Raw genomic sequence first — 255,662 nt, forward strand, 5'->3', positions numbered from 1 at the left:
TTTGCAGTTTTTGGTCATTATCTTGAATATTATTATAGATGAAGATAAACTGTAAACAGCAAAAATGATCAGCAAAGTAAGATCTACAAATAGGTTAATATGACCAAAATTGTCAATTGACCCCTTGAGGGGTAAATGTCCTTTAATGACAATTTTTCACAATTTGTTCATCATATTTGCTAACTTTAAAAAATCTTCTCCTCTGAAACTACTGAATGGATTTGGATGAAACTTAGCATGATAGTTCCTTAGATTATCCTGCACAAAGTGTGTGCTTCGATTTTTGATCCGTCAAAAAACATGGCCGCCCTTACTTTAAATAGAACATAGGGGTCAAATGCAGTTTTTGGCTTATATCTCAAAAACGAAAGCATTTAGAGCAAATCTGACATGGGGTAAAAATGTTCATTAGGTTAAGATCTATCAGCCCTGAAATTTTCAGACGAATCAGGCGGGGTCACGCCACACATTTTTTTAAACTAGATACCCCAATGATGATTGTGGCCAAGTTTGGTTTAATTTGGCCCAGCAGTTTCAGAGGAGAAGATTTTTGTAAAAGTTAACGACGACGGACAACAGACGACGACGGACTACGACGGACGACGGACGCAAAGTGATGGGAAAAGCTCACTTGGCCCTTCGGGCCAGGTAAGCAAAAAAAATGTGTGGCATGACCCGGCCAACCAACCAAGATGGCCGCCATGGCTAAAAATAGAACATAGGGGTAAAATGCAGTTTTTGGCTTATAACTCAAAAACCAAAGCATTTAGAGCAATTCTGACATGGGGGTAAAATTGTTTATCAGGTAAAGATCTATCTGCCCTCAAACTTTCAGATGAATCCGACAACCCGTTATTGGGTTGCTGCCCCTGAACTGGTAATTTTAGGAAATTTTTGCTGTTTTTGGCTATTATCTTGAATATTATTATAGATAGAGATAAACTGTAAACTGCAATAATGTTCAGCAAAGTAAGATTTACAAATAAGTCAACATGACCAAAATGGTCAGTTGACCTCTTTAGGAGTTATTGACCTTTATAGTCAATTTTTAACAATTTTTCGTAAATCTTAGTAATCTTTTACAAAAATCTTCTCCTCTGAAACTACTGGGCCAAATTAATCCAAACTTGGCCACAATCATCTTTGGGATATCTAGTTTAAAAAACATGTGGCGTGACCCGGCCAACCAACCAAGATGGCTGCCATGGCTAAAAATAGAACATAGGGGTTAAAATGCAGTTTTTGGCTTATAACTCAAAACCAAAGCATTAAGAGCAAATCTGACATGCGGTAAAAGTGTTTATCAGGTCAAGATCTATCTGTCCTGAAATTTTTAGATGAATCGGACAACCTGTTGTTGGGTTGCTGCCCCTGAATTGGTAATTTTAAGGAAATTTTGCTGTTTTTATACGACCGCAAAATTTGAAAAAATTTTCGTCGTATATTGCTATCACGTTGGCGTCGTCGTCTGCGCCGGTGTCGTCGTCGTCATTGTCGTCTGCGTCATCGTCGTCCTCGTCGTCCGAATACTTTTAGTTTTCGCACTCTAACTTTAGTAAAAGTGAATGGAAATCTATGAAATTTTAACACAAGGTTTATGACCACAAAAGGAAGGTTGGTATTGATTTTGGGAGTTTTGGTCCCAACATTTTAGGAATTAGGGGCCAAAAAGGGCCCAAATAAGCATTTTCTTGGTTTTCGCACTATAACTATAGTTTAAGTTAATAGAAATCTATGGAATTTTGACACAAGGTTTATGACCACAAAAGTACGGTCGGGATTGATTTTGGGAGTTTTGATTTCAACAGTTTAGGAATTAGGGGCCAAAAAAGGGCCCAAATAAGCATTATTCTTGGTTTTCGCACAATAACTTTAGTTTAAGTAAATAGAAATCAATGAAATTTAAACACAATGTTAATGACTACAAAAGGAAGGTTGGTATTGATTTTGGGAGTTAAGGTCCCAACAGTTTAGGAATTAGGGGCCAAAAAGGGACCCAAATAAGCATTTTTCTTGGTTTTCGCACCATAACGTTAGTATAAGTAAATAGAAATCTATGAAATTTAAACACAAGGTGTATGACCATAAAAGGAAGGTTGGTATTGATTTTGGGAGTTTTGGTCCCAACAGAATAAGGGGCCCAAAGGGTCCAAAATTAAACTTTGTTTGATTTCATCCAAATTGAATAATTGGGGTTCTTTGATATGCCGAATCTAACTGTCATGACTGTGTATGTAGATTCTTAACTTTTGGTCCTGTTTTCAAATTGGTCTACATTAAGGTCCAAAGGGTCCAAAATTAAACTTAGTTTGATTTTGACAAAAAATGAATCAGTTAGGTTCTTTGATATGCTGAATCTAAAAATGTACTTAGATTCTTGATTATTGGCCCAGTTTTCAAGTTGGTCCAAATCGGGGTCCAAAATTAAACTTTGTTTGATTTCATCAAAAATTGAATAAATGGGGTTCTTTGATATACCAAATCTAACTGTGTATGTAGATTCTTCATTTTTGGTCCTGTTTTCAAATTGGTCTACACTAAAGTCCAAAGGGTCCAAAATTAAACTTAGTCTGATTTTAACAAAAATTGAAATCTTGGGGTTCTTTGATATGCTGAATCCAAAAATGTACTTAGATTTTTTATTATGGGCCCAGTTTTCAAGTTGGTCCAAATCAGGATCTAAAATTATTATATTAAGTATTGTGCAATAGCAAGTCTTTTCAATTGCACAGTATTGCGCAATGGCAAGAGATATCTAATTGCACAATATTGTGAAATAGCAAATTTTTTTTTAATTAGAGTTATCTTTCTTTGTCCAGAATAGTAAGCAAGAAATATCTAATTGCAAAATATTGTGCAATAGCAAGATTTTTTTTTAATTGGAGTTATCTTTCTTTGTCCAGAATCAACTTAAATCTTTGTTATATACAATATACAATGTATATTCACTTTTTACTACCAACTGATAAATTAAAATAATCTTTACCATTCAGTGATAACAAGCAGTTTTTTTTACATCTTAATATTTTATGATGTATTTAAATGAGTAGTTATTGTTGCAAACTCCATTAGAAATTTTAATTGAGATTAGTTTTGGAATAAGGGAAAGGGGGATGTGATTAAAAAAATTGGGTTCAATTTTTCTCATTTGAAATTTCATAAATAAAAAAGAAAATTTCTTCAAACATTTTTTTGAGAGGATTAATATTCAACAGCATAGTGAATTGCTCTAAGAGAAAACAAAAATTTTAAGTTCATTAGAACACATTCATTCTGTGTCAGAAACCTATGCTGTGTCAACTATTTAATCACAATCCAAATTTAGAGCTGAATCCAGCTTGAATGTTGTGTCCATACTTGCCCCAACCGTTCAGGGTTCAACCTCTGCGGTCGTATAAAGCTACGCCCTGCAGAGCATCTGGTTGGCTATTATCTTGAATATTATTATAGATAGAGATAAACTGTAAACAGCAATAATGTTCAGCAAAGTAAGATTTACAAATAAGTCAGCATGACCAAAATGGTCAGTTGACCCCTGAAGGAGTTATTGCCCTTTATAGTCAATTTTTAACCATTTTTTCGTAAATCTTAGTAATCTTTTACAAAAATCTTCTTCTCTGAAACTACTGGGCCAAATTAAACTAAACTTGGCCACAATCATCATTGGGGTAACTTGTTTAAAAAATGTGTGGCGTGACCTTGCCAATCAAACAAAATGGCTGCCACGGCTAATAATAGAACATAGGGGTAAAATGCAGTTTTTGGCTTATAACTCAAAAACCAAAGCATTAAGAGAAAATCTGACAGGGTTTAATTGTTTATCAGGTCAAGATCTATCTGCCCTGATGTTTTCACATGGATCGGACAACCGTTGTTAGGTTACTGTCCTGAATTGGTAATTTTAAGGAAATTTTGCCGTTTTTTATTATTATCTTGAATATTATTATAGATAAAGATAAACTGTAAACAGCAATAATGTTCAGTAAAGTAAGATTTACAAATAAGTCAACATTACCGAAATGGTCAATTGACCGCTTTAGGAGTTATTGCCCTTTATAGTCAATTTTTAACCATTTTTTCGTAAATCTTAGTAATTTTTTACAAAAATCTTCTTCTCTGAAACTACTGGGCCAAATTAAACTATACTTGGCCACAATCATCATTGGGGTAACTTATTTAAAAAATGTGTGGCGTGACCTTGCCAATCAATTAAAATGGCTGCCACGGCTAATAATAGAACATTGGGGTAAAATGCAGTTTTTGGCTTATAACTCAAAACCGAAGCATTAAGAGAAAATCTGACAGGGTTTAATTGTTTATCAGGTCAAGATCTATCTGCCCTGATGTTTTCACATGGATCGGACAACCCGTTGTTAGGTTACTGTCCTGAATTGGTAATTTTAAGGAATTTTTTGCCGTTTTTTGTTATTATCTTGAATATTATTATAGATAGAGATAAACTGTATACAGCAATAACGTTCAGCAAAATACATGACCAAAATAGTCAATTGACCCCATAAGGAGTTATTGCCCTTTATAGTTAATTTTTAACATTTTTCATGAATTTTTGTAAATTTTTAGAAAATATTTTCCACTGTAATTACTGGGCCAAGTTCATTATAGATAGAGATAATTGTAGCAACAAGAATGTTCAGTAAAGTAAGATCTACAAACACATCACTATCACCAAAACACAATTATGTCATGAATTTATCCGTGTCCATTGTTTAATATGCACAAGACCAAGGTGAGCGACACAGGCTCTTTAGAGCCTCTAGTTTATTTATCTTATCACACTTTGATGACTTAACATGAAAACCAACAAGAATCTTAAGAGGCAAGTAGGCAAAACTTAACTTTATTATAACAAATTCCTATGATGTTTTCCCTGGATGAAGTTAAGTAAGCCATTTCATGAAATGGTGTATAGTCTCAATGGCATTCATACAACATCTTATTTTTATATAACCGTAAATATGAACAGAAGTCCTGCCATCAGCTGATTTCATATGGTTAAAATCGATAAAATTGATTTGATTTGTTACTTTTGAAATTAAATGATTTATTTTTGTGCAAAAGAAGAAAGTATTTTCATGTACAAATTAACCAAAGCCACAATACACCTTAAAGCTATTCCCAGCTGACCCGAGAATCTGTCCCGCTTGAACTTTTGACATAATACAACAATCACTTTTCCATTGTGGCATCAAAATTTTACGGGAACATGTGTCAGTGTGATGTCCAGTAATGGCAGACAAATAGTGATAAGGTGTATCCAGAAAGGTCAAAATACAATACCAAAGTTCAAATGGTATGAACCATCACACAAATTAGAACACAGTTCACTTTTACATTTATTTTACTACTTGTAGTACAAAAATGTATATTATTACAAAACAAAAGCAAAAGAAATAATGTTAGAAAGACATTAGTGTTATAAGAGATTCTCTAATTGTTAGCCAATTTATCCTTTTCCTAATCTGTTAATTTTTCAGATTAGCTTTGGTTTTTCATTTGAGTTTTTTATTGGTCAAACTTGAAATATGATGCCATTTTTTTTTTTTTTACTTTTCTTAGAATTTCTTATGGATGTCATGGAAAAGGGACTATGCCTGATGACATCACATACAAAAAACATATCTTTTTGTAGATCATTGGTAAAGAAGGATTATGTTTGTATGCATATATATATATTGTCTATAAATTATTAAAAAAGCAGATTCCACCACCAAATCTTGTGCAATACATTATTTTTTCATTCTTAACATTCAAAATTCAAATATTAAATAGGCTTAGCAAGCTTCAAGTTTAAAAATTTGAAAATTTAACTGTCTGAAGTGGAAAAATAATTGTAGCGCACTCAATGAAGTGATAAAATCTATAAAAAAATATCTATTTTCTTAACACATAAAGGAAAACAGTCAAAACAGTCATAATTATGTTCATTGTATCAGCTGAACAGACTATGTAGTCATATTTAAGTCACACAAAAATAGATAAATAGTATTATATAAAATAACATTAGAAGCTATCAGTTTACAATAATTTTTGAAGAAATTAAACTTTCTTTTAAGGTTTAAAGTTTTGGAGAAACAGTGGATATGTTCCGGACCATATGAGTATTTGGACCATACGCGTATGGTCATGACCATATGCGTATACTCATATGGTCCGACCATACGCGTATGGTCCGACCGTACGCGTATGGTCGGACCATATGAGTATGATACTTGTTTGGTTATTAACGGGCCGGACCATATGAGTATTTGGACCATATAAGTATATTTTTTTTTAAATTACATCAAGTTATAAAAGTTTCAATAATACATAAACTTTATCTAAAAAAACAATGATGATAACATGACAATGTATTATTTTTGGGATACGATTGCTGTCAAGCAATCTGTAGACTTTTACCATTGACCCTATGATACACTCCCTCACGTCATTCGTTTTATTCTAAACATTCAGCAACATCTCAGATTCTTATGATTGTCTTGCTTTAAAAGGTAAAAACAAGCAAAACAATTGAACATAAACAACTTTCCTGTAATGTTTTACTCATAATCTTCATGTGTGATATTTTCCTTGACTTATATGCGTGTTTTTAACAATACGGAAAATCAGAATTAAACAGTATTTATATTTAGTGTTTTTATAAATTTAGAAACACGTCAGAGGGAATTCCCAAATTTTGATAACTTGCGAGAGTTCTCTGAAAGCCGATCGATAATTCTATTTCTGTCACAAGAACTGAAGTGGAGTATTTCTATATTTTACCGTTATGAAACTGATATTTGATACTGTACTCTCATAAAGAAATGGAGAACCATTCATCATATCATTTAATAAACGTTCTTGTTCCAAATCGCAAGTCGCGGTTTGTTTATGTATTAATGCCCATGCGTGGTCTCACTAATTAGAGACAAAAAGAATTGTAGAGACAAAAAGCGTCAAGAAGCGACAAGAAGAATAATATTAGCAACAAGAAACTATTTAGCGACAAGAAAACATTTTTTTATTTATATTTATACTTATTCGAAATAAATATTAAAAAGATATGCAAAAGAAAACAATTTCAACGACAGGAAAATTAATTTTGATAGGGAAAAAAATTAAACTTGTAAATCTAATTCAGTTGCTACATTTATTTACATGATATTTTATATAAGGTATCACAGGAAGTATTACCTTTACCCTGCTGTTTTATGGTATTACTTTTACTTGTGTTTTAGAACAATAATATATTTTGATTTTTATTTGTTTTTAAAACTATTTTTGTACAATATATAATTAACTTGCAAAATGCATTATTTGTGCATAATTGTCCAGAAAATACATACACAAATTGTGAAATACAAATTAAGAACTGAAATCAAACAAGAGGAAAACATAACTAAAACGTGAATATTTTTCATCATTTTATTTAATGTATTGTCTCATTTAACGATATTTATCATGTTTATGCATATAGATTGAAGATTAAAGGAAACTGATGACAATCTTGAGTTTTCAACAGTCAGGTGTTCACTATTCGGTACAATAATTGTATATTCTGGTGCATGTAATAGATGAAGGTGTTAATGGATGTTATTGTAGCAATTAAACAAAGGACACGCACCTAGTTAATCTCATTTGATGCTCTGAATTGTGTATTACCTTAGAGTGAAGCCACAGCTAATGTTGGTCCTATCAGGAAAAATTAATTGTACAGTTAGGAAGGAAACAATATTTCATGTTTTTTTTTTATTAAATCCTTCAAAAGGAAGGTGACAAATCTTTGTTTTTATTTTCATTTTATAGCGTTTACATTTCCTTTGCTCTTACACATGTTTAATTTCTTCATATAAAAAGTACACAATCTCTTCCTCGAAATTTTTTTATTTCTTCATCTTTCAATATAATCCTAAAAAAAAGATTTTGATGTATGTGATAACAAAATGTATTCTTGTCGCTAAATAGCTTCTTGTTGCTTTTTGTCACTAATTTTTTTTCTTCTTGTCGCTTCTTGACGATTTTTGTCGCTAATTAGTGAGACCCCACATGCGTGTAGTTTTCCTGATTTCAAGGGGTATCAGATTGAGTGATTCCCCGCTTCATTGATTAATTTGAAACTCATGGGATTCTTTCTATGTCTGTCTGCATATGGAGGGCTATTGTTGTTGCACAATTTTAAATCATATGCATAATTTAAATTAAAATAAATGTTTCATCGTAAAAATCCTATAACACCCCTTCAGCAGAAATGGAATCTTCCATATTATCGTTTCGAGTTGTCTCCCTTTTCGAAGTATTGGTCAAGAAGAATTAACTCGTTAATGCCGATAAACGTCGTATTATATTAAGAACGATCTCAATGTAAACAGAGGAGTGTGTACAAAAAGGAGTCATGCCATCTGACCCAAAGGAACTTCAATAACTAAAGAGTAAGAAATGGGGTTCCTCCTAAACTGGTCCGCCGTTCTATATATAGCTTCGCACCGAAGGTCAGTGTAACGATAAGTGAACACAACAGGGGTCCAGTTTAGGGTTCCTCCTAGAATTACGGTTGATAAGATACGGAAGCAAGTTAACTCGTACCATGCGTACCGCGGCATTGGAACCAAAAAAGTTAACTTGTACTACTGGGAAGTCGTACCATTCAGAAAAATATATTAAAAAATATGTTTTATGGGTTTCTGTTTGTAAACTTAATAGAAATAAAGTTGAATTACTTGAATTTTACACAGGAGTTAAATGAAAACTTAGACAAAAATAAAGAATGTGTTAAAGCATTAATGTTTTAACTGATTTTTCAAACTAGAACATAGGCGGATCCAGGCCCCCCCCCTTTTTCGTGGAAAAAAAATTGGTTGATTATAAAGGGAATCATTGAAGCATGACTGGAGCGAGCCCCCTCTTAGGTCAGTCAGCGGGCTCCCCGGTCCCCCTTAGGAAAAGTTCTGGATCCGCCACTGTAGAACTTAATCCAGAGGAAAGTTAAAACATTGCTTTAACTGTACTTTATTAAAATTGAACATGTTGAATATATATATATCCAATTTAAGTTAATTAAAGCTGTAATCCGTGATCACAAATTGAATGCTATGTTTACAATTGTTGAAAGCCATGTGCTTTTTTTGCGGGGAAAATGCGGACCCCCTTAACAGGAATCAGTTACATTTCATTGTTATTTATAGACAGTAAAAATAATTTTGGCAATCATTTTGACTAACTGCTAAGATTTAATTATTCATGAAAAATTTTCTTCGGGTGAAACTGTTAATACTTTAATTATCTACATCTGCCACAGTATTTTCTATCCAATATACAAGGAACATTAGCTACAAAATGGTCATTGTACTTTCAAATTATATACATTTTACAAACTTAAGAGGTATTGGGTGAAAGTAACGTATATTATGTATATTCATCATTTAACACCATTTGAATGCATTTAAATAAGTTGGTACGAGTTAGCAATGGTACGAGTTTGCATTGGTACAAGTTTTTTTTAGTGGTACGAGTTTACAATGGTACAGGAATACTATAATTCGATAAAACACAATAAGTACATGGCTCATACACTTGTAACGGGGATTGGCTATTCTTTAAGTTGAGTGACTATTCAGATTGTTACATTTTGCATGTGCAGTTGAATTAGTTTAGAGATTAATACTATCCAGCTGTACCAGGGTTACTGGCCAAAAATGCTTGAGACTCCCGCATGTTCATATTATTTTGCGGCAGTATTCTTGGATCTATTTTTTTCCTCTTTGATCTTTTCAATTTTGGCCAAATCTCATGCATTTGTTTAATGAAAATTTGGCAGAACTGCTATACATGTGTCAATGAAAACTATGGCAATCGTATCCCTCAGAGCATTCTGCTCTTTGATTTATAATTCAAATACTACGTAAAAATCAAATATTGATGCCATAGTTAGTTTTAATCGCTAATTACATTATTGCATGTAGGCTTGGGGTGATATTTACTTCCAAATGGTATCATAGCTTTTTGCATTTGCAAGTCTTGGTTGTACACGATCCTTTTCATTTACACCTTTTGTTTGCGAGTGAAAAGCTAGTCTTTTTGTAGCTGCGTACAGTGATACCGAGGTTTTGGGCCATTCCGATATGTCTACTGTTTTTTTAAGAAGCTCTAGATCTCAAATATTGTAACATGATTGCAATCATGTCACCATATTCACAAGACAACTTTTAAATAACCTATGTTACTTTCCAGTGACTTCTTGTGTACAACAGTTCATTAAGAAATTTTTGGACTTTATTTTTTTAAGTCGACATATTGCCATTCACTCGTAATAACAAATCGGTAATGACCATCGGTATACAATGCATTTATAGTTTTGACAAGTAAGTAAAATTAACTATGTGAAACTTCTTATATTTATTTAGCTAATCTTTTTATTATAATATAATAATAAAATTACCTTTATGATAGCGTCTTTTTAATGAACGGTCATACCATATGAAGAGTTTAGAAGTGTTAAAAGTAAACTGTAATAACAGAGTGTTAATTACCCCGACCATACGCGTACGGTTGGACCATACGCGTATGGTCGGACCATATGAGTATATACCCATATGGTCATGACTATACGCGTATGGTCCAAATACTCATATGGTCCGGAACAGATACATTGAATGAAATACTGGTCCAATAAAACAATGGATAGACAACAACAATTAACAAGATATAACACATAAAACTAAAGCTTGAGCAACATAAGCCCCCTTTTCAAAAGTGGGGGTAAACTCATTGGACCAGGTAGGAAAAGTACTACATGTACCTGCTTTTTTTCATGCAGAAAAAGGGAAGATAACTGCATTTGATAATGTCAAAATCACATCAATATAAACATTATTGGCCTCATATAAAAAACAATAGAAACTAATAAACTATAAACACATATAAATTATTGAAACTTCTCATCAATATAAATATGTAAAAAAGGATATCACAGGTAAAAATGTGTAAACAATAAATATATCAAAACTAAAAGATTACATTGTAAGCAATGCAAGGTGTCAACTCTTCCAACTTAAGTTTCAACCTTCAAATATTTTCTTACTTTTTGTGAATTGCTGAGTGATGAATCTGAAAACGCATCATATAGTATAAACCCTGAAACCAAATTTCCGAAATCCTTAGAAAAATGTGACAAAATTTTTTAACTTGGCTATCATGTGTAAAATGATACAAGTGTTCAGTAAACAGGAAGTTGTTGAGTGATGAATCTGAAAACGCATCACACAGTATAACTGACTTATATAAACCCTGAAATCAAATTTCAGAAATCCTTGTCAAACAGTTCCTGAGTAAAATGTGACAAAATTTTCTTGGGACAGACGGACCGACTGACAGATGGATGGACCAACAGTACGACTGACTGACAGATGGACAGACAGAGGTATAACAGTATACCCCCATTTTTTTGGCACGGGTATAATTATATAGTATCCATGAAAAGGTGTATAAAAGCAATACAATATATCTCCTTATAAAATATTTTTGTCACAATGAGATCTCCTGCTTTAGAGGAAAGAAAAGTAGACACCAGGAATGAAGTGTTAATAATCTAAACTAACAGATCAACAATAAATATAGTTATAAAAAGGAATAAATATAACTCGTTATACTAAATGTCAACAATTGTAAATTATTTTATAACAATCATCAAAACAAGTCATGAAAATTGCATATTAAATAAATGAATAATATAATAATTATGATTGAAAAAAGAATGTATGACCTTGATGATTCAAAGGAATGTTGAATGCACCAACCCTATGACAATAAAAAATAATATTTTGTTAAACACTTTATTGTCCCCTTTGTTTCTCACTGCAGGAGACAATCAAGTGTGTTGTGTACATTTGAAAGTTTTGAGTATTTAACTTTTGGTATGTACAACAAAATGGTCATACAAGTTAATTTATATACCATTAGAGTCAGTTTATCTATAACTACAAAATGACACAAAAAGTACTGTTATGTGACTTTTGTGATTTTTATGTTTTTTTTTAATTTAAACCTTTGAATAGTTTGCTCAAATCTATAAAATGAATAAGAAATTATGGCATCCTCATAATTACATCTATGTATAATCAACATTTGACACTGCCTGACAATCCTAGTTTCTAATTGCATGATACATTTCAAAATTAGCTATACTTGTCATGTATAGCTGTACAACATAACATAACATTTCTGATTTATATATAATAATTTAGAATTAAATGCATTAACTTATATAACTAGTAATAAAATGATTTAATGACTCAATATTAAAGTAATGTAAATTCAGAATTATAGCGAGGTTTGAATTGATGCGAGTATCGCAATGAATAAGAACTTTCATTCTGATATCTGTTACATATATGAGTATGCAGTTTTTCCTGAATTCACAATAATAAATCACATTTTTTCATTCTTCTAGATATACAATAATAAATGCATGCAATAACTTCTTTACTTAAGCATAGATGGCATTATAAGTATATAAAGCTGTTATTCATAAAAGTTTCTAATAATTATGTGGATAAATGTTTTATGCCATAGATTTTTTCAGGTCAAATAGAAAAAAAACTTAAATGAAAATATATTTTTAGAGAGACAGTGCTGCCCCTCATAACTTATTAAATTTAACATTAATACTAACAAGTAAGTCATCTAAAAAATGACAAAAAAAACTACAGAAAGATGAAATTCTAATCTTGCAACTTATTTCATTCTTTTAAGCATAAAAACCTTAATTCAAATCTTACAACTTAAAAAAACTAGATACCATTGAGATGGGAGCCATCTCTGTGGGCCACGCTGTCAATAACGTGGGGTAAATAAGTTGTATGGATAATATGATATGAAACATTATTTGAAGTTATTACATAGTCTCATGTGTGATTTTATTCTAAGATTTTAAGTTAAAACTGATAAATATTCTCAACTTACTTTCATAGTATAATAGTGATATGACTGCATGATGTGAACTCATTGTTGACTACTCTAAGGTGACTTCTGGATATATGGATTGATGTTTGAACAATATGTTTAAAGGTGCTGCCCAATTGATATTTGTCACATATTTTTAGAATTATGCCTTCAACTTTTTGAAAAATATGGATTTTACTTTAAGAAAAATATAACACAAAGAAGCAAACTATTTCTATCATGAAAATTGTGGAATAAAATTTGTAAAAAAACTTATACACAATATTGCTTGTTTACAATTGAAGATCAGCAAAAACTTGGAAATGATCACTGTAAGGAGATCTTGCAAACAGTAATAATAATGTAGGTGATGCTCATTAGCTATTTGTCACATATTTTTAGAATTATGCCTTCAATATATTATGACCCTCCAAAAAAGAATGCTAATTAAATGTTGGAAATGATGGACAGACCGACGGACGGACCTTTGACACACACTTTGGTGTCACACACACTCTGGTGTCATGTACAAACCGACAGACAGACGGTCAAGTATAAAGTATGAAATATTAATGGTTCTCGAGAGGTAGAGCGGACACAATTTGTTAAGAACAACGAACGGATGGACAGACCGACGGACTGACCTTTGACCTAGGATGCATACATTATGAAACATTCTCTGGTGTTGGTTAATATATATGTTAAGTTGAAAATGTTTGTCAGGTATAAAGTATGAAATAATAACAGCTGTCCTCTCAAAATATAGTGTGGATAAAATTTGTTAGCGATGGACAGACCAACAGACAGACAGACCTTTGACCTAGGAAGTTGTATATACATCATGACACACCCTCTGGTGTTGGTTAAAATGGATGTCAAGTATAATATTTGAAATCATAACGGTTCTCAAGATATAGAGCGGACACGATCTTCACCATAGGACACGGGGTTGTCAACTGAAACCAAAGTTTTTGACCTTGACCTTTGACCTAGGAAGTTGTACATACATCATGACACACCCTCTGGTGTTGGTTAATTAACATGTTAAGTATTAAGTATAAAATCATAACGGTTATCTAGATATGGAGCGGACACGATCTTCACCACAGGACACAGGGTTGTCAACTGAAACCAAAGTTTTTGACCTTGACCTTTGACCTAGGAAGTTGTACATACATTATGACACACCCTCTGGTGTTGGTTAAAATGGATGTCAAGTATAAACTTTGAAATCATAACGGTTCTCAAGATATAGAGCGGACACGATCTTCACCACAGGACACAGGGTTGTCAACTGAAACCAGTTTTTTTACCTTGACCTTTGACCTAGGAAGTTGTACATACATCATGACACGCCCTCTGGTGGTGGTTAATAAACATGTAAAGTATAAAGTATGAACTCATAATGGTTCTCTAGATATGGAGCGGACACAAAGTTAAAGTGTTACGGACGGACAGACAGACAGACTGATCACTATAGGGCCCTAATTACCTGAAAAATTTCATGTAATACTGATTCGTTGTAATTCAGAGTCAATAAAGCAATACATTCAAAATTTCAGCAATCTATTCAGATGTTAATTTCTTATTATAATTTTAACAACTTTTAATCAAAGTGTTTTGCTTTGTGGTCTTACGTCACATGACAGTACAGGCTGATTTCCCCCCCAAAAAATAATTTTAAAACATCTACAATGTACATGTTCTAATATTATAATGTACATGTTCTTCTATCAATTGCTACAGTGAACATGTTCTTCTATTGCTACAATGAACATGTTCTCCTATTGCTACAATAAACAGGTTTTTCTATTGCTATAATGTACATGTGCTTCTATTGCTACCAAGATCATGTTCTACCAGTTTTGTTACAAATAGACTTTAAGAGTTTTATAAAATGTAGTGTTCTGTTATTACTGTAATGTGTGTAAACTGTTATAGCAGTATATATTTTTATTGCTGTAATAAACAAGGTCTGTTATCACTGCAACGAACATGCTTGACTTGTGCGTCTCTGAGATTTTTGTGAGCGTTTAGATGAGGTAGACTGCTGTGAAGTTTCACTCTCGGCTGAGGACTCTCGACTCTTTAGTAGTCTGCTGTCTTTATTCTCAGAGGGAAAATTTTGATCTTCTGCATTCTCTCCTGAAAATACATAAAAAAAAATTTCATGAGCACAATATTCTGGAATCCAATGTCTATTTTTTCTGCTTAAGGAGGCTAGAGGGTACAAAAATTTTGGTAAATATTAAAACATGATTTTTTTCGTCACAAATTTTATTTGTTACACTTTTAGTTGTTACTTTATGAAATGGTATAAAAACCAACCAAAAAAATCAATTCGTTTTGTCCCCAGATGACTTTTAAAATGTTTATATCATTGAAAAGCTCCAAATTATCTCCCTTTGGTAAAAGCATGCCAATTTTTTGCATTAAAATTGAAATAACTTTTGAACTCATCGGTGACCTATATTTTTTATATTTTTTTTTTAAATAAGCTGTACTTAAACTAAAAAATTGTAAAAGTGATTTCTGTAATTTAGTTCTTTTTTTATTTTGATATTACCTTGTTTACTCCTATTAGTTTAACAGAGTAAAAGTACTTTTAAAACACAAATGCATGCTTCTTTCAAAGACAGATTTTGCCATTTTTTGCATTCTTGTTTTTCATTTTTGCTTACGTGCTTTGACCTTTAGTCTATTTTGTTTTTCATTGTTGATATATTTGTTTGCTTTTATAGTGATTAAGGGGGTTTGCGGGTATAAGTCCATTTTTTTTTTTAATATAGGATTTCACTATCATTTTCTTGAATAAACTATATTATATACTAATAGGAGAAATCAAGGTAATATCAACATAGAAAAAAAAAAATAATTTAAGAACAGCTTATTTGAAAAAAATAATGAAAAATATAGGTAACCAATGACTTAAATGGCTTTTTTTTTAACATGAAAAATTACAAGAATATCCTCTTCAACCTCTAACTGAAACTGTAGTAGACAAACAAGTGCATTCTATTTTTTATCCATTTCAGCTTTGTAAGTTGGCAGTTGGGATCATCAGACACATTATTTGAAACCCAAATGATGACTGTTGTCAAATTTGGTTTAAATTTTGCAAGGTTGTTTCAGAGAATAAGAATTTTGTTTAAATTAATTGACTATGACTATGACGAAAGGCAGATGAGTAATGACAGACAATGGTAATAGTTCACACTAACCCTTCAAGTGAGATAAAAAATCAACTGTAATTTTCATAAAGAAAAAAATATGAGAGAAATTGAATACAAACCTTTAGAATCGTCTGTAGTTTTTGGTTCTATTTTCTTTACTACATGGTCTTTCATTGTTATCCCTTCTTGTTTTAACTGCAGGATCACTGGATTTTCTGATAATGCCTCCTTAAAGTGTTTATCTTGGTCTGTAAGTACATGTCGTACTTGTCTTGTCCCATGTCGTATTTTTGTGGCTCCAACTTTGCTCATATGGTCTTTACATAAATAGGCAATTTTTCCATTTGGCAAACAACATCTGAATTGATAAGAAAGCAGCAATCAATACCCAATTGAAGCAAAATTGCCTTGAAAGAAAATTAGTTTAAACATATTTATTTATAGTGGATTGGAAAACAAGTTTTTCAACTTATATTAATCCCTTTCCACTTTGCGGGTGCGAGTGCTGCCTTGTAGCAGCATTAGCCTGCTCTTTTTTCGAAATCTACAAGAGTGTCTTTAACGTGCAAGAGATATGGCTCTCTCTTAACACGGGTCAGCCATGTATCGTTCCCTTCCGACGGACTATCGTCGTTTCCTCAAGACCATACTCGCAAATGGTGTCAAGGGAGAGCCGAAAATTAAGTCCCTGAAATTTTCATCCCAGAAGGGAATCGAACCAGGAACCTTTGTGTTAGTTGTCCAATGCACTAACCACTACACCACGGCTGTTCAGCTATAATTATGTATTGTCATTTTTAGGCAATATTACTGTCATGATTCTGATTCAATTGGAACTTTCTACATAATGTATTTGAGTTGTGCAAAAAAATATATCATCCAAATGGCCACATGTTGAAAATATTGCTCATTAGATACTATCTAGACACTAGAATTTCTAATTGAAGCTTATTGTATGAGCTCAATACAGTAATGTGAAACTGGGACAAAAGTGATGAGATGATGAACTAAAAGGAATGAAGAAAGTTTAAGGATTAATGAGAATTTTTAAAAATGCTTTCAGTGGTATCATATAAACCATATCATAAGAACAAAATAAATCATTTTTAAAGGACCTCTTATTTTCCCCAGAAGGCTTGAAATGTTGCTTTTTTCATGTCATATATGATTTTAAACGTGTTCAACATATTGCTGATATAAACCTTTTTAAAGTTTGATAAGAAAAGTAGGTGAGAGAGAAATTATCATGTAAAATTTTCATCAATTTTATTGAATTTGATTTGAACTACAAATGTATAGGTGTGAGAGGACCTACATTATCGGATGAATTGCCATTAGCATTCCATAACACCCTCTCTGCTTCACAAGATCATGACTAACATTTTCGCTACATATGAAAATTAAATTCATCAAAGATGCTTCTTTAAATCGTTTACCTCCAAAACTCATGTAACCACGATTTGTCCAATTCAGAGTAATCTTCTATCACTTTACGGAGAGCTCTGTAAGCTTCAGTGAAATTTTTAGTACTTCCCTCCTAAAAAAGAAACAATAAAATACACTCTTTTTCAACAATATTTTACAATCTAATGGACCTTCACACTCCTATTTCAACAAGAAGTGTTATTAGTAAACTTTGAAACATCACATTAAAAGAGGCTTAGGAAGGGACATGAATCCCTCACCTACACTGCTTTGATGGAAACAAAAATATATATAACAACAGAAACACTCAGCTTATTTACTAAATGAGAGATTAAAAGTCATGCATGAAAAGTACATTAAATGATCATAACACTCGCCACATTAAAAAAAACAAACTAGATTTTTAGATTGGTTAGATGTTAAAAATCTGAGGGTTTTGGTTAACAACCTTTCAATGAAGGATTAAGGAATTATGTGCTGTCTTTCACTCAGGTTCGAAATCCACAAAGCATATTCTTGAAATACAAAATGTAACAAGTCAATAAATTCTCAAAATCAAAAGGGAACTTGTCTTCATATAACAGACCAATTACATACAAAGCATAGTTTGACCTAAACTTCCTGTTCATGCATTTTAGTTGCTGCTATGAAATTGAGTACCGTATATAGGCTTGTATAGTCCACAGTATTATTCTCCAAAATTGATCCTTCCAGACAGGGATGTGGTGTATTGTAGTGAAGCCCTTTTTGACATATTTTTATAGTTTGTTTTATGTTGTACTGTTACACTACCTTCCAGGTTAGAGAGAGAGATAGTTAGAAGTCAGAAAACCTGTTTAACCCTGCCACATTGTGTATATGCCTGTCCCAAATCAGGAGACTGTCGTTCAGTGGTTGTTGTTTGTTGTTGTAGATTGTATTAGTTTTTTTGTTTATAGTGTTTTGAACATAAATCAGTCCTTTGAATTGTTTTAAATTTTTTATGCTGACCTATGTCTTTGTAGTCTTGTTGGCAATCATAACACATCTTCTTAGTTTTAAGGTACAAACGTTTTGTGGCTGAAACAGAAGAATGGATGAACAGACATGGTGATCCTAATATATTCCCCTTCCAAACATTTGTTTGTGTAGTGTATAATAGTCCATTTGCCAATTACCGATTTGATTCTGTTATTACACACTTTTTAAACAAATTACTACCCTTTGCCAATTGTAGACTGGTTCCATGCTGGACAAAATTGGCTTTTGCCAATGCAAAGCATGCTGAATTGAAAGTGATGTATGGGTGGTTTAACGAAGTTTTCATAAAAAAAAATATGATGTGAAAAGTATTTTCTTTAAGCTTGCCTGGGTTGACACATCAATACCCTCTCGAAAATTTGTGTTTAATCCTATAATATACACCAAAACATCTCTACTTATCAATATACCTTTTGTATAAACTTGAGGAAATTTTCTCCACTTAAAGATTCCATGCAGTGCAGGTCAACTCCATTTTGTTTAAGAATAGCATAAAACCTAGATAGATATGGAGATATATCTTTCAGAACTTTCATCAGGTTTTCTTTACCAGTAAATTTTTCAAGGTCAACTGTAATTCCATAGAAATGCCATCCCTGTAAAATTTATTATTAAGTATTATTTTACTGGTACCAGATTTTCGTTTATTTATGGTAGCAATGTTAATAAATTATTTTATAGTATGTTCTTGAACCTGCCTTGCATTTTTTTTCTCCATTTATTGAGATAAATAAACTGTTATTACAGAGCTATGTCTCTCCTTTAAAAATTAAAATAGCAATACTCAAACATGTAAATTTTAAAGTAAATATTCAAAGTCAATGAACTGAAATTATATGACTAAATAATCTCCATGGAAATGAGATGTGCCAATGCTAATACAACTGCAGCATACCAAATATCATTAACCTACCACTTGTGGTTCATCATAAACTAGACCTTATCACAAACGAATTCCTTGTTGATGCTGACACTGGAAACAAAGCTAGTCAAAAAGGAGAGAGGAGCAATCGAGTGACTAAACCATTCTGTTTGCTATGTTATAGTAATACTCCATGTCCTGTTTAAGTATAGATTATTAGGTTTTCTACACTTTGATATTTTACGATATCATCTGTTTATCGTTCTTTTGTTTTTTTTCCCCCTCTCCCTAAGACAGTTTTACACTTGAGAAAAGCAAGCTTGATAACGTCTAATCTCGCATTGTGACATTGCTGATAACTTCTCCTCTCACATTGTGACGTCGCTGATAATGCCGGGTCTCGTTTTTAACCCTTAAACGAGAATTACTGAGCGACAGACAAGAATAATATAGGTGTATTCTTCTCCAAAAAAAAAAGAAACTGAATAATCATAAAAATGGATGACATATGCAACTTTGCATGGTACCTATAGGACACAGAGGCATGATGATTAATTTGTTGTGGAAGGAAGAGAAATTTAATATTATATATACCTGTTCATATTCACATAACACTCTGAGGTTGAGGTTTCTTTCTTTCCATTCATCATCTATGCTGTCTTCTAAAATTGCCTGTAATAGAATTATCATTTAAATGTATTCATTAATGCTGCATCCAAAATATTCTTATATTTGAAGATTTTGAATTGATTTTATAGTCTTAGATGCATGATTTTTTTTATTAGTTGATATTGGCTTTGAACTAGCTGTCAGAAACTGTGAATTCTCTCAGATCTGTACTAAGTCTTTAAGATGTTGGGATGTACAAGTACATGTCCATGTCACTCTGATTTTGTTAGATGTATTTTTATTTGGATCCACTTGATGAGTTAAACTTTTTCAACTGATTTCTATAGTTTGTTCTTACGTTATACTGTTACACCACTGTCCCAAGTTAAGTTAGGGTTCTGTATGTGCCTGTCACAAGTTAGGAGCCTGTACCGGTAATTCAGTGTTTGTCATTTGTTGTTGTGTTACATATTTTCTTTTTGTTCATTATTTTGTTCATAAAATAGGCCATTAGTTTTCTCATTTGAAATGTTTTACATTGGTTGTTTTTAGGCCTTTTATAGTGAACTATGTGGTATGGGCTTTGCTCATTGTTGAAAGCCGAACAGCTACCTATAGTTGTTAATTCCTTTGTCATTAGGTCTCTTATGGAGAGATGTCTCATTAGCAATCATACCACATCTTCTTTTTTTACAGCACTTCTGGTATTATATATATATCCAAATACCGTTTCGATCCCTAACATCACCGAAGAGACATTTATTGTCGAAATAGCGATCTGGTGTACAAAAAAATATTAACACCTTACGTTTGTGGCATAACATTGTGGCCACAAGTTAATTGTTTTCTGTTTAGTATTAAATTTATATTAAGATCCATTTTTTTACAGCTTGTAATCAATTTTATTTGGCAATCGCCAATGGCAGTCAGCAGGGTTAAAGAACATCAGTTGTTCGACCTGTTAGTCAAATGCGTTTTGTTTAAATATACTTCTTCATTTTTTTTGGTCTTTTGGAAAATGTTGTTTCTACTGTATTTAGACCCTTCTACAACGAAATTTGTTTTACATGCACATGTATAAAAATTGCGGTTTTTATCCAATGCAATCATAGGTTTGAATATAGTTTTCAATTTAGACTCGTTTATATGTTTGTATAGCAACACTTACTGATATATTACTTAGAATTCTTTGTGTATATTGAATTTTAAACTGTTCTTTGCGTTTTAATTCTAAATCCCGCTTCTCTTTTGGTTCAGGCAATAATCTTTCCTTGAGACTTAATGGGATTGAATTTCTTTCATCATGTTCATAGAATTTCCCATCTAATTTTTTTGACTCTATGTGTACCAATTGTAAAGCCCATTTTAACTCTGAAGGCAGATTATCCTCACTACCATTTTCTAGAGCTGTTATTGTGCATTGTATTTTTTCAATTTCTTCCTGTAAGGCAAAAAGGAAAAATTAGGGATTTGATATTCAAAATAGTGGGAACAAGAATGTCTCCATAGTACAAATATGCCCCATTCGCACTATCTTTTTCTATGTTCAATGGACTGTGAAATGGAGGTCAAAACTGTTATTTGGCATTAAAATTAGAAAGATCATATCATATCAAGGAACATGTGTACTTAGTTTCAAGTTGATTGGACTTCAACTTCATCAAAAACTACCTTGCCCAAAAACTTGACAGAAAATGGGACAGACGGACAGACAAATGGCACACATACCAAAAAACATAATGCTCCTAAGCTGGACATAAACCCCAGAGGAATAAATGATGTTATAATAATCATGGAACAAAAATTTGATTCTTTCTACTTACTGTATAGTCAATAAGCATGGCATGCATAATCTACAGTTAAACTTTCAATTTACCAAACAATAAAGAATGTTTATTTCTAATGACAAAACTAGGCAATTTAGGGATTACAGATGTTTATGTGTGTCTTTTCAATCTTTGCAGAGGATGACCTTTTGTCAAGCATTGCAATTAAGATAGACATCTGTTAACAAAATGAATACCATAAGCAGAGTTCAACCTGTAAACATTATATTTAGATTCCTAGCATCCAATCAAATTTAAGTATAATGTATACTGGTTTAATTAACTCTACCTTCTTATATATTGTTTGCAAATGCCAATACAAACAAAGCAAGCAAGCCAACCAAAGTCTCACTCTTCAATCATTAGGAAAATTAGCTCTAACCTTTATAAATAGTTATACATTGTATATGTCAAGTTGTCAGTGAAACAAGAAATAGCTATTCAGGTATCATCAATGTCAGTTTTCATATGGATATTATTAAAGTTTCTTTGAAATTATTATAATTAAAAATAATATCCTAAAATGAAAAAAAATAGATAGAAATTGAAATTTAAGAGCAATAACTTCTATATGAGTCATCTGACAATTTTGACATATGTAAACAGCAGGTAGATCTCAAAATGTTTGCCTCCGTCAGATTTTTCTCTATTTATAGTGGTTTTCAAGATTATCAACATAAATTGCAGTTTACCCTCAATGTTCTTTTTTTTTTTAACTATGTCAGCCGTCTTGGTCAGCAAGCAGGGTAAATTTTCACACTTTTGAAACTAGATACCCCATTAATGATTGTGGCATAGTTTAATTAAATTTTGTGAGAAAAACTATATTTTGTGTGCCTGCTTTTAAGTGGTTGTCCTGGGTTGCTGTCTGCCATAATTGTTTTAAGAATAAATCAACTTTGGTTTTCTCTTTCTCATATTTGTCATGACATGTCGTATATTGTTGAAGGCTGTATAGTGACTTGTCAATGTCTTTAACCTCCTCCTATGGTCCTTAGTGGATAGTGATTTCATTTGCAATCATAACACATCTCCTTATTTTTATATCAAGATAACTAAGCTTTTTGCCATCAGTCACCTCTCTAAAATGTGTAATTTTTAGTTTTAAACCCTAGTTGACTAACCTTAGCCTTGGCCTTGTCACCAGTATATGCTTCATCCATGGCTTTCAACACCATATCAATATATACTGGATTTCCATACTGCTATATAAAACAAGAATGTGCATGATAAAAATACTTGCAAGCTTTATTTCTAGTAGTATTAATTGATTTGATGTAGTGGTCTAAATTTTATTGAAACATTGTCATTTTTAAATTTTTATTTCTCAATTGATCTAACCTTTTAGCATTCTTTCTATTCAAATATTTTTTGTTAGACAAATAACAACTTGAAAATGACAATGTTTCAGTTCAATTGAGGTTTTCTTGAATTTATTCTATAATTGAACAAAGACACATATAAAAGTAGATCGTGTTTGAGGACATAAGGTCCGAGTACACAGTTATCGTCCCTTGATTTTCATTGTTCACGAATATAGTCCTTAGTGTGGACAGTGTGTTACTTGTCATTTTTTTCATGTGTCAATATTTGTGTTCCTATGCTTTAATCCAGTTGTATAACTCATTTGTGAACTCTGAATATACAGAAAAGAAGATTATCTCAGATAATGTGTGCAAAATGTGCTGTATAAATGACCCTTGTCTAATGCCCTGTTTGGATCAAGTTAAATGTGAGGAGCTTGGTACATAAAAGTTGAAGTCCATATTGAAGATTTCACTAAATTTGTATAAAAGCACTTTATAATGTCTTTTGTACCTGTCTCATTTCACATAATATCTCTCTTTTCTTTTGTAGGATAGCAAGTGGTTCAAATATAAGCCTGTTTGGGCTAAAATTGCATGCAAGTTTTTCACTAAAAATTGAAAAATCTTTGCATTTGACCATACTGTCTGCACAAAAAGTTGAACTAAAGAGTCCTTTTGTGCTCAGATTTATTGTATCATGTAACTTGAGTATAGAAATAATGAATAAGACACACATTTTTATTCCCTATAGCTTTAGTATGCATTTTTAAATGTAAATATGTGCTACGGCCTAAATTGACCCTAAACTATTTTCAGACTTCTTTGGCCTAAGACCCTTTTAAACTAATATGATATGCTATTTGTAATTTTTCTTTCCATTTAAAGTACAATAAATACATATGTAAGGATTATTTATAACCAAAAAACTTGAATGATGGTGTTCTATTTACAAAATGGAATAAACTGTGAAATAGTATTTAAACCAAATTTGGTTTTCTTTCAAACCAAATAAAACAGAGAATGGAAATGAGGAATATGTCAAAGAGACCACAACTAAAGGCCAATAATTACCTTTAGCAGTCTCATGGCGTTCCATACAAAGGAAAATTTGAAACCTATGAAAAACAATTCTTACCTGTAAATTGTCCATAAGTGAATTTGTTGCTGAAAAAATTGGAAATATGATTTTAACTTAAATCTAAAAAAACATACAAAGCAGAAAGAAATGATTACAATTGATGGATTTGAGTTTACTTTTTCACGAAATGAATCTATTTGATTTTGTGGCTGCAAGTACACATATGTTAAAGAAATCAACTCTGATGAAAAATTTGACAAAATTCAGCAAAGCTTAATATGAAGGGTTGCAGTAACCTTCTATTTTTCTCCCCTTAAAGGTGATACATCATACCTGCCTAGTTTCATGACTGTAGTTCAAACTTTAGTTCTTTAGATATTAAACAAGTTCTTTCTAAAATAACTACTCAGTTTAAATGATAGATAGGACAACCAATATTTTGTGTAAAATTCTTACAATGTTTTTTGTCATGTAAATCAACAACCAATAGTCGTGGAATGTACGTGTCTTCCATCATTGATAACTTTGTTACATATCTCATGAACTTTCTCTGTATAAGTTCTACCTCTTCCTACAAGAAAAAATACACATTTTTATAATGAAATAATGAATATAAATTATGTGATAGAGAAGATTTTCATAAATGTTAAATTGTATAACAGAACAGAACAACATCAGATAAGGAACATCAAGTGATGGTAATATTTCAATAACTTTTTGATTGATTGTTTGTTGCTTAACGTCAAGTGACACATATTCCATGCATGTTCAGGACGAGAACAAGTTAACAATAAATACAATAGGTAGGTCTTGTAATAATAGAGGCCAACCGGGATGATGGACTGTCACTGGAAAATGAGGGTATATTGGATAGGGACAGAAATTTTGCTTTGCAACAGGTCACCTACAGATCCCTCAAAGAGTTGTTGCAACGGTTCTTAACATGCAAAGAGCATGGCACTCTCTTTACACAAGGCATCAGATTTAACGTCCCCATTCTAACTGAATGTTGCCGCAAACTTGATACATCCCGCACAGCCAAACGGAAAACACACTTTGGCAAGCTTTTCCCTACCATTCGAAAGAAGACCAAGTGACCATATTTTGTTTTCCCAGTCATCCTTGGGGGGTATCTCAATAACTAGTTTCAGTCAAGTGGGCTATTACCAGCAGTGAAGCAAGAAATATCAGAAAAGATAAACATAATTCATATATAAATAGACACACCTGAAAGGACAAATTTGTATCTCCTTGTTGCTTTAATTTTTCCTCTAAGTTTCCCTTCTTCTTTAGTTTTGTTTTTGCTTTCTCCAGCTTTTCTCTGACTTTTTTCTGTCTATCTGTCTCAGGTTGTAGTAGGTAATTTTTAACAGCTGTCAAGACTTCGTCATATACATCAGGAGTCTCTTTCTGCATTTTGATAACAGTTGCTAATTCCGGCTGCTTCTTTATCATTAGACTCACCTAAAATAAAATATATTTTTAGTTTAGAAATTACAACAATTAATTTTACTAAATTCATTGTAGTTGTTTCTACTTAGTATTAATACAACAAAATTATTTAAAAGAAGGAGCAAACAATGATTAATTTCTCAAAATTTGAACTAAAATCGAGTACCGGTAATATCATTTTGCAAAATATGAAAAAATACATTTATATATTTCTTAAAATGTTTAGTTTAATCCTGCATTTAATAAAATACATTTATATTAATATTGCTCCTCCTGATTCAAATTAGAATAGATATTCCACTTAATTCTAAAACTAAATGCATGCTTTTAATTTTTGTCTTTATTTTTTTTAGCTTAAGACAAATGTTATGTTGTTGAATATACCATCTCAGCTGCTACTTTTTGGTGGAATAGAATTAATTTTATCCAGACATGGACCAATAAATGGGTAAATCAATTTAGACACTTTGACAAAAGTATTCAGTTGAGAAATGCCATTCTTTCAAAACGTGTTAAAAAAAATCTAAAAATTTAATATACAAACCTCTGATTCCTTCCAGAGCTTCCCTGTGCCTACTATACAAACAACTATTGGCAAATACAAATTATGTACACCAAATCTAGCTTCCATCATACAAGCATCAGATTCCAAATACTAAAAGTATATAACCACACATTTCAATATCGCATATATATGTACTTAGATATAGGAAGATTTGGTTTGAGTGCCAATGAGACAACTCTCCTTCAAAGTCACAATTTATAAAAGTAAACCATTCATAGGTCAAGTTACGGTCTTCAACACAGAGCCTAGGCTCACACCAATATAGCTGTGGAACCATAGCTCTTATTGTCATAATGATATTTCTTGACAAATTCCAACCAAATGTTGGAAAATTTTTCAATAAATATCACAACAAGACTACAAGCTACTGTTGTGCAGCTATAACTGGCAATGGTTACATTTTGGGATGAAAAGGTGTTTATAGACAATTATAGTGGTTTATTTTATAATGCCAATAGGTAAAGTATGAACTGTAAGTTACAGTTACTCATTATTGTAACCATGAAGCTTTCTTATTGAGTTGCTCAGCTTTGAGTTTTCTAGAAAGAATTTTGTAGGATTTTTTCATAGTTTTTTTTTTAGCAGTGTTTTTTCTTCAAATTGTGATTTTTGATTATCTTAGTATCTTGAACTATTTTTTTTTAATTTATCATGCATGTTTTCATTTGTCTTCTTCTAAATTTTTATTGAAATTATCATGCATGTTTTCATTTGTCTTCTTCTAAATTTTTATTGAAATTATCATGCATGTTTTCATTTGTCTTCTTCTAAATTTTTATTGAAATTATCATGCATGTTTTCATTTGTCTTCGGCTAAATTTTTATTGAAATTATAATGAATGTTTTCAGTTCAGACTCTTTCAAAGGATGCTTTATATGAGGTCATAATGGGGGTACCTCATGACAAACAACGGTAAATGTAGTTAACAGCAATTTTTTGTGTATGACAATAGGTACAATTTCTTTTGGACAATACAAAAATCAATAGATGTTGACGAATCACATTTAAATTTTTTCCCACAACAATTATTTGAGACTTCTAACAAATCATGATAGTGATATTTTGATGAATCACAGTAAAATTTTAACCAATTTGAAACTATCGATAGCTTAAAATGACCCTTTGAAGCCTGATGGTAAAGGACATTCCTACCCTTTTATATTGGTCAATTACCTCACAATAATGCTTAGGTGAATTACCATCTTTAAATATCTGTTATAAATACAAAAACATATTTTAACCAGGTGCTCCGCAGGGCGCAGCTTTATACGACCGCAGAGGTCGAACCCTGAACAGTTGGGGCAAGTATGGACAAAACATTCAAGCATGATACAGCTCTGAAGTTGGATTGTGATCAAATTTTTGACATTACATGGGTTTTTTTTACACAAAACAAATGCCAAAATTTTACAAATCAATTAAAGATTTCTTCTTCAAACTTTTTAAATCTAAAATTAAATAGTTGACACAGCATAGGTTTCTGACACAGAATGAATGTGGTCTAATGAACTTAAAAGGTTTTTTTTGCCTCTCAAAAAAATGTTTGAAGAAATTTTCTTTTTATTTATGAAATCTGAAATGAGAAAAATTTAACCCCCCCCCCCCCCTTTTTTTTCACATCCCCGTTTCCCTTTTTCAAAACTGATATCAATTCAAATTTTTAATGGAGATTGCAACAATAACTACTCATTTTAATACATCATAAAATATTAAGATGTTAAAAAACTGCTTGTTATCACTGAATGGTAAAGATTATTTAAATTTATCAGTTGGTAGTAAAAAGTGTATATACATTGTATATTGTATATAACAAAGATTTAAGTTGATTCTGGACAAAGAAAGATAACTCCAATTAAAAAAAATTCTTGCTATTGCACAATATTGTGCAATAGGATATTTCTTGCTTACTATTCTGGACAAAGAAAGATAACTCTAATTAAAAAAAATTTTGCTATTTCACAATATTTTGCAATTAGATATTTCTTGCCATTGCACAATACTGTGCAATTGAAAAGACTTGCTATTGCACAATACTTAATATAATAATTTTAGATCCTGATTTGGACCAACTTGAAAACTGGGCCCATAATCAAAAATATAAGTACATGTTCAGATTCAGCATATCAAAGAGGCCCAAGAATTCAATTTTTGTTAAAATCAAACTTAGTTTAATTTTGGACCCTTTGGACTTTAATGTAGAATTTGAAATTTGAAAACAGGACCAAAAATGAAGAATCTACATACACAGTTAGATTTGGCATATCAAAGAACCCCAAGGATTCAATTTTTGATGAAATCAAACAAAGTTTAATTTTGGACCCTTTGGACCTTAATGTAGACCAATTTGAAAACTGGACCAAAAAACTTCAATAATCAAGAATCTAAGTACATTTTTAGATTCAACATATCAAAGAACCCAACCGATTCATTTTTTGTCAAAATCAAACTAAGTTTAATTTTGGACCCTTTGGACCTTAATGTAGACCAATTTGAAAACGGGACCAAAAGTTGAGAATCTACATATACAGTTAGATTCGGCATATCAAAGAACCCCAATTATTCAATTTTGATGAAATCAAACAAAGTTTAATTTTGGACCCTTTGGGCCCCTTTTTCCTAAACTATTGGGACCAAAACTCCCAAAATCAATACCAACCTTCCTTTTATGGTCATAAGCCTTGTGTTTAAATTTCATAGATTTGTATTTACTTATACTAACGTTATGGTGCGAAAACCAAGAAAAATGCTTATTTGGGTCCCTTTTTGGCCCCTAATTCCTAAACTGTTGGGTCCTAAACTCCCAAAATCAATACCAACCTTCCTTTTGTGGTCATAAACATTGTGTTTAAATTTCATAGATTTCTATTTACTTAAACTAAAGTTATTGTGCGAAAACCAAGAAAAATGCTTATTTGGGCCCTTTATTGGCCCCTTATTCCTAAAATGTTGGGACCAAAACTTCCAAAATCAATACCAACCTTCCTTTTATGGTCATAAACCTTGTGTCAAAATTTCATAGATTTCTATTAACTTAAACTAAAGTTATGGTGCGAAAACCAAGAAAATGCTTATTTGGGCCCTTTTTGGCCCCTAATTCCTAAAATGTTGGGACCAAAACTTCCAAAATCAATACCAACCTTCCTTTTATGGTCATAAACCTTGTGTTAAAATTTCATAGATTTCTATTCACTTTTACTAAAGTTAGAGTGCGAAAACTAAAAGTATTCGGACGCAGGACGACGACGACGACGACGACGACGACGACGACGACGACGACGCCGACGCCAACGTGATAGCAATATACGACGAAAATTTTTTCAAAATTTGCGGTCGTATAAAAACCAAATCATGCATATAATATGTCTGACTGTATGTTCATTTTTGGTTATGAGGGCATTTTTAAGTAATTTTTGGTGTAAATTGAATATATCTCAAGAGCACATTAACCAAGATTACAATATACAAAAATTCATCATGTAGATTAAGCTTCCATGTGACAATTGTCAAAGCTCTTTAAATTTGTTTTGTGTAACCTAATTCCTAAACAGTTTGAACCCCCCAAAGCCAATCCTAACCATCCCTTTGTGGTATGGAAACTTGTGGTACAATTTCAGAGAGATCCATACACTGTTTTACCAGTTATTGTCTGGAAACTAGAAAAATGCTTATTTGGGCCCCTTTTTTTTGGCCCCTAAAACTGTTGGGACCATAACCCCCTAAATCAATCCCAACCTTCCTTTTGTGGTTTCAAACCTAGTGTTTAAATTTCATAGAGATCCATTAACTTATACTAAAGTTATTGTCAAGAAACCAAATGTCTTCAGACGACTCTGTGATACGGTCGCAATTTTTTTTTGTGTTCATACAAAAATGATAGCAAATTAGGAAGTTAACTCCCATTAATTTCTTGCGCATTTCAACAAAATTATTCTTTGAAGTACCAGAACAGGAAACAAATGTTATATACATGCACCATTATACATTTTGAACATAAATCAAACTTGATCGAGTCTTTTTTTTGTCATGATAACACCACTGACTGAGTGTTAGGCAATCAGGACTTGAACAGATATAAGGTGATAATTCGCCTTTTTAGAATCTAGAGGACTATGGGTAATCTCATTGTTTGAACAACAAAATGAAAATAACGTTATGTCATTGGTTGAATTTCTATTGTTTATCACGCTTTAAACCAAACACATCAATTTGGTGTACGCTTTAGAAAATATTACCCAGAATGCTTTAGATTCTAAAACGGCGAATTATGTACTTACCTCATCAGACACACAAATCACTAATACCCTGGAATTCTGAAGTCCCACAGTAATGTCTTGATACAGTCCGTACTTTGAAATATAAAAACCAAAAAATATTAAACAACACTGTAACATCAAGTTACTGTAAATTCAGAAATTATTGCGATGCTTTTATTATTGCGAATATTGCAACAGGGTTATAATCGCAATAATTTGAACTCTTTTTTTAATTTGAATCAGGTTTTTCTCAATATCGCAAAAATAAAAATCGCATTTTAGTCTAAAATGACAAAAATGCAATAATAAATGCACACAATAATTTCTGAATTAACAGTACTGATACTAGGAAAAGTAGCAAGTGTTTTAAATAAAAACATATAATATTGAGACTGAATTTTTATGTCTTCAGCATTTACCATTACTAATTTCAGCATAACCATTTGTTCAATTACTTATTATAACCTCTTTTAAATCTAAGAGTATAGATGTCAACTGAAAGATTATAAATAGTCTTCCTAAAAGTTATAATCTTCCTAAAAATTATAATCTTCCTAAAAATTATATAAGTGAATTTATTATAGACAGTAATACAGTTTAGCTTTGAACAATTAAATAAAGTAAAAGATAGGACTTAAAAAATTTGATGATTTACCTTTCCCATTGTTAATTTACCTTTCCCATAGTTAATTTACCTTTCCCACTATTAATTTACCTTTCCCATTGTTAATTTACCTTTCCCACTATTAATATACCTTTACCATTGTTAATTTACCTTTCCCACTATTAATTTACCTTTCCCATTGTTAATTTACCTTTCCCACTATTAATTTACCTTTCCCATTCTTAATTTACCTTTCCCCTTGTTAACTTACCTTTCCCATTGTTAATTTACCTTTCCCATTGTTAACTTACCTTTCCCACTATTAATATACCTTTCCCATCTGTAAATTTACCTTCCCATTGATAATTTTCTTTCCCTTCTGTTAATTTACCTTTTTCGCAGATAATTTAGCTTTGCCATACGTTAATTTACCTTTCCAATCTGTAAATTTACCTTCACATTGATAATTTTCCTTTTCCATCTGTAAATTTATCTTTCCCATTTGTTAATTTATCTTTCCCATTGTTAATTTACCTTCTCCAATGGTAATTTACCCTTCCCATTTTTAATTTACCTTTCCCATCTGTTAATTTACCTTTCCCATCTGTTAATTTACCTTTCCCATATGTTAAATTTCTTTTCCCATTGTTAATTTACCTTTCCCATTTGTTCTATGTCCATCCAACACCTAATACCATTCTTTTCTAGGTGTGTCTTCATTACTCTTGGATCACCATAACCAATGGATCCATCTTTAGCTTCTGTTGTAATTGAACACGCCTCCTGAGAGTTTGCCCAACAGTAACTTATAAATACTTCAGGGGTTTTCAGTTTCATCTTAAACCAGATATGAGACATTATCAAAAGATTAACATTATTTTTCAATAACAAGCAAATATTATCATATACATGTATTTAGGTGTTTATACTGCTGTTTTGAATATGCACAAAAGGATATGTGGGATTATATTTAAACCACAGGAATAACCAACAGACATCCAGAGGGCAAGAAATAGTCTTCAACACTAGACTTTGTCATTATCATATGTGACTGTCAAGCTCTAAATTATCCTCAGTGTTTTATAAGTAAAGTTTATTTTAAAATTTTATAATCAGAATTTTGAGATTATTTCATATGAGGGTTTTTACTACTGTTAATAGTTGTGCACTTTGCAGCAACATGAATCTCACTTGCCAAACAAAAAAAGCAAACCAGATGTGTGTAAATGCCACAACACATATGCTAGTTTAAAATATGGACTGAGAAAAGGAAGAAGATTTAAACCTGAAATCTGTGTGAATTTATCCATGTGATACAAATAAGCTCACACATTTCTGTTTATCAGTAAATAATGTATTGGAAACTTATTCATTAAGCAACAATTCAATTTAGTCCAGTAATGAATTTATGAAAGTTTCAAAGGAAATAATGATCATCAAGAAATACATAAATAGCATAATGAATAAAATCTTAACTTAATTTTTATGAAATTATGAAATTATGAACCACTATGACACTACTGTAAATTCAGAAATTATTGCGTGCATTTATTATTGTGATTTTGACATTTTAGACATAAAAGCGATTTTTTCCCCCCGATTTTTTAGAAAAATCCTGTTTTATTCATGTAAAAGTTTCAAAATGCAATTTTAAATTATTGCGTTTACAACTCTGTCGCATTTTTCGCAATCATAAAAACCTTGCAATAATTTCTGAATTAACAGTATACCAAATCCTACATACTTTCTCTATTATTTCCATATGACCTTTGATAATATCTATCAAGTCCTTTATTTTCTCTGGATACCTTTTCATATTCTTTATCATTGCAAATCTCTGGAAAAAAACATTTTTCCTTCTTAATGATTTATTGAAGCAATCCTTAAATGTCATTTTATTCAGATATCTATCTTTATACAAATGTCCTTTGTAAATTGTTTTACCTTTGAAAATATGACTGTTTAAACACCTTTTTTTTTTTAATTATAAGGTGACACACTTCCAAAATAGCGAAAACCTATTTCTCACTTTTGCAATATTGGTAAAACATGAGACAAAATTAATATTTTTACTGTGACTTGACTGTAAGTGTTGCTCTCCACCTATTGCATTTATTTAAAATTCTGACCAAATTGCAATTTGTTTTATAAAACCAAACTGTTCAACTGGTCAGAAAATTGAACAGATGTAGAAACACATATTCAAGTCGTGAAAGTGCATGGTGATAAACAAAAACATACTTACAATCCTATGAGATTTTAATTTCACTTCAATTATATTATGAAAAATCATACAATATCTTCTATATCCATAAGAATCAGACATCTTTTGTATTTAATCATCTTATATTCAGTAAAATATATGGGTATGTCAAATTACAATATGTTGTTAGGAAGTTACCATATAGGTGGAGAGCTACACTTACAGACAAGTCACAGTAACACAAAGCTATCCACATTACCATTTAAACAAGAATGTGTCCATAGAACATATCCACACTATCTTTTTATGTTCAGTGGACCGTGCAAATGGGGTAAAAACTCTTATTTGGCATTTAAATTAGAAATATCATATCATAGGGGAACATGTGTACTAAGTCTCAAGTTGATTGGACTTCAACTTCATCGAAAACTACCTCGACCAAAAACTTTAACCTGAAGCAGGACAGATGGACGAACGAAAGCACAGACCAGAAAACATAAGGCCCATAAATGGGGCATAAAAAGGTAAAGGAGTTACTTACAGGGTTACCAATTTTAAATCCAATGTCTGTGTGCTTCCATTCAAGGGACTCATTCATCACTGCGATGGCAAAAGGCTTGTGTAATTGTTCTATAGCGTATAGGAACCATCTGTGGCATTTCTCATGGTTGACAAAGTGTTCAGACATGCATGCAACCAATACCTGTAAAAAAATACGTTACTTTAAGTTACCAAATAATTTAGCTTCATACTTAAAACTCAAACATCAAAGAACCGTAACCTATCCAGATATGTTCAACCATTATGGTTTTTTTTCCCCCCATTTCTCCCTTAAAATTGTGATAAATTTAATATCATATTAAATAAGTTGGTTCACTTACGTGGAAAATGTATGTTAAAATATCCACTTGACACAGTTAAAGAAGATTTTATTAATGAAGTATTTGAGACGTCATAAATGTAGATTTCGTTAAAACCTGATTTTTGACATAATTTGGCACAATTTGGAAATAGATTTCCATTTAGTGGTTTTGCAAGTACATGTATAGGCATCATAATTTTTTTTTTGCATGTATGGTTTATATTCATGCCTATTGTGTTTGAATGTTTGACTTATTTGAGATGAGTTGATACTGATTTCACTTGCATTAATCAGCAATATAGGTAAACAAACAATACTTTTATTTTTATGAAAAATACATAAATCTAAAATATGCCTCTCTTAAAGATTGTACAGAAGAATAGATATTCACCTTTGAATTTTTAAGAGCCATAGTCATTTCCATGTCTGATATGTTGTCAATATCCTCAGGGAACCAGCTGAAAATTCATGAAGTAAATGCAATGAAACAGTCAAAACGAGTTGGTTGGTGCTATGAATCTAGTTTTGACCCAAAAAAAAATCTAAATGGCACCAACTTTTAAGTTATCTCAAATTCAAAATGACTGAAATTGTCTGAAAAAAATTCAGGATCCTTGCTTTAGATACCTTTTGTTTCATTGATAAAAATAAAATGAATTTTTATCTCATCAAATGTCCAGTTTGATGATCAATTAAATTAACAATATTGTACATATGTGTGAAAAAAAGAAATGGTTTCCGACATACTTAATTTATCATAAGCATTCAGATTAGGAACTTTCGAACAAAGTTTAATTATGGCTTGTTAAGTAAAAGAGTCCCAATTGGGGGATTCATTTCTGTGATTTATAGGCTATTTTTCTTTATTCTCAATTCATATTTCCAACATTCGATAGTCTGCAACCCTATCCAGACCTTTAAGTTTTTTAAAAGAACATAGTAAAACAGCAAAAATAGATATGTGAGAGGAAACACATTTCCCTAAATACTTTTTTTCTGCCAAATAATTTAAAATACGCTCACCACTTATAACCAGTCTTTTTTAAGTCTTCATGGATATTTCTGGGATCAACAGTCATTCCAGCAGCATTCTCTGCTGTGGTACTAGAATTAAATGGCAATGATGGCAAATCACCATTACAATACAAAATGGCAACATCTTGTGCTATATTTCTACTAATTTCTTCTAAAGTGCTGATACTCTCCTGCATCTGAGCATCAAACTCTGTTTCTTTATTGTCTGGCATTATTCCTGTAAACAAACATTTACTTTATAGTCTATTATTAAAATTGTACAAATATAGAACCCCCTGATTTTATGGTCTAAAGACGCACAGAAATAGCTTCACTTTGGATGAAAAAATCAAAATCGATTTACTGTTTGACTAAAAAAGTCTTGAGTGTTTATAATATAGAAACATAAATAACAGCAAAACTGAGTTGAACGAATTGATGATGACCAGTGTAGTCCATATCCTAATCAAATTGTATTTACTTACTGAGCAATTCTCCTATGGATACTGTATGAAAGAACTTAGTACACTGCAGGAAAGGAGCATTAACACTATAAGCTCTGCTTATCAACTCTGCTTTGAACAGAAAAGGTTCTTTGGTTCCCTGAAATAAACATAACTTTACAACATTGTTTACAGATGAAAACAGACATATAATTCTGTTTCCAGTATTTTTACTTGAACTTTTGTTTCAAGTCAATTTAAGATTTCTTAATTTTCAAATCCTCATAAATTATTCCTCTTGTATTTCATTTTATGTTACAGTACTGTTTGTTGAACTTGTGTCATTGAAATATATTTCAAAATAAAAAACTATACTCAAAATAGGAAAAGGATGTACAACAGATAATAATCTCATGAAATACTAAAAATAGTCAATTAAAGTTTCTGGATAATCTTAAACAATGAACTAAAGCCCTAAAAATAGAGACCAAGACAGCACTAACTACTTCTATTAAAATAACACTCAAACTTTCCTTACTTTTATACGAAAATGAATAATGGAATTGAATACCTAACTGAGTAATTAGGATCTAAACTACGATCAACAAATTAATCACTTCAATGGAGCACAATATACAGGGCAGAGTGGCCTACTTTTAGTGTGAGGCCTTGTTATTCTCTGCAATATGCATCAATGATTATAGATTGTAGAACATATCATGGATCTAAAATCAGAAATAAATATTGTTCAGACCATGAAGAAGTATAACAAAAATACCAAACTCCATTGCAATGTAAAATTCAAAAAGAGGGAGTACATAAAAACTGCCAAAAACAATATTTTTAAATATCATCCAATGAAACAAATAGATAACAACTGACTATGCCTGACTGTGTACAGGCATTTTCAAAAGCATTTTAATTAAAGACTTTTGAAGCTATTGTCTCCCTTGATTTCAGTATTTTTGCCCCAAAATATTTGAAGTCCATATCTATTCCTCATTGCAGAAAATACATATTTAATAAATTATTGATTCCTCAATCAAAGTATGATTCTTTAAAAAAAAATGAGCATACCATTCTATATTTCTGTATGAAGAAGGACAGCAAAACAGCATATTCTAGTTTCAGTATCATGTTGATACTTATAGATTGATTTTCTAGCTGGAGCCAATAGGCAAAAGTGAGAAAAGCAATCGAGTAGAGATGACCAATGATAACTTGTTTATCGCTATTTTAACTAGGACAGCTTTTTTTAATTTCTTTGACAACCACACGTGCCTTAGTTTCTAGCAATAATTTTTAATATCACTCTTCTTTGCTGAGAAAAGAAATTATCATACCTGTCAACCTATGACGATGAAAATGCAGGTCATGACCTGCATTGAAGAATCAAATCTCAGGTCATAACGCGTACGAACTTTTTCCAGCTGAATTTCAGTATTTATGGTACATTTTCTTATAATGTATATCAAAGATACCAAAACATCAATGCATGTTCACTTGGTTAAGTCATTTTAAATCTTATTTATTATTATTTCATTTCACTTTTAAAGATTTTTATAAACTTGTGTATCACAGTCTTATGTCCTTTACTTTTTGTCATCATCTAAAATTTATTTTTCAAATGTAATTTTAAAAAGAGAGTTCTAGCCTTTAAACACACCATGTAGAGGTATTACATGTATGAACATTCACCTCTCAATTGATAAGGAAATTAGACTATGATAAAATATAGTAATACAGTTAAAGGAAGTATAAATGTAAAAAATAAAAATTGTATAAAGGTATAAAAATAATGAAAAGTTATTTTTCAATATGTATTTGAATTTTATATTATTATGATTTAATCTTTTTCACCCACAAAACGTAAATATAAGGAATAATTTTGAATGGTGACAAATAAGGGGAAGTAACTCTTAGTTGAAATATCTTTGTAAAACAACAGGGCAATTTATTTACGACCTAAAGCTAAGGTAATTGGTGTTAATCAACAGTGTGTTTGACACCAAAGCTGTCAATTGAAGCCATGCACTTAATGGGTCACTTAATTTGACAGTTTACATAGCTAGATGAACTGCATGTTCATGGAAGAATTACGAATTTGCCGGTATTTCAAAGGAATATTACTTATGAAAATCAATCTCAAGGCTAAGAAATACGGGTGAAATCGGGTTATTTCAATGACCCGGCGGGTGATCCGGGTGATCCCTCAGAATTGTGAAAATCTTGGGTCACACCCGCAGAATCCGGGTCAGTTGACAGGTATGAATTATGAATCAGTAAGATCAAAGATTTTTTTTGTAAAGTAGTGATAATAAGTATAATATAGGATTAAAAACACTTTTTTCTAGAGGTTATTGATAATGTGGAAACTTGGGCCAATTAACTCACAAACTAATTTAAAGTAAACAAAGACAAACTCTAAAAAAGACAAGATCACCATGTTTAACGACAGCAAACAATTACATTTTCATTACGATAGTGCAATACCAAAGAGAATTGCATGACTTTCTGTTTAAAATATTACAAGACATTATACACTAAATATATACATATACACGTATTATCTTTATCACAAAATGTACCTCTTTTTCAACACAATCTGGGCATTGTATGAAGTAGTCATAGTGCACTCCATCAAAGGCCTCTGATATCAGGGTAGTTAATGTCTCATGAATCAGGTCCAGTACATTTTTCGGTCTTGGTCCCTGCACTGATACTATCATTTCATAATCACTGAAACACAAACTAACTTGATCAGTAGGTCTGAAAAGGTTTATAGTTATCAGCAATCATTCTCTATAATATCACAGAGAGGCATTAATATAGTAATAAGGAGGGCCCTCAGGATTATTATACTATAGCAGTTTCATTACCAGAAAAAAAAAACGAAAAAAAAACAGAAATTGGTGTTTAATGTTCATTAAGAAACTTGATCACTATGAAATTGACCAATATTATGTATGTAAAAAAATGCTTTTGACTTGAACACCAAATTCACCATTTAGGTTAATGACCTTTCAGTTAAGGTCATGCTGGTAAATACAACCATTTCTGGACTATTGATTTGGATGTTATTTACCTGGAATTCATTCAAGTGGCTCCTTTAGAAGTACAATAAACTAATAGTTTTGATATCTTAATCAGTAATCAGTATTTACAACTTAACAAGAATGTGTCCATACTTCACGGATGCCCCTATCATTTTCTATGTTCACTGGACTGTGAAATTGGGGTAAAACTCTAATTTGGCATTAAAATTAGAAAGATCATATCACGAATAGACAGACAACACACACGCACAGTCCGAATACATAATGCCCCTAGATGGGGCATAAAAAAGTTAAGGTTGCTGCCAAATTTTCTTGAACTTTAAACTTTGACAAATCAGGGCTATCTATGTCAATTTTTCTTCAAAGAGACTAGGAAGTAAACTGAGTAAACCAAAATTTGGAATCAAACCAGTTCAACACATAAGACTTAGACATGCATTAAACAACTGAGAATCTTACCAGAACTTACAAATTGCCTTGACTTATCCAACTTTTTGACACAACCGAGTTCAACACAACAAGGTTTTACTGTAATTCATTAAATATATACATGACTTTGGTGATTTGATAATTCAAACTGATTGATGATACTTACTTCAACTGTCTGACCAAGGCATAGTGCTGATTTTTCTTTAATATGGATCCTTTCTTCCATAGAAACTGTAGTAAATCATGGTCAGTAAATCCTTGACTGAACAATCTAGCCTGAAAATTTAACCCTTGTAATTGTTTAAATCTTTCAACTAACATACTCATTGAAGAACATTTACTGACTCCTACACTTGTTGGCCATCAACTGACAAAATACAACATGTCCTATATTTTGACTTTAGTGGAACCTTAATGGACAGTGGATTCATTTATTTTTCATAGGGACTCATTTTCATTGATATTTATTTTTTGAAAAAAAACACTGTCACAATGAATGACATTTTCGATGTCTGAAAAATCTGAGGCGACAAAATCAAAATTCATAATAAAATAATTGTATGATTATCTACCTGTGCTCTATTGAACAAACCGCTAGGAAGATATGCAAACTTGTACAGAATTGTCTTCTCTCTAATTTCTTCTTCTTCACTCAGATATGGCCAAGGCAACTAGTAAATATAAAATAAAATAATACCCCTTACACCTTTTTCATGACAACAACAATAGTTTTAAAAGTTTGTTGGAACTTTGACTCTAAACTGGATTATGATTAATATGTCTTTTGGTTGTCATAAAAAAAGGTAAGTATTATCAATGGTGTCTTCCTCCTATTCCCACTTTTTAAAAATACTATTCCTTCTATTCCCACTTGCAAATAACAATAGATGTTTTGATAAATAATTTGTTTTTATAACAATCAGGGTTAATTAGAATTTCACCTAAGATTTACCTGTATTTTTTTTAAAGCATAACATATTTGGTACACTGTTTAGGTATAATACCTTGTTTATTTGTAATATGTTTCTTTTTTCATCAAATAAATACTTAAAAATAGAGAAAAATTATGATAAATAGATTGGAGTCAGATTTATTTTTAAATTTTTGAATTTGTAACTTTAAAAAATTGTCTGCTTTACTAATAAATCATGATATAAATAATATTATAACCAAGTATAATCTTATATATATATATAAATCTTTATTCTAAAAAACCAAATAACAGAAAGGTATAGAGATAATTTTACATATTTCAATACAATTACATAAATATATAATGTACGAAAGTAGATAGAGGCATTCACAATTGTTCACCCAGAAAAGTTCAATTTGTTATTGATCTCCTTTATAAGTTAACAAAGTTCGTTCAGTTCTGTACATTTTGGGGAATTCATTAAGTCATAAAACTTCAATGTGTTTGTTCTATTTCTATTGTAAAATGCAATACATTGTTTTCTACAATTATCGAAAGCTGAACAATTAAAAATGTAATGGTATTCATCACCAATGGCATCTGAATATTAACACAATACACATTTTCTGTTTTCTCTTTCTATGTTTTGCCATCTTCCAGTTTCTATTGGTTAAAAATTGACTATAAAGGGCAATAACTCCTAAAGTGGTCATTTCGGTCATGTTGACGTATTTGTAAATCTTACTTTGATGAACATTAATGCTGTTTACAGTTTATCTCTATCTATAATAATATTCAAGATAATAAGCAAAAACTGCAAAATTTCCATAAAATAACTAATTCAGGGGCAGCAACCCAACAACGGGTTGTCCGATTTGTCTGAAAATTTCAGGGCAGATAGATCTTGACCTGATAAACAGTTTTACCCCAGTCAGATTTGCTCTAGATGCTTTGGTTTTTGAGTTATAAGCCAAAAACTGCATTTTACCCCTATGTTCTATTTTTAGCCATGGCGGCCATCTTGGTTGGTTGGCCGGGTCACCGGACACAATTTTTAAACTAGATACCCCAATGATGATTGTAACCAAGTTTGGTTGAAATTAGCCCAGTAGTTTCAGAGGAGAAGATTTTTGATAAAGTTAACGACCGACGACGACGAAGACGACGACGACGGACGACGGACGACGGACGCCGGACGCCAAGTGATGAGAAAATCTCACTTGGCCCTTTGGGCCAGGTGAGCTAAAAAAACACTGGTCAATTAGCAGTTGATTAAAAAATGTTTTTACAGTATAATCCTTTGTTTGCACAAGTTTTCCTTCTATTCCCACATGAAATTTTACCTTTTCTTACCAGATTTATAAAAAGTGGGAATAGAGGGAATGAACCTTATCAATTATGTTCATTACCGTCTTCCATTACTTTATCTTACATCAGACTCAGACTTCTTTTGAACTCAGTTTTATTGAGTGTATTGCTGTGTCCTTTTTTATTCCAAATTGGCTAGAGGTATAGGGGAGGGTTGAGATATCACATTACATGTTTAACCCTTACACATTTTTGCATTTGTCCCAAGTCAGGAACCTCTATCCTGTGTTAGTCTTGTATGTTTTTTTTTAAATTTTCGTTCATTTATGTTTCTGAGTTTAGTGTGTGGTCCATTTTTTTGCTGAACTAGTATATATTTTTTTAAGGGACCAGCTGAAGCCTGCCTCCTGTTTAACTGTTTTATCAGTTGATCAAATAGAAAAGATGATTTCAAACTACAATCTTATCTATTTGGTATAATGGAACAGCAGATGTTTATATAAATTAAACATACATTGAGAGGTTTTGTTTCTGGCAATAAACATGGAACTATGTTATACTTTTCTTTTTCCCCAGGTAATGGAAATGTCAGGTCAAACGTCTCAGTAAGTTTCAGCATCCACTGATGAAGACTTTTGTCATAGTCCTTCCAAATTTCTGGAATATAACTGTGGTAAAATCTTCCAAGATTTTCCTACAAAAATAATGAAATGAATCAACTGAATCAAGATTAGGCTGCTAGTTTTCTTGTTAAAATTGAATTAAATTGTGTCATTTGGTATCCTTTTATAGCTGACTATGCAGTATGGGTTTTCTCATTGTTGAAGGCTGTAGTGACCTATAGTTGTTAACTTTGATGTCATATTGGTTTCTGATGGAATGTTGTCTCTCTGGCATTTATACTAAGACAGGAGTATGACAGATGTTTTCCATTCTTTTGAGTTTATGATTTTGCCATTTGTTAAGGACATTGTGTTTTACTTTGAGTATGGTGTTTTTGTTATTTTACTTTTTACCAAATCTTCTTATTTTTATATATACATCAAAGGTGAACTTTTAAAGTTCCAAGCATTTTCTTTTTTTTATGTTTCAGTATTTTGTGAACTTTACCCCTCACATGTTTTGATTTACAAAGCCACAAAAACAAATATGTTCACAGTAAAAATATCTTTAGCGCCATACAAATTGTTTATATTGTCAGATATTTGCTGTCAGAGTATATTAAAAATACCTTTATTGCTTTCTCGTTTACAGACACAACCTTTGCCATAACATCTACGATCCACTGTGGATTAATAACAACTCGATCACGTAGAAATTCTGTGTCAAAATGCTGTACAGTACCTAAATCATTTAGAAAATCTACAGCAAGCCTTATCTGTAAGTAATAGCATAATAGAACAAATTATTATATGAAAAATTATATGAAATAAAGAGATGAGCACATAATAAGCCCATTGTTTTTTTTAAAGAATAAAGTTCTATTATAACTGCTCAATGTCATCAGAAATTAATAAAAAAAATAATTAATTTTTGCAGTCGTATAAAAAAACAGTCATCAAAGATTACTGAAAAATGTTCAAATTACATTTGAGTTATTGTTAGAAAACAGGAAAATTCCCCTTTTTAATGAATAAAAACCCCATACTGTAAATTCAGAAATTATTGCGAGGTTTTTTATTATTAGGAAAAATGCAACAGAGTTGTAAACGCAATAATTTAAACTCCATATTTAATATGAATTTAACAAAGATATATCTCAAAATCGTAATAAATAAAATCGCAATAATAAATGCACGCAATAATTTCTGAATTTACAGTAATTCGGATAGGAATTTATGAGACAGCCAAACTTGATTTGTAGACATTTTACAAACAATTTTTTTTACAGATCTACCATGACTTTTATAATTCATAAAACCAGCAACAATCATACATCTCATAATATTCCCAACACAATTGCCTGCAGTACCTCATCGAGCACATGCAGTTGAATTGGTGTGAAATTGCCAGCGAGGTGTTTTCCATTTGGAAATTAAAACGAACATTTTACATCCAGTTATCTACCCCATTACAGTGGTTTTTCTATCTACAGAACAATCACTTACATCACTATCGTCGTAGATACCATTGTTTATAGCACATTTTCTCAATAATGACCACTCCATTATATTTCTTCCTTCATTTCTTTCCCTATCACAAAAATATGTAAAAAGAAGAATTAAGAATCAACAAGAATCTGTCCACAGTACACTATTGCCCCACCTGCATGCACTTTCTATGTTCACTGGACCGTGAAATTTGGGTATTATCTCTTATTTGGCAATAAAATAAGAAAAAAATCATATCATAGGAACATGTGTACTAAGTTTCAAGTTGATTGGACTTCAACTTCATCAGAAACTACCTTGACCAAAAACTTTATTCTGAACCAGGACAGACGGAAACACAGAAAGAAAAACTTGATGCCCATAAATGGGGAATAAAAACAAGAAACAAATCGTTTATTGTTAACAAGCAGCTCCTGGGACAAAAAATAATATACATTAGATATACCTTAAAGTCAAAATAGTTAATACATCTTAATTCTCTTTCATTTGAATGAAACAATGTGTATATGTCTTGCCAATACAAACAACAAGTACTGTCCCTTTCTGTACAAAAGCTATAAACAATTTTTTCCCCACTTATAAAATGGAATGTTGCTCATTAATGAAAATTTGACAACTGATTTGTAACCCATATTTTGTGATTCAAACTTCAATAACTAATCTAATATTGAATAACTTACTTTAAAATTCCATTCTCAAAACTAAGCCAAACTTTTGGTATTTTCATTGTCATCTGAGAACAGTGATGCATAGTAACGTTAGTCAATGTCTGCTCCAACTCAGCTATATTCTAATGGCAAAAAATGGCATCTTTATTGATAAAATATTCTCTAAATTTTTCATGCAAATACACTTTTACATGTAGAAACAAAACAGTATTATAAAGTATTCTGTAAATTTTATATGCAAGAATACTTTTGCATGTAGAAATAAAATACTATTTATTATACACATATGACTAGACAAAGTAATACCCTCACACTTCACTCTGAAAAAAATGTATTATAACAAAGACAATTTAGGACTTTCTTTGAGATATTATTGTGTCTGGGAGATACAAATAGCGCCCCTGCAGATGCAATATGTTATTTTAAAACACACAAAATAAATGAGCAAAGTTTATAAACAAAAAATAATATGCACATCTACATATTTTTGTCCTATTCAAGTCTTCATTTTAAGAAGTCTTTATAACTGTGGGGGTTAGACCCATGTCAGACAAGTTTTTAATTGTTTTTTTTTCACAAATTTGTTAATTGAACTGGTTTTTTTAAAATAGGTTCTACTGTATCTAATTGTATGTTTGTGTGTATTGCCTTGAAACTTATGGGTGTAATCTTGCAATAAAGATAACATGTTATGCACAACAACTAGACATTTCTGAAAATTTGAGATTATCAAAAACTTTAAAAAAAAAAATAATCCTTTTGTAGCTTTTGCATTTACAAATATTGTTGACGAACAAATGGACAAGGTGAAAACAATGGTGCTTCTACATCCTTGATGTAGGGCCTTGATAACTTAATTTGTAACCTATGTAAAATATTGCTGGTTAACAGATAACTTATATAACTTACTGTTCCAGCTGTAGAGCTGACATAACAGAATTTTTTAATCTGTGGATATTTCTCCATAAGCTCTGCCTCAGGCATGTCTGGCATAGGAATCTAAATAAGAATGAAAAGATATTCAATACAATCCTTTACCATTAATTTGCATCTATTCTATGAGTCTTATGTAGACGAAACGCGCATCTGGCGTTCTAAATTATAATCCTGGTACCTTTGATAATTATTTACACCCCTGGGTCAATGCCACTGCTGGTGAACGTTTCGTCCCCAAGGGTATCACCAGCCCAGTAGTCTACACTTAGGTGTTGACATGAATATCAATAATGTGGTCATTTTTATAAATTTCCTTTTTACAAAACATTGAATTTTTCAAAAAACTAAGGATTTTCTTATCCCAGGCATAGCTTACCTTAGCCGTATTTGGCACAATTTTTTGGAATTTTGGATCCTCAATGCTCTTCAACTATGTACTTGCTTGGCTTTATAAATATTTTGATATGAATCTCACTGATGAGTCTTATGTAGACGAAACGCGCGTCTGGCGTTCTAAATTATAATTCTGGTACCTTTGATAACCATTATAACAAGAATGAACAATATACACTACTATGCAACTTTTAATTAGAAAATCCAAATAACCATCTTCACATGTGCAAAATAATGTATATATACAGTCCTAACAATTATTAACTAGACCTAGAACCCTTACCTGATCTAACTGTGTTCCAACTATGATGACAGGGGCATCTGGACAGTGGCAAGCTACAGAACTCAACCAGAAATCTAGTCCAGCATGCTCAAATCCCATCCTCATGTTCCATAATAACACATATACTGCTTGCTTGGACAGGAAAAACTAGAAAGAAAAAAACCAACATGCATTGTAATTAGTGTTTTAAATTTGTGAGGACATACACAATATGTACTTAACTTTTCAGTCGAGTGAATTAAAATTCTAAACAACCATTCTTCTTTAACCAACATTTTTTTCTAGGTCAAATTCTTGCTCTGCAAGTCAAATTATTTAAACTGTCATTTGATTGCTATACTGATTTAAGCACCTTTGAATTTAGTTAATCAAAGGTATATTCAAATGAATCCAACTTCATTTGATACTGTTTTCAACACCTTAGAGTGCAGTTTAATTTAAGTCAAATGAATCAAGTTGTTTTTTTGGAGCTATTTAAGGAATGACTGTAATATTTTTTCTGTCTATGAAGAAATAACATTAAAAATTTGGTGCACACTGAATAAAGCGCATAGCGGGTTATTTAACAGTGTGCACCACATTTTTTATGTTATTTCGAATAGACAGAAAAAATATTACAGTCATTTCTTATAATTTAATTCTAAATTCCATTTTAAACCGTAGAAAACCATGAAAAAACGTTGATGACGTCACGGTCACATGACTACATTATGTCTATGGGCTCATAACAAAATAACGTCAGCCAATCAGAAGACTCATTACATCCAAAATTAAATTATACTGATTTCAATACCTTGGAATTCTGTTAAATTCAAGATAAGATCAAATGAATCAAGTTGTCTCTTTGGAACTTCTAGTATACTGATTTCAATAATTTGGAATTTAGTTAAATCTAAGGTCAAGTATAATGGATCAAACTTTCCTATTGAGCTATACTGATTTCAACTCTAAGTGATTCAGTTAAATCTTAGGTCAAGTCAAATAAATCAAGCAGTCCTATGGAGCTATACTAGTTTCAACACCTGGAAATTTAGTTACAGTGTAACCTGAGTTATCCCACACACTGCAGGGCCAGTCAGAATACATCTTTTTCTGCAAGAATAGGCATATTTTTGGACAATGAAAATGTGTTGGTTAAAGCAGCATGTTGGAATACATTGTATATCTAAAGTTAAGTCTTATTAATCAAGATGTCCTATGGAGCTATACTGTTACATTGTATATCTAAAGTTAAGTCTTATTAATCAAGATGTCCTATGGAGCTATACTGTTTTCAACACCAAGCAAAATAGTTAAATCTAAGGTCAAGTCAAATGAATCAAACTGTCCTATGGAGCTATTCTGGTTTGAACACCTCCAAATTTAGTTATATCTTAAGAAAAGTTGAAAAAAACAAGCTGTCCATTGGAGCTATACTGATTTCAATGGCTTGGAATAATTGAAATTGCATTTATTCAAATCTAAATTGCTATGATCACTTGCCAGATATTGATTCACTCATATTTTGTTTATGGTTTAATTTGTGCTATGATTACCTGATGGATATTGTAATATACAGTGTGTCCTGCAATGATTACCTGATGGATATTGTAATATACAGTTGGTCCTGCTATGATTACCTGATGGGTATTGTAATATATAGTTTGTCCTGCTATGATTACCTGATGGGTATTGTAATATACAGTCTGTCCTGCAATGATTACCTTATGGGTATTGTAATATACAGTTTGGGCTGCAATGATTACCTGATGGGTATTGTAATATATAGTTTGTCCTGCTATGATTACCTGGTGGGTATTGTAATATATGGTTTGTCCTGCTATGATTACCTGATGGGTATTGTAATATACAGTCTGTCCTGCAATGATTACCTTATGAGTATTGTAATATACAGTTTGGGCTGCAATGATTACCTGATGGGTATTGTAATATACAGTTTGTCCTGCTATGATTACCTGGTGGGTATTGTAATATATAGTTTGTTCTGCTATGATTACCTGATGGGTATTGTAATATACAGTTTGTCCTGCTATGATTACCTGGTGGGAATTGTAATATACAGTTTGTCCTGCTATGATTACCTGGTGGGTATTGTATATACAGTTTGTCCTGCTATGATTACCTGGTGGATATTGTAATATACAGTTTGGGCTGCAATGATTACCTGATGAGTATTGTTTTATACAGTTTGTGCTGCAAGAATTACCTGATGGGTATTGTAATATACAGTTTGTCCTGTAATGATTACCTGATGAATATTGTAGTATACAGTTTGTGCTGCAATGATTACCTGATGAATATTGTAGTATACAGTTTGTCCTGCAATGATTACCTGATAGGTATTGTAATATACAGTTTGTCCTGCTATGATTACCTGATGGGTATTGTAATATACAGTTTTTCCTGCAATGAATACCTGATGGGTATTGTAATACACAGTTTGTCCTGCATTGATTACCTGATGGGTTTGTAATATACAGTCTGTCCTGCAATAATGACCTGATGGGTATTGTAATATAGTTTTTCCTGCTATAATTACCTGATGGGTATTGTAATATACAGTTTGACCTGCAATGATTACCTGATGAGTATTGTAATATAGTTTGTCCTGCTATGATTACCTGATGGGTTTGTAATATACAGTCTGTCCTGCAATGATTACCTGATGGGTATTGTAATATATATTTTCCTGCTATAATTACCTGATGGGTATTGTAATATACAGTTTGACCTGCAATGATTACCTGATGAGTATTGTAATATACAGTTTGTCCTGCAATAATTACCTGATGGGTATTGTTATATGCAGTCTGTCCTGCAATGATTACCTGATGGGTATAGAATATATAGTTTGTCCTGCAATGATTACCTGATGAGTATTGTAATATACAGTTTATTCTGCTATGATTACCTGATGGGTATTGTAATATATAGTTTGTCCTGCAATGATTATCTGATGAGTATTGTAATATACAGTTTGTCCTGCTATGATTACCTTATTGGTATTGTAATATACAGTTTGTCCTGCAAGGATTACCTGATGGGTATTGTAATATACAATTTGTCCTGCAATGATTAACTGATGAGTATTGTAATATTCAGTTTGTCCTACAATGATTACCTGATGAGTATTGTAATATAGTTTGTCCTGCAATGCTTACCTGATGGTAATTGTAATATACAGTTTGACCTGCAATGATTACCTGATGAGTATTGTAATATAGTTTGTCCTGCAATGCTTACCTGATGGTAATTGTAATATACAGTTTGACCTGCAATGATTACCTGATGAGTATTGTAACATACAGTTTTGTCCTACAATGATTACCTGATGGGTATAGTAATATACGGTTTGTCCTGCAATGATTACCTGATGGGTATTGTAATATACAGTTTGGCCTGAAATGATTACCTGATGACTATTGTAATATACAGTTTATTCTGCTATGATTACCTGATGGGTATTGTAATATATAGTTTGTCCTGCAATGATTACCTGATGAGTATTGTAATATACAGTTTGTCCTGCAAAGTCCCAACAACTGTAGGTAATGTCTATTTTTCTGCCCTCATGCTCAACTGGTACAATCCAAGGTATTATATCTATCCCATCAGTTAGTTCAACATCCTCTGTTTTCTCAGTCTTCTTCTTCTCACTTCTTAAAGCATTCAGTAATCTAAATGAAATGAAGAACTTTAGTAATCTTAATGAACTAAAGCCCACTGTACTATAAATAATAGATCCCAGTAATTGATAGAGTGAAGTATTTCTTATGAAATAGACTATTTAATTGAAATTCTATTGTATCTGATATGGGAATGCAAGTTCTTATTATTGCTCAGTCACATTATTCGCATTTACACAAACCTGTCAACAATTTCTAAAGGAGTAGGTCCGGTAAGGGCCGATTTTGGCCTCAAATTTCAGGTTCATCTAACGAAAGATTTTGGACACTTTCTAAACACTTAAGTGTCTATTTCAATTGATTCAATTGGTTTATGTGAAAGATTTTAACTGATTTAGTCATTTAAAACGCTCCGATTCAAGCTTAAATATGAAAAATCTATCAAATATGCAAAAAAACGTCACTTTTCAGATGGTTTTTGTCAAAATTGAAAGTGGCCGCACCCGTTCTTATCCTCGATCTTTATAATATGTATTATCATCAAATACAACTTACATTTCAATATTATGAATGAACACGAATTTGGCCACTTTCATTTAAGACGAAAACCGTCTAAAATTTAACTAGAATGCTAAAATTGTGAAGATTTCAGTAATTTAGCATGACTTAATGTCGCTAGTACCTGATATATGTGCATTGTTTTGTTAAAAACGGCCCATATTTATGTAGTAGAAGCATTCTACTTTCCAGTAAATAGCTAAAAGATTACATTTTCTCAATTTTGTAAAACTGCTATATTTTGGGGCCAAAAAGGGGTCATACTGAACCTACTCCTTTACAGTTATAGGATTTTCATAAAATTTAAAACATTTAATTTATCTCCTCATTGCAAGAATTTTTTGGTACACATCAGAAAATTTGATAAACTTTCTGCAGTTCTTAATCTTCTTTTTAAGAGCTCAACTAGACTTTAAAATCAAAGTTGCTTTTAGAATAATTAAATAATATTTACGTTGTTTTGCCAGCTTGTCCTAGTCCTATGAACATAAGTTTTGTGCGATGACATTCTATAAATCCTCCTGCAATTCTCTTTAGAAAAGCTTTGACAGAAGCAACCCCACGTCCAACAATATCTTGTGGAGGTGTTTCTAAGGAGGGACAGTTGTTCAAATTAATACCTACAACATACATATAGATAGCTTTTAAAAATAAATATCTAGAGAATAGACAAAGAAAAAAGGGAATGTGTTAAGGTTTGGCCTCCTTCTGTGGCCTGTGAATAATGAACTTTTCAAACTACAACAGTATCAAAACAGCAAAGAAAATTATTAATAAAGACGGGCCATTTTGTACATATACGGAGGGGAAACTTCGTGCAAAGCATAATAATTTATAGTTTCATTGCATTTAGTAGAAGAAGGGAATTTGGTGAAAAGAAAATCAAAGAATTTTGTACAAAATCCACAGACTTTAATACAGAGATTCTTGTTATAAAGTTTGAAATATAGTTTACTCACTTATTTTTCTATGATCAGCTAGCCTTTATTGTTTACACATAGTCCTAAACAACCTTTAAATTCCAAAACACCTCATGCTAAGCCACTAACGTTGAGCGTACCCTAGAAGGTGTACTAAAATTGGTCCATATTTTTTTTTTTAAACCAATTTATAAATTTATAAACTTGTTTCAAGGAAATCATTGCATGCAATAATCCTCTATCTCTCAAGTACCGAATTGCCAAATATGAAAGTGTAAGGGGAAAGGCTGTGGATTTTCTATAAAATTTCCATATGTTTAGCATTGAAGCAACACAAGGATACCTAATTCTTAAAGAAACAACCAGACCAAAGAGTAAAAAACAGCCCATGGTGACCAATAGTTCCTCAACTCAGTGAAAACTACTGCACCCGAGGAAAGTTTCAGCTGACCCCTAAATATTTACATAAACTTAAGAAATATTGGTATAGCTACTGTTGCTCCTCTGATAATTACACATCACATAAGTTGATTCCAGATAAAATGTTAACAGATTGAGAAAGAGCAGGACTGATGTAGGTCATGATACCATATAGTGGGTTATTTTCGCAGGGTGTTTATTTTAGCTTACTTTGGCGGATGAAAAAAAAATCGTGAAAATAAATTCCGCATAAACAATGCATACTTTCATTACTTTCTAATAGCTAAAGCGTTGGTCACTAGGTTTATAACAGTATAGGTTAGTTTTAACAACATAGACAAAAAGGACATTGAACTTACATGTATTTTATAAAATGACTTTCATGTATGTATATTCTTATTAATTAGTGACAAATAAATTATGAGAGTAGGGTACTGTATCAGGTAATGACCCTTTTTAATTAGTGTCAAATTACATAAGAGTTGTAAATCAGTCTTGATAATTTTATACCCTAATTAGTAAGTACATCAAAGTTCCAGTCAAGAACAATAAATAGGACGTCATTAAGGTAAACAAATCAATTAACGTTGCTTCTCAGTTTTTCAATATTTTATATGTAACAATTGCAGTATCCTCTAAAATAATTAATTGGGATTTAAGAATCATCCAAAATAAAAAGCGCCAAAATTTTTTGTATACTTTGTTGTTCCTAAATAGTGAAATTTTAAACCGCTATACGGTATGACTCTTAAATAAAAAAAATGTTAGTTTAATATACACCGTAACTAAACCCTTAAAATTTTTATCGTCATTTACATCAATATAACCTTCTCTGCATTATAAACTTTTGCCAAGTTTTGGTAAAATCATATCAATCAAAACTGCTCTTTGGAAACACTTTAGGAGGCTTCCTTTGTTTGACACAAGTTTTAATGGCACACTTTTCCTTTTAAACAGATAACAGTTTTGTTACTAACTGAATAGAAAAGACTTCTTACAAGGTTGTTTTTTGCATTAGATATTATTAACTTTTTGCTACCAGGAAATTCTTTTCTATTTATTAAGAATCTTACTCTTTAGGTTAGGCAAAAGTCCAACATCTCCAGATATACCCTCTAACAATGGACAATGCCCCAAGTTAAGCGAAGTAAGTTCCAACAAATTTTTAGCTTGGTATGGCACCATTGTTATGGCTGTATACGATAAGATTAACTGCTCTAATGACTTCAGTCTAAAAATAGCAGGAGGGATTCCACCATACTCCTTGTCTCCTGTAATTAGATTTTATATATGGAATATGAGAAATGCAGATCTGAACCTTTTTGTTGGCAGAATCCGTCCTCGAAATGGTCCTTCCATGTGGCACTATTGATCGTTTCACTTTTTGATGTTGACACTATTTTTTTTAATAACTGTACATGCTTAGCTCTATCAATTACATTTTTCAGGGTGCAAAATAAGAAAAAATTGTCAAAAATTGTCATTTTATCACAATAACTCAAGGGTTAAATTTTTTTTATTACAGTTCACTAGTTCAGGACTTATTGGTAGCAGGATTTTACTAGTGCTGTTGGAAGAACTGCTATCCTAGCAAAACAGACCTGCTAGCCAGGGCTGCCAAACAATATTTGATCCAGTCAGACATTTCTTTCTTATTCCAATTTCATTCCCATAAGATTAAGAAACAAGGCAATCATGACATGGTAATAATTTGGGCTTCATATTAATGATTGACATAAAAATTACTTCAGACTTTGATATAAAAAGTAAAAAATAACAAAAATACTGAACTCCAAGAAAAATTCAAAACTGAAAGTCACTAAGCATATTGCAAAATCAAAAGCTGACATTTCAATATGTATTTCTGATAGGCTAAACCATTCCTACTTAGCTTCTAAGATGCAAACTGGTCATATCAATCAATGTTTTACCCCCTTCCCCACCCCCTAGTAAGTACTGAATTCAGGCCTGTATAGGCCACAGTTTTATTCTCCTTATCTTGGTTTTTATTGTTTTGTGAATTCATGTTTTGATATTTTATTTTTTAAGATGTACACCATTTCTTATAGTATTTTGTTTTTGTAACCACAATTATTGTTCAGCTATCTTGCTGTATTATTGTATTTTTATAGTTAAATCGTTGTTTACAAAACCAGTAATTACTTACCTAATGATTTAAGGCCAATACGAGGTATATTCAGAAGTAAATACATGTTCAGTCTGGCTAATTCATGCTGATCCAGTATGTTGTTGTTGTTCAAATCAAACTTACTAAATAGTTCTACAAACTCCTAAAATACAAGTAAAATGTTAATGAGATTTTTTCCAATTAAAAAAAAAACCAACACATTTTTATTGTAAGTTTTCCTTTTTCCAATTAAAATACATTTTTATCCTTTACAGCTAATTTCCTAATGCATGTAGAGGAAGACTTTGGTAAGCTTGCTTGCTTTGTTTGTATATTGTACAATTATATTGGGATAATGTCCAATTACAGTTAAATATGATATATACAAGTTTAACCATGTCATATATATTGTTTGGAGATGTAAATCTTAATAACAAAGCGGGAATAAACAATTATACAAACAAAGCAAGCAAGACAACCAAAGTTTTACTCTTCAAGCAATAGGAAATTAGCTGTAACTTAATTTTTGGTTTGTTTTTACATACCATTCTTATATTTGCTAACAATATTGTATTTTGATGAAAACATAAAAATTAATAAATGTGTTGCAGGTAATCTAGATGTTTTTTAAAAGTTGTTAGATTGCTGCACCTTTGATTGATTCATATGGGCTTTAACACTCTTTTCAGCACTATTGGCTTATTCCTGGCAGTTAGTTTTTATTGGTGGAAGAAGCATCAGTGACCAGAGAGAACCATTAACCTTCAGCAGAAAAGAAAAACCCTTGTCAACTAAGATTGGAGTTATAAGTACTTGCCACACGAAGGGTAGTAACTTACAACCTCAGTGTTGATACAGTAGATCACCTACTTAGACCTCTAGACCACTGAGGCCCCCACTGCATCATTGATGTATACCCCATATCTCCTTTTGTGAGCTTAAAGGGACAATAACTGTAAATGCTAAATCAGCAAAATCAGAAACCATTTCTCCTTGGTTTTGTTGTGGGTCTCATTGTGGTCTAAGAGTGATGCGGGATGGACGATTTTTTGTAAGTGTGACACGTGAAAGTTGAATTATTGTGCCGTGAAAATGGGAAATGAAGTCTAGCGAGACACAGGAAATTACAAAAAAATGAGAATCACTTACTTACATAGTGTAAGCGGAATACGGGTCCGACAAAACAGTAAGCGGAATCCGGGCTCATAACCCCCTTTGTTGTCTAAACCCATGTGTGATACTTTTGGGAAATATTTATCCATACCTCCTCACTAAAGTAGTTTCTAATGCATGAATTATCTGCATACCATTGTGTGTACATTGCTTTTGACATTTCTGACTTTTGTTGTAAATGTATCCATGGTATACCTAGAAAAATAAAAAGGTTACAATAAAGACTTGTCAGCTGGTAAATAGTATTTGTCCTGTTCAGGTTTAGGCTCAACAAGTCAAGAATATAATTTATCAGACAAGTCCAGATAATACGACCAACTTAATGGAAGCCCTGGTTCAAGAATAGTAGTCATATTTAACATCCAAACTGCCTATCACAGTTAATAACAAAGACCCTTCAATATTGTAAGTTCATCAAAATGATCTCCGTGATTATCCAATGTAGATTCCACAGTGTAGCGATGGGATTAACAATCTTTTTAGACTTTATTCCTTTGTATTTTCATTAATTCTCTTTACCATGATAATGTACTGTAATCATTCTGAGATTTCCTACATTTATTAAATATGATAGTTGAACAATGGACAAACAAGTGGAATTAATTATTGCAGTTTCAGAAAATTTGGCACACAAATAATGCTATTTAAAATTCAAAGTGCTAGCTTTTATTTTGAGATACCTGTCCTGTCCCATTGTTTGCAAAAATGTTACAAAAATTCAGAATTTACAGTAACAGGTTTTAAGTCTGAATATTCATGAACTGTTAGAAAATGTAAATATCTTACTTTTTTTAAAACAAAAAGTTAAACTGAAAATTGAACTCTCTAATACAACATTTCAAAAACAATAGTTGTTGCAACTATAAATCAAACATTATTATAATAACTATTTATAATAAAAGCTACCTTTCATGCTAAGAATTTTCAGCTTTTTCAAACGTCCAATCTCCTCTGGTATAGATGTAATTGGATTGTAATCTAAAATTAGTTCCTCTAGTCTGTGTAAATTGCTGATTTTAACTGGTACCTCCTCTAACAGTAATCCAGTTAATGTTAAAGAGGTCAACAAACTGGATACAGGCCAATCAATGTTTAATTTCTTAATGGGAATATGGTAAATATGGAATATTCTAAGAGCTGGTCCTAAAATGACATCACTTGGTAGTTCCTTTAAACCATGCATACCACTCAGAAATACAATCTCTAGATTTGTACATTTGGACATGCCTGATGGAAAAATAGGTGTCTTCTCCATAGGCACATCTGTGATAGCAAAAACCTTCAATTTTCTAAAAGTTTTGAAAACATCATCTGGTAATGTGTCCAAAGGTACCCCATTGACTAGCAGTGTACTCAGATTTTCGGAGTATGGATGATAAAATTCCTTTTCTAGAGAAAACCTTATCAGAGGAAAGAGATTCTGAGCACGCATGCCATTACTGTGTGCTTTACATGCCAAAAAATTGAGCACTCTTTTAAATTTATTGGTGTCTTTCATCATAGTATAGCTTCCTTGGTCGTCTATTACAGAGAGTGCTATTTGTGAGTCCATATAAAGGTCATCAATTCCATCAGTGTAATTTGCAGGGCTCTGTTGGTAAGGTAGTCCACCGTACTGAGTAGAATAAATACAACACAGGGAAGCATAAGGTTGTATCAGCTGGTACAGTAAACTTTCAATCTGAAATCAGATTACACAATGTTTTACACATGCAGCAAGACAATTTACATCTGAAATTCAGATCATGTAATGTTTTACACATGCAGCTAGACAATTTACATCTGAAATTCAGATCATACAATGTTTTACACATGCAGCAAGACAATTTACATCTGAAATTCAGATCACACAATCTTTTACACATGCAGCTAGACAATTCAAATCTGCAGCTAGAAAATTTACATCTGAAATTCAGATCATACAATGTTTTACACATGCAGCTAGACAATTTACATCTGAAATTCAGATCATGCAATGTTTAACACATGCAGCAGGACAACTTACATCCAAACTTTTGCTTTTTTCTTTTTCTTAATATGAAAGAAATGGAAAGAGTCAAGCAAGTTTTATAATACACAACAAGCAATACAAGTTAACAGTATTAAAACAGGCGGGGAAAAATCACTAGTCTGAGAACCTGCTTATCAGCTTTTTCTTTTAATTAAATATTAATATATCTGAAATACCTGTTTTCTTTCCAAGCCTTTGGTTGAAATCAACTGATCAAAAGATGGAACTGAGAGCTAAAAAGCAAAAACAAATAAAAAATACCATTACATGAAGCCTCATATTTTAGGTGCATACATTTGTGCATTAAGGAAAACTTGATTGTTGCTAATTCCAGACTGTAGATAGTATTTGAATTCACAGACATCTTTGCCAAAATGGTTTCAGATTTTATTTTTGATTTTTAGTAGTCTCCCTGTGGATTGGCCAATGTTTCCTGCATAATCAAGACGTTTTAAACTAGAGGCTCCAAAGAGCCTGTGTTGCTCACATGATTTTATTTACTATTGATGCGTGAAATAATGCAACCGTTATACTTTTGCTCTAGTATCAGAGATACAAGTCAAAATCTGCATATTCCCCCTATTTTCTATTTTTAGCCATGTCTGCTATGTTGGTTGGCAGACAGGGTCATTGGACACATTTTTAAAAACCAAATACCCTAATGCTTATTTGAGGTCAAGGTTGGTTAAATTTGTCTCAGTTGTTTCAGGAGAAGACATTTGTAAAAGATTACAAAAATTTTACGAAAAATTGACTATAAAGGGCAATAACTCCTAAAGGGGTTGACTGACTATTTTGGTCATGTTGACTTATTTGTAGACCTTAATTTGCTGAACATTATTGCTGTTTATAGTTTATCTCTATCTATAATAATATTCAAGATAATAATAAACTAGAGGCTCTAAAGAGCCTGTGTCGCTCACCTAGGTCTATGTGAATATTAAACAAAGGAAGCAGATGGATTCATGACAAAATTGTGTTTTGGTGATAGTGATGTGTTTGTACGTCTTACTTTACTGAAAATTCTTGCTGCTTACAGTTATCTCTATCTATAATGAACTTGGCCCAGTAGTTTCAGTGGAAAATGTTAGTAAAAATTGACAAATTTTATAAAAATTGTTAAAAATTGACTATAAAGGACAATAACTCCTTAGGGGGTCAATTGACCATTTCAGTCATGTTGACTTATTTGTAAATCTTACTTTGCTGAACATTATTGCTGTTTAAAGTTTATCTCTATCTATAATTATATTCAAGATAATTACCCAAAACAGTAAAATTTCCTTAAAATTACCAATTTAGGGGCAGCACCCCAACAACGGGTTGTCCGAATCATCTGAAAATTTCAGGGCAGATAGATTTTGACCTGATAAACAATTTTACCCATGTCAGATTTGCTCTAAATGCTTTGGTTTTTGAGTTATAAGCCAAAAACTGCATTTTACCCCTATGTTCTATTTTTAGCCATGGTGGCCATCTTGGTTGGATATCCGGGTCATCGGACACATTTTTTAAACTAAATACCCAAAAGATGATTGTGGCCAAGTTTGGATTAATTTGGCCCAGTAGTTTCAGAGGAGAAGATTTTTGTAAAAGATTACAAAGATTTACGAAAAATGGTTAAAAATTGACTATAAAGGGCAATAACTCCTAAAGGGGTCAACTGACCATTTCGGTCATGTTAACTTATTTGTAAATCTTACTTTGCTGAACATTATTGCTGTTTACAGTTTATCTCTATCTATAATAATATTCAAGATAATAACCAAAAACAGTAAAATTTCCTTAAAATTACCATTTTAGGGGCAGCAACCCAACAACGGGTTGTCCGATTCATCTGAAAATTTCAGGGCAGATAGATCTTGACCTGATAAACAATTTTACCCCGTCAGATTTGCTCTAAATGCTCTGGTTTTTGAGTTATAAGCCAAAAACTGCATTTTACCCCTATGTTCTATTTTTAGCCATGGTGGCCATGTTTTTTGATGAAATGGGAATTAAAACACAAACTTTATTCTAGATACCCTAGGAATCAATCAGATGAAGTTTTGTTTGAATTGGTTCAGTAGTTTCAAAGGAGAAGATCTTTGAAATAGTTTACAACGACGACGACGACGGACGCCAAGTGATGGCAAAAGCTCACATTTCCTTTTAGGAAAGGTGAGCTAAAAATGTCCTTAAAATTACCAATTCAGGGGCAGCAACCCAACAATGGTTTGTCGGATTTGTCTGAAAATTTAAGAGCGGATAGATTATAACCTGCTGAAGATTTTAACCCAGTCAGATTTGTTCTAAATACTTTAGTTTCAGAGAAATATTGGCACTCACACCACATCTTCCTATATCTATATAAGCCAAAAACTGCATTTTACCCATATGTTCTATTTTTAGCCATGTCTGCCATGTTGGTTGACAGGCGGGGGTCATCGGACACATTTTTGAAACTAGTTACCCTAGTGATGATTGTAGTTAAGTTTGGTTTAATTATGGCCATTAGTTTCAGAGAAGAAGAATTTTTTTTTAAATTTTTCATTGGAAGTAAAAGGTTGAAAGTTGTACAGCTTAGGTTTTTTAAGGACTGATATAAAGCTAATGGTGTGTTTGCTGATATACTTTGCACTCACTATATTATAAGCCTGTATCCATTTACAGGGAGGGGGCACAAATATATAAGTACTTTCATATAAGTAAAGTGTTCCCCAATCCTTGATGTAGGGCCTCATTATAAAGGAAAAAATTACCTGATATGCTAATAATGCAACATAAGTCCAACTTTGATATAAACATCCATAACTTAAATCCACAGGAACAAACTGCTTTACAGGAAATCCTGGGATATCCATAAAATGCACACATATTTCCTGTGGTTTCTTAAGTTTGTATGTCTTCTCTTTCAAACCATCTGAAAAGGTAGTTATTATATTTTTTCACTTGGAATTATATCAAAGTTTTATTGAAAAAACTAGCAACAACAACAACTGACATAGCATTCAAGACTAATGTCAAAAATGGTAATAAGCCTGTTAACATTTCAAACTTGGCAGATTTTATTCAGGATTCTTCTGTAAAAACTTTTGCACATTGAAGGTATCTCAATCATGTTTCCAATAATTCAACAACTTTTAAATAAGTAAGGAAAAATTAATTAGCTAATCAGAATCATAGTTTCCATGGTTACAATTTTTTCCCCTTTTAAATAAAAAACTAGAGGTTCTAAAAAATCTGTGTTGCTCACCTTGGTCTATGTGCATATTAAACAAAGGACACAGATGGATTCATGACAAAATTGTTTTGGTGATTGTGATGTGTTTGTAGATCTTACTTTATTGAACATTCTTGCAGCTTAAAATTATCTCTATCTATTATGAACTTGGCCCAGTAGTTACAGTGATAAATATTTTACAAAAATTTATGAAAATTGTAAAATATTGACTATAAAGGGCAATAACTCCTTAAGAGGTCAATTGACCATTTTGGTCATGTTGACTTATTTTTAGGTCTAACTTTGTTGTACATTATTGCTGTTTACAGTTTATCTCTATCTATAATAATATTCAAGATAATAACCAAAAACAGCAAAATTTTCTTAAAATTACCAATTCAGGGGCAGCAACCTAATAATGGGTTGTCGGATTCATCTGAAAATTTCAGAGCAGATAGATTTTGACCATATTAACAATTTAACTCCAGTCAGATTTGCTCTAAATGCTTTGGTTTGAGAGATAAAAGCCAATCAAATTGCTTGTAGGCACTATGGGTTGAGAGTGCTTCAATTTATCAATGGGAAGTAGAATTAAGTGTTGCATTGGTTGTTGTTGATTTAACAGGAATTCTAGACAAAGGAAGATAACTCCAATTTTTTAAGATGAATTTAATAACACACCTGCCAACTCTCCCGTTTTGAGCGGGAGACTCCCACTCAAAAGGGGAAAATCAGGAAATCTCCCGCGCGGGGAGTATAGAATCTCCCACTTTTGAATAAATCTTGAATGATAAGTCCATATTAATTATGTGTTTGTATCACTGATGAGGGTTGTTTTTACCTGCAACGACCATGTAAATTGAAAATGAGGTCAAGGTCAGATGAACCATGCCAGGCAGACATGTACAGCTAACAATTCTTCAATACAACAAATATAGTTGACTTATTGCTTATAAATTAAGAAAAACAGACCAAAACACAAACACTTAACACTTAGCAATGGACTGTGAAAATGAGGTCAAGGTCAAATAAAACAGGCGTAACAGACATATAGATCATAAAATATTTCCATACACCAAATATAGTTGACCTAATGCATAAAGTATTACAAAAATAGACCAAAACTCAAAACCTTAACTTTGACCACTGAAACATGAAAATGAGGTCAAGGTCAGATGACACCTGTCAGCTAGACATGTACACCTTACAATCATTCCATACACCAAATATAGTAGACCTATTGCATATAGTATGAGAAAAACAGACCAAAACACAAAAACTTAACTAAAACCACTGAACCATTAAAATGAGGTCAAGGTCAGATGACACCTGCCAGTTGGACATGTACACCTTACAGTCCTTCCATACACCGAATATACTAGACCTATTGCTTATAGTATCTGAGATATGGACTTGACCACCAAAACTAAACCTTGTTCACTGATCCATGAAATGAGGTTAAGGTCAAGTGAAAACTGTCTGACGGGCATGAGGACCTTGCAAGGTACGCACATACCAAATATAGTTATCCAATTACTTAGAATAAGAGAGAATTTAACATTACAAAAAATCTTAACTTTTTTTTCAAGTAGTCGCTGAACCGTGAAAATGAGGTCAAGGACATTGGACATGTAACTGACGGAAAGTTTGTAACATGAGGCATCTATATACAAAGTATGAAGCATCAAGGTCTTCTACCTTCTAAAATATAAAGCTTTTAAGAAGTTAGCTAACGCCGCCGCATGATCACTATCCCTATGTCGAGCTTTCTGCAACACAAGTTGCAGGCTCGACAAAAATTATGCAATTTTTATTCAGAAATAACTCATATTTATCAAATGTTCATGAATTGAGGAAAAAACATCATTTTTTGCTGCACATTTATCAAATTAAAAAAATTGCACTATTTACAGTTTTATAAAATTTGGGTCACATAATTTCCTTGCAAAATGACACAAATTGCCATTTTAAAAAATAGGGGTCCATGCACTCATTTTCAAGTTGAATAAGTTTGAATGATAAAACTCTGTTGAAAACTGAATCTTTTCCTGATAAGTCATAGTTTGACGTCGCGAAAATACCAATTTACGTTAGCAACATCATTACCTCCCCTATAACTGTATCGTATGCCCTTAAGAGGTCAACTGACCATCTTGGTCAAGTTGACTTATTTGTAGATCAGGGCAGATAGAAATTGACCTGATAATAATTTTACACCATGTCAGATTTTCTCTAACTGCTTTGGTTTCAGAGATATAAGTCAAAATCTACATTTAACCCCTATGTTCTAATTTTAGCCATGGCAGCCATCTTGGTTGGTTGGCTGGGTCACCGGGCACATTTTTTTAAAAGGATGATGGACGCCTTCGGGCCAGGTGACCTAAAAAAGGGGAATGTGTCCATGGGACACAGATGATGCCCCCCTGCAGCATATCAAATAAACTTATAGAGGGACATAACTGATTGATTGATTGATTGTTTGGGTTTTGACACCACAATTAGGCACCACATTTGGGCTATTTAGTGGCAATAGTTTTAATTGGTGGAGGAAGGCGTAGTGCACAGAGAAAACCACCAACCTTCCATAGGTAATAACTAACAAACCTAGTAAATAAGAATTAGAGTCCAGTGCCATCACACGAGCTGGGTTCAAACTCACAACCTTAGTTTGGCTGGCTAGTGATAACAGTAGTAGAACTACTTAGACCACTTGGCCAATGAGGCAAAACCTTTTCCATTGGTAAAGGGGCATAACTTTAGAAAGGTTAAAGTGACACAACCAAAGTTTAATAAGCATTTTGTTTAAGTTTCATAATATTTGGTTGAGGCAAACTAAAATTAGAGATCAAAAACGAAAAATTCAGCAATTTTTCCATTTATAAATGGGCATAACTCTAGAACAACTAAAGTGACAACACCAACATTCAAACTTGATCTGTGTTTTGTGGTAATAAGTATTGTGTAAAAGTTTCATAACACTTGGTTGAGTCAAACTAAAATTAGAGAACAGAAAAGAAAAATTCAGCAATTCTTCTATTTGAAAAGGGGCATAACTCTAAAATGGTTAAAGTGAAGTCACCAAAATTCAATTAATTTTTATTAAGCATTTTGTTCAAGTTTCATTATATTTGGTTGAGATAAACTAAATTTAGAGAACAGAAACCAACTTTGGGACATACGGATGAACTGACATACAGACAGACAAGGGAAAAACTTAAATCCCCCTTCGCTACGATGAGGGCACAATTGTTAAATTTTACAATACTCCTACAAAGATGGTAATATTTTCTGATGATCTACTATAATTTCCCTAATTACTTATATGCTTAGTGTCATAAATCTTGCCAAAATACTAAATTTGATTTTCCATATCAGTTACATTTGCAAGGGCAAGAACTTCCTAAATTTTTGTTAATTCCCACTATAATTATAATTCATCCAAGATAATGGTGTATTGGTATCAAACTTTTACACACAAAAAACTTAAACTCATTCTAGACATTGCTTTAAATTATTATAAATATCTGGCAGGAATTGTTACACAATTGTATATGTGACAGCACTTATAAGACAATAAAATGGACAGATCGAGGGATGCCCTGTATCTCTGTTTGCATTTTACAGGGGAAAATAATAATTTAAGAACCTTTGTGAGTAAGCTCACATACCCCATGCCCCTAAAATGTCACTAGACAAAAAAATCTCATCAAATTCCTAAGTTGAAAGACTCATAGCTCTACAAAAGTCAACTGATAAAAAATTTCTTGTGGATATGCACACTTACATATTATGTCCCCATTAACTAAAAAGTTTCATGAAGTTCTGTTGTGTGGTTTCAGAGGACTTGTGATGACAAACTGTTGCAGTGGTGTATTGAGGCCAATAAGTTCAAAGGGGCATAACTACTAGACAAAAATTCAATCATAATTTCCTGTCGATATGAACATCTAAATAGTATGTCCTCATTATCTACAATGTTTCATGAAATTCAGTTGTGTGTTTTCAGAGGAGTTGGGATGAAAACTGTTGCAGTAGTATATTGAGGCTGATAAGTTCAAAGGGCCATAACTACTAGAAAATAATTGAATCATAATTTTCTGTTGATATGCACATCTACATATTATGTCCTTAATATTTACGATGTTTTATGAAATTCAGTTGTGTTTTTTCAGAGGAGTTGCGAATACAAACTGTTGCAGTAGTATATTGAGGCCAATTAGTTCAAAGGGGCTTAACTCTGAGAAAAAATATTGAATCATAATTTTCTGTTTATTTGCACATCTACATATTATGTCCTTAATATCTACAAAGTTTCAAGAAATTCCTTTATGTAGTTTCAGAGGAGTTGAGATGACAAGTATAGTATGGACGGGCTGACAGACATGTCAAAAACATTATACCCTTAGGAACATTGTTCCCTGGGGTATAATAATCCGAGATATTGTTGATGTTAAACTTTAAACTTAATCATATCAATAAATTCCATTGAAATGATAAGAATCACATGTCTGTGTATATCTAAAATAAGGAAGTTCTTCGCCCAACCTTTTTCTTAATTTAAGGACTAATAACATATTAAAAGTTGGCAGATAATGATTAAAAAGATGTATACAGTTTCCGCAAGTCATAACAAGAATGTGTCCCCAGTACACAGATGCCCCATCCACACTATCATTTCCTATGTTAATGGGGTAAAATCTCTAATTTGGCATCAAAATGAGAAGGATCATGTCATAGGGAACATGTGTACTAAGTTTTTCAATTTGATTGGACTTCAACTTCATCATCAAAAACTACGACGACCAAAAACTGTAACCTGAAGCGGGACAGACGGACGAACGAACAAAAGAAGGAACAAACAGACGGACGCACAGACCAGAAAACATAATGCCCATAAATGAGGCATAATAATAAAAACACATAAATAGTTTCGTGATGACTTCATCTTAGTATTCTGCACCATCTCCAAAACCAGAGTGATCACATAGATCCAGCATGGTTCAATCAAAAATTGATAGTCACAATAGCAATTAAATGCATTTAAAAAAACTACCATTCTCTTACCTTCAATGCTTATAAAGTTCTTCCGAGTATTGTTATACAAGGATTTTACATTTGGCAATTTCCATTTTATTATTCCAAGTGTATTATTTAGCCTTTCTCTTCGATCCATTTCATCTGCTGCCTCCTTTTTCAACTTTTGATCAAAGTACTTTTCTGAAAAAAAATATATTGAATAAAAGTCAAATGACTTATTTCAAAAATGAAAATCAGCACATTTGCAAGTAAGCAGCATTCAATTAGTTTGACCCCACCCACCCATCCCAAAATATTGCAAATCCTTTCAGTTACCATGACAGTTGATAATTTTTATCATATCTAAATATTGTTTTAGATTTTTGTATTCATGGCTTATAATAATTATTGATAGTTTTTATCTAATTCTTCACCTACTTTTTTAACTTGTAGCTTGCCATGTTTTATAGACACTAGTCTATTGTTGAAAACTACATTCTGATCTCTAGATGGTTTTAGGCTGTTTATATCATTAGGTAGCTGTCTTAACCAAGTATACCCTACATCTCCTTTTATTCAAACATGTTGTAAAGCAAATAAAATGAAATGATGTAAGTTTAACAGAATTTTATTCTATTTTAAATTTATACATTTTTTCAACCTTAAAGTATTATATTTTTTTTTGCAATGATCCATTAGAATAAGAATAACAGTATTGCAGTTGAAGTGTTGCTGCCCTCAATTTTGATTTGACGGTTGCAAATTTCTGATTTACTGTCTCCACTATGCGTCCCTACTCCCCAGTAAAACTGCATTTGCGACATGCAATTGACAGTATTCTTTACATACAGATGCAGGCTAATACAAACATGATGTGTTTACACTAAATAAATTGGATGTGTACTGATTAGGAAATATTTCCTTCATGTCATGGTTTAATATGATGCCTACCCAGAGGACAAATACTGTATTTCTATACGTTGAAGTGTAACAAAATCCATTAAAATGATTGACTGTTTTCGTTAGAAGTAAAAAATAATTAAAGCAGGGTAAATAAATAAAAGTGTGTGTAAGCTGCTAAAATGTATATATTTTATTAGAATTACAATGAAAATAACTATAATATTAACAATAAATATGCCCTCATTTGTCAAACCATTTGTGCTAATTAGAACACGACTTTGTTTTCAAAAGGTAATAAGGACGTCACTTAAGAATTGATATTTTAGTCTAGGAAAACCTGATTCATTAGTTGTAATAACCTTTCAACTAGCTGTGAATACTCTTAGATCAGTTCCGATCTGATGTGTCAAGTGATTTTTACAATTTGTTCATATGTTGTGCTGATACACAACTGTCCACGGTTAGGGGAGGGTTTCTGAGCTTGCATAGATAAAGGAAGATGTGGTATGGGTGCCAATGAGACAACTCTCCATTCCAAAAGGAATTTATAAAAGTAAACCATTATAGGTTGAGGTATGGCCTTCAACATGTAGCCTTGGCTCACACCAAACAGCAAGCTATAAAGGGCCCCAAAAATAACAAGTGTAAAAGCATTCAAACGTGAAAAACAACAGTCTAATCTATATAAAACTAGAGGCTCTAAAGAGCCTGTGTCACTCACCTTGGTCTATGTGCATATTAAACGAAGGACACAGATGGATTCACGACAAAATTGTGTTTGGTGTTGGTGATGTGTTTGTAGATCTTACTTTACTGAACATTTTAGCTACTTACAGTTTTCTCTATTTATAATAAACATCTTTCGTTACAGATGAAAATATTTTTTTAAAATTTACAAAAATTTACCAAATTAAAGAAAATTGTTAAAAATTGACTTTAAAGGGCAATAACTCCTTAAGGGGTCAACTGACTATTTTGGTCATTATTGCTGTTTACAGTTTATCTCTATCTATAATAGTGTTCAAGATAATAACCATCAATGGCAAAATTTCTTTAAAAAATACCAATTGGGGGGCAGCAACCCAACAACCAGTTGTCCAATTCATCTGAAAATTTCAGGGCAGATTTATATTGACTTGATAAACAATTTAACCGCATGTCAGATTTGCTCTATATGCTTTGGTTTCAGAGTTATCAGCCAAAATCTACATTTTACCCCTATGTTCTATTTTTAGCCATGGCGGCCATCTTGGTTGGTTGGCCGGGTCAACGGACACATTTTTCAAACTAAATACCACAATGATGATTGTGGCCAAGTTTGGTTAAATTTGGCTAAGTAGTTTCAGAGGAGAAGATTTTTGTAAAAGTTAACGACGACGGATGACGACGACGGACGCCAAGTGATGAGAAAAGGTCACTTGGCCCTTCGGGCCAGGTGAGCTAAAAATGAGAAACACTTATGAACCACATAAACAGATGACAACTACTGAACATCAAATTCCTGACTTAGGACAGGTGCAATACACGAATAAACAGCCACAATCTGTATGTGCTTGTCCAAAGTCAGATTCAGTGTTTGTAGTTGGTTGCTGTCTATCATATTTGTTTTTCACTTATTATTTTTATCATTAACCATGCTGCTGATTTTCTGGTTTAAATTGTTTCCCAATATTTACTGACATTCTTCAATCCCTAGATTTTCTCTATTGATTATAATTTTCCAGAAAATAAGACAATACTTGTGAATTTGTACCTTTGTTGTATTTATAGCCTTTTTGTGATCATCAGACATAATTCTAAAAACCTAATGTTTTGAAATAAAAGTTTCAGTGCATTGCTAATGAACAAGTGTTAGTCTTTCTGACTTTATCTTTGTATTAACAGTGTTGTCTTTTTGTGAAATAACATTTGTCTGGGGTATATCCCCCAAGTTTCTTTTTTCTACAAATTATGATTTTTTTGTGAGCCTTCTTAGTATCTTTACATCTTACTTATGAGACAACCTACCATGTACACAACAAAGTCTGTTGATTTTAACATCACTGAACATTGTTGTGACCTTTGGGTGCTTCAAAGTCATGTCGTCCAGTGTGGATGGAAGAAAAATGGATGAATTTGAAGTTTTTGGAAATGTCACCCATTTCAGGAGAGTTCTTGAACTAACAGTAATTGCCTGTTCTTGTATTGTTGGTCTTGTATTGGACTGTTTACATGAACTGAACAACTTTAAAGTATCTGTCTGCCACTTTGGGTTTATACTGTTTAGCATAAATGCACTTCCCTACAAATAGATAGGTAACAGCATCCTGAAGTACACAAGCCAACTTAATCTACATACATGCCTTTAGAATATTTCAAGGTGGTACCTAACAATACAGGGAGATAACTCCCTTAAATCAGCTAAACGTTTTAATAACGTTGTGTTGTTAAGGGAATATTTAGCTTCTCAATGATCAAAATTAGTGTTTGTCAAACTGCTATATAACCAGTGTAATTTTTCTGATAAAATGGTTGGTTCAAATTTTTTGATTTTTTTACATTTTGGTCAAAGGGTCAAAGTAAATGCTCTGTAAAAATTTTATGAAAATTAAACGAGCCAAATTAATTTTAGTTAAAGTGTTGGGTACCACCTTAAAATAATTGAACATTTTAATTTGTGGTTAACCTTTATCCCCCGAAAAATTGGTATCCCATGATTAATAATGGATCAACAGTATTGGGCTTTACATCCATTTACTGTTAGAGCAATCAATATTGTAACATATTATCTGATGAGGTATAAAACCTTTAAAACAAACATTTTCGGAGTCAAAGTCACACAACGCATAGAAGAATTGTAAAAAAATGAGTATAGATAATACAGACACCTATACATAATGGCAAATAATCAAACCAAGAGCGAGATATTTTAGATAAATCTTTTACGAGGAAATGCATTTAGAAGATGACTTTGTGTTACAGAATTAGAAAAAGGTAAAAGTTTAATAAATTCTGCCAAAATTGTTTAATCGAAAAAGAAGGTAAAGTACAGTCATATGATTAAAAACAACCCTACCAAAGGAAGACAACTCTCTATCATAGGATCTCATATACATGTCCTCGTTGTTTTACAGTACATGTAGTAAAATCAACAGACGGTCAAAATGACACCTGTGTTTTACCAACATTAATTGTTAAAGCAATCAAGAGAATCGTACTTGATCTTCATTTTTTCATCTAAATTATATAATAAAATCTGAAAAGGATTTTTTCTTTCATTTTTAATTTGTCCCTCAGACAAGACATAAAACACCAATTTTCAATCAATCAAGGACTATAACTCTGTATCAAAAAAAATTGTAATAATATCTAATTTTGTTATTAAAATAGCACATGAAGATTTGAAAAGGATTTGTAGAATGTCTCTGGTATTATTGGAAGAAACTGCATAAAGCACAATTTTTCATTCAATCAAGGAACTAACTCTTGAATGGCAAAAGTGAAAATCATTAATTTTAGATTTTAACTCCATTTTGACACGAGGAACATGTCATTAACCTCTGAAGAGGATTAGTCAGAGCTACTGCAATCCATTAGTACACCTGCTGTACTACCAAGAATCATTAACAGGACTTCTTATCGGAAACCTGTAACTTAGAGTCTCTAAAGAATCTGTGTTGCTCAATTATGTATCTATCTAACTTTAATAGGTCAAGAAAGCATGTAAAAAATAAAATGGTACAAATTGACATTAAAGAGCAAAAACCATGATCATTAATGCTATTTAATGGGTCTATCTTTCTGTAATAATATTCAAGACAAAAACACTAAAAATTGGTATAAATCGTCAAGAGCAATAACTCCATTTTAAATTAAACTATCAATTTCCTCAACCAGACTTTTTTTGCAGATCTTGTCTTACTAATTAATTTGGTTTCCAAAGTTTATATCATAGTTTGTTATGAGTAATACTCAAAAACTACAAAAAATGGTTAAAATTGTCATTAAAAGGCAATTACTGCAGAATTCATAATTTCCTTAATTCTTGTGGTCCAACATAGCATAACCTATCTTTTGCATTATAATTGTACATATTTTCTCCTCCTGGATATGCATGAAAAGATTGCCAGTGAACATTAAACAAGCAACAATCAATCAATCAATTATATCCAAGCTCCACTTTACAGAAGGGAACTTAAAAAGGGTCTTTCCTGTATTCTATCTTAAAATCAGATACTTTTAAAATTATTTTAAGTTTTCATGTAATTTTTTACCAAAGACAGTTCAGCATGATAAGTAGGTCAAGATGTCTAAATGTTGCTTATTGCAAACAATAATTCATCTCATCAAGGAGAAATATATTTTTTTGTTAAACAGGAATTGTGGACCAATCTCAATGGATGAATGAAGCAGCTGAAGCAATTCTACAAATGATACTTTATTAGTGGCATCGAATCTTTACTACCGTATAGCGGGTTATTTTTGCGGGGTGTAAATTTTTGCTTATTTTCGCAGATATAACAAAATAGGCAAAATAAATTCCACCCATTTAAAAGTGTAAATGCAAAGGTATTGATAAAAATTTTGAATGCACCAACATAAAAATCACCAAAATATTTCACATACCTTTTTCAATGAAAATTGCAAAATTTTGCATCCACGAAAACTATTCGCAATACAGTATTTAAATAACATTGTACAGATCATAAATACCTTGGTAGTTAAATATGGAGGTGCTGGTATGTATGTTTCATAAAGAAGGGTACTGTCAACTGACTCTGTAATAAAAATCATATATTGCTGGTATGTATGTTTCATAAAGAAGGGTACTGTCAACTGACTCTGTAATAAAAATCATATATTGCTGGTATGTATGTTTCATAAAGAAGGGTACTGTCAACTGACTCGGTAATAAAAATCATATATTGCTGGTATGTATGTTTCATAAAGAAGGATACTGTCAAGTGTCAACTGACTCTGTAATAAAAATTATATATTGCTGGTTAAGCACGAGATGTCAGAAATTTAATAAATATGAACTACTTATTATACAAACTTATTTTTTACTCATCAGTGACCTATATTTTTTAATGATAAAATTTAAGTGATTACTGTAATTAAGTTCTTTTTTTATTTCAATATCACCTCTATTTCAACAGAAAAATAGTACCTCAACAAAAACGCATGCTTCTTTCGAAGGTAGATTGTGAGCTTAAATGATCGGTCACACCATTTTTTTGTTTTGTTTTTTTATTACAGTAAGTATATAATAAAGTTCATTTATAGAAAAAAAAGCAAAATCCTATGTTTAAAAAAAAAGAAGGATTTATACCCGCGAACCCCCTTAATAAAGGCAATAAAAAAGTGTTTTATCTCATTCATTGCTTTTCACCTAATACTGCAATACATTTGACTTTTATTGACTTACTTGAGTATTTCATAAAGTCTTTCATTGAAATTACGTCTGTCCTGTTCTGCCAATCTAAATCTTCAATACCAACACATGCATCTTTAAGGATCCATGTTACTTTTTTAGTACTGTCTTTACTACCATAAGGAGTATACTCTAAACTATAATCTCTGTCAACCTTTCCAGTCACAACAGCTTCAGCAAATATGCCACTGAAATATTTATTTTCTTCAATTACTGTGAATAGGAAAAGCTTTGTTGTTTTCAATTATCAATTGGCCAAAATGTTGTTCTCAGTTGCAGTTAGAATTCAACATCAAATGTCCTAAAAGTCTGTAATTCATAAAAGTGTATTCTAGTCTATCTGCTTTGATAATTAATTACTTTGAAATTAAAAAAAGAAAAAAAATTGTATTTAAAGGAGCAGAGCCAGTAACCCCAATAAAAGGCCCTGCAATGGTGAGGTTTAAACTTCAAACATTACTGTGTATATATTGCTAATTTTAAAGTATAATAAGAGACAAGGTATATCTAGTTCATATATTATGAATATATTATCCTGAAGTAGATATAGATTTCATTTCAGTCTATTTTTCTTAAAATTCATCATCTCTTTCTATCTTATTTTATGATTTCATATATGGGGTGTCACCCCTGGTCCGGCTAAATTTTTGGTTGAAAAGTAAAAAAAACTGACATAAATGTCATAATACTTTGGATTCATAATTATTCGTTGGATACCAATTTTTCGTGGATTTCATGGGTACAGATAAACCACAAGACTAACTTTCAATGAATGACAATTTTATATAGGTGTGTTGTTAATGTCTGTGTCATTTTGATCTCTTGTGGACAGTTGTCTCATTGGCAATCATACCACATCTTCTTTTTTATATTGTATGCATACCTCGGCAAAACCATGAAATTAAATATCCACAAACATACAAATTTTCCTTAATCCTCGAAAAATTGGTACCCACGAAAATGACTGAATCCACATTATCCAGTTATATTTTCATATAATTTTCACACATCACAGTTAAAAATATCAGGTTTTTAAGGTCAAAATTATGAGTTAGAACAACCAACTCTTTTGATAGCATCATTCATATCTAGCATTTCCTGACATTGATATAATTCATCTTCCACTATGTTAATTTTTTATATCATTAAAAACTATGCCAAACAATATTTTTGACAATAATGAGATTGACAAACATTTATTGTTACAATTGGGAAAAGATTACTTGCATCATTGAAATAAAAAAACATACAAATTGGACAAATGCTGGAGATGGTCAATGGAAATACAGATTAATATATTGTTTTACATTCACATTTATATTTTGATTTTTAGTAACAAATTAAAAGATCTAAACTGAGAAAATAAATGAAAGATGCAAAAACATCCCCTAACCATAACCATGAATGAACCCTAGGGACCCTTAGAGTAAAAGAAGGCCAAAATTAAACAGAATAAACTCATCATAGATACCAGATTAAATTTTGTATTTACCCCAGACGCATGTTTCGCCTTCAAAAGACTCATCAGTGACGCTCGAATCAAAAAAAAATTAAAAAGGCCAAATAAAGTAAGAAGTTAAAGAGCATTGAGGACCTAAATTCCAATAAAGTTTTGCCAAATACAGCTAAGATAATCTATTCCTGAGGAAGAAAAGCCTTAGTATTTTAAAAATTCAAAGTTTTGTAAACAGTTAATTTATAAATATGACCATATCAATGATAATTGATGTCAGCACAGAATGTGAAATTAATGTTAAAGACTAGATGTATAAGAGATATAAAGCAGCTAGACAGAAAGTTGAATTTATCCATTTCCCAACATGTTTAACCCTGTCATATTTTTTGGCTGTCCCAAAAGTCAAGAGTGTCTGGCTTTGTTAGTCTTGTATGTTGTTTTAATTTTAATTCAATTATACGTTTCAGAGTTTAGTGTGACATCTATTTTCACTGAACTAGTACACATTTGTGTTTAGGATTAGCTGAATCCCACCTCAGTCTTGTATCAGGATTTTCTCGCTGTGATGAAGAGTGCCCTTGGGTTGTTTTCTGCTCTTTTGTCGGGTTGTTGTCTCTTTGACACATTTCCCATTTCCATTCTCAATTTTACATACATAATTCATAATGATCTACTTTTGCACACAACTAATGTGATCTGTTGTTTCCATCTCCTCTTATAAAATTTTTTTTTTTATTGTTATAAATGAATAACTGTTTGCACCTGTCCTAAGTCAGGAATCTGATGTTCAGTATTTGTTGTTTGTTGATGTGGTTCATAAGTGTTTCTTGTTTCTCATTTTTTATATAGATTAGATTGTTGGTTTTCCAGTTTTAAATGGTTTTACACTAGTAATTTTTCAGGCCCTTTAAAGTCTACTTTTCGTTGTGAGCCAAGCCTTTAATTTTCATAAAAATTTTACAAAATATTTACTTAGACCCTTTTTGACAAAAATATCAAACTTTCAATAAACATGAACCAGACACACACTTGGAAAAAAATGGTTGGTTATATAGCAGATTGACAAACACTAATTTTGATCATTCAGATGTTTAACATTTCCATAACAATACAACCGGATTAAAAAGTTTAGTTTAATTTACAGAGTTATCTCCCTGTAGTGTTAGGTACCACTTTAAGCTGTCATATCATTGGTCAGTAAAGCAGACGACACTTCAAACTATGAGGCATCCGTAGATTAATATACAATTATGGCCCGTTGAAAAGGTTAATATATAAATTTGTCAACACAAGAAGGTTATTTCAATGAGGGCGCAGCCCAAAGTGAAATAACTTTTAAGGGTTGACAATTTTGGATATTCATCGATTCTAAGGGGCCACAATTGTTTTATTATACCGAACTAACAGTGGAAAGGCCTTTCAAACACTTTCTATATTTTTCAAACTTTACATAACAAAGTCATAGACAAACTGACGTTTAAAAATACATTTGTGTTCTAGAATTTCTAGAGTGTACAACAAAGGTAGAATCTTTTTGTAAAATATTGATGGTCCTGAAAAGGACCATTACTCTATAAGAGCTATTATCAGCTGCTGGCACTCTATTCATGTCCAATGCCTTATTTCCTTGACTCTCCGTGGGCTTCCAGTGTAATGTGAACGCTGCCATTTTGGATATTTACGTCTGTGACGTCATTTTCATGGGAGATATCAACTCAAGTACAAATCAACAATCTCAAAAGGTTATTAACTGGTGAATAATAGGGTTATTCACCGCAGGTGGAAATTTTTAGGGTTATTCATCCTTCCTTGCATTTGAATGAAAAACAACTGCATTATTCCATGTCACGGGATAACGTTTCACCCAATAGAATTGTTTAAAATATATGTAAGGTATAATAATATGGAATATCAGGCTGTAATCATTCAGGAGAGGTAAACATTTTTGTGGTATCTATGTTGTTGTGGATAATGTTTCTGTACATATAGACTTATGATTGCTAAGCACTCAGCAACATTTGTTTCAAGGCAAACATTGACTCACCTGTCCACATTACAGATCACTTTCATTCCTCTTCTTACAGATGCTGGATACAGAAAAGACTAAAAACGCAAACAGTATTTCGTAAATACACAGTACCGTAATTCAGAAATTTATAAGCTCATTTTTTATTGGAATTTTGGAAGAATGGACAAAAATGTGAGATTCTTTATTTGGACTTTAGTAATAGCTTCATGCAGATGAATGTATCATACATGAATGCAAGTTCTTGTTATTGAGATATATTTTCACCCAGTCGCATTATTTGCATTAATAAAAACCTTGTCATAATTTCTGAAATTTTATTATATAATAAACTGCTTTGCCAAGTGCAGCTGGATATGACTGCAGAGGTCCAACCCAAAACAGTTTGGGCAAAAATGGACACAATATTCAAGCTTGATACAGGTCTGAATTTGGAAGGTAATTTGATATTTGACACATTATAGGTTTCGGACACATAATAAATAGATGAATTTTTCTAACGATTAGCAAAAAAGTTGTAAATTTCTTTTAGAATCCAAAAAATACATAAAAAATATTTGAACAACTGTTCTATTATTAAGATTACTCAGACAATAGCTTCTATATATTCTAATAATTTCTACAGCAACAAAAAAGTTCACGAAGATCATTCTACAGAACTGGTGCAACTTGGTGGTAAAGCAATCTTCAAAGTATAGACAAATATCTAAATAAAATAATGTCTACTTACAGGACATTTTGGCCTTTTCAGTATATATTTAGCAGTCTTGCCTGGAACCAGATTATAGACATCAACCATGTATTTGCCTTTCCTCAAACAGTAAGCGGTGACCAGTTCACAATTTTTGTATACTTCTAGCTTATAAATCTCCTGTTGATAAAAAAAAGCTTGTAAGCTATAATTTTGATGATAAAATTCCTTTCAACTTTTCAAAACAGTAAAACTGCTTTTAGTCATAGGCTGTAATCTGCTCTTTGGTAGGGTTGTTGTCTCTTGGACACATCCTCTGTTTACTTTCTGTATTCTACTTTTGAAAACTTTTGAATGGATGTTAATGTGCTTTATTTATTGTCTGGTGGAATAAACTTGTATTTTTCCATAAACTTTTCAATAACTTTATAATTAAAGATGTCGAAATTTTCATATTTCACCAAAAATGTCAAAAATTTTATGTATAGTTTTAGGAATAATAGATATGAGTCAAGGCCTTATCCCAAAAGATATTATACATATAATTACATCTTTTTTCTTGATTAGGCCTTAGCTCATATCTAAATATTATTGACTAGATCTAAAGACAATGCTGTTTTGAACTAAATGCAGGCAATTTGAAACCCTAATGCAAAAACTATCAATACTAATATATTACAGAACTTTTGATATTATTCGGTAGAATTATAATACTTTTTCACATTCAAATTATAAGGCAGGGTCCTCACTTTAGATTTTTTAAGGTGAGTTCAGAGAGTCATTTTTGGCCATGATGATTCCAAAATTGAGAAGATGAATTTTATTGCTATATATTTATTATTTCAGTCTCCATAACAATTCGCCTTTCCAGATTCAGTACACCAAAATGAAAATAACGTTACGTTTTTGGTTGAATTTTCATTGTTTATCATGTTGTAAACCAATCACAACGTTTTGGTGTACGCTTTTGGAAATATTACCCAGAATGCATTACATTCTAAAACGTTTAATTAAAATAGGCATGGAAATGACACCATAATTAGATTTTTTTTAACCTTTTAATATTAAATGATGATATGTGATAAGTTGATCAAGCATTTTTCAAGCTTGATACAGCCTCACTAGTATTCAAAATGACGAGGTCCAGACAGATATAGACTTGCCTTTGTGAGAACTCTGATTGAGGCCAAAAAGTGGAATAATCACAAATTTCTAAAAGGTTTGCTAAATACAGCTCAGGTAATCTATTCCTAAGGAAGAAAAACATTAGTGTAAAACCTACCTCTAGAGGATTTTGAAATTCATTGAAGAGTGGTAAGGTTTCTGTATCTCCAGAGTAATTGGACTCACCTACACAATTCAACCTATAATGAATAAGCATTTATCAAAACATTACAAAGGAGAGCCTAAAGATACTGAGTGGACAGTAACAAAAAAGCATCCAGATGGGGACTTTCCCCCTTATCTCTTTTACTATAAACTGCACCACTGCCAGGTCTGCACCAAGGGCCTAGAATTTTGAATTTTGGAGTAAAAACCTGCATATTAAACAAGTCCAAATTCAGTGGTACCAGTATTTATAAATAGTTGTTGATTATTATTTTCTTTCTAAAATCATTTCAAAATATGTTAAGCTATAAATTAAGGAATATGGCAATTGTCCCTTTCTGATAATTGTTATAGCGGAGATTTAAATGTCTCTTGAAGAAATGATTGACTTTCTAAAATGATAATCCTATGTGGTCAGGCTTCTGTTTAACATTGAATTTTAAATTCTTAGATTATATCACATTTTATTTCCATTACCCTTAAACTATAGTTATATAATTTAATTTTTGATGTAACACGTCTTTTGATTGGCTGACGTCGTTTTGTTTATCAGCCCATAGACATAATTTTGTCATGTGACCGTAACGTCAGCAATGTTTTTACATGATTACTTTGGTTTAAAATGGATTTAAGAATTAAATTATAAGAAATGACTGTAATATTTTTTTCTGCCTATTCGAAATAACATGAAAAATGTGTTGCACACTTTAAATAATCCGCTACACAGGTTATTCAGTGTGCACCACATTTTTTATGTTATTTCTTCACAGGTTATTCAGTGTGCACCACATTTTTTATGTTTTTTCTTCATAGATAGAAAAAATATTACAGTCATTCCTTAAATAATATACCTATGTTGACCAATATCAGCTTTATTGGCTTTCTCAAACATTTGTATTACATCTTCTGTCGAGTAAGGTTTGTTCTCAGCTACTTTTAGCCATACAATCTTTATTCCAGTTTCTAATGGAGATAGTCCATGATCTAAAAAAAATAAGATTATTTAAGCTAAATGGCAATTGTGATCCTAAATCTCTCAATTTAATAAAAGTAAACAAACATAAATAATATAATGATATAAACAGCCCATGTTTATGCCCTTAGAAGAATCTGTGCAAGTTTGCCAAAATGCAGGCATAGCATATATTCTTCAAGTATATGATGATAGAAAAAAAATCCAAGATACAGAGATATTGCCAGTCTACATACACACTTCAAAGAGACCTGCAATAACTATAACTTCATTACACGAAGGAAAAAAACAAATATGCATTACTTACACATTTAAAAGTAAAATACATGTACTAAGGATTCAGGTATTTTTTTTCAGGATATCAATTTTCCTGTATTGAGAAACAATTGTATTTTCGTGTATATTTGATTTTTTGGTTTTGCCAAAATCTGCATACAAGCCTATACAATATTTTAATATGCGAACATTTTAAATTGTAGTTTGTCTAACTTTACCCACAAAAATTGGTATCTCATGAATAATAATGAAGATCTTACTTTGAAGCTGTTGAGAAACAGGAATCGGGAGGGATTCTCCAGGTTTTAAACATCCTTCTCCTTTTTTTATGTAGTTGTTGGGCTGAATCTATCAAATAGATAAATAATACACTCAACAATATGCTAAAAAGTCTTCATGGTTAATTTCTGACTTCACTTAATGGTGATCAAGCAACCTTGAAAATGAGCTCAATGTCATTTATAAACATCTAATAATGACACAATCCTTATATGATACGGACTCTCATATCAGGGTCACACCAAAAATTTCAACTTTCATGGGGAGGCTTCTTTCCAAGTTTTGAAATATTCATGAAAGGTTTGAAAAGTTATTTATGTCTGAAAAACTTTAACAACATAGTTGACAAAGCAGACAAAGGTAATGCAAGATCCCTATTTCTTAAGAACCTCCAACACTTTGATGGAAGACTAAAAAAAACTGTATATTTCTTTACAGCAGCAATGAGAATGATTTCAAAACACAAGACTTCTTTCAGATGAAAACTTTTGTACATGAGGCATCTGTACACTAGATACAAAGTAAATAAAAGATCTTCTACCCTCTAAAATATAAAGCTTTATGCAAAGAGCTGATTCCATGGCCACTACTGGATAAGCATCCCTATTCCTTGTATTCATTTTACATTTTTGTCAGGGCATTGCCAGTTTGTTTCCGACTTACGAGTATGAATAGCCCTTTGATATCTTTTGGTTCTCTTCGGCAATTTTGAAAATCTGTTTTAAAAAAATATGAATGACAAAAATAAAAAGTTTTAAATTTTATTCTTTCTTAAAAATTCAACAATCCCAGAAATCAATGTCATACCCTTTAATTCATGCCGCAAAAGGTTGTAATCATATTTTCTTTTGATCAATTACCTTAAATTTAAAGCTGCTGTACTAAATCTTTTGTTTATGGAAGTATAAAGACAATGCATGTCACAGCCACAAAGAAATATGACTACGCTTGATGTAGTTGTATATAAAAAAACACATAGATGTATATCCTACACTTACACACACATACAGAATTTCTTGATCAATAAAATCCTCTTAGATATAAAGAAATACTCAAATGTGTGTATATGTTGGAATAAAAATATGTACCATATATAAAACTAGTTGATCAGTTGGATTATGGAGAATTATCCATCCACGTAACTGTCTTACTGTCCTTGTTGGTTTCTTTATTCTCTTCATGGTCATCATCAAAGTCTTCCCTGGACTGAAAGAAAAAAACATTCAACTATTCATAGCGGCTTATGAATCAACTTTTTCTAAAATGAAAGTACCATAATCTGCTACTTTTCATGGAACACTTCAAGTAAAAAAAAATGTAAATAGTAACTCGAGTCATTTAAATGCCTTGTTTTGTACATTGTTCAATGTGATCTTCATATGCATAATAAATAGTAAAATTCCCTAGGTTGTATATTAATAGTTCAAAGTAAGTAGCAAATTTGTTACCTGATCCATAAATCACTATACTTGTAGATATGAAAGGCTGTAGGTTTCTTCAAATCTCTCACCTTAAGAAGACAAAAAAAGCTATATTAGTTCTATTTAACTTTTACTTTGTTTTGAAAGCTTATCCTTTCACACTTTATCGTGCTTTTAGAGTGTTAGCCCTTCATGCTATATATTTTACCACAAGTGATAGAAATTTTTTTTCTACTTTTTGCATGACGTTTCCTGAGATAGTCTCTGAAAGAATTGTTTTCCAATAATAAAAACTTTTCCATTTGATTACCCAAATGACATCAGATTTTAGTGTTCACGTAGTGCGATTTATAACTGAAAGAAACAACATTATAGGTAAACAAGTATGTGTCCATAGTAGATGGATGCTCCACTTCACTTTCATTTTCTATGTTCAGCGGACCGTGAAATTGGGATCAAAACTTGGATTAAAATCAGAAAGATCATATCATAGGGAACATGTGTACTAAGTTTCAAGTTGATTAGACTTCAACTTCATCAAAAACTACCTTAACCAAAAACTTTAACCTGCCCACTAGCACTATCATTTTCTATGTTCAGTAGAAAGTGAAAATAGGGGCAAAACTCTAATTTGGCATTACAATTAGAAAGATCATATCATAAGGAATATGTGTACTAAGTTTCAAGTTGAATAACTTCATCAAAAACTACCTTGACCAAAAACTTTAACCTGAAGTGGGACAGATAGTCAGACAGATGTCAGACATGACAGTCAGACAGATGAACGGAAGAAAGAAATGAATGAACAAACTAACACACAAACCCTAGGTGGGGCATAAAAAAACAAGAATGTGTCCTAAGTTCACGGATGCCCCATCCATACTATCTTTTCCTATGCTCAGTGAACCGTGAAAATGGGGTAAAATCTCTAATTAGAATTAGAAAGATCATATCATAAGGAACATGTGTACTAAGTTTCAAGTTGATTGGACTTTAACTTCATCAAAAACTACCTTGACCAAAAAATTTAACTGAAGTGGGACGAATGGACGAATGAACGAATGGACGGACGCACAGACCAGAAAACATAATGGCCATAAATGGGGCATAAAAAATTATGAAAAATCCCACCATGTAAACCCACCGTACATCATCATTGTACCAAAAATTAGATTAATACCTGCAGCCATCATGAAAGTTAGTTATGGAAGCACTGAAGGGAAACAACACACAAGGGTAACAATATGGCTTGGGAAACAATATATGATCTTTATTCGTACCCTTTCTAAATCAGGCATCCACGGATTTTTTTCCATCAACTGAACACATTCCCCTTCTGAGTTCATACTTATTTGTGGATAATAACCTCCTTCTGGCATCTCAAAGGCAACTTCGTAAAACTGAAAAATAATAATTATAATTAATAATCTACAATTTTATTGTTAATGATGTTATAATTGTATGTAGATAATTTTTGAAAAAAAAATATATTCAAGAATTCCAGAACTTTTTTGCCCACTTACTAAATAAACTATGGAACCATGATTTCTGCTGGCGGTCGTCGATTTCACATTTTGCAGAAAATTGAAATTGTCGTGACTAAAATTCATCAATGGCCAAATATTTGGCACAAGAGATTTCACAATTTTATTTCATCCATATTGTTTACTTTTTTTAGACCAAGGTGAGCGACACAGGCTCTTTAGAGCCTCTAGTTCTAGTTTCTCAGACTTTACCTGATCAGACAATATTAGGAATTCACTTTGATTTCATTACAACTTTCACAGAAAGTCAATAATCAGCTAGTGCATTTTATAGCTGTAGGCAACAATGGACTAATTAATAAAGGTGTTGATTGTATTAACTTTTACAAAATGGCTTCGAATGTCACCTTAAGGACTTATTAACAATTCTGTAAGGTGCATGTGTTTGAATCATAGTGTTATGTCTATTTGTGGTCTTTATGACGAAAAGTATTCCAAAGAAAGAAAAATATCCGACTTTATAAACGTTTTCCTCTAACTTTGATAGAAATAATTGATTTGAAGAGGGTAGATGTACTTTACAACCAAATTAATTTTTACAAATCAAACAATAAAATACACTTTATATAAAAATCTGTGATTCAGAACAAGCCAAGTTACTACTGTGGAACCATTATTTTTCGTTAGATACCAATTTCGTGGAGTTCGTGGTTAAAGGGAACCCCAAAATTAAATGTTTAAAGAATGAAAAACTGTCTATAGGCTTGTATGCAGACTTTCACAAAACCATCACGCTGGAAACAGCATATCTATGTCAAGCTTTTTGACTCTGTCAAGGCAAGACCCAAAACTACACCAGAAAAATATTTTGTGAATATGTTAGTTATTTTCTGTTTTCCGAAAATCCATTTCTGCAGGTTGATTAGCTATTAGCAAATAAACTACTGTAAATTCATTATCATTTATTTGATACTAATTTTTATGGATTTATTGGGTTCAGGATAACCACAAATTTGAATGTTCACCAATTGCAATTTTTCTATCAGGTTTAATGCAGACTTTGGCAAAACAACAAAATCTCATATCTACGAAAAGGCAAGTTTTATGCAATATATGAAAATCGGGCCTACAAAAATAAATGAATTCACAGTATACAAAGATAAATGACATCTGAATTCATAAAAGAATAATATATCTATACCACAACATCATTCCTGAGGAACCTCAGCTTGTTTGTTGTAACATCACAATTAACTGTTATAACATCACCAATATTACTTCCATCTTTCTGCACTATAGCTCTTCCTGCATTATATATCCTACAATAGTTCCAAGAAAATCTATGTAAATAATGCATTTAAACCATTTCTTTTCCATGATGTAGTTAACATTGATTACATAATTACATTATCTTGATGTTTGAACAATGAATTGTCACCACCAATTATTTCACAGCACATTCAGGCTTTTTTTTTACCTGCCTTATGTCAAGGAACATTAATCCTGAAGTGAACATAGTCAATATCGAACATGACCTACATTTTGTCATCAGTATTAACATAATAAAATTTTCCTCATTTATACTTGAATTCAGTCTATTTATAAGCACTATGATCTTTGACCTACTGCAAGGGTCTGGAAACACTCATATATATCAGTCATGACCTAAAGTAAAAGCTTTTTTATTAGTCATAATTTCGTCATTTCATTGAGATAGGGTTTCTTTAATCCTTAATCACCATTTTGTACTTGTTAATGTTTTTATCCCTTTCCTGTAATAAAACTGCCACTCCAGTTCCCTAATAACTATATCAATGCCTCCCGGAAATATTGGCTAGTGATTGCTAATAATTTTTTACCTGTGTTTTTAATTTACTGACATTGATCACAAGGTGAGAACTAATATCATCATTTCATGCAATGTTATAGTGATAATACATTATCTTCAGAAATAGCATTATGCCACTAATATTTTTGTTTCATGTTGGTTAAATTCAAGTTGTAGCATCTAAATGGCAAGTTTAATATCTTAATACCTACCCTCCTTTGTTGATATAGTACTTTATAAAATTGGCCTGCCTCAATTCCCGTGCTGATCTTTCAGACAGCTGAAATGACCTGTCAGCGCTTACTCCAATTCCAATGTATTTCTGTTCACCTATTTCAAGGATTTCTGAAAGAACAACAATGATCTTAAACAGTTACAGTACAAAACTATATCTAATATCATTTCAGGTCTAGAAACATTATAAGGGAAATGCCTTAGTAAAGTAACAGCATAGGACAGAATTCATGGTCAATGAACAGTATAGAGCAGATGTCACAGCCAAGGACATAGTTTTTGGCCTTTGATTTTCATTGTCTACAATAATAGTTCCTAGTGTGGACTGTATTTTTATTTTCAATTTTTTTTCATACTTTCCATATATATTATGCAAGTAATATTCAGTAGGAGGATGGTACTACATGTTAAATATACTGTGGATGGTGAATTTTTAGGTAAAGTATTGATTTAGTCTGGTTGAAATAGGTAAAAACAAGAATGTGTCCCCAGTACACGGATGCCCCATCCGCACTATCATTTTCTATGTTCAGTGGACCGTGAAAATGGGGATAAAATCTCTAATTTGGCATTAAAATTAGAAAGATCATATCATACAGAACATGTGTATTAAGTTTCAAGTTGATTGGACTTCAACTTCATCAAAAACTACCTCGACCAAAAACTTTAACCTGAAGCGGGACAGACCGACGGAGGAACAGACGGATGAACCAACGGACGGACAGACAGAAGAAAGAACGGACAGACAGACCAGAAAACATAATGCCCATAAATTGGGCATAAAAAATGTATGTCTGAAGCTGTCAAAGTGAATTACACACACTATTCACATAGAATTGTCCATATTTTGAGTTAAAGCTGATAAGATATTTCTATAATTTTGATATAATTTGTCCTAAAGATAGAACATGTGCAATTTTTGTAATTAACATATAGTTTCCAAAAGAACTGCACTGCAAAATATCTGTGTACTTGGGCCATATAGGACTGATTTCACAGTCAAGGACAATATAGTGAAAATATCACAACTAGAGGCTCTAAAGAGCCTGTGTTGGTCACCTTGGTCTATATGCATAGTCATCAATAGTCTATTTGTCTTCAGGAGAGTAGATTCTTGTAAAAGTTAACAACAACAAAGACTGCTGACAAAAGCCACCTGCCAAATGTAGGGTTCGTAATCACAACCTCAGAATATCCTGGCTTCATTTGAGCCATGATGGATAATTGTGTCATTGGCAATTATACCACATCTCCTTATTTCTATAGTGGCTTAAAAATGCCATTTAAATGATCATTGTATCTGCCATATTATTTTTTTTTTTTTTTCCCCCCTTCTAAAGCAAATAAATGCATTTTACCCATATGTTCTATTTTAACCATGGTGTCTATGTTTCTTGGCGAACAAGGAAATAAATTTATACTAGATTTTTTTAAAGTTAAAAAACATAAACAACTTGCATAAAATTGTCCATCAAAGGGCAATAACTCCTTAAGGGGTCAATTGACAATTTTGGTCATTCCAAACTTTTTTGTAGATCTTACTTTGCTGAACACTTTTGCTGTTTACAGTTTATCTTAATCTTCAATAATATAAATGATAATAACCAAAAACTGCAAAATATCCTTAAAATAACCAATTAAGTGGCAGCAACCCAACAATGGGTTGTTTGATGTGTCTGAAAATTTCAGGGCTGATAGATCTTAAACTTTGAACATGTTTAACTCATGTCAGATTTGCTCTAAAAGCTTCAGTTTCTGAGATATAAGACAAAAATTGCATTTGACCCCTATGTTCTATTTTTAGCCATGGTGGCCATGTTTGTTGATGGATCAAAAATTTGGATACAATTCATAAACTAGATTCCTAAAAGAACATTTGTTTAAAGATAAGAAGTATAAGGCACAATAGTTTCAGAGGAGATTTTTAAATGCTAGCAAACTTGATGAACAAATTGTGTAAAATTGTCTTTAAAGGGCAATAACTCCTTAAGGGGTCAATTGACAATTTTAGTCATGAAACTTTTTTGTAGATCTTACTTTGCTGAACATTATTGGTGTTTACAGTTTATATCTATCTCTAATTATATTCAAGATAATAACAAACAAGAATGTGTCCATAGTACACGGATGCCCCACTCGCACTATCATTTTCTATGTTCAGTGGACCGTGAAATTGGGGTCAAAATTATAATTTGGAATTATAATTAGAAAGATCATATCATAGGGATCATGTGTACTAAGTTTCAAGTTGATGTAACTTTAACTTCATCAAAAACTACCTTGACCAAAAACTTTAACCTGAACTTCGCACTATCATTTTCTATGTTCAGTGGACTGTGAAATTGGGGTCAAAAGTATAATTTGGCATTAAAATGAGAAAGATCATATCATGGGGAACATGTGTACTAAGTTTCAAGTTGATTGGACTTCAACTCCATCAAAAACTACCTTGACCAAAAACTTAAACCTGAAGCCAACAGACGGACGCACAGATGGAAGAACGGACGAACGGACGCACGGACAAACTGAGGCACAGACCAGGAAACATAATGCCCCTCTACTATCGTAGGTGGGGCATAAAAACTTCAAAATTTCCTTAAAACTACCAATTCATTGACAGTAACCCAACAAGGGATTTTTCGATTTGTCTACAAATTTCAGGGCTAATAGATCTTGACAAATTGAACAATTTTATCCCCATGTCAGATTTGCTCTTAAAGCTTTAGTTTTTGAGATATAAGCCAAAAACTGCATTCGACCCTTATGTTCTATTTTTAGCCATGGCGGCCATATTTGTTAAAACAAGATACCCTATGAAACATTTATTTCAAGTTTGAAGGTATTTGGCCTAGTAGTTTCAGAGGAGAAGGTTTTTTAAATTGTTTACCACAGACGACGGACAACAAGTGATGGCATAAAATCACATGGGGCACTTTGGGCCCCAGTGAGAAAAAAAAAGAGCAAAAACTTACTTATACTAAATGACTTGAAGTTCTCACAGAAAGGCCTGGAACCAATAAAATAAGCTTTATGAGATGATCTCTCTTGAGACAATGGTTCATGGTAGCTGTAAAGAACATAAAAAGTCATGTTTTTTGTAATGTGGAAACAAAAATTCAAAGCTGTAAATAGATATAAGAAGATGTGGTATGAGTGCCAATGTGACAACTCTCCCTCCAAGTCACAATTTGTACAAAGTAAACCATTATAGGTCTAAGTACATTCTTCAACATGGAGCCTTGGCTCACACCGAACATCAAGCTATAAAGGGCCACAAAAGATGCTAGTGTAAAATCATTCAAACAGGAGAACCAATGGTCTAATCTAGAAATGAGAAACACTTATGAACCAAATCAAGTCATTATTTTCATGTTTTAGATTTAACCAATATGCAACTATTTTCATGAAAAATCTTATGAAAAGACAAATGAAGATTGTATCCATCGGTCACAGAAGCCCCAACCTATAAAGCTACGTCAACTTTATTAATATTTTTCAATTTACAAACAGACATAACTAAGAAAGGAGATAGTGATGCCACCCAATTTGAACTTGATCTGTGTTTGCAGATAACTAGCATTGTGTTAGAGATTTATTACTTTTGGTTGAGAAACATAACTTAGAGTTTGGAAATGGCAAATTATAAAGCAATTTTTCCATTTTCGCAAAAAAAAACACAAATCTAGAACAGTGAAAGTTATGACACCCAAATTCAAACTTGCTCTTTGTTGTGTGGCAATAAGCATTGTGTTCAGATTCATAACATTTGGTTGAGGCAAACTAAAATCAGAGTATGGAAACTGATTTTGGAAGATACTGACAGATGCTCTTACGGACAGATAAGAGTTAAACTGAATGCCTCCTCTGCCGCAGCCGGTGTCATATGGTATTTTGAACCCCATGGTAAAATGACCCCGGGGTCAAAATACCGCTATGGTAAATTAAACCCCCCCATGGTAAATTGAACCCCCCCTGTATGAAAAATTGAACCCCCATGGTAAATTGAACCCCCCTGTTTTTTTCATTTTAGATGATTAATAAAACGTTTAACATTATATAAAAGCTAATCAAATATTAAAAATCATTTATACAAGAAGGGGAGGTAAATTTTCAATGATTGGTTAAAAGAAAAATATTTGCTTGGTATAAGTGCTCTGAAATCTTAACCAACAAAATTTCATTAAAAAAACTTCTAAAAGCATTAAAACTAGACCATGAAGCTTGGACACTATAATTCTTTGAAATTTAAAATATTTATATAGAATGGTAGACTTTTAAGTTTTAATTCTCCATGGTAAAAAAGGGGGAGGGGTCAAATTACTATGGCTCACTTGATTTTAAAAAGTAAAATTTTCAAAACATCTTTTCAAACTAATAAAATAAATACAAACTACTGATTGGAGTATAATAAATATGTTATGGAGTTACAGTAGCAAGATATTTTAACAGGAAAGGTCTTTAGTTTAGATGTATAGTAGGGGGTTCAATATACCATGGTACAATAACATGGCTAAGTAAAATTTTCAAAATATCTTTTCCAGCATGTTAAATACAAACAAACTACTTATTGGAGTATTAAAACTATGTTAAGGAGTTAGAAAAACTTGGATTTTTGAAAATCAAGGTCTATATAAGGGGGTTCAATATACCGCAGGGGGTCAAAATACCATGGCTACGTAAAAAAAAATTCAAAATATCTTTTCCAGCATGTTGAATACATACAAACTACAAATTGAAGTATTGTTACTATGTTGCCAATTTGTTAAATACACACAAACTACTTATTGGAGTATTATAATTATGTTAAGGAGTTAGAATAGCTTGGGTTTTTGAAATTCAAGGTCTATAGTAGGGGGTTCAATATACCATGGTAGGGTTGGGGGGGGGGGTCAAAATACCATGAAATTTTTTTTTCTTCAAGATGTCTTTTCCAGCATGTTAAATGTGTACAAACTACTTATTGGAGTATTTTTACTATGTTAAGGATTAAGAATAGCTGGAATTTTTTAAATTGAATGTCTATGGTAGGGGGTTCATTATACCGCAGGGGGGTCAAAATACCATGGCTAAGTAAAATTTTCAAAATATCTTTTCCAGCATGTTATATACATACAAACAACTTATTGAAGTATTATTACTAAGTTAAGGAGTTAGAATAGCTTGATTTTTTGAAAATCAAGGTCTATAGAAGGGGGTTCAATATACTGCAGGGGGTCAAAATATCATGGCTTAGTAAAATTTTCAAAATATCTTTGCTAGTTTGTTAAATACATACAAACTACTTATTGAAGTATTATAATTATGTTAAGGAGTTAGAATAGCTTGGGTTTTTGAAATTCAAGGTCTATAGTAGGGGGTTCAATATATTATGGTAGGGGGGTAAAAATACCATGAAATTTTTTTTTCTTCAAGATATCTTTTCCAGCATGTTAAATGCATACAAACTACTTATTGGAGTATTTTTACTATGTTAAGGATTAAGAATAGCTGGAATTTTTGAAATTGAATGTCTATGGTAGGGGGTTCAATATACTTCAGGGGGGTCAAAATACCATGGCTAAGTAAAATTTTCAAAATATCTTTTCCAGCATGTTATATACATACAAACAACTTATTGAAGTATTATAATTATGTTAAGGAGTTTGAATAGCTAGAATTTTTGAAAATCAAGGTCTATAGAAGGGGGTTCAATATACCGCAGGGGGTCAAAATACCATGGCTAAGTAAAATTTTCAAAATATCTTTTCCAGCATGTTATATACATACAAACAACTTATTGAAGTATTATTACTATGTTAAGGAGTTAGAATAGCTTGAATTTTTGAAAATCAAGGTCTATAGAAGGGGGTTCAATATACTGCAGGGGGTCAAAATATCATGGCTAATTAAAATTTTTAAAATATCTTTTCCAGCATGTTGAATACATACACACTACAAATTGAAGTATTGTTACTATGTTAAGGAGTTAGAATAGCTTGAATTTTTGAAAATCAAGGTCTATAGAAGGGGGTTCAATATACCGCAGGGGGTCAAAATACCATGGCTACGTAAAATTTCCAAAATATCTTTGCCAGTTTGTTAAATACATACAAACTTCTTATTGAAGTATTATAATACTGTTAAGGAGTTAGAATAGCTTGAATTTTTGAAAATCAAGGTCTATAGAAGGGGTTCAATATACAGCAGGGGGTCAAAATACCATGGCTAAGTAAAATTTTCAAAATATCTTTGCTAGTTTGTTAAATACATACAAACTACTTATTGAAGTATTATAATTATGTTAAGGAGTTAGAATAGCTTGGGTTTTTGAAATTCAAGGTCTATAGTAGGGGGTTCAATAAACCATGGTAGGGGGGTCAAAATACCATGAAAATATTTTTTCTTCAAAATATCTTTTCCAGCATGTTATATACATACAAACAACTTATTGAAGTATTATTACTATGTTAAGGAGTTAGAATAGCTTGAATTTTTGAAAATCAAGGTCTATAGAAGGGGGTTCAATATACTGCATGGTATATTGACCCCCTGAGGTTGTTGAACCCCCTACCATAGACCCCAAAGTTCAAAACTTCTTGCTATTCTAACTCCTTAACATAGTTATAATACTCCAACCAGTAGTTTGTATGTATTTAACATACTGGAAAAGATATTTTGAAAATTTTACTTACCCATGGTATTTTGACCCCCCTGCGGTATATTGAACCCCCTACCATAGACTTTAAATTTCAAAAATTCTTGCTATCCTAACTCCTTAACATAGTAATAATACTCCTACAAGTAGTTTGTATGTATTTAAAATTCTTGAAAAGATATTAGGAAAAAAAATAATTTCCATGGTTTTTTTACCCCCCTGCGGTATATTGAACCCCTACTATAGACATTAAATTTCAAAAATTCTAGCTATTCAAACTCCTTAACATAATTATGATACTTCAATAAGTAGTTTGTATGTATTTAACAAACTGGCAAAGATATTTTGAAAATTTTACTTTGCCATGGTATTTTGACCCCCCGTGGTATATTGAACCCCCTACCATAGACCTTAATATTCAAAAATTCTAGCTATTCTAACTCCCTAACTGAGTAATAATACTTCAATAAGTAGTTTGTATGCATTTAACATCCTGGAAAAAATGTTTTGAAAAAAAATAATTTCCATGGTATATTGACCCCCCTGCGGTATATTGAACCCCTACTATAGACCTTAAATTTCAAAAATTCTAGCTATTCAAACTCCTTAACATAATTATAATACTTCAATAAGTAGTTTGTATGTATTTAACAAACTGGCAAAGATATTTTGAAAATTTTACTTACCCATGGTATTTTGACCCCCCGCGGTATATTGAACCCCCTACCATAGACCTTAAATTTAAAAATTTCTAGCTATTCTAACTCCTTAACATAGTTATAATACTCCAATAAGTAGTTTGTATGTATTTAACAAACTGGCAAAGATATTTTGTAAATTTTACTTAGCCATGGTATTTTGACCCCCTGTGGTATATTGAACCCCCTACCATAGACCCTTAAATTTCAAAATTTCTAGCTATTCAAGCTCCTTAACATAGTTATAATACTCCTACAAGTAGTTTGTATGTATTAAACATATTGGAAAAGATATTTTGAAAATTTTACTTTGCCATGGTATTTTGACCCCCCTGCGGTATATTGAACCCCTACTATAGACCTTAGATTTCAAAAATTCTAACTATTTAAACTCCTTAATATAATTATAATACTTCAATAAGTAGTTTGTATATATTTAACAAACTGGAAAAGATATTTTGAAAATTTTACTTAGCCATGGTATTTTGACACCCCTGCGGTATATTGAACCCCTACTGTAGACCTTAAATTTCAAAAATTCTAGCTATTCAAACTCCTTAACATAGTTATAATACTCCTACAAGTAGTTTGTATGTATTTAACATACTGGAAAAGATATTTTGAAAATTTTACTTTGCCATGGTAATTTGACCCCCCTGCGGTATATTGACCCCTCTACCATAGACCTTCAATTTCAAAAATCTTGCAATTCTTACTCCTTAACATAGTAATTATACTCCAATAAGTAGTTTGTATGTATTTAAAATGCTGGAAAAGATGTAAGAAAAAAAAAATAATTTCCATGGTATTTTGACCCCCCTGCAGTATATTGAACCCCCTACCATAGACCTTAAATTTCAAAATTTCTAGCTATTCAAACTCCTTAACATAGTTATAATACTCCTACAAGTAGTTTGTATGTATTTAACATATTGGAAAAGATATTTTGAAAATTTTACTTTGCCATGGTATTTTGACCCCCCTGCGGTATATTGAACCCCTACTATAGACCTTAAATTTCAAAAATTCTAGCTATTCAAACTCCTTAACATAATTATAATACTTCAATAAGTAGTTTGTATATATTTAACAAACTGGAAAAGATATTTTGAAAATTTTACTTAGCCATGGTATTTTGACCCCCCTGCGGTATATTGAACCCCTACTGTAGACCTTAAATTTCAAAAATTCTAGCTATTCAAACTCCTTAACATAGTAATAATACTCCTACAAGTAGTTTGTATGTATTTAAAATTCTTGAAAAGATATTAGGAAAAAAAATAATTTCCATGGTTTTTTTACCCCCCTGCGGTATATTGAACCCCTACTATAGACATTAAATTTCAAAAATTCTAGCTATTCAAACTCCTTAACATAATTATGATACTTCAATAAGTAGTTTGTATGCATTTAACAAACTGGCAAAGATATTTTGAAAATTTTACTTTGCCATGGTATTTTGACCCCCACGGTATATTGAACCCCCTACCATAGACCTTTATATTCAAAAATTCTAGCTATTCTAACTCCCTAACTGAGTAATAATACTTCAATAAGTAGTTTGTATGCATTTAACATCCTGGAAAAAATGTTTTGAAAAAAAATAATTTCCATGGTATATTGACCCCCCCTGCGGTATATTGAACCCCTACTATAGACCTTAAATTTCAAAAATTCTAGCTATTCAAACTCCTTAACATAATTATAATACTTCAATAAGTAGTTTGTATGTAATTAACAAACTGGCAAAGATATTTTGAAAATTTTACTTACCAATGGTATTTTGACCCCCCGCGGTATATTGAACACCCTACCATAGACCTTAAATTTCAAAATTTCTAGCTATTCTAACTCCTTAACATAGTTATAATACTCCAATAAGTAGTTTGTATGTATTTAACAAACTGGCAAAGATATTTTGTAAATTTTACTTAGCCATGGTATTTTGACCCCCTGCGGTATATTGAACCCCCTACCATAGACCTTAAATTTCAAAATTTCTAGCTATTCAAACTCCTTAACATAGTTATAATACTCCTACAAGTAGTTTGTATGTATTAAACATATTGGAAAAGATATTTTGAAAATTTTACTTTGCCATGGTATTTTGACCCCCCTGCGGTATATTGAACCCCTACTATAGACCTTAGATTTCAAAAATTCTAGCTATTTAAACTCCTTAATATAATTATAATACTTCAATAAGTAGTTTGTATATATTTAACAAACTGGAAAAGATAATTTGAAAATTTTACTTAGCCATGGTATTTTGACACCCCTGCGGTATATTGAACCCCTACTGTAGACCTTAAATTTCAAAAATTCTAGCTATTCAAACTCCTTAACATAGTTATAATACTTCTACAAGTAGTTTGTATGTATTTAACATACTGGAAAAGATATTTTGAAAATTTTACTTTGCCATGGTAATTTGACCCCCCTGCAGTATATTTACCCCCCTACCATAGACCTTCAATTTCAAAAATCTTGCAATTCTTACTCCTTAACATAGTAATTATACTCCAATAAGTAGTTTGTATGTATTTAAAATGCTGGAAAAGATGTAAGAAAAAAAAAATAATTTCCATGGTATTTTGACCCCCCTGCAGTATATTGAACCCCCTACCATAGACCTTAAATTTCAAAATTTCTAGCTATTCAAACTCCTTAACATAGTTATAATACTCCTACAAGTAGTTTGTATGTATTTAACATATTGGAAAAGATATTTTGAAAATTTTACTTTGCCATGGTATTTTTACCCCCCTGCGGTATATTGAACCCCTACTATAGACCTTAAATTTCAAAAATTCTAGCTATTCAAACTCCTTAACATAATTATAATACTTCAATAAGTAGTTTGTATATATTTAACAAACTGGAAAAGATATTTTGAAAATTTTACTTAGCCATGGTATTTTGACACCCCTGCGGTATATTGAACCCCTACTGTAGACCTTAAATTTCAAAAATTCTAGCTATTCAAACTCCTTAACATAGTTATAATACTCCTACAAGTAGTTTGTATGTATTTAACATACTGGAAAAGATATTTTGAAAATTTTACTTTGCCATGGTATTTTGACCCCCCTGCGGTATATTGAACCCCCTACCATAGACCTTAATATTCAAAAATTCTAGCTATTCTAACTCCCTAACTGAGTAATAATACTTCAATAAGTAGTTTGTATGCATTTAACATCATGGAAAAAATGTTTTGAAAACAATTAATTTCCATGGTATATTGACCCCCCTGCAATATATTGAACCCCCTTCTATAGACCTTAAATTTCAAAAATTCTAGCTATTCTAACTCCTTAACTTAGTAATAATACTTCAATAAGTGGTTTGTATGCATTAAACATCCTGGAAAAAATGCTTTGAAAAAAATAATTCCCATGGTATTTAGACCCCCCTGCGGTATATTGAACACCCTACTATACCTTAAATTTTAAAAAAAACTAGCTATTCAAACTCCTTAACATAGTTATAATACTCCAATGAGTAGTTTGTATGTATTTAACAAACTGGCAAAGATATTTTGAAAATTTTACTTAGCCATGGTATTTTGACCCCCCTGCGGTATATTGAACCCCCCTACCATAGACCTTGACTTTCAAAAATTCAAGCTAATCTAACGCCTTAACATAGTAATAATACTCCAAATTGTAATTTGTATGTATTCAACATGCTGGAAAAGATATTTTGAAAATTTTACTTAGCCATGGTAATTTGACCCCCCTGCGGTAAATTGAACCCCCTACTATAGACCTTGAATTTCAAAAATCCAAGCTATTCTAACTCCTTAACGTAGTTATAATACTCCAATAAGTAGTTTATATGTATTTAGCATACTGGAAAAGATATTTTGCAAAATTTTAAATAGCCATGGTATTTTGACCCCCCTGCGGTATATTGAACCCCCTACTCATAACCTCTAATTAAAAAAAAAATAATAGCCAATAAATTGTAAATAAGTTTATCTGCAATACTATTTCTCAATAACAGGGGGGTTCAATATACCGCAGGGGGGTTCAAAATACCATATGTGAAAAATGACCCTGGGGTCAAAATACCATGCGGTATAATGACCCCGGGGTCATTTTACCGCATGGTATTTTGACCCCGGGTTCAATTTTTAGGGGGTTCAAAATACCATATGACACCGGGGCATAAAAATACATTTTGTACTTGTAAGTAATGAACATTTCCAAATAATGAACGATCAATTTTAATCTTATGATATATTGTGAAATGAGCCTCTGGTGATGGTTACAGTGTTGCACAGTGTAATAAAAATGAAGGAATTTATCTGAACAAAATTTACAGCTGATGTAAAGAATAAGTTACAAGGGAAAATATGCTAGTGGAGTAAAACAATATAATAACTCAATTTATAAGTTTCTTAAAAAACGTGGTCAGAACTTTAATTGAATCTGTTAAAATTATCATTCTTATATGACGAGCTTTTTTCGCTTTATGAATAAACCCATGCTCTAAATCCAATAAAATTTGTTTGCACATGCGTATATTGACTACTGCAGAATAATGAATTTTATCAAATTGTCATGCATTTATTATATTTCATTAATTTAAAACACTTCCAAATTCTTAAATGATGCACGTTTTATTACTAATTCATTTATTATGACTGTAATGTGTTGCATTTGGAAATAGACATATTTTACCTTGATACGACAACCGTTCATGTTGGCTGTTCAAAACCCCCCCTCTGGAAAATCCCATTGCCAGTCATTTGCTGGTTTACAAACAAAAAAGGGAGGTTTATGGAAGAGCCTACACCAAAACACTACATTTATAACAATCGGACATAGAAATTACCCTTAATGTCCTAATCAGAATCGAAAAAATTGATGCAAGCTACTACTTTATTGTAGTTTTAACATTGATAGGCATTATATCCATGTTATTTTAGCCCTCACTATCGCTCGGGCAAAAATAATCACGTTAAATTTTAATTATTTAAAAAGCTCAGCAAGCCTCGCTCTTTAAATATTAAAATTTAACTGTCTCGAGTGGAGAAATATCATAATACACTTGTTGCAGTTGTGGAAACTATATGTCTAACTTCAACAACAAAATGTTGCAGGCTTGACAAAAAATGTCTTACCAGAGAATTCCAGTTTCATGACTGATCATTGCTTTTGTGCACACTGCAGTGTGATAGACTACTTTTGATTCCTGTGATATATTTTCTGAAGTGGACTTCTCTCTTTGCAATGTCCTCTGAAAAAGGAAATATTATATGTTTGACAAACAGTTATATAAATGAATAACTCATAAATGTAATTCTGGCAAACAAAATGATGACATAATTTGTTAGTAAAAATCAATTCTCATGAAAATTTAGTTTTAGTATAAATAAATTGTGCTTGTTCTGAAATTTTTTTTAATCTCGAGTTGTCAGACTATCTATCAAATTAAGTTGCCAATGAATAATGTGCAATTAAGGATCAATTAATCATAAATTTTACGAACATCGAAAAACAGGGTTTCACATTATTTCTTTTTTAAAGATCAAAATAAACTTACAAAGGGGTCAGTAATTCTAATTTTCATACTATCTCCTGGGTAGAACTTGTACTTGTAACCTTCCATATTAGAGCTTAGACGTGCAATATTTTGAGCAATTTCACTTTCTTTCAAGTTTTCATCCATTATGATGGCTGTAGCTTTGCCTGGGTATACACTTATCATTTCTCCAGTGTCAATTCTAAAGTAAAACAAAATTATAAATTGCACATATGAACTTCTATAAATGACATTCTTCTTCAGCTTTTGATACAAAGCCCTGTTCTAATTCCTATAAAATATGAGCTGCATGTGATTGATGTCACAATTGAAATTGCAACCTCAGATAATTTTAATTGTGACAATGACAGAGATCAAAATGGACATTTTTGTTGGTGTTGCTTGCTAGGAAATTTAACAAAAACATTTTAAAGTGAGTTCAAAATAAAATAAAATAAAATAAAATTTAAATTTAAATGTTTCTGCTCTCTTTTCATTGTTAACCTCTTGATTTTCTATATTGGTTTTGATACATCAAATCAAAAAAACATTTTGAGCGTGGATTATAGGTCCACTTCAAAGTATTAAAGTTCAAAATATTAGAATCGAAATAATTCTATCATGCCATGCTCTATGCTCATTTTAATAAGGGTAGGCATTATATTTGCAAACATTTAAAACCTCCGTATTAAGATACTGACAAATATAATTCCTACCTATGTTCAAATGAGCATAGAGCATGGCATGAAAGAATTATTTCTTAATCATTTCTAGGTTTAATGACACAACTGACTGGTGTTCTTATAGTGATTTCATAATGGAAATTATGGTGTTTTTATTAGCAAAATGACTCATTTCAGCAACATTTTGACTAAAAAAAATCAAGGGTTGCAGTGAACTGGACTGTGTAAAACTTCTTTTGATCTGTTATAGTTTTCAAGCTAATATAAAGCAAAAACTTGGAAATTTTCAAAAACTGGTATTTAAGTGGCACTTAGTCCAAATGGTTGATAAATAAGGTGAGACAAAACCAGTATATGTTTGAAATGTTTTTGAAAAAAAAAAATTGGGATTTTAGTGGTAGCTTGGTAAAAATTGTAACTGTATGTCCCTGAGGGGTGCCAATAATGCAATAAAGCGGACAGCATTTGAAGCTTACATCCTTAAGATAGACTTACTCCTTCAGAACAATTCCTAAAATTCCATCAGCAATATGCTGCACTTCAAACTCATTATTTGCAATAGGATCTAATTCCGATTGTATAAAATCAACAGTTTTCTCGTGAGATTGTACTTCTATTTCTTCATTCAATATTTCTGCATTCATTGCTAATTCTTCAAATGGATTTTCTACTAGTTCAATTTTCTGGTCATCTTCAGGCTCCAAATCATTTTTCTCTGCTTGTTTATTTTCATATTGGCCTATGTTTGGACATGCTGCTAAAGGCCTCAAATAACTTCTTATGTCCTATAAAAGAAATATTTGATAGGTGAATTTTCTATCAATTTTCTTTCTGTTGAAGCAGAACTGACCAACTCTACAAAATTGAATAGAAACGATAACAAATTAACAGATATAACAGTCATAGGGCATGTAAAAAATGATAACAAATCTATGGCTTGCATGAATAATTTAGATTTTTACATAGGAAGGAATACAGCAATTTCTAAAAGCTGAAGCAAAGATTAGCGTGCAATGAGTGTGGCTGTTACATTTTATCATCATCCCTGTAAGAAAAAGCAAAAAAATATACAACTTGCATGAATATTTTCTCAATAACCTCAGAAAAAAATCCTTATAATTCTCAACCCAAGAATTTCTTTTTGTTTCCCTACAACTTACCATCAAATCCAATGAGTGAGTCCCCATTTGACTAGTGAAATCCATAAATGTTTGAATAATGCAATAGAATAGAAAATTAAGGTGGTACCAAACACTTTCACTAAAATTAATTTGGCTCGTTTAATTTTCATAAAATTTGCCAAAGTATTTACTTTGACCCTTTAACAAAAATATTAAAATATAAAAAAATTTAGAAACAACCGTTTTGTCAGAAAAATTACACTGGTTATATAGCAATTTGACAAACACCAATTTTGATCATTGAGAAGCTTAATAATCCTTTTACAACACAATGTAATTAAAACGTTTAGCTGACTTTACAGAGTTATCTCCCTGTAGTGTTAGGTACCACCTTAAACAACACCTATTTATAGTGGTTTTCAACATAATTGTCAAACTTTGCAATTTACCCCTCCTATCTACTTTTAGCCATTTCAGCCATCTTGGTTGGCAGGAAGGTTTTTTTTTTTAACAAGTGGTCAAGTTTGGTTAAATTTGTCCCAGTAGTTTCAGAGAGGATTTTCATAAAGAGACAATGACATATGGGGGCTGCTTCATTTGTTCTAGGTCGGGCTATGCCTGGTTTGCCCTATCACGTGACCGGGTTATATATGGCTGCAAATAAAACGAGTGGAACCGCTGATATAAAGAAGGCGACATAAGTTCAAATTTATACTCTCTAAGCTAGGGAATATAAAAAATGAACCTGTTAACAATATAAATATATATTTTTAAAATGCAATCTTTTTTTCTTAGGCCTTATTCATCATAAAAACGTTTCTCTGACATAAATTTTATAAACTTGAAAATAAAATATAGCATGGCAATTTATTATCGTCAAAGTTGACCAATGCAGTATCATATAATATAGTTTGATTGAAAAAAATTAAAACTTCATCTTTCAAATTCCGACAATTTATCTAAAATTACACTTCCCGCCATACTTTTATAACCGGCTGATTGCATGCCAGTGAGTGAAGACCGGCAAGGGCGGTGTATGCCTATTTGCGCCGGCAGCTGATTTTACAGCAAATGAAGCGACTGTATCTATACTGGAAGCATCGACAGGGCTAACCCCGGTTAAGCCGCTGTGGCAAATGAAGTACTACCATGGAGATGGAGGATGAACAACAGACGCCAAGTGAAAAGCTCACTCGACCTTTTAGGCCAGGTGAGCTTACAAAGACTATATGATGTGTAACTATCCTTATATGATGTGCAAAGATATTTTTTAGATGTGACAAAATACTTATATGATGAACAATATGTTAAAGTTTCCATTAAGATAAAAAAATAAACTATGATTTACCCAGAGTCTTTCTACACATTGGACACATATTCCACAACTTGCACATCCAGATAGGTCTGCCTTGCATAAACATTCCCGTAAATAATCTCCAATCATTCCATTATATTGACACTTCCTGCCTTTGTCAGTACATTTATTACATAGTGTACAAACTGTCTGTCGTGGCCTAATAAAGTTAGGTCCCCAGGAATGGCTGCAACCAACTGACACATTTACTAAAAGATATAAAAAAACTGACACATTCATTGTTAAATAGAAAAAAACTGACAAATTCATTGCTAAATAGAAAAAAACTGACACATTCTATATCAAATAGAAACAAGAGTGCACACGGTGAAATGTCTTCCTTCTTTACTAATCATTGATATTATGTTGATAGTCCTAAGTATAAAGCTAAGCTTTATTACAACTATCACACAAACAGAACATTAACCAAGATAACTAAACAAAGAAAAATGAACCTTGAAAATGAGGTCAAGGTCAGATGAACCATGCCAGGCAGACATGTACAGCTAACAATGCTTCTCTACAACAAATATAGTTGACCTATGGCATATAGAATTAGATAAAAAGACCAAAACTTAAAAACTTAACTTTGACCACTGAACCATGAAAATGAGGTCAAGGTCAAATGACATCTGCCCGCTAGACATGTACACCTTACAATCATTCCATACAACAAATATAGTAGACCTATTGCATAAAGTATGAGAAAAACAGACCAAAACACAAAAATTTAACTATAACCACTGAACCATGAAAATGAGGTCAAGGTCACATGACACCTGCCAGTTGGACATGTACACCTTACAGTCCTTCCATACACCAAATATACTAGCCCTATTGCTTATAGTATCTGAGATATGGACTTGACCACCAAAACTTAACCTTGTTCACTGATCCATGAAATTAGGTCGAGGTCAAGTGAAAACTGTCTGACAGACATGAAGACCTTGCAAGGTACGCACATATCAAATATAGTTATCCTTTTACTTATAATAAGAGAGAATTCAACATTACAAAAAATCTGAACTTTTTTTTCAAGTGGTCACTGAACCATGAAAATGAGGTCAAGGACATTGGACATGTGACTGACGGAAACTTCGTAACATGAGGCATCTATATACAAAGTATGAAGTATCCAGGTCTTCCACCTTCTAAAATATAAAGCTTTTAAGAAGTTAGCTAATGCCGCCGCCGCCGGATCACTATCCCTATGTCGAGCTTTCTGCAACAAAAGTTGCAGGCTCGACAAAAAACTGACACATTAAATGTCATATAGAAAAAAGTCTGACACATTCACTATAAAAAAGAAAAAAATAAGACACATTCACTATAAAAAAGAAAAAAATAAGACACATTCACTATAAAAAAGAAAAAAATAAGACACATTCACTATAAAAAAGAAAAAAACTAACACATTCATTGTTAAATAGAAAAAAAACTGACACATTCACTGTCAAATAGACAAAACTGCTAACACTAACACATTTCTATGCTTAGTAAATGAAGAAAAAAAAATAGTTCATAAACCAAATTTAAAAATATTTTTTAAGTTCATAACCAACAGGGGAACTAACTAGATATGATAAAAACTTCATGGTTTACTACCTTCACTCAAATTTATCAGGCAGGACTAATGCACAGTTAAATTTAACAGGGAACTAAAGATTTAAAAAAAAGCACTATTTTTTAGGGGAAGGAGAATGGGCAAGGGGGTAAATTTTACACGTAACAGAAGTCAATGAACCTGAGGACTTACAATAAAGTATTGGAATACCATTTCTACATGCCTGCCAACTGTCACTATTTGCGGGGGATTTCCCCCATGGAGGCTTCCAAATGAAAATTTTGAAAGAGCAATTTTGTCCATAATTTTAAACAAAACATTAATTTTACAATGGCAATGGGCTTGTTAAAGTATGAAGAAGCAAAAAAACAACATTAAAATGTAACTGAAGGTCCCCTTGAAGGTTTTATAGGGCTATAAGAGCCATTTTGCATGTAAAACCCAATGGGTATTTTGAAAAGTTGGCAGGTATGTTTCTAACATATATTTTTGAGGATACTATGGGTACCCTGTATGATATGGCAGCAGTCCTTTTGCGCCAATTACTGTTTTTCAGGGGTATTATTTGCGCCAAATTTTGTTTTCCAAATGTATCAATTGCGCCAATATTCGGAGCTCATTTGCGTCAATTTACCGGTACACATATCTATCATATATATTAATGATTATAATATATTTAGTCTTATTTTTGGCTTTAAAAGTATCATATGTTCGGAGATATTTCATCATGTAGATGAGCATTTGGAGAGAAATGACTTAAAATGCATTAGAAAGTCCATGTACAGAGAGAGAAGAAAACTAATTGCTTTGTTGAATATTTAATACAAGATATGCCAAACGAGAAGAAAATAGAAGCTTTTGCTGATTATGTTTAAGTCACGCATGTTGATGACACAGTGCTTTGTTTCCACCATACCATGCGTACTGGCTGAAACTATCTACCGCAAGACGTACCAGTAATGGAGCAGAAGCATTCCACAAGAATTACAATGAACTGTTTTATGCATTTCATCCTTAAATGTTTGTGTTTTTGGATAATAAAGTGAAGTAACAAGCTACTACATACATTAGATTAGGAAGTACCCATGCAGCAGCAGTAAGAAGAAGAATGATAGGTTTCAGAAAAGGGAACATTCGCCGTGTAATCTGCCGGTTCCAATTCCAAATAAATGAGGAGGGAAGTAATTTTTTCTTCTAATTGGCGCAATCGTATGTTTTATTTTTGGCGCAAATGATACCATGTAATTTTAAAACAGGTGGCGCAAACGTAGCATTGGAGAAAAAAAGATGTGGCGCAATAGGACGCATTTTTGGCGCAAACAGATTTCTCCCTATGATATTTTGATAACCATAGGTGACCTCAGGTGTCTATCCAAACACAGTCATAGTTTGAATGACGTGAGAAATCAGTGTATAGTAAAATAGTATTTCTGGTAATGGAAATTATATGGATCAAACATATTGTGGACATTAAAGTTATTCTTGAATATATATTGATTAAGCTCAGTAAAATAATGAGACCAACACTTGATTATCTTTATTTTCTACCGTTGGCTATCAGGGCATGTAAAATTACATGTACTCACCAAACTCTTGTGGAATACATGTATCACTCCACAGAGTATACACTACCAGTGACTGTTTCAAGACCTTGTCTATAATATCTGTATACAGACAGAAAATGTTCCAAGTATACTCTTTAGTATAAAATTCTGTATCAGCATTTACTGGTTCTGATTTAACTTCAGGAAAATAACATCTGGATTCAACTGATATCTGCAGCTTTCCTGGAAATAAATAAAATTATTGTTTATTTTTGTATTTTTCCTTTTATCTTTTTATAATTTTTCACAAAGAAGATGTGGTATGATTGCAAATGAGACAACTTTCCCTCCATAAGAGACCAAAATGACACAGAAATTAACAACTATAGGTCACTATACAGCCTTCAACAATTAGCAAAGCCCATACTGCATAGTCAGCTATAAAAGGCCCCAAAATGACAATGAAAAACAATTCAAACAAGAAAAATTACGGCCTTATTTATATAAAAAAATATGATATGTTCTCTAACATGACTTAAAAGTTAACGTAACTGGGTTTTTTTTTATTAGAATACTGGTAACTAGAAAAATTAAGGTTCATTAAACAGTTGCAGTGGCATCAAATAGGATCTAACAACAAAACAAATAAAAAATAAATAATTTCTGGTTAAGTCCAAATCACAAGTTCATTATTGTAGATGTTTTGTTTTACCATCTTTGTCCGATTCTTTAAGAACTGCTGTCTGCACACATCCAATTTGAAAAACGGCCCCATCTGCAGATAAAAGTATTGTTCTACCATACTCTGTACAAGACGAAAGTATCCCTGCCAACAATGTGTGAGAAGCCGAATGGAGAACACTGTACACTTTCTTCATGGTAATAATATTTTTGTCTTTTTCTTCTTTTCTCCAAAAATCATTCTGAAATTTATTCAAACATCTTATTTTTCTTTTCAAATCTATATGACACCACATATTTTATCTTTATTTATTTATGTTGCCAATTGTTTATTGATTGTTGCTGTATATTGACACTTTCAGCTCTTGGCTTTATCATGACAGCCCTTTATTTATTGGCAATATAGGAAAGCTGTTAATTATGTGTATTGGCATATAATATATACTGAATTTTTATCCCTTTATTTATTAGTAGAGGAAGCAGAGAAATCTAACGAGAACTGATCTTCAACTGACCTTCGTCAAATTGCAAGCCTATTCCATTAAGACTATGGTCAAACACACCTCGTCAAAAGCAATGCCAACTATTGAGGTCAAGTTAAAATAACATGTTTCCCTATCATTTTTTTCATAATTTAGTTATTGACAACTTTAAATAAAAACACTATCTGCACAAATGACTCATTACTTTTCCTGGAATCTTTTTTTTGAAGATGAGAAAATCAGACAATTGTTTAGAGAGCAACAATGAAAAACCACTGTAAGAAGCTGCTCTCACCAAAATATAGTTCATGATAGCCATTATGTGTAATGATTATACGTACCAAGGGTAAATCTGGTGCACTCAGTGCAGCAGTGACAGTGTACAAATATTGTGGATCTGTAGGCTGTAGTCTCCATGCTGGTATTTGTATCAAACCAAGATATTCCTTTAAAACTTCCATAATCAAATCTGTTGGACTCTGAAAACACAATAATTAAATAAATCCATGGTGACATATGGAGTCTCTTAATATAAGATTGGGTCTTTTAGACAAACAGGGTATCATACAACAGATGCAGTGTCTTAACATAGATGTGGTCTCTAAGACAGATGGGTTCATTAGGACAAATGAGCTCTTTTAAGATAGAAATTCTCTTAAGACAGATGGGTCTTTTGAACAAATGGGGTCTTTAAGACAAATGGAGACATCAACAAGTAGATCATAAAGTAACAGGCTATTATTTGAACTTGGAATTATTTTTAATTATGGAATTTGCATAATTTCTTGTGTTTAAAATTTTTAATAAATTCCATGTTTATTTGGTATTATAATTTCCATACAATATATTTTGGTTAGATAGTGTTGTGCACGGCACAGTGCATTCTATTGAAAATATACTATTTTCTTTGTAATAGAAAGTGTTGTGCAGCACAGAACATTTCAGTACAGAAAAACATGGAATTTATTGAAAATTTCAATAACAAGAAATCAAGCAAATTCCATAATTAAAAATAATTCCAAGTTCAAATAATAGCCTGTTAAGTGTTTTATTTAAGCAAAGTAAGGCAACAATTGATCTATTTTCTGTTCTTACAGATGACAACAGTAACTTAATTGATTTTAGGATACATAATTTCTAATTCACAGGTTTTCAATTTTCAGATTTTTCAATATGAAAATCAGATGTGGTATGATTGACAACCATCCTTCAGACCAAAATAGGAGATGAAAACAACTATAGAGCAATGTACAGCCTTCATAATTAGCAAAACCTATATTGTACAGTTAGCTATATAGGTCCCAGCATGACAGAATGTGATTATTTATCCCTATGGCCATTTTAGTTGTTGAGCACCAACAAAAAATCCCAATATCTCTTTAACATCTTGTTAACTTTTCCCATCTATGGCTTGATACTGAGCAACTCCTTCAAAACTATATGCAGGCCAAAAAATATGATTCTGCTTCCTCCTAAAATGCACTCTTATGCAAGGAGAGATGATTTCACATTTGCATTTGATAGTAACAGGAATCTATACTATTAAACGAGAAGACCTCATTTTGTGTGTCGCTTCTCTTCCTTCCACAATAAATCAATCATCATGCCTCTGTGTCCTATAGGTAACATGCATAGTCGCATTTGTCATCCATTCTTGTAATTATTCAGATTGAGTTATTTTGGGAGAAAAAACGACAAAAAAGGAGTCCGGATATGATTCCGTCATCAGACTGAATTTTAGTCATAGATAAGACTTCCGGTTTAAAACATGCACAAATAATACCAATCGTATGATAGATAACAAAAAAGAAAAATAAATAAGCCTATCAGAGCATTCTCAATATCATGGTGTTTAGATCGCAAGAACCACAACTATTTTTTTTTTTTTTTTTTTTTTTTTTTTTTATAACTTTTGATTTTTTTATTTCCAACAATTACAACATATACATGATATACATACAATATAATACATATAAGATAAATACAATGTCATTTTTATAAATAAATCTTAATTGGAAATATTTTACATTTTCTATAGAAAAGATAAAGAAATAAAAAAATAAAAAAATAAAATTAAATAAAATAAAGAAATAAAGAAATAAAGAAGGAAAAATAAAAAAAAAAAACAAAACTCAAAAGGATTATCCAGTTACATCCCTATCTTTATTTTTAATATCACATAATTACATGTATGTTGAAAAAAAAAATTTTTATATTTACGAGACATATTTCTTTCGTAACAGCCATCAACACTGATCAAGTACATAACATGGCAATAATATTTTCTTTAATAAAGATTATAATTAAGTAGTCCTAAGTAATTGTAACAACAACAAAAAAGACATTAGTCAGTATACAATAATAGTTTTTCAAAAACATTCCATACATTGTCAAATTCAGTTATCGTTTTATTTTTTACAGCTATCATACTCTCTAATTTATACATATCTTTCAGTTTTATTATAACTGCTTGCAATGAGAGATTCTTTTTAAAGCATCTAGAATTATACATATATTGTTTAATATAAAGAAAAATCATGTTATATGGGTTGTTGGGAAATATCTTGGATAAGTCTCCAAAAAGAAAGTTTAATTTATTCATTGGGAGACTTATTCCACCGGAAAGGAACCAGTTATCAACATCCTGTAGAAAATCTTGTACAGTATTGCAATTCCAAAATAGGTGTTCTATAGACTCATTATCTGATTTACAAAATGTACACAAAGGATCATCAGTCAATTTTATTTTTACTAAATACTGATTTGTGGCAATAATGCAATGATTAATCCTATATTGCAGCCACTGTAATTTACTATTTTTAGTAACAGCAAAAGGCAGTCTGAAAATCTTTTTCCAGTTCAGGTTCTGTTCACCTAAAATTTTAACCCACTTAAGCTGTCCAGTAGGAATAACATTATTTCTTGTCAGCACAGAATACACAACTATTATACCTCCTTATAGAGGACAATTATTTTTCGCGTTTATCTACATGTAAACTACGATTATACTACTTTAATATATAGAGACTCTCTGTATTCTGTCTACTGTTTTCTTTGAAATGTTAACGTTTACTATCTAAGAGGTCATGCCAGTTGCATATATATTAAAATAAGTAAAACATGTGACACAAGTACAACCAATCGTATGATAGATAACAAAAATGAAAAATAAATAAGCCAAAAATGAAAGTACTGAGGTAGAGATTAGAGGGAGGCAGGAACTTTTGAGGCGTCGGGATCGGGTGTTTTTAAGCTCGGGATTTAGGGATTAATCCTTACGGAATCCGGGAATATATTTTTCGATTTCGGGATTTTGGGATATGAATTTCTTTAATTCTGCATCTCGGGATTTCATGATTTTAAGCCCGGGATTTTGGGATCAGGACCCCTCCGACCACCCCTCAAATAAGTCTAAGTCGGTCTTACTCATTTATACATGATTCTTATCCTACCATTGGTATGTTAATAAGGCTTTTGATACCTTTTATGAAATTCTCCATATATAATATCTTTTACAAAAAATCATTCTACAACAGTTCACAAGCTATATATGCCCGCGATTTCGCGGTGTGTGTTCTAGTAAAAAGTTTGAAATCAAGATCCACCATCAACTCAATATCCTTATAACAAGAATGTGTCCATATTACATGGATGCCCCACTAGCACTATCATTTTTTATGTTCAGTGGGCCATGAAATAAGGGTCGAACTCTAGTTTTCCATTAAAATTAGAAAGATCATATCATAGTGAACATGTGTACTAAGTTTCTAGTTGACTTGACTTCAACTATATCAAAAACTACCTTGCCCAAAAGCTTACATCTGAAGCAGGACAGACAGACACACAGACCAGAAAATATAATGCCCCTAGGTTGGGCATAAAAATTCTGATAAACAATAAAATAACAGGTGTACAATAGTAATATGTCATTGAGATTATGTGAAAATTTCCAAGATGATTTTTAGAACTATTAATTCAACATGCCTACCTTGTTTAGTAAATATTGAAAGGTCCATTATTTTCCTACGAGAAAGTCATAAGTTCATAGTTGTAAAAAATGCTGTGTAATCTGTTCCTGATGGAACAACTATTCCATACCCTTTATTCTGTAGGGAACAAATATTATAACATTTGTTCAAGTAGAAATAATATAGAATATTTCTTCATCTTGGAACTTTGATAATGAAAGATCTTCTTTTCCATATGACAATAGATATGCTAAACACATACCTTTTCTTTATTTCCCCCTAAAAAATGACTTTCAGCTGTATTTGATGTCCACACTTTTGTTGAATCACCAACAGACGTAGATAATTGTTTGCATGACTGCATATTTGATTTTTCTGTCAGCTTTAACATCATGGCTTCCAAATACTCAATATCTGCAAACACAGTCTTTGAACCTATGGCAATAAAACCAATTTTGCCCTATAAGATAAAAAAAATTGTAAACGATTCATCTTTTTTAATAAATATTTTTACAGAAAATATTATGATAATAAATGTCTGTACAATTAAACAGGAAGTAAAAAAAGTTATGGAAGACATTGATGATATCCAATTTACAGAAATACTTGAGTTCTGGTACTCCAGAACTTGATCACTGATCGATGTCTCAATCACGACATCCCATATAACATCTGATGCATATACACAAATCAATAATATTTACTATTCTTATCTTGTATAAAATTGAAAGTAACACCCAAAGTTTGTTTACTATACCTGTTCGTGTAATGTTTTTGCAAGCTCAAAAATTTCTAGACCAGGAATTTTCAGGTTTCTTTCATCAGAACTAAAAGCACCAGAGCCAAATTCCACAATTTTGTCTGCTTTAATAATATCTAGAACGATATTTAAAATCCTTTTGTTTTTCTGTGGTATAGAATACTTGATTTCTTGATGATATTTGTTGTTTTCCATTATGTCTATCATTTTGTCTACCAGGATTTTAGCTCCCTGCAAGTTAAAAAAATGCACTTCATATAAAAAAAACATGTTATAGGTAATGTCAGATAAAAACATGACTAAACAGGTCTGAATCACCTAATGTCAACTAGTAAACGGCTTGATAAGGAGAGAAGGGAAGTCGCAGATAAAAATAAACAGGCGGTCTGAGAAAAAATAAGACAGCTGACTGTGAATGCGGAAGGAGTTTAAAGCAAGAGAAACTCTTAGCTACTGTCACTGATGATAGCCCGTCCAAATACCAGACAGTAAACAGGAAGTTGTTAAGTTACACATCTGAAAATACATGGTTTAGCAGACTTATAAAGACCCTGAAACTAAATTTCAGAACTCCTTGTAATGTTGTTCCAGAGAAAAATGTGACGAAAATTTTCAACTTGGATGGTATGTTTAAAATGATGCAAGTGTTTGGAAAATAGAAATTTGATGAGTGATGAATCTGAAAACACATCACACAATATAGCTGACTTCTGTAAACCCTGAAACCAAATTTCAGAAATCCTTGTAATGTAGTTCCTGATAAAAAATGCGACATAAATATTCATGGGACGGATGATAGAACTGATGGACAGACAGAAGTAAAACAGTATACCCCCACATTTTTTAAAGCAGGGGTATAATTATGTGAATGCTTCTTATGTCCTCTAGTAATGAAAGTTGCTATTTGAAAAATTTGAAGTTGATAGCAGATCTTAAATTGTTTCTGTTAAATTTATTCACCACTTTTATAGACTAGGGCTATCAAGATATATTTTATATAAACTTGTCTATTGTTGAATACTTTGCTGCTCTCTAGATGTCCTTTATGGTTATTTCCGTAGTTAAGTTGCTGTCTCATTGAAATATATCTACATCTGGATGCATTCATATGTACAGATTTTGTAGTAACTTCTATGCTTTGAGATGTGAAATAAAAATACTCTTAGTTTAAAATATGCAAACTTGGACAAGTTCAGATCAAATATTGAATAAAATATCTAAGCTTTACTTAATCAAATACAATACAATATACTCAACTAGATAAAGAAAATAAAAAGGTTATAAAACTACAGGCTTCAAGGTACCTTAATTCTCACCTCCTGCTGAAATATCAATTGTTGTGATTCAATGCTTATTAACCATAGCCTAAACAGAAATCAAATATAAAGAATTTTTAAACATAAAAAGTAAAGAGAAAACATTGGGGATGTAAATAATTAAATTACAAATTGTTTTCTTATTAGCAGATTAGTTTTACCTGAATGGTTGTTATGTCTGTAGACATATAATGAATAGTGTCAATATGTCTGCAGAATTCTTCAATTTTCTCCTTCATTTCATTAAGTGAAGAATATACTCTCTGACCATGAAGATCTAAGTACTGGAGGTTTCTATAAAAAAAGATAATTGCATTTTATAAAAGATAATGTAACATAGAAAAAAGGTTTTTTCAATAGATGGAATTACCTCTATATGGTCATTTTACAATCTTCCACACTACTTGTGAAGTTTAATTTGAAATATTCAAATTGGTAAGTGTGTTCTTTAAAGAAATTTTAAAGTTGCTTTTAAGTATTCTGAGTTAGCCTGATGTAAAAATCGTTGATTACTAGTATGTTTGACACCCAAGATGGCAAGTGAAGCCTTATAATTATGCATGTTCTTTGATTTACAGGTAAAATTTAACATCAGGTATTGTCAGTTACACCTGATATGTTCAGTACTCTCTGGTTTTTACCTATTTAATAATAAACATGGTAATAAGAAATGATCAAAAATGGCGACTGAAAGTTTTCATTCATGAAATATTTTAATCACAGGATTTTTTTTCTCTTTATGGGAGGACTGGAGGAGACCCCAGAAAACGAGATGGTTTCAAGGGTTGAGAAGATCTAGAGAAGATTTGATATTTTTTTGTAAAGTGTTAAGGCCATTGTAAGGACAATTTCTGCATGCCATATCCATCTGAATGTATGTCTTATTAAAAGACCATAACTGAAATAGCTAACAGATACAAAATCTGCAATATATAACATGGCCTACAAGCAGATGATATTAAAAACTAGAGGCTCTTGATCTCAAGAGCCTGTATCGCTCACCTGATTCTACTTGGGTTTTTAGAATCATATAAAAAAAGATAAAGTCTGGCTAAAAAGTAACGACACTTGGCCAGCACCTCATTAGGAAAGGAACATTTACCGGTATGCTATGTTTGGTTTCATTCAACTCAGTGGTTCTCTAAAATATGAAATTTGTATGTATTTTTCTAAAGGGTCCTATGTTAAACTAAGCCACGCCTGCGGGCCAGGTGAGCTAAAAAGGTATTAAAATTATAAAGTGCTATATTTCCAAATTCAACAAGGAGTTGATTCTTGGTCGACTGAAAGTCTAGGTAATATGAATCACAACTTACTGCTCATGTTGAACAATACAATCATTGATCTGTTTCAAAGTTCTGCTAAAATCGTCTGCCTTTATTTTAACTCGGTCTAGGCCTTCTGGTTTGTTCCCTGTTTCCAGAATGATAAACTCACATCCTTTGTATACAGACTGAGGTTCTGTCATACTGGTTTCCTAAAAAGATTGTTGAATTTGAAAAAAATCTTAGAATACAAAGAAATTTACAGAAAGAAAAACTAAATATCAACAACAGAATTGAAATAATAACTTACCAGCAAGGCACAGTGATTGAAGTTAATTAAACCCTGGTTTGTGAGAAAAAAGGGCAGTCAGTGTCTTAACTAAACCACATACCAAACATTAATGACATAATTAAGTTACTCTGAAACAGACATTACATAAAATCTAACCCACCTATATATTAATATAATTAATTCAGTCAAGGTCACGACATACAAACAAATTCTCACCCCAACCAATCAAAATATTATCGTTAACCCATCATGTAAATAGTTACCTAGAAATCTGACCACCACTGAATAGGAAAATTTAAGTCATTCAGTGTCATATGAAAATGTTGAAGGTATGTAAACTCCTCTAAACTATCTACCTATTTTGACCTACATGTATTATCAGGGATGGTGACAAGTTACTCAGCATGCTGAGTACAAGACTATACTCAAGTTATCAGAGCACTCATGTATTTGATACAACAAAGAACTGTCATTCCTACTTATTATGTATAAATATTAAGAATCTGACCTTAAAAAACATAGTTTGACCATTAGAACATGAAATAAGATAAAGGTCATACAACATATATCTTAGATTGATAAATAGTCCCCACTTAATCAATTAATCTACTAGACCTTCACATTCAACTAATCTTGAATTTACCTCATCCAAAAAACTTTACCCGACCTTTTATTTTTAAAATGAATTAATCATGAATGTGCAACAAATTTGCACTTATTTCTGAAGTATATAATAGTATGCATTATTTTTATAACATTTTCTAAGACAAGGGTAAATATAACAAATTCCATAGTATTTCATTTGTTTATCTTACCTGTGAATCAGAGGACATTTTTCCATCCTTTCTGTCCCTCCCCCATACTTCAAATATCAAGGAGGACTCCTCAAAATATTTTATAACCTGAAAAAAATAGGATTCAGTAAAATACTTCTTTATAATATATGTAGTGTATAATATGACAGAATAATGGTTTAACACCAGTTAATTTGTTTTTGAGTGAAGAAGGGAAATGTTATCTAGTTCCAATAGAGTAGAGTGGGGCGCACATATTCACCAGGGACACAATTTCGCTGTTTTATGATTTTGACGTGTAAATCTTCAAAGGATGGCTTAAATGGACAAAATATGCCGGTAAATTATATTTTTATAACAAATATGATTATTTTTTTCGGCCAATTTTCTGAATGAAAATAAACTTATCATAGGTACCAGGACTAAATTTTGTATATACGCCAGACGCACGTTTCGTCTACAACATGTACAAAAGACTCATCAGTGACGCTCGAATCCAAAAAAGTTAAAAAGGCCAAATAAAGTACGAAGTTGAAAAACACGATTTCAAAGAAGTATTTCATAGTAATTCTATGACTGATTGCCCTAAATTTCAGTTCTTTACACCTTTGAAATGTCTGCTATTCATCTTTAATGAAATTATTTGATAACTATTGTTTAAAGCTGCAGTTATTTGGTTTTAAATAGATGTGTAAAAGCGGCGACTTTGTGTCACCCTTGACAAAACATCAGGAAAGTTCAAACACCCTTTAATCTAATTTTTCAGATGATTATTTTCAAACAAACACGTTTTTAAGCTAAGAATATTTTGCATTTGAAGTTATCTTCATATATAAATATCAGTATAATTCAAAAACAAAAAGACCTGAACATAAACAGTAGAAAACATGGTAAGATATGGTGAAAATGAGCACCCCACTCTACAAACAATGTTTTGATACTGCATTGATAAAATAATGGGGCATAAAAAACATCATGCCCCTCTACTGTTGTAGGTGGGGCATAACAAGGTGTTTAAGAACACAAAAACAAACTTCTAGCAGAATAACCCCATTTTCATTGATTCTTACTTAATGAAAGAAGTGATCCCAACTAAAGAAAAACCTATTTATTTTCAAAATAGTCTTTTACCTTTTGTCTGACTGACCGTATAACAAAGTCTCTCTCATAGTTGTAGTAAGGACTACTACCAACTATCTCAGATGTACTTATATAATGGTTAATTACATGGAAAAATTTAAACCTGCAATAGCTCTGAAATAAAGATATAAAACTATAAAATATAATGTCATTTTCTTTGTCATTTTCTTTATCATGATTCTGTATTTGTTTGTATATTATGGATTCATTTATTTTCGTTGGTATCAATTTTAGTGGATTGGGGAAAACTTGCATTTTCTTGGATATTTGATTTCGTGGTTTTACCAATCTCTGCACACAAAGCCTATAGAAAATTTGTAATTCAGTGAAAATTTAAATTCGTGGTTCACCTGTACCCTCGAAAGCCACGAAAATTGGTATCCTTATAAATAACAAGTGAAACTGCGAGCTACTGCTCACTGATGATACCCCCGCCGCAAGTGGATATATTAATAGTGTAAAAATATGCAAGTGTTCGGTAAACAGGAAGTTGTCGAGTGATGAATCTGAAAACGCATCACACGGTATAGCTGACTTATAAAAATTCTGAAACCAAATTTCAGAAATCCTTGTATTGTAGTTCCTGAGAAAAATGTGACGAAAATTTTTAACTTGGTTATCATGTGTAAAATCATACAAGTGTTCGGTAAACAGGAAGTAGTCGAGTGATGAATCTGAAAACGCATCACACGGTATAGCTGACTTATATAAATCCTGAAACCAAATTTCAGAAATCCTTGTATTGTAGTTCCTGAGAAAAATGTGACGAAAATTTTCAACTTGGCTATCATGTGTAGAATCAGACAAGTGTTCGGTAAACAGGAAGTTGTCAAGTGATGAATCTGAAAACGCATCACACGGTATGGCTGACATATATAAATGTTGATACCAAATTACAGAAAGGGTGGATGTGTAGTTCCTGAGAAAAATGTGACGAAATGTAAAACAGTATACCCCCCCTTTTTTAAAGCGGGGGTATAATAATGAATCCACAATATCAATAAATACATTTCCAATAGTCCATTTGCCAATTATCGATTTGATTCTGTTATTACACACATTTTAAACAAACTACTTCCCTTTGTCAATCGTAGACTGGTTCCATACCGGACAAAATTGGCTATAGCCAATGCAAAGTATGATGAATTGAAAGTGATGTATGGGTGGTTTAACTAATTTTTCATAAAAAATAATGTCTGATGTCAAAAGTATTTAGATTAACAACAAATTAATGTAATTTAAAGATTTAAAAACCTTAAAGATTACCCACATTAGCACAGGTAAATTTGCTCATTCTGCTAGCTCTCCATTATAAATGAAAATGAATGTTCCTCATAAGGGAGACAACTGAAAGATGGATCTCTAATTACAGGGTCAATTACGGGAATTGGCAAATAGCCTATTGCATATGATTTATAAAAGACAATTGTATGATTTCATTGTTGAATACCTTCTATTGTCTGTTAAAATAGAGACCAACAACTAGAATTCTGTTATTTACTGGTAATAGATGTCAACATATCAAAGAATTATTGTTTCCATTCTGATTTCTGAACGATTGCTAATATAAGCTCTTTTAGATAAGTCCTTTTTGCTTATATTTTTCTTATAAGAATTGTGTATTGAAAGTAGATTATTGTAAAGTCCATATAAGATTTATCTACAACCTGTCTGGACTAAGGTGATTTTAGCAGTTGACAATACTTTGAAGAAAATATATTGACCTCAAGATGTTTTCATGTTTTTTTTGCTTTGCTATCTCACTGATGTAGTTTGTTTTTTAATTTTTAAAACAAATTAAAATCATTTCACTCTTTCTAATTTGTATATTTGTCAAATTTTGTGATTTTAAAATCAATCGGAGCCATATAATGAAAATGTATCCTTACACTCTGTAAATCTGGCGAGAGTCCTTTACCAAAGTTAATCTTCAGTTTAAATCTAAGTTCCTGTCCAATCTAAAAAAACAAAAAAACGTTTTGCAATTATATATAGTACACCAAAAATGTATCTTGTTAACAAAACGAAGTCCAGACCATTAATTTGGTGGTTGTCATTTGTTGATGTATATCATATAAGTTATTTTTTGTTTTTTGTCATGTACATAAATCAGGCCACTAGTTAGTTTTCCCCTTCTATATTCAATAAATTGCTGATTCTATGATGGTAAATTATAAATAATTAGAGTGTCATCAAACCAGTAAAAAGTAAGAAGAAAAACAACTCACAGAGAGAAACTTCAGACCATGGGTCATTTATAAATAACAAGAATGGGTCCCCAGTACACAGATGCCCCATCCACACTATCATTTTCTATGTTCAGTGACTGTGAAAATGAGGTAAAATCTCTAATTTGGCATTAAAATTAGAAAGATCATATCATAAGGAACATGTGTACTAATTTTCAAGTTGATTGGACTACAACTCCATCAAAAACTACCTCGACCAAAAACTTTAACCTGAAGCAGGACACCCGGACGGACGGATGGACAGACGAACAGATGGATGGATGGACAAATGAACGAATGGATGCACTGACCAGAAAACATAATCCCCATAAATGGGGCATAGAAATTACTCTTCTTCAGATATATTTAGCTAAATATAGTACATGCTGCTTCCATTTGGCTTACAACACAAATGTGTGGCTTTAAGTAACATCTGTCAAAGTCCTATTAGCTATGAGATAAAGACTTGACTGTATCATCAATGAAATTTGTTTATACATTTGTACATACCAATTTTACAGCTTGTTTTGACTTTTCTTCCTCCTTCAATGGTTGGTCTTGCTCTTCAAGCATTATACAACACTCTAACTGTCCTGTAATGATTAAATATTCTCAGTAATATCTAAACTTGAATGGAATATCTGAACTAAGTTTATATTCTGGTTTTAAAAATCTATAATATTGTTACATTTAAATTTGACTGAACTGTTACTTGAATTATCACTATTGGGAACAAACTTATTCAAATTTTACAAATTTAAGATATGCATATAGACTGGATTGCTACAGATTTGTCAATGGTTCTTATATTGAAATATGGTGAATATTACAAACAAGAGTGCACAAGCTGAAATGTGTCCTTTGCTTTAGTAATCATGACTGAAATTATGTTGAAACAAATATCACATAAACTTAACATCATCAAAGATCAATTGTAAATGAGGTCAAGGTTAGATGGACCCTTCCAGACACATGTCCACTTTACAATCATACTATGCACCATCAAAATTAAGCATCAAATGATCAATGAACCATAAAAATGAGGTCATGGTCAAATGAGCCCTATAAGACAGATGAATAAACCATGCAAGCATTACATACACCAAATATATCCAAGAAGTTTTCATCAATCCGCAAAATTTGATACCAGATAAAATAATGTATCAGGGTATTTCAGACACTGTGACGAGGGACGTAAAGGGGGGTATCTGCACGGAAGAACATGGAAATAAAATTGCCATTTCACAATGAACGAACAATTCAGCATTTCTTGCACATTGATCTTTTTACTGATTTTAAATAACACAGTGAAAAACAAACCCTTTTCACAGCTGCACGAGAAATAAAAATGCCAAAACATGTTGCACGAAAATAACCCTTTACCACCCTCTGTGACAAAATACCTTTTTCATTTCCATCACTGTCCACTATTGGCACCATTTGTTTCTTTATATCTCTCAAGTAAACTAATGGCATAAGTTTTAGATGTGCTGTTCCATAGTGGTATGGAGGGTTAGAGGTCTCCTAAAAATCAACAATTATAATTAATAAATGATATGTAAACATTATGTCCTGCAATAACTATTCCTGCATCCATCAACGCTTAAAATAGTAAAAAGAATAATAGGAAATGAAATCTGTCATTTTCATTATCACCTGTAAAAGGTTAGGAATTCCCTTTAACGTCAGGTGTCAAACAGTAATTTTCAGCTACTGCTAGCATCAATTTGGTCAAAATGGTATCATGATTGGTCCAGGATTTCAAATATTTATTTGTTACCGTTATTTTTGGAAAAAATTTAAGGTGATTGGTCAATAGCAATAAGTCAATTTTTTTCTTAATTGATTTTTAATTGCTATTCATCACACACAGGTACCCCCATTACCACCCTCCTGTACATCTAAAAGAAGAAAAAAATAAGAGGAATAAATCTAGAACAGAAAATTCTACATGTAATGACAGGGAATATGACTGTTTTGAAAGCCATGAGCTAAAGTCTTGAATAACAATTGTGAAACAATAAACAATTCAACTTGACCTCTATTTTAGGATCCATGACCTTGTATTCAGATTTCAAAAGATTGGTAAAATGGTACTTTAATTATCATCCAGAAACCACCCTTGTGACAGACGCATATATGAATGATCACTTGCATCCCTATAAACTCCCTTCTTAATGGTGGAGATATAAAAATAAAATGCAAAAAAAATTGTCATATTAATACTTACATAAACCCTAACTTAAATAAGTCAAAAGAAAAATGAAAACTTTCTCTGGGTGATAAAAATTATAACCCTGTTCACAGATGATCTTATAAAATTTGACTTGGTCTTGATTCTACTTTTTTGTTCTTAAGGTGGTACCCAACACTTTAGCTAAAATTAATTTGAGTCGTTTAATTTTCTTAAAATTTTGACAAAGTATTTACTTTGACCCTTTTACAAAAATATACCGTTTTATCAGAAAAATTACACTGGTTATATAGCAGTTTGACAAACACTTATTTTGATCATTGAGAAGCTTAATATTCCCGTAACAACACAACGTAATTAAAACCTTGAGCTGATTTTACAGAGTTATCTCCCTGTAGTGTTAGGTACCACCTTAAGTATTCTGTTATTTACCTCTAGTTGTTGTTGTGTTTTTCTGTAACTTCCAACAAATGGTGTCTGGAAAGAATACATAGAATAAATGCATCAGTTATCAGGCTATGTCTTGTTAAACTTCATAGTACATGAAAGCATAAAGATTTCTATAAAATATTTATAAAGTTACTTTTTTTTCAAAATGTTTATTTGATTTTGAAATTAATTTGCTGTGAATTTAAATAATGGGAACCAATTTCAACAAATTTCATGTTCATCAATGCAGACTTTATTTAATTGCCAAATACTGCCTATGAAAAATGGAATATGAAATAATAATTACATAAGATGTATGTTTCATTATAAATAATACATTATTCTGATTGGCTAACAGCACATCTTGTGTTATTCCTTAAGCAAACAATAAAATGTATCATTCATGATAACAAGAGGCAACACAATAAAGTGCACAGGTGAATTAAATAAAAAATTGATAAAATTCATGTTTTCATGATCCTAGCTAAAAAATGTAATTATAAGTATTGAATGCTTCTTTTTGTAACTTCATATGGTTGTAAAAGAGTTGACCGTTCCCACATTTTTAGAATCAAGCGCTTTCAAAAAATGTACTTTGGCCAACGTTTTTACACCCCAATGAAGTTACAAAGAGAAGCATTCAATTCTTAAAAAGAAAAAAATCTCTGAAGGCCTCTTTAATATGACCTACCTATTGTATTCATTGTTAATTTGGTCTTGACATGCAAGAAATATTTGCAACTGGATGCTAAGCAACAAATAATATATTAATCGAAGTAAACAAAATAGATAGAGATAAGGTCACAGAAAAGAAAGAAATTGTTCTTCAGAGCAAATTAAAACAAAACTTTTCCATGAATCAAGAGAAAAAGAAGTTTTGGTGTCTAACATCAAAATTTACAATCCAAGCGGCAATAATAAGACTCAAAATTATCCTTACATGTCATTAATGTAATTATCACTTACTTTTGGTGTTTTACATGTGTGTTGCAGTGACTGTAGAGCCTTGCCAGGTTTTAATCAAGTTTATATTTAATCAGAGCTACCAAGGATACTTTAACAGTGCTTATTCTGCTGAACATTTAAAACATTACAAAATCTAAAAAATAGTGTTGTACAAGTAAGCCATAACTGTATTAAAAAGTACTCACTTTAGAAAGAATTTTCAATACTGTGTCTGTAACATGCTTTTTGACATCCTGTATGTCAGCTGCTCCATTAAATGGTATAATTACCTGGGAGAGATTTCTGCTTACCACAACATCAAACAGTGGCTAAAAAATAAATATTGAATATTGTTTAAAAAAGTTCCAACACATTTTATTATCTGTCCTTTATAGCAAGGTTGCAATCAAAATAAAGTTTCCAGCACTAAAAAAGCTGCATTTCATTGATAAATGGAGAATGAGTCCATGGGACAGATAATGCCCCCCTTTTTCTGCACATGTTATAAAGGTACATAACTCAAGAATGGTAAAAGTGATGCCACCCAAATTGACTTGATCAGAGTTTTGTAATTATAAAAATCATTAAAAAAGGTAAACTTATCTCAGAGAGTGGAAACAAAAAATTCAGCCATTTTTCCATTTGTAAAGGGGCATAACTCTTAACGTTAGAAATTACCTTCTTTTAGTCACAGGAAACAACTTATCTCAATTTGAAAAGATTTCGTCAAAGGATTTTCAAGTTATTGAACAGACAATTCTCTAATTTTCACTTTTAGCTACTTAAAGGTCTACAACTAAGAACAATAAAAGCTAAAATAGTGAAAAACGTACTTGACCTTCATTTAGTTTTAGAAAACAACACATCTGAATTTGAAAATATTTCTTCCAAACATTTTCAAGTTAATTTATAGACACTGTTTGGCAGACGACACCAGATCGCCTGCCTACTGTACATTTGTACATCACCAAATTAATAACAGATATTTTCCATCAGAAATCGCATTATAAATTAGATTTAAAGAAGCTGTAGCTTATTGAGGCTGGTTAAAATTAAAAATACAACTGAATTAATGTGATGGCAATAGCTTTAATGGCCTGAGTAGGCAAGACTGAATGACACTAAAAGCCTACATGAACATTTCAAAGTAATTGCTTTACTGTTCATTAGTTGGATACGAATATACTTGGATTTCATTTGTACAGGTGAACAACAAATTTAAACATTCAACAAAACTCAAATTTTCTATAGGCTTGTTTGTATGCCTAAAATCAAAACGTCAAATATTCATATGAATATAGTTGTTTCCTTTATCCACAAAAAATTGGTACCAATGAAAATAAGAGGAATCCACAGTTCTTAATTAAAAATATTTACTTGTGTTAAAGACAGTTCTGTCAATGTAAAATTCCAATTCCCATCTGTTTTAAAATCTGTCATATGATGAAATGTTTGTCTTTTCACTGTTTTCTTCTCCATAATTAAATGAGCCAGACTATTTTCCATACTGTCATGTGGAACAATTACAGCATGACTGTCTTTCATATCCACTGAAAATTAAATAATGTATTTTTAAAGTTATTGTAACAAAATAGTCTATCTTTGTAGAAAAGACAACATTGATAGATATATGTACTAAAATAAAGTACTAATTTTCCTCAGTGATCAAGGAATCATCCTGACATCCAGTATTTTGTGATTTTTGTTTTGTGATTTTTGTTAAGTAAATTGTTAAGTAAACCCAATATCAAGACATTTAGTTACATTAAATTAAACTAGAGGCTCTTAAGAGCCTGTGTCGCTCACCTTGGTCTATATGCATATTAAACAAAGGACACAGATGGATTCATGACAAAATTGTGTCAGGTGATGTGTTTGTAGATCTCACTTTACTGAACATTCTTGCTACTTATAATTTTCTCTATTTATAATACACTTGGCCCTTTAGTTACAGAGGATAATATTTTGTAAAAATTGACTATAAAGGGCAATAACTCCTTAAGGGGTCAACTGACCATTTTGGTCATGTTGACTTATTTGTGGATCTTACTTTGCTGAACATTATTGCTGTGTACAGTTCATCTCTATCTATAATAATATTCAAGATAATAAACAAAAGCTGAAAATTTTTCTTAAAATTACCAATTCAGGGGCAGCAACCTAACAACGGGTTGCCTGAATGGTCTGAAAATTTAAGGACAGATAGATCTTGACCTAATGAACAATTTTGTTGTTGAAAGATTTGCTCGGAATGCTTTGGGTTTAGATATATGAGCCAAAAAATGCATTTTACCTGATGTACTATTATTAGCCATGTCGGCCATCTTGGTTTCGCTGGCAGGGTCATCAGACACAATTTTTAAACTACATACCCTAATGATGATTGTTTACAACTTTGGTTAAATTCATCTTAGTAGTTTCAGAGGAGAAGATTTTTGTGAAAGATAACAAAAATTTATGAAAATTGTTAAAAATTGACTACAAAAGGCCAATAAGTCCATTTCGGTCATGTAGACTTATTTGTAGAACTTACTTTGCTGAACATTACTGCTGTTTACAGTTAAATATATCTATAATAATATACAAGAAATAACCAAATATGGCAAAATTTACTTTCAAACAAGAATGTGTCCACAGTACACGGATGCCCCACTCGCACTATCATTTTATATGTTTAGTGGACCGTGAAATTGGAATAAATTCTCTAATTTGGCATTAAAATTAGAATGATCTATTATCAAAGGGAACATATATACTAAGTTTCAAGTTGACTTGACTTCTACTTCATCAAAAACTACCTTGACCAAAAACTTTAACCTGAACTTCACACTATCATTTTCTATGTTCAGTGGACCATGAAATTGGGGTCAAAACTATAATTTGGCATTAAAATTAGAAAGATCATATCATAGGGCACATGTATACTAAGTTTCAATTTGATTGGACTTCAACTTCATCAAAAACTACCTTGACCAAAAACTTTAACCTGAAGCGGGACAGACGGACGGACGAACAGACGGACAGACAGAAGAATGGATGCACAGACCAGAAAACATAATGCCCCTCTACTATTGTAGGTGGGGCATAAAAGTTACTAATTCAGGGGCAGCAACCTAATGAGTTGTCCGATTCTTCTGAAAATTTCAGGGCTTATTGATCTTGACCTGATAAACATTTTTACATTGTCAGATATGCTCTAAATGCTTTGGTTTCAGAGATATAAGCCAAAATCTACATTTTACCCCTATGTTCTATTTTCAGCCATGGAGGCCATCTTGGTTGGTTGTCCAGGGTCACAGGACACATTCTTTAAACTAGATACCCTAATAATGATTGTGGTCAAGTTTGGTTAAATTTGGCCAAGTAGTTTCAGAGCAGAAGATTTTTGTAAAAGTTTACAGACGAAGGACGCGGGACAACGGACGCCAAGTGATGAGAAAAGCTCACTTGGCCCTTTGGGCCAGGTGAACTAAAAAACTAGAAAATTTTATAAAAATTTTCCTTCAAGTACAATAACTCCTATAAGGTAGTTATAAAGGCTCATTGTTGCAGGCCGTACGGTACCTATAGTTGTTAATTTCTGTATCATTTGGTCTCTTGTGGAGAGTTGTCTCATTGGCAATCATACCACATCTTCTTTTTTATATTTGTGCGAAAAAATCATCAGAACCAAGTTGTATGAAGTAGTGCAAGTGTGTGCAGGTGTGAGTCCAAATTCTTCAAAAATGGTAAAATCATCATCGATACCTTTATCTTTACTTCATGTCTAGTGTTTTCTTGCAGAAATAACATGGAAAGAGCAACTTTAACACTGTCATGCTTTGTTAACGTACACAAATTCTACATATTCTTAGCTATTTGTCAAGTCAACATCCAGTATTAAAAAATGTTCTTTTTAAAGAACAAAAGTAAAGTTATTGACAGTGAAATTTGGCACAAGGTGTGAGCGTGCTGTTTTTGCACATTTCAAATGATAAAATGTAAAAACTTATAAGTTATTTCAGACCATATAATTCATACCTAAATTCAAGTTTAATATTGTTTTTATGTCAATCATTGTTTATATGATGGTCAACTGATTACCATGAATGCCTTTTGTTACTATGTCTGAAGGAATTAAAATCAGACAAAAAATATAAGGCTGACTCAAATATATTTTGGAAACCCTGCCCTATCAAGCAGCCTAAATTTGGTTGGTCCAGGTGTAAAATAGAAGATCTTTGAAAAAAAATACACTGGATGACAGAGGCAAAGGATGGCAAAAGCTTCAGTCCAGGTGAAATTATGCCAAACTGAACATTAATTTTAATTTTCCCCTTTCCTGTTAACATACCTATAGAATCAGTACCCAGTATAGTACAACCAAGACAATTGACCCTATTTCTTTCAATATCAGTGATATATCTTAAAGATGTGCCCCTCATGTTGATCTCACAGAAAGGTCCCATTGTCTTAGCAATTAAATATAACTCATTATCTGTCAAATCCTTACATCCATCTAAAGTAATCTGCAAAAGAGAAAACAAAATCTTGATTTAATTCAGTTTAAACTTATTTTATCTATTAAAAAAACTCCACCTGATTAGACAAAGCATGAAAGACTAAGTAATAAAGAGCATGCTCAATTTAAGTAAATTTATTCTATGAATCAGTTCTCCAAAGTGTTCATTATGTTTAAGAAATAATTGATGCAATATATACTTTATGTAGTTTTAACATGGGTAGGCATTATATTCAGGATTATTTTTGCCCGATTGATAGTGAGCGTGAAAATAATACAAATATAATGCCTTCCTAGCTTGCATCAATTATTTCGATTCTGATTTGGACAATTAAGGTAATTTCTATGTCCGATGTGAATATTAGTGTAGAGTGTTTGTGTAGGCTCTTCCATAAACCTTCCTTTTTTGTTTGTAATCAAGCAAACGACTGGCAATGTAATTTTTCAGAGGGATGAGTTTTGAAGAGCCAGCATGAACGGTTGCCGTATCTAGGTCAAAAATGTCAATTTCGAAATGCAACACTATACAGTCATAATAAATGGATTAGTAACATGTGCATCTTTTAAGAGTTTGGAAGTGTTTTAAGTTCATGAAATATATTAAATGCATGCCAAATTGATAAAATTCATTATTCTACAGTAGTCAGTATACCCATGTGCAAACGTCATATTAGAATTTACTTTTGAATATAAATTAAATAATCTGAAATCACTGCCTCTAGTATAAAATGTTCATTAATTACTCATCTATCCAAAAAGCTGTATCAATTAAGCCATTTGAAATTTGTTAAGTTATATCCTGAAAGTCAAGTATGAAGTAAAGAATTTGTCTTATTTTTATACATCCAATTTTCATTTTGCCTTTTTATCCAAATAAAAGAAGGAAACAGTGACTTTTTTTCATACCTCCATTTATCCAACTGATTGGTGGGAATTTCCTTATTTCTTCATGTCCATCAAAAATATGTATTAGATATTTAGATATGATTTAATAAAAATATGTAAAAAGGTAGTAAAATAAGATTTTATGAAAATCGACTGAATTGGTACAAGTGAACACAATCCACAGGTGTCATATTTAATTGCACAATTTAATTCTTCCAAAATGTTAAAAATATCATTCAGACATTCATCTTACCCTCATCTCAAGTATTTTTCTAGAAGAAATATGGTAAATTCAGAAATTATTGCTAAGTTTTTAATAATGGGATGTAGGGATTATCGCAACAATAAGCATTAGCATTCTAAAATCTTGTACATATATCTGTATGCAGATGTTCCTATAATTGCATTAAATAATGTTGCATTTTTGTCTTTTCTTCACAAATTGCAATAATTTCTTAATTTATAGTAAGAACTTATTGACCTTAATTGTGCTTGTCTGATAAATATTCACCACTTTCACACATCAGTTTCTGTTTGTAGTTTTACCATTGTCAATTCAACATCTGACAGGTATTATGAAAACTTTCTTTTCAATAACAAATGTAAAGTTTCTTACAGCATGTTTTTCCATCAATAAAAGTGTTTAACAAATTCAGACAGATGTTAGTATGCTCATGTTGCACATTTCTAATGTTGAGCTGTCAAAGTAACCATGGTAACAGTAAATGTCAAAAGTTGTGATATAATTCCATGTTCTGACCTCCAAAACGGGAAGCAATGCATGTGGTTTTTAAATTTGAAAGATAATTTTTGTTCTTTTTTGTTAAATAGTTTTGAGATTGTGACATAATGATGACTGTTGTACCCATATTTTGACTATTTTACCTATTATGTTTGTTTTGTTCACACATCGTTGTAAAGATAATAGAATTTGACTGTCATACAAGTGTGAGGTTTAGCACAAGAAAACCAGGTTCAATCCACCATTTTCTTCATTTGAAAATGCCTGTATCAAGTCAATATGACAGTTGTTGTCCATTCCTTTGATGTGTTTTTATCATTTGATTTTGCCTTTTGATTAGGGACTTTCCGTTTTGAATTTTCCTCTGAGTTCAGTATTTTTGTGATTTTACTTTTTGGAATATTGAATTTTATCCAGAGTTTGAAGTTCATTATTGTTTTTAGGTCAGCCATTGTTATGATTATTTCCTTAACTTCCTTTTTTTTCTAAGTCTAAATGGATGAAAAATGGGATCAGAATAAATTTCCAGCTTGCTTAAAAAATTTTTAGAAGTTTTAGAAGTTCAGATCAGTTGAAATTCTAGGCAGATTTTTACGAAAGTAAATGAATAAACTTCAGTTTGATTCAACCATATTAGTCAGCTACAAGGTAAGGGTGTGATCATTGCATATTTTAAATCTATAACTAGTACTAGTACCTTTTTCAGATTTTTTGCACCTTGTATAACATCAGACAGCCATTTGATACCAGCATTTGTAATTAAAAAACATCCATCAAGTTTGACCTCTAACAAGTTCTCGTAGTCTTTCTGAAATACACAATTACATGTATTTGAACATATACAGATATATAAATACATATGACTAGTCTTAAATAGTGTTTCCTAGAGGAAGATTTAGGAGGGCCTGGCATCCTACCATGTAGACCCTACACCTTTTTCGTAGAAATTTTTCACCTCATGCCCCTTTTATAACGTCCTGACATATTTTCATGATCATTTCTGCAATTCTTCTTTACCTATAATTACTGTTAAACACAGAGATTTGTCTCGCCTTTTAGTTAGATAATGCAAATGTGAAATCAAAATAGCAATACTTTATTTACGATGCAAGTTATGCAAATATTCAAAGTCAATTGACCATGACTGAAGATACAAGGCTAATAAAGTTACAAGTTATTTTCCTTTGTACAAAATCTAAATTTGAATTGCAGATATTTTATTGAATTTTGAAATCATGTTTAAATATTCTTCTTTATACAGATGATATTGTTTTATTGTCTCAAAGTAAAAAAGGACTACCAAAATGCAAACATACAGGAGTCTTCTAAGCTCAGTTTCTTTCGTCAAGTCTACAAAATGGGTAAAAGACCTTCATATGTTGATTCACTAAACAATTTAAATGATATAGCAGCAATATGCAAAATATGCATAAGTGCACATCCTTTAATGATTGAAAGGGGAAGACATCTTAATATTCCTAGAGAGGAAAGATACTGTCCTGTCTGTAAAAATGGGGAAATTGAGGATGAACAACATTTCTTATTAAAATGTAATAGATTTACCTCAAAGCCAGAAATATTAGAAAATAAAATAAATGTTATATTTCAAATACAGCGTTACATTACTGTTGATGAAAAAATATCTCTATTGGTTAATAGCTCAGCTTTATTACTTAGACTGTCTTCCTCTTTCATATCAGAGTGTCTAAATATAAGAAATAGTGATCTTATATGATACATCATTTTGTAACTTTTCATAATAGCATATGTTATAATGGAACCTTTCATTCTACCATGTCAATTATTATAGTTATATGTAATGCCATAGGTCTTAACCATTTATTGTTAATGAGTTTGTGCCAATAAAAATATTTGTATTTGTATTTGTATTTAAACCTTATTTAAGGTGGCTCGTGGGTACAAAAATTTCAGCAAAAAAATTAACCTTTATTTTTTCATTACAAATTTTATTTATTACACTATTAGTTATTACTTTATGATATGGTAAAAAAATCAACCCAAAAAATCAATTCTGTTTGGCCCCAGATGACTTTTAAAATGTTTATATCATTGAAAAAGCTCCAAATTATCTCCCTTTGGTGCAAAAATGCCATTTTTTGGCATTAAATTTGAAATATCTTTTTTAACTCATCGGTGACCTATATTTTTTATTATTGTTTTCATATAAGCTGTACATAAACTAAATAATTGTAAAATTTAAGCGATTTCTGTAATTAGGTAATTTTTTTATTTCAATATTGCCTCTATTTCTCCTATTAGTTCAACAGAAAAAAAGGACATTAACAAAAATGTATGCTTCTTCCGGAGGCTGATTGTGAGCTTAAATGAATGGTGACCCCGTTTTTTTATTTCGTTTTTCTTTTAAGTATATGATAAAGTTCATTTATAAAAAAATATAGTGAAATCCTATATTAGAAAAAAAATTGATTTATACCCAGGAGCCCCCTTAAGTGAATGAGTACACATACTGTCATGACTGTTAATGACTAAATCTAATTAAGACAACAGAAACATTTTACCTTAGTGAAATTTAAAATGATAACAATTTCAAGGAGAATCAGCCAATCTATCTAAATAGATTTCCATTTGAAAGCCTTTTACAACTGTTTATATAGTTTTTATACGACCGCAAAAATTTTATTTCTTATGTTGTACTGTTACACCACTGTCCCAGAATAGAGGAAGGGTTGGGCGCCCGCTAACATGTTTAACCCCGCCAAAATCTGTATGTGTCTGTCCCAAGTCTTGAGCTTGTAATTCAGTGGTTGTCGTTTGATTGATTGATTGTTGGTTGATTAACATCCAGTGGCAAATATTTCATGCATATTCAGGACAAGAAACAAGTTCACAATAAATACTATAGGTAGGTCTTGAAATAATAGAGGCCATCTGGGATGATGGTCTGAGAAATTTGGACTGCCACTGGAAAATGAGGGTTTATTGGATAGGGACAGAAATTTTGCCTTGCAACAGGCCACCTACGGACCCCTTTGTCGTTTGATGCTGTGTTACATATTTGTTTATTATTTTGTAAAAAAAATAGAAAATTTAAGGGGCACTAGCTACGAGATGTATAAAAAAACTAAAGTATGATTTTTTTTTGTTTAATCATATCATTGAAAGTGAAATAGTGAAATAATAATTTGCTTTTATCAGCTAAAATGGTTAAATTTTGTCAAATTAAGCTAATAAACATTGATAATGAATTATTCATTTGCAAGTGAATAATTCGACCTCATTAAATCTGTATTCATATGAACTCCAAGTTAACCCTGTAGAAAGAGATGGAATAACGCATGCATTGTCAATGTACAGTTATTTAAAGAAAAAGAATGTCAACATTGAAAGTGAAACAAAGGTAAATAATTTGATTAACTGATTCGATTCACAAAACATAATTCTTCTTTAGGTAAAAACGACGATAAACATCAATTTTTAATCTATAATACAAAATTTAACAGACCTATAAAAATCCAAGTGCACGAGTTGCTTAATCTATTTATATCTATGTTTATGTTTACATCACTTATATGGTCATAGAAGGTCAGCTCGATACTTAATTAGATGGCGTTTTGGCTAAAATTCACACGAAATGAAGCTACCTACATCTTATTTAGACCATGTCCTGTAAATTTATTATTTTATACTTTTGGAAGTTTGGAAAAATGTGTTACATTGTTATCAATAAAATATGAGAGTTTGAGTCAAATCGGTGAACATGAATTTGGCAGCTAGTGCCCCTTTGATGTTCTCATTTAAATGGTTTTACATTTGTCAATTTGAGGCCTTTTATAGCCGACTACCAGTATGCTGTATGGGCTTTGCTCATTTTTGAAGGCCATAATCTGATCTTTAGTTGTTAATTTCTGTGTCAATCAGTCTCTATTGAAGAGCTGTCTCATTGGCAATCATACCACATCTTATTTTTTTATAAATAAATTTGATTGAAAGCTGAAAAGCTGGACTGCTGACTAGCACAAACCTTTTTGTATGACTGAATGAGTTTCAATACTGCATCATTGCAATAGCCATTCCGTGAAAAACTTATCTTGTTGATCTTTGTTTCATCATGATTTTTCAGAATATCCTGAAATAAAATAATGAAGAGTAAATAAAAAAAACTATTTTAGATTTCTATAAATTAAAATATTGTTCATTGATTGAAAATACTTGATATTGAATTTTAAACTAGCTTTCATTATTGCAAATACTTGTAGATTATTATTTTTCTTCTTCTATTGTACTAATCTGTAAAACAGTTTTAAATCAGTAGGAACTATGATTAATATATATCTTTAGATTCTAGATTTTACAAGTTATCTATACCCTAAACTCTTTCAGGGGAATCTGCCCTCTAAGAAGTGATTCCTCAGGATCAAAAGTCAAAACATCTGAACTCGTTATCCTTTTCTTGAAATCTGTCATCTTTTAGCTTCATACCAAATCTGTGAAAAAAGATTTCAAAATAACTGATAATTTGTTGTTTTAATGTCAATCACAAGAGACAATCTACACTACATGTACTATATGTACAATGTTTCCATGACCAAATGGTCTCATTATAGGTTTATTTCATCAATTTCATTATCATATTGACTTGAAATTTTTTAATTTCATTAATCTGGAATTCCTCTCTTAGTGTTCCAGTAATATAACATCACTATCTTACTTTCTTGTTCAGCACTCCATACAAATTTAATTTACCTACCAGGCAACCAGACTTCTGTTAAAATTAAACACAAGTGGCGCATTTGTCTGATTTATTTTCTAAATCATTTCAGATATTTTTGAAGAAAAAAGATAATATTTATTTAAAATTGAGTTTTCAGTAAATAATTCTAATCAAATTTGATGCAGTCTTTGTCGAGCCTGCAACTTCTGTTTATGTCACAGTATGTGTGATAGGTCATGCAACTGTTTTTAAAGCATATGATGTACACATAAAAAAAAGAAGATGTGGTATGGTTGCCAATGAGACAACTCTCCACAAGTGACCAAAATGACACATAAATTAACAACTATAGGCCACCATGTATATGTAGGACTCGGAACCGCGATGGTACTCCGAACCGCGATTGTCAAGCTGAAGTACGATGGTCCACGCTGAAGTGCGTTGGTTAACAAGCTGAAGTGCGATTGTGACATTTTGACGCCTACTTGTTGTGAGATACTCCGAAGTGCGTTGGTGTGTACGCTGAAGTGCGAAGGTCTAACTGTGACGTCTATGGTACTAACTAAACAGGACAATTGTTTGTCAAATATACTAGTAACTTGTTCTTGTCATGTCATCGCAAAGAAATTGATTACAATGCATTTATCTATTTATCTGATATCCTAACAGTACACTCATGAATGCTTGACTCATAGTGAGCCTTTTCTGTAAAAAAAAAAAAAAGCTTAACGATTAGCTGTTTCTCTGCTGAGAATCACAAAGTACACCAAGTTTGGACCATTCGGGTTTATTTTGACCTATCCAATTGAGATGATAACTGTATACATGCATTTTTTCTTACAAAGCAGGTTTCATCTCAAGAATTAAACAAAAATATAGCTACTTGATACCAGGAAAACATTTCTAACAATTAATCTTAGTATATTATTAAGTTTTAACACAAAATTATGTGATGTTTACTTGAAGAGAAGAGTAAATTAATATTAAGATCAATACATTTTATTGTCTTGCAAAACGTTTTCAGCATGAATTATACATGCTTCAGCAAACACTGTAAGCACATCTGCAGACCAAGATCATCTTTTAGTCGCCTTCAGAAATGGTTTGTTTTCCAACTTAGTTTGACATATTTTTGTAACCCCCACCTCTAATGCTCAAAACTGTTCGGGATTTGAATCATTCATTTCATTCTGTTTCTTTTCCTTTGTATGTATGAAACCTTAAGCCTCATCTACAAAATCTTATTATCCTGCCTATGTAGATATCAGATGTTGCATGAATGCCAATGAGACAACTATCCATCCAAGTCACAATTTGTAACAGTAAACCATCCTAGGTCAAAATAAGGTCTTCAACACGGAGCAATTTAATTTAATAAGGGCGTATTTCAAAACATCACATTGTCCAAACGTAATTGCAGAACCATCGCACTTCAGCGAAAGGACCATCGCACTTCAGCATGACCATCGCACTTCAGCGTCCCCATCGTACCTCAGAGTCCTACATATATACAATGATTGCAAAGTGACATGTATTTCAAGTTTGGTTTATCTGAACTTGACCTCATTTTCTTAGATGATAGTTGTGGTAAGGCAGCAACCATTTGATTTTCTGGGGGGGCTATGAATTTTTTTCTGGACAAACTTTTTTTTCTCCTGTGGCGAAAAACAATCTATTTTTTTTTGGCGACAAGTCGAAAATTTTTTTTCTTTCAATTTTAGCATTACATATAGTGGCAGCTGAGGGGGAAACAAACAATTTTTTTTTCTCAGAATCAAAAACAAATTTTTTTCTCCAAAAACTGGAAACAAACTTTTTTTTCCAAAAAAATCCATAGCCCCCCCCCCCCCCAGAAAATCAAATGGTTGCTGCCTAAACCTTTATATTAACATAGAATCAATGGGAAAGTAAAGAAGGCCGGACATTTCAGTGTGTGCACTCTTGTTAGGCTATATGGGCGTTTTTCAATAAAAGCATATATTTCAGACCTAAAAAAAATGGAAATTAACTTGTCTAAAATTTAATTTCAAGAGTTATTTTGAATACCTCTATAATAGACCTGTTTGTAAACAAAAAGTGCAATCTTAAATATTCTTTAAAATGATATTATTTTCATAATTTGTGTACTGTTTCGTAGGGGACTTTTGTCCCCTACGAATTTTCTTCTAAACACACATATTTTTTGCAATTTTAAATGTTTCCTATAGACATTCCAGTTTGTTTACTTTAAATACTAGAAAAAATGTAATTTTTTTCTGAATTGGAAAATCATTTTTATGGATAAAGATTAGACAGTACTTCACATATGAAGGTTCAACTCATGTTACATAGTGGACATTTTGATGCGTTTCGTAGTGGACAAAACGGTTTCGTAGTTGACATCAACCCTATTGTATGTTAATAAAAACATAATAAAATTTACATGAAACTAACCCTTGTTATTTGTTTTGCACGAATATAATTGAAAAAAGATTAAAAAAAGACTGCATGGTAGTGGTAGTGTCCACTACGAAACGTTTTTCTCCCATACTTGTTTCGTAGGGGACCGTTTCGTATTAGGGACGTATTCGCATGTTTTATTTTTTCCCCACAATCCCTATATTGCATTAATAACAAGACTGATTGTATTCATCAAAGCATTTATCAAGCTGTACACTGATATTTTTTTCATAATTTTAAAACCAGATGGGACAAGATCCCTAATGCGCCTTGAAATGAGGACCTCAAAAGTCACGTGTAAACAAAAATTCTCTGTGTAGTGATATTTGACACTTTTCTATGATAAACAAGTGACTGAGCTTAACCATTTGAGTTAATTTAGAAAGTAGGGGAACACAGAATAAATGTGTAAAATCTATGGAGCTATTAAATGTGTTCAAAGTATTAAATTTTCAAAGAACTTTTTGTGTTAAAAATGGGATTATTTACCATGAGGAGCCGCATCACAAAAGGATACTCGGGGTTTGCTAATTTACGGAAAAAGTAATCTCACTTCGTACCCCGAAAATTTAACCACATATGTCAAAATGTCTCAGCTTCGAAACGAGCCATCACACATATCCAAGTTAACGATATGGACTGAGCAACAGAAGAAAACGTTACCATTACGGCCTATGGAAAAACTAATGCGCATCTGTACCCAGATACTGAAGGAGATTTGACCTGTTTCGTAGTGGACATTATCAAAAATACGGTATCATTCTGGTCCATTTGATGTACTCGATTTTTCTTACCAACAATTTAATTGCCGTTATAAAAGCATTACTTCTTTTGTAAGACCCTAATGTTTATATCTCTTGCAAACAAAAATTACATTGATTTTTTAAAACTGTTTATTGGCAAATTTTAATGACTACGTTTCGTAGTGGACATTTTGTGAGGGACACACCTTCTGAAATTAAAAAAACTCAATATTGAAAGCTGTTTATTAAAATATGTTGGCTCTGAACATACTTTTGAATTATTAAAGAACTTATGTAAAGTAAAAAAAACATTTATTTCTTCATTTTTTTACGATATTTTAGAGTATGAATGTTGAATAGGCGGTCTAGGGACATGCCATTTTGGTTGTTTTGGACCATTCAGGAGTCAATATCTTATCAATCCCTCTAAAAATAAACTGTTTCTTTGCTTTAAAATGTTAAATCTAATTCAATGTACAGACTGCACAAAAAATTACTTGCAAAGATCAAACACATTTTTTTTAAAGTGGCTGGGACAAGAAAAACGCCCATATAATATTAATAAAGAAGAAATATACACAATCAAAGGGGTCTGATCCTGTATCCCGATTATTAATTGTTTTGTCAGATTCTGGATGTCTGCATTTAATTGTGATGACGATTGGACGAGTTCTATTTTACTTGATTGTGTTTAATTCAAATTCACAGCTTGGACAGTTCGCCAAATCTTAACCAGATCGAGGGCTAGTTAACTATATACTCACTAATGAAGTTTGCCGTGCGAGCGAACTTCTTCAATTTGAGTTTTCCATTTTTCAGGTACCCGAGGAAATGTCTTAAATCTTAATATTGAATAACCAAATAACGGAGAATCTGCATTGATTACACATAGGTAATGTTACATTCACTTCAAAAAGGATAATTTGATAATTTGGCGGGTTGTTTTTCTTAGTTACAATGTACACTTCCGGAAGAAATTTTCCTGTACAAGTATTAGCTTTCTTAAAACACTTGTTTGACTTTATTTTGGGCGATAAAAAAAGGGGGAGGGTTGCAAACCGTTTCAACTAAATTCAACAAGGGTACAAATTATAAGCTAAAGCTGAGGACAAGTCAACCTATGCTTTGCAAATTTTAGCCTGTGCATACCCTCGACTGAATCCCCTGCATATTGTGAATTGAATCACTGTTTTGTGTAGAAATTTATACATTTAGGGAGCTACCATTTGATTTTTATGGGGGGCTAGGATGAAATTTGAAAAAAATAGGCAGGACAGGAGTTTTGAGTTAAAAAAAAGGCAGGACAAAATTTTTCAAATAAAAAAAGGGAAAAAAAAGCAGAAGAGAGAGAGATGAGTTGGTCAATCGGAATCGGAGACTGTTGGTGTCTTTTCCGTCTATCCCGGATATTAGTTTGACAACCTAGTTACAAGTGTTGATGAAGCTGTTCATTCAGAAAAAGATCGTAGCTCCAAAGTTGCGTGCACATTGATTCGGTATGCAAAAAAAGAAATGGAAAAATAAAAATTTATAAATTGAATGTTAAAGAAAACACCTACAATGTATGTTGTCACTTTTTTTAATTGATGAAATATCATTAGATAACGACATTTGGTTTCAAAATAATTTTGTTTGGAGATTATGACAAAATCGGAAGGTTACTTGTATCTTTTACAAGATTTTTACTTTTGAATTTGTAATACTCAGTCTATTCTAAGATATGTAGTTTTGAAGCACATTTTACAGTGTACAGTTCATCAGTTTGGAATGAGATGTACCAGAGACATATAATATTATATGTCTCTGGATGTACCAATCGGCATTAGAATTATCAGATCCCTTCGATATCGTTGAAAATATGCCGAGGCGATGTGGTTGACAGACTACCAGAGCCAATCATCCTGCAACCACGCCAAAACAGTATTGGAAAGCCTCATTATTTTTTGTGTTCATAGACCATATGATAAAGCAACTGGAGAGTGGAGTCGCGTCAAGTTATCAGAAAATCGCTTCTTTGTGCTGTATCTCACGGCTTCATCATGTTGTAGGAAATATCACAAACGAACAAATCTCAATATTGTCTGAAACATACGAAACTGACCTAGCATGTAATTTTGACGGATTCAATTGGGAGGTCGCTCGATGCCGAACATGTACGCTGGTTTATAACATCTCGCGAGTGCTACCATGCCATGATGGCCCTGAGATATATCAGTCACGGTACTACGTATGTAATTGAAAACAAATGTACGATCAACAATGAACAACGAAAATTACATAGCATTACTGCATGTTCATCGGGATTTCAGTGTGAATGTTGACAAAGTAATAGAACCCAGACCCGAAGAGCAGATTTTGGACAATTTTGAGTAAATTCTGTATCACAAATATTTGTTGTTTATGTATTACTATATTCAGAAGATTTATTAATAGTTTTACATTCATAAATTTTTATCTACATATAGCTCCTCTTTTAACCGTCCTATGACCGAAAACCAAAAAAAAAAATTCTGCATAATAGGCATAATAGCTAGGGTCCCAAATTTTTTTAGTTGCTTCCACATCGTTTCTTTCTAGCTACGCCCCTGAGTACGATGTTGCAAAATAATACATTTTAAACATTTTTTAGGGTGGTAATGGGAGATATAAACACGGAAGCACGTTAAATAAAAATCGCAAAAACGTTGCACTGAAAATAAAAATTGGGAAAAACGAAGCACGAGATATAAGATCGTTAATAAGAAGTAATTAAAGCACTAGAAGTTATTACTCAGCCGTTCTTGGATATCATGCAGTTATTATAAATGACCGGCACAAAGACCCTGCGGTCACCTTTTAGTGTCCGCTTGTTGCATCTTATTTGAAAACTGAATATTAATCATAGTATAAATTTGATAGAAGTTTAGGTGGCACGGTAGTATTTGTATTCCAGAATTTAGGTTACTTAGGTAAATGTATCTAAACAGTGTGATTGGACAAAAAATACAGTATTTACTGAACATACTTTCCCAAACTGAGGGATGAATCAGGTGTAGAAAAATAGGAAATAATTTTACATACAGATGAAAATGAATTTTTGAGAATTTTTTTTAATTTTGTATTCACTGCACCATAAAAGACCTAAACGTACTAGTGGCCTTAGGTTTTTAAAAATAGCAAAAAAAGTAAACGGTCATGATACATATTATTGAAATTCATTTCTGAATAGTAAAATCATAAAAAAAAATAAAGTGGAGAAAAATATATTGTTTTGGCGAAAGAGGTGGCGTCAAAAATAATTGACACAGGGGAAACCCTGGTAAAATGAAAGTACGCCAGTTAACTGTGAATGTAGATTTTTTTGCAGTGTTAGAAAGTGGTGAAAATTCTAAAAAGGCTATCATTATTATCACTTATGGGCCAGGAAATACTACCGTGCCACCTTTATATCCTAGGAACACATAATTTTAAAACAATTTGCGGACTGACCCTTGAATCTAGTCCTAGTTTACTTCTTAATAAAATGCGAATGAGACAAGCATGGGAGTAAAGACACGGAAAATAAATCAAAGTACTGAAGTATTGAACATTGGATGACCGCAAATTCTTTTGGATGGTCCGACAAGCACTTGTCCCAGTAAATAAAATCACATCTCTATAACTGAAAGTGAGGTTGATGTTCAGTTAAAAAAAATCTTGAGACAAGTTAGGGCGGAGATGATAAATGAATGACAGGGAATTCAACATCACCATAATAGTTATTATATTATAGTGATACAAATCAGTATACTCTGGTTTATTGTTGTATATTATATTAATATTTGTATAGCATAGTTACATGTTTTTTTGCCAAGTTGCTAACATTTGTTTTTACTAAAACTACTGTTCTGCTTCATAAAAAGTAAATTGTAGCTTTTTTTTAATTTTACAAAAAGAAATGTTCAACCATTTAGATTCAATTCTGCATTCGTCTTCACCATGCATGAAATATTTGCCACTGGACATTGAACAAACATCAACCGTTCAATCAATTCAGCATACGCATTAAATTAAAAAGGAATAAAATTGCTCCAGAAGTTTATCTGAATTAAATATTACTTTTTTTCATTTCCCTCAAAGATTACAAAACCCTAGTTGTTGGCCACTTTCAGCAACCACGACTATATGTGGCAGTTAGTATATATAATAGATGAAAGAATATAGATAGAACAAGTACCGGGAGAGAACCACCAATCTTTAGCTAAAAACTCAGTCTTAATCAGGATCTGAGTTGAATCCTCGCAATAACCAAGTTTCAGATCTGCATCAAAGTCAAAATAAAATTGAGAATGGAAATGGGGAATGTGTCAAAGCGATAACCCCAACCATAGAACAGACAACAGCCGAAGGCCACCAATGGGTCTTCAATGCAGGGGCGGATGCAGGAATTTTCGAAAGGGGGGGTGCTAACCCAGGGCACCCAGGGCAAAGGGGGGGTGCAAAACATATGTCCCGATACAAATGCATTGATCGGCAAAAATAAAGGGGGGGGTGCGCACCCCCGGAACACCCCCCCCCCCCCCCCCCCCGGATCCGCCACTGCAATGTAGCGAAAAAAGGCTACTAATGATGGGGCCAACTAATTTACATGGGAATGAGATGTGCCAGTGCTGACACAACTGCATACCAAATATTTTTTACCCATAACTAGTGGTTCCCCATAAACTGACATAATAACAATTATATATTAATATATAATTGTTGATGACACTGGAAACATCATACCAATGTCTTGCTTTTTGACTCCATTCAGGCTGACAAAAACCTTTTCATTGTGTTAATTAACCATGACGGAGAGTCCAATCGTAATTTTTAAAGAAATCTCATTTGTAGATGCTTAAGTATAATACTAACTCATTTTCAATTGGTCCTGATAATTTTACCCTTCAAACTAAGAAAACTTGTGTTTCCATGGACCACGGATATAAAGGCGAAAAGGGGTTGAACACCAAATAATTTTGAATAAAATGGTTTCAAATCACATGTATATTATGATGTAAATGTTTACCAAATATCATGTACTGTTTAAATTATCATTATCACCAGCCTTTAACACATTAATTAAAAACAAGAGTGCACACGCTGAAATGTCTCGCCTTCTTTACTAACCATTGGTATTATGGTGATAGTCCTCAATACAAAGCTTTACTATAACTATCACATAAACTTAACATGATCCAAGAAAGTTGACCTATCGCTTATAGTTTGAAAAAAAACAGACCAAAACACAAAAAATGATGTAAAGGTAAAATAAAACCTTGCGAGACCGACATGTACATCATAAAATATTGCCATACACCAAATATAGTTGACTTATTCATATAGTATAATAGAAAAAAGGACCAAAATTTCAAAAACTTAACTTTGACAACTGAACCATGAAAATGAAAATCAAGGTCAGATTATGACACCTGCCAGTTGGACATGTACACCTTACAATCATTCCATACACCAAATATAGTAGACATATTGCATACAGTATAAGAAAAACAGATCAAAAACTTAACTATAACCACTGAACCATGAGGTCTCGGGTCAGATGTGACACCTGTCCATTGGACATACATACACCTTACAATCTTTCCATACACCAAATATACTATAGTATCTGAGATATGAACTTACCACCAAAACTTAACCTTGTTCACTGATCCATGACGACCGGACGGGTGCAGACCAGAAAATATAATGCGCCATAAAAAAAAAATTTCAAGTAGTCACTGAACCGTGAAAATTGACATGTGACAGACAAACTTCGTAACATAAGGCGTCTATATACAAAGTATGAAGCATCCAGGTCTTCTAAAATATAAAGCTTTTAAAAAAGTTAGCTAACGCCGCTGCCACTGGATCACTAACCCTATGTCGAGCTTTTTGGGGCAAAAGTTGCAGACTGGACAAAAATGAGTATACACGTCTTAGGATGGCAGGGCTCAAATAAAACTGCAAGCGTTGTAATTGTAATGCTAAGCACACGCATCTCAATTTTATAGCAAACGAATAAAAAGTTCATAAATCTAATTTCAGCACTGGTTATATTCTATTGTTTTGTTGTTCAATTAAAGTTTGTTGAGCACTAAACCATATTCTTGAGTCTGTTTTGCACAACATATTCCCGAATCTGTTTCTTTTGGATCTTTATATGTCTCTTCCCTTCCACAGCTTGTTCCCGAGTCCATTAGTGTTTGTAGTCTATATTCTATCACAGCAAATTAAATTCCAGAGTTGTATTTTATGATGGAGTCTTTCTTTTAAAAATTTAAAAATCTGCTACAAAGAGAGTCTGATTAAAACCAGCCCCTACTGTAAGTTGATGGTGGGGCTGGTTTTAATCAGACTGCAAAAAAGAAAGATTACACACAAAAATAATAATATCATTGATGTATTAAAACATGTGATTGCAAAGTCAAAATTTGTCTTAAATTTGTAAAATTCTATTGGAAAGTCAAACTTTTCTCAAAATTGTTAAATTATATTGACCTAAAAATATATTTATATTTAATTCTTAACACTTTCATTAATTCCTTTAGAGCCAATACTTGCTCTTCCCAAATGGAGCTTAGTCCAGTTGTGTAAGGAACACAAAAGTGTGTAAAGTTTTAAGCAATAATCATAAATGGTTTTTGAGATACGGCACAACATGTAAAAAAACCTCCCCCTTTTTTAACAAAATACTCAATAACTCAAAAATGAAATTTTGAATCATCACCAAAAAGTATACAGATTAATATAACAAAGACATGTGTAAAGTTTTAAGCAATAATCATAAATCGTTTTTGAGATATGGTGCGACATGTAAAAAATCCCTCCCTCTTTTTTACAAAATACTCAATAACTCAAAAAGTATACAGATATTAAGATTAATATAACTAAGAAGTGTTTAAAGTTTTAAGCCATAATTAAGAATCGTTTTGGCGACATGTGAAAAAACAAACCCCTGTTTTAGTTACAAAGTGCCGTAACTCAAAAAGTTTTAATCTTATTTCCACCAAAAAGTATACAGATCATTTGACCATCATAAGAAACAACTATATTAAGTTTCATGAAATTTGGATAAGTCGTTCTCAAGTTACGGTGCGACATGTTTACGCCGGACAGACGGACGGACAGACTGACAGACAGACAGACGGACGGACACCGGACATTTGTATACCATAATACGTCCCATCAAAATTTTGACGGGCGTATAAAAACTGCAAAATTTCCTTAAAATTACTAATTCAAGGGAAGCAACCTAACAATGGTCCGAAAATTCAGGGCAGATAGATCTTTACCTAATGAATAATGCTATCCTGTCAGATTTGCTCTAAATGCTTCGGTTTCAGAGATATGAGCAAAAAAGCTGCATTTTACTAAATCATAGGCGGATCCCGGGGGGGGGGGGGGGGGGGGGGGGGGGGGGGGGGGTGGGTGGCACGAGCCCCCCTTTCGTGGAAAAATTTGGTTGATTATATAGGGAATCACTGAAGCATGACTGGAGCGGCCCTCCCTTCCCCCTTAGGAAAAGTTCTGGATCCGCCACTGTAAATACACTAATGACGATTGCGGACAGCTTGGTTAAATTTGTCATTGTAGTTTCAGAGAAGAGGATTTAAGTAAGCTAACAAAAATTTACGAAAAATTGTTATAAATTGACTATACAGGTCAATAACTCCTTTAAGGGGTCAACTGACCATTTTGGTAATGTTGACTTATTTGTTTATCTTACTTTGCTGAACATTATTGCTGTTTACAGCTTATATCTATCTATAATAAAATTCAAGAAAATAACCAAAAACTGCAAACTTTTCTGAAAATTACCAATTCAGGGGCAGCAACCTAACAATGGGTTGCCGGAATGGTCTGATAATTTCAGGACAGATAAATATTCACCTATTGAACAATTTAATCCCGTCAGATTTGCTCTAAATGCTTCGGTTTCAGGGATAGGAGCCAAAAGCTGCATTTTACCCTATGTTCTATCTTTAGGAAGGACAGCCATCTTGGTTCGCGGGCAGTGTCATCGGACACATTTTTAAAACTAAATACCCTAATGATAATTGTAGACAGCTTGGTTAAATTTGTCAAAGTAGTTTCAGAGGAGAGGATTTTAGTAGAATTACAAAAATTTACGATAAATTGTTATAAATTGACTATAAAGGGCAATAACTCCTTAAGGGCTCAACTGACCATTTTGGTTACGATGGCTTATTTGTAGATCTTACTATACTGAACATTATTGCTGTTTACAGTTTATCTCTATCAATAATAAAATTCATTAAAATGACCAAAAACTGCAAAATATTCTTAAAATTACCAATTAAGGGGCAGCAACCTAACAACGGGTTGCCAGAATGGTCTGAAAATTTCAGTGCAGATAGATCTTCAACTAAATTGAACAATTTTATTCTGCCAGATTTGCTCTAAATGCTTCAGTTGCAGAGATATGAGCCAAAAGCTGCAATTTAACCTATGTACTATTTTTAGCCATGGCAGCCGTCTTGGTACGCGGGCGGGGTCATCGGACAGTTTTTAAAACTACATACCTTAATGATGATTGTGAACAAGTTTGGTTAAATTTGTCATAGCAGTTTCTGAGGAGAGGATTTTAGTAAGATTACAAAAATTAACGATTTTGTTTATAAATAAACTATAAAGGGCAATAACTCCTTTAGGGGGTCAACTGACCATTTTGGTAATGTTGACTCATTTGTATATCTTACTTTGCTGAACAGTATTGCTTTTTACAGCTTATCTCTATCTATGATAAAATTCAAGAAAATAACCAAAAACTGCAAAATTTCCTAAAAATTGCCAATTTAGGGGCAGCTACCTATCCATTTTGGTCATGCGACTTATTTGTAGATCTTAATTTGCTAAACATTATTACTGTTTACAGTTTATCTCTATCTATAATAAAATTCAAGAGAATAACCTAAATCTGCAATATGTTCTTAAAATTACCAATTCAGGGGCAGCAACCTAACAACGGAATGTCCGGTTCATCTGATAATATCTCAACAGATATATCTTGACCTGATTAACAGTTTTATCCCTTGTCAGATTTGCTCTAAATGCTTTAGTGTCAGAAATATAAGCCAAAATCTACATTTTACCCCTATGTTTTATTTTAAGCCAAGGCGGCCATCTTGATTGGCCAAGTCACGGAACACATTTTAAAAACTAGATACCCCAATGATGAGTGTGGCCAAATTTGATTTAATTTGGCCCAGTAGTTTCAGAGAAGATTTTTGTAAAAGTTAACGACGAGGGATGCCAAGTGATGAAAAAAGCTCACTTGGTCCTTCAGGCCAGGTGAGCTAAAAGGAACTATTAAATTTAGATTTTTAACTAATTCTGCTATCATATATGCAACTTAAACATCAAAATTAAGCAAAAGGGAGTTCAATTTCAAGTGCATTTCTATTTAATAAATATTATGTCTGCTCAATTTCATAAAAAAGGTTTTTTTATGATCTTACTCATTTTTAAAATTTTTTTTTAGTATAATTTAAATTTCATTATATGCGAAAATACCTGCTACAAGCAATTTTTTAATGATCATGAAAAGAAGGAGAAATAGCGCAAATATATATCTTTATTAGTATTCTGACAAAGTTTTTTCTTCCATCTGTATTAAATTTCAGACTTGGATATTTAAAATTTGAGAATTTAAATCAGAAACCAGAAAAGAGCTGCTATCAACACCAAATTCTCGACTTAACAAATAAAAGAAAAAATGGACAAGGATCTGGACAATTTTAGCAGATGAATAATAAGCACTACAATGGTAATATTATTAAGAAATAATTACGAAAAATATCAAATTGTTAATGAATCAAATGAGACAATTTAAAAATTTTAATAATTCAAAAATAGATTGTTTTTTAAAGTTCTTAAAATAAACAAACTTCAGAAATACATAACTAAGAAACTCTTATAAAACTAAAGAGAACGTTTTGACTATCAAATATAGGAAACCATTCAAACCAGCAAAATAGTCAGAAATAAAGAAATCACAACTCAGAAATGACCAAGAAAAAATGTTAGGTTTGTTAGATTGTAGGTTAAATATTAGTATAGAAATGGCTAGAAAGTAAGATGTATTTCTGAATTTATAATTTGATATTTAGTTGCATTAAAACATTTTACTTTTGAATACAAATATTTTTCTGCCAATTTATAATGTAGTGCACATATTCCCCTTAACATAAGATAATTATGGCCATTAACACCAGATAACATCTCAAATTTATTTAATTGCTTATAATTCAACATTAACCAGACATCCAAATATGGCATTACATGTTTCTGAAAACTGAAATCATTTTTTTTTTAAATTAAGTAATTAGTTGATGAAGATCTTTGATAGTCTCAGCTAGATTCATACACTTTTTTTTTTCTAAATTAGTGTTTTAAAGAGGGACGAAAGATACCAAATGGACATTCAAACGCATAAATCGAAAATAGACTGACAACTGACAACGCCATGGTTAAGAACAAAAAACCTAAGCAACATCAACCCCATCAAAAATTTGGGTGATCTAAGGTACTCCAGAAGGGTAAGCAGATCCTGCTTCAAATGTGGCACCCGTCATGTTGCCCATGTTAGTTAAACCTATTCCCAAGTCAAACTGAACTGCTATTATTAGCTGTTTTTTAGCTGTTATTTGCCAGTTCTTCATATTTTTAGCAGTCCTTTAGCTGTTCTAAGCATTCAATCTAAAAGCAGTTTGAAAAACTGCCACATTTCACCATTTCTTAGCATTCGTCTTAGCATTCGTCTTAGCATTCGACTTAGCATTCGTCTTAGCATTCATCTTAGCATTCCTCTTAGCAGTCAAGACAACAGTTATGACAGCAGTTCGATAGCAGTTGACCTATTAATCTTTGTTATAAAAATGCTTGGATCTGGCTATGTTTTCAGCTTGAAGTTAAACATTTATTTGAAGATAATTTGATCATTTTCAAATGTGCATTTTGGCTCCATGTTGTGTGGAAATACTTGCTAGTGAAAAACTGTATTTTTGTCATTTATAAGCTTAATTTTGGATGAATTGAATACTTTTACACACCTGCAGTACAGTAAGTTGAAAGTTACAGTTAATGCTTGTGTATATTCTGACATAACTTTGTTGGGGGAAACAGAAATCATACAGAAAGCCCACAAAAAGGGGGGATAGTTGTTTACTTAAATAGAATATCTGATGTTGACAGGATTGTATTAGAATACTAGCATATATATACTTACAGTTCAAGATGTTATTTGAAAAAAATAGAGATGATTATTTTAATCTATTATTTTGTTAAAAAAAACAAATCTAATCATATTCGAGAGTTGAAAAAAAGGGGAGGGAATTCATAGGTAAACCTAGACTGCAAATAGCTGATTGGTTAAAATTGTCCAAACAATCAATTTAATGAAATTAATTTATAATATATAATTTTACTTTAGTTTGTTTCAGAAAAAAGAAACATAATATATATTACATGTCAATGCATGTATCAAGAATTTATTTGTTTAAAATTCCAAAAGAGAAAGAGGATATAACTGTTGTCTTTTGGTCCACATTTAATAGAATAAAAACAATACATTTGGCATGTTTGATAATAAAATAATGATAACAATGAAATAACTTCTTATTTGAAAATCACTTAGTCAAGGTAGTGATAAGCCTCTTAGCAGTAATAGCTCTTAAATAAGTTGCTTTTTTAAAAGTTTTGATAATTAAAGTGCATTTTTAATTGTTCCTATATCATTACGGCCACTTATATAATTAATAAAGGGTCTAAGACCAGCTAAAGTAAGTGCTACTCTTTTTTTTTTTTTACATTCCCTTAAAATTAAGTCTGTTATTAGATTGTATAGTTACTGCTCTAATTACAAATATAAGTTTAAGTACAACTTTTTGAAATTTCACATAAGACTTACAGTAAAATATTATAATTTTAATAATTTTTGCTTTCATATCTTGTACACTGTATATTGATTACCAGCATTCATGTGTCGCCTTTGTATTGCAACTTTTGATAGCATTCCACAGCAGTTATTAGCAGTTTATAAAACCATATTAAGATGTAAAACTTAGCAGTTGGCATGAATATTCATTATTGACAGCTGTTATTTTAGCAGTTCTCATGAATATTCATTATTTGATAGCTGTTATTATAGCAGTTCTCATGAATATTCAGATCTCATTTAAATTTTTCGTTAAAAATAACTGCCGAAGAACTGTGAAGGCTAAATAAACTGCTAAGAAACAGCTATGGAATGCTATTGGAATGCCTTTATGCAAATTAAGCATTGCCTTATATTTGGTAACTGTGAATGCTAATAAACTGCCAAATAACTGCTGTCAAGTGGGAACTGTGAATGCTAATTAACTGTTAAAGAACTGCAGTTCACTTTGACTTGGGTTAGTCTAATTGGGTAGGTCACATTCGAGAAAATGGATTGTAGTTAAAACAGAAGGAACATATCCTTTATAATATGTGAAACACATATTCCATAACGGTCAACCAAGCTGACATATACAAGACACTTAATTTTCGATTGTTGGAGGCCATACTTTTTGAGTAATTGGGTTGCTGTCTAATTGATAAAAGATGTAGGATTGATTTAAACAAAGCTTTTTTTGCAAAGAAACAGCTTGTCAAATGCCAATTTTCAAAGCTAAGTTACAATTTTCCAAATATAAATGAGTATAATCACAACTATTTATAATCTATTTTTTAAACTGTTCATTTTGTTTTAGATGTCCTTAGTTAATCAATTAAATGTGCTTCTGTACAGACACAAGCAAAGAAACATCTACATTAATTAAGGCTATAAGCTGACATTAATCCACTTATAGTGAAAAAAAAGGTAAGTTATCATTATGCTGAAGTAACTGATTAACAACATATTTGTTGAATTTGGAGGTAGACTTTTTCTATAACAAGTATATATATTCTATCAAATTAACTTAAGCAAAAAACTTAACATACAAATTGGTAATTAATTCAAATTCGCTGGACCATGACCTACAGGGAAGAACCTCAACATAGTTTTCAAGATGTGATTGCAAAGTCAATCTTTTCTTAAATTTGTAATTATTATTGCAAAGTCAAAAACTTTTTTATTTGTAAAATTATATTGCAAAGTCAAAATTTTCTCTAATTTGTTATGTTATATTGACCTAAATAATATGTTTTTCATTTATTTGAACACTTTCAGTAATTCCTTAAGAGCCAACACTTGCTACTCCCAAATGGAGCTTAGTCCATTTGTTTGAAGAATGGAGCTTGAACAGTTGTGTGAAGAACAATCTGCTACAAAGACAGTCTGATTAAAACCAGCCCCTACTGCAAGTTGATGGTGGGGCTGGTTTTAATCAGACTGCAAAAAAGAAAGATTACACACAAAAAAACATCATAAATAACATAAATATTATGGATGTATTAAAACATGTGATTGCAAAATCAGTTTTTTTCTTAAATTTGATAACAAAGACCAACTTTTCTTAAATTTGTTAAATTATATTGAACTAAAAATGTATTTTTATTTAAATCTGAACACTTTCATTAATTCCTTTACATCCAATACTTGCTACTCCCAAATGGAGCTTAGTCCAGTTGTGTGAAGAACAATCTGCTACAAAGAGAGTCTGATTAAAACCAGCCCCTACTGCAAGTTGATGGTGGGGCTGGTTTTAATCAGACTGCAAAAAAGAAAGATTACACACAAAAAAACCCAACATCATAAATAACATTAATATCATGGATGTATTAAAAACATGTGATTGCGAAGTCAATTTTTTCTTTAATTTGTTAAATTATATTGCCCTAAAAATATATTTTTATTTAATTCTTAACACTTTCATTAATTCCTTTACAGCCAATACTTGCTACTCCCAAATGGAGATTAGTCCAGTTGTGTGAAGAACAATCTGCTACAAAGAGAGTCTGCTTAAAACCAGCCCCTACTACAAGTTGATGGTGGGGCTGGTTTTAATCAGACTGCAAAAAAGAAAGATTACACACAAAAAAACATCATAAATAACTTAAATATTATGGATGTATTAAAATATGTGATTGCAAAATCAGTTTTTTCTTAAATTTGATAACAAAGACCAACTTTTCTTAAATTTGTTAAATTATATTGAACTAAAAATATATTTTTATTTAATTCTGAACACTTTCATTAATTCCTTTACATCCAATACTTGCTACTCCCAAATGGAGCTTAGTCCAGTTGTGTGAAGAACAATCTGCTACAAAGAGAGTCTGATTAAAACCAACCCCTACTGCAAGTTGATGGTGGGGCTGGTTTTAATCAGACTGCAAAAAAGAAAGATTACACACAAAAAAACATCATAAATAACATAAATATTATGGATGTATTAAAACATGTGATTGCAAAATCAGTTTTTTCTTAAATTTGATAACAAAGACCAACTTTTCTTAAATTTGTTAAATTATATTGAACTAAAAATGTATTTTTATTTAAATCTGAACACTTTCATTAATTCCTTTACATCCAATACTTGCTACTCCCAAATGGAGCTTAGTCCAGTTGTGTGAAGAACAATCTGCTACAAAGAGAGTCTGATTAAAACCAGCCCCTACTGCAAGTTGATGGTGGGGCTGGTTTTAATCAGACTGCAAAAAAGAAAGATTACACACAAAAAAAACAACATCATAAATAACATTAATATCATGGATGTATTAAAAACATGTGATTGCGAAGTCATTTTTTTTTTTTAATTTGTTAAATTATATTGCCCTAAAAATATATTTTTATTTAATTCTTAACACTTTCATTAATTCCTTTACAGCCAATACTTGCTACTCCCAAATGGAGATTAGTCCAGTTGTGTGAAGAACAATCTGCTACAAAGAGAGTCTGCTTAAAACCAGCCCCTACTACAAGTTGATGGTGGGGCTGGTTTTAATCAGACTGCAAAAAATAAAGATTACACACTACACACAAAAAAACATCATAAATAACATAAATATTATGGATGTATTAAAACGTGTGATTGCAAAATCAGTTTTTTCTTAAATTTGATAACAAAGACAAACTTTTCTTAAATTTGTTAAATTATATTGAACTAAAAATATATTTTTATTTAATTCTTAACACTTTCATTAATTCCTTTACATCCAATACTTGCTACTCCCAAATGGAGCTTAGTCCAGTTGTGTGAAGAACAATCTGCTACAAAGAGAGTCTGATTAAAACCAGCCCCTACTGCAAGTTGATGGTGGGGCTGGTTTTAATCAGACTGCAAAAAAGAAAGATTACACACAAAAAAACATCATAAATAACATAAATATTATGGATGTATTAAAACATGTGATTGCAAAATCAGTTTTTTCTTAAATTTGATAACAAAGACCAACTTTTCTTAAATTTGTTAAATTATATTGAACTAAAAATATATTTTTATTTAATTCTTAACACTTTCATTAATTCCTTTACATCCAATACTTGCTACTCACAAATGGAGCTTAGTCCAGTTGTGTGAAGAACAATCTGCTACAAAGAGAATCTGATTAAAACCAGCCCCTACTGCAAGTTGATGGTGGGGCTGGTTTTAATCAGACTGCAAAAAAGAAAGATTACACACAAAAAAACATCATAAATAACATAAATATTATGGATGTATTAAAACATGTGATTGCAAAATCAGTTTTTTCTTAAATTTGATAACAAAGACCAACTTTTCTTAAATTTGTTAAATTATATTGAACTAAAAATGTATTTTTATTTAAATCTGAACACTTTCATTAATTCCTTTACATCCAAAACTTGCTACTCCCAAATGGAGCTTAGTCCAGTTGTGTGAAGAACAATCTGCTACAAAGAGAGTCTGATTAAAACCAGCCCCTACTGCAAGTTGATGGTGGGGCTGGTTTTAATCAGACTGCAAAAAAGAAAGATTACACACAAAAAAAACCAACATCATAAATAACATTAATATCATGGATGTATTAAAAACATGTGATTGCGAAGTCATTTTTTTTTTTAATTTGTTAAATTATATTGCCCTAAAAATATATTTTTATTTAATTCTTAACACTTTCATTAATTCCTTTACATCCAATACTTGCTACTCCCAAATGGAGCTTAGTCCAGTTGTGTGAAGAACAATCTGCTACAAAGAGAGTCTGATTAAAACCAGCCCCTACTGCAAGTTGATGGTGGGGCTGGTTTTAATCAGACTGCAAAAAAGAAAGATTACACACAAAAAAACATCATAAATAACATAAATATTATGGATGTATTAAAACATGTGATTGCAAAATCAGTTTTTCCTTAAATTTGATAACAAAGACCAACTTTTCTTAAATTTGTTAAATTATATTGAACTAAAAATATATTTTTATTTAATTCTTAACACTTTCATTAATTCCTTTACATCCAATACTTGCTACTCCCAAATGGAGCTTAGTCCAGTTGTGTGAAGAACAATCTGCTACAAAGAGAATCTGATTAAAACCAGCCCCTACTGCAAGTTGATGGTGGGGCTGGTTTTAATCAGACTGCAAAAAAGAAAGATTACACACAAAAAAACATCATAAATAACATAAATATTATGGATGTATTAAAACATGTGATTGCAAAATCAGTTTTTTCTTAAATTTGATAACAAAGACCAACTTTTCTTAAATTTGTTAAATTATATTGAACTAAAAATGTATTTTTATTTAAATCTGAACACTTTCATTAATTCCTTTACATCCAATACTTGCTACTCCCAAATGGAGCTTAGTCCAGTTGTGTGAAGAACAATCTGCTACAAAGAGAGTCTGATTAAAACCAGCCCCTACTGCAAGTTGATGGTGGGGCTGGTTTTAATCAGACTGCAAAAAAGAAAGATTACACACAAAAAACCATCATAAATAACAATAAAAGCATGGATGTATTAAAACATGTGATTGCGAAGTCAATTTTTTCTTAAATTTGATTGCAAAGTCAATCTTTCTTAAATTTGCTAAATTAAATTGCAAAGTCAAAATTTTCTTTAATTTGTTAAATTATATTGTGAACAGATACATCATGTTAAGGAGGGGTATTTGCAAAAAATACCAGTCGAGAGAATGTTAAATTCACGAGCCGTAAGGCGAGGGAAATTCATTCTCAAGACTGGTATTTTTCGCAAATACCCCTCAATAACATGATATATCTGTTTAATTACACCGAATGTTAAGTTGTTCTCCTCTTATATTTAATGCGTTTCCCTCGGTTTTAGTTTGTTACCCCGATTTTGTTTTTTGTCCATGGATTTATGAGTTTTAAACAGCGGTATACTACTGTTGCCTTTATTTAATGTACTAAAACGCATTGATGATCGTGACGTTACAAGCGTCCAGTCGGATAGAGTATTTTTTGGCAAATACCACGGCAGAGAGGTTAAAAAAGGCATATCCTTTTAGCAAATACCCCGGCGGCGTTAAAAATGAACGATATTCATTTGATAACAGTAAATTGGTGAAAAATACACTGGCTATTAACCAATCAAAAACCCGGATTCTTACATAAGGTGTAATTAACCTAAAAATATATTTTTATTTAATTCTTAACACTTTCATTAATTCCTTTACAGCCAATACTTGCTACTCCCAAATGGAGATTAGTCCAGCTGCGTGAAGAACAATCTGCTACAAAGAGAGTCTGATTAAAACCAGCCCCTACTGCAAGTTGATGGTGGGGCTGGTTTTAATCAGACTGCAAAAAAGAAAGATTACACACAAAAAAAAAAACCATCATAAATAACATTAATATTATGGATGTATTAAAAACATGTGATTGCGAAGTCAATTTTTTCTTAAATTTGATAGCAAAATCAATCTTTTCTTAAATTTGATAGTTTATATTGCAAAGTCAAAATTTTCTTTAATTTGTTAAATTATATTGACTAAAAAATATGTTTTTAATTTATTCTGAACACTTTCATTAATTCTTTGAGAGCCAATTCTTGCTACTCCCAAATTAACCTTAGCACAGTTGTGTGAAGAACAAATAAACATTATTATTAGAGACAATACTTGCTACTCCCAAATGAAGCTTAGTACAGTTGTGTGAAAACCAATCTGCAACAAAGACAGTTTGATTAAAACAAGCCCCTACTACAAGTTGATGGTGGGGGCTGGTTTTAATCAGACTGCAATAAAGAAAGAATATACATTAACAATTATATCATTGATGTATTAAAACATGTGATCCTGAAGTCAAGTTTTTCTTCCATTTGAATGCAAAGTCCAACTTTATATTCTGTTCTGAACACTTTCAATAATTCCTTAATAGCCAATACTTGCTACTCCCCAATGGAGCTTTCAATTCAGATTCTGATAAAAATGATTACACACAAAAACATCATAAATAATGTCATGCTATGTTAATCCATGCCATACTTATGTTTTCTTATGTTTTGCTAACCAAAGGTTACAATCTATCTTGCTTTGAAACAGATTGTAAACACTGTCAAGCAAAATTATGCTACACTGAACTTTTTAACATTATGGTGTTGTGCTTTACAATCATAGATTTAACCTTAAAATTAATTCTCAAAACCTTTTAAAACTTATCACTGTTAATATTTTTTTGATTGAATTTTGTGCACCTACCTAAAGGTTGAGAGTACAATTTAAAGCAATATCAGCTTTACAACTGATCAATAAATTTTGGATTGTTGTCATACTAATAACATTCTGGTGTACAAGACCTGAAGCATCCATCTACGGGAAAGCTGAGTTAGCAGGAAATGGTTGCTTCCATGCTTTATTCGTGAATACATAGTTTATAAAATTAAAACACATCTGGTGGTCAACATATCTGAGATCATTGATATTTAATTTAAACATATTTATTTATAATGGATTGGGAAACAAGTTATTGCAACTTACATAAATCCCTATCCACTTTGTAGGTGCGAGTGCTGCTTTGTAGCAGCATTAGCCTGCTCTTTTTTCGAAATCTATAAGGGTGTCTTTTATCAAGCTGTAAATTAGACAAGTTGAGAAATCCAGAGATTATCTTAGAACTTCCACTAGACCAATTTGATAACGGGACCAACAATTAAGAATCTACATACACAGTTAGATTCGGCATATCAAAGAACCCCAATTTTTTAATTTTTGATGAAATCAAGCAAAGTTTAATTTTGGACCCTTTGGGCCCCTTATTCCTAAACTGTTGGGACCAAACCTCCCAAAATCAAACCCAACCTTCCTTTTATGGTCATAAACCTTGTGTTTAAATTTCATAGATTTCTATTTACTTATACTAAAGTTATGGTGCGAAAACCAAGAATAATGCTTATTTGGGCCCCTTTTTAGCCCCTAATTCCTAAACTGTTGGGACCAAAACTCCCAAAATCAATCCCAACCTTCTTTTTATGGTCATAAACCTTGTGTTTAAATTTCATAGATTTCTATTCATTTATACTAAAGTTATGGTGCGAAAACCAATAAAAATGCTTATTTAGGACCCTTTTTGGCCCCTAATTCCTAAACTGTTGGGACCTTAACTTCCAAATTCACTCCCAACCTTCCTTTTGTGGTCATTAACCTTGTTTAAATTTCATTGATTTCTATTTACTAACACTAAGTTATTGTGCGAAAACCAAGAATAATGGTAATTTGGGCCCTTTTTTGGCCCCTTATCCCTAAATGTTGGAACCAAAACTCCCAAAATCAATCGCAACCTTCCTTTTGTGGTCATAAACCTTGTGTCAAAATTTCATAGATTTCTATTTACTTAAACTAAAGTGATAGTGCAAAAACCAAGAAAATGCTTATTTGGGCCCTTTTTGGCCCCTTCTTCCTAAACTGTTGGGACCAAAACTCCCAAAAATAAACACAACCTTCCTTTTGTGGTCATAAACCTTGTGTTAAAATTTCATAGATTCTATTTACTTATACTACAGTTATAGTGCGAAAACCAAATGTCTTCGGACGACGACGACGCAGCCAACGTGATACCAATATACGAACTATTAAATTTAGATTTTTAACTGATTCTGCTTTCATATATGCAACTTAAACATCAAAATTAAGCAAAAGGGAGTTCAATTTCAAGTGCATTTCTATTTAATAAATATTATGTCTGCTCAATTTCATAAAAAAAGTTGTTTACTCATTTTTTTTATTTTTTTTTAGTATAATTTTAAATTTCATTAAATGTGAAAATACCTACTACAAGCAATTTTTTAATGATCATGAAAAGAAAGAGTAACAGCGCAAATATATATCTTTATTAGTATTCTGACAAAGTTTTTTTTCCATCTGTATTAAATTTCAGACTTGGATATTTAAAATTTGAGAATTTAAATCAGAAACCAGAAAAGAGCTGCTATCAACACCAAATTCTCTACTTACCAAAAAAAAGAAAAAATTGGACAAGGATCTGGAGAGTTTTAGCAGATAAATAATATGCACTACAATGGTAATATTATTAAGAAATAATTACGAAACATATCAAATTGTTAATGAATCAAATGAGACAATTTAATTAATTTTAATAATTCAAAAATAGATTTTTTTTTAAAGTTCTTAAAATACCAATGAATAAACTTCAGAAATACATAACTAAGAAACTCCCTAAGAGAACGTTTCAACTATCAAATAAAGGAAACCATTAAAATCAGCAAAATAGTCAGAAATAAAGAAATCACAACTCAGAAATGACCAAGAAAAAATGTTAGGTTTGTTAGATTGTAGGTTAAATATTAGTATAGAAATGGCTAGAAAGTAAGATGTATTTCTGAATTTATAATTTGATATTTAGTTGCATTAAAACATTTTACCTTTGAATACAAATATTTTTCTGCCAATATATAATGTAGTGCACTTATTCCCCTTAACATAAGATAATTAATTATGGCCATTAACACCAGATAACATCTCAAATTTATTTAATTGCTTATAATTCATCATTAACCAGACATCCAATATGGCATTACATGTCTCTGAAAACTGAAATCATTTTTTTTTTTAAATTAAGTAATTTGTTGATGAAGATCTTTGATAGTCTCAGCTAGATTCATACACTTTTTTTTAAATTAGTGTTTAAAAGAGGGACAAAAGATACCAAATGGCCATTCAAACGCATAAATCGAAAATAAACTGACAATGCCATGGCTAAGAAAAATAACCTAAGCAACACCACCAAAAATTTGGGTGATCTAAGGTACTCCAGAAGGGTAAGCAGATCCTGCTTCAAATGTGGCACCCGTCATGTTGCCCATGATAGTTAAACCTATTAGTCTAATTGGGTAGGTCACATTCGAGAAAATGGATTGTAGTTAAAACAGAAGGAACATATCCTTTATAATATATGAAACACATATTCCATAACGGTCAACCAAGCTGACATATTATACAAGACACTTAATTTTCGATTGTTGGAGACCATACTTTTTGAGTAATTGAATTGCTGTCTAATTGATAAAAGATGTAGGATTGTTTTCCACAAAGCCTTTTTTGCAACTAAACAGGCTATCAAATGCCAATTTTCAGACTAAGTTGCAATTTTCGAAATATAAATGAGTATAATCTCAACTATCTATAATCTATTTTTTAAACTGCTCATTTTGCTTTAGATGTCCTTAATTAATCAATTAAATGTGCTTCTGTACAGACACAAGCAAACAAACATCTACATTAATTAAGGCTAAAAGCTGACATTAATCTGTTTATAGTGAACAAAAAGTAAGTTATCATTATGCTGAAGTTTCTGATTAACAACATATTTGTTGAATTTGGAGGTACACTTTTTTTATAACAAGTATATATATTCTATCTAATTAACTAAAGCAAAAAACTTAACATAAAAAATGGTAATTAATTCAAATTCGCTGGACCATAACCTGCAGGACAGAACCTCAAAATAGTTTTCAACATGTGATTGCAAAGTCAATCTTTTCTTAAATTTGTAATTATTATTGCAAAGTCGAAAACTTTTTTATTTGTAAAATTATATTGCAAAGTCAAATTTTTTTCTAATTTGTTCAATTATATTGACCTAAATAATATGTTTTTAATTTATTCTGAACACTTTCATTAATTTCTTGGGAGCCAACACTTGCTACTCCCAAATGGAGCTAAGTCCAGTTGTGTGAAGAACAATCTGCTACAAAGAGAGTCTGATTAAAACCAGCCCCTACTGCAAGTCGATGGAGGGGTTGGTTTTAATCAGTCTGCAAAAAAGAAAGATTACACACAAAAAAACATCATAAATAACATGGATGTATTAAAACATGTGATTGTGAAGTCATTTTTTCTTAAATTTGATAGCAAAGTCAATCTTTTCTTAAATTTGTTAAATTATATTGCAAAGTCAAAATTTATTTAATTTGTTAAATTATATTGACTAAAAAATATGCTTTTAATTTATTCTGAACACTTTCATTAATTCTATGAGAGCCAACACTTGCTACTCCCAAATGGACATTAGCACAGTTGTGTGAAGAACAAAATCTGCTACAAAGACAGTCTGATTAAAACCAGCCCCTACTGCAAGTTGATGGTGGGGCTGGTTTTAATCAGACTGCAAAAAAAAAAGATTACACACAACAAAACGTCATAAATAACATTAATATCATGGATGTATTAAAACATGTGATTGTGAAGTCATTATTTTTATTAAATTTGATAACTGAGACAAACTTTTCTTGTATTGTTAAATTTTATTGACCTAAAAATATATTTTTATTCAATTCTTAACACTTTCATTAATTCCTTTAGAGCCAATACTTGCTACTCCCAAATGGAGCTTAGTCCAGTTGTGTGAAGAACAATCTGCTACAAAGACAGTCTGATTAAAATCAGCCCCTATTGCAAGTTGATGGTGGGGCTGGTTTTAATCAGACGGCAAAAACGAAAGATTACACACAAAAAAACATCATAAATAATATTAATATCATGGATGTATTAAAACATGTGATTGCGAAGTCAATTTTTTCTTCAATTTGATAGCAAAGTCAATCTTTCTTAAATTTGTTAAATTATATTGCAAAGTCAAAATTTTCTTTAATTTGTTAAATTATATTGACCTAAAAAATATGTTTTTAATTTAATCTGAACACTTTCATTAATTCTTTGAGAGACAACACGTGCTACTCCCAAATGGAGCTTGGCACAGTTGTATGAAGAACAATCTGCTACAAAGACCGTCTGATTAAAACCCGCCCCTACTGCAAGTTGATGGTGGGGCTAGTTTTAATCAGACTGCAAAAAAGAATGATTACACACAAAAAAAACATCATAAATTACATTAAAACATCATAAATAATATTAATATCATGGATGTATTAAAACATGTGATTTCAAAGTCATTTTTTTCTTAAATTTGATAACAAAGACAAGCTTTTCTTAAATTTGTTAAATTATATTGACCTAAAAATATATTTTTATTCAATTCTTAACACTTTCATTAATTCCTTTAGAGCCAATACTTGCTACTCCCAAATGGAGCTTAGTCCAGTTGTGTGAAGAACAATCTGCTACAAAGACAGTCTGATTAAAACCAGCCCCTACTACAAGTTGATGGTGGGGCTGGTTTTAATCAGACTGCAAAAAAGAAAGATTACACACAAAAAAACATCATAAATAACAATAATAGCATGGATGTATTAAAACAAGTGATTGCCAAGTCAATTTTTTCTTAAATTTGATTGCAAAGTCAATCTTTCTTAAATTTGCTAAATTAAATTGCAAAGTCAAAATGTTCTTTAATTTGTTAAATTATATTGACTAAAAAATATGTTTTTAATTTATTCTGAACACTTTCATTAACTCTTTGAGAGCCAACACTTGCTACTCCCAAATGGACCTTAGCACAGTTGTGTGAAGAACAAAATCTGCTACAAAGACAGGCTGATTAAAACCAGCCCCTACTGCAAGTTGATGGTGGGGCTTGTTTTTATCAGACTGCAAAAAAGAATGATTACACACAAAACAAGAATGTGTCCTCAGTACACGAATGCCCCACTCGCACTATCATTTTCTATGTTCAGTGGACCGTGAAATTGGGGTAAAATCTCTAATTTGACATTAAAATTAGAAAGATCATATCATAGGGAACATGTGTACCAAGTTTGAAGTCGATTGGACTTCAACTTCATCAAAAACTACCTCGACCAAAAACTTTAACCTGAAGCGGGACAGACGGACGAACGGACGAACGAACGGACGGACGAACGGACGCACAGACCAGAAAACATAATGCCCCTCTACTATCGTAGGTGGGGCATAAAAAACCATCATAAATAACAATAATAGCATGGATGTATTAAAGCATGTGATTGCCAAGTCAATATTTTCTTAAATTTGATTGCAAAGTCAATCTTTCTTAAATTTGCTAAATTAAATTGCAAAGTCAAAATTTTCTTTATTTGTTAAATTATATTGACCTAAAAAAATATGTTTTTAATTTATTCTGAACACTTCCATTAATTTCTTGAGAGCCAACACTTGCTACTCCCAAATGGAGCTAAGTCCAGTTGTGTGAAGAACAATCTGCTACAAAGAGAGTCTGATTAAAACCAGCCCCTACTGCAAGGGGCTGGTTTTAATCAGACTGCAAAAAAGAAAGATTACACATAAAAAAACATCATAAATAACATTAATATCATGGATGTATTAAAACATGCGATTGTGAAGTCATTTTTTTTCTTAAATTTGATAGCAAAGTCAATCTTTTCTTAAATTTGTTAAATTATATTGCAAAGTCAAAATTTTCTTTAATTTGTTAAATTATATTGACTAAAAAATATGGTTTTAATTTATTCTGAACACTTTCATTAATTCTTTGAGAGCCAATTCTTGCTACTCCCAAATGAACCTTAGCACAGTTGTGTGAAGAACAAAATCTGCTACAAAGACAGTCTGATTAAAACCAGCCCCTACTGTAAGTTGATGGTGGGGCTGGTTTTAATCAGACTGCAGAAAAGAAAGATTACACACAAAAAACATCATAAATAACATTAATATCATGGATATATATTAAAACATGTGATTGCCAAGTCAATTTTTTCGTAAATTTGATAGCAAAGTCAAACTTTTCTTAAATTTGTTAAATTATATTGCAAAGTCAAAATTTTCTTTAATTTGTTAAATTATATTGACCTAAAAAATATGTTTTTAATTTATTCTGAACACTTTCATTAATTCTTTGAGAGCCAACACTTGCTACTCCCAAATGGAGCTGAGTACAGTTGTGTGAAGAACAATCTGCAGGGTTCATACACCTTTTTAGTTCCATTTTTCCATGACTTTTCAAGGATGTTTTATGAAATTTCCATACCCCAAAACTTTAAACGTCCAATAAAATTTAAGAATGATGTATACAAGCTGAAGCCCCGCCTATCTTAATTACCATGCTTGAGCAAACATTGATACAAACAAAGCAAGCAAGCCAAACAAAGATTTGTCTTGCTAGCATTAATGTAAAAGCTGTAATTCTCAAAACCTTTTAAAACATATCACTGTTAATATTTTTTTGATTGAATTTTGTGCACCTACCTAAAGGTTGAGAGTACAATTTAAAGCAATATCAGCTTTACAACTGATAAATAAATTTTGAATTGTTGTCATACTAATAACATTCTGGTGTACAAGACCAGAAGCATCCATCTACGGCAAAGCTGATTTAGCAGGAAATGGTTGCATCCATGCTTTATTGATGAATACATAAAGTTTAAAAATTAAAACACATCTGGTGGCCAACATATCTGAGATCATTAATATTTAATTTAATATACTTATTTATAGTGGATTGGGAAACAAGTTATTGCAACTTATATAAATCCCTTTCCACTTTGTGGGTGCGATTGCTGCTTTGTAGCGGCATTAGCCTGCTCTTTTTTTGAAATCAACAAGGGTGTCTTTTATGTGCAAGAGATATGGTACCTCTTAACACAGGTCGGCCATTTATCATCCACTTCCTACGGACTACCATCGTTTCCTCATAACCATACTCACAAATGGTGTCAAGGGAGAGCCGAAAATTCATTAATATTAACTGCAGATTTTATCAAGCTGTAAATTAGACAAGTTGAGAAATCCAGAGATTATCTTAGAACTTCCACTAGGCCAAAAATAATAATATTTTTACATTGAGTCTATGGGAGGGACATTCTGACTTTTAACAGTGCTCATTGAAAAATAACAAAACAAACTTCAGGGTAGGCTATTTTCGAGCTTGAAAAATAGGGTGAGTACCATAATATGAAACACACTTCTTTCTTTATTTGGCCTTACCAATTTCTAAGAAACAAGAGGAATCACAATTAGTTTAGACGAAATATAACAACTATACCTGGGATCCTGATTTGAAACAAGCGTATTAACAATAACACTATTTTATCTATTATATATAGAATATTATTACATTGTACTGTAAAACGATCTTCCCCTATTTTTAGTAAAAATGTATTTGGACAAACTTTAAATATGGGAGATAACTCAAGTTTTCAATCATTATGAAATTATTTCTTCCTTGCTTAATAAAAATGTAATCACTATATATGCTTACCATTCCTCAACCAAATTTCTTTCCTTTAAGACTTTCTGTCTCTTCATTGTCAATCTGTTATTCAAATTCCATCTAAAAACAGTAATTAAGCAAGTTCCTTATTAACAAAACAGGATGTAGCAATCAATGAATTTTCTAATTCAAATGTACTCTCTTTACAAAGCCATTATAAGTATTCAGATGGTTCTTGAAATCATTTGATTGATTCAAGGATGTTTATAATCAAGATGGAATCTTGGAAGGGGGGGGGGACTTGGGGTTAACAATATATTTTGAAAGGAAAAACAATTCTGGGTTTTTGCCACTAAATTTAAAGTCTAATCTATAAAAAAAAAAACAAGAGTGCACACGCTGAAGTGTCTCGCTCGTTTCTAACCATTGATATTATAGTTCTGATATAAAGCTTTTAATACAACTATCACATAAACTTAACATGATCCAAGAAAATAAAGGCAAGGTTATATAAACCAAACCAGAAATACATAGATATAGGAAGATATTGTATAAGTGCCAATGAGACAATAAAAGTAAACCATTATAGGTCAAGGTTCAGCCTTCAACACGGAGCCTTGGCTCACACCAAACACCAACCTATAAAGGGCCCCAAAAATTGCTAGTGTAAAATCATTCAAACAGGAAAACCAACAATCTAATCTATATAAAAACGAGAAATTGTGTACACCTTACAATCATTCAATACACTTAATATAGTTGACCGATTGCTTGTAGTTTTTAAGAAACAGATCAACTTAACCAAGAAACTAAACATATTGACCAATGAGCCATGAAAATGAGGTCAAGGTCAGATGAATCATGCCAGTTGGATATGTACACCTAGCCTACAATCCTTCTATATTTATAACAAATATAGTTGACCTATTGCTTATATTTAAAAAAAAATTAAAAAAAATAGACCAGAACACAAAAACTTTACACTGAACAAATATGAACAGTAACCAGATGCTCCGCAGGGCTTAGCTTTATACGACCGCAGAGCTTGAACCCTGAACGGTTGGGGCAAGTATGGACACAACTTTCAAGCTGGATTCAGCTCTAAATTTGGATTGTGATTAAATAGTTGACACAGCATAGGTTTCTGACACAGAATGAATGTGGTCTATTTAACTTAAAATTGGTTTTTTGCCTTTAAGCAATTCACTATGCTGTTGAATATTAATCCTCTAAAAAAAATGTTTGAAGAAATTTTCTTTTTATTTATGAAATCATAGAGAAAAATTGAACCCCCCCCCCCCTCGAATTTTTTTTTCACATCCCCCTTTCCCTTATTCCAAAACTGATCTCAATTCAAATTTCTAATGGAGTTTGAAACAATAACTACTCATTTAAATACATCATTAAATATTAAAATGTAAAAAAAGTGCTTGTTATCAATGAATGGTAAAGATTGTTTTAATTTATCACTTGGTAGTAAGAGTGAATATATACATTGTATACATTGTATATTGTATAAAACAATGATTTAAGTTGATTCAACTACTATTCTGGAAAATTTCTTGCTATTGTGCAGTTAGATATTTCTTGCTATTGTGCAATAGAAAATACTTGATATTGCACAATACTGTGCAATTGAAGATTTTTTACTATTGCACAATACTGTGCAATTGAAGATTTCTTGCTATTGCACAATACTGTGCAATTGAAGATTTCTTGCTAATTTGCTGTATACTGTGCAATTAAAAATTTCTTGCTATTGCACAATACTTAATATAATAATTTGGGATCCTGATTTGGACCAACTTGAAAACTTGGCCCATAATCAAAAATCTAAGTACATGTTTAGATTCAGTATATCAAGGAAGCCCAAGAATTCATTTTTTGTTAAAATCAAACTTAGTTTAATTTTGGACCCTTTGGACTTTAATGTAGACCAATTTGAAAACGGGACCAAAAATTATGAATCTACATACACAGTTAGATTTGGCATATCAAAGAACCCCAATTATTCAATTTTTGATTAATCATACAAAGTTTAATTTTGGACCCCGATTTGGACCAACTTGAAAACTGGGCCAATAATCAAAAATCTAAGTACATTTTCAGATTCAGCATATCAAAGAACCACAAGGATTCAATTTTTGTTAAAATCGAACTAAGTTTAATTTTGGACCCTTTGGACCTTAATGTACAATGTAGATCTAGACCAATTTGAAAACGGGACCAAAAATTAAGAATCTACATATACAGTTAGATTCGGCATATCAAAGAACCCCAATTATTCATTTTTTGTTGAAATCAAACAAAGTTTAATTTTGAACCCTTTGGGCCCCTTATTCCTAAACTGTTGGGACCAAAACTCCCAAAATCAATCCCAACCTTCCTTTTATGGTCATTAACATTGTGTTTAAATTTCATAGATTTCTATTTACTTATACTAAAGTTATGGTGCAAAAACCAATAAAAATGCTTATTTGGGCCCCTTTTTGGCCCCTAATTCCTAAACTGTTGGGACCTTAACTTCCAAAATCAATCCCAACCTTCCTTTTGTGGTCATAAACCTTGTGTTATTGTTATTGGGGTGTGCTGGACTTTAGTGACTCAGCACGAGTAGGTGGTTTAGGACTTTTTGTAAACAATAAACGCAGCACATCATAGAGAAACAAGTCGGGACTATGTTTAACAGGTTGGGAACAACCCCTCAATGTAATGACTGTCCATTTTATCATAGGTACATTTCAAGTGATAATTTTATTTTTTTTTATACAAAAAACACTTTTTAGTACAAATAAGCATTTATTAACTTATTTAAAGAAACTTTTCCAAAAGAACTTTACATCTAGTATCTGTTATTATATGGTAAAAACATGTCAAAGAATATTTGTAATATGGGACCCCTCTTTTAGACAACTTGAGTTGTTCCAAATCTAAGTTTTTCTTTTTTTCTTTCTAAAACTGTAAAATGACCCTTGCATGAGGAAAAGTTACCTCATTTAAGGGATATCCCTCATTTGTGGGTTTGTTCCGAACCTGTTTAAAGTTTTATAACAAAAATCTGTTTTAAAGTCTGAATTTTATACAAAATTCGTGGGTTTCTTTGCCACAAAATCACCTTTATCTATTAAACAAAAAATGATAATGCTTTTCACGAAGTTTCTCCTTGCTACATGCACAAAATGGCCCATCTCTATTGTTCGTTATCATTGCTGTTTTGATACTATTGCTGTTTGAAAATGTCATGATTCACATGGCTACAGAAGGGGTCACAAACTTTAATGCATCTATACGTCCCTTCGTCTTAACATTTAGCTTTATCTGAAGGAATTGAAAAATATGGCCGTTTTTACACCCAAAATCTACTGTGAGTACCAACAAACTGATGCATCTAGGAAAGTTTTATGGCAGACTGGACCTAGATATATAAAAGTTATACAAAGTCCATGTTTCAGAAAATTAATTACTTACCTGGATTTTAAAAAGTGCATTTTTTTCCAGTCTGCAGAAGATAGCAAAATAAACAAACACATGAGTTTCATTTGATACCTCCACTCAGTTACACAGTTTAAATCACCTATTGTTTACAGGTGTCTATTGTCCATTTAAATCAATACTACTCACAACATCGATTATATGAGGGGAGCTTCTCAAACGTTTTCCCAACTTAGTTTATTTTTGCACCTTCTGCAGGAATGAAAAAAAATGAATAGCAAAATCCAGAAAAGTTTTTAAAAATTAATTATCTAAGTCCAGTCAGCCATAGCCATGCCTTAAAACTTTTGCATGAGCACAGGTGTCAGTGGCGGATCCAGCCATTTGAAAAAAGAAGGGGGTCCTAACCCAAGATAAAAGGGTTGGTTCCTACCACATGTCCCCATTCAAATGCATTGATCGTCCAAAAAAAGGGGGGTTCCAACCCTCGAAACCCCCCCCTGGATCCGCCAATGGGTGTGTCTGTACTCAGAGTAAAATTTGTGGAGTAAATACGGCCATTTTATCCAAAAGGTTATGATGAACCTTAAAACTTTTGAAGGAGGATTAAATCTCTCCATGTGTAGCCTAATTATAAGACTATAAGACGTATAATGACGACACTTTCGTTCCACAGGCACTAGTCTCTGTCAATGTGGGGTTTACTAACCACACCCGTACGAATTTTTTTTTTTTTTTTTAACAGAAACACAGGCCTGTGTTTCGTTCATTTTAAAAACATGTATGAACACATTTTTACTTACTTTTCGTTTAATGTTTTTCGTCTGTTTCAGATTCGAAAATGCTGTTTCCCTTGTGAATAAGACATTAACTCTCGAATTTTCTATCGATGTTCCTCGATGTCCAACGTAACATTTGTGGTTCAAATTTAAAAAGGTGCATGCGCAATGAGCTTTATAGAATTTCGGATAAAGGTAAATTTTACTTACTTTGACCTTGACCGTTGACAAAGGTTCATTCGATTTGAAAAGTTTTAAATTGTTCAATGATGGTCCGTGTAACACTTCACAATTCAAAGTTTTAAAAAGTTTTGAAATTTTAGATTTTTGGAATTTTGATCAAAGTTTTAAAATATCAAAATTCCAAATTGTGTAAAAGTTTTGAAATTTTGAAACTTTAACCAATTAATTAAAATATTAAAATTCTAAATATCGTTTTTAAATTTGATAGTTTAGAAATTTGATCAAACTTTTAAAATACTAAAATGAATGTGCAATTTTGATTATTTCACTTTTTGAAAGTTTGATATTTTAAATTTTTGATTAAAATATCAAAAATAGAAAAGGGGCAAAGAAAGGGGTACCTGTAAACTGCGAAACGAAATAAAAGCGAAACGAAACGAAACAGAATGAAATGAAAACATGCCGATACATAAAAGTTAATGTATAAAATAAAACCACAGGTACGGACAGTTCTATGAGGTGAAAAATAGGATGACAAAATAAATATTTCTCAAAAGAAGAGAATTCATTTTGAAACAAGACATACGGCTGTGATAATGACCATTTTACATGATGGTTTACCCAACACCCATAGTTTAGGAGTAACAGTAAAACCTGACCAACTCGCAGTAGGTCAAAAAGTATGGTTAGGTTGAGTATATATGTGTTTTCTGCTGGACTTTAAGCAATAAAATGGTATTATCTCATTTGATTTCAACTTTTTTTGTTTTGCTCTACGATTTCTTAGTTTCTGCAATCATGTCGGTAGATGAATAAATCTTTAACGATCATCTTTAACGTTTTATTCAACAACAATTTCCTTTCCTTATTAATTGTTGGCCTTAGATATTCAGCTTTGAGCGTTCCTGATCCAGAAAAGTGCTTCGGTCGTAACTTTTAACGTTTTGTTTTCATTTTTTTATCGTTTGCATGACGATCGTATATTGCCTTCTATGAATGATTTCAGTTCTAAGTATTGGTACGGTGCATACACCAATGTTGCTTTCGAAAAACCAGTACATTGTAAAATGCTGAATTTCAAGTAAAGCATTCACCTACAGAACGCTGAAAACTAAATATTTGAAAGTGAAGTATATATAAGAACCGAATCAATTAAAGAGGTGTTTCGCCAAAATGAAGTTAATCTGATGTACAGTGGTTGTCGTCTGTTGATGTAGTTCATACGTGTTTCTCGTTTCTCGTTTTGATATAGATAAGACCGTTGGTTTTCCTGTTTGAATGGTTTAAACTATTTTTGGGGCCTTTATAGCTTGCTGTACGTTGTGAGCCAACGCTCCGTGTTGAAGGCCTTACTTTAACTTATAATGGTTTACTCATATAAATTGTTATTTGGATGTCGAGTGTCTCATTGGCACTCATACTACATCTTCCTATATCTATTAAACATATCACAATTATGGATTCGGTAATTTCCGCTAAAAAACGAAGTTTACCGAATGATCTCATCATACATCAATCTCATCATACAACAAAAAACGTATAATGTTGTGAGCACTTCATATAATGTTGTGAGCACTTAATATAATGTTGTGAGCACTTAATATAATGTTGTGAGCACTGCATATAATGAGCACTGCATATAATGATGTGAGCACTGCATATAATGTTGTGAGCACTTAATATAATGTTGTGAGCACTTTATATAATGTTGTGAGCACTGCATATAATGGTGTGAGCACTGCATATAATGGTGTGAGCACTGAATATAATGCTGATCATTAATATAAGGCAGTCATGGCGGTCCATACAAATGTACGATAGCAGATTTTATATGTCGTGTTTTGATCCATAAAACGAAAATAATCTGGGGAAATATATACCTTTTATGTGTGGCTTAAAAAGCTTCAAAGAGTACATTAAGTCTTTTTCTTCTCTAAAATTTGTCAGACTTGTTCGTCTAAAGAGAAAGTTTGTTTTTTTTGAAAGAGAGGGTGTAAAATACAATCTTTTCCCGAGCGGAGCAAAATTTTTGGACCTTTTTTTGGCTAAAAAACATAAAATGATTCCTTTCTGTTAAATTCAATTATTTTTAGTGGTTCTGGCCTTATACCACAACTATTCTTCCCCTTTGCCACAATATATTTGGTAAAAGTCAAATTTAAATTAAAAATTTGCACCGCTTCAAACATGAAATAAATGAAACTGCTGATAGACCATTATTATTCTAATAAAAAGTGCTTCTATGAAAATCCATCAGTGCTTTTCCTTTTGAGAGCACTATTAACATGCCAATGGTAGCATTTGAATCTCGTATAAATGACTAAGGCTCGTTTGAGTGGTGGTCTGAGGGGCCCTGATCCCGAAATCCCGGGCTTAAAAACATGAAATCCCGAGGTGCGAAATTCATATCCCGACATCCCGAAATTAAAAAAAAATATTCCCGCATCCCGTAAAGATCAATCCCGAAATCCCGAGCTTAAAAACACCCGATCCCGACGTCCCGAATAAGTCCTGTCTCCCTCTTTCCTACTTTCATTTTGGCCAAACACATACATTCACTTTCAACAATACATTTTTATGCCCCAATTATGGGAATTATGTTTTCTAGTCTGTTCGTTCGTTCGTTCGTTCGTCTGTCTGTCCCGCTTCAGGTTAAAGTTTTTGTCGAGGTAGTTTTTGATGAAGTTGAAGTCCAACCAACTCGAAACTTAGTAATAATGTTTCCTATGATATAATCTTCCCAATTTTAATGCCAAATTATAGATTTTACCCCCATTTCACGGTCTATTTAACATAGTAAATGACAGTGCCGATGTGGCATCCGTATACTATGGACACATTCTTGTTTCCACATGTTTTACTTATTTCAATATATATATGCAACTGGTATGACCCCTTAGATAGTAAATATTTCAGAAAAAAATTATACAGAATAGAGAGTCTCTGTATATTATAGTAGTATAATCGTAGTTTACAGGTGGATAAACGCGAAAACATAATTGTCTCTAAGGAGGTATAATAGTTGTGGTTCTTCCGACCTAAAAACCATCAGATATTGAGAACGCTCTGATTGGCTTATTTATTTTTCATTTCGTGTAATCTATCATACGATTGGTTGTTCTTGTGCATGTTTAAAACCGGAAGTCTTATCTATGACTAAAAGTCAGTCTGATAACGGAAACAATATCCGGACACCTATTTTGTCGTTTTTCTCCCAAAATAACTCAATCTAAATAATCATAAGAACGGATGACAAATGCGACTATGCGTGTTACCTAAAGAACACTGGTATAGGGTCCATTGGGAAGGTCAGAAGCTTCTAATTTTCAACAATTTAGCATCAACATTTTAATGGACAAAGCTAGCATAAACAGCATTTTACCCCTAATTTGTTGCCATGTCAGCCATGTTGATGGGCGGTTCATCATACATATTTCTTGAACTGTATACCCAAATGATTATTGTGGCCAAGGTTTGATAAATGTGTCTCACTAAACTCAGTAGTTTCAGAGAAGTATTTTATATAAAGACGATTGACACATGATGCAAAGTGACACGTAAAGATCAGTAAAGCTCAATTTGGCCCGGTGAGCTAAAAACAGATTTTTGCCATGACTTGTATTCAAGTCTACAATGTTGAAGAGTGTCCATTGGGGGAGATGCACATAGATCTAAGTGAGCAACATAAACTTTTTACAGTTTCTAGTTCGTTTTATGCATTAAATCAAACTTGACCTAACTAGCTTTCAATGTATCAATATCAATTTGTCTCACCAACGGCACGAAAAATATTGATGGTACTTTAGCCTTCATTTATGTAGCTTGTTCTGTAGTTCTGTAATAGTTTAATACACAATTCTCCAAGATTAGGGGGATTGAGGGCTTACAAATATTCAACCCGCCATATTCAGTATGTGCTTGCCCAAGTCAGGAACCTGCAATTCAGTGGTTTTCATTCATTAGATATAAATCAGGCAGTTGGTATTTGCTAAATATTATAAGTTTCACATTTTCCTGTTGGGTCTTTAAATCTATAGAAGCTCATTGTTAACAATAAAGATTCCATAAAACCATTTTATTTAGACTCTTTTCATAGCTAATAAAGTTGAGAATGTAAATGGGGGATATGTGAAAGACACAACATCCTGACCAAAGAGCAGATAACAGCCGAAAGGCCACCAATGTTGTCTGATTGGCAATCATACTCTTTATTTTATTTTTGCAAGATCAATTATTTTCTTTCATCATATCAAACTACTAAAATGACTGTACCTTTATTCATGCTCATTCAGTTTACTGTCAGAATAAACATGATAAAGATCAACTTAAATCTTTCAGATGGTTTTAGAATCTAGAAAGTGCAAATCTGGTTACTTAACAATCATACAATTCAACAACAGACAAGAAGACATAAACATCCAAACATTTTTTTTCTGGGGAAATTAACCAAATGAGTAACAGTCTTGTCAGATATTTCCTTAGCATCCTGATAAACAGGGAAATTTCACATACCATCTTGATTCTAAAAATTTAAGAATAACATCCATAACCCAATCTATGAGAAAATTATTTCAGTTTAGCATCACATTATTATGATCCTAAAAGACCCTGTGAAGAACACTACTTAAATAATTATTATTATAAAAGCTAGTTTTTGAGAAAACCATAATTGTCAATTACAAATTTTGTTTTTGTTTTAACTGTCTGTTGCCCACCATACCATCTGCTTGCTAAAAATTGATGATGACTGTAACCCAGATTTACAATTCATGCACCCAAACTGCCAATTTTGTTATTTCAAAGACTTGGGTATATTAACAACAATAACTAATAACTCTCTCTTATTTTCAAACCACCATTAATTGATTATTCAATTAATCAAAAACAAATATTAATCTTGCAACAACATAACAATTTGGGATAAAAAAAAAATCAAACCTAATGTAGTATTACATGTACATTCTTTACAATAGATTATATTAAAAACAGTAAAATAATAGATAATTGAGGATGCAAAAGCTTTTTAATTTGCATTCTCATTTTGTAAGTCTATCCTTCAACAAATTTTGTAAAGGCATAATCTCCAAAAGTATGGCCTCTGGCTAATGGGTAGAACAACCTTGAAGTTTCATGTAACATACATTGAAATACTTTATTGTTGTAATTGTTCTTAACAAAAAATTTAAACTAAAAGTTGAAGGTTAAGACAGTTGTTGAGCATATTACATACAGTTTTATGTATGTAAATATTTAACAAATCAATTGCAACCTTGGGAATTTTTAAGAAGCATTTTTTCCTGCTAGAATTTCAATGTCAACTGATAGCTTGCACAGGCACTTCAATGTCTCAGCCAAAAAATTCCTATATACCTTATTTTTTTTTCTGAGCCAAATGCCTGTGATAATTTGGTATAATATGCTCCCCAAGTGTCAAAAGTCAAATGGATTTTTGTGAATACCCCAATAAAAACTAAATTTTGAAGAAAAATAATTGCGATACATATTTATGTGCTCTACTCCAATAAAAATTTAATTAAAGGTATGATACCTAGTCCAAATTGATCTTTTGAAAAATTAAAAAAAAAAATTATGGTACACAAGGTAAAATTCAGACCTCCATGATATAGGCAAGAGTACTGAAAGTGGCATAAAAAATAACAATAAATCAATCCATAAAACCAACTTTGATTCACAGTGAACATTATGACAAAAAATGATTTACACATAACACACTGACCCTTGTGTGAAATCTTACAAAAAAGTAGTAATAACATAGATTTTCAAGATTTTGGTCAAGAATTTCAAAATTTGAGAATCATTATTTTTACAGGTTTGCACTGCAAATTGATAATATATATGCACTATGCTATTCCAAATTAATTACCCGTGTCAAATTTGCAGTAAATTTTTTTTTTAATTTTTAGAAAAATGCTTTGGCTTACAGGATTTCAAGAAAAAAGTGATTTCCTGCATCAAAAAACTTAACTGTCTGCCTACATACATAAACAAATCATGAAGTCAGCTAGGTTTATAAAACTTTTAAATATTTACTTGGAATACAAGCTGGAAAACAAGCTGGGCCCTACCCCACATCAATATATTTTTAATGTGTTTTTATTATTTAGAGTAAAAATTCAGCACATCCAAGTTGCAATAACAAATATCTAACAATCCCCAATAATATTTCTCAACCTTAACCTAATATTATATGAGGCCACAATTAAAAATATTTTGGTTTGCCCAAACCCTACCCAAAGGTTGAGACAGTGGGTAGGTAGGTAGGCATTTTCTTTCTTTTTTTTCAAAAAGAGAAATTGAAGTATCGGGTGTTTATTAGTCTTCATGTCTATCTGATTAAAAAAAAACTTCTTCAAATCAGGACAATAAAAGAATTTGAGTAGGCAGCTTTTTTCTGGGTAGGTACGTGTTTGGGCAAACAAACCTATTATTTTTTATGGCCTGATTATGGGTGTCTGTTCATCAAGGAGACAACATAAACTTAAGTAAGGGAAATGCAGCAATAATCAACTACATTTTTGTATAAAAAACAGACAAATAGAAACAAAGCATATATAACAATTCACTATCATACTTTAAAAAAGTTATACCAAGGTATTTAGCTTAATATGCACTTTTTTCAGGTGGAACAAGTTCATATTTATGAGTTGATCCACCTTCATTAATTAGATGGTTAAATAACTGGTTTGTTGTTCTCTTTCTACTTAATGTTAAATGTCGATCATCTCCCTTTCCACGACTTTGTGATTTCAATCCAAGTCTCTGGCTTACTGTATGTATATATGCACGTTCTTCCTTAGTATAGTCTGATGTAAATGAAAGATCTTCCTGCGTTTCAGATTTTGCATAATCTTCCACAACTTTTCTTACTTTATTTCTGAAGTCTTTCATTCCATCACCAGAGTTAAGTCCAAGACCTTCACGTTTGATAATTTGCTGCAATGAAACTGCAACTGGTTCCTCTCTTCCGATATTTCCCTCTGCTCCAACACCACCACCACTCCAACCCATTTTACGAAGTAATTTGCTTCCAATATTGTTATCAGATATTGTCTCCATTTGTTTCTGAATTTCTCCCATAACTGAATCTCTTGAAATACTATCATCACTTTGGCAATCAATACTTTGCTTAATTTTAATTGTCCAGCATATTTTTCTAAGTTCCTCGATAGCTTTGAGTGCTGCAAGGGCTTTTACAAGGACTTTACCTACTTCAGAAGCTTCTGCAATTGTCTCCCCTTCAATGTCTACCGTGCAGTGCATGTTGACACCATTTGCTTCTAATTCGTAATGGAATTCCAATAATGCCTTATTGATGTCACAACTCTGTCTCAAAATTGAATATGGATTACTTGTATTATCAATACTGACATTTTCGAAAATAATAAATTTTGTTATATCCCCATTCAAAGAATTTGCTATTTGTCTGTTACCTTTACTAACAGCTTTAAAGTTTGATTCATACATCTCTGTATTATAAGATGAGTCATCATAATTGGAAGAGTCATATGAAAATGATTGTGATGCCTCATAAGAATCAGGTTGTGTACTATGACTTACAAAGCTACATGGCAAAGAGTATGCACTTTTTTGTTTGTCTAAATGATCATTGGTAGCTGTTTGTTTTGTCGTACATTCACTGTTAAATGATTGACTTTGGACAGTATTTTTATTTGCTTTTACCAGGACTGGCCTGTCAGAAATAGACTGATCAACATAAATATCTGTATTTTCCAATTTTTCAACAGCTAAATCAAATGCTGTATGTTTAGCTGCTTTTTTATTTGTTGCTTTGCCTTCTGAAATATCTACCAAGTCTATCGTCAGGCTGCACACAAATGTATGTGCATACTGAGAACCTACAACATCTCTAAATTTAGTATCAAGAGACATTTTGGTTTTATCTACAGCCATTTGCAGAATCTCAATACTGTTTTTAGCACTTCCAAACTTTTTCTTCAGATCTGATATAGCATGAACTAATGTTCTGAATCTTATATCTACATCTGTTATGCCAGTCATACTGTATTTAGGTGTCCCATATCCTAGTCCTGTTCCTTTAGCTCTTTGAGCAGGAAAATGATTCATACCAGATACTAATGAATGATCTGATTTCTGTTCTTCATGCATTGCAACATCTGTACTTTTAAATTCTGAACTTGATTTTACAAAGTTCATACCAAACATAGGTACAATCTTTTTGGCAGGTGATGGTCCTGATATTGAACTATTATCTTGACTTCCATTGTCACTTGATTTTACAAATTTAACAGTTTCAATGCCTTTTATTCGACTAGGTAGATTTGTTATATCTGAAATGTCATCTTCTCCCAGGTCTTTTGCCAACTCATTCAGTTGTTTCATCACCATTGTGGGGTACTTGCATCCCATCTGCCTGACATTCACATAACAGAGAGATAAACATATCAAACGATCCTCATCAAATTTGTTTATATGTTCGACAAGGAATTTTTTCCTAATTTTCCACTCAGTATTACTTTCAAAAGGAGATCTAAACCTCTCAACATCAGTTTCCTTAGAGCTAGAATACATTTTTCATGTACCTGAAAAAAACCAAGGTAATAGAATTTATAATCTTTTCAAAACACACAGACATACAATTGTGTAGCTTCTGTTAAAACAGTCATGACAGATGCCTATTTTTAATATATAAAGTAGACAAAAAACAATAATGAAAGTAATTTTCTCTCTTTCAATTCTTTTAAATTGTTTATAACTTGGTGTTTTGAGTGTTCCTAATGAAGATCATGAAGATGAATTAAGAAAAGTGAAAGCAACCAAATTTATTTCCTTTACCAGAACTATATTGATACTGTTGCTTGCTATTTATATATAGATTATTGTAGGTACCAGAGATTATCAACAGCTCAGTAAAGTCAGTGCTTTACCCTTCATGATTCAATGCTTATATCTAATTTAGTCTACACAAGGTGTTGACTGCTGTACCCCTATTTTTACAATTTTACCTATCATGTCTGTTTCGTTCATGCATCGTTGTCAATACATGTATAATGGAATTTGATGTGACTGTCATACAAAAGAGAGGTTTAGCGCTATAAAACCAGGTGCAATCCACCATTTTGCACATAAGAAAATGCCTGTACCAAGTCAGGAATATGACAGTAACTGTTGTTGTCCATTCGTTTAATGTGTTTTATCTTTTGATTTTGCCATTTGATTAGAGATTTTCCTTTTCAATTTTTCCCCAGAGTTCAGTATTTTTTAATTTTTACTTTTTGCTTTCAATTTTCTGTCCATAAATTAGGGTCAATAAGCAAGAAACTTGTGTTACAACTTAATTTTGGAAGTCTGATTTATGTCAAGTTGTAATATATATCATAAAATGGTGTTTACCTGGGCACAATTTTTTCAAAATGTAATCTTTCATTTGCACCACAGGGTGTTTCATTTGCACCAAAAAAGAAAACTCTACAGGTAACATATATACTGTAAAATCAGAAATTATTGTGTGCATTTATAATTGCTATTTTGTCATTTTAGACTAAAATGCAATTTAAATTTTTGCGATATTGAGAAAAATCCTCTTTAATTCATATAAAATATTTCAAAAAGTGAGTTTAAATTAATGTGATTATCCTGTTGCATTTTTCGCAATAATTAAAACCTTTGTAAAACACGGCAATAATTAAAACATGGCAATAATTCTGAATTTACAGTATCACAAATAAGATTTGTATGCCCCACCTACGATATTAAGAGGGGCATTATGTTTTCTGGTCTGTGCATCTGTTCGTCTGTTCATCCATCCGTTGGTTTGTCCGTCTGTCCTGCTTCAGGTTAAAGTTTTTAGTCAAGGTAAAATGTAGTTTTGGATGAATTTGAAGTCCGAACAACTTAGAACTTAGTACACATGTTCCCTATGATATGATCTTTCTTATCCTAATGCCACTGATCAAAGCAAATGATAGTGTGAATGGGGCATCCGTGTACTATTCCCCATGGATAATCTAACACAAAACTGAGTCATTTTGGTTGAAAATCATACAGTGTTCACATTTTTGATGTGTCAAAATGAACATAGTCAATTCGGGGACAAACAGCAAATATTAGTCTGTAATTTATGATGACCACACCTATAGGTTATCTATTATGATCTGAAAATGGAAACAAGTAGGCATGTTTATGTGTACAAACAAACTTGCTAAGCCAAAATAACAACAGCTATGGACAACAACAAAAATATCAAAACTTTTAACGAACACGACCATGGTCTACTTATAATTCCTTTCATAATGCTTTTATGTTGAATGATTTCTTATGAATATATGCCTTATTATGCAAACAAAAACTGTCTTATTAATACCTGGATAATCTTAATGGTAAACTTCATTTTTGATATTACTGGCATGGTATACGCTTCAGTGATTCCCTATATGAGCAACCGAATTTTTTCCAAAAAAGGGGGGGGGGGGGGGGCGAGCCTCCTGCCCCCCCCCCCCACCACTAATCCGCCTCTGACTAGCTATATATAGGCCAGGATAAGGTACCGGTACTTGATGTTTTTCAACTAACAAATGTACAGATTTCAATAAAATATGATAAATAAAAAAAAAAATACACCTGTATTAACCTGGTAATATTGGCACCCATGAAATATGGTTTGTGGTATAAATGAAAGATTTCTTTAGAGCAAAAGCAAAGCACCGGTTTATCCTCAACAGTTGAGTTTGACTGCTCCTCTCACAGGCACTAGTTTCTATCCATGGGAAGGTTAACTATCCATATATTATAAATGGTTGCAGTCAATGGGGGGGGGGGGGGGGGGGGGGGGGTTCCCAACCCAGAGCAAAAGGGTGGTCTAACTATATGCTTCCATTCAAATGCATTGATCGTCCAAACAAAGGGGGTTTCCAACCTCTGAAACCCCCCCCCCCCCCACCTGGATCTGCCAATGTATTTATATGGATACAGGGGCAGGGCTCGACATTAACGCTTGTCCGATTGTCCGGGACAAGTGCACACAGGTATCGGGCAAGTAGATTCACCATACTACTTGTCCGATGGGACAAGTGAAAATTCAAGGTCAGATAAAAATAGATCAAATTCAAGACTTCTACATTCCCAAAAATATGAATGATTGTTTTATTGATCATACTTAATGAAATAATAATTCATTGATTGAACCAGAGACATATAAAACTTGTATAATATGTCTCTGATTTGGAGTGTTGAACATGCTGGCAGCCATTGACCAGGGGGATATAAGTAAGGGGAAAGAAACCAATGTTAATGTATCTTCTTAGTATAAGCTTCCTTGAATTAGGAGCACCTCCATATGGAGTTTTACCTAAACTTTAAAATATTAAATTAAAGTATGTTTCATTTGATTTTGCTTTTATGCATAACAATACATTAAAAGAGGTTTTATTTGATAAGATCTATGACATGTGATATAAAAATTTAAGATGAAAAAAAAAATATCTAAAAAGGCAGATTTTTTAGTGAAATGTGTATGTACTTCATGATCATATATCAATGTATAAACAAATCAAAATAAATTGTAAAAGCTTGTTTTGACATCATCAATTAATTAAAAGGTTTACTCATATACATGTTCAAGGTGGCCAGGTGTATTTACATCCTTGGTTTAACCCATACCACTACTAAAGAATGAATAGGTCCATAGGGGAACGTAGTGGTTTGGGAAGAAATGATGATTGACAAATGATAGTGACATTGAGTCAGAGAACACAGTCTTGCAAAAAAACTTTCATTCTGAAATAATGAAATGTATTTTGATGTGGTATTCATATAACATTACAAAATGCACCTTTTATTAGGTACAATCAAAATGTTAGATTTTCAATTATGAATTCGGACAAGCGAGTTAAGAGTTCGGACAAGCTGATTTTCTTGCCACTTGTCCGAAGGGACAAGTTAGAAAAAATGTTAATGTAGAGGCCTGAGGGGTGTGGAAATGTTGTGAGCACTTGTCCCTGGGCAAGTAAAACTGTAAAGTTTACTTGTCCGGAAAAAAAGTTACTTGCCCTGATGGTCCCAATACATATTGTAGTATTTTATTGTTAGCTTATATATGATTCTTAGCACTGTTTTGCATCTTAAACAAATCAGTGAAATCAATTGGTTTATATGTGTAAAAAATTTAGGAATGTTGGAAATGGGTTTATATCATCTATGGGACAGAAACTCAAAAGCAAACCAACTAAATGAAATAACATGTAAAGGACAAGTTTGCAGCATTGTTTTTTTAATAAAAATTGTAGCCAGTAGGTACACTACATATACCAAATTTAGAGGACAGTGAGTGAAGAAATGGAAACTAAATTAAATAATAGATTAACTAATTATTTCTATCAACTGATCGGAACTAAACACATTTATTTCTAAAAAAACAGTTGTTGGCATGACACGGGTTATGTTCTTCTCATATATTTTATGATAGTATGATACTAAACCCCTAACGGGAGGGATTGTACCTGATATTCATATGATGAAGACATAATCTTTCAATCAGTTTAATTGAGGTCTGGAGCTGGCATGTCAGTTAACTGCTAGTAGTCTGTTGTTATTTATGTATTATTGTCATTTTATTTATTTTCTTTTGTTACATCTTTTGACATCAGACTCGGACTTCTCTTGAACTGAATTTTAATGTGCGTATTGTTATTCTTTTACTTTTCTACATTGGCTAGAGGTATAGGGGGAGGGTTGAGATCTCATAAACATGTTTAACCCCGCCGCAATTTTGCGCCTGTCCCAAGTCAGGAGCCTCTGGCCTTTGTTAGTCTTGTATGATTTTAAATTTTAGTTTCTTGTGTATAATTCAGAGTTTAGTATGACGTCCATTATCACTGTACTATTATGCATATTTTAGGGGCCAGCTGAAGGACACCTACGGGTGCGGGAATTCTCGCTACATTGAAGACCCATTGGTTGCCTTCGGCTGTTGTTTGCTCTATGGTCGGGTGGTTGTCGCTTTGACATATTCACCATTTCCTTTCTCAATTTTACACTTGTTTTTTTTTTCTTGGTAGTTGAACACTTCTATTTACCACTTAGACAACACATAAGGTTGCCTTTGATCTATAAATAAGACAAAAAGAAAACTTATTATCTGAATTTCTTTCCAAGGGCCTTAGGGGTAATCTGATATTCACGATGTCTGATATTCTCGCTTCCGTATTTTTTTTTATATACACCTTGACCATCTCCGTTTGCGTTTCATGCTTTCGACTTGACTCGTCATTCTTTTTGTCTTGCTTGCCTGATGTTTTATTTTAAAAGTATTCATCAATCTGAATCTCGATTCAAAATGTTAAGAAATGACACTTCCATTGAATAGTGGATAAAACATAATCGACTCAAATTTGAAACTGGGAGATATTCCAAATTAGAAGTTCATCAAAGAATTTGTGTTAAATGCAATTTAAATAAAGTGGAAGATGAACTTCATTTTCTTATAGAATGTCCTGTATACTCTAAGGATAGAGACCTGTTATTTGATCTGATATTTAAAGAATGTAAAAAATTTTACTCCTTAGATATGGTCAATAAATTTATTTGGTTATTAAACTGTGAGTCTATTAATATTTTGAAACAACTTAGCTATTTCTTATCAAAACACCTGCCTGGAGTAAACATTTATTCTATAACACTGGGATACACTGTTAGCAATATTTATAATGTCTAACTTTAGCATACTGTTTTGTTGTTCTGCTTTATTGTATTTGTAAATTATAACTTTATATTGTCATATATGTATATGTACTATGCCCCTTGATGGTACCTCTTATGGAAATAAAAGATATTCTATTCTATTCTATTCATAATCGACGATCCCGGGTCAATGGACAAAACCAATGCAACAATGTGCAATATTACGCGACTCGGGTTTGCATACTTATTTTTACTCATTTTGGTAATCGATCTATTTCCGGAGTTATGTAATATTTATTGTCATGAACATTAATGTTTATACTTAAATATGTTTTTACTCTCGGATTATTGGTTTCTTTTACATAAAGTAAACATCTTTATACGTTTTGAAATTAATCCTATGTTATTGCTGAATTTGAACTTTGTCTTGTATAATATGAGGTAGGCATAACCTGTGAATTAGGACGAAGTCTGTATGTATTATTTTTTCAATTCAATCACGTTGATAAAAGAAACCGAAATACCGTACGTAACGTTCCCGATTTTGATTCTGTTGTTAGGGAATTAGCTGTGACGTTCTTTAAGTTATGACGTCATATTCGATGTAAACAAAAGAAACGCTTTCATCAGGTAACGTTTTTTCATATCAAACAATTATTAAAATTGAAGTTGTATTGAGATCCAATCTTATATTTTACTAGACTGATAAATATAATTTTTTTCAAAGTCTCATGCAAACAAGACAGATACCTGCGCAAAATTATTTTTTTTTTTTCTTTTTTTTTTTTTTATTGATTTTTCTACCGTAATTGGGGACTTCGTCCCCATATTATTTCTCTTGTCCACGGGCAACCAAGACAAAAATAATTACTTGACCGGGTGATAAAATGTACGAGTCGGGCGAGTCGGGCATAGCATTTCCACACCCCTGAGATAGTCGACCTTCCCATGAATCATGATCTCCCATGGGTAAAAACAAGTGCCTGTGGCTTTGGTATCTTTCGCTCCCTTTCTGTATTTCACCATTTGGCGGCATGACAATGCACACATTAAGATCAATATAATTCAAACAATAAACCTACTCCAAAAGGTAAAATCTTCGTTATCTCTTTCTAAAGGTGTGTATAAATATTACACAGGCCTATAATTTTTGTGTATTTTCTCTTTCGTTCTCTCAACCGGAAGTGAGGGTCCCACTAATTAGCGACTAGAAGCGTCAAGAAGCGACAAGGAGAATAATTTTAGCGACAAGAAGCTATTTCGGGACAACAAAACATTTAATTTTTTTTTTTTTTATTACATATAAAAAAAATATGCATTTAGTCTTTTTTAATACACGGACAGAAATAAATTGAGGGATAATTTTTATTATTATATTGATCTGAGACTACTATGTGTTATAGCAGTCTCAGTATTGATAGATGAAAAAATTAAACATTTGTAATCCTTGAGCAAATGAAATGCACACGCTATAAAATGAAAATAAAAACAAAGATTTTTCACCTTTCCTTTAAAGGGTTTATTTAAACAAAAACATGAAATATTATTTCCTTTCCAACTGAACAATTCATTTTCCTGATAGGACCAACGTTAGCTGTGGCTGCACCCTAAAATTAATACACAATGTAGAACCTTAAATGAGATTAACGAGGCGTGTGTCCCTTGTTTTATTGCTACAATAACATCCAAATCACACCTTCAACTTTGTGCACGTGTCAGACTATAATACAATTACACGCGCCAGAATATACAATCATTGTAAATAGACTAGTGAACACCTGTTGAAGACTCCAAGATTGTCATTGTTTTCCTTTAATCTTGACTTCAATCAATATGCATAAACATGATAAATATCATTAAATGAGGCAATACACTAAATAAAATGATGAAAAATATTCACATTTTAATTTGTTTTCCTCTTGTTAGATTTCAGTTCTTTGTATTTCACAATTTGTGTATGTATTTTCTGGACAATAAATTGTAGAAAGATAGTTTTGAAAACAAATTATAAAATGTTTTCTTGTCACTTCTTGTCGCTTCTTGACGCTTCTTGTCGCTAATAAGTGAGACCGGGAAGTGAAACATCTGTTGTAATTTTCAAATCGTACCGGGCCGTAAGAAGATTTGCCGGCACGACAAAGACTGAAAGATTAAAATCGTTCAATTTCACGATTGATATACCTGAACACGACTAACGTATGTTTCATTAACTACATATACCTTGGAATAATAGTAGTATTAGTCCTAGCATTTATACAAAAGAAAATAACAAAGTTCTTCTAAATTTCGTGCGTCGAGCTTTTCTGGACCTGCATCCGGAACGCTCAAACCAAAGCATAATTCTAAAGCCAGTGATGTATGAATTCGTAGAAACGATTTTTTCAATCAAATCCTCTTTCAAGCACTCTCTCCACCTGTTTCTACATACCGATTCCGGCTTCCACAAGCACCTAGTCCAAATAATGATGGGAGGCTATTATTTTTTTTTCTTTCTATGAGGCCTTCCAACCTCATTATTTAGACTACTCATACCCATGTTCCCTTAATCCAATGTGTTCAGTGGCGGATCCAGAACTTTTCCCAGAGGGGGCCCGCTCCAGTCATGCTTCAATGATTCTCTATCCAGGTGTGTTGATCATTGTTGATAAGTCGTTATCCTAAGGCTATTTTTTTCTTATTTTTTCTGTAGACTTAACTTTCATTTTTTATTACCATGCATTGTCAAGCTTGGTTACTCATAATTGTTTCTTAGTAACTCATGTACGATGCTGTCCCATACTGAACCTTCTGACCTTTTTTGTTTACAATCAAATTTCAATGGCGTTAAAATCACGTGATATCAATTCGTTCTACCCAATCAAATTGCTCTACTGTCAATTAGGGGATTTTTTGTCTACGTCAATTACGTTATTTCTTTGTGGGATATTGCTTTAAAATAGTTTGCAATAATTTTGGGTTTTATTCAACAGGAGACCTCATTTTTTGCCATCCCTTTCGACATCAATGGAATTTCGTATGAATATTTACTTACAGTCATGATGGTCAGAATATCGATCTTTTTATAATGAATAAAAAAAAATTCTATGAAAAATAAATGTAAATTGTTTTTTATTAACCTTCTCTATATCAATGTACAAAATTATGGCATGGGCATCGTTTTTTCATATAGTTTTCCTTTCATTTTGGTTGGGCTTTTTTCGCGGGAAAATCGCGAAAGACGTAAGGAGCATGTCATTTTAAAATTCCTAAAAATACGATTTGCTTGACCTGTATTGCCTGCCACAAGACTGATGACGCTGAATGGAATGTACACAAAGCAATGGAGGCCGAAAGTGGTATTTTGTAAAGTTCTAGAATGTTTTTAGACTTTCGGAAGTCAGGATTGAAACAGGCATTAGAAAATTGGCATTTTTAGCAATAATTGAGAACAACAACGAAAACTTACCTTTAGGAATGTTTTTTTATTCAAAAGTGCAGAAAAAACGTATTGTGCACTGTTTTTCTACGCCGGAAGTAGCGTAGTGACGTCAATGCGTAGTTTCCCCGTGTGTTAAGTTCCAACACAAATACCTAACGAACTGACAAGATGACCGATTTTAGACTACGGTAGGATATATAATCAACCAAATTTTTCCCATGAAAGGGCCAAGGGGGCCCCTGGATCCGCCTATGTGAATAGAAACAAAACAGTTGGAACCCCCTCTTCCTTTAATCCTGGGTTGGAAACCCACCTTTAGAAAATTGCTGGTTCTGACCCTGACTGAGCAATTGTACGTGATAAATAAATCATGTTTTTCCACATGGATCCGCCTATGGTGTTGAAGGTGGTCACTACAAATAGAAGTATATTGCAGACTGTAGAATTCTTATAAATTTTAACAGAGTATCGCATCCTAAATTTTAGGGATATTGTTTATAAAGCCTGTAAATTTAAATATGGATAGTGTAAACTCATTGATCTTTCAATTAACTTATTCTTAAAGGTTATCAATATAAAAGCTGAACATAATGAAATCTTTCAATATTGTTTTTATCTGTTCTTATACATGGATTTTGTTTTTGATATTTTTTATAAACTTAAACATATATCTAAATATACATTTATATTGCTCTATATATGTACAGTTATGTGTAATGGGAACTTATGATCCTACATCTTGGCCATAATGTTTTTACATTGCGTTTCTCAGACTGCTAATGTTGTCCTTACACATGTTACACTACAATGTACTATATATATATATATCTGATGTCAGTTGAATTGAACTGATTGATACAAGTAGCGGATCCAGAGCCCGCAGACTGACCTAAGGGGGGCCCTCTCCACTCATGCTTCAGTGATTATCTATATAATCAACCAAATTTTTCCCACTAAAGACCCCACCCTAGATCCGCCTGTGGATACTATTAGTCTATAGTTTGAAAAACATGATTCATTTATCACGTACAATTGCTCAGTCAGGGTCAGAACCAGCAATTTTTTAAAGGTGGGTTTCCAACCCAGGATTAAAGGAAGAGGGGGTTCCAACTGTTTTGTTTCTATTCACATAGGCGGATCCAGGGGGCCCCCCTTTCGTGGGAAAAATTTGGTTGATTATATAGGGAATCACTGAAGCATGACTGGAGCGGGCCCCCCCTTAGGAAAAGTTCTGGAACCGCCACTGATTCAAATGCATTGACCATTCACAAAAGCAGGTGATCCCAATCCTCTGAACCCCCCTCTGGATCTGCCACTGATGCTTTTATTTTTATTTTCAGAAAATGCAAGACACCTTTGATGTGGAAACATACAGAACTCCCTATGAAAGTAATACTGAATGGAGAGAAAGGAAAAAGTTTTTAGAAGCACATCATGACAAATTTGAGGAGGATCGTCTGGTTTGCTTGTCTCAATGTTATTTGAATGTCCGTATGACTAGTTGTAGGTATCCAGTAGAAGTCATGAAACAACTTAGTGAACTAGCCAAAGAAATGGATGAAGAAATGAGCTGATGAATAAAGAATGCAGTGGGAGATCATTGATGTTTGTCAACAGAATCAACACACATTTGTTCAAGCAAAATTATGACATAATATATACATTTTAGATAATCTTACTACAATATAAATATCAGGTTGTTTTTTAATTTATGTACAAAGTTTTGAAACTAGAAACCCTTGATTGTTTTGTAATATATTGATGTTAAAGGTACTTATATGTCAGTTTTATATGAGTTAAAGCATAAAGTAAATGTAAAACAGCAACAAATTTTGTGTAATAAAAATACAGTTATCTGAGTTAACAATATTTAATTAATAGTAAAATATTTGTACTTTATCCTATACTAGACCTTTCTATATTTCTTTGAACTATATATGTGTATATAGATCTGATATCTAATCAAGTTGTGTATGTTTTATAATTTTATGCTGATGGGTTGCAGACTCATGACACTCATTTACATAATAAATATAAGAAGATTTGATATAAGTGCCAATGAGACATGTTTCTCCTTTTAATGATGCTTTGTTTACCTCATTTATATTTTTTTTTCTGTCTGCAATATTTCTTTGAACAGTATAAACATATGGCAGGTACAGTTTCTTTTCTGCTGCACATGGTTATGTGGTCACTTAGTAATAACTTAAAATATTTACACATTTCTGTTACAATGTTTTCTCCCAAAGTTTCAGTTACGAAGCTTTTCAACATATGTTTTTTTTGCCATGGAATTGTCAGATAGTTCTTAGCTGATGAGATGAATGTCCCTTTGGTATGGCCTCTCTTTTAAAATCTTATAAAAAGATTAACAATAAGACCTTAACAGTTGTATTTGTGTCCAAAATTTCAGTTTTTCTACACTACATACATGTTTGAATTCCTCTTGACACACAACAGATTTGTCTCATTGCTATACCTCATAAAAATATTGGAGAAAGAAGATATTCATATCTGGTTTTAGAAAGATATTTCGTCTTCTGAAACAAATTTTTTTATCAGTTAATATGGTTAAAATGGTGGAGTTTGTAATCTATTACTTTATATTGAACTTGCATTGGTGTATAAATGTTTGTGCTCCCCCAGTGGCAGATAGGGCAAAAAGTTTTACCCTTGTCTGTCTGTATGTCCATATGTTCATATGTTCCAAAATTTCTTTCCACCTAACTCAGATCAAGTATTAAATTGGATGGATTTTTTCATTTTTCTTGAGTTATGTCCCTCATAAATAAGAAAGAAAGAAGCTAAATTTGCAGTTTCCACACAGTAACTTTAGATTGCTGCAACCGACATTATAAAACTTACAGCATAGTTATACACAGTGCTTATTACCACAAAACACAGTACAAGTTTGAATTTTTGGTGAGTTTGGTGAATTTCTTGTATATATATATTAACAAGCTGGGGCATCTGTGTCCCATGGACATATTCTTGAGTTACTCATCAGATGTTGAATATTCCAATAAACATAAATTGTACATCAATGACTTAATTCTCTAGATACTCAACTTGTGATTGAATAATACTGATAATTAACTTATAATGTGTTTTGTGGTCAATTGTTGAATTTTAGGATTATTTATTGATTCTTTATTCTATAGCATGCAGATCAGAGCTGTAACTGCTGTAGAGTTATGATTTAAGTTTCTAAAAGGAGAGTTTTTCCTGTTGTGAATAGCAGCATACCATTTATCAACTATGAGGGGGGGGGTTGGAGGGTCCTGATCCCGAAGTCCCGAACTTAAAAACATGAAATCCTGAGGTCCCGAATTTAAAAAATTAAAATCCCGCCATCCCGACATTCGAAAAAAAGAATTCCCGGATCCCGAAATCCCGAGTTTAAAAACACCTGATCCCGGAGTCCCGATAAAGGTCCTTCCCCCCCTCTCAACGATGATATAATCGATATATCATATGGGTCATTTTCAAAAAATGTCGAATTTTGAAATTGAAAAAATTATTAAAAGTTACTTATTCAAACAACCCTCTACATAAGCAAATCATAACAAACAGTACTTTAAGAACAACATATTAAAAGATGCAATCTTAATGATGTCATACAAGAATATGTTATAACATTTTTTGATCGGTGGTACATTATTTTGTCTATCCTGTTACCATTTTCAAAAGAAATTTTGGGTTATTAAGAAAAGGTTAAGATAAAATGTTAAGCTTGTTTTACGTAGACAATTAGATGGTTTTCAAGAGAATAAACTTCTATATATATTCATTCTGTAATATAATAGATAATTTGCCAATTTTCCAGGTTGTACTGAAAAATGCCTCTAAAAATTGGTTTTCAAAGGTTGTAAAAATTAGCACCAGTAATGCAAGTCTAAGATAGCAATTTATATTGTTCGGCATTTTTTCACCCTTTCAAATAAACCCTACATCAAGTAAATCCCTCATAAGTTAGTTTACTTTTCTCTATATTTCATTGGTAACAGGAACGTACGTTTCTGATATATTACTATATAAAAGTCTATCCTGTTACCTTTTTGTCTATCCTGTTACCGATATCAGTATTGCACCTGCGAATGCTTAATTGGGAAGATTAAGACGTTATAACCTGAAGATGACTTCAAACAACGAAATATTTCATTCGTTTAGCACCTATATGTTAAGATAAAAAAATTAACGACGTTTTTGTCTACAATTGTCTATGCTGTTACTGTAACCATAGCAACCATAGTAACAGGATAGACATAACAGGATAGACAAATTTCTTCGTTTTTGATTGCTGTTGTGAAATAACTACTCCCTTTGGAGAAGTGATTATGTTTTTCTATTGTGAATTTGGTTTCCAACACGTTATTGCACTTTTTACAAATATACTGTTGGTGTATTTAATCAAAATTGGTGGTAACAGCATAGACATAAAAAAAAGTACGCTATATTTTTTTCACTAAATGTCTTGAAATTTCTTTTCTCTACACTGTCGTTCAAGAAACGAGGCGTTTTAAATGTAAAGATTACTTTGCACTTTTGAAATCAACACTGACTGATTCAATATTCATAGGGAGATTAATTTCACGGCTGATTTAAGTAGCGGTAACAGGAAAGACATGAACCTCCTGTACGCAGATTCAATTTAGTTTGTAGATAATATGTTACATACAGTGATATAGAAGCTACGAATTTTCGTTAGAATAATATTTAACGTTCTTAAAAAGTCCCTTTTGTAGATATCAAGACGATCAGAAAATCGCAAAAAAATCATTTGAAATGTGTTTTTCTGACACTGTACGCAGACAAATACCCCAAAAATGGGTCTTAAATGCAGTTTAATCTTATCAAAATAGATGTAAGGTGTGTTTATTATTAATGTTCTGAATCACAAATCCGACAAGCTTTCATTTAAACCATTACAACTGAAATTTCCATTAGAAATAAAAAAGTAAGCATGGGTGTACTGAAAATTCGACATTTTTTGAAAACGACCCATATATAGCTCACGTCATCTAAATTTCCTTGAGACTACATACCATAATCAATGACCAATAAACTGTACTGCTATTAAACTTGTATCAATTTCACCACCATAAGTAAATCTAACCACAAATTGGTTATCTGATGAACTGATGTCAAGGATAATGGACATGACTTATGAAAACTAAAGAACATAAGGTATTTTCATACAGGGTATGAAGCATCTAGGTCTTCTTTCTTCTGTAATATAAAGCTTTGTACAAAGTTTTTCATATTGTTCATACAAAACTTGGCAATTATTTAAGACTTTTTGCTGACCTATACTGTAGTCCTTGGGTATTCTGTGATGTTGTGTTGCTGTCTCATTGATGTATGTTTATTCAACAAATCTTATTAAATCAATGGATTTTTTAAGTCTAAGCATTTTTTGTAGATCTTTCACAGAAACTGCTGATCATTTTCATCGTGTTTAAATTTCTGTGTGCTGTTGATTCATTTATTTTTTATGGATATTTGATTTCCAGGTTTTGCCAAGGTCTTTATACCGGCTTATAATAAAACAAGAATGTGTCCATAGTACACAGATGCCCCATCCGCACTTTCATTTTCTATGTTCAGTGGACCCTGAAAATTATGTAAAATCTCTTAATTTGGCATTGAAATTAGTAAGATCGTAACAAAGGGAACATGTGTACTAAGTTTCAAGTTGATTGGACTTCAACTTCATCACAAGAGTGCACACGCTGAAATGTCTCGCCTTCTTTACTAACCATTGACATTATGTTGATAGTCCTGAATATAAAGCTTTACTACAACTATCAAATAAACTTAACATGATCCAAGAAAATAAGGTCACGGTCATTTGAACCAAACGAGAAATACTTGTTCACCTTACAATCATTCAATACCCAAAATAAATTTGACTCATTGGTTATAGTTTCTAAGAAACCAACTTAACCAAGAAAACTAAACATTGACCAATGAACCATGAAAATGAAGTCAAGGTCAAATGGACCATGTCAGGCAGGCATGTATAGCTTTCAATCCTTCCATACAACAAATATAGTTGACCTATTGCTTATAGTTAAAAGAAAAACAGACCAAAACACAACCAGGTGCTCCGCAGGGCGCAGCTTTATACGACCGCAGAGGTCGAACCCTGAACAGTTGGGGCAAGTATGGACAAAACATTCAAGCGTGATACAGCTCTGAATTTGGATTGTGATCAAATTTTTGACATTACATGGTTTTTTTTTACACAAAACAAATGTCAAGATTTTACAAATCAATTAAAGATTTCTTCTTCAAACTTTTTAAATCTAAAATTAAATAGTTGACACAGCATAGGTTTCTGACACAGAATGAATGTGGTCTAATGAACTTAAAAGTTTTTTTTTGCCTTTGAGCAATTCACTATGCTGTTGAATATTAATCCTCTCAAAAAAATGTTTGAAGAAATTTTCTTTTTATTTATGAAATCTGAAATGAGAAAAATTTAAACCCCCTCCCTTTTTTTCACATCCCCGTTTCCCTTTTTCCAAAACTGATATCAATTCAAATTTCTAATGGAGTTTGCAACAATAACTACTCTTTTAAATACATCATAAAATATTAAAATGTAAAATAAAGTGCTTGTTATCACTGAATGAGGGCCCTCATGGGGTTTTTGATTATGTGATTACTTGGCCGTTTTTTTAATGATTATTTGATTATTAAGCCAAATATTTCATGATTATTTGATTACCTAGGACTGTATTTTTAGTTTATGATTATTTGATTACTAAAGATAAGCAAATATTTAATGATTATGTGATTATATTGGCAAAAAAATGGTGATTATGTGATTACTAGGACCCCCCCCCATGAGGGGCCTCCTGAATGGTAAAGATTGGTTAATAGTAAAAGTGAATATACATTGTTTATTGTATAAAACAATAAAAAAAAAACTTCATCAGCAACATTTTATATTGGCAAATTTCCAATGAAGTTATTTACATAAAGTTATTGGCAAATAAAAATAGAAAATGACATCATAGTCATGTCTGGCAAATGTCCAACATACATTATCTAAAAACATTTTAGATAAGATAAGGAAAAAAAGCTTCATCAGCAACATTTTATATTGGCAAATTTCCAATGAAGTTATTTACATAAAGTTATTGGCAAATAAAAATAGAAAATGACATCATAGTCATGTCTGGCAAATTTCCAACATATATTATCAACTACTATTCTATACAAAGAAAGATAACTCCAATTGAAAATTAAGGCCAGGATTTTTTAATTTGTTGGTTTACGGATCCGCCGACCCGATTTTGCCGATTTCCAGAATAAAAATAAAATTGACTTTTCATACTTTTTCATTCCCGCCGACCCTAACAAATGCATTATCCCTGAAAAATAATTAAAATATTCTTTTTTTATAAAATGATTGCATTAATCACTAACAAAATTGATAACAATTTCTGTAGTGAAAAAATAAAACTTCAAGTTTACATTTCTAAAAATAGACAAATCAATTATATCTGACCTTGAAATGTCAATTGCGCAAATAATTTTGCAAAACGAAACCTGTGTTTATAACCAATTACACAATAAGTTCGTTTCCCATATTTGTCATCAGTCCGTAAAATGCATCATCTGATAGAAATAGACTTGTCCAAATGTGGACAGGTGGAAGACATCAAGTAAAAGTACTGAATATTAAATGATCATTTGGTATTTTCTTGTTTCATAGATAATAAAAAAATATCGTCCATTTGGATAAAAAAAATGGGAATGCAGGACAACAGATTAACCCGATATTTTCGTTTTTCTCGTGGACGAGTCTATTACATGTTTGACACGTGTGTTGAAACTTATTTTCGTACGACATTTTTACATTTTTTTTCTTTGTCAGTTTTTGTGCTTGAATATCATAATTCACCAAGTTTTCTGGAATTGATTAAGAGCTACGCGAATCTGTTTTTCTTGTTTGTGAAATGACGATTTAATTTCGTCTTTGTCCGTGCACCCCTTTTTTACGGGAAATTATTAGAATGTCCTGCGATGTTGATGACAGCTGAGCAATAAAATTTCATCGAACTAAAATCTAAGAAATGATGACAAAATAGCATAACAAACATATTGTTAGAAAGATATTTATTTTGCATATTTTTCTGTTTTGAAAGATATTTTTTTTTCTTTTTTTTTTCGACCGACCGACCCGACTTTTTCATGGGGAAAATCCGTAAACCAACAAATTAAAAAACCCTGGCCTAATTGCTATTGCACAATATTGTGCAATTAGATATTTCTTGCTATTGTGCAATACTGTGCAATTGAAAATTTCTTGCTATTGCACAATACTTGATATGGAATCCTGATTTGGACCAACTTGAAAACTGGGCCCATAATCAAAAATAAAAGTACATATTTAGATAAAGCATATCAAATAAGCCCAAGAATTTAATTTTTGTTAAAATCAAACTTATTTAATTTTGGACCCTTTGGACCTTAATGTAGACCAATTTGAAAACGGGACCAAAAATTAAGAATCTACATACATAGTTAGATTCGGCATATCAAAGAACCCCAATTATTCAATTTTTGATGAAATCACACAAAGTTCAATTTTGGACCCTTTGGGCCCCTTATTCCTAAACTGTTAGGACCAAAACTCCCAAAATCAAACCCAACCTTCCTTTTATGGTCATAAACCTTGTGTTTAAATTTCATAGATTTCTATTTACTTATACTAAAGTTATGGTGCAAAAACCCAAAAATAATGCTTATTTGGGTCCCTTTTTGGCCCCTAATTCATAAACTGTTGTGACCTCAACTCCAAAAATCAATCCCAACCTTCCTTTAGTGGTCATAAACCTTGTGTTAAAATTTCATTGATTTCTATTGACTTATACTAAAGTTATTGTGCGAAAACCAAGAATAATGCTTATTTGGGCCCTTTTTTGGCCCTTAATTCCTAAACTGTTGGAACCAAAATTCCCAAAATCAATCCCAACCTTCCTTTTGTGGTCATAAACCTTGTGTCAAAATTTCATGGATTTCTATTCACTTAAACTAAAGTTATAGTGCGAAAACCAAGAAAATGCTTATTTGGGCCCTTTTTGGCCCCTAATTCCTAAAACGTTGGGACCAAAACTCCCAAAATCAATCCCAACCTTCCTTTTGTGGTCATAAACCTTGTGTTAAAATTTCATTGATTTCTATTCACTTTTACTAAAGTTAGAGTGTGAAAACTAAAAGTATTCGGACGACGACGACGCTGACGACGACGCAGACGACGACGCCAACGTGATAGCAATATACGACGAAAAATTTTTCAAATTTTGCGGTCGTATAAAAAACTTAACACTTAACTGTGAAAAGGAGGTCAAGGTCAATTAAAACCTGCAAGACTGACATGTACATCACAAAATATTTACATACACCTCATTTATTTGACCCATTGCATATAGCTTTTAGAAAAAAAGACCAAAGCTAAAACACGTTACTTTGACCACTGAACCATGAAAATGAAGTCGAATTCAGATGACCCCTGCGAGTTAGACATGTACAGCTCACAATCATTCCATACACCAAATATAGTAGACCTATTGCTTACAGTATAAGAAAAACAGACCAAAACACAAAAACTTTACTATAACTACTGAATCATGAAAATGAGGTAAAGGTTAGATGACATCTGCCAGTTGGACATGTACATCTTGCAATCCTTCCATACACGAAATATACTAGACCTATTGCTTATAGTATCCGAGATAAGGACTTGACCAACAAAACTTAACCTGGTTCACTGATCCATGAAATGAGGTCGAGGTCAACTGAAAACTGCATGACAAGCATGAGGATCTTGCAAGGTACACACATACCAAATATAGTTGTCCTATTACTCATAATAAGAGAGAAATTCACATTACAGAAAATCTTAACATTTTTTTCAAGTAGTCACTGAACCATGAAACTAAGGTCAAGTACATTGGACATGTGACAGATGGAAACTTCGTAACATTAGGCATCTACAATGTATATACAAAGTATAAAGCATCCAGGTCTTCCACCTTCTAAAATATGAAGCTTTTAAGAAGTTAGTTAATGCCCGCTGGATCACTATCCCTATGTAGACACAAAACTACCTTGACCAAAAACTTTAACCTAAAGCGGGACAGATGGACGTCAAACGAACGGATGCACAGATCAGAAAACATGATGCCCATAAATAGGGCATAAAAATGTGTTCTTTGTTCAACATTAAAATTCATGGTTTACCTTACCATAAAATCCACAAATATCTTGATCCAATAAATAATAAGGAATCCACAGTATTATAGTATTTTTAGTACAGCTCTTTATAAGAACCAGGCAGAGTGCCATATACATGTGATACATGGGGGTTTCAGATTTTATCTATAATTGGCCTAGTACAAGCAATAAATGAATTCTGCTCAAAAAATAATTTTGAGTGGGAAAATATTAAATGTAAAAGGCTAGTTAAAAGTTGTTAGGCAACAACTCCTGTGAAAATCTCAACTGATGATTTCAGTCATTTTTGGATCCTTGTTGACCTTTAATGAACTTAAATTTCTGGACACTTACAATGTGAGATCTTTACAAAGGAACATCTCAACACTTAAATTTGAAGGTCTTTAACTATGTATTAAAAGCGTCTTGACACACTGGAAGGTCTCTAATGATGGAACGGAAAAACTCACATCTTTAGTAAGGCCTAGAAGGCTCTTCTGTTTGACTTGAGTAGTATTCTTTGATATATAATGATAAGACATCTGACATATATCATATAATAAACTTTTGACACTAATATGATCCACCTGTTTGTTATTTGATAAACATTTAAAGTCAATGAAGGGCAAAACAATCTTTCTAGAAATGAGATGTGCAAATGCTACTACAACTGCACACCAAATATTATCTTGTCAACTTATAACCAATAGGGTTTCCATGGAGAAAGTATCAACATTAAAGTTTTTGTCTTGAACGACAACAGCCAAAATCATCAAAATATACAGGTCCTCAGTACAGTACATTCCGGTTATTTGCATAGCCTATTTGTCAGATGAAATTATGCAATAAAGCGGAGTATGCTTATATCCGAAATGCCAAAATACGGAGACAATTTAAATAACATCGATAGTGCAGATCAGTAAAGGAAATCCTGAAGAAAGATGAACGTCCATAATCCACTTACAACATGAATGATTATTTATTCTAATAAAAGTTATTTGTCTAGTGTCATGCATTTTATTTCATTGTTTATTCTTTCAATAAAGTTTATGAACACATTTAGTTTTAGTTTATTTATGTACCGACTTTTCCTTTACCTGAGATACGAAAATAAAATTGTTCTAAAAATAGATTTGTTTCTATGACCCGGATGTACAAATTATATTGTTACGCTTTGATTAAAACAAACTGTTGAACAATGTTACACAGTTTATAATCATTTGATACAATAAATGTGTAATGAACTGCCTTTAATATGCAGTATTTACTGATTGCACAGTGATGTAACACTGTTACTTTAACCTCGTTAGTTTCGTATATATGCAAAGCAGCAGGTAATGGGGCCCTACACAGGTTATTTGCTGTACACGAGTGTTAAAAGTGAGAAAATATAATAATTTTTAGTTAATGTTCTTTTCAAAAAATATTAAAAGTGAAAGATTGATGTATGAAATTCTTCAACCATATATAAATGCCCTGTAATATTTAACATAAATGTAGATCACCCCTAGACAAATTACGAGATTGCACATTGGATAATGATCGATAATTAGCAGGCGTTAATGTTTTTAAAATACACCCAAAATGTAATCTATGAACAATGTTTGAAATGCAATCAATAATTAACACCTTTTGAGATAGAAGATCATAGAATGATTGTGTTTTTACAACAATCAGCTGATTGACATTTTTATGACCTCGAGGCTTAAAATAGAATATGGGAAACTTTACCTGTGTACACATCGAGGCTTTTTTATAATCATATAAACACGAAAGAAACTGTTTTAAAACTTTATTCAAATAACACATAAGTAAATGTGAAATAATATCAAAAATTATGATGCATTCAAGAAAAATATACTTACAAATTGCTGTTTCCGGTCAAAAATCTCGTCAGTTTTAACTAAGCATATCTAGCTGGCAATAATTTTCTATGCAATTAACCGAAATGCCACTTGTGGGGCTATGCATATAACCGTACAATTTAACATTAGATAAAAGGGAAATGGTTTTGTGCAGGAGAAAAGTATGCAATTAACCGAATTATGCTATTAAGCGGTATGCAATTAAGTGGAATCGACTGTATATCATTATTGGTATTAAATTTGTAAAGTTTAAGTAAAACAATTGAAGCAAACTGGATTTAGTGCAAGGCATGACAAATTTCTATTTTTTATAAATTTATTACTCTAGTAACCTTGAATAACAAAAGCTAAAATCTTCTGGAAAGTATACAGAATATCCTCAAAAGTTAAGTACATTGAAAGAAAACTTGAGCAGTGTATGGTTGAATATTGATTGCCACAGAAAATCATTCCAACAAATCTTGAAAGATTCACGTAAAAGTGAACATATGTAGAAGATGCACATTGATTCTCCTTGATGGACTATGCAAATATAAAAGTAAATATTTTGTAAAAAGAAAAGTAATTTTTCATTCTAAAATGCTTTATTAATGGATAGAAAAGATTCAGGTTAAATTGTTTCCTACTAGTGCTATGGGTTAAAAGGAGATTTTTGTTTTAGATGAACAAGAACTGGACCTTAAATAATATCAAAATTGAAGTTGTAAAACTGAGGGTAGGCTAAATTGAACAAGGAATATATCAATCCTATAAATTTACATCAAAAACATTATTTCTATATACATTTAATTAATAAATAAATAAATAACATACATTCAAACTTAAAAAAATCACATTTAAAGACATAAAAGTGATGTCTAATCCAGTATTAAATATTAATGTACATAGGAACACCATTTAAAACAAAATGAAACCCACTTTTTACAGAAGTTAAATGTATTCAGTTCATGTACAATCCTACTTTAAAACACAGAACTTATCTTCATAATGCCAGGGGCAGCATGGTACAACCTCAGCTAGCCAATATCTTTTTAAATTAAGATGTAAATAAATATATCTCCCATTCTAGCCCCTCCTCCATAAAAATTTAGCAGATGATGTTAAATAATCATTCTGATTTTAAAAAGAAAGCTATTTTTCATCAATTCTTGCACAATGTTTATATGTATATATATATCTGAACATGATGGTCATGCTAAAGTGCGATGTTTTGACGCTAAGTGGATTTTTTATCATGCTGAAATGCGACGATTACAATAACTATATTTTCAATGTTTTCCATGTTTACATGTTGATGTAGGAGTTAATTTGTTTGTTAGAAGGAACTTTTTCAGTTTTTTAGGTATATCATTGAGAATATGAATCAAAACTAAAAATAGGATGATTTCTCATTTATTATGAAACTGGAAGAAAGGACATAATTTTCAACATAATATGAATTATATTCTTGTATTTCAAATGTTGCAATCATTGTTTAAAGAGATGAACATTAAAAGTATGGATAAAACTAAAATATATAAACGGTAACTCTAAAACAGGCTTATTGCAGAATGATAATTTGGTTAACCATTTTTTTCATTTCAATTTCCAATAATTGCAAATCTGCAGATTTTAAACTAGCTTTCACATCACATGCAGACTATGGGAAAGGACCATCACATTTCAGGGTGCCCATTACACCTCCCTAGTCTTACATATTTATTATTAAGAAATGGACGAAAGCTAGCTGAAAATTCAACAAAATCTGCTAAAGTGCTATTTTCCCCTAAAAGTAGTTTCCCCTAAAAGAAGTCTGCTATTCTATTAAGAGAAACTTAACTGTCATTGAAATCCCATCCCACTGTCTAAAAGTGAGCACTCAATAGCAATATTACATTTGTGTATCTAAACTTATTTAAAGTACAACTTGTCTCCCTTTATAAAAAATAAATTAATAAATAAACTTTAAAGTCTGCATAATGGCATTACATCAGCTCTATTATGCTTTTACCGACAAATACATGTCCATGGCATACCAGAGTAAAACAAAACAAGCATTGGTCTTTTAAAATTTTACACATTTTGTCCATTATAAGCCCCATCCAGACCCTCAAAGAAAACAGGACTTCTGACATCAACACAAATTAGTGAATCTCTGGTGAAACAAATTTAAACAATACTAGAATAAGTCTTATTTCACAACAGACAGGGATATTTTTATAAAAATCATGGAACAAAATGAAAAATAAATGTTAAACATCAAAAACATGAAAAATGCCAATTATTATTTCTTTTCATCCTTTTCCAAAATAAACTGGACCAGAACTTCAAATGCAATCCAATTCTTTGTTTTGTATCAAAGACAAATAAATCAACTAGAACAAAGTAACCTTATAAAACAAATGAAAACAAATTCAAATGGTGTATGTTAAATCTTATATCATGGGTTTTCATCATTACAACCCTAAAATGTATAATACCTTGACATGAAAAGTATGAATTGTTATATTAGTGCTGATGTAATTTTGATTTGGAAATAAGCTTCTGTGCATTCTTTTGGAATTATAAGTAATTAAAAGTTTTATATATGGAAGTTATTTATGTGTAAACTGTCCAAACTCACTCACAAACTTAACATAAATTATGAATTGGCAGAGTTTACATATCCAACAACTTCACAATTACCTTCATTACTTAAATAAATACAGATTACAACTACAAAGACAGCTTCATAAGGTGACTGACATCAGTGTGGTTGCATAACAAGTTTCATGTGATTTAATCTACAGGATTTCATCCGAACACAGATGGATTTCAAAATACTGCAATGTATATACATTTTGAAGTATGCACAATAAAAAATAACAAATGTATTGAAATTCAACATAAATAGACTAGAAAAACCTCAACTTTCATTTTGCACAGTCAACTCAGAAGTCTCTTCTTTCACTGAACTTTCTGATCTTTGTGAGCTAGACTCAATCCCTGAATCCTTTGATCTAGATGTTTTGCTTTCCATTGAAGCTGACCGTGTGACGGGAGATGAGCATGATGTCCTGACAGGAGACGCTGACCTTGCCGTCTTAACTGGTGATGGTGTTTGTTGTTTGATTACTAATTCTGGTCCTCCTCCATAAATATTAAATAAGAATTTCCACATTTCTTCTGATAGCTGCCCATGATCAGAGTTGACCCTCAGTGTCATCTGACCTTGCTTATTATTTGTAATCCTGGAATTGTCAATCTGTCCTGGTGGTGCTGAAATAATTTATATGAAAAATTGTATAGTAAAATATATCTCAAATAAATTGTATAGTAAAAGATATATATCTCAAGTAAATTGTATAGTAAAATATATACATGTATATCTCAAGTAAATTGTATAGTAAAATATATCTCTAGTAAATTGTCAATCTGTCCTGGTGGGTCTGAAATAATTCATATGAAAAATTGTATAGTAAAATATATCTCTAGTAAATTGTCAATCTGTCTTGGTGGGTCTGAAATAACTCATATGAAAAATTGTATAGTAGAATATATCTCGTTCTCATTTTATCTGATTCATAAATTTTCTAGGAATTCTTTTTTTTTTTTATTCTTTCATTGTTTTCTAATAACGGTTTTTGTAAATAATTTTGCTTCACAGTAATAAATTTGGGTGAATATAATCATGATCATTTTAAGCAATGTGAAAATTATTATAGTGTTATACTTACTGTCCATTTTGCCTCTGACAAAGTTCTCCCAATCTTTGAACCAAGACATGCTGATGGCATATAAAACATTTGGATTGTCTTCGTCTTTAAATTTCTCATTCAACTACAAACAAACATAAATAATTTATCATAACAGCTATTAAAATAAAATGAATAAATACATTTTAGCAATTACAAGATTTTAAAGATAGTACTGTAGACACTTCTATCATTTTACCTTCATGTTCTATTTAAGCCTTGGTTACCATGTTGTTTGTCAAACAGGATCATGAGACACTCTTCAAAATTTTGAAGATAAAATACCACAATGATGATTTTTGTTTAGTTTAATTGGCATAGTAGTTTTAAGAAATAATGGAAGATAGACGATAGACACTGTGGCCCCTGGGCCAAATGAGCTAAACATGGAATATACAAGCAACTTACTTCAATGAATGTTTCCATTTCCAACTGTTGTCTTTGTTTTAATTGATCCAGTTCTCTTTGACAAGACTGACAGGCATACAAATGATTGCAGACTGGACCACCACCAAACCTGTCAACAAATCAAAATAATTTACACTTTATCAGTCAAACATGAATCTTTTTTTCCCTACTTAGTTAACACAAATAGTTTATTTCACAGACTATAGATTCCTTAGAGCTTTTATAAAATAAGTTTAAATACAACTGGGCTGATAGAACAAAACAGATGCTCCACAGGGCGCAGCTTTGTACGTCTGCAGAGTTCGAACCCTGAACAGTTGGGGCAAGTATGGACACAACATTCAAGCTGGATACAGCTCTGAATTTGGATTGTGATTAAATAGTTGACACAACATAGGTTTCTGACACAGAATGAATGTGGTCTAAGAACTTAAACTTAAAAACTTAAATTTTAAATTGGACATTTACCTATTATGGTCCAATATCCCAAATCTAAATACATGGTTAGATTCAGTTTATCAAAGAACCCCAAGAATTCAATTTTTGATGAAATCAAATAAAGTTCAATTTTGGACCCTTTAGACCTCAATGTGGACCAATTTGATAACCAGGCCCAAATATCAAAAATCTAAATATATGGTTAGATTCAGCATATATCAAAGAACCTCATATATTCATTTTTTGTTGAAATCAAACAAAGTTTAATTTTGAACCCCAATTTGGACCAACTTGAAAACTGGGCCCATAATCAAAAAATCTAAAGTACATGTTTAGATTCATCATATCAAAGAACCCCAAGAATTTTATTTTTGTTGAAATAAAACAAAGTTTAATTTTGGACCCCGATTTGGACCAACTTGAAAACTGGGCCCATGGTAAAAAATCTAAGTACATGTTTAGATTCAACATATCAAAGAACCCCAAGAATTCAATTTTTGTTAAAAATCAAACTAAATTTAATTTTGGACCCATTGGACCTTAATGTAGACCAATTTGAAAACAGGACCAAAAATTCAGAATCTACATACACAGTTAGAATCGGCATATCAAAGAACCCCAATTATTCAATTTTTGATGAAAACAAACAAAAAAAAAAACCCCAAGAAAAATGCTTATTTGGGCCCCTTTTTGGCCCCTAATTCCTAAACTGTTGGACCAAAACTCCCAAAATCAAACCCAACCTTCCTTTTGTGGTCATAAACCTTGTGTTTTAATTTCATTGATTTCTATTGACTTATACTAAAGTTATTGTGCGAAAAACCAAGAAAAATGCTTATTTGGGCACTTTTTTTCCCCCTAATTCCTAAACTGTTGGGCCCAAAACTCCCAAAATCAATCCCAACCTTCCTTTTGTGGTCATAAACCTTGTGTTTAAATTTCATAGATTTCTATTTACTTAAACTAACGTTATAGTGCGAAAACCAATGTGTCTTCGGACTACGACGACGCCAACATCATACCAATATACAACTGCAAAATTTTTTTGCGGTCGTATAAAAACACTAGTAATGCACACATCATCTATAGCATAGTGAGATACTGTTAATTCAGAAATTATTTCGAGGGTTTTATTATTTATGCAAATAATGCAATGGGTGGGTATTGAAATAATAAAAACTCACATTCTGATATAATCAGACACATATAAATGTATGGAGATTTTTGTGGAATCACAATCACAATAATTAATCTCACATTTTTGTACTTTTAAAAAAAAGCAATAATAAATACACAGAATAATTTTGAATTTACAGTTTTTAAAACACATATATCTTCTAATCCAAAGTTTAACTTATGAAGCAATGCAAGATTTGCTAGAATCTAGGTTATCAGCCAAGAATGAAAGTTTTTATGCATTTGATTATAGACAAAATGCTGTAACTGATGGTGCACAAATGCTTTTTATTTATATGAGTTGGTTTGACCAAAAACAGAAGATTCATGAAATCATTGCTTGGAATATATTTTTTAATATTCAAGTGTATAATCCTGAGCTAAATTCAAGTTCTTGTAATGTTTTGGTTGACCTTAATTTTAAGAGATTAACTTTTTATGACTTGAAAATATTTAAAGAATTTATATTTAAACTGACTTTTTTCATAATGCCTGTTTATATTGGGGTAATATTTGGTTCCTTAGTGTATAATGTTGAGTAACAAATCAAGTTTTGCTTCCTGTCATTAAACAGGCAGCCATTTTTATGCCCCACCTACGATAGTAGAGGGGCATTATGTTTTCAGGTCTGTGCCTCCGTTCGTCTGTCCGTCCGTCTGTGCCTCCGTTCGTCCGTCCGCTTCAGGTTAAAGTTTCTGGTCAAGGTAGTTTTTGAAGAAGTTGAAGTCCAATCAACTTTAAACTTAGTACACTTGTTCCCCATGATATGATCTTTCTAATTTTAATGCCAAATTATAGTTTTGACCCCAATTTCATGGTCCACTGAACATAGAAAATGATAGTGCGAAGTTCAGGTTAAAGTTTTTGGTCAAGGTAGTTTTTGATGAAGTTAAAGTTACATCAACTTGAAACTTAGTACACATGTTCCCTATGATATGATCTTTCTAATTTTAATTCCAAATTAAAGTTTTGACCCCAATTTCACGGTCCACTGAACATAGAAAATGATAGTGCGAGTGGGGCATTCGTGTACTATGAACACATTCTTGTTTTTTTCTAAATTTCATCTCTGAGCAGTCATCCAAAGTACATCCCAAAACTCAATATCTAATGGCATGACAAACAAAATTATCCTGATTTAGAGTAATTTCTCAATTTGATTTTCCTAATAAATTTCAGTACAATTTTTTTGACGTCAATTGGAATTATCTCCCTTTTACCATTGACCTAATAAAAAAAAAATTTTGAGTTGCTTTAAAGTCCTAATATTTTTTCATTTTTCACAGTTTTAGATTAAATATCTAAATATATTTGGTTGATATTGTCCTAAAAATTGAATTTGAATATAATAATATGTAATATAACAAAATCAGGATAAATTTGTTACACAGTGAGCAATTGTCCTAATACAGAAATTATTGAGTCAATAAAATTCATATTGTGTTTGGCTTTGCCTCATCTGATATGAATTTTATTGACCAGATATATTCTCATATTAGGACTCTGTGTAACTAATAATATCCAGTCATGTTGGTTTAAAATAATAAATACAAGACAAGGGTAACATTATAAGCCCCAGTCAGTAAACTATATGTCAATTTGACATAAAAAATAAGGACGTTGATAACATCTATAACATATTATTTCAATATTTAACAAATAAAATATTCTATCCTAAAAGATATATTGTAAATATCTTACTTGCTGTACAAAAACTCCCAAAGTGCCTGATTAAATGGTATAGCTTGTTCCTGTACATATTCTACTTTATGAGGTGGAACACCTGAAATATACCGAAAAATCCAAAAATAATCAAAGTTTTAAGGAGAAGGTATGCTAAGGCCATTTTAGACCCTTTATTCATATTCCTCTCCAACAAGGATAGGACATTTTTGGGAAGCAAAAAAGGGGATGATGAACTTTTCAAAAGTATTTTGTGACATATTTTCTTCCTGTGATGAAAGACATCAATGAGACACCAACCAAAGAACAAAAAATAATAAACCAGATATCATCATGCAGACTTTAATGGTCAAACGATGGAAAAGTGCATAGCTTTCTAAATATTTGATTACAAAAATATCTGTTCATTGTCTAACACAAAAAAAAATATAATATTTGATTATTTGTAAAACAACTTATTTTCACATTATGGTCTTTGTAACCAAATTTGCTGCAATGTATTTTATCGGTCTTTTTATTTTCTTCCTATATTTATAAAAATGAACATCCAACTGTAAGGTGACCTATAGATGTTAATTTCTGCGTCCTTTGCTCTCTTGTGAAGAGTGGTATCATTTGCAATCAAATCGCATCTTCTTTTTTATATCCAAGTATGACATATATTCCTGGTGATTCAAATTCTACTTGCAAACTTGCGAAAATAAATGTCCAGAGATAATTAGCTGATTTACAGTATTCGTATCTAAAATACTGTGGATTCATTTATTTTGGTGGGTATCAATTTTCGTGGATTGAGGATAACTTTTTATCGTGGATATTTGGTTTTTGGGGTTTTGCAAATCTCTGCATACAAAGCCTACAGAAATTTTGTAATTTGTTAAAAATATGAATTTGTGGTTCACCTGTATCCACAAAACCAGTGAAAATTGGTATCTGAAGAATAATATTGAATTCACAGTATTTAAAATAACTGAGCAATAAATACCTCCATGTCTACAAAGAAAGTCATGATTACTGATGGGTCCTGGCTCAGCAAATGTATTAAATCTGTTTATCCATTGTTTGGAAATAAAGAACTGCATCAGACTTGGCTGAAAATAGATGCAAAGTTTGCCATAATCATTTTAGTTACAATAAGAAACTTTTTCAAAATATATATGCCCTTTAAACAAATTTATTTTTCTAAATTTTAATTTATGATTGCAATAGTAGTTTAATAGTTTTACAATGTAATGAAGATGCAGCAGTTCTACATCAGTTAATTTGATATATGTTTTTTCCAGAACATATTCTATTCAGATTAAAAGGTCACATCCACAAGACTGTTAATGACTTGGAGGAAACAAAGAATAAGATATAATGGTATTTGTAGTTGTTTTAAGATTCCACAGTTGCTGCTTGAAATCAAATAGATGTATTATCTAAAATGTATTTGATGTATGCAAAATAAATCTTCCCCTTTAACTAACTAGCCTGGTGTGTATAGATTATCTTCACTTCCAACACATTGAAATCATGCAATGGTTTTTTATGGTATCTATAACAAATCCCATTAATCGGTTTATCATGCATATTTCCCTTCCTATAACTGTTACAAAAGTAAGCTTGATAACGTCTCCTCACACATTGTAACATCTCTGATAATTTATCCCCAAACATTGTGACAGTGCAATTTAAGATCTGCTCAAGTCTCAAAGCCTTCATACAAAAATTACAGAGCAATTGAGCAGGTTGATTTAGGCAAAGGGAAGCCTAATAATTAATTTTATCCTGATTTATAGTAATTTCTCGCAATTGGCTGATATTGTCCTAATAAATTTCAGTACAATTTTTTATTACGTCAATTGGAATTATACCATTGTCCCAATAATTTTTCTTTTTTTTCTTTTTTCAGTTTTAGATGAAATATCTATAAAACATATTTGGTTGATATTGTCCTAATAATTGAATTTGAATATAATAATATGTAATATAACAAAAACAGGATGAATTTGTTACACAGTGTGCAATTGTCCTAATATTGAAATTATTGGGTCAATAAAATTCATATTGGGTTTGGCTTCGCCTCACCAGATATTTGAATTTTCTTGACCCAATAAGTTCTCGAAATTAGGACAACTGCACACTGTGTAAGCAATTATATGATAACATACTTCCTGTGCTTCTATCAGTCTCATTCCCTTCTGTCTAAGTGATACCATTTGATCATTTCTCTTCCTGAAACAAATTGTAACCAAAACTTTTAAGTACATGCAAGAAAATAATCAATCATAAAAAAGTAATTGAGAACTTCTGATCCATATTTCCATTTATTCCTAGTTGGAAGTTAAATTTTTGAAATATTTTAATCATAATCTTTCAAAATGTCAATGTTCTAAAGTGCTTTGAAGTACCCTTTCTTTATTATACATAACGGTACATAATATATATACAGTTTGTGTCTTATTTTATAATACATTTAGGCTTAAACATTTTCCAAATAAAGTCTGAAGTTCATAAGATCTGTAGTGGTTCATAAATGTTTCTCGTTTTTTTATTTACATTAAACCGTTTGTTTTACCATTTGAATGGTTTTACACTTGTCATTTTTGGGGCCCTTTATTGCTTGCTGTGTGGTGTGAGCCAAGGCTCCGAGTTGAAGAATGCACTTTGACCTATAATAGTTTACTTTTTACAAATTGTGACTTAGATGGAAAGTTGTCTCATTGGCACTCATACCACATCTTCTTTAATTACACAAATTTTTTATGTTGCTTTGTATAGCTTTTCATCACTATCAAGATTTACAGCCTAATAAATGATACTGCATCAAGTTATATTCTTACCTATAGAATAAGACATAAGCTTCACAGTTCATGACCTGGTTAATGTCCACCTCTGTCACATATGTATCATCAAACTCATACCACTGCTCATTTACATAGTTCAAACAATAGGCTGTGTAATGGCCAGCTGAAAGTCATCAATAGTAAACATCATGCAATAGTTAACAAAGTGTTCTTATATCTTATTAATGTTTCGAAATCATATGTTTTATCATATTTTTAATAGTGATTGTACCAAATATATTTATGAAAATAGCTAAATCTTTTATTTTGGAAAATACTACCTTTAATCTTAAATTTGAAAATTAAAAAAGCTTCTGGAAGGCTGGATCTGCCTTACTAACTGTATTTGCTGTAATTGCATGTATCCATATGGATCATCTTTTTATATTTGTGTTATAACACATGTCGGAACAAGTTTTGTTTGGAAATTTTAGACTTGTTATAAATATTTGAATTATATAATTTGTTTCCATAAAATCTAAATATATAATTGACTTACATCCATCAGATCCATGGTGGCATATAACTCCTGTCAAATCATACATTGTCACTTCTGAAGTACAGTCTGAAATAATAATATGTAGCTACAGCTCTAAAACATTAATTTCAAAGTAATCTAAATTTTACTGGTTGTTACAGCAATTATAAGCTTGTGACATTTATAATCTACTTGCATATATTGAAAAATTGTGGGGTGCATATGGCTTAGTATTTTTTTCCAGTGTAGACTAACTTTTTTATAACCATAGATTTCATGAGTGTACCCCTAGCAAACCTTTTTTCCCCCACAACATAAATTGAAAATATGGTTACTTGAGAATGTATGACATAGGTCGGTGGTTGAGAATTGAGGTCAGACCTAATTTAATTTGAAGCCTATTTTGCAGTTTGTATCAAATCTCAGATATGTCACATGTACATTTTCATTACTATGCTTCTTCTATTTAAATTCCAAATCTGTATCATTTTTGACTACATCTACCAGTATTAAACAGTATTTAAATATTTTTTCTACAAATCATCTATTGTAATTGAAGTTAAAACTTTAATCATGCATAAGTAGTTTCTTTTAACTAGATAAAAATAAATAAAAAGTGGAGTAGACAATTCGATAACAAGAGGCTGGCAGAGCGACAGCAAACCGGATTTATAAACATTTATTTGTGTCCTGGCAATATCACAAGAACCATAACTGCTGAACTGTGAAATTGAAAATTGTCATTCTCAAATTTGACCTCCATTTTGTCATCAGTAAGAACATATTAAAATTTGAGAAGCTTTGGTTGAATGGTTTATGAGTAAATGCAACAACATGACTGGAAACACAATTTTTCAATCTTTCAAGAACCATAACTCCTGAACAGAAAAACTCACAAAAGTGAAAATCTCCATTATTGAACTTGACCTCAATTTTGTCATCAGTAACAACATATTTAAATTTGAAAAGCTTATATTGAACGGTTCATGAGTAAATACACAGACACGACTGGAAAACAGCATTTTTCAATCTTTCAAGAACCATAACCAGTAAAAGTCAAAATTGTCTTTATTGAACATGACCCCCATTTTATCATAAGAAACAACATATAAAAATTTTAAAAGCTTTGGTTGCACAGTTCATTAGTAAAAGCACAGACACGACTGAAAACACCATTTTTCAATCTTGCAAGAACCATAACTCCAGAATGGTAAAAGTCAAAATCGTCATTATTAAACTTGACCTTCATTTTGTTGTCAGTAACAACATATTAAAATTTTAAAAGCTTTAGTTCAACGGTTGATGAGTAAATGCGCGGACAACATTTGGCTGCCGCCAGCCCAACCAACAGACCTACATCCCAAAATCAATAAAGTCACAAAATCATGTAAAAATCAGTGAACATATAGAAAATCCATAAATAGTCAATGGTGTATCTTTATAAATAAAGGAAATCGGATAACACTATACTCCATATTCATTAACAACATTTTTGTACTTAACTCATAATTTTTTCCCCCATGTAATAAATTACCTTTGTGAGAAGGGAGACAGATTTGTAAAAGCAAATTGCATGTTTCTGAATCCTTAATATTATTTCATTGTATAATATGTTTAATGTTGATTTATCTGAATAAATATTGTTTAAACTAATTACCTTTGTGTAAAAATGGTTTGAGATCAAGACTATCTAGTGGAAAGGCTACATAGGTAGATATCTTTGTTGAATAAAACTCATGTCGAAATCTTTTTAAATGAACTGTCAAAATCTGAAAAATAGAGTATGAAAACTATGAACTTAAAAAACAAAATGACAAATGGTATGGCAAAAGTCAATTTGAAATATGTAATACAATTTGTGTAACAATCAATTATTTCTCTGGCCTTAGAAGATATACAATTGTGGGTAGCTTTCAGTAGTTTGTTTTTTGTATTCACATTGTAGGGGGGTTAAAGAAATGAATATCATAATAAATCTGTTTTCAAGAAAGGGGAGTAAATTGTATTCTGTGATGACATAAATGAAAATGAGGACTCAGACAAATAAGATATATGCTCAGTTTATCCCTTTAATACATATAACACTGGAATTGCTACCAGTTTATATAAAGATTTTTAACTGAAAATGTATACATCAAATATTATTAAATGTTTTCCTCTTTTGTTGACTACACTTTAAAAATAAATAACATTAAAACTGCTTTCTTTTTTTTTTTATATAGAATCAACACACTTTAATTCTTTAAAAATATTAAACAGAAAGTAGGGTTATCTGCTCATATACAAATTTTCACTTGAATAGTAAAGCTGTTACAACTATTCTTTAGTTTCAAAAAGGTGGACTAACAATGGTTGATACATACCTCTGGTAATACCATTACCCTTGAGAACTTGATTCCATTTCTGAGTCTGAAAAAAACCACCAACTTTTAATAAATCAGCAATGCTATAATTATTGATGTGAAATTCCCTCATATGATATAGTCAATCTTTTCAAACAGAACAATTGTAAATATTAAAACCATCTAAATAGATAATTCTTTAAGACTTACAATGAATATTTATAGACTATTGTAATATCATGTGTGTTAACTCAACACCTGTCTGACATATAAACAAAATCGTCAATTCTGAAGAAATTCAGTTTTATCTGTATCAACTGCTCAAAGGCTTAATATACTCTTGAAACAAATACAATTGTCAATGACAAACTTTAGAAGTTTACATTCTAGGGTCATGGCATGATGACAGATGGATCTTTGACCTTCTATTTTTGCAAAAAGAAATTTCTGCAAACAATGACTAAGCAATACATTCTTTTGTGGTCCTTGTTTATTCTATTAATAGCTTTTCTTATTACAAGGAAATTCAAAGCTTGACGTGTCAAATAAACACTTGTGTATTGTTGACCAAATCACCAGTATGAAGAGAACTAATTTATACAATATTATCATTAAATAAATATCATTACATGCTTACTTTTTACATTTTTCACAGCTGTACATATTGTCTCCTTTCAGTTCATCAGCTGAGAAGAAAGCTGCCAAACAGTCTTGTAATGTTATTGCAGGTCCAACAAACCAACTGAAAAAATAACAGTAATGTTATTGTGAGTCCAACAAACCAATTGAAAAAAAAAATCAACAGATAATTTTATTTTCTCTAATTCTTCGTGAATTTATCCCTTTCTGCACCAATTGTATAAAAACATTTAATCAATGTGTGGTTCGTTTGATCTCATTTCATCATTGGTTAAAATCTGATTATGACTTCGAATTTCCTTGCTTTCCTCTGAATTTCCTATTGTGACGGCATGAAAAAAGGCGACCATGCCTGATGACGTCACATAGAAAGAACACATCTTTTTGCAGATCATTCGTAAAGTAGGAATAAGTTTGTCTGCATATTGATTGAAAATCATTAAAGAAACAGATTCCACCACCAAATCTCGTGTAATACGATATTTATCCACTCTCGACAGCTAAATTTTAAATATTTAAAACACGTTTTAAATTTAAAAATTTAACTGTCTCGAGTGGATAAATATCGTATCACACTCAATGCAGTGGTAGAATCTATATGTAGCTAATATTATTTTTCATTAAAATGTTTATATTAAACTGATGAATACATGTTAAACTTTGCAGAGCCAAATTAGTAGAGGCATAATTTATTGTCCACAGAATTTTCATGCTTTGAGACATACTGAATTCAATATTTTCATAATAATTTGATGAAATTTTCGATGAGTAGAGTTTCCTTTATTGACTCGTCTTCAATGAAGACTTATACTCTATCAATATATAGAATCAGCTTATAAATTATAAAAAAAGATATACAAATTATTAAAAAAAAAACTAAAAAAAGAACATCACATGTGCACTTTTGTGCATTATTGAATTTATAAATTAGTTCTTTTGTAATGTTAATTTCCATATTAAATATAAACTGAATAAAAATAAAATGAATGACGTTTGAAGTGATAAGTCACCACTTACATTGATATCATCTATTATTGCATCGACTGTTTACATTAACTACCTTTTCATCCAAGTCATTATCCAAGTCATCCAGCTCTGATTAGCCTCCCCACAGGTGCCTCCCTTTATTGGACTCCCTTGTGAATTAGAATGTAATACAAAAATCTGGTCTTTACTTGGGATGGGTAATGACAGGTCTTGAAAAGTTTCCTTGGTTGTTGAAATCTGAAAAATTCATAAAAGATACTATATTAGACAAAAGCCAACAGGCATTCATTGAATGGCACACAAAGACAAAGTCAATGGAAGAAGGAAATCCCTGAAATCAAGGTGATCGAAAAATTAAACAAGAGGTGCTTAATTTCACTTTAAGAGAATGATTCTGTACAAGTTTAGTTGTTTTCATTCAAGCAGCCATAGATAGTGCAGTTTAGGGACAAAGAACCACCTCTGAATCATATTAAACTTTTGAAAGGCTATCCCAATACAACAAAGCATTTTGACCAAAAAAAATATTAACAATGCACAACCTCAAATGGCTCAATTATAAAAATGATACCACACATGATGATGGATATTGGTTACTCCGATAAAAATAGTCAACATAAACTCTGTCCTATATATGAATGCAAAACTGTGAGTGTTTTAAAAAAATATTAGTTTTAATTTAGCCTATTCTTTTATAACAAGGTTACTGATGATAACCACACTAATTTCCATGTCTCTTTTCAAATAAATTTCAATCTTTTTATCTCTCTTTTACTTATTGACAACCTGGTTCCACAGGTCGAAATACATATTCTATTATTTACTTTGACATCTTTTTAGTGTTTCAAACACTACCAAAATTAACTTAAGCTTAAATAATGAAGCCCATATTATATATCCTCACCCTCTCACATGTCAAACACTGAACTGAACTGAGTATTCTGCCATCAAATATGTCTGATATTACACTCTGATATTGTATATTTTTCCGCTTCCCTGAAAACAAAATTAAACATTCATCAAATGGTTGTTAATTTCAATGTATTTTATCTGAAAAATGTCCATCAAAAAGATTGTTTTGCATTAAATGGTTTCACTTGCTTCTAGCACTCAACTACAAGTGTTTTAGACATTAATGCATGGTGGTTCACAAATTAACAACATTTTATAAAACAAGATAAACATGTGTAATACTCTAGTAAATGAATGGGGAATGTGTCCATGGGACACTGATGCCCTTGCATGCATATAACATAATCAAGGGACATAACTCAAAAAGGGTGAAAGTGACGCTGCCTTTATTTGAACTTGATCTGAGTTTAGTGATAATAAGCATTGTGTATACGTTTCATAACATTTGGTTGAGGTATAATTAAGTTACAAAACAGAAACATAAAGGGGCATAACTCTAGAATTGTAAAAGTGACTCCACCCAAATTCAAACTTTATTTGTGTTTTGTGGTAATAAGTATTGTTTATAAGTTTTCTAACATTTGGTTATGGCAAACTTAAGTTAGAGAATGGACACCAATTATTGAATGAAAGAAAGTAAAGATGGACAAGTATGATGCTGGCATAACAATTAATCTAATCAGTTAACAAATTCCTATTTCTATTAAGATGAAGAAACTTCTCTTTTATCTTTTCCAATTCAATACTTTACCTCTTCTGGGAACAGAATTCATTTTTGACAAGTCTGGGTCACTTTTGTGCTGTATCCAAGGTGATCTGACTTCCTGGCACCTATCTGAACTGGTTTCCACTTCTTCATTTTTTGTCATGGCTATCCTTTCATTAGTAAAATCTTTTTTCTCTTTATTAGATTTTTGACTGTCATCAATAGAACATTCATCATTATTTTTACCAGATTTTGGTTTTTGACTAGCTTTAAGTTTATTTGAATTGTTACTTGTATCAACTGTTTCAATACTTGCAGAATTTTCATTTGACGAGGAGGCTGTGTTTCCACTAGTAACAGAATCACAGGTTTCATAGAATTCGTCTGACTGACTGCTATTTGATGAGTCAACAGACATCTGTCTATCATGTCTAAGAAATGATGTTCTGGTCGGAAATTTATCTTCATGGTCACTTTGATGTTCTTTATCACTTTGTTCATGTTGTTCTTCTATGTCTAATTCATTAAGAGGAAGGGGTTGCTTTAATTCTTCGTGAATTTGGTCCATAAAACACCTTAAAAACTCTTGTGCATCCTAAAATGCATTTATACATTTTTGTGAAAAATTATCATTGCTGTTATGTTTAAATACTTTTTTTGTTGACAGATGAAATATAATGAAACAAAAATCATAATTTTTTGCTTTTTTTTAATTTTAAAAAACATATATAATTTTTTACCTTTCCTTGTCTTTCTAATCTCTGCATTCTTTCAAAGTTAATAGAATGGCTGTAATCTTTAATTTTCACAAACAATAAGACAAAAATTTAGAAATAGATATAGGTAGCAGTAATAAATAGTTCTTCATAAAGGACATAATTTCAAGTCTATAAACAGGAGGCATATACTAATTCTGAGTCAGAGCCATTTTCCATTCATATCTGTGTTAGATTCTATTCATTACACAATTGTTTTATTCATGAAATTCTAATACAATGCTACAACATGCTTATAAAACCCACCTGTTGTGAATATCCTCGAAACATTGGATGAACTATCTTGATACCATTTACCACACCACTAGGAATAGTGTAACTGGGTCTAAAATAAAGATTCCATGTTTCAAGTAGTTACATATACATTTACTTGTGCATATATCATTTTATTGTTATTACCTTTAAGTTTGTTGATACCAGGGCAAAAAAACCTTTTACTGTCTCAGGAGGTATTATATGTGGTTAGAAAAATCCAAATATTTCTTTCTCTAGACTTATTGTCTATAGGTATAACTTCATGCATGTCAATCAATGTTTTAACTTTTATTGTCCTTATGAAGTCACGGGTCTAACTTAAACAAATTACTACAGAAAATAACATGGATAATGTTATTGTAGAATTTTGTCAGAGTTATCTTCAAGCAAAAAACCTTATCTAAAAACACATTTACGTTATTACAGATGATTTTTTAGATTAAAGTGGCAAGAAATAAGAAACAAAGATCACAGGTTTATTTGTGTCAGTCAATGTCTTAAGGGAAATGGCTTCTCAGTTTCAAAGTAATTGACTTTTCATAACACTAGCATATATTGATAGGGGATTCATAAAGGAATTAAAAGAGCAAAAAAAATATATAGGTCACCATGCTTGTTTTCGAGATAGAAGCCATTGAAATTTTGGCGGGAAAATGTTTTCTCTTGACTTTTCATAGCTTTATTATTGACAAGTTCAAGTCCTCAAAAACTATTAAAAAATAATTAAAATTTTATAAGACTTTAACAGACAGCTTATCATTATAAATGTAAAAGAAAAATTGGGTCACTGGGCAAAATTTGTTAAGGCATTCAAATGGATAAAACCAGAGGATTTCGAAAATCTGACCAAAATTCCAAAACATGACAAGCGAGCTTCCTTAAGGTAATAAAGAGACACTCCTATTTTTTTATGAAGTATCATGAAATATCATACAGTGTATCGCATCAAAACGAGTGTCTATTTGGTGTGTAAAAAATCACCCAGTGACAAAGAATTGATCAATAAACTCATCATAGATATCAGGATTAAATCTAATAAGAGGAATTTCAGCATCAAATACCAAAGCTAGGCATAACACTGTAAGTGCAGCTATTCATGTGAAAAGGTCTTTTTACTGTTGGTGACCTTCTGCTGTTGTCTGTTCTATGGTCGGGTTGTCTCTTTGACACATTCCCCATTTCCATTCTCAATTTTATACTTAATACATAAACCGATTATTTTGCAAACAGCTCCGTTACTTTTAGAAACTAACGAAAAAAGGTCTGCTACAAACTCAGGTAATTTGTTTAACCCTACAATGTTTAAATAAAAGAGATAAAGAGTTTTTCCACAAACCCATTAAAGAGATATATATTTCAGTTTTACCTCCTTTTGCTCCACAGCTCTGTTACCAGTTTTAGGTATTGTTTAGATAACATGGGAGACTTTTCTGGTTTGATAAATCCTTGACAGTCAAGGAAGAATCTTGTTAGAGGAGGACTGAAATAGAAAGAAACATTTACGGTACTAAATGCATCATATAATTAACCTCAATAAGGGTTATTCCATTAAAATATATGTGGGACAGTAGGAAAGGAGGTTTAATTTTTGAACGTGGGTCATAGCTCTTTTTTCAGCATTTGTCAATTACTGTATTACTATTAAATGCAAAATTATCTAAAAATGGTTCTTGGTTGTAGCATTATTTTGAAAAGTGCATTCCTGTCCTCCCACACCCATTTCAATGGAATAGCCATTATTTCTTTGGCTATACAGATCAGAGGTATATATTATTTGAATCTGCAGGCAACATTTAACCTAGTCTGTTGTTTTATATTATTTTTTAAGGGACTTCTTAACAAAATAAAACAATGAACTAGCATATTAACTTCAAATTAAATATTGCTTAGTATTGTGCCTGTTTATTCTGGAGAATTACATAAAATTGGTTCACTAAACTAGGTCGATCTGCTAACTTTCAGGATTGAACATGACAAAGGACAAGTGTACAAATAAATGTAACTTTTGACGCATACAAATTTTGTAAATACATACCAGTTAGATAATGCTTGCACAGCTGCGTTCAAATAACAAGTGTTACCTAAATTCTTCAACCCAGTCAAACCTGTATTCAAAAGAGAACAAAAGTTGCTGAAGGTAAAAATTAATTCTTAGTTACTCATTCAGACAAAATATTACTTAAAGATTTGTCTAGCAAATATGACTGTATGGAAGCTCTGCCCCAAGAAGAACATGTCAAAACTACATTTTGATTGAGTGGTATAAAAACAATTATAAAATAAAAGGCAGAAATACCAAATGGACAATCAAAGGTGATGAGTCACACAGACAGCAAATGCTATTTTATGTCAGGGGACATTTTTGATCAGGTTTTAAGAGGTGAAGGTTGAAACTTAAGAGCATCAAGGGTCTTGTTTTTCGTCCAAATTGGGCTAACCAGACCACTGCATATTTTTAGGCTGATCATAAAAACTGTAAAAAAAGGTATCTTACCCCTTGGTCTGCCGTCTCCTTCATCCTCAGATTCAGTTTCATCACCACCTGATAAACTTCTCTGAGGTGAACTATTAACAGAATTTAACTCCTGTCTCACATCATCCATTTTCTTAATCTTTAACATACTAGCTGAATTTTCAGGAATTCTGCAAATATTAATCATTAAATAAAAATGAAATTCTTGACCATTTTTAAACTTTTATGTATAAAATTAAACATTATATGGTAACCTTGATTACATACAATTTGATAGTATGTTCGTTTATGAAAATAAATGAAGGTAATCCAAAGAGTCTGTTCTCTTTTCACAATTCAATAAATAGGCAAACATATGCATGAATCTGAAACAAAAAGTAAAATATCTTTGGAAATACCTGCGTCAGGAAAAGTAATGATGAAATCAATATTATCATGATTATATTATTAGACAGAAGTACCCTTCTTGATCTAGCTCAATACAGAAACATTAATATGTGTTTATACTCACATAAAACTTGGGATATTCTTGTCATGGAGGACTTCTGTTTCACATTCGTAACACCATACTCTCATAGAACTTAAATTTATGGTCAAACTGTGTTTCTTGTCCTGAAATTTAAAACATTTACTTTCTTTTTTAATTTCTATTTTGCTTTATTTAACAAGTACTAAACTAATGATGTGTTTGGGACCAAGTGAATGTTTCTTAGAAGACGTTTTGTCATTTCCAGCATTCTTGTAAAATTGACAGTTTTTCAGAGAGGACTATTTCAAGCATCCACAATCTGATTACAAAATACACATTTAATTGCTCAATTTCTAAAATCAATTCTAACCAATAGTTAGTTGTGGATAAAATATAGAGGTTGAACCAATCTAAAAATGAAAATATTAAATGAACAATAACAACAGACAGTAAAAGATCATGAAGACTTTAAATTGAAATTAAAATACTAAGATATTGTTCAATTTTCTATTTATTTAAAGCATTGAAAGGACTATTTGGATTTAGATCATTAAACACAACCTTAGCATGGGCAGAGCTGTGATCTTTAGATGATTCTCCACAACCAATGTGTTGACATGCTCCTACTAAGCACAGCCATAGGTTGCTGACTTTCACACCGCAGGTAAAACATTCTTGTTGGGTCTACAAATACAACATTTTATTTGTAAAACAGAATTGTATTGAAAATTAACATCATATTTTATATTAAGAGCATAACGTATCCCTGGAAAAAAGAGCTCACCACATACATTTGTACAGTAAGATAAGAAAATAGTGTCTGAAAAGTCCAGGATTCATGAAAATTAACTGAACTTTTTTTTATCTGTTGATAGTTAATTGAAAGACCTATATATCATGTATATAATATCCACTTGGGTCTTTTTGAAAGATTTTGAAAAAAAAGTAACCAAATGATAAAACAAAGAAATATCTTATTTAAATCATGTAAATTGAGGAAAACAATATTTGTAAAAAACCATGCTGTCTACATCTTATGTTTGTTCATATTTTGATATCCTGCAGTTTCATTGACAACTAGCCTATTTTATGTAATACAAAATGCCATTTTGTTCTATTCAGCCACTTATAGACATGATAGATACATTTTGTACCTGCATGTCTGAAATATTCACAGACAACCAGGGTGCTGGATTATAATATTCAGGATTGTTAACTCTATACCTGCAATTTGAATTCCTATAAAATGCATGACAAGTGTAAAGTGGTCAGTTGAAAAAGGTTTTCCCCAGAATTGCCCTTACTACAATTATACTTGTATTAGTTCATGTAATTAGTGTTTTCAATTTACATGCAAAAAAACTTTGTAAAAGAATACACTCTACAAAGATGTGGCCAAAGATATGGCAGACCTTTATTGTTTTCATTTTAGAAGCTCTATAGACAAGATAGAAATATAGCCAAATAGCTAAAATAACAAAAAAATATTTAACAGACACAAGTCACAGGATATGAAATTTTTAAGGGGGTATGACTTATTTTCAAATGCTTTTTGTAACATCAATCAAATCAATTTCATAATAGGACGTCAACCATGTCAATACAACTGTAGCTACAGCTTACATGTACATTGTACATGTATTTTTTTCTTTATTCAGCTTACCTTGCTTTTCGTTCTAAGTTCCTCCCATGTAACACTATCAACTGAAACCACATGTGGACATCTTGACATTTTGCTAGACATATTTCTAAAATTCAAAAATTATCACAATAAGAAAAAAAAAGGCTACCTGGAACTACATTTACATGTATTGCTACTGTACAAAGGTGATGAAAGAACTAAATGTATACCTATTGCTTTACAAGCAATGTACCTAAATTTTAAAAATACTTTTTTGTGCTTATGACAAAGACATTTTGAAAATCCATTAACCACAGCTAAATGTCAGTGATCTCCATAAATCAAAATTGAATGATGGAGGAACTTTCACCATCACAAACCGTGGCTACGCAATACTGTGTAACTGTAGCATGATCGAAAGTTGTAAGGAATGGTGAACATGCTAATTCATTTGCTTATCTAAATTATATTTATTTGAATTTTCATTATAGAAGTATCAATATTTTCATTAATTACCTTTTGTAACCATTCAAATACCAAGCCTTCATAGTTCCCCTTTAGTCGAGAAAGACCAAAAGCTGTCATAAATCTCTCCATGTAGTTTTCTTGCTATTTTTGGTAATTGTTATGGGGGTTAAAAATAATGTGGAGCTTATTTTTCACGGGAACTGTCAAATTCAAGTCATGAACCCATTACCAGTATGGATGATTTGCAGCAACAGCAAAAGGATAATAAGGGTTATGTAAAAGATTTAAGAGATTTGTAAAGCAAACGTTGACAAATAAAAAGTTTTTTAATGAATTTATCTAGCAAATTGATGCAATGCAACATGCATCTTTCGAGTCTGAATATAAACCGGAAACGCGGATGTATCAATTTGATTGTAAATTACAAAATGAATTCGGAATTGCGATACCGTTAAGATGTTTCTTCACAGTAAATATTTAAGTTTTTACTTTTGAACTTTTAAAGTAATTCTATATGATTGTTACAGCAGTACTCAAGTTATTTGCTATGAAATAACATTACTATTTTACATCTTATTTTGTACTTCTTCAAAAAGGGGAATGCTGATTGCGTAAGTCAAAATAAAAGCACATGTTCGACTTGTTAATATGTTTTCTTTGTAACAGGATTATAATTTATTTATTTAATCTAAATTATTACAAGTTTTTCTGAAACTAAGTTGAATAATTCGATAAATAAATCGTCTTTCTTCAGATATTTATTCTCCTGTCTGGTTTGTTGATCTACCTGTACAAGCTCTGGTACAAGTGATTAACCATCTTAATCCGGATATCCCGCAGGCGCTAGAACTGTATTGGATTATAATACAAAAAGGCTAAGGGTTATTCAATTACATGCATTTGATTATAATTGCTAATAAAATGGCGTTGGGTTTTAAAAAAGGTAACAGTTTTGAACGATGGCGGAAGACATTTTAACGTTGGCGCGGGTTATTTGACGATGGCGCAAGATATTTGAACGATGGCGTGGCACCATCATTAAACAGGCCATGGAGATCCCTGAAGGTATTAATTAAAATTTTTAAAAGTAGTAAACCATTGTACACAGGGTCTTCTGTCACTGTGGTTTGTTCAATACAAAATTAGTATACAAAATTGGAACTAGAATATGACAGTTTTATATATAAAAACCAGATGCTCCGCAGGGCGTAGCTTTATACGACCGCAGAGGTTGAACCCTGAACGGTTAGGGCAAGTATGGACACAACATTCAAGCTGGATTCAGCTCTAAATTTGGATTGTGATTAAATAGTTGACACAGCATAGGTTTCTGACACAGAATGAATGTGTTCTAATGAACTTAAAATTTTTGTTTCTCTTAGAGCAATTCACTATGCTGTTGAATATTAATCCTCTCAAAAAAATGTTTGAAGAAATTTTCTTTTTTATTTATGAAATTTCAAATGAGAAAAATTGAACCCAATTTTTTTAATCACATCCCCCTTTCCCTTATTCCAAAACTAATCTCAATTAAAATTTCTAATGGAGTTTGCAACAATAACTACTCATTTAAATACATCATAAAATATTAAGATGTAAAAAAACTGCTTGTTATCACTGAATGGTAAAGATTATTTTAATTTATCAGTTGGTAGTAAAAAGTGAATATACATTGTATATAACAAAGATTTAAGTTGATTCTGGACACAGAAAGATAACTCCAATTAAAAAAAAATCTTGCTATTGCACAATATTTTGCAATTAGATATTTCTTGCTTACTATTCTGGACAAAGAAAGATAACTCTAATTAAAAAAAATTTGATATTTCACAATATTGTGCAATTAGATATTTCTTGCCATTGCGCAATACTGTGCAATTGAAAAGACTTGCTATTGCACAATACTTAATATAATAATTTTAGATCCTGATTTGGACCAACTTGAAAACTGGGCCCATAATAAAAAATCTAAGTACATTTTTGGATTCAGCATATCAAAGAACTTCAAGATTTCAATTTTTGTTAAAATCAGACTAAGTTTAATTTTGGACCCTTTGGACTTTAGTGTAGACCAATTTGAAAACAGGACCAAAAATGAAGAATCTACATACACAGTTAGATTTGGTATATCAAAGAACCCCATTTATTCAATTTTTGATGAAATCAAACAAAGTTTAATTTTGGACCCCGATTTGGACCAACTTGAAAACTGGGCCAATAATCAAGAAACTTAGTACATTTTTAGATTCAGCATATCAAAGAACCTAACTGATTCATTTTTTGTCAAAATCAAACTAAGTTTAATTTTGGACCCTTTGGACATTAATGTAGACCAATTTGAAAACGGGTCCAAAAGTTAAGAATCTACATACACAGTCATGACAGTTAGATTCAGCATATCAAAGAACCCCAATTATTCAATTTTGATGAAATCAAACAAAAGTTTAATTTTGGACCCTTTGGGCCCCTTATTATGTTGGGACCAAAACTTCCAAAATCAAACCCAACCTTTCTTTTATGGTCATAAACCTTGTGTTTAAATTTCATAGATTTCTATTTACTTATACTAACGTTATGGTGTGAAAACCAAGAAAAATGCTTATTTGGGTCCCTTTTTGGCCCCTAATTCCTAAACTGTTGGGACCTAAACTCCCAAAATCAATACCAACCTTCCTTTTGTGGTCATAAACATTGTGTTTAAATTTCATTGATTTCTATTTACTTAAACTAACGTTATGGTGTGAAAACCAAGAAAAATGCTTATTTGGGCCCTTTTTGGCCCCTAATTCCTAAAATGTTGGGACCAAAACTCCCAAAATCAATACCAACCTTCCTTTTGTGGTCATAAACCTTGTGTTAAAATTTCATAGATTTCCATTCACTTTTACTAAAGTTAGAGTGCGAAAACTAAAAGTATTCGGACGCCGGACGACGACGACGACGACGACGACGCCAACGTGATAGCAATATACGACGAAAATTTTTTCAAAATTTGCGGTCGTATAAAAAGGTGGCTATCTTGATTAACATAGTACTTTCTAAGATCAACGCTTAACCCTTTGGCTGGCTAATCTTGGTTTAGCCATGTTAGCAGGATTCACACTTCAGACAGCTACATTGAGTCCAGGTTTGCCAGTCAAAGAAATTCATCTAACTGCAAGTTTTAACTGTTAACAAATGTAACCAGAGTGCATGATTAATATGAGAAGATCACATTGTCTCCACTGCCACTGGGACTCGAACCCGGGACCTCTGTGTAACTAGGCAGGAAATATACCGACTCAGCTAAAGAAGTACATACATGTACTTCCCTTGCTCAACCGCTTTCTGCTGGCTGAGTATCTACTACATATACCAAGGTGGTGAGGCAAATTTATAAAATGTTTTATTAACAATTTTGCCTTTATATGGGGACAAAGTCCCCTATTACAGTAGAAAAATCAATAAAAAAAAAAAAAAATCGGTGAAAATTTCACGTAATTTTCATTGAACTTATGAACTGAAAATCGTTCAAACATTTTTTTTTGTCGATTTTGTCAATTCTCGCATTTGCCCAGAACGCAGAAATCTACTTCCTTCTTCTGGTCTCGTTGTCGTGAAGCTTTGAGTAGTCTAGTAAAATATAGGAACTCAAGGAACACAATTATATTTTTGTCCATCTGATTAGTTCAGCCTTTTTCAACTGATTTTTATAGTTCGTTCTTATATTGTACTGTTATACCACTGTTCCAGGTTAGAGGGGGGTTGGGATCCCGCTAACATGTTAAACTCGCCACATTATTTATGTATGTGCCTATCCCAAGTCAGGAGCCTGTATATTCAGTGGTTGTCGTTTGTTTATGTGTTACATATTTGTTTTTCGTTCATTTTTTTACATAAATAAGGCCGTTAGTTTTCTCGTTTGAATTGTTTTACATTGTCTTATCTGGGCCTTTTATAGCTGACTATGCGGTATGGGCTTTGCTCATTGTTGAAGGCTGTACGGTGACCTATAGTTGTTAATGTCTGTGTCATTTTGGTCTTTTGTGGATAGTTGTCTCATTGGCAATCATACCACATCTTCTTTTTTATATACAATACCAATATTTCATTTTCAATAATTCTTCGTCTTTAATATGAATTGGTGTAACCTGATGTATTGCGTTTCTTTATTTACATTGAACAGGACGTCATAACTTTAATAACGTCACAAGTAAAATCCCTAACAACAGAACCAAAATTGGAAACGTTACAGTATTTCCGTTTCTTTTTTTTAACAAATATTTAAGTTACAAAAAAAATAAATCATATCCAGGTGTGTTGATAAGTCGTTATCCTAAGGCTATTTTTTTCTTAATTTTTCTGTAGACTTAGCTTTTATTTTTTATTACCATGCATTGTCAAGCTTGGTAACTCACAATTGTTTCTCAGTAACTCAATGTACGATGCTGTCCCATACTGAACCTTCTGACCTTGTTTGTTTACATTCAAATTTCAATGGCGTCTAAATCACGTTAAGTCAAATCGTTCTACCCAAAAAGTGCAGAAAAAACGTATTCTGCACTGTTTTTCTACGCCGGAAGTAGCGTAGTGACGTCAATGCGTAGTTTCCCTGTGTGTTAAGTTCAAACACAAATACCTAACGAACTGACAAGATGACCAATTTTAGACTACGGTAGGATACAGACTTCGTCCCCATTCACAGGTAATGCCTGCCTCATATTAGAATGAGATTTATGTGGACTTAATCATAAAGGCATTTGTTTCTGTCAAATGGGGGAGGGGGGGGGGGGGGGGTAGAACCATTTTCGTGGGGATAGTAAACCCCCAATAATTTAGCATAAAATTTACAGAAACAAGAAGAAGTGCCTAAGAGCATTGATCATGGTGTGACACTGGTATCTGAGGTACTGTACTGGTGAGATGTAACTCTGCTAAGCCTAAGGCCTATAAGCCAAGGCAAGCCTAAGGCAACACCTCCTTCAATTGAACATAGAATTATACATTTAAAAAAATCGTCTTATACCTAAAGTAACAATTTATTCTGTCCTTCTTATGCCTTCTTATAATATATTACGTACAAGTATAATTTTTTTATGTCAGTTATCTTCCTCGAAAGTCATGCCGGAAATGTAGCAAAGGCAGATAACTCTGTGTAGAAATTTGTACTAGCCTGGGGTCCTGGCTACTGATTAGCTCCGCTACATCGACGGAGTATGATTGGGCCAGGTTTCCAGGCTAAAATTTGTACAAAAGGTGTGTTTGAACAGTTTTCTGTAATTAATCAAAGGCTGAATTATTAACCTAGATCAATAAAATAAGAAAGACATATCATATTTCCATGTTTACATGAATTTCAAGAATTTATACCATATAAATATCTGAATAAGGTTATTAAACTTTAATGCCCATGATTAATATATATATTATAAATGAAAAAAGGGAGATCCAACCCAGATCGAACAGACTCTTTCGGGAATTTTAGATTAGGGAGTATGAGGTTTCCTCGAACAACACTTCTCAAGGGGTATGGATTTGTGACCAAGCTAAAAGTGGCTTGGAAAAAGCCGCATAATATATTGGGACTCTTACTTCAAATTAACATATCAAAACATGTTGATTAAAAGATATGGATAAGAAATGTAAATAGAAATAAAAAAAAACTTCCTTGCATTTTAGTTATACCTATCAGAACATTAAGTATAGCAATAGACTGACCACCTGTCCCTTGGTTTCGAGCACATATCAGTTAGCTCCCCCTTATCTAACAGTGCTCTGGACCTTGGTGACAGATTTATGTCCGACACCTAATGAAACTTGTTGGTGAGATATGATGGGGCATAATTTTTGATGCACTTAAATGTCATCACAAACTTGTGATATTTTATTCTCTGTTCAACTGTGATTCAGTTAAAGTGTTTGAATACTAGAAAATAGCTAGTGACCTGAAAAATCTTAATCTTGCTGATCTGAAGTATAATTCTCTCTTTATAACATTATTAATCTGGTTACTCCTATACACATAATTTTGTTTTGAGCTAGCAAGTAAACCAACATTGCAGCAAATTGTCAGAAAGATATTAATAGATATAGGAAGATGTGGTATGAATGTCAATGAGACAACTCTCCATGCAAGTAACAAGTTTTAAAGTAAACCATTATAGGTCAAAGTACATGTACTGCCTTCAACAAGGAGCCTTGGCTCACACCAAATAGCAAGCTATAAAGGGACCCAAAACTTACTAGTGTAAAACATTCAAACAGGAAAACCAACGGTATAATCTATATAATAACAAGAAACATGTATGAACCACATAAACAGATAACAACCACTGAACATCAGATTCCTTCATTAAATCATTATTTTAAATCAATTATATATTTGCAGAGATGATGATGACACTGTACAAGAAATTACCAGCATGCCTGGCCAATCAAGATATGGTGTTAACACACTCAAGAATGCCTTGGAACCACTAGTAGCCAAAGGCCTTAAAACTGTACTGATATTTGGTGTTCCGAGTAAATTGCCAAAGGTATGGATAATGAATCTACTTTGGTCATTCCACTTCATTTTTTTTTCTCCAGATTTTGTGAATTGCAAAGCTGAGCATTCTGTTCCAGATATAATAAATAAGGAGATGTGTAATGATCAATAAGACAACTAACCAACAAAGTCCAAACAAAGCAGCTATGGGTGACTGTATGGCATTCATCAATATACAAAACCAATACCATGACAACTGTATAGTCTGCTATTAAATGAGCCAACATAACAAAATGTGATACAATTTAAAACAAAAACAACAAAGGCCTGATTTATGACAAAACTATTAACATGATTAAATAAAAAACAAATATGACAGACATCAACCAATGACAACCACTGAATTACATGCTCTGACTTTGGACAGGCACATATAGAAAGTGGCATGATTAAAACTGTTTGTGTAGTTTTATAAAATTCACTTTAGGCCACACCAATATGATTCCTTGTTCGACGGACCCGCCCGCACCTATTTTTTTCAAAACAGATTTTTATAATTTTTTTTTATATTCCCGCTTCCCGCATCCGGAAATGTAATCATGTCCATTTCCCGCACCGTTTTTTGTTGTTGTAAATATTATAATAAGATATCAACATTTGTTTTTAAAATCAGTCTAACCTGTATATAACGATTTTAAACATGAAAGCACCCCACCACACTTTGTAAATATCTGTGAGAATATTTGTTTCAGCATGAAACCTATTTATCCAAAGCGGGAGTGCTCCGATATAAATTTATAACAGTGAAGAACAAAAAATTGGTTACTTTCCCCCTTACTTATATTCCCTATCAAAAAATGTTCGTTGTTAGAATAAAGTACAAAGAACTTCTGAAGGATTTGCCTTCAACTGCAATTATATTGTATGCTGGCGAAACAAAACTATCCACAGCCGTTGCATGTTTATACACCTGTCCTGATTGATTGAGGGGCCTGTCGTTCAGCAGTTATCATTTGTTGATGTTGTTCATTGGTATTTTCCCGTTTGGATATACATGATATATAAATTAAATCGTTGGTATTCCTGTTCGAATTGTGTACGCTAATAATTTTGGGATCCTTTATAGCCTGCTGTTTGGTCTGTATCAAAGCCCTGTGTAAAAGGCCGTACTTTGACCTGTGTTTGTTATTATCAGGTTGAGAACAGCCCTCACTCAGACAAGGGGTCATTTTACTGATGTAAAAAAGAAAATTGAAATACCAAGGACTTGTATAGTTCTTCTATACAAAACCTTTGAAAACTAAGAATTTTGTACTCAAAAAGAGAAGAGTTACACCATATTTTAAACAACTTTTTCTAAACATGCTAAAAGAGGGGTCCACTTATTTTGAATAATATTAAACTGTTAAAGTAAATGTGTTAACATGGTTAAAGTCCAGGAATATTACACAAAATTCTTGGACATGTTTTGACCATTTAATACCAGAAAGATATATAGTTCTTTGAGAAAATAGGAGCCCTTTTGTACAAACAAATATATTATAACTTATATTGATCCCTCATAAAACATGTAAAAGGGATATTTATAACATTAAGGGGTTGTCCCCAAACTGATTATGACTTGGATGGAGAATTGTCTCATTGTCAGTCACACATACATAGACCAGATTTAATTATTTCTTGGTGAACAGGGAAAAAATACTTCAGAAATTAAAGAAATGTCAAAGTACAAGTGATAAATCAAGCTTTAATATTGTCAAAACCTACTATTTTATGTTTACAAAAAAAAATTATAATCGCTCGCCTTTACTTTTCAAGCTTCGACTCAAAAATTTGCAAATTAAATATTTTTTTATTAAAATTTTCAAATTGCTCGCTCGCCCCAAATTTTGGAGTCCAAAAATCCGTAGAACAAGAAATTAAATTGGTGTGGCCTTATCATGTTTAAAAAAATTATAAAACATATCAAAGACCCTAGTTCACCAAAAATCATCGAACATGCTTTATTTTTTCCTTTAGGAGTCCAAATCTTCAAACCTTCATCTAAGTTAATTCACTTTGTAGAGCGTATCAAATTGATTTATTTTTTTAAGTCATTTTCATTTCTGATAAGCACCAAATATTTGCCACTGATTGTTAAGTATTACAATTTGTATAAGTGTACACGGACGGTACATTACTTTCTTTTAAGGATAAATTAAGTGTGATTTTGTTTTGATATAAATCCTTGGATATATATTTGAACTGCTTGCAATATTTACTAAAATCAAGCTAAAATAATAAAATGCATGTTAATTTATAAGGATGATGCTGGTTCCAGTGCAGATAGTTCAAATACACCAGCCATCATAGCTACAAGAAAGCTTAGAGAATGGTTTCCTAGTTTAATGGTGGCATGTGATGTGTGCCTGTGTCCATACACCAGCCATGGACATTGTGGTATGTTGACAACAGTATGAAATTCATTTGGTTCAGTTGTTCTGATCCAAAAATAAAACTATTTATGTAGTTAAAGCTAATCATTTGATAGAAAATGGAGAATTGTCTCCCCTGACTCACTGTGATGCTCAATGATATAAAAATTAGTGTTACCGGTATATAAACAACAATTATTATTCAATCCATCTTGTATGGGAAAAGATTTATATATTGTTCAATTCCTTTGTTTAAATATGATTGATTTAAACAATCAAATATTTAAATTGTAAACCAGCACTTCCATCTGAAGTCTTTCCAATACTTTATATGATTCTGATTCAGTGTTTAGTTTCTGTGTTATTTGGTTGCTTGTGAAGAGTTGTTTGATTGGCATTCATACCACATCTACTTAATGTAATCTTCAAGATATTGCCCTGATTTTTATGAAAAGTAATGATAAAACTTAGTTTTTATTTTCGTTTTATATTCCTTTAAAAAACTTTGTGACTTAAATTGTTTTTTTCTTAATATCATATTTTCCACTCTTTTTGAATTAATAGAGACATCCTAAATTTGTCAGTTCTTCACAATACATTTGGAGGCTTTATTCACAAAAGTTGTCAATATAAAATATCTTGCTACTTCTACATATAAGGAATGAGTATAAAATTTTATGGTAAACACCAGTGAGACAGCAACCCAATAAAAAAAGGTACATATAACCTACATCTATAGGCCACCAGTTGGTCAACACAAAGTTAGTTTACATTGGAATCGAATTAAGCTTGACAGAGTTGCATATAACATTTGCATTATGTATTTATAAGCAGTATTGCAGTTCAAATAATTATTCTATATTTTGTTGTAGAATTTCCTTATCAACTAAGACAAGTAAACTAACTTGGGTTATATCAAAACTAAATAACTGATACAGTGAGTTACTGTGAATTCATTTATTTTCATGAATACCAATTTTCCTGGATTGAGGTAAACTTGCATATTAGTGGATATTTAATTTCGTGGTTTTTGCAATGTCTGCATACATTCCTTTAGAAAATTTGTAATTTGTTGAAAATTTAAATTTGTTTTGAACCTGTACCCACGAAATCAACGAAAATTAGTGTTCAACGAATATTAATGAACCCACAGTATATCTCTTGATGCTACAACAACCTATTAAAGCAGATGAATGATGTTTTTTTCAGGTATACTGAGAAAAGATGGAAGCATTGATAATGATGCCAGCATAAAAAGATTGGCTGAGATTTCTTTGGCCTATGCCAAAGCAGGTAACTGATTTTGTTTTAATGATGTACTCTGATATAGGTGATACATTTAGATAAGTGTGTTTTTGATTTTCTAGCATATATGTTCTTAAATGGTGTACATAACTTAATTGTAAAGTAAAGAGGTCTACATACATGACATACAATAGGAAAAGGTTATAAAACATCATAATTAACTATATATTATGTCGACAATAAAGACAACAACACTCAAGTTTTTACTGCAAAGTATTTGTTTATTCGGTCTACATGTTTCGCCTAGTAGATAGGCATCATCAGGACAATTATACAAAGAAATATGACAATGAAGTATGAATCTTGCGGTTTAGCGGTTTAACCGAAAGTGTAAGTTACATAATAGTAGTTATGGTGATGTTATATAAATAGAAAGTGAAAGTGAAAGTAAATTAAAATAGAAAATATATAAATAGAAAAGTTAGTGTTTTCTTGAATGGTAACAGCATCTCGTGTGGTTGACATCTATCCTGTTCTGTGTAGTTAATCTCATTGGAGGTCTTTGGTGGTATTGTACGTTGTGGTTATCTAATAATCATGACAGTGAATTCCAAATTGGACAAGACATCACTAGTCATTCCGTACAGTCAACTGGCTTCGCTCTGGGAACCTCGAGTTGCTGCTTCCAATTGTGTCGGTAATGGTGCGAAGTGAATGATCGTCGCACATTTTGGAAATTAAAATAGTGGTAGATCGGTGAATATTTAATTATGAGTTGTGTTAATGATTAAAGCTGTGGTTTGATGTTGAATCTGTTAGAGCTTCCAGAACTAACTTTTCTATTTATATATTTTCTATTTTAATTTACTTTCACTTTCACTTTCTATTTATATAACGTCACCATAACTACTATTATGTAACTTACACTTCAGTTTAAACCGCTAAACCGCAAGATTCATACTTCACTGTCATATTTCTTTGTATAATTGTCCTGATGATGCCTATCTACTAGGCGAAACATGTAGACCGAGTAAACAAATACTTTGTGGTAAAGACTTGAGTGTTGTTGTCTTTATTGTTGACATATTCATATTTTTAAGATGACTGTGAATACCTAGCGGTATCCACTCGTTTTTACCCTACCACACAATCACCACTCCAGGTATTGGTTCACTTATATTCTAACTATATATTAGTAAGAAAGTAGCAATGCATGTTTGCTTCGCATCACGGTGCGGAGCTATTAGTTTCAGTCGAAATACACTCCATCTTGAATAAATTACTCATCACGTATAGATTCTGATTGGTTGCATTATAATGAGGCTGAGATACAGCAACAGCTATTTGCTTAAATGAGATAAAGAATTACAGACTTTTCTTGTCCAGGATAAGACATCAAATGACAGAAAATTAACTATGTGTATATCAGTTCCGATCAACTGTCATTAATTCATGTTCGTTTTATTATGCATACATTTCACAGATAAATTCAATATTGAAATAGTTGCTTTGTTACTCTGCAATTTGTATGATTTGCTTTGCTAAACAATGTTCCTATACAATGTTTACAAAAATCCATTATCTGTATTTTATAACTTCTTACAATATAGGCACACCTCCAGAAAGGCACACCTCAAGAGTCATGTCTAAATTTATAATTGTTTTAATTTTCAACAAGAAATTTAAATTTTTGAAAAGCATGGGTGTATAACGCACACTGTTAACATGGTTAAAGTACATTCATTTTATATCAATCAATATCTAAAAATTCCACATTTCCAATACTAATTTAACAACCACATGCACACATATAACCTTAAATTAGTGTAGAGCGGAACAGTCCATAGCTTTTTAGAAAGCTAAAACTTGTTATGTTTTTATCTTCAGGTTGTCAGATAATAGCTCCATCAGACATGATGGATGGAAGAGTTGGTGCAATTAAACAAATCCTTGCTGACAATGGTTTGGGAAATACAGTTACAGTAATGAGTTATAGTGCAAAATTTGCATCATCGTTCTATGGACCGTTTAGGTATAGTGTAAATAAATTATAATAAAGTGTTTTTTTCACAATGTATAACGATATTTCCATGTTAACCTAACTATCGCTGGCACTTAGACTTTTTATCTGCATTATGGTATTTGATGATATCTCCTGGTTTTTTGGAAGGCAAAGCAATAAATGTTCTTAATATTCTATGTAATATAAAACTGAAATGCTTTTTTTTATTGATATTATACTGCTTGGTTTTAAAACATTATTTAAATTGACAGTTAGCAAGATTTCGGTTCCTTGTATATTGTTTTTAATCTAAGTTACTTTTACAGGATTCCTATATGAATATGCTTGTACAATGTATTCCAAATTGAATCAAGGATTTGGAAATTGTGGACTTACATTACTGTTGTTTTTGATGAACTTAATTTATTTGTCTCAACATCATTTGGTCTGTTGGAGAGATGTCATTAGCAATTTTACCTTATTTTTGTATTAAACAAGCTTGCAGTATGAGTTGAATGAAGTTTAAGTTGGAATGGGAGGTGGAATAATAGTTTAGACTTGATTTTTAGTATTGATTGATGGTTTGCTTAATGTCCAATTGTACCTGTTTCATCCATATTTAGGATGAGTTAAAAATTAACAATTTATGTTGAATGTAGTCTCTGTAAAATGTGTCAACCATGATGAAGGGTGAGAATTTTGACCGTCTTTGGACAATAAGAGTATATTGGACAGAGGCAGAAATTTGCTTTTCAACTGTCTACCTGGTACCTACAGACCCCTGTAAGAATTTTTGTGTAGAAAGTGTAAAAAAAATATAGTTATGGTGTTTATTTTTTTTAACTTTAATTAAATTATAGAGATGCAGCAAAGTCAGCTCCTGCATTTGGTGATAGGAAGTGTTATCAGTTACCTCCAGGTTCATCAGGTCTAGCAGAGAGAGCTGTTGTAAGTCTATTATTTTCAAGAAATGTTTATGATATTGTAAAATACTTTTATGAGAAAAAGGATGACTTAGTTCAGTATCACTATAATCAGGAGTCAAAGGTCCAGCTGAAGACAAAATTCAACATCACAACGTTTTGCCAGAATTATCATTTGCTGTTTTTCTTCTTGAAAATAAACTTTAACCTTGAGCACACCCTGACAGTACCAGGAAATTGGCAAGAGTCCTCTTGAAGGGTTTTCTTTTCAATTTCTAAAAGTATATATTTGTAAGAAAAAGTCTAGTCATATCTTCCTTCAAAATCTGACATTGGTTGCCCACCAAAATATTAACTGATCAAATGATTTCAAAAATGCTAACTCTGCCTTAAGTTTGTTAAATATGTAGTCATGTGGTATTCTCTTATCAAACATATCAACTATTAAGTTCATTAGAAGAACAAACATCAAACACATGAGTTTAACTGAGTTTGGGAAATAGAAATAGAGGTAGTTGTATATGAATCCAGAGAGTGATGATGTGTCAACGAGCCATACAAGCTAATAAGAGCTCATTTAATGTTTGTCTTGCTTGAGATGAAAGTCCTAGTATGTGAGACATAGGTATTATGTTTAAACAAACATGTTTAACCCCGCCACATTCTTGCGCCTGTCCCAAGTCAGGAGCCTCTGGCCTTTGTTAGTCTTGTATTATTTTAATTTTAGTTTCTTGTGTACAATTTGGAAATTAGTATGGCGTTCATTATCACTGAACTAGTATATATTTGTGTAGGGGCCAGTTGAAGGACGCCTCCGGGTGCGGGATTTTCTCGCTGCGTTGAAGACCTGTTGGTGACCTTCTGCTGTTGTTTTTTTCTATGGTCGGGTTGTTGTCTCTTTGGCACATTCCCCATTTCCATTCTCAATTTTATTATAGTAATTATGTCAGTTTATCAGATACAATGTAATACAAGCAATAGGTCAACTATATTTTGGTGTATGGAATGATTGTAAGGTATATATGTCTGTCTGGCATGACTCATCTGACTGTGACCTAATTTTTATAGAACATTGATAATGTTTATCTTTTGAGGGTACACAAATAACAACAACAACATAAATTTACAAGTTAAATAGGTATAAGAGGATTTGGAGTGAGTGCCAATGAGACAACGTTTCATCCAAGTCACAATTTGTAAAAGAAATCATAATAGGTCAAAGTACGCTCTTCAACACGGAGCCTTGACTCACACCAAACAGCAAGCTATAAAGGGTCCCAACAATGAATAGTGTAAAACCATTCAAACAGGAAAACCAATGGTCTAATCTATATTTTAATATGACGTGCTTCTTTCGCTTTGTAAACAACACCGTGATAAAATTCTCCATATATCTATACTTAGCGCAGACTCAGAAATATACATAATAATGGCTGTTACAATATACTTCCCACGTAAATTTACATGTATTGGAACCTATTTGCAAACCATTTGCCGATTTTTTTGTTTTAAAAATTGTAGTTTAAAAAAGACAAAATAACTTTTATTCTTATTCGGATGCATAATAAAAAGAAGTAATGCACAAGAGCTCGGAGAAATCAACAAAATAAAAATAAAAATAAAATTCCGCGAAAGTCTTTTAATGTTTTTGACGCATTTTAGTCATTTCAAAACATGATGTCATACAAATGAAAACGCTACAGTTGAACGTTTTCTGATACGTGTACCATCGAAAATCGTATAATATTGTATTAAAATTGATTTGTAAGGTAGCTTTTGTTTTATTTTCTATTCTATTGCATTTTTTGCATATTTACTGATTTCAGCAAGATAACATGGCGGCTCCTTAGTTACGAAATGTCAACTTTGGATTTGACGGTAGCTTACGAGAAAAACATGTAATTGAAAATGACAAATGTTGGGTTTGAGAATTTAAAGAATTAAACAATTTTTTTTCTAGCTGTTATTCACGAAACAATCCATGCAAGCTACAGATTTTATGAATGTTTGAACCGGGAGTAAAAAAAGAACAGCCACGCACACCGCATTCCTACCATCGCTTCAGTTTTTTAATGACCATATTTGTCCTATTAGAATCGAAATAATTCATGGAAGCCATAGATTGTTGGAATTTACACATGGCCTGGGCCATAATATTCGTTAATTTTATCCCTTGCTAACGCTCAGGATAACATTTGAATATCACTGCCCAGGCCATGTGTAAATTTCCAACACTCTATGGCTTCCATGAATTATTTCTTAATTTAAACAAGAAACAAGAATCCCTTATGAACCACATCAGCAAACAATAACTACTGAACATCAGATTTCTGACTTAGGACCGGTGCAAACAAATGCAGCGGGTTTAAAACTTTTAATAGGTACCAACTTTCACACTTATCTAAAACAATAGTGTAACATCACAACATAGAAAGACACAAAGTTTATTACTGGATTTTGTTTAAAAGAAAATCTAAATTAATTTCATGTGATCAACCAATTCTTTCTCCAATCCAGGATCGTGATGTACAAGAAGGTGCAGATATTTTGATGGTAAAACCTGGTCTGGCTTATCTAGATGTTGTCAAGATGGTTAAGACAAAGGTAAATACTATTTTAAAGCAGACATATAAATTTACTCACTTATTTTGCAAACTGGATGCAATGTGTTATAAATTATTTGATATTAATGTGATATTTGTAACTGCACATCAACAAAAAAGATACAAGTATGATTTAGAGCTGTCAAATATTTTACCCATCAAAGTATTCCATTGTGGATATTTGAATCATTATAAAGTAGATTGTATTCAAACCTTTCAAACTATGTGCAGTTGTACAAAATTTTGCATCTTTGAATTAGGTTTTGATTGGCTTACATGTAACTTTTTATATAAAATGTTGCATACAATATTTTTTTTGTTTTTTGTTGTTATGTTTTTATTGGTTTTATGGTAGACAATAAAAGTCTTTTACTAGCTGTTAATGCGGAATAAATAACTACCATTCTCTTATAAATGTTTATTATATTAATTAAATAGTACAGAAAAGAAAATAATCAGCATTGCTTTGTTTTCAGTATCCTAACCATCCACTTGCTATTTACCAAGTGTCAGGAGAGTATGCAATGTTATACCATGGTGCTAAGGCTGGTGCTTTTAATCTGAAGACCACATTACTAGAAGTTCTGACAAGTATGAGGAGAGCTGGTGCTGATATCATCATCTCATATTACACTCCTGACTTATTAGATTGGCTAAAGGAATGATCTTGTTATTTTTATTCTAAATTTCATTAAACAGTTGACGGGGACCAGGGCATAGTTAAACTTTGTCTGTCCTTTGAAAAACAACAATCATCAAGACTTTTTCTGTCATTCCTACAAATGTTGAATGAGTTACAGACACTTTTATGTTTTGTCCTGGTTGACATACTTATGGGTGAATAACAACTCTAAGACTTAAGATCATACTTATCTGGACTTTTCTAATGTTTTTCCTTTGAATATTTTCTCAATGTTAGTTATATAGTTGCATGATTATTTTTATACTACACGTATAACTAAATAAATAAAGAAAGTGTTTGTTACACTTTAAACAGTCATCATATTAAAAGTAGGTTGACATTCCAATATAACTTTCTAACCTTAGTATGTGTGCCAAGTGTAAATTTTTGCAGTTTTCTTATGTTGCTTACACAAACCATTCTTCATGCTAAATGTGGTATCATGTACACACAAGTGTTCTAAGTTTTGTTAAACATATTTTGAGGCGTCATATTTAAAGCTTTTATTTTATTAATTTTGTTCAGAAAAGAAATAATGTGGATTGAATATCTATTTGATTCAGGTAGTTATGAACACTTTTTTCATTCCTTTTTGAATTTTTGAAAATTTATTTGGAATGACCAGAAGTTCTGTCATATTGGTTACTGATAAAACCATTTTGCTCCAGTGACCAGAAACTAGAGACTGAATCACCTTCCTCTACCTGGTACATTTATGTAAACTTTGTTTTCTAATGAAATAAGAGTTTTTGAGTCTCATATAAAAATATGGACTTTGCACTTTCTGCTGATAATAAATGCAACTACATCAATAGGAAAGAAATCTAAGATTCCATTTATATGTTATTGTTCAAAACATTTTTATTTTTCATCTAATATTTGGGATTTCCGATTTTGGATTTAAATTTAATTCATAAATAAGGTGGTTCAACAGTGTTGGTGCTATGTATATTAAATCACCTTTGTTGTTTCAATATAAACATTTTGGGTGTTAAACTATGAAGGTCAGGCATTTATCATTGTTAGGTGCATCTCTGATTACTGTTAGATTTGAATTAACATAAAAGATTTTTTAGGGCCCCGCCATTGGCCGGTCCCCTATAGTGATCAGTCTGTCCGTCCGTCCGTCCGTCCGTAACACTTTGTGTCCGCTCCATATCTAGAGAACCATTATGATTTTATACTTTAAACTTTACATGTTTATTAACCACCACCAGAGGGCGTGTCATGATGTATGTACAACTTCCTAGGTCAAAGGTCAAGGTCAAAAAACTTTGGTTTCAGTTGACAACCCTGTGTCCTGTGGTGAAGATCGTGTCCGCTCTATATCTTGAGAACCGTTATGATTTCAAAGTTTATACTTGACATGTATATGAACCAACACCAGAGGGTGTGTCATAATTTATGAACGACTGCCTAGGGCAAAGTTCAAGGTCAAAAACTTTGGTTTCAGTTGACAACCCCATGTCCTATGGTAAAGATTGTGTCCGCTCTATATCTTGAGAACCGTTATCATTTCAAAGTTTATACTTGACATGTATATAAACCAACACCAAAGGGTGTGTCATAATTTATGTGCAACTTCCTAGGTCAAAGGTCAAGGTCAAAAACTTTGGTTTCAGTTGACAACCCCATGTCCTATGGTAAAGATCGTGTCCGCTCTATATCTTGAGAACCGTTATCATTTCAAAGTTTATACTTGACATGTTTATAAACCAACACCAAAGGGTGTGTCATAATTTATTTACAACTTCCTAGGTCAAAGGTCAAGGTCAAAAACTTTGATTTCAGTTGACAAACCCATGTCCTATGGTAAAGATACAATTTTTTAATGCACATTATTCACAGCGGGGCCCACAGAGATGGCTCCCATCTCAATGATATCTAGTTTATTATAAGATTTACACTATTTTATAAAAATTTATTACACTGTTGTTGTTTATATGATCTGTTATGACATCTGTATGTCAACTTTTTATTTACAACAGTTTAAAGTTTGTTGCAACTTTTTTTAAAATACTTATCTGTGAAAGTAATTGTTTACTTATGAAAAAAGTTAATAAGATTTTTGTATTTTTTATGATCCAATTGTATGAAGAAATGAATAAAGCATATTGTACATTATGACAATTCATGACAGTGAAACAGAAACTTTGTGTTCCAACTTTTAATTACCGGTATTAATTCTAGCTTATTTCAAGTTTTTATTCAGTTGTTACAATATCTATCCATGCATTGCTTAGCATTTACCTCCATTGACAAATGTGGATACAAAACCCTACATGTGAACAAGACTTTAAAAAGTTTGTAATTGCTGCTTCTTTATCAAGTTTAAAAAATAGGACCAAAGGACTGATTGGTTTAGAGACAGAATAAAGTGTCCAGATAGGGTAACATGTCTTACTATAGTGTCAGTCTATAATCTGGAGGCTTAACATTTTAAGAATCTGACACATGAAAGTGGTAAAGATTGTATATATCTATTTACCCCGTAACATGCTCTGATATGTATTTCTTTAGTTTCTAGCTAATTTATAATTTCCCTGACCGGTTATTCCATTTGTATAACCAATGTGTTGCTTGTTTGATATTATTTCATTCATTGGTTAAAAAAAATAAGGCAAACATGCTGATGACTTGCATAAAAAGAACGCATATTTTGCAATTTTGCAGATCAAAGGAAAAGGATGATAAGATTGTCGTGGGATTCATAAAAAAACAGATTTCACCACCGAATTTGTGTAATAAGATATTTCTCAACTTATGAATTTTAAATATTTAAAACATTCAGCTTCAAATTTGAAATTTAGCTGGTTAGAGTGGACAAATGTGGTATCACACTCAATACAGTGGTAGAACCTATATATTTCGTTCTTGCATCTGGATATGGAATAGGCACCAATCATTTAATACCATGAAAACACCAAGTGATTTCAGAGAAATCAGTAATGGCAGTCATATAGAAAATGAAAGAAAATAATATGTTAATTATACCCCCGCTTTAAAAAAGTTGTGGTATACTGTTTTACCTCTGTCTGTCCTTCAGTCAGTCCCATAAATATTTTCATCTCATCTTTCTTAGGAACTACAATATAAGAATTTCTGAAATTTGATTTCAGGGTTAATATAAGACGGCTATACCGTGTGATTCGTTTTCAGGTTCATCACTCAACAACTTCCTGTTTACCGAAGACTTGTATCATTTTACACATGATGGCCAAGTTAAACATTTTCGTCACATTTTTCTTAGGAACCACAATACAAGGATTTCTGAAATTTAGTTTCAGGGTTTAGATAAGTCAGCTATACAGTGTAATATATTTGCAGATTCATCACTCAACAGCTCGCTGTTTACCAAAATATTTGGGCTGGGGTATCAACAGTGAGCAGAAGCTCACTGTTTCACTTGTTTGAAACTAGAGAGGTAACATTGGAAAGATTTTTGAAAATCAAGGTAAAAGCTAAATCCTTTAATAAAATCTAAAATTCCCTCCTACTTAAAAACAGTCATCCATCAGCTCTTTTACGTATGTATACCTCTTTTTGTGACTAAAAGTTCTTAACTGAAAATAACATTTTATAAATTTGGTATGACCCAAGTGCTTTATGGATTTACCTTCATCAGGAAAGCTCACAAAAATACTGAACTCCGAGGAAAATTAAAAAAAAAATTGAACATCCCTAATCAAATGTCAAAATCAAGATAAAACATCAAACGAATGGACAACTGTCATATTCCTGACGTGGCACAGGCATTTTCTTATGTAGAAAATGGATTGAATCTGGTTTTATAGTGCTTTTAAACCTCTCATTTGTATGACAGTCCCATCAAATTCCATTATATTGACAATGCTATTGAATCAAGGGTTCTAAATGATTAAGTTGATGTCATTCCTGGGTAAATTTTACAGATGCTCTGATTTGGGTGAAAATTGTGAAATATCTGTGTAACGTGGCTACAAATATGTTCCATCTGTATTGCCTCTATCTTGTCCTCTTGATATTACCAAAGTTTTACTTGCCATGAACAAATGGCAGTATTGGAACAGAAACTTCCTATCCTTCTAAAGCATTTGAGTCCGACCTTATTGAGGGGGGTAAATGTTGCTCAATCTTTAGTCTTACCTGCCATGTTTTATGGAGATTTGGTCTTTTTGGTCAAGGTATTGTTTAATTTTCTGAGGAATCTTCTATATCTTTTTTAGTTTATTCATTAGTAAACAAACTGTTACATCACTCTTTTTGTAATTTAGATAGTATAATGCAAACATTGAAGTAAGAAGATCAACATTTATTTATGTAAACTATGCAAAACATTTAAAATCTATAAACCATGACTTAAGGTGCAGGGTCAAAAAACTTTATTGGTGTATATTGATTAACTTGTACTTAACAGCTGCAAAACATGTTGAGAGTCTTGAGACTATGACTAAGGTGGCAGAGCCAAATCATCTTAATGGAAGAGATGTTCCAATGCTAATACAACTGTATATCAAATATCATTAACCTACCACTAATGTTCCCCTTTAAACTGACCTTATCACAAAATAAAACAAGTTGGAGAGCCAAATGATCTCCATGTACCAATTCTTATACAACTGTATACCAAATTTCATTAACTTGCCACTAATGTTCCCCCTTTTACTGACCTAATCACAAAATAAAACATGTAAAGTAATCAAAAGTTTCCAAGACACTAAACTAAGGGGCTGAGCCAAATAATCTTCATAAAAAGGGTTTGTGTCAATTCAGCTCCATCTGCATTTCAAATATCATTCACCTACTAATAGTGGTTCCCTTATGTATAACTGTTATAATAACTAATTACAAACTAATATATCACAGCCACAAAAAACAAAACAAAAATTTTTTTTTACGATTTTTACAATCTTTTTCAGAAAAATCCTTTTGGCATATTTTTGAATTTCATTTCAAAGATTTTTTTCTCATATATTGAGTGTTTTTTTTAGACTTTACCTCACTCTATTATCACCAGGACAGCTAGACCAAAACATACCGGTAAGCCATTTGAATAAAATGTACAGTAAAAAACCTGTTGTCAAATGATGCAAGGAAAATTAGTCCATTCCCAACTTATTTAAAGCAAATCATGCAAATAATGAAAGCAGAAATACAAATAAAATTTCTCATATTTTATTCTTGTTCTCATTAATAACAAGAGGGTACAATTTTTCTGTGTATGGGCATTACACGACACAAAAAATAAAATCTCAAAACAGCTCTCACTTTTTCATACACTTACATCTTTTTCCACATGTACAACATCACTATCTCATACACACACTCCATTTATCATGTATATTCACATTCAACTGAATTATTCAATGTTGTTGTCATATTACAACCTTCAAATTATGCAGGTAAGACTTGTGTTGACCAATGAAAAGATGACATAATTTAGAGTCTTTCACAGAAAGAAGGCTGTTTCCAATTCCAGACATATATTTACAAAACTATGATTAAGCTGCAAATAACATATATCAGACATGTCAGATGAGGCTAAAATCTAATATTTCAATGTAGAGAATTAAATTAAATGGGCATACTATTTTCATATTTTTTTCAATTCTAAAAGACAGATTTCTCAGCTGAGCAGAATCAACGAAAGAAATCATAGATCCATACCATTATCAAGTAAAACTAGCTAGTTTAATTGATGAACAATGTTTACTTAATTGGCCTTCACTTGCTTTATTTTCAGCTATTTTATAATAGAAAAAGAGTTTATCTATTTAACTAATGATCCTACACTGCTAAGGTTGCATGACAAGATTAAAATCTACATACAATATATAAGCTTCGCAACATAACTCTTCTTAAACATCAGGGCAATATTATGTACAAATCTTTTATACATATTGACAATTTTCCCAAATTATTTACATATAAAGTACATGTACATGGTAAGTACAGGGATTACACAATTATCAGGTTCGAAGACTGGAATTGGATGCAAGAAAAATTTATAACAAACTAATAAACAGAATCCAATGTATACTTTACACAGAAAATTTTCAATGAAACAATCAGAATTGCATTTATATTGAAAACATTTTTTTTTCTCTCCATATTTTACAACATTTGACAAGAGTATCGTCGATATATCAAGCCATTTAATCCAATGAACACCAGTTTTAACAAAACTACCACGATTTGGGAAGCCAAGACCCTATGAGCTGCCTATCATAAAGGATACAGAAAAATTGCATCAATAAATTTATGAAACTTTCACCTTGTGAAATTATTTAAAGAACAGGATATGAGACAATCTATGCAATGGTAGTTAAGCTCTGTACAACTTATGTTTGCATGACAAAACTTTTTTACCCTTTATATACTGCTAATATATTTAAGTATTTCCTTTTTTCCCATAAACTTAAATAAAATCCATTTAAATGCATTTTTCTTACTTCAATTAAATATGTAAATGAAGCAAATATAAACAATGCATTAATAAAGTGTCTGTGACAAAAGTGCAAACCATGTCTATGAATTCCCTTCTATTCATGTTCATCAGTTTGCTTAGTAAATTTACAGTTTATCTTTCACCCTGATTCAGCAAAAACTTTCACACTACACATACCATTTTAAGGGTTCAAATAACAGACAATATTAGCTATCCATATGACAGATGTTTTATACCAATCGCTTTTTCATTGCATGCCATGAACACTTAGTGTGTATATCTGTATGACAATATTGTAATTATCAAATTGGGTATTTCTTTTTATCTTGTTTACATAAGCAAGCTGTATAGGGTGCATGTCAAAACAAAAATTTAAAATAATAATAATGTCTTGGCTTATTGTCTTTTATCACCAATATTAGCACTTCTTTGATAATCTTCATCAATTTCCACAGCAGCTGACATCAAGATGATATATTTTAATAAACTTTATCTCAGCAATGAGAATTTATGATTGTAAACACTGCAGTTTAATAATCACTTTTCAGCATCTCAAATGGGACTTATTCTTTGCCATAAACCTAAAAATAGAAAGATAAAACTTAGTATGATTGAGGTTCTAATCTTATCATTGTCATAAGTATTATGAAAATGATGTTACAAATAACAATATTCTTAGGGATTTTTTCAGGTATTTATAAAAAGCTCTGTGAAACCCTGTGTTTGCTGTTGTCTATGTAAATCTGTATTGTTGACTGTATAAAGACTATTCATCAGTAAAATACATTTTTTTTTAAATCAAAAGTTTTTCCTTAGATGTAATTTCTTGATCTTCAGGATTAGATGAGGTCCAAGTTTTAAAACACACTGCATAAGGTTTTAATTTTTTTTAATCAAAAACTGTCTGCTAATGTTTACTTCAAAGAGTCCATCTAACAGTAAAATATTGAAAAAAGCAATATATATCTATTTTCAAAATTTAACTTAAAAAAATATTTCTTAAAGATATATTCAAAATTTAGCTCCATAAACTTTTACCACTTATAAAAAAGTTTCTGCCAAAATTTCATAAAATTAAAAGGTTTGACAACGTAATTGATGTCTAACAAATTTTAACTCCAGACTGTATCTACATGTTAAAACTGCATAAAAATGTCCTATTATTAGTAAAATACAGCTGTTAACAGAGAGAAATATAGATTATGAAATCTTTTGTTTATCTTCCTCTTTATAATTGAAAGATACTCATATATTGGTGTGATTGACTGTATATTGTAAGAAACTTACTTGTCAAGAACTTCCCAAAATGTCTGAATGTGTGCTCTGTCTAAATGTCTTTTATTTCTGTCTAGATTGAGGACAGTCACATTCCATTTCTTTACATTGTTATCCAACGGTAAGTCAGACCATTTTATATGAAATGCTTTAACTGAAAAATAAATAAACATGAAAGCAGAGATTTCTAATATGATTCTTCATCTTAAAAGAAAGTATTAAATATCACTTTTAAGAGCAACTTTCAATTCCGTTTATTTGCGTAGCTTGATAAGAGGCTATTTAGTTACTTGATGCAGGGTCCTAAATAATCAACATTGAACAAGGTCACTCATATTGTTCCACTGGAAAAACCTGTTTTGTTATTATCCAAAAATTTCCATTGAGATATTCTTCTTATCGCACCGCGGGTAAATTATCACGTTGTGATTGGTTTAACGCCGTCACATGGTGACCCCCTATGAGACCGTAGGGGATTAGTAAATTTCATAGGGTGTCAATGACGCATTAATAGTGACGTCATCTATTAATGTTGTTGTGTTTCATTGTTCGTTTTTCAACAAAACGCAGCAGAAAAAGTCCACTGTGCGTAGAGGGTGAATAAAATCCATAGGGGATGAATTTTACTAACCCCCTTTGGATCCGTAGGGGGTCAGTAGCAAACCATATAACTTATAACAACATGCACCTATAATCAACCTAGTTGTAAAAACTACACATAAAAAGTTCACCTAAAAGTATTGAACTTACCTTTTGCAAATATATCAACAGGGTTACCATTCCATGGCCATCCTTTAAACTGCCATGCAGGTCCCTGTACAAAAACAGCCACAACCCTATCCCAATCATCTTTACTCAATTTAGAAGCACTATCTATTATCCTGTATGGCACTGTTAACCCACCATTCTTCCGTCTCTGTATTAAAACTTCATTGTCACGTTTCGCTCCCTGCCCTTTCTTGTCATCCGTTGAAACAAATCTGAAACAGATACATTATATATCATATGTAAATCTGAAATATATAGACCATATATAATATATCAAAGTGAAAAATATATTAATCTTAAACATGGTACATGTATCACAAATTCAAAATTTAAAGTGTTAGCATAAATACTTTTTTAAGTGTCAACATCAGGGCCGTAACTAGCCTCTTTTAATAATGAGGCAAAATATATATGCCCAGCGTAGCGAGGCTAAAATTTTTTGGCGAGGGGTCTGAAGCTCTGAGAAAAATAACGCAAAATCGTGCATTCTGAGCGTTTCCCGGACTTTTTTTTTACATTGAAACGCAATTAATTTTTAGCTATTTTTTCGACAATATTCTGGTCTCAAAGCTAAAACATAGATTAATTGTAATTTAAGACTTTTAGGTTTCACAGGGACAACATTAAAAGTAGACTGTTATGTAGGATAAAGCAAAAATCGTAAATCTCATAATCTCATAATCATTAAAACCGGATCTGTCTGTCGATCTGTTGTTGTCTTGTATAGTGCTTAGACTTTTTTTATTATTTTTTTTACTAGATTTAAATATAGTGACAGTGCAACTATTATAATTATACTAGTACTGAAAAGTCGTCACTAAGGAGCATCTTGACCTTGTTTTACGGTATTAATGATTCTTTTATTGTTTACGACCCTCCAGTAACTATCAAGATGAAGAACAAGAATAAAAACTTTGACCATTGATCATTGTATTTGTTTCTATGCATTGACTTTGTGTGAGATTAGGTTCCGTGCACGTTTACTCCATGTTCCTTTATTTTCTGTTAAAGGGTCTGAACTTAATGCAAGTTTAACCCTTCAATGTAAAACGTCATATTGCAATGCATTGATGTTTTTATAATTTATATAGATGACTTGATACGGGGAAATTAGGGGTCTTACTTTAATTTAATCCATGTCAACTATCTTTCTACAAAAAAGAGCCAGTTTTCTTTGATATCAAGTTCAATTCTCCATGCAGAAACGACATTTTTTTTGCTGTGTCCAGTATAGCATCGTATATTCTTAAAATATTTTCTCACACAATGTCTGGACATCGGTGGACATGCACTACGGCAAAACCAAACGCTTACACTGAATGAAAATCAACACTCAGACTATAGTCATAAAGTAGGACAATAAATGAACAAAAGACAAACCCGAGACACGGAAGTACAAACAAAAGAAAAACCCGGGACACAGAAGTACAAACAATAGACTATCTACTCTGAAAACTAAAAGTAAAATAGAAACATGGATCACGAAAACATGCAGGGGCAACAACAGATAATAAAGAAAACGTGCTTTTTGCAAGAGACTTTCAGTGAAAACAATTTGATATGAAGACAATGTTTTGTTTCCGTATTTTTTTTATTTTTGAAATTTCCAGCATGAGGCATTTGCCTCATTTGCCTCAATGTAGTTACGGCCCTGAACATTTTTACTTACAATGGGTCAATGAAATTATACCCCCATTCTAAAACAAGAGGGTTATATTGCAATTGCCTTGTCAGTCATCACTAACTTTGACATTTAAAGTAAGATAAAGTTTCAAATTCTATAGTCCATTACTGAGGGGGCAGGCCAAATAATCGCCTTGGGAATGAGAAGTGCAAATGGTAATTCAACTGCCAACCAAAATCATTTATTACTCATTCATCTACTACTAGAGGATCCCCTTGAACTGGCCTACGATAGAACATCTCAATTATAGTGTTGAGCCAAGAATCTTGAAAGGGCTGGTGGAAAAATTCTTTACAAGTTATTGACACTATGTCTTGTTTAATCAGTTCTTTAAAAGCAATAAACTGATTTAATTAACTTAATTGAAAGCACATTACGCCCATATGGGTCAATGGCTTAACCATACATGATAAACAGTATGCATACATGACATATAAACAATTCTACTAAAATCCGTGTCTTTCTTTAAATCAAATTTACAAGAGATTCAATAAATAGCAAGGACTCGATGCCCTCAGTCTTAGTGACTTTAATGTAAATCTAAGCATTTGTAAATGTCATACCATTGTAAGATACTTGTATCATATGAATAATAAACAAGATATAGAGTGTATGTCATGAGACAGTTACATACCAAGACTAATTATTTTGTGTTTCTATTTTCAATCTCAATGCTTTATCTCATGTTTATTCTAATTTTTAACTCATGTTTTTCCCTGGGACTAATTACATGATACAAAACACTCCTGGAAACCAATTTGAACTATTTGTTTGTATATCTTGCTCAACTTACCTAAATTCCTGTAACATATCTTTAGCATTAAACATAGTGATGAGGGATGTAAGAGCTGCTGGAATAATGATGATTGGTGTTCGAGATCCTTAAAAGATAAATAAAACATTTAATAATAATAAATTCTTTATTTAAAGAGAGTAAACTCAGTTAGTTACAATAAACTAATCTTCCCTGAGGCCCTCACATACAAATTACAATACAATCAAAACAGATATTTACACATAGTTAATTTACAGTCATATAGTTCAATGTCATTAACATAAGATATAATATAAGATGTATACATGAAACCAAAAAATAAAATGAAAATAAAAAATATACAAATACATTGTAGCAAACATTTCTTATCAGGGTTGTGTTAGGTACTTCTTGATACTTTGCTTAAAAGTAAAAGTGTTTTGAGCTTTACCCATTTTGTGTGGTAGTCCATTCCATAATACTGATCCAGAATAAGCAAAGGATTTCCAAAATAGTTCAGCTTTTGAGTTCCGATTTTGTGTGGTAGTCCATTCCATAATACTGATCCAGAATAAACAAAGGATTTCCTACATGTAAATAGTTCAGCTTTTGGCTTAGGAACTATCAGATTACCTTGAGTGACACCTCTTAAGGAGTAAGGATTATCATCTGATTTCAGTTTAAACTAGGTACATTGGTGCTTCCATATGCATACATTTATATAGAAGTAAATATTTATGGTATTTTATTCTATTGTCAACTGTCATCAACTGTCATTTAACTTAACTTCAGAACTACTTTGATTTTTCTCCGTTCTATTCACAATTATGCATATGTGTTTCAGTAGTACAGTAAAATCACAAATTAAAAAACTAAAAAATTGTAAAAATGTGTCTTTTAAAAGCACAATTTCTACTATAACGGACCAGCCAACGGTTTCTCTCATTTTTAAATGCTCATAGATCTTGTTTATTGATCATTTTATGCTACTAACAGGTTGCTTCCCATCTATATAAATTATAATTTTCAAGATAAGAGGTAAATACTTGAAAATAATTCATTGAAAAGGCAATAACTGAATTTCAATCAATGAATGGATCTGAACAAGCCATTGAATACCATCATGGATATGACCAAATCAGGTACTGTATCAATTGAAGAGTAATAACATAGGTTTCTGTCACCAACTTATGAACTATTTATTCTACACTAGTATTTTACCTTTCTTTTGACTAGGAGGTGGTCTAGCCTGTGATATTGGCCATTCTATACTAGTATTTTACCTTTCTTTTGACTAGGAGGTGGTCTAGCCTGTGATATTGGACGTGAAACTTGTTGTGGTGTCTGATGTGGTGGTGTTTGTGATGGCAGTGTTGGTTCTTTAGGTTTTTCTGGTTTCTCTGGTTTTCTAGATGATTCTTCTGTCACATGTTTCAATGCCATTCCGTGAAACGACTGCATGGTATCAATATTGAAACCCTCAGTTTCTGGAAAAGAAAATAAGGTTGCACCACATGCTTTAGAAATAAATGCTTAACAGGCACCAGGAGTCATTCAAAATTCACAAAGACCTTTACTAAAAAAAAAATGATAAATGATAAAATGCATAGGAAGACTTTATCTGTTCCATGTGCAATTCATTAATAGCTTTGATTTTGTTTATCAAAAAAGATTCAACAAATATAAAGTGATTGTCTTAATAATACTGTAATTCATAAGCTCTTTAAGTCATTAAATCATATGAGAAACAGCAATATTAGTAAAGCTACTAAAGGTTATCTGATAGTTCCATATCCATATATTTTCTTTGTATTATTAAGTTTAAATAATTTCAAGTGTAAACACCATTAAGTACATGTATAATGAAATGTGAATTTGATAGACTAAGGACAAATGATATGAGCTTTATTGACCTTTAATCCTAACCATTTAATAATAATATATCAAATTTTATGAAATTTAACATCAAGTTTTAATTTTAATATACGGATTTAATTAGCCCATCTGCATAATGCTGATTCATTTTAAAACAGAATATTATAAGTTATATAATAGAAACAAATGTATTATTTGTCACTGATTACAAAGCATTTCGGCTATGTGACTTATGAAATCTAGTTAAGTCTGATGTAAAACCCACCTGCTTTGCCTTTAAATCTCTCCTGATCGTATCTACTGTAAGCTGCCACTTGTGGAGCAGGTCTTGGTTGTGACTGAAATTATATTTCAAATTTCCAAAATCAATACTCTGCAGTTGTTTTTTTTAATAAAATTAAGACATTTTAAGAAAGTGTCTTCATTAGTAAAAGAAGAGTTGTATGTATGAGTGATTTAATTGGTTTACTTATTTAAGTGATTTTCTTTACATTTCACATCTTTTGTATATAAATAAAATTTCATAAAAGTGCCTAGTAACAAAGCTGAAAATCACACAAGCTATGATTGTTAACTTTTATAGACCTTGTTATCATATAAACAGAAAAATATATTTGATATAAATTATTATTTCTAAATTTCATTGCTTAAAACAAAGGGAGCGGATTTATGTGTCTGTCCCAAAGTCAGGAGCCTGTAGTTGAGTAGTTGTTGTTGGTTCAAGCTGTCATCATATGTTGTATTTTATAAATAAGGCCATTCTTCTTGTTTAAATTATTTCAAAATTTTCATGTCAAGGCCTTTTATAGATAACTATACAGTAGGAGTCTTTTTTCATTGTTGTCAATTTGTTGAAGGCCCTAAGATAACCTATAATTGCTTTTATCTTCATTATCTGAACTCTGGTAGATAGTTGTCTCATTAGCAATCATGCCACACCTTCTTGTTGAAGGCCCTATGATAAACTAAAGCTGTTTTTATCTTCATCGTCTGAACTCAGGTGGATAGTTGTCTCATTGGTAATCCTCTCACATCTCCTCATTTTATACTCATACTTACTGCTGACGGTGTGTGTGATGTGTGACTTGATTTATGTTTTTGTGATCCTTCTTCTCGAGCTTTTATAGACTGAAGTATTCCAAAAATGTTCTTTGCAAAACTCTACAACAGAAATAGTATCAAAACTCAATCAAATGTATGACAATAATGCAAAATATATGTGTACTTATTTCACTTTGTAAGAATAACTTTGAAAATGGCAATTTGTGTACATTGCCACATTATCAAAGGGAAACTGTATACAAAAGAATAGAAAATTTCATTAGATGTTGAAAATGTTCAATAAGATATTATATTTTAAAAGTTATATTTGTTTGTTTCCTTGATTTTCCAAAATTTAACAGCATTTTGAAACCTTTGATGCAAAAGACTTGCTATTTCGTATACTGTGAATGTAACTGAAATATCAATTTAAAAATATGTCAAATTTCTCTAAAGTAATTTTTAAATGAATATTTTTAGGGGTATACCAACTTTTGCATTGCTTTGCAGTATTGTTGTTCTTGTTCTCCACAGTCTTTCTCTACTGACAATATCCCTTGTAACATCAACTTCAGCATCTACGAAGCTACTATGTTCTAATGGTCCAGGTTGTATGTCAGCATCATCTACCTTTATCATAGATCTCTTTTTGGCCCATCTCTTAGCTTTGATGGCTGCAATTCTCTCCAATGGCATAGCCTCTGGGAGGGAGGAAGAACTGAAAATAAATAGTTATACTTATAGATTATCATTTATCATCTCAACAAGATTGATTTTCTCACTTGAGCAGGTACAGGGAATTTGAGAAAAGCAATGGAGTTGATGATGACCAATGATAATCTGTTTACCGCTATTCTACCTATGACGATGTTGTTAATTTCATGTACAACAGGCATGTGTGCCTTTATTTCTAGCGATAATTTTATATCACTCTACTGTTCTGTAAAAGGAAATTATCAGTCAGTAAGATTAAAGGAAAAATCCGTCAAATAGCGGTAAATTTTGCTTATTACAAAATCTGAAAAATTATGGAAATTCAGACTATGGTTTAAAGCTCTTCAAACCTGCCTTCAAATGTAATTTAATAGTATTAAAAAGACATATTAAATATCAATGAAGATTCATCTTTGTTGGTGTCATGTCAGGCTTCTTAAAATAAATGTCTTGTGCTTCATCAAAAATATTGAAAACAAGTCTATAGAACTTTTTGTGATAATTTTGTCAATTAAATCTTTGATAAATTTTTGCCACTATCCAACAGACTATTGTAATGGCTAAAAGTAACTTTATTCTTACGCTAACTGTGCAGGTTTTACTGCTGTTTCTCTTGGAGCATCCATCTTTCTGGCCCATATAATTTTGTCTTGTAGAACTTTTTCTTCCTATCAACACAAAAAAAAAAATACTGTTCAATTTGCAAATGTACATGTATTATAGACAAGAACTTACAGAATGAGTCTTCCTACCATTATATACTATATATAGCTATCACCTAATATTGCAAAAAGTTCCATTATTTCCTCTATATCTTGTAAGATAGAGATTATATTCCTTTATGCACATCCTCGGTAGTATTCTACAACCGTGTAAAGTTTCATCAATATCCATCCTCTTTGTTAGAACGAATTGCTTCAAAGCAAACAAAGAAACAACAACAAACTTTGAATCCTGGGTAATAAAAAAGATTTTTTTACATTAATAAACTTTTTTTTCAATTAGATTGCATATGCTGTAAATGAATTGTATCGATTAATTGTGCTGTTTTGTAGCAGTCAGTTTATTAAGGTGGTTCAGGGAGATAACTCTTTAAATCAGTTATGTGTTTGTTAAAGTCAAGTTTCATCAATGTTTTTTAAGTATTTACCTGAAACAGATTGGAAATAATCTATGTAACCTAGAAGCTTAGAATATATTTATGAAAATGGTTGACACAAACGTACTGATGATTTTAAGAGTTATTTCCCTTAACCTAGGTCTACCTCCTTAAGTGGACAAAGCTGAAGTGTCCCGGAGAAAACCACTGAAGGTAAATTGACAATCCTAGCAAATTAAGATTGATGTTGAATGCACCTGCCACATACCAGATTTGAACTCATAACCTCAGTGTTGACAGGCTAGTGATACAATAGTTGGACTACTATGACCACTTATCTTGGACTACTAAGACCACTTAGCTTGGACTCTAAATATGAAAGACAATTTTGATAAACTAAAATTAAAGTATACATATAAAACGGATGCTTTTAACTTTTTATTCAATGCAGAAAACACAAGCATCCGTTTTATATGTTTACTTAAGATAATTTCAAAGTTGTAACTCAATTATCCTGTAGTAAATTAAAACCACATTAAATAAAAACAAAGATAATGGGTACAATTTTTCAAATGGTCTTTAGTTGTACTACATGCCTTGAGGAAGATTTTATATTGCAATTTTCTCTATTTTTTTTAAGAAAAAAAACTTAATATTTAATATAAATGTTCTCCAAATGTTACCTCAAGTCTTGGTTTCTTCTTATCTGCCTCTCCTGCATCTTCTGCAAATCTTTTGACTAAAATAGAAACATATTTTAATTAATTTTTGAATGATTAAACGTTAATACATGTATATTATTTTTCATAATATCTTGTATTTTAAGATCAGATAAAAATTGTTAGACATGTAAATGAAAAATTGGTTACCATTCAAATAAGCAGAAACTTTCTGTTTTTATGAAGGAAATTATGCTAGTTTTTAACTAAAATATTCACTGTACGCCAGTTGGTAATGCAGTTTGTACCAATGATTACTTCAGCTTGAGACATTGTAAAAAGATACTTTTAGGGTTTTTTTATGGAGATCTTTGTTAGAACATTTAAAATCTGAAGTTTAATATTGTATATATAAATTGAGACCTGAGAAATTAACTTTTTGCATTAATACAAAAAGACAGATGATGGATGAATGGCTGTTTAAAAGTGTTCAGTGGCAAATCGAATGCATTTTTAGGACCAAAGAATGTGATATCCTTTATAGTAATTGTACTTGATTGACTAGCTGAGCTAGAAATTGTATAAAGTGCTAGCAGCTCACAAGGCAACAGTCTGCAGAAAGACATGTCACCTCACTTGGACACTTTTTCTTTCTCCTGGCCGACCAGTCTTTGTTCTTACTTGTAAATGTGGCATACTTAGCAGAGAAAATGCAAATACAAATGTTCAAGTCTTTGGTGTAACCTGGCTGGGTATGGAATCGATGACCAGCTGCACTTCATGTGAGCATACTCTCACGAAACCAATGCAGCCCAACGCGAGAAAAAAATCTTGGTCTCTGTTTAATTCTTTGCACTCACAGATAACATAGTTTCCATGATATTATGAATAACAAAGATTTTAATTTTTATTTCTTTCTTTCTTTCAGGTTTTGTACAAAAAAAAAGAAATTTTTGCAATACCTTGTGCAGGTCTCTGAAGTGGAATTTCCAATGGAGCACTTTTGTCAATGTTAGTAGAACTTTGAGTTTCTCCATTTAAGTAGGCAAGTAGATCTTTTCTATCAGGACGACGCACAACAGGTACAGAGGCAGCCTACAAAATTGTTTAATATTCAAAAATGAAAACAAAATACATATTTTCTTTTCAACATGATAAAAATGTTTGTACATATATTTTAAGTCACAATAAAACTGTACTGATCAATGTACAATGGTGAATTCATTTCCTATGAAAATGTGTTAAATTTAAATTAAACTTAGGAAAAGATATTTATTGTGGATAAGAATTGATATAAATGATATTAAAAGAAGAAGGCAATATATATTAATGGAACAGTAGCCTTATCATGCTTATTGCTGTTCCTCAATTGATGAATTAAACTAAAGTTATATTCAACTACAAAAATGTACTTCCATGTAATGGGAAAATAAATCACGTGCAAAAATAATTTGGTTTGCAGTACATATATCCACTTTTTAAAAATCTCAATCAAAGAGTTTAAGTGAAGAGGAATTGGGATATAACAAATGCCAGAGAAATGGTAGAGTACTTACAGCTGCCTCTCTCACATACAATGGATGCTGTAGCTGAACATTTCTCAACAAAAACAAAATGCAATCAAGTGTGTAATACTCTTTTGTGACGCCATCTTTTCCAGTTCTGAAATATATACACATGATACAATTATATTTTACAAAAGGTAGAAGACCTACATTGTAGATACTTCAGATAATTTGCTGTAACAAAGTTTTTGAAATTATTTATAATAAAAAAGTTATCTCCATCATGCAAAGCTCTGATTCCTTGCCCAGCTTAGGCTATACTTTTTTGTCCTTTTAGATTTATAGCACTTCGTCTTTTAATAAGCTTTGGCTATGGAATTTCAAATATTTTGGACTGAAGCATCACTGAAGAGACATTGTTGAAATGACATCTTGTGCAGAAAAGTTTGCACCATTCATGTTATATTACTTACACTGGGTTGATACCTTTGCTAGTGGACTGATAAATATTTATTTGGAATAAGTAATCTTAACCAAAAAATAAAATGTATTCTTGTTGTTATTAAATAGTCTTCTTGTTGCTAAATTATTCTTCTTGTCGCTATAAATAATATACCCGCTGATAGAGCTTTGGATTGTCAAATATATGGTAATAATTGTATCACTGAAGAGACATTGATTGTCGAAATGTGTATCAGGTGCAGAAAGATTGGTATCTTTTATGTTATTACATATATACATATAAAATTAAGAAGATGAGGTATGATTGCCAATGAGATAACTCTCCAAAACGACCAAATGACACAGAAATAAACAACAATACACATGTAGGTAACCAAATGGCCTTCAACATGTACATTTGTAAGTCTTGCATTTTTTTGCTTTGTTTTAAAAAATTTATGTATCCTAGTATTATCGGTTCTCAATAGTGTAACAAACTTTTGCTCCAAGGTGCCAGTTCTTCAAATAAATGTGGTCAAAGTTGATGGTGTTAATTAAATAGATACTTTTATTCATTTCCCATATTCCTCATGATTTTCTCTTGCGTAAATCAAGAAAAAATCAAAATATCTGTTGTTGTGCTCAATTTTGACCTTGTGTGCAATATGTCATCAGTTCTCAATAGTTGTAAAAAGCATAGTAGCTATAAGGTAAGCATGTTTGATATTAATAAAAGATTTAAAATTACACAATTTGAAGATAAGTTTCAATTATATAATTAAGTATCATTGGTCTCTAGAAACAAATATTATTTTATGAATTTTAGCCTTATCGATCAAGTAAGGCATCTTTAACAGATATCTTAGGAATTATCACTCAAGGACAAAAATATGCATTGAATATTAATCTTTAATATATTTAAGATGATTTTAATTATTGAAATAATTTTTATACATATATGTTATAACATGTTGTCACAGCAACAATATTTTAAGGGCATTACTTTTCCGATAATAGAATTGAATTAAATTTTAAAGTTCATAAGATATGGCCCAAACTACGTTCTATAGATTTTTTTCAATAGCGACGTCACACCACATCTAACACTTGTGTATTACGCATGTTGACTTGGCCTTCTTTTCGAGCTAAGTTTTGTTTACATTTGAAAACGTGCTATTTATGAACCAAGGGGATAAAGTTGGGGTTGTTTTGGGAATAAGGAAAAGTAGGTTAAAATCATAAAATATTATTTTTTATACTGTTGTTCCAGGGAAGGTCTATTAACAGGACAGATAAAACCAGGGCAGTTATTTTCGATACGTTTTTATCTGTAACTTTTGTTTTACTCAACATATTGTTAAAATTTAAATTGCATAATAAAGAACATGGTATTTACTTATAGTATTTGCAAAAAATATAAAAATAAATAATAACTAAGTTAAAAAAAATCTGCCAGGACAGTTTAATTCTATCAAAAAAATGGCTGAAATTGCCGAGAAAAGTTAACTTATAATTGAAATATTTTTCCCAAAACAACTGTCTGGCATAATATTTTTGTATGATTATAAAGATTATGAAATATTCATTCTAAAAATCTATAATTTAATATTTTTTTCAGCTTTTAAAGGTAAAAAAATCTGCCAGGACAGTAGCCTTTCACGTTGGAAATTTTGTTGAAATTATTTCAAAATACAAATACAAAGTTGAATATCTTCTTTAAAATAAATGTCTGGTAAACAAATGTTAGTTCATTGGAAAGTTTAGAATATAAGCTTTATGAAAATATAAAATTATATGAACTTTTATGTCATTAACACCAAAAAAATCTGCCAGGACAGTAGCCTACTCCGCTAGATTTTAAGAAACAAATGGCTGAAATTGTCGAGAAGAGTTTACCTATAATTGTTATATTTTCTTCAGTACAACTGTCTGGCATAATATTTTTGTATGATTATAAAGATTATGGAATAATCTATCTAAAAACCTATGAATTAATATTTTTTTCGTCTTTTAAAATTAAAAAAATCTGCCAGGACAGAAGAATTTTATGTTAGAAATTTTGTTGAATTTGTTCAAAATCAAAATATTAAGTTTAATATCTTCTTCAAAATAAATTTCTGGTAAACAAATGTTAGTTCATTTAAAAGTTTAGAACATAAGCTTTGAGAAAATATAAAATGATATGGTTATTTAATTCATTAACGACAAAAAAATCTGCCAGGACAGTAGCCTACTCCGTTTGAATTATCAGCTGGACATTAGCTTAATATGCTACATGTTTTATAAATGGCAGAAATCATAAATAAAATAGTATATTTATTAACTTATCTGGCTTTTTTTAAAATGATAATTAGGACTAAATCATTAAAAATAAATTTAAGGTGGTACCTAACACTACAGGGAGATAACTCTGTAAAATCAGCAGAACGTTTTAATGACGTTGTGTTGTTAAGGGAATATTAAGCTTCTCAATGATCAAAATAAGTTTTTGTCAAACTGCTATATAACCAGTGTAATTTTTCTGATTAAACGGTTGGTTCAAAGTTTTTGAAATTTTTATATTTTTGTCAAAGGGTCAAACTGAATACTTTGTCAAAATTTAAAGAAAATTAAACGAGCCAAATTAATTTTAGTTCAGGTGTTAGGTACCACCTTAAACTATAAATTAAAAACAAATTTGCCAGGATAGTACTATTACATAGGAAGAAGTGAAGAATTCTCAAATTTTTTTTTTATTCTATTCAAAGTGTTCAGTTTGAAATTTATCCGTGATAGATCATTAAAGTGAATATTTCTAGAAAACATAATTATATTGGTGTGGTTATTAAAACACTGTTTGTTGATTTAATTCGATTTCTATTCATTGTATCAAAGGCAGAAGATATATATCGGAATTATGTTTTGACAGTAATAAAAACTTCAAAGTCACTGATTGGTGTCAAATACTCAAAAGGTGTTTATTCACTTATAAGTAATGTGTTTAGAGCACAGGAAAGTGTCACTTTTTTTTTATCCTCTTACATAAAACTGGAGAGTTTCCAAATGTTGCATTTTTTAACTTCTTTTTGCAATTTACACCTTTACAATGTTTTCTAATGAATCAAATTTGCCATGCACAGTCACAATTCAGTACATTCCACAACACTAGTTAACCTTTTTAAAAAAAAAATCACGAGATAATCTATACTAGTTCTAGTTGTTCTACATGTACCCAACCTGAAAAACTTGTAAAAACAAAATTAAAGAGCATTTGCAATTGCAAATATCCCACAATCTATTGCATTAAATTTTATCTTTAAATATAAAATCAATTAGTTTTCCTAAAATTAAAGCTTAATATCTTCATTACCACACACTCGCTTTACGGTTGACATGACAGAATATACAAATACACGTGTCAACTAAATATTTAGCTATAGGACGACTCATGGGACCCTTTTTATGAAATTCATCTATTATCGAATGAATATTTTTTATCTTTTCCCCAAATTTCATGCTAAAACTTGACAACGAATTATAATAACAAAAAGTAATAATCTATCCAACTTTCGATTTTGATTTGAAACAAATTTGTCCACAAGTTGAGACATAATAAGTAACTGTCCTGGCAATTTTTTTTATTCACTTTTTTTTTTAATTTTATGATTGGGTCTAGCTTTTACTTAATGGTAGTATCAAAATTGTACTTTAGACAATCGCAAAAAAAAAAACTATTCCAATATTATATTAAAAAAAAAATAATTGCGTTGTTAATTTCTGCAATTAATTCAGAAATTTAACGGAGTAGGCTACTGTCCTGGCAATTTTTTTTGGCGTTAAGGAAATAAATGTCCATATTATTTTATATTTTCATAAAGCTTATATTTCAAACTTTTAAATGAACTAAAATTTGTTTACCGGACTTTTATTTTTAAGAAGATATTAAACTTTATACTTTGATTTTGAACAAATTTCAACAAAATTTCTAACGTAAAAAGGCTTCTGTCCTGGCAGATTTTTTTACCTTTAAAAGACGAAAAAAATATTAAATCATTGGTTTTTAGAATGAATATTTCATAATCTTTATAATCGTACAAAAATATTATGCCAGACAGTTGTTTTGGGAAAAATATTTCAATTATAAGTAAACTCTTCTCGACAATTTCAGCCATTTGTTTCTTAAAATTTAGCGGAGTAGGCTACTGTCCTGGCAGATTCTTTTGGTGTTAATGACATAAAAGTTCATATAATTTTATATTTTCATAAAGCTTATATTCTAAACTTTCCAATGAACTAACATTTGTTTACCAGACATTTATTTTAAAGAAGATATTCAACTGTGTATTTGTATTTTGAAATAATTTCAACAAAATTTCCAACGTGAAAGGCTACTGTCCTGGCAGATTTTTTTACCTTTAAAAGCTGAAAAAATATTAAATTATAGATTTTTAGAATGAATATTTCATAATCTTTATAATCATACAAAAATATTATGCCAGACAGTTGTTTTGGGAAAAATATTTCAATTATAAGTAAACTTTTCTCGGCAATTTCAGCCATTTTTTTGATAAAATTAAACTGTCCTGGCAGATTTTTTTTAACTTAATTATTATTCATTTTTATATTTTTTACAAATAATATAAGTAAATACCATGTTCTTTATTATACAATTTAAATTTTAACAATATGTTGAGTAAAACAAAAGTTACAGATAAAAACGTATCGAAAATAACTGTCCTGGTTTTATCTGTCCTGTTAATAGACCTTCCCGTTGTTCCATGTCTGAAAACTTGAAACAGTGAAATTATTGCTTGCTTGAAGCGAGATTTTATTGTCCTTGAAATACTGACAAATAGAAAACATGTGCGATTTCACAAACTACTTCTACTTTAACCATGCGCATTGCTATCAAGAACAAATGACTACGCGATACATATACATGTAGCATATGTCAGATCGACAGAAAATGATGTCAATGAGCAGAAGCAACTGGTACAATTGCAAACTAGTACTCATGTGAACTCATACCACTGCAAACTCATGGTCCTCAATACTCTCCATAATAAAAATAAGATGTGGTATGACTATGAAGTATGATTGCAAAATTATTTTGTACGAGACGACTCACCGTCTTCCAAAAAAGTTAACAAATTTAGTTCACTGTACGACCATTAACACTGAGCAATATTCCCTTTTCACATGGGCGCTATAACAGGTCCATGTGGGGTATTGTTTAATTAGGAGTAATTTTAATCAGTTGGCTACAGTTTGTATACTTTTCCAAGTTTTCTGCAGTCAGTCATGTCAGTCTGTTATTGTTATGTTTACCTTTTGCTTATTCACTAATCGCAAATATTGCTTACCCCCAAATGACGTAATTTGTTTTGACTGTTTTTGGCCAAGCTAAATCGTTAAAAATAACTTGGTCATCCTTCTCTATAATATCCTTTTTGTTGATATTATACTGACGTAAAATGCTTAAAACGTCAGCCATTGCTGCAAGATCGGAAATGCTATTGTAATCTCAAAAATAACGATCGTTAAGATCGCAAATATAAGAAATAAAAACTGTGCAGGATTTTTATAGTTAAAAATGCTTGAATGCTAATATGTGAGTTTTAATGGTCAATTTTGTAAGTTGTAATAAAAGTTTCTTTTGTTCAAAGAGTACTCAAACTGAAGACCACTTTCAGGTTTGTGAAACGTATAGGTAATGACGTACTCTTGAATGACCCAAATTAAAATTTACGTTTTATTGAGGATCATAATCATAATATATTCTTTATCCGAGTCTTTATCATGTACAAAAAATATACTACAAGTTTACAACCATGATACACGATTCGGTTATTAAAAGTATATAAATTATCTTATTGTCTATGTACTATACTGTTTAATGTTACCAAATACCAAAAACTGTTACACAGCGCTCCACAGCGATTCAATAAAGATATACACC

General features: G+C 31.7%; 5 protein-coding genes and 1 long non-coding RNA gene across 9 annotated transcripts; 1 reads left to right on the plus strand and 5 right to left on the minus strand.

The window, feature by feature from the left end:
* Positions 1-14,482: 14,482 nt before the first annotated feature.
* LOC139510201 (uncharacterized) lies at positions 14,483-133,691 on the minus strand. Its single transcript, XM_071296661.1, has 74 exons — positions 133,475-133,691; positions 129,194-129,312; positions 128,850-128,954; positions 125,544-125,654; positions 123,052-123,226; positions 120,096-120,268; positions 118,925-119,047; positions 117,777-117,821; positions 116,554-116,674; positions 115,661-115,743; positions 114,812-114,880; positions 112,914-113,036; positions 111,804-111,890; positions 110,748-110,908; positions 109,593-109,725; positions 108,113-108,346; positions 107,618-107,815; positions 103,729-103,866; positions 102,937-103,147; positions 102,267-102,467; positions 99,111-99,325; positions 97,137-97,426; positions 95,980-96,160; positions 95,558-95,673; positions 86,067-86,161; positions 83,073-83,205; positions 82,234-82,351; positions 80,829-80,948; positions 79,576-79,637; positions 79,216-79,333; positions 78,109-78,196; positions 77,451-77,583; positions 76,553-76,634; positions 75,310-75,450; positions 74,598-74,656; positions 71,092-71,285; positions 70,377-70,441; positions 67,692-67,965; positions 64,830-64,982; positions 59,305-59,465; positions 56,740-56,796; positions 55,459-56,233; positions 54,644-54,747; positions 53,419-53,542; positions 52,325-52,522; positions 50,366-50,531; positions 49,224-49,404; positions 45,728-45,874; positions 45,025-45,114; positions 44,128-44,237; positions 43,445-43,529; positions 42,568-42,714; positions 41,851-42,030; positions 39,688-39,786; positions 39,282-39,391; positions 38,219-38,369; positions 35,673-35,790; positions 35,197-35,425; positions 34,565-34,631; positions 33,853-34,014; positions 32,853-32,945; positions 31,766-31,945; positions 30,526-30,597; positions 26,230-26,340; positions 25,461-25,697; positions 24,690-24,804; positions 24,291-24,319; positions 22,973-23,053; positions 21,191-21,463; positions 20,008-20,085; positions 18,962-19,147; positions 17,543-17,643; positions 16,226-16,464; positions 14,483-15,078 (listed from the first exon to the last, which is right to left on the minus strand). The coding sequence occupies exons 2-74, from the start codon at positions 129,290-129,292 to the stop codon at positions 14,915-14,917; spliced, it is 10,647 nt and encodes a 3,548-aa protein (XP_071152762.1). The 5' UTR covers positions 129,293-129,312; positions 133,475-133,691; the 3' UTR covers positions 14,483-14,914.
* A 5,000-nt stretch (positions 133,692-138,691) lies between these two features.
* LOC139512163 (uncharacterized) lies at positions 138,692-163,589 on the minus strand. 2 transcript variants are annotated; one of them, XR_011662183.1, is made up of 3 exons: positions 163,427-163,589; positions 159,240-159,311; positions 138,692-139,009 (listed from the first exon to the last, which is right to left on the minus strand). It is a non-coding gene; the product is annotated as an uncharacterized lncRNA (long non-coding RNA). The 2 variants fall into 2 exon arrangements; XR_011662182.1 differs by having other exon boundaries at positions 138,692-138,987; positions 163,427-163,582.
* Positions 163,590-168,413: 4,824 nt separating this feature from the next.
* LOC139512164 (uncharacterized) lies at positions 168,414-178,393 on the minus strand. Its single transcript, XM_071299568.1, has 2 exons — positions 178,345-178,393; positions 168,414-172,167 (listed from the first exon to the last, which is right to left on the minus strand). Exon 2 carries the CDS (start codon positions 172,154-172,156, stop codon positions 170,207-170,209), a length of 1,950 nt encoding a protein of 649 aa, XP_071155669.1. The 5' UTR covers positions 172,157-172,167; positions 178,345-178,393; the 3' UTR covers positions 168,414-170,206.
* Positions 178,394-193,340: 14,947 nt separating this feature from the next.
* On the minus strand, positions 193,341-220,282 carry LOC139512165 (ubiquitin carboxyl-terminal hydrolase 20-like). Of its 3 annotated transcripts, none has more exons than XM_071299569.1 (24): positions 220,208-220,282; positions 214,722-214,806; positions 213,620-213,742; positions 213,101-213,201; positions 212,611-212,759; positions 212,152-212,221; positions 211,483-211,596; positions 210,108-210,186; positions 209,131-209,680; positions 208,372-208,463; positions 207,541-207,704; positions 206,479-206,583; positions 205,863-205,908; positions 205,157-205,268; positions 203,521-203,586; positions 203,019-203,145; positions 202,347-202,410; positions 201,179-201,284; positions 200,212-200,293; positions 196,897-197,005; positions 196,471-196,573; positions 195,417-196,012; positions 194,955-195,363; positions 193,341-193,840 (listed from the first exon to the last, which is right to left on the minus strand). In XM_071299569.1, the coding sequence occupies exons 2-22, from the start codon at positions 214,800-214,802 to the stop codon at positions 195,660-195,662; spliced, it is 2,796 nt and encodes a 931-aa protein (XP_071155670.1). In that variant the 5' UTR covers positions 214,803-214,806; positions 220,208-220,282; the 3' UTR covers positions 193,341-193,840; positions 194,955-195,363; positions 195,417-195,659. The 3 variants fall into 3 exon arrangements, with proteins under 3 accessions (XP_071155670.1, XP_071155671.1, XP_071155672.1); XM_071299570.1 differs by having other exon boundaries at positions 193,341-193,832; positions 194,881-195,363; XM_071299571.1 differs by lacking the exon at positions 220,208-220,282 and adding an exon at positions 218,212-218,314 and having other exon boundaries at positions 214,722-214,854.
* A 1,205-nt stretch (positions 220,283-221,487) lies between these two features.
* On the plus strand, positions 221,488-232,548 carry LOC139512166 (delta-aminolevulinic acid dehydratase-like). The gene is made up of 7 exons (XM_071299572.1): positions 221,488-221,662; positions 223,917-224,052; positions 225,237-225,320; positions 227,160-227,304; positions 228,135-228,222; positions 230,715-230,801; positions 231,277-232,548. The coding sequence occupies exons 1-7, from the start codon at positions 221,549-221,551 to the stop codon at positions 231,463-231,465; spliced, it is 843 nt and encodes a 280-aa protein (XP_071155673.1). The 5' UTR covers positions 221,488-221,548; the 3' UTR covers positions 231,466-232,548.
* A 4,072-nt stretch (positions 232,549-236,620) lies between these two features.
* On the minus strand, positions 236,621-255,223 carry LOC139512167 (parafibromin-like). The gene is made up of 13 exons (XM_071299574.1): positions 255,067-255,223; positions 249,335-249,440; positions 248,741-248,873; positions 247,803-247,858; positions 246,603-246,688; positions 245,799-246,024; positions 245,325-245,426; positions 244,531-244,603; positions 243,674-243,877; positions 242,430-242,517; positions 239,935-240,164; positions 239,197-239,338; positions 236,621-238,490 (listed from the first exon to the last, which is right to left on the minus strand). Exons 1-13 carry the CDS (start codon positions 255,195-255,197, stop codon positions 238,454-238,456), a joined length of 1,614 nt encoding a protein of 537 aa, XP_071155675.1. The 5' UTR covers positions 255,198-255,223; the 3' UTR covers positions 236,621-238,453.
* Between the last annotated feature and the right edge of the window lie 439 nt (positions 255,224-255,662).

Source organism: Mytilus edulis, chromosome 2 (assembly GCF_963676685.1).
Source record: "Mytilus edulis chromosome 2, xbMytEdul2.2, whole genome shotgun sequence".
NCBI classification, from domain to species: domain Eukaryota; kingdom Metazoa; phylum Mollusca; class Bivalvia; order Mytilida; family Mytilidae; genus Mytilus; species Mytilus edulis.

What these genes read in the sequence shown, in the direction of transcription:
- LOC139510201 (XM_071296661.1), bottom strand. Translation starts at nt 129,292, where the DNA reads ATGACAGATTTCAAGAAAAGGATAACGAGTTCAGATGTTTTGACTTTT. An exon ending in GTGCAAAAAATCTGAAAAAG is followed by an intron (nt 123,227 to 125,543) that starts GTACTAGTACTA and finishes TCTCTTTTGCAG; the next exon opens with ATTACTTTAGATGGATGTAA. An exon ending in TGGCTCTTAAAAATTCAAAG is followed by an intron (nt 34,015 to 34,564) that starts GTGAATATCTAT and finishes ATTTTTTTACAG; the next exon opens with GTATTGGTTGCATGCATGTC.
- LOC139512166 (XM_071299572.1), top strand. Translation starts at nt 221,549, where the DNA reads ATGCCTGGCCAATCAAGATATGGTGTTAACACACTCAAGAATGCCTTG. An exon ending in CACCAGCCATGGACATTGTG is followed by an intron (nt 224,053 to 225,236) that starts GTATGTTGACAA and finishes TGTTTTTTTCAG; the next exon opens with GTATACTGAGAAAAGATGGA. An exon ending in TCAAGATGGTTAAGACAAAG is followed by an intron (nt 230,802 to 231,276) that starts GTAAATACTATT and finishes CTTTGTTTTCAG; the next exon opens with TATCCTAACCATCCACTTGC.
- LOC139512165 (XM_071299569.1), bottom strand. Translation starts at nt 214,802, where the DNA reads ATGTCTAGCAAAATGTCAAGATGTCCACATGTGGTTTCAGTTGATAGT. An exon ending in GAATTCTGTTCCCAGAAGAG is followed by an intron (nt 208,464 to 209,130) that starts GTAAAGTATTGA and finishes TTTTGTTTTCAG; the next exon opens with GGAAGCGGAAAAATATACAA. An exon ending in AGTGTTTGACATGTGAGAGG is followed by an intron (nt 207,705 to 208,371) that starts GTGAGGATATAT and finishes TGAATTTTTCAG; the next exon opens with ATTTCAACAACCAAGGAAAC.
- LOC139512164 (XM_071299568.1), bottom strand. Translation starts at nt 172,156, where the DNA reads ATGTATTCTAGCTCTAAGGAAACTGATGTTGAGAGGTTTAGATCTCCT.
- LOC139512167 (XM_071299574.1), bottom strand. Translation starts at nt 255,197, where the DNA reads ATGGCTGACGTTTTAAGCATTTTACGTCAGTATAATATCAACAAAAAG. An exon ending in ACTTCAGAGACCTGCACAAG is followed by an intron (nt 247,859 to 248,740) that starts GTATTGCAAAAA and finishes TTTCTATTTTAG; the next exon opens with TCAAAAGATTTGCAGAAGAT. An exon ending in GAGATTTAAAGGCAAAGCAG is followed by an intron (nt 243,878 to 244,530) that starts GTGGGTTTTACA and finishes TTTCTTTTCCAG; the next exon opens with AAACTGAGGGTTTCAATATT.